Below are 288358 nucleotides of genomic sequence, written 5' to 3' on the forward strand. Positions count from 1 at the left end.
TGCAAAAGGCACTACTTAAAGCCACAGAAGAAGGGCAGGATATAGCTGATTTGAAAATAGAAATGCATCCTCTGATTCAACAGTTTAACTTTCCAGGTCAAGAAAGTAGAAGATACACTCCTTTTGATCTAGAAATCCTCAAAGACCTGAAAAAGGCTTGCACTCTTTATGGGCCTACATCAGCTTATGTTAAGATGTTATTACAAAATTTGGCTTATGAAGTCTTAACCCCTAGGGACTGGAAATCTATAGCAAGGACATGCTTAGAATCTGGACAAAACTTGTTGTGGCTTTCTGAATAAGTGAGCTCTGTAGGATACAAGCCCAACAAAATAGTTGAAGTGGAGTTAATACTCCAATCACCTGTGACCAACTAACAGATTTAGGTTCTTATGGAAACATTTCTGTACAGATTAATTACCCATAGCAGCATATGAGCAAATTGCTGCTGCTGATATCAAAGCATGGGCTTTTCTCCCAGGTAAAAATGACAAGGGTGAGGCCTTCACAAAAATTGCACAAGGGCCAAGTGAACCCTTTCCTGATTTTGTGGGACATTTGCAGACAGTTGTCATATGAACTAATGGTGAAAATGCAGCAACAGAAATTATGATAAGGCAACTTGCTAAAAAACATGCTAATGAGGTTTGTAGAAGAATTATACTAGGACTACACAAGGATGCTCCTTTAGAGGAGATCATAAGATGCTGTGTCTCAGTGGGCACAAATGCCTTTATAGCTAGGCTATGATGCAGACTTCCCAAGATCCCAACATGGGAAGACAGGGTCTCTTTTGGTAAGGGACTTCCAGAGAGACACGTCAATGCTTTCAATGTGGTAAAATAGGGCATTTGAAAGCTCAATGTTGGCATAGAGATAAAGTGAGAAAACAGGATGGGAGAACAAGATCCAATACCTCATGTCCAAAATGCAACAGAGGCTTCCATTGGGCATCAGAATGTAGACTGATTCAGGGAAACAGGAAGAGGGCCCAGCTCCAGGGCCCAAGGCAAAAAATACTTGGTGCATGATGGTAGTCGATGCTACATCCAGAGAATGCCTAGAAGTTCAGTACCCAGACATGACTAATCAGCCAGGAAGCAATCTGATGGGAGAAAGGGATTATACAATCAATCAGCCAGGAAGCAACCTGATGGGAGAAAGGGATTACAAATGGGGAGAATAGAGTTGTATGCAGCTGGGACAACTGAGATACCTTCTGGAGAGGTGAAGTCTGTTCCTCTTCAGCCTATGGATCCCTTGTCTCCAGGCACACTAGGTTTGACCATCTCACCTCTTGAGAGTACATACAAAACAGTGTCCATCCATACACTGATGTGGGAAACTGGGGAATGTGTAGATAATATCCCACTCACTAATACAGGTAGACAATATGTGACTTATCAACCAGGAGAAGTAGTAGCATCAGGTTTACTGATATAGACTCCTAATAAGTAATCTGGTGATAATTGCCCAGATTCTGACTCCAAGCAACAAAATCCAGGAATATACTAGACAGCAGCTGTGACAGCTGACCGACCTATGCTCACCATCTATATAAATGGCATACCATTAGAAGGATTGGTAGACACTGGTGCAGATCATACAGTCATTAGAGGTGCCAACTGACCTCGTCACTGGCCAAAGATTAAGGCAGACACCTAAATGTCTGGCATAGGAGGATCAATAGCATCTAAAGTTAGTGGTACCTCATTTGTGATGAACTTTTGAAGGCAAAACAGGAATTTTTACTCCTTTTATAGTTGAAAAAAATCCCCATCAATCTGTGGGGAAGAGACATTTTACAACAATTAGGATTACAAATAAATACTTCGGGTTTTTAGGCAGGGCTGCTGTTGAAGGCCTGCCAACATTTTCACCTGTTCCTATCCAATGGAAAACTGATACACCAGTGTGGATAAAACAGTGGCCCTTAGATAGAGATAAAATTCAGGCCTTATTAGATATAGTACAGGAGCAACTTGACCAAGGACACTTACAACCTTCTCTAAGTCCTTGGAATTCCCCTATATTTATTGTAATAAAGAATGGAAAATGGAGGATGTTGACTGATTTAAGAAAGGTAAATGAACAGATGGAAACTATGAGAACTCTTCAGCTTGGACTTCCATCTCCTACTCAGTTGCCTAGAGAATGGCCTCTTTGGGTTATAGACATTAAGGATTGTTTCTATTCTATCCCTCTAGATTAGGAGGATATCAAAAGATTTGCCTTTTCAGTGCCCAACGTTAACTTGGCTGAGCCTTATAAAAGATATGAATGGACAGTTTTGCCACAGGGAATGAAAAACAGCCCTACTGTGTATCAAATGTATGTTGCTGCTGCTCTTACTGGAGTAAGAAAAGCATTTCCAAAAGTAATGTTATTACATTACATGGGTGATATATTGGGATGTATGCCTGAGGAACAAATGTTAGAAGAATGTCTACAAAAGACCATGGAAACACTAAGATACTACAAATTGCACATAGCTCCAGAAAAAATTCAAAGACATGCTCCTTTTCAACATTTAGGATATGAAGTATACCCTAAGGTGCTCATAGTACAAAAACTTTCCTTAAGAATAGAGAAGCTAAACACCTTAAATGACTTTCAGAAATTGATAGGAGATATCCAATGGATGTGTCCAGTGTTAGGCTTGACTGCCTATCAATTGCAACCATTATATGACATTTTAAGGGGAAACAGTGCTTTAAACTCACCACATCAGCTTACAAAAGAAGTTCAAGAGGCTTTGAGAGAAGTTGAATTGTCTTTATCCAATGTGGTTGAAAGAATCACTCAAAAACCCTTGGAAATATCAGTTTTTGCTACACAAGAGGCACCCACAGCAGTACTTCATCAAGGAGACAGTGTGATAGAGTGGGTGAACCTTCCAGCACAACCAGAACAAAGCCTTACTCCTTACCCAGTGCTTGTGGCTAGAATTTTATTAAAGGCCATTAAGTGAGCAGTACAATTATCTGGGATAAAACCTGACAAGATATACACTTTTTATACTAATGCACAAATTAATGTGTGCTGTGAAACCATCCCAGAGTGGCAAATTTTATTAGCCATGGCTCCAAACTTTACACATGGGTCTCCATTAAAGATAACCAGACTATTACATAATTGGTGATGGATTCTTGAAGAAAAAGTTGATAAAGTTCCTCTTAAAGGACCAACTATCTTTACAGATGCATCAAAACATAATATTTGTGCTACTCTCGTGACTTAACTATAAAGAGAGTTGTCAGAACTCCTTTTCAGTCCACTCAGCAGAATGAATTGTATGCAATCATGCTAGCTCTTACTTATTATCCAGGAGATACAAATATAATATCTGATTTGGCCTATTCAGTAGATGTGATACAAAGAATTGCTAAAGCCCAAATAAAATTTGTAGTCTCTAATATATATCAGCTCTTTAAGGAACTTCAAGAGCAAGTGAGAAAGCATCCAGGTAAGATTTATATCTTGCATGTCCACTCTCATAGTGGACTTCCCCTTGATGGTAATTCAAAGGCAGATAGCCTTTTAACTGTATTGGCCAATACGCTTTTATTTCAAGAAGCCCAAGAATCTCATTTTAAATATCATTAGGCTGCTCAAGCTTTACGTTTACAATTTGGAATAACAAGAGAGGAAGCTTGGAGCATAGTAAAAGCCTGTACAGCTTGCCTTCCTTTCCACGTCCTATACTGCCTCCAGGGTTTGAGACCCAATGAAATCTGGCAAATAGATGTGACCCATTAAAAATCTTTTGGTCATCTGTCTTTTATCTACATTTCATCCTTTTCAGGATTTACTTTTGCAATACCAGCAGCAAAAGAGACAGTCCAAGTGGTCACTGAATTCCTTATACAAGCATTTGCAATTATGGGTGTGCCACAAGCAATAAAAACAGATAATGGACCTGCATATACTTCTAAACATTTTGCACACTTTTGTGCACAGTATAAGATTTTACACACCACTGACATACTCTTTAATCCTCAAAGACAGGAAATAGTAGAGAGGAGAAACAGAGACATTAAGATGCTCCTCCAAAAACAAAAGAAAGGGGAAGCCATGGGTAACCCTAGAGAACTTCTAAATTTAGCTCTTTATACTATTAACTTCTTGATTTTTGACAAAGATGCACTGGCTCCAGCAGACAGGTTTTATAACCCACTGGAAGGGTAGTGTCCAGTGTGAGCAGCTCCAATATCTTTAGATAATCACCAGGTCATGTGGAGAGATTCAGAAAGTGGTGAATGGAAGGGACCAGATAGGTTAACTGCTTGGGGGAGAGGATTTGCTTGTATCTCTACAGATGGAGAAGGAATCAGATGGGTGTCAACGAGTCGTATTTGCCTTGTCCATTGCAGAGAGACGAAGCAGACCCTTGAAACGAAGGAGAAGACCCAAGAAAGACTGGGTAGTTCCATCACTGACTGTGGCAGTTATGGCATTTGACTCATGGACATCAAAAATTGTTGGATTTCAAACCCCTCAGGAATCACTGGAATCCCTGAGACATGAAAAGATTGTTGTAGGACTTGAAAACCCTCAGGAATCGTTGGATTCTCTGAGACATGATAAGACTGTTGTAGGACTTGAAAACTCTCAGGAATCATTGGATTTCTGAGAAATGATAAGACTGTTGCAGCACTTCAAAATCTGCAAGAATCATTGGATTCCCTAACACATAAAAAGACTGTTGCAGGATTTCAAAAATTTACAGGGATCATTGGATTCCCTGACATGTGAAGCAATAATCAATAGATTGGTTTTGGAATATATCTTGGCTGCTAAAGAAGGGTATGTGTGACTGTTGTTTACATACCCTCCTAGGACTTCTGGAAATCTTTTACACAACTATGTTGATTTATATTGTTTGTTATATCACTACTTGAATGAATAATTCATGTTTGTTATGCCACATTGAGCCTGCATCGGCTATGGGGAGAGTCATCACTAATAGCCCGTGCGTTATTGCCATGTGCTTGTGTAATACATGCTGATGGGTATGTGCATACCTGTTTCTAATAAGACCCTTCAGCCCAGAAACCCGCTAGCAATAGCTGGCTTGACTCCCCACTTTCCTTTGGTGCTTTTCATCTCCCTTCCTGAGAAGTCAGGGAGGATGTGATCACTTCCTTTTTGGGGTTCTCACCTCCCTGAAAAGTCAGGGATGGTGTGACCACCTGTGTTCTAAAACAAAAGAAAGCAGGAGATGTAAAGGGCTGAAATTCTGAGTTGATGCACTGGGGTCAGGACAACAGAGCACTTAAGGCTAATTACTGATTGAACAATACTCTATTAGCATATGCTTGGAAAATGGCCCTTCCCACTATTCTGTGCTAGTTTGATCTTTTGGTGTATACAGAGAATTGTGGGAGAGATTAGCGGGTAGAGTAAAACAAGCCCGAGTCACTTTGGTGGTAGATAAGGAGAAGGAAGGTGGTGGAGATCTTGTGTCCATTCCCTTTACTTCTACCCCTAAAGACCAAGGACTTTTGCTTATTCTGATTCTGGTTGATTCTAAGGTATCTAAGATGCTAATTCAGTCTTCAAATGTTTTCTTCCCAAGCTCCATCATGATTGATAAATCCAAATATGACAGTCACTGTTCATACCAAATGTTTAGACAGAGAAAAACTCTTCCTTGTTTGCATTTGAAACCTTTTTTTTTTTTTTTTTTTTTTGACAGCTTGGGGGCATGAAAGCTCATTTCATATTTAATGATGGAAGGTGGGAAGGGGAAAAATTTAAAACACCCTACATAATTTGTAAATATTGAGGGTAACAAAAATAATATGGATTTTTCAAAACTTCTGATTTTTTTTTTAGCATTTATAAATGGGAATCAAATGAACAATTTCCCTATTTGCAAAGGAAGAAGACTGAAAAATACTTCCTGTTCAGTTCTTACAAAAAACATCTGGTACTTAAAAAATAAAACAGGCACTCTCCCTATCCTTCAACATATAAAAGTCCTAGTTCTGAAGCTTCCCCTCTCTAGTTAGGGTGTCAACATAAAGAACATGTCTATTTGATAGACACGTCCTATATATATTCCCCTCCCCCCAACAGAAGATCAGCTCCTGGAAGGCAGGGATTGTTTCACTTTGCCTCTCATTTTGTCTCTGCCAAGCAGGGTGCCAGTCTCTGGACACTTAACAAATGCTCCTTAGATATTGACTTGTCAAGAAGGACCAAAATGATATCACTATGTTAGAGTCGAGTTACAGTGAGTTCCATCGTGGCTGATCGGACCAGTAAGAACTTTGGACAGAAAGAAGTCCTGAACATTGGGACTCTCTAACTTTGTGCATTTCGAGTTTTATCGTATTTTCATATATGTCTAGTAACTGACATGTGTTCTTAAAGTTTGCAAAACTTTGAAATATATTCAGTCAGAACGGTTAACTTGGAGGTGAGGGATAGGATTTGCCCCTCTCCAGGCTGCACCCTGGCCACAAGGCCAGAGTTTCTGTATCTATGTAAGCTCCTTGAGCACAGGAACTGTTTCTTTACCCTCAGAGATTAGCACAGAGCCAGCGGTGTAGTAAATTAGTCTGTCTGCTTCCTGACCGACAGAATTGAGGTGCCTTCCAGATTCCCATCTAAAACTTTGTTTACTACACCCTTATGCCACCTGCAAGACATGGCCCTTATGGCCAACCGTATTGCCACCTGTACAGATGTGAGATGGTAAAGGATTATTCCATTTCAGTCTCTGTCCCCCTCCTCTCAGCAGAGTGTTTGGCACCTAGTAGGTGGTTTGAAATAAAAAGGACCTGCTGATGGATGGAGTCCTCCTCCTTTTCCCTTCCCCCCCCAAAGTCCCTTGATCAAGTTCCAGTTTTGCAGATTCGGTTCCTCCGTTTTGCGTTGTGGTGATTGGATTGAAGGGCTGGGAGACTTGCCCTGTTTTGGGAGCTGGAGGGAAGCTCCTTCTTTTGCCTCCTCTCCATTTCTCTGCGGTGGCGGGGGTGGAGGGAGCGCAGGGTGGGAAAAGGCTGCTACTGATTTCAAGATGTTTCATTTCAGTTCAGCCTAAAGGAGGAGGGCACAAACCCCAGCCCCCAAAAGTTGTAGCCTGCACTTCGGAAGGATCCGGCGCGTGTAAACATATCCGATGGGAGCGATGGGAGTAAGGGTGGACCAAGCGTGGGCTACGTCGTGGGGTTGCCTCCGGGAAGACCTAGGTTAGTGAATCTCATGGTGCAGGCAGCAGGGGCAAAGGGGGTGCAGGAAAATATGCATTTCGTGCAAAAGTTGTGGCCAAAGTTGGGCGGGAGGGATACGGGATGGGGGCCCCCCAAACGACGAGAGGTCATTTTTCTCTTGTCTCCCTCGGAAACCGCTCCCCACAAGCTGGCCCCTCGTCTCTGGCCCCCTCTCCAGGCTGGGGCTGACTTTCCTTGGGGCTGCTGAGTTCCCGGGCTCAGGCTGCGGGTGAGATCCCTGGGAGCTCATCCATTAGAGGAAGAGGGGGAGGAGAGAGGAGGCGGGGAGGAGGGAGGAGGCCGGAGAGAGGAGGAGCCCCCGTCCCCCTGAGGAGGAGGAGCGCCCTGCCCCCACCCCGCGCTCCGATTTAGGTGGCGTGTCCCGGCCCAGGCGTGTGCGCTCTGCTCAGCCCGGATGGGGGGACTCGGAGGCTGCGGGGCAGCTGGCGAGGGGCGCTCTTCTGCTCGTGAGCACTGAAGCGGGGCAGCGGGCCAGCGCGAGCCTTTCTTCCTGCGCGATTCCCGCGGCTCCCGGTAGGAGGTGAGCGTCCCCGGGCTGGGGCCAGTGGCGTCCTAGGGCTGAGCTGGGAGCGGGCTGCCGCCGGGCTCGGATAGGCTCGGGCTCCGCGGCGCTGCAGCTCCTGCGGCCGGCTTTGACAGATCGAGTCCGAGGTACGTCTCCCCCGGCCCCCCGGCCCCGTCCCGAGGCTGCTCGGGTCCCCGGCTCCCGCGCGCGCCCCTTCTCCTCCTCCAGCTCGCGAAGTAGCTCCGCGGGTCCCGGAGTGCCCGGCGCCTGCACGCCTCGCGATGCACGGATTAACTGCCTGCCGCCCCGTCCTGGGTCCCCCCCCGGGGCAGCTTGATTCACACTCAAGCCTGCCTGCGTCCTTCCGAGCTCGCAGTGACCGCGGGACCGCCGGGCTTCTCCTGCGTCCTGTGAGACGCGGATTCGAGCCGGGGAGCCGGGACGCGGCTGCTTGGCGGCGGCTGCAGTTGGCTTTGGGGAGGCTGCCCCGAGCTTGCGCCTTTCTCCGCGCTCGCTTTTCCAGCCTGCGGTTCTCTGACCCTCTCGGCTGATCTGCCGCCCCCGGGGAGCGTCTCACAGCTGCTGGGAGAAGCTCGCGGTGCTGGGTTCCCGCTTCACTGCCTTTGGATCCACCGTCCTTTCCGCTTGAGCTGGCCAACTTCACGGGTCTCCGAGCGGGCTCCGGGTTTCCCTGGGGGTCACCCTGGTGCTCGCTCCTCTTCCCTCTCGCTGATATTTCCCGACGCGCGTGGCTCGGGACCTTATTGCTGTCATTTTCCTCCCGGGTTCTGATTGTCTCATCATCATTTCTGTGCCCTTGATCGATCGATTAATCAGCATAAATTTGGAGACAATTAGGGTATATCTCTAGGGGAGGGATCATATGACTTCCAGGTCCACATGTTGAGGGAATCTAAACTCTCTTCTGTGCGGAGTTAATCATCCAGGAGTGGGACCGATATATTTGGTGCCCCATGATGTAAAAAGACTCATCCACCTGATGTTCCGGGTACCTGTATGTAGTTAGTGCCTCCCATAGAGGACAGCAATCCTACCTTCTTCCGAGCGTCATTTATGCAGGAGTAGAAAGCAGAAAGGATAATAACTCACATTCGGGTAGCATTCCAAGCTTTGGAAAATATTTTGCGAAGAAATGGCAAAAATCTGGACAGCACTTTTTTTTTTTTTTAACCTAGTATTTAAGGTCCCTTCCTGATGATTTTGTTGAATTGAGATTTCTGACTGCATCAATTTTGGGTGAACCTAATTCTTGGGCTAAGTATTGATTATTAATAGTACGGTCATATAGCAGAAAAAGTTTGATTTTCCTTTTAAATGAGTAACCCTTACAGCCGAATGGGGTACCTGGAACTTTCCCTTTCCGGAGCAAAAAAAAAAGTAGTCAGAATTTTAGGTGAAGTACTCCTGAGAAGACCAAAGCAATACTCTTGGGTCTCTCTACCCTGACTCACTCAGAACAATAAGGGCAAAATGATCATAAAACGAATTATCTTTGTTTTTCCTTATTAGTGTGGCTTTTAATAATTAGTGTCTTTCATTAGTTCTGTAGATATTTTTTGATCAGCATTATTTGGCTTCCTTAGGAAACAGCTTGAGGTTGGCATAGGAGTCAGGGAAATAATTCTTACCCCCTTATGGGCTATTAAAATAAAATTGATTTCATGCCTTTTGTTAGCAACATCCTTTCAGCTATGTCTCTTAGAGTTCTCAGCTTTTGGCTCTCATTCTGCATTGTTTAGCATTTCAAGGTTTCAGCATTTTTTTTTCCCCTTTTAGTTTGAGTCTTTGTCATTTGTCTGCTTTAATTTTTCCTGTTTTGATGGGATCTGAAATTAACCGGGCAGTTCTTAAAAAAAACCCCCAAACTCCCAAAACCTAAACCCCAGCAACTGCAGCTTCAATGACTATCCTCTTGTGAAACAAACTTGGGACCCCCCAAATCAGACTTATTGGTGCTAGGAACCCCAAAGCTAAACTCTAGGGGATTGTGATTGTTATGTTGAATGATATCCAGCAGGGGGAGTATAATATACTCCAAATGTATAAGGTGTAGAAACTAATTATTATAGGGTATTAAATGTTTCAAAAATTAAAAACCATGGATGGCTTTATCTCTTGGCTAATACAAAGTTGCTTTATGGACGTACACGTCACAAAGTTAAGGATACAAAGTTTATAACCTCAGATGTCACTGAAAGAGGACAATAAACGCTTCCAGGGCAGGCGTTATTGTCTGAAAAAATGCATTTTTTATTGATATCTTTTGTTTTTACAGCAACTACATTTCCTCTTACAGCCATTCCATAGAAGCAAGAATTTATTGTATCTTTTTGCATGTTGATTACACTGTTGATACTTTTAGTGATCTAAGTTATATTAAGATAATTAATAATTATTAATATGAGCCAATATTAGCTTAATAATAGCCAATATAGTGCCAGCCATTAAGTACTTTGCAAATACCTCATTTGATTCTCACAACTACGCTGGGAGATAGATGCTGTTACTATCTTCATTTTACAGATGAGGAAACTGAGATAAAGTAACATGTACATGGTTACATAACTAGTATCTGAAGTCATTTAAATTCAGATCTTTTTTGACACTAGGCTCAGCTCTTTTTCCATTGTACTACTTAACATAAAAGATGAATTTTTTTTTTTTTGATGAGGCAATTGGGTTTAAGTGACTTGCCTAGAGTCACACAGCTAGTAAATGTTAAAGTATCTGAGGTTATATTTAAATCCAGATCCTCCAGATTTCAGAGGGCTGCTCTGTTTGCCCTGCTTTTCTTTAAAAAAAAAAAAAAAAAAAAAGTTATGTACAAATAGACCCAAATCTGTTATTTTATTGTTACTGTGAATTCTTGGTGAGGAAACTATTTTGCCAGTGCAGATATCCCATATATATCTTAAGAGCCTATTGCCACGGAGTAGTTAAGTAACTGATCCAGCCTCACTTTGCCAGAATTATGGGTCAGAGATGAGACTTGAAATCTTGTGGATTCTGGTGCTTTATATCAGGCTGCTTGAAAGTGAATTTCTGTAACTGCACTCATGGCTTAAATACATCAGGGAGTTTTTGCTCTAAAGAATCTTATTACAAATCCTTTTGTGAACCAAAAGTCATCATTCATGTAAATCCTGATGTTCATGTGTTAGGTAATGTGAGATAGAAGCGTAATTCCAGGGCTTATCTTAGGTCACATTATTCTAAATGTTGGCAAATTCCATTATTATTTATGATGATCTCTAAAGAATTCACATCAGGCGTATTCCAACTGAGTTGACTGATGCTTTTGCTTTGTACAGGCTATGGGGTTGTATGTGCTTAATCTGAGTGTGTGTGTGTATACCTATAAATATAAACTAAAATAAATAAATATAAAATAAAGAAGTACATATATATACACACACATACACATCTTTGTATTTGTCCTTCTCATCCTCCTCCTCTCAGTCGCTGTCTCTCTGTATCTCTCTGTCTCTGGGTATCTCTTGAAGCCCCCCTACAGTTTTCAGGGCTGCTGTTCTCACTCCTTTCTGAGATTCTCAATTGCTTTTGAGTTTGATTCACTCACCAAGTGGCCAAGACTTGCATCATGAATTTGCATTAAAAGCAACCAAATCAGTTTCTTCTCTTTCCAAATCTGTTTCAGGCTCAGGCTTTAAAAATAGAGTTTTGCTGAGGATTCAGCTTCCATAAAGTCTTAGTAGTTTAACTAGCCAACAGGGGTCAGGATTCCTTACTTAGCTTGAAGCTCTGGTGACTTGCTGAGATTTCTTTCCCCATGCAATGGGGGAGTTGGGGAGGGGGTTTGTGGGCAGGAACCTGGCAAGGCTTTGTGCTTGAGAGAGAAATTGGGAAACCGATCCTCCCACTAGTTGGGAGCTTCCTAGAGCTTAACCTGACTTTCCTGACAAGAGGGCCTGGTTACATCTTGTAAAAAGGCAGGTGTTAATTAGCCAAATTTACAAGGTAAGTAGCTTTGACTGCCTGCATATTTGAGGGAAGAATTTAGGTCCATGAGCTGAGGCCAGAGGAAGATTTAAATATCTCTTACATGGGCTGGGAAGTGATTAGTCTTGACTTCTTTAGGACCAAAATGATTCCTAATTTCCAGGGTTCATAAATCAAAGGAAAGTTCAGAATTCTAGTTTAAACACATTAGACAGGGTCAGCTGGAAAACTCAAGAATTCCTGTTAGGTATTTATTACAGCCCTCATATTTTTGTCCAAGAATCATTGCTGATTTCTGACGCGAAAAGTACTTGAGAATATATTTTGAAATCATAGCGGGCTCTATTCCTGACCCATTATTGGGTTAGGCAATCATTAATTCCAATCTCATTAGTTAATGGAAATTTTTTAAAGATACCTTTAATGATTTTTTTCCTGAAATTCTTTGATATTTGTCCACTAGAAGGACTTTTTTTTTTTTTTTAATTTTGGAAGGAGGGAATATAACTTTCATCCAAACTGGTCAAAAGAAGGCAGAAAATACACACACATGTGTGCACATACACACAAGTTTGATATAGAAAGTCATTCAACTCAAGGTTACAGATAGGTTGTTAATTTAAAGAATTAGACTAGAGAAAAGGGAGGTGGTGAGACTACTGAAATGGAATACTGTGTGCATTTTAAATTGCTGTATTATTAATTAAGTTTGATTTTGTTACAAGAGATTCTTTCTGGAGGTGGAATGATCTAAATATTCAAACGCTAAAACAAAACACCAATAAAACCTAGCTTTTGGGAAAAATCATTGGAAAATGTTTTTGAGATTGTTAAGTACTTTTTGAAATGTGTCTAACAGATGAAACTGAAAAACTTTTTTAGGGATTACAATTTCCAAGCTGCCGAAGATATAGCCATGGACTGACCCTTTCGTTCTTTCCAGTGTGGAGGGAGATATACTTCTGTCTGCCTGGGAAAAATTGTGGGTGCTTCTATGACCTTGGGAAGGAGTAGGGCCACTTACCAAAGGGCTAGTAGTCATCAAGATGGAAAGACAGAATGGCTGTGATTCCCTAACTATATCTTGACATACAGAATTGAGAGAATTGCTCCAGGACTGGAGCCTGGCCCATCCGATGTGATGTTCCTGATGAACTCTTTTTATAGTTGAACTATGACAACATGACTCTGGAGGTCTCTAAGGAACAGACCTGAATTTATTTCCTGGTCAAAATTCCAGATTTCTTGTTTTCTTTTTGATTAAAGAGTCCCTTTTAATCACTTGGACCATTTTTTAAAGGCTTCTGCAGGTTTTATTTTCACTTAAATGCAAAGTCCCAGCTAAAGATTTAAAACCATTTTTTAAAAAGACCATGAGCTAGGCCAGTAATTTTGGTCACTGTTGAAACAGAGAGATAAGTTGGAAGGGAATTTAAGAAAGGGAATAATCATCAGTCATTTTTGAGGAAGGCCCCTGGGGTCCACTTGGGACATTTTCTGCATCTTGGAGTAATGTACAGCTCACTTGTTTAAGAAAAAAAAAATTTTTTGGCAAGAACATTTATATTTATCTCTTTTATGCTGAAAACTCCTTAAATGACCTTAAATGTTTTTAGCAGCTAATCAAAAGGTAGGGATAACAAGGCATAGTAGAGAGAGCTAATCTCAAGGCCATATAACCTGGATTCAAATGGTACCTCTGATGTGAATTTACTGGTTGCCTAATTGTGGACAACTGAAAAAAAAGAAATTCACATGATAATTTAATTATATATTTAAAAGGAATCACAGGTTGTACATAAGAGATGTACTGTTTCATGTGCTATCATCTTCCACAATTCATGCCAAAGTGCTATGTTTCTATGTGCTCTAACCTCTATATTTATTATTTATATTTACTTAGTCTCCCCCATTAGAGTATAAATTCATTTCAAATAGGGATTGTTTCATTCTTTGTACTAATCTCTAGGACTTGGTACATAGGTTCTTAATAAATACTTGTTGATTAAATATTTTCTTAATTTATTATTAATGATTTTAAACTTTCTTTTAAAATTTTGAGTTCCAGATTCTCTTCCTTCCCCTTCCCCCTCCTCCCTCTTCCTCTTCCCTTCCTCTATCCACTGAGTAATTAAACAATATGATAATAAATATGAAATCATGAAAAATCCATATTAGCCATATGGCAAAATAAAAGCAAAATATGAAGAAAGAAAGAATTATATTTCAATTTGTACTATTCAGTTCTATCTCTGGAGATGGATAGATTTTTCTTTTTCTTTTTTCATCCCGAGTCTTTTGGAATTGGCTTGGATCACTGTATTGATTGGAGTAGCTAAGTCTTTCACACTTTATCATCATTACAACCTCATTATGCACAATGACTTCCAGTTCTTCTCACTTTACTTTGCAATGGCTTGTACAGGTTTTGCCATGCTTTTCTGACTGTCTCCCTCTCCATTTCATGTAGCACAATAGTACTCCATCACAATCATATACCACAGTTTATTGAGCCCTTCCCCAACTGGTGAGCATCCTTTTGGTTTCCAGTTCTTTGCCCTCACAAAAAAGAGCAGCTATAAATAATTTTACATATATAAGTTCTTTTCTTTTTCTTTGATGTCTTAGTAGTAGTATTGCTGGATCAAAGGGTATACAGTTTTATAGTACTTTGGGCAGAGTTCCAAATTGTTTTCCAGAATGTTTGCACTCGTTTACTCCACCAGCAGCTTATTAGTGTAGCTTATCCTCTTCAGCATTGTCATTTTTTAGAGGTGTAATGGGGAACCTTACAGTTATTTTAACCCGCCTTTCTCTAATCAAGAATGACTTAGAGCATTTTTTTAAAAAAATGACTTGATTTCTTAGTTTTGTTTTCATACCTTTGATTTCTTTTGAAAACTACCTCTTCATATCTTTGACCAATTATCAATTTGGGAATTTTTTTTTATAAAATTGACTCAGTTCACTATATATTTGAGAAATGAGGCTTTTATCATTGCTGTAAAATTTTCATTGTCTATGGTATCTTTTAGCGATATGTAGTTTCCCATATTACCTCTTTTCATTAGGTCTAATTTTGCTTTTGCTTTGTCTGAAATCATGATTGCTACTTCTCTCTCTATATATTTTTTACTTCAGCTAAATACTAGATTTTGCCTCTTTCCTTTATTTTAACTCTGGCTATGTCTTTCTCTTTCAAGTGTGTCTCTGTAAGCCACATATTATTAGATTCTGGTTCCTAATCCATTTTGAACTATACTTTCATTCTATGGGTGAGCTTATCCATTCACAATTGTGATGACTGTGTATTTCCTTTCAAACTATTTTCTTCTGTTTATGTTTCTCTCTCTTTATTCTGTCTCTCCTCTAAAGTTACTTTTGCTTCTTATTGCCTCTACCTTTCTTTTTATCACCCCTCCCCCTGTATCTCTTTTCCCCTTCCCTTCCTCTTTCCTTGTTCAGTAAGGTAGACTTTCTATACTGAATTGAATGTGTTTATATGTAGCTATCTGTCTATCTATCTGTCTCTGTCTCTCTATGTTTCTGTGTATCTGTCTTTCTGTCTATTTATCTACCTGCCTGCATGGCTGCTTGTCTGTCTGTCTATGTCTGTCCATCTATCTACCTGTCTGTCTGTCCATTATCTATCTGTCTGTTCATCATCTATCTATCTGTCTGTCTGTCTGCCTGCCTGTTTGTCTACATCTGTCTGTCTATCTGTCTGAATATCTCTTTTCTCTCTCTAAGCCAACTTGGATGAATGATGTTTATGCATTGCCCACCACCTATCACACTCCCTCCCCTCTAAAAGCTCTTCCCTGTGCACAATTTCCACTGTCTCTCTTGCCCTTTCGCCTTCTTCCAGGGCATTTTTTTCTCATCCTTAGTTGCTTCCTTTTCAAGTCATCCCAACATAATTGACTCACGTCTGTCCCCTCTGTCTATGACTTCCCTAATTCTGATAAAAGTTCTTAGGGATTACACGTGTCCTATTTCCATATAGGAATGTAAACAATTTGTTGAATCCTTTAGAATTAATTACTCTTTTATGTTTACCTTTTCCTGCTTCTGTTGAGTCATTTGTTTGAATGCCAAATTTTTTATTCAGTTCTTGCCTTTTCATGCTTGGGAGTTCTTTATTTCATCGAGTATCCATTTTTTTCCTGAAGAATTATGCTCACTTTTGCTGGGTAGGTTATTCTTGGTGGTAATCCTAGCTTCTTTGCCTTCTATAATAACATATTTAAGCCCTCCATTCCTTTAATATTTCCTTCTAAATCTAGTGTGATCCTGACTCTAGCTCCGTGGTATTTGAATTGTTTATTTCTGTCTGTATCAGTGTTTTTTCCTTCACTTTGAATTTCTGGATTTTGGCTATAATATTCCTAAGAGTTTTCATTTTGGGATCTCTTTCAGAAGGTAATTGGCAAATTTTTCAATTTCTATTTTATCTCTGGATCCAAGATATCAGGTTAGTTTTCCTTTATAATGTCTTGAAATACAATGTCTAGATTCTTTATTTGACCATGACTTTCAAGTAATCCAATAATTCTTACATTATCTCTCCTTGAATTATTTCCCAGGTCAGTTGTTTTTCTGATGATGTATTTTAACATTCTCTCTTCCATTTTTCATTCTTTTGACTTTGTTTTATTGTCTCTTGAGTCTCACTGAATGATTAGCACATCTCTCCTTGCCTAATTCTAATTTTTAAGGAATTATTTTCTTCAATGAGTTTTTATATCTCATTTTCTATTTGGCCAATTTTACTTTTAAAGGATATTTTCAATGAACTTTTGTGCTTTTTTCCCCACCATAACTTGAATTTTATTTTTTAAGATTTTATTTTCTCCAGTAATTTTTGTGCCTCTTTTAACATGCTGTTAATTCTCTTTCCATAATTTTCCTGCATCACTCATTTCTTTTACCATTTTTTTCTTCTACCATTCTTCTCTTTCTTTTAAAAACTTTTCTAGGAATTCTTACTGGCCTTGGGTCTAATTAGCATTTTAATTTGAGGCTTTGCTTATTGTTGTTTACACCTTGTTGTCTTTCTTTAAATTTTTGTCTTAGACTTCCTTTCCTCTGTAGTAACTTTTTAAAGGTCAAGTTCTTTTTGTTTGTTGTTGTTTGCTCATTTTCCCAGTCTACTTCTGGACTTGGAACTTTATTAAAAGTGAACTCTGCTCACCTGAGGATAGGGAGGTACCATACCAAATTTTAGAAATTTTTGTGCAGTTATTTTCAGGTACTTCCAGGGTGGTATTATCCTCGGACAGGTGTGGTCATTGCTTTCCTGAGTTCTGGTCTTTTTTTTTTTTTTTTCATGAAAGCTTTTTATTTTCAAAATATACACATGGATAATTTTTGACATTTACCCCTACAAAACCTTGTGTTCTAATTTTTTCCCTCCCTTCTCTCCACCTTCTCCCCCAGTTGGCAAGTGATCCAGTATTTGTTAAACATGTGCAGTTCCTCTATACATATTTCCACAAATATCACTGAGCTCTGGTCTTTCCCCAGTAAAGTCCCTATTCCCCTGCAGCCACTCTGCAACTATGACCCAGAACTGATTATGTGCAGTAAAGTTGCCCATCAGCGCCAACTGTATGCAGTGTCTGGTATACCTGAAAAAAGGAACTTTGCTAAACAAAGTTTAGCAGATTTTAGTCCTTGAACTTTCTGTGGAGCTGCAATCAAGCAAGGACTATACCTTTGGAAGGCTTTGTGTATGTAACTGAAATAAAGTTGCTTGTCTTCTGAAGAAGGGAAGAGGGATAGAAGAGAAGGAGAATATTTGGAACTCAAAATTTTAAAAAGTGATTGTTAAATTTTTTTATGTGTAATTAAGAAAGATTTAATGAAATAAATGAAAATATTTTTAAAAGGTTTGGAAGGTGAAATTTTTAGCAATTTTAATGGATATGTCTCAATGGATAAAGTGGGGTTGTTTCATAATCTGATTTATTTTCTACTCTATGTTACGCTGTTACGGTTATTGAAGATGGAAAGAATATATAGGGCCATTTTGCAGATGACTAGATTCTCTTTTATGTGGTGTTTCAGTCATTAATGTCCTGATTGATGCCTTTGAAATGTTCTTGTTTTGAGAACCCTGGTTCTCAAAAATAGGTGTATAATTAACTGTATGACTTAAGGAGGGTCATGTAACCTTTCTGCGTCTCATTTTTTTCATCTGTAAATTGAGGAGATTGGATTTTTTGGTCTTTAATGCTGTCTTTTCTATTTCTAAATCTATACATTTAGACTTTCATTTTACAAGTAGCTATAGATTGTTAAGAAGATAAATTTATTTGAAGTACAATATGAGTGGCTTAGTTCTTCCAAGCTTCCTGGGAAGGTGACAACCCAGACACTTGTATAATATTCATGCAATATTGTTATTTAGTATGGGTTCTCTGCTGGGTGGATGCTTCCCAATCCTTTCCCTGCCATTTAAGAACAGACATCTCATCTTGTTAAATTTAACTCTGTATTACCGAGTTATAGCAGACACTTGTTTTCAAGTATTTGATCAAGAAGTCATTGGGAAGAGGGACTTAATTAATCCTGTGATGTACTAGAAGGCAGAGACCTGGGTACAGTGGCTGGAGGCAGATTTTGACTTAACAGGAAGTCATCAGATGGACTGATCTGCCATGTAAGGTACAAAGTACCTGACTACCTGGAGGTGGCCAAGGAGGGGAGGCTAGATTAGAAGGATCCTTTGTTATTCTATGAATCGATGAGTAAGATTAAATCCACCTTTGAGGGGAAGCACCTCTGACTCATACATTTTGTTTTGTTGCAGTCTTCACTTGTGTGTGTGGGAGAAGTTTCTGAACTCCTTAATGTATATATTTAGTATTGCTGATTTACACTTTTCAACAAAGTTCCCAGGCAAATGAGGAAGTTGTAATTAATAAGCTGAAGATGCCTCTTTCTTTGGTTTTCTTGAATTTTGAATGACATTTGCTTTGTTGTTGCTGTTCACTTGTTTCAGCCATGTCCAACTCTTCCCTATTTGGGATTTTTTTGGCAGAGAAACTGGAGAGACTTGCCATTTCCTTCTCCAGCTTATTTTACAGATGAGGAAAGTGAGGCAAATGGTTAAGTGACCTGTCCAAGGTCACACAGCCCTTAAGTATCTGGGGTCAGATTTGAACTCATGAAAATGAGTCTTAATGAGTTCAAACCTAGTGCTTTATGCCCTGTGACACCACTTAACTGCCCATGGTATTTGCTACTTGCCTTTTCCCCTGTATCCATGGTGAATCGAGAAAAAAAAAAACTACAATTATAATTTCATAAAATAGAATATCAGTCCATTTTTCCAATTAAGTCAAAATTAGGATTTCCTCCTCATTAATCATTATTATTAAATAACATTTACTTATATTATTATATATATTTACCATTATATAATACTATATATGTACGTATATAATAGTATTATATTAAATAACACCTGAGTTAAATCCCACTTCTGATGCTAAGAAGCTGAGTGACCTTGGGCAAATCAATTATCTTCTTAGAGATTCAGTTTGAGGAGGCTGGGCTAGTTGACTTCTGAGCTCCTTTCTGGTTCTGAATCTATGAGCCTGTGATAATAATAGCCAGTCTTTATATAGCACTTTAAGGCTGGAATAGTACTTTGTGTATATTATCTCACAGCTGATTTTCAAAACAGATCTGGGAGATATCGTAATTTCTACATTATAGTTGAGGAATCTGAAGCTCAGAAAAATTAAGTGACTTGTTTAGGATTGCTCGATTAGCTACTATTTACAATTTCATTTGAATTCAGTTTCTTCCTGACACAAGGCGTAGTGCTTTGTGAAATAAATGCTATAAGTAATGGGGACAAACTAGAACCATAAGATCAGGGATGAAACAAGGTTGCCCACTGTCACCATTACTATTCAATATTTTATTAGAAATGTTAGCTTTGGCAATAAGAGAAGAAAAAAACGAAAGGAATTAGAGTAGGTAATGAAGAAACCTTATTATCACTCTTTGCAGATGATATTATGATATATTTAGAGAATTCTAAAGAATCAACTGAAAAACTACTAGAAAAAACTCACAACTTTAGCAAAGTTGCAGGATACAAAATAAATCCACATAAATTATCAGCATTTTTATATATTACCAATAGAGTCCAGCAGCAAGAGATACAAAGAGTAATTTAAAATTTTAAATAACTGTAGATAATATAGAATAATTGGGAGTCTAAATCAAAGTCAGGAACTATATGAACACAATTACCAAACACTTTCTACACAAAGTCATGTCTAATCAGAAAAATATCAAGTGTTCATGAGTAGGCCGAGCTAATATAAAAATGACATAATATATAATAAAAATGACAATACTACCTAAATTGATGTACTTATTCAGTGCCATGCCAATCAAACTCCCAAGAAATGATTTTACAGAGCTAGAAAAAGTAATAACAAAATTCATCTGGAAGAACAAAAGTTCAAGAATTTCAAGGGAAGTAATTTTTAAAAATGCAAATGAAGGTGGCCTCGCTGTATGAGACCTAAAACTATATTATAAAGCAGCGGTCATCAAAACCTTTAGGTACTGGCTAAGAAATAAAGTAGTTGATCAGTGGAATAGGTTAGGTTCCTAGAACAAAATAGTCAATGACTATAATATTAATGTTTGATAAACCCAAAGACCACACCTTTTGGGATAAGAATTGCCCACTATTTGACAAAAATTGCTGGGAAAATTGGAAATTAGTATGGCAGTAACTGGGCATTGACCCACACCCAACACCTTATACCAAGATAAGGTCGAAATGGGTTTATGATTTAGGCATAAAGGGAGATATATCATATCTGGGATAAATATATATAGATATATATACACACATATACATATATGTACATATATTAATAAGCAAATTAGAAGAACAAAGGGTACTCTGCCTCTTAGATCTATGGAGAAGGAAGGAATTTGGGCCAAAGAAGAACTAGAGTATATTATGGCATGCAAAATGGATAATTTTGGTTATATTAAGTTAAAAAGTTTTTGTACAAATAAAACCAATGCATACAAGATAAGAAGAGAAGCAATAAACTGGGAAAAAAATTTTACATTCAAGGGTTCTGCTAAAGGCCTCATTTCTAAAATATATAGAGAATTGACTCAAATTTATAAGAATTCAAGCCATTTTCCAATTGATAAATGATCAAAGGAAAGGAACAGACAATTTTAGATGAAGAAAATGAAACCATTTCTAGTCATATGAAAAAGTGCTCTGAATCATTATTGATTCGAGAAATGCAAATTAAGACAATTCTGAGATACCATTACATACCTCTCAGATTGGCTAAGATGACAGGAAGAAATAATGATGAATGTTGGAGGGGATGTGGGAAAACTGGGACACATTGTCCACATTGTTGGTGGAATTCTGAATGCATCCAACCATTCTGGAGAGCAAGTTGAAACTATGCCCAAAGGGCTATCAAATTGTGTATCCCCTTTGACCCAGCAGTGTCTTTCTGGGGCTTATATCCCAACCTGTATGTGCCAAAATATTTGTGGCAGCCCTCTTTGTAGTGGCTAAAAACTGGAAACTGAGTGGATGCCCATCAATTGGAGAATGGCTGAATAAATTGTGGTATATTGTCCTATAAAAAACTATCAGGAGGAGGGTTTCAGAAAGACCTGGAGAGACTTACACGAACAGATGCTGAGGGAAATGAGCAGAACCAGGAGGTCGGTGTGCACGGCAACTATATGATGATCAATTCTGATGGACATGGCTCTTTTCAACAATAATTCAGGGCAGTTCCAATAGACTTGTGATGGAGAGAGCCATCTGCACCCAGAGGGAGAAACCAGAGGGAGGGTGAGAACTGAGTGTGGATCACAACATAGTATTTTCACTTGTTGTTGTTGTTGTTTGCTTGCATTTTTTTTCTCATCTTTTTCCTTTTTTGATCTGACTTTTTCTTGTGCAGTGTGATGATTGTGGAAATATGTATAGAAGAATTGCACATATTTAACACACTTTGTATGTATACTTGCCATCTAGGGGAGGGGTGGGGGGAAAGGGAGGAAAAAATTTTGGAACACAGTTTTGCAAGGGTGAATGTTGAAAATTATAATATCTTTTGAAAAGAAAAAGTTTTAATAAAAATACTATTTAATTATTTCCTTCCTTTTCTTCTCTCCTTGGTATCTCCTTTTTTGCCCACCCCCCAAATTTATATATTTAATTGTTTTCTTAATCTGACCTTTTCTTCCCTTTCTCCCTTCCTCCTCTAAAAGTTTATTAGCAGCCTATGTGAGCATTGTCCTCTCCCCTCTAAAGCCTTTGTCCTCATGCTGGCATGGAGATCACTCAGTGCTGACCAGGGCAGTATAGGCAGAACGTAAGCGCCTGGTGCTACTCCTGAGTGACCAGTGGCGTCTCTATCGTATCTAACAAGCATAGCTTATTTCAGAAAGTCTCATCACCAAATTTACTAAGCACCATTTATTAAGTCAACAAGAGGGTTTTACAGTGCCGGGAAGGGAGAAATCCCCACTGAATAAATAAATCAGTCCTTGTGGAAGGCAGGGGCTGCCTCAAGTTGGCAGATTTGGTTTGTAAAAAATTGGGATGAGATTGTTCCCTGACTGTGCAGGGAGCTCTCTCTACTATGGCAGATAGGCAACCTGAACTACCTTTGTCTTAGAGAAGGACTCGGGGCACTCACCGACTTACTTATGGCCGGGATGGGTCAGAAGCAGAATAGGACCACAGCTATCCCTGGTCCTGGTTCGTACCAAGCTGCCTTTCACTGAGAGATGGGGATCATCATCAAACTGGACTCAAGTTGTTATTACCTAAATCATCAAAAACAGGGCATCATATTCCATCCAAGACAAGCGGGACTGCTGGGATCAACCCTTTTAAGTTGAAGGGACAAAGCATAGTTTGGTTCCCCAGTAATGTAGAAAGAGTAATCAATCATGAAAAGAACATACCTATTGCCATCAATACAGGTGTTAGTCTTACTATTGCCTTCTCACTTAATCTTCTTTGGGGAGATTAAGCTGTGTGGTTAAGAGGCTTGGTTTAATAAAACTAGAAGAGGAATATTATTTGTATTAAGGTATTGGACTTGGCAAGTATCATAGCCATGAAGATATTGCGCTCCACGCCACCTGTTTCCAATTATGTATCACAAAACAGTGAAACAAGCCAAGGAAAATGATCATTTTGAGGTTGGAGCCTTGGAGGAGGGAGTGTTGGGAAGAAAGGGTCGTAGATACAGTTGCAGAGAAATTGACATTGGCTTTTAGATTGGTCTCAAAATCTTAAGTGTTGGCAATGTTTTTCTTATTTTAAGGCTTGGAGGGAATCTTCTGTTCTGCTGCTTGTTATTTCTCAGATAACAGACGGAAAAGTCTTTGGGTGGTTTTTGCCAGCTCCTGAGGAGTTGAGTTTCAGACAGGCAAGCATTTATGAAGCACTTACTATGTGCCAGGCTCTGTAATCTGTGTGTTCCCAGTTGTGGATCTGGAAAAGAATTGGAAGAATTTTTAAATCTTCACCCATTTTGTAACCACCTATCATCTAGCTGGAGATACAGTGAATAGAGTCAGGAAGTCCCGAGTTTAAATCTAGCCTCAGATATTTACAAGTTGTATAATCTGGAAATATTACGTAACCTCTGTCTGCCTAAGTTTTCTCATCTGTCAAATGGGGATAATAATACCACATACCTCCCTTGGTCATTATGAGGATAAAATGAGATCATATTTGTAAAGTGCTTTCTATACTTTAAAGTCCAAGTAAATGCTAGTTATCATCTTCATCCTCATCATCATGATCATTATGTCTTCATGCTTTCCCTTCACAATATCTCTTGAATCAATTCTTTCCTCTCCATTATTATTTTTACCATAGCTAACTCCTAGACTTCATTATCTCTTGCCTAGATCATTATAGCAGCAGCCTTTTAACGGATATTGTAGTTTTAATTCTTTCCCCTTTCTAGTGCCTCCTCCACAAAACTGCCAAAATAATCTTCCTAAAGTATAAATCTAATCTTATCATTCCTCCCTGTTTTGTGACCATCTGAGGTTCCCACTTGTCTGTAGGATAAAATATAAACTCTTGTTTCTAAGATAAAATACAAACTCTTGTTTCTAGGATAAATTACAAACTCCTCATTAAATATTAAAATATGAACTCCAAATAAAATAAAATACAATATGAATTCCTTATTAATTTTTTTTATTGAACAAAAACTTACCTTTCCTCATTTTTTCTCCCCAATGAAAGAAAGAAAAATCATAGCCCTTGTAACAAATCTCAACTTGACTTCCAAGCTACCTCTATACTAACTTTTTAAGCTTATTGTATATATTTTTTGTATTCATTTGGCATTCCAGCCAGATAAGCCTTTTTTCAAATTTTTTTTGTTTGCTTTTGTGAACCCATTCGGGGTTTTCTTGGCAAAATTATGGAACAAGTTTGCCATTTCCTTTTTCCGCTCATTTTCCAGAGGAGAAAACTGAGGCAAAAAGGTGAAGTGACTTACTGAAGGTCACACAGCTGGTAAGGCTTTGAGGCTACATCTGGTCTTCCTTACTCCAGACCCAGTTCTCTATCCGCTGCAACATCTAGCTTCCCAAAATTTGGCATTCCCCAACCCTGGACCATTTCCCCTTCCTCTCAGTTCTTAGAAATCCCAATATTCCTTCAGACTCTGCTCTTGTGCCATTTCCCATGTGGAAACATTTCTTGATCCTCTTAGTGATTGCTCTTTACCTCTTTCTCAAATGATCATGTGTTATGTGTTCATCTGTTCACCCGTTGTGTCCTTCCACTTAATTATAACCCTGAAAGGACAGGAAATGGTTTTCATTTTGTTTTATTATCCCTGGTACCCAGTTCAATGCTCAGCACAGCATGTGCTTGTTGGATTGGACTGGATGTTGGATAATAGTTGATGTCATCATTTTTCAATGCTATATTTTTTACCACTAAATTTTTTTTCTCTCTTTTTAATTAAGGGGCAGGGGTGGGAAGGAGGGAATAGGAAAAAGCCTAACTGGGAGTATCAGAATTACTGGGTGTGATAATTTCTATCAATGTTTATCTCAAGAAATCAGCCTTTCTCAATACCTCCGAGTTTCAGTATTTGAGATACTGATGATAATTGAGAAATTTTCTCCTCTCCCACTACTAAAAGAATACTCCCAGGGTTCCTTTCCCGTACAGACCTCTCTGTCAGTGGTTTTCAGACTTTATAGAGGGACATTCCCTGCTTAAAGATGTAGCCCCCTTTTTCTTAATACAAGCTACATAAATAGTTTTCCCCCTTTTCTTCAATCTACACAATTTCCCCCTTTTTCTTCAATCTACACAAATAGCTTTTCCCTTTTTCTTCTGTCTACATAAAGTTTTTCCCCTTTTCTTCAAATAATCTACAGTTTTCCCCCTTTTCTTCAATCTACACAAAGTTTTTCCCCTTTTCTTCAATCTACACAAATAATTTCCCTCTTTTCTTAAAACAATCTATACAAATAGTTTTCTTGGTTCACATTTTATTAAAATAAAAAGTTATCATAATTTTAATAACATCCAAATGTTAACACCCCATAAAAGAGAACAAGAATGTAATTAGTTGCTGTGCAGCATTCACCAGGATGTCAGAGGAACATGGATTGAGACGTGGACAGGACTTTTTGGGTTATTTAAGTCCAACTTCCTCAATATACAGTTAAGTAAAGTTTGGCTCAGAGAAATGAAAGGACTCAGGGACAGAATGAATGTTTTCTGTCTCCGGTCCTCCAAATTTCCACTGCCATGTTAACCTCCCAAAGGTCTAGTGGTCTCCCTAGCATCCCTGTGGATGTTGGATACGAGGGACCAGGATGGGGAGGAGGAGGTAGAAGAGGAAGTAGTAAATAAAATTTACAATTTTATATTGTCCCTAGTAGTGGGTTCCAAAGGGTCTTGACTGTCAGACATTTCATCAGGCCCCAGAAACCCCCTTAAGTGCCCATTTTTGACTGCTAGCAGACCTTTCCATGTCTGATCCATGGGGGTTTTCATGGCAACTGACCCTGCCTCTTGTAGGATGGTATTTCTAAGGGGATATTCCATCCAGTATATTACCATAAGCACATAACCTTAATCCCCCTCCATCTCTGCTAGAGGATCCCGACCTTTTCTTCTTATGGGTGGGATGAGATAGTTGTTCTCTGTTGAGAGAATTTGGGGGTAGGAAGCAGGGAAATTAAATAGCAAACAATGAATGATCAAATATTGGCTATGTCAGAGAATGGGATTCAGGTTGGACTGGAGCCATTCCTGACGGACCCCCAAGGTCCTTCCACTTTAACACAGTGTCTAGCATATATAGTAAACATTTAATAAATTCATGTTGACTTTGAGCTCTTGGGGGTGGAATCACCTTTTTGTTGTTGTTGTTGTTGTTTTTTAAAGCAGCCCCTACTTGCTGCAATTTCTGTCTTCTTGAGTTTGTCCTTTAACCTACTTAGCTACAACAATGTCAAACTAAACACAGCCATAAAAAAAAATGGGAGGAGGAGGGAAGAATGAAGGGCAGAGGGGCAGAATTTCCAAGTGGTACAAATATCTTCCCTTGGCCCTGCTCCAGTTCCCATAGACTTGGGCTGCGTCTTACTGAGCATCTGTCCTGTGACCGTGCAAAATCAGTGACATCTCGTCTGGGTGTATTTGCAGTTTTGATTGGCTCTCTTCGTTTCTCAGAAAACTGATTTATATATTTATTTTTGCTTTTTATTTTGGGTAAGGAGGACACTGAACTGAGATTTGCATTAATATTTGGGATAAGTAACTCTTCTCTTTTTCACACCTGTACTTTGACCTTTAGTTTGTTAAGGAGATGGTCCTGTTAATTGTGCTTGGATGATAGATTTAGAGTTGGGAAAGACTTTCTATTTCTAGTTCATCTTCTGCTCCATTTCATTTTTTTTTGCCCCTTTTTTCCATCAAAATGTTACCACAATAATGTTGTACTGATAGTTTACAAAGTATCTTCACACAAATCATCCATATACATCTAGAAAGAATAGAGGACAAGTATTACAACCTCCAATTTTTAGAGGGGGAAACTGAGGCTCACAGACCTGGTCCAAGATCATGTGGCTGGTTCGAGGCAGTAAGATTTTCTTTCAGTCTAGTGGTCTTTCCTTTGGATTGGCCATTCCTCATGACTGGAAAACATTCCCTCATGATCTCCTTTTATTATAATCTCTTGTTCATGTTTATAATCTCTGGTTCATGGTATTTAATAAAAGCTTGGTGTTCAATTGATTGATTTCCATACTGCCTTGAGAATGGCTCTGGTCCTTGACTTAGTTATGGGCTTTTTATTGCTTTGGTTTTTTATACCTGTGATGGAAGGGGGATACAATCTTATAGCTTAGGCAGCTTTCCCCATTATTTATTCTTTCCCAATTATAGTGTCTAACAACCAGACAGACTTCCAAAGATTAGCCCTGTAAACTGTATTACTTCTGTTCTCCAATCCTCCAAAGAGCCATCTTTCTCACTGGCAGATTTATGTTCTGAGCCGGGCACCCTCACAGTAGACAGGGAAGCTGACATTGCTTTGTTTGTAGACACACTTGAAATATGAAGCATCGAATTAGCAATATTGTGTTCAAGGTGAGACAGCCTAATGAGGAGCCCCTAGGAGGGGGTCTGAGAACTGCCCCGTGCCCACATGCTGCATCCTAGCAAGTTTGCAGCGTGTGAAGGAGAGCTTAAGAGAACCAGGAAATGGAAGGTTCTTTTGGGAAGTGAATGGAAAGATGGAGACATACACACACGTGTGTGTGTGTATGTATACATATAATATATATACACATATGCACATGTATATTTAGAAAGATAGGCTATGTGTGTGTATATACATAATATATATTATTTATATATATTATGTATATACACACACTTATATATTTAGAAAGATAGGCTGTGTGTGTACATATAATATATATAAGTAATATATATTATACATACACACATATTTACAAAGATAGGCTATATAATATATATTATATATATATATATTATATATATTTAGAAAGATAGGCTGTGTATATATAGATATATATTTATACACAAAATATATGTATTATATACACATACATGTATGTTTAGAAAGATAGGCTGTGTGTGTGTGTGTGTGTGTGTGTGTGTGTGTGTGTTATAGACCAGTCATGAGGAGGAAAGGGGGATAAACAAACAGCTTGAATGTTCCATAAGTTCCTTCAAGATGTACAAATGCTTAGAAGGCTTGTAACCTATATCCTTGGGAGGATCTTTGGACAAATATGGTTAAGAATAGCATAGGATGACAAAGCAAGTCTGGATTGTGATCACTGCCTTGATTTAAAGAATACCTTTGTCCCAAGTTTGTTGAATTCTTGACAAAGCAAAGAGAAAAGGGGTTGAAAAAAATAGTAGAAATATTTTGGCTCAGAAGGCAGGACTCATTGGAAAATGTTGGGAAAGATTGAAGGGAAAAAGAAAAGGGGATGGCAGAGGATGAGATGGACAGATGGAGTCATGGGAGCAATGAACATGAGGTTGGACAGATCTCAGGACAAAGTGGAGAGGGCCTGGTGTGCTGATCCATGGACACAAAGGAAGGAGAACTTTCAGTTAGGTTGGAGTAACTCTCTAAACCATTACTGTACATAAAGATAAGGGTAGATAGGGAATGGTTCTCACTTACTTTAGAATAAATACAGTGAGCAAAAGAGTAAGAATGAATTCCTTTCAAAATGGGATTGAAAAATGGGTATGTTTGCCTTATTGTGTATTTGGATGGATCTTGATTGAGAGTGCTGGGATGCCAGGAAGAGGTCCCGAAGAGCATCTTGATGCTCCCATGTACATACTTGTATCTGTTTCCAACCAGGACACCCCCTTTTTAATGAGATTGTTGTCATCCACCTTTCGCCTTTGCTTAATTCCCAGTATAACCCATCGAGTAACCAACATTGGAACAATTCTTTTGCCCATTTTTGTTTAACCCTTTGTAGAAGGCTTTCCTGCAGACGATGGCTAAAGCCAGTCCCCATAGGCTGTGTGTGTGTTGCAGAAATATAGATGTTAGGGTTTGTTTTAGAGGACATCCAGCTCAGCCTCCAAACTTACAAATGTGACTGAAAATAAGTTAGGCGATTTATCCGGTGTATGATGAGAGATTAGAACCTAGAAATTTCTGACTCTTAAGCCTATGTTTCCTCTGCATGAAATTATTTAAGTTTTCCCAAGCTTCTCTGTATTCTTCATATTTGACATTTCTCACTGATGACTTTTATTCTGAGAGGCAACGTGATCTTGAGCCGGGATAGTGCAGCCATGGCGATGTGATGACAGAACACGCTCTGAAATTCTAAGCTACAGAAAGGGGCCATCCTGCATTGGTGGAAGGTGTTTCCTTACCTGGGAGTTCCTTTTGCCAATTAAATCACAAGACTAATTCTAGTCTATTGTATAATAATAATACCTCCATTTCATTCCGACACTATGATTTGTTCAAGTACTGCCCAACTGGTTCCAGATCTTTGTTATCAAAAAAAAAAAAATGCTGCTGCTTTTTGGGCAAAGGGGACCTTTCTATCTGTTGTTGGCTTCCTGGAATCTGTGCCCATGCATGGTATTGTTGATCAAAGTCTTGCACAATTTAAAGATCTTTTAAATAGAAGTATAGTTCCTGTCCTACAGATTCTAAATGTGTCTTGGTAGTGTCCAGTCATTACAATCATGTCCGGTTCTTCATGATCCCATTTGGGATTTTCTTGGCAAAGATACAGAGCAGTTGGCCATTTCACAGATGAGGAAACTGAGGTAAATAGAATGAAGGGATTTGCCTAGGGTCACACAGTAAGAAACTGACATAGTAATGTGACTTGGGAATAATATTAGATTTTTTTTTTTGGACATCAATTTTTTTCCTCATTTGAAAGGCTTAGTAGTTATATTAGCAGTTTTACTCTGAGGTCTCTGATCTCTGATGCTCCATTCATCCTGGATGGGAAAAAAAAATCTTTATTTTTACAAACCTCTAACTGAAATTTCATGTTTCTTTCGATTATAAATAAAGACAATGGAATATTATTCTGTGATGGAGTCCATTGGCTTTCCTAGATTGTGAATCTTTGACTTATAAAAAAAAAAGGATAATAATCCTTGGACTAGAAGTCCCTTCAGATTCTAAGAATGTATGGTTCTGGGAGAAAAGGGTCCGTGTCTAATACCCATTTCTATGCATCTTTAGAACTCATTCTTTTGAATCTGGATCACTTCAGGCTAGAAGCTTATTGTGGGCTTGCTTTGAGTTTCTAGTGCCTACAGGTGTTATCTATTAGGAGTTTCATAATTTTCTTTTATTGGCTCTTGGATGAGGTTACTGCCAGAAATACATTTTATAGGAGCTGTAGTTTTTTCCCCCTTTAAGATGGAGAAAGACAAATTTGCTATTTTAGAGCTGCTCTTCAGGCCAAAACATATCTTCCTTCAATCCATTACAGGCATTATAAACTGTGCTAATGCATGATAAGGAGTGATTTTGAAGAAAGATTTGAACTGATCCTGGTCTTTACATTTGGTCTCTGATGACCTCAAGATGATAGATTATAGAACCAGCCACATTATAGATTTGAGGAAAGATGGCAGGTAGACTCTGAGAGGAGAAGATCCAGTTCTGATTTTTTGTCTTATCTCCCCACACTTGTTTGAGACAGCGATAATTTGGGAGTATAAAATATATGTTCGCTTGAAATATGGGGATCAATAATGATAACAGCTCACATTTCTATAGTACCTTAAGATTTTTTCAAATCCCTTTATACATTATCTCATTTGATCTCAAGACTTGATACTGGAAGATAGATTATTATCTATTATTATCTCCATCTTACTGATGTGTCTGAGGCTGGATTTGAGCCCTCCTTCCTAATTCTAAGTCTGGCACTTTACTTAGTATAGCACATCTCGTGATCGTTTCTGGTCTGGTCAGAAAGTCCAGTTTGTGTTTCCTTGGGCTCCACTTGAAAAGCTTTTTTGTTAGCTGCCACCAAGATCACCTCTTCTCATTCATTAGTGGCTGGAGCCCAAAGGCATGTAGGAATTGGACCTGGTTGAGTATTTTCATTAGTTTGGCCCAATCTCTGTCAAAACTGATTGTTGAGTTGAGGGAGAGCCCCGGCGAGGGACTCTGGCCTCCTGGTTCTGGTTCTGCTGTGCCATGGGGCACAGTTGCCCGTCTGGAAGGCCAGATCCAAGCCTTGAGGAGTTAATTTTGTTGTTGAATGCCTCTATCAGAGAGGGGCTTTTGAGAAGCTAAAAAAAGGGTGAAACCTTCTCCCTGTTAGAACCACAGCTTGGAGTCCCAGTCTGCCTTTGACATCCCAGTGATGTTTTAAGATCTGGTGTAAACTCACTGTGGTTTGCCTTTGGGCAACGGGCTTGTTTAATTTGGCTCCATTATATTTGTAATTGCCGCATTTTAATAATTGGCCAATATTCTTGTCAGCAATTTGCTGGCCTATTTTTAGTGGAATGCTTTGCCTTTCATTTCCGCAGTGTTTCGTTCAGACCTGGGCTAAGCTTCTGGACTAATGCTAGGCTGACCAATGAGTCAAACGAACACTGTGCACCCATGAGGGACAGGAATCCCCAAATGCCTTGTAATGGTCCTAAGATGTAGCTTAAGTACCTTCTACATGAAGCTTTTTTTGATCCCCTTCCTCCCCAGATACCTTGTGTCTAAATACTTTGTATATATGTTTATTAATCAATCAATTAATTAATTTTCATTAATTGATAATAACATTATTATATAATGATAATTAATATAATAATAATTTATATCTATCTCCTGTATTTATATAGTTGTCTCCCCCATTACAATATACATTCACTTCAAATAGGGATTAATTCATTCTGGAACCCCTAAATCTTAACTCTGGTTCTCTTTCTAATTAGATCATTCTAACTGTAGTCCATTTTAAAGAGCACTGAATTGTTCTAAGTTAGACTGCTCTTGGGGAGGCTAAACAAGGCTAGTCGCTGATATTCTTCATAATTCTGGTGCTGTCTCTCTAAGATAAGAAATGTTATTTTCATTTTATGTGACCATAAATCTTATAAGGTGATAAATCAAGCACTGTGATATCCTGACAGAATTCATTTCTCCAAGATATTATCAAGTAGATTTTTATACGTGTTTCTAACTGTAAGTAGAAGGCTTTTTGTTGTTGTTGTTATTATCGCATGATCTGATTGATGGGATGACGAAAATGAAGATAAAGTTTCTGTTTTAATGTTCAAACTGAGATTGGCAACAAGCCAATAATGTGTACGTGGCAATTTAAACTATATGTACAAATCCACAAGTGGAATGGTCTTATCATAAATGCCTAAGTTGGGTGGAGAAATGAATCTCTATAGTACCTAAATAAAATTAGGCCTCCATTTTAACCTTAAAATAAATTTTCCAAGTCCTTAAGATCTTAGAAAAAGAGTGTTTAAAAATATACTGACATCCCCCCAAAATTACACACATACCAATTTTTTTGGGCAAACTGTGGGCATCTTAAATTTATAAGACTGAACTCTTACCTAATACAATTTTGTATATTTGCCAAAATATCTTGTAAATGAAGAATCTCCTCCTGAATACCAAATTTTTAAACCATAAATACACATAAATTCATCATAAGGATAAAATTTACTTTGAAATATTCAACTTTGAAAAGAGCCAATCTCAGACCCCAAAGGTCTTCAGCCAGTTTTGAGGCTACTACCAGAAACAGACTTGATTTAGTGGATAGAGCACTGAATCTGGAGTCAGGAAAACCTGAGTTCAAGGTATGATCCTGGGCAAGTTACTTAAACTCTGAATATCTCACTTTTTCATATGTAAAATGGGTATGATGAGTTATGATGATAAAATGAGATAATATTTATAAAGTGCTTTGCATATCTTATCAAAAGGCAGCAGTGGACAGAACACTGGCCTTGAAGTTATAAGGATCTGAATTCAAATTCTGCCTGAGATACTTCTTCCCAGCTGTGTGATCTAGGCAACTCACTTAACCCTAATTGCCTTGCAAAAAAAAAAAATGAATAAAAAGCAAACCCCACTATATATGAGGATCAATCTCATGTAGAGAATGTATGTATGTACATCTATATATCTCTTTTCTGGGGGGGGGGTGTTATTTATTTTAATTATTTTTAATAAAGTTTTTTATTTTCAAAATGTATGCATGAATAATTTTCAACATTCACTCTTGCAAAATCTTGTGTTCCAATTTTTTCCCCTTCTTTCCCCCTGCCTTAGATGACAAGTAATCAGATATATGTTAAAGATATGCAATTTTTCTGTACATATTTCCACAAATAAAATGCTATACACACACACACACACACACACACACAAATCAGTTTATCTTTTTAATCATTCTACCTAGCTATTCACTTCCATTTGCACTGGTTATGGTTGCCATAGTCTTTATGATTGCACTCTTGTTCTTGAGCTTTGGGGATGCAATTTATACATTCCACTCCAGGACTGGTCATCAGCATCTCCAGGGTAGACTGTCCATGTAGGCCCATTGCCCTTTGGGAGCCTGTTCTGCTTTCCAAAATGAGCTCTTTGATCCACCAAGTCAATGACTGTTTCCGACTATTACAGACACTGCCATCCTGGTAACTAGGATTTAGACTTTTGTTACAGGTTCAACATTGGCTACGATAGATGGCTTTGAACAGGTTATCCATAGAGGCTCTTAAATAATTTAAAAGATTGTATGCTTTATAATATTTATTTAAATTTTAAGAGATTATCTACACTTTTAGTAGAAATAGAAAGTGTCCAAACTTTGATAAAAGTAATGAAATGGAGAAAAAGCAGAATTAAAAGGACTTTATACAACTGTTAGCTGAGGGATCTCTAGAGCCCATCCAGTGGTCTTTATGCCTGAAGTCACTGGTGCCTCTGGCCTGTAGAGAGCAACTTATTCCTCATATTTGAAGTCCTTGTGAGATGTGATTGGCCTTTAGATGTGTGGAATAGCTTGATCTCTGCAGCCTTTCTGAGGGTCAGCCTCTAGGGACAGAGGCTAAAATATCTTCAAGAGTGCTCTTTGGTCACGTGTCTGTGACTAATGTGAAATATATTTTCATTAGTTATAAAAATTAAAACTATAATTGTTGAAATTCAGTGGAATGCACATATCAGTGTCTACTTTTTTTGCCAAGTTTTTCCTTTTTTTTTTTTTCAATTTCTATTCCTTTTATTTTATTTTTCATCATAAATTATGCCTAAGAAATGATTCTTTAAAAGCGAAAAATTTTTCTTTATTTTGAAGGATATGTGTAGGTTATATAATTTATTCCCATTGACAGTGTTGTAGGGGATGCCATTGAAATATGGTACAGGCTGTTCCGGTTTGTGTGTGTGTGTGTGTGTGTGTGTGTGTATTTCCAAAAATCATCAGTCTATACAAAATTGAGCAATAAAAACCACAGAGTTTATGGGAAGAATCTGGCTAGGGGCACTATACTTGAAAACTTTGTGACATTAAAAATTAGATAAGAACCTAATTAAAATGGCAGCACAGTTTTATTTATTTTATATGGTTAAGAAAAACAAAAATACTACACTAGATAGTGGCTGGGTCTGAGGCCTCAGGAATAATTCTTGGTCTCCACTTTGGATTGCCCAAGCAAGTTGAGCAAGTGTATGTTGGTCAGGCTGACTTTGGGCAAAACAGCTTTGGGACCTTGGACCAAAGCCAGGGTGTATGGGAATAGTGAGGATCAATCCTCATCCCTTCACCAGAGAATATACAATAAATATCCCCCTGTATTTGACTCTCAAATAATGGTTATGTTCTAGAAATATTATTAAGTAAAATCATTTTTAGTGGAAGAGGGACTTGATCTATTTGAAGGAATCTGATGGTAAAAATCCTCCTGTAAAATGAAGAGTTTCTTTTGTACAGTGAATAATCAACCAACTATTTTTGCCTGTCATTTCATGTGTCATTTAAAAAAAAATTTTTTTAAAGTTTGTTGGATGGCTTTTGTTTTTGATACTCAATTATTTCCTGGTATAATCAAAAATTATATCACTCTCACTCTTTCCACTGAGTCATCTCTTGTAACAAAGAAAAATACTTAAGTAAATGTGAAGAACAGAATGACTTGCTTTGGATGGTGTAGACGATATTCTAGTCTTGTAGATCCCTGTGTCTTTGCCGTGGGGAGGCCTGTGCTTGGAACTAGCTTTGTTCATTAAAATTATTCCGAGTTTGAATGCTTTTTTAATGTTTTCATTTATATTTGTTTGAATTGTTCTTGGTTCTGATTGCTTCAACTCTGCATCAATTTATACAAGTTTTCCATTGGGCTCATTGCTATCAACAAGTACATATAATCACAAAATTTAAAAACAGTTGTTTTGTGGAGTCTATCAGATGGAGACAGGCCTACTGAGAATGGAGCCTGGAGAAGGAAAAAAAAGTCAATATATTAATAGACAAAATGTTTCTTTTTTTAACCAACTCATAAAATTAAAAAAATTGACTTGTTTGTTTTGGAAATGCTTCCATTTCACCTTAATTTGATTTTTCAAAGGAAAGGGTATTTTTCAAAGAAGGATCCAAGTTAAAATTTATGTTTATTTTCACAGGCAATTGAAGACTTGCAAAGAAGTGATTTCAAAGCCTCTTCTGATTTTCAAAGCCAACTTGTGACAGGAAGAACTAAAAGCCAAGCCTACTGGGGAAGGCTGTTTCACCAAAGGATCAAAATGGCATCTCAATGGATGGTTACCGTGTTGGGACTGATGAATTGGTGTTTGGTGACAACAGGTAGGTCAGGTTGGTCCACGCGACTCCCGTGCTTATTATTTTCTTTTGGAAATATTGTACACAAAACACTTTATTTTAGAATTCATTTCAATTCAACTAGCCTGTTTTGTGTGAGGCCCTGTGTTTGGAATGGGGCATTCAAAGACAAAAGAAAAAAAAAAAGAGAAAGATTGGATTCTCTGGGAGTTTATTTTCTCTAAGAAGACATTAAATAAGCCAGAGTTTCTGCAGCCTAGTTGGGGGAGATCAGATGCTGGGTCTGTCAGAACCAGTCAGATTGGTAGAATTGCAGGAATTACAGATGATGAGGTTCATTGATTATGATATCTTATATATATCACGTTTATATTTTTATATCACATACATATTGTTAGTATATCTTATTGAAGAGCTATTTAAAGATATTTCACTAAAAGCAAATGAGAATAAACATCTTTTTTTTTTTTTTTTTAATACCATTGTGTGACAATGAGCTGCTTATTCTTTTCTTTTTCCTTCTGTGAGCATTTTCATTTGACGACACCATGGGAGGGTGACCCAGTGGTGCACACTAGCTTCTGGAAGCTAGTTTTAAATTAAATAGTTTTAAAATAAAAAAGCTAATTTTAAATTCCCCCCTTAGATGCTTATTACTTGTGACTTAAGGGCATGGGAGATAGAGCCCCCAGCAGAAAACTGTCTGCTCAGTTTTCTCATCTGTAAAATGAGCTGGAAAAGAAACTTTCGGATTACTGCCAAGAAAACTCTAAAGGGCGTCACAAAAAGGCGGACATAACTGTAATGGCTGAATAGCAACAAGGCTCATTTAGGATCTGTAGAACAGGAATTATACTTTATTTTTTTAAAGGCCATTAAACTGTACATACCTTTGATGCAACAGTACTATTCATGGGCGTTCATCTCAAGGAAGCCAACAACAGACAGAAAGTTCTCCTGTGCCTAAAAGCACTTCTAGCAGCAGATACTGGTAATAGAACCAATAATTCCAACCCAGTATTGGACTGCAGTATAGATTTAGGAGAGAAACTAAGTTCTGCTGTGGAGTCCTATTGGTGGAAATTACGAAGAGGGAAATTTAAGCTTGAAAAATACCCTGATTATTAGAATATTCAAAAGTGGGACAACCTACCTTGAGACTGATCAGAGAGATGAATGAATGAAAAAAGTGTTATTTACTGGTTACTTCGGGTTGATTTCCACTGTTATTTACCCATTACTTTGGGTTGATTTCCATTGTTATTTATCAGTTACTTCAGGTTATTTCCACTGTTATTTACCAGTTACTTCACGTGTATTTCCTCTGTTATTTACTGGTTACTTTGGGTTTATTTCCACTGTTATTTACCCATTACTTCGAGTTAGTTCCTCTGCTATTTACCCATTACTTCAAGTTAGTTCCACTGCTATTTACCCATTACTTCTCATTGATTTCCAGTGTTATTTACTGGTTACTTCGGGTTGATTTCCTCTGTTATTTACTGGTTACTTTGGGTTTATTTCCATTTTATTTACCCATTACTTTGAGTTAGTTCCACTGTTAGTTATCAGTTACTTCACGTGGATTTCCTCTGTTATTTACCGGTTACTTTGGGTTGATTTTCACTGTTATTTACCCATTACTTTGGGTTGATTTCCTCTGTTATTTACCGGTTACTTCGGGTCGAGGCCCGTCTGTGGAAAGCCTTCCCTAGCAGCCCACAGGAGGCTGGACTTGGTGGGAACCATTAAAGGTCCTTGCCCACCAGGGGATGGCATGAGTGCCTTGGAGGTAACTGAGACTATAGTCTCCTTTATTGACACCCCCTCCCCCCCACAATCAACTTCAGCTCAGCTGGTTAAACACCACTTTTGTTTTCTTTTTGAAGATTAGACCCTAAGGAAAATAAACTGGGGCCCAGTTCACCCCTTTGGGTAGGTCTTGTGTTATTTACATTAGCCCTTCCTCCGAAGCTGGTGGCTCTTGGGCACAATGGAGAGTAGTATTCTAGGGGTCTCCTGGGGAGCTGGGGCTTGAGATCAGAGCAGAGCTGAGCCAGTTACTCAAGATCTGCTCCAGTCCCAAGAAGACCGCCCCATCTGTTCCAGCCTGTGGTCTTGCTGCCCAGGATGGCAGGCCAAACATTTCCGCTGGAGCCTGTGGTGAGGGACCAGGGGGCAGGGGGCAACACGCCTCCTCCTAGAGTGCTGACCGCTTTATTTGTATGAAGCTTTTCCTCACCTGCCCCTCATCCTTGATGGCTTGAAGAGCCATCTGGGAAGGGAGAGGAGGCGTGAAGAGGAATGGTGCGGCTGCAAGAGCCCTGAATCCCTCCAACCCCCACTGGCCGACACCCTCTCCGCTATCCCCTAATCTTTACAAGGTGCCTGAGATGGAGACTTGAAAGAAGGTCCTTGAGATTGTTGCCTTCCAGCACTGCAAAAACAGGCCTGGATCTCTGATTTGGGAGACAGGGTTCTTAATTTGGGGTCACTCAACTTGTTTTTATGCAGTGTGTGTATAGATGTGCATCTATATGTATGTATATATCATACATATGTAGATGTATTTGTATATGTATGCAATTCAGGAGTGTGTATTGGATATGCAGACACCCATGTGCATCTACACGCACTGTATAGTCCACAATGCAGATGTGTATTTGTATGTGCATACATGCACGTATGTGCACCCACATGTGTCACAATGTAGATGTGCAATCTGTACATGCATAAATGTGTATAGGTATTCATATATATACACCTGTATTGTGCATATTACACAGATGTAAATGCATTTTTCTGTATATATGCAATACATGTATATGTGTGTTTATATAAATTCTATTTCAAGTAATTTGTTTTCATAGCTATCCCCCACATTTTAGACTTTAACACCATTACTTTGAAATGGGACCCGTGGCTTTCAACAGAAAGAGAGGGTTGAGACCCCTGTTTTGGAATGAGACCTGGGGTGTGAGGGATCAGGTGATTTGACTTGAGCAACAACGACGACGGGCTCCTGTAGCAGGCTCCGAGCAAGGTCTCTCTGATATCAGTGCTGACCTTCCAGCTGCTGGGCCACACTTAAAAACAAAAATCTACCTGCCTTTTAAAAATAGATTTTCATTGATATCTTTTGTTTTTGCATATCCTGGAAAATCCCAACTAATTAATGCTGCACAGCTTGTTTCTGAAGTGGTTGCTGTGTGACACACACACACACACACACACAGTTTCCTGCTGCTTCTGAAGCCTGCCAGAGTTAATTAGGATTCAGTTTCCAATAACAGGAAAAAGACGCACACAGGAAGAGTTCGGGGAAATCAGTTGAGATCGAAAGCCTGGAAGCGCCTGCTCTTGGCTGCTGGGCCAGAGTAAGGGATGAGCACGGGACCAGCCATGTCGGTTTCCTCGTGGAGGCAAAGGTCGATGCCCGTGCCCCCGTCTCATTTTGGGGCCCAGATGTGCCCTTCTGCACACGCACGAGCAACCGTGTTGCTTTTATTTCTGCTCATGTCCCTAGGATTCCAGGGGGGAGATCTCGTGAGGGAGTGGGGAGGAGGACAGGGATTTCTTTCAGTCAGACCCATGCTTGAGCCCCAAGGTCACTTGGGCCTTAGCTTTGGCTGCTGTGCCAGTCTCCTAGGGCGCGGGGTTTTGAATGGCCACTCTTACATCTGGAATTAAAACTCATTAAGTAATATGAACCTCGAAACAATTCCCCTCCTAGAATTCTGGCCTTGGACGGCTGCTGGCCTCCTCAGGAGGGAGGTGGGATTTTGTTGGGAGGTCACTGCCCCTTCCTGCCCTAAAACCCAGATTTCTGTTTTGATTTCTGGGGCTGCCTCCTCCGGGAGCAGCTGAGTGAGTCCCAGTGTCCTCACTGGGGAAGACTAAAACATAGCTCTGGTCACTCAGGGGTGCTTTAATCTTCCCTTAGGGGGAGGTTGGTCTCTTATTTTAACTCTGACTGCTTTGATTTTTAAATCTCTCTTTTGGAAGTTGAGATGGATTCTCTCTTCCTCTCCATGGGAAACCCTAGCTAGCTCAGCCCTCCCCTCCCCCTATGAATAACCACCCCCATGAATTCTTCCCTGAATACCAGGGCCAGATGAATTTCATGAGTAGATAAGGGTGTTGGAATCAGGAATACCTATATTTAAATCCCACTTTTTTCTTTTAGTTTATTTTTCTCTATTATGCATAAAATTTTAAAAAATTATTTAAAATTTGCATCCCAAACACTTTCTCCTAGCAGTTTGATATAGATTACGTATGTGAAATCCTACAAAACGTATTTCCTTATTAGCAAACATTGCAAAAGAAAACAGACCAAAAACCAAAAAAAAAAAAATCCCAAGAAATTTTTTTGGGGGGAGCATGCTTTGATCTGCCTTCAGACAACATCCATTCTTTCTTTGGAGGTGGATAGCTTTTTCCTTATAAGTCCTTTAGAATTGTCTTGGATCATTTCCTGAGTGAGAATAGATAAGTCATTCACAGCTGATCATTGCATCAGTTTATATAATTCTTCCAGAGTTCGGGACTTGGGTAGGAGCTTTGGGTTGGTCACAGACATGGGAGGATGTTGAGATGATTGTCCTCTTGCTATAATGGCAGTGGCTTCCCAGCTATTCCTCAAGGATTTTGGGGAGAATGGGCAGAGGAGGTGGTTATTCTGAATCCAGGCAGGCTGGACTTGGAGCCCGGAAGCTGGACGTTCAGGTTTTGCCTCTGACCCTTAAAGGACATGTGACCATTTGCAGACCATTTGACCCCAATGGGAGTAATAATACTCCAAATATGACCCCCACAGAGCTGGATGGGAATAATGATTGCAGAGAATTCTTTAAAAGCATTATTTATAACAACTCTCTCTGTCTCTGTCTCTGTCTCTCTCTCCATATATATATATGACTCCATATATATATAATGACTAAATGACTATAAAAAGTCATTTTTTTAAAAAATTACATATTTAGAAACCCCAAATTGAGATTTTGGCCAAGTGTCTGGGGTAAGATTGGGTGAGTGTTTGGTGACCGAGAAGAGTGATTTGGTGGTGGCTCAGATCAGTATTTTTTATATTTGGATCACCGATTTCCTCCCGTTATACCGACTTTTAAGATTTGTTATATTAAATTTAATTCAGTCCTGCCATGTGCAAAGAAAGACCTATGGTAGGTACTGGTGATACACGGACAAAATAAAGGAGATAAACAGTTTATATTTCAGTAGGGGATATGACTTATTCATAGATAAGTATGTTGTACATGGTAAATGGAAGCCAGAGAGAGCATTCACACCTGTAGTTTTGGACAGACAGGCAGCACCTGAGCTGCTTCCACTGAAAGATCACGTTTCCAGGAGGGAGTGATTCCAGCCATGGTGGTGATGGTGATGGTGATGGTGGTGGGAGGCACTGCCTCTGCAAAGGCATGGAAGTGAGAGATGGAGTGGATGTGACAACCAAAGTCGGGAGGTAGGAAGGGCTTGAACCAGGCCAGGTTGTGAACATAGAGCTTCTTCACTGCACCCCACTAACACGAATCCTGTTCTGTCATTTTCGGTCCATCAGCACAGCCTCACCTGTTCACCCGTTCCACCTCCCGGGCCCATGGTTATTCCCCCCCCCCCCAAAGCTTGTCAGCTCCACCTGACACCCCCTAATCCCAGTGGAGAGAAAGCTAATTAATAGCAATAACAACAACAAAATAACAATAAATTATAATTCAAGGATCACTTTTTATGGGTAGCCTTTCCAGATTCCAGATTTCCTAGCTATCTTATATTTATTTTCATTTCTCCTCTTTATGGGGCAGTTAGGTGCATAAAGTACCAGCCTCTAGTCAAGTGGTCTTGATTTCAAATCTGGCCCCAGAGACAGACACTTGACTCTGTGTGCCTCAGTTTCCCTATATGTAAAAGTATCTGGAGAAGGAAACAGCAAATTACTCCAGTATCTTTGCCAAGAAAAGTCCCAGTGGGGTCACAGAGAGTCAGACACTACTAAACAACAACAATAATCCTCTTTATATTCTTATATATGTATATATACATTATATATGTGCATATAATTATATGTGTGTATGTACTAAGGGTATATAGACGTGTAAATGTTCTGTGTGAAAGTGTATGTATACATAAATACGTGTATTAACGCACAGATGCAATGGTGTAAGTGTACACATTTACACACATATAACACGTGTGTGTAATAATAAGCCGTCAGACATTTGTTCACATGTACACACGCCCACAGTGTCTGCAGCAAGCATGGGACAGGACGCACACACATGGAACACGTTCACACATGCACATACATCATAGGACACACATGTAATTACAGTGTGGTGTGTGCCCACAGACGTGCGCGATGCATTTGTGCCCCATGTGCACACACAGATACAAGAGTAGATAAGTAATACACATACACACACACACACACGTGCTCACAACATACACATGGACAGCACACGTGAGTATACATGTACGTGTCTATGTAAGATCCATATTAACTTTATTTCGGAGCCTGCTTCAGGCTTCATGTTTGTAGGGAATGTTTTCTCTGCTGGCATTTGTCTGGGGACTCAGGGGCTGATCACGTGGCGGGGCCCCGGGGTCCCGGAATCCTAAGGAGCCTCAAGGGCAGGGCTCTGGGCAGCCGGCCCGCGGGGCCCAAGTGTTCTGGGCCCCAGTCCAGCCCCAGGAGACCGGTCAGCAGTGACATGGAGGAGAGGCTGCCGGGTATTTTCTCTCTCCTCCCCAAGTGCTCTCAAGCTACTGCATTTTCCTTTTTGTCAAAACATTCCTGTAAGTGTACTGGGGAGAGAGTTCTCCAGATGGGAAATGACCACTTAGCAAGGCCATGTTCACACTCACCTTCCCCCACTCTGCTGCCTTTTCTGAGAGTCCTTTTAAAAACTGGGCAAATTATTGGAATTTTATGCAGGGATGCTTAGGTGAATTCCTTTCTGAAGAGGAAGAGCAGTATTTCTTAGGAGCAGGCTGCAAGGTAAGCCTGGGGGGCTAAATCTCTCTCTTTCTCTTTCTCTCCTTATCCTCCTCCTTCTGCTCTTCTTCCTCTTCCTCCTCCTCCTCCCCTCTTTCTCCTCCCCCCTTCTTTTCCTCCCCTTATCTTCTTCCTTCCCTCCTCCTCCTCACCTCCTTCTTTTTCCCTCTTTCTCTCTTCCTTTTCTTTCTCCTCCTCCTTCTCCTCCTCCTCTTCCTCTTCCTCCTCCCTTTCCCCCTCCTCCTCATCTTGTCTCCTTCTTTCTTTTTCTCCTTTCTTCTCCTTTCCTTCTTTGCTTATCCTTCTAAAACTTGGAAATCATAACTAAAAAAAGAATCTCAAAAGTAAGTCCACAAACATTTCTTAACTCCTTTGGTGCTACTTATTGAGAAAATCCATAATGTGATGATTTCCTTCCAAGGAAGGAGTAGACATTGTGAAGTATTTCAGTGTTGCTTGTTCAGGTGTTTATAAGCTGTGAAACTTTCCCATGTTCAGTCTTGTCTGTGAAGAGAAATATAATCTGTCCCACATCCAATATGCATATGTTAGATGGAGGAATGGTAAGTTATCCACATTGAAGGATGCACAGATATGAGTTATGGGTCAGCTGTAGCTTTTGAAGCTTTTTGGAAGATTCTTTTTTCAATTATTTTAATTTATTATTTGAAGATTCTTTTTTCAATTATTTTAACTTATGATTTGAAGACTCTTTTTCAATTATTTTAATTTATAATTTGAAGATTCTTTTTTCAATTATTTTAATTTACTTGAAGATTCTTTTTTAATCATTTAAATTTATTATTTGAAGATTCCTTGTTGATTGCTTTAATTTATTATCTGAAGATTCTTTTTTGATTGTTTTAATTTATTATTGAAGTTTTGAAAAATTTTTTTTTGAATTTTTAAAATTTATTTCATTGTAGATTTCTCACTTATATATAAAAAAATCCCCTATGATATGCCAGTTATTGGGGATACAGAGACGGGCAAAAGACAGTCCCTGCTCTCAGAGAGTTCATTAGTCTAGTGAAGAACCAACTCTGTATGTATCCAGTACGCAGGTTGGATAGATGAAGCTAGCATAGGACAAAGAATGGACCATATAACACCATACAGTGCAGTTCAACGCCATGTAACCCAGTATAATGTAATACAGTACCATGTGCTAAGTGCTGGGGATACGTACAAGAAAATCACCTTCTTACAGTCTGTCCATTATTTAGTGCCTGGTCACTAAGTAAATAGTTATAAGGAAGCCCTCCCGCATCCACCTCCTTGCAGCTCTCCCGTTTGTTCTCCAGCGGCCTCCCAGACCCACAAAAATAGGAGACAGGACAGAGAAATCTGGAATATCACCTTATTTCCTCTCCTGCTTGCCCGCCCCTGGCTCTGACCAGCTCTGGACGGATGGAGCATCGGCTTTGGAAAATCACCGGGCCCTGCACTAGTGTTTTTGCTGGGGATGTTATTGCATGGCCGTGGCCCTGGTCTGTGATAATCTTTTCCATTGGAATATGTTGGCTGTTGCCAACATTGTTGTTTGATTGCTAAAAAGGTTGGGTTACACATGGTGTGTGGGGAAGCCAGGGACCAGGCCTTTGCTGGGTCTTCCCAAAATGTATTTTTGAGTTAAAATCAGAGGGTTAAGGAAATTAGAAAAAAAAATCTTTATTAGAAGAATTAATCAGTTTTTGAATAATGGCCATCTTTAGATGAAAACCGTATGCTCCAAAGTTTCCATTTTCTTTTTCATGGTACTTAGTCATCAGCCTTATTTCTGAGCAAAATAAAATACTGTATTTTCAAGCTAAAAGTGCCTGTCTCTTAAAAAAAAAAAACAAAACCTTATCTAATAAGTAGAGATCTTTTGTCACTAAGAAACTCTCAGAATATAGGATTTTGAAGGCAGTGAAAAATTAAGGGAAAAAAGGCTTTTTTTTTCCCCTGATGAAATGTGTCCTCTGAATTAGCAATGAGAAAATACACTTGGGAGTGACAAGATTTGGGGATTAAAGAGTGAGGATTTTATAACTCTTTTAGCTGATTTTTCCTAAAATAAAGGGACCCACTCAATTTAGCGGAGGCCTTATAGTTCATTGCCAAGACTCTGAGAATACTTTCCCCAATGTCACATAGGAAGTAAAGGGCAGAATCAGAATTTGAATCCCAAACTTTGGACTTCAGGTTCAGCATTCGTTATTCTAAGGATCCTAATTTTTCTGGCGCACTGTACCATGACTCAACAGAAAAAAAGACTTTATTTTGTAGTCAGGAAGAGCTTCTTTTTAAAAATTTCACAGGAAATCCCCAAATTGGTGTCATCCTAATTTCATCCTTTCTTCAGTAGCCTCCCCTATTCCACTTAGAAGTGATTCCTTCCCCCTTTTAAGGTCTTAAGATTAGAGAATCATTGTCCAGTGCTCCCATTGTACAGATGAGGAAATTGAGGCTAATTGACTTCCCCAAATCATACAAGTAACAGGGGCAAGACATGTGATAAGCTCTCATAGAGTGTTATTAATGTTTTATTTTTCCCAGTTACATGTAAACCAATTTTTACATTTGTTTTTTTAAAACTTTGAGTTCCAGATTCTCTCCCTTTTTCTCCCTCCAGACCTCCCCGCACTAAGAAAACCCATGTGAAGTTATGCAAAACATTTCCATAAAGAAAACAGTAGTTCTCCCCCCCCCAAAAAAAACAAAAACATTCAAGAAAAATAAAATAAAATAAAAAATGCTTCAATCTGCATTCAGACACAATCAGTTCTTTCTCTGGGAGTGGACAGCATTTTTCATCCTAAGTAGTTGTGGATCCTTGTAGTGCTGAGAATAGCAAAGTTGTAGAATGTGATTTTTTAAGGGAGCCTAGTGAAGGGGCCAGAGCATTCGGCCTAGAGTCAGAGGACCTAATTCCATATTCTTCCTTAGACCTTTCCTAGCTGCGTGATTCTAGGGGAATCATTTATTTTCAAAGCCTCTAAAGTGGGAATAATAATAGCACCCACTTCTAGGTGGCTTCTGAGAATAGCTGTAAAGTGTTTTGCAAACCTTAAAGCATGAATAATATTTTTGCTCTCCCACAAGCAGATTCTAATTTGTATCTTAGTAATTTGGGAAAATGCCTTGCTGCACTTTGCGAATAACTGGCACCTTGAAGGAGGAACTCACTGGAATCTTTCATATGTTGTTCCTGAAATCTCTGCCTTTCCTTCATCCTGGTGAGGTACTGCTGGTACCATAGAACACAGAGCACTGGACCCAGAATCAGGAAGACTCATTGTCCTGAGTTCGAATGTGGCTTCAGATACTTATCAGCTGAGTGAACCAGGGCAAGTCACTTCACTCAGTGTGCCTCAGTTTCCTCATCTGTAAAATGAGCTGAAGAAGGAAATGACAAATTACTCCAATATCTTTGCTAAGAAAACCCACAAGTCATTGTGATTTAAACAACTCACCAAAATTAAGGGGTGAACCAATCCCATTTCTATAGCTCTATGAAACTGTCTAAAATCTTTACTTCCTGACAACCTTTTGAGGTAGTTGGTCCATTTACAGATCTGAAAACAGATTTGGAACGGCTGGATGACTTTGCCCGTATTCACACAGGTATTAAGTGTCTGAGCTGGACTCTGAGCTAGAGTTCCAGACTCCAAGGCAGGCTCCCTTTCCACCCCACTGCACTGGATAGTCCTGGATAGATTTCCTAGTCCATGACCAGGATCTGGAAGTTCTGTCCCTGATCATGTTTTAGGACTGCAAACATATATTTCATATTAGTTAACTAGTGTCTTCCTGTGCAGGATAAACACAGTTGTGTCCATCTGATGGCTTTCTGAGGTTCCAGGTAGAGCCGTGTTTGGGAAGCACACATAGAGCAATTTTTAAAAACCACACATAAAGCACTTTTTAGGAACCACACATAGAAATTTTTAGGGACTGCATATAGAACAATTTTTAGGAGTCAAATTCCGGCTCTTGGTGACTGTCCTCAGGATGTTTCCACTCTACCAAGGGAACGTATGGTAAATATAGATAAAGTCGTCATGTTTGATTTTCTTTTCTGCCAAATTAGATTTTTAGATGTGTTTGTCAATGCCAAAGGACAGGTAGATCCATAGAAGAACAGATTAAAGCAAAAGCTAAACAAAACAAAATAATTTGCTCCCTAATATTGTGGAGAATAAAACTTTCCTAAAAATTTGAACCGTCTGGACATGGAATGGGCTGTTTAGAATCATGCTAGTTTTCTTCTTCCTTGGAAATCTTCAAGCAGATGGTAGTCTTGTTGGCTATTCCACAGGGAGGATCCTTTTCAGGTAGGGTTAGCCTGATGACTGCTAACATTACTTCTAACTCTCCAAATTTCTTTCTTTCTTTCTTTTTTTTTTTTTGAAAAATAACAGCTAACATTTATATGGCATCCTAAGTTTGGCAAAGCACTTTATGTATGCTTTATCTCATTTGATCTTCAAAACAATCTTGGGAGGTAGGGGTCACTATTATCCCCATTTTATAGAGGAACAAACTGTGGTCAACAGAAGATAGTCCTCTCTCTCTCTACTGGATTACCTCTTAAATTGCCTTTGAATTCTTGGTGTTAAGACCCTTCTTTTAGAGCTGCATGTGATGAAAAAAATAGGAAATCACATATCAAACTTGCTCTTTTCCAGTCTAAATTAATCTGATTCAGCAAGCATTTATTAAATGCCTACTGTGTACCATATATGATGCCAGACCTTAAGGATACACAGATAAGGCACCATCTCTGAATTTAAGAAGCTTGTTTTGCACTGAGGGTGATTGAATACAACATATAAATACTTTCCCATTTTTACTAGGCTGGTAGTTGGGCCTCTAATGGAAAAATGGGTTAAAATCATAATTCTGTGTCTCCAAACATTTCCTGGGAGGGAGCCCAGCCACTTCCCCTTTGGAAATCTGCTTTAAAATTAGTCGTCTTTGAAACAGCTGCCTCTCAATTCTCCCAGTACCCACAATTTAATCCATGTGCTGGAGAGGAAACATGCCTTTATTGTTTATTGTCTGTGGGAGTGGGTGACACAAGATGCACTTAGCTCTCCTGTTATAAGACACCTGCCACACTTTATGAGGTTAAAGCAGAAAATGAAACTTGGCCCGGCACCTGCACATACACTTAACGTTGGGCCGACACCTCCTTGGAATGGCAATTTTATTTGTCTATTCTGAAATAAAGGAAAATAGTTTCTTTTCTTCTCTTGTTTTCCTGATTCAGCAGATGGAGAATTTAGATCATTTCTGAGGAACAACCTGGAAGAAATTTGGTTCAGTTCCATTAAATATGTATTCTGTGCAGGGCAGTGGGCTGGGTGCTGAGAATACAAAGTTAAAAACAGAACAGTACCTGCCCTCAAGGAGCTTACACTCTATTGGGAAATTATAGGAAAGGCACATAGGAGAAAACACAATTTATTGACAAGCTCATACAAAGTTATTTTGAAAGTGGGAGCATCTAATCAGAAGCTAGCTAGGAATTCTGGGAGGTCAGACTGAAATGAGCAGGCAGTCAGACAGAGGAGGTGGAAGGCTATGTATGGGGAGGGGGCTGCGGGCCAGCTGGACTTGAATAATGTGTCAAAGGGGAGTGTAAAATAAGACTGGAAAGGCAACTGGAAGAAGAAGCATTTATTAAGTGCTTACTGTATGCAGCTAAGCCCTGGGAATAGAAAGGAGGGCAAAAGAGAGTTCCTGCCCTCAAGAGCTTACACTCTTAACTGGAAACTCAACATGTAAACATGCTACAGATAGGGTTAAAGAGGAGACAGTCACCAGAGAGAAGGCACTTTTCTAAGATGCTGTCATTTTTTGGTGAGATTTTCTTGGCAGGATCCTGGAATGGCTCCCAAGGGTATTAAGAAGTGGGACTCCTCCCCTCCCCCTTTACTTCTGGTTTATTTAGATCTCACTCATGGCACGGCATCAGAGGGCCAGGATGGTATTAATGCATTAACTTCTGCTTCTGGTCGGCTTGTTTCTGAGATGAAAATAGGAGAGGGTAGAAGAAGGCACAAAGATTTTTAGTTCTTGCCTCTTTCTAAGGTTTTCCCCCTTTCTTAGGTGCTGTACTCTCTCCCCCCTCCCCTATTTGTTTGTATTTCTACCCGTGCATGTAAACTGTTGGATTTTGGGGAGTGAGTGTGAGACAGTGAAAAGACATTAACAAATGCCCAAAGACAGATTTTGGGAGGGGGAAATGGTGAATTATGCAGGATTCATTGGTTGGGGCCAGAGAGAAGCTGGGGGATGGGATTTATTTTAAGATTTTTTTTTTTTTTCTACATGCGAGAAATACTGAAAACTTGGGTTTCCACAGTGTGGCAAGCTTCGAAGTAGTTTGGGATAGCAGGTACCACTGACCAAGAGGTTAAGGAAGGTTAAGATTGCATAGAACCATTAATGAAGTGATCAATAGAAGCCTTGAGCAAATAAGGAATTGGGGAGCTAGGAAGGCACAGGGGGATCCAGCCAATCAGAAAGAGTCTCCTGGTTTTGAGAAAAATCACAAATTTAAAATAATGGCCTGATCAGGCCCAAACTAGTTGGAGTCAATGACCTTATTTGACCAAATCACTAGCAAGTCTGCTTAACAGGTTAATTGAATATTCAGTAACACTCATAGGACTTTTCCACCGTTTTGGAATGTGGGATGTATGATGAGGGAAGGAGGACATGTTTATACATATTTAGGGGGGAACATATAATGAGCGTATCAGAAAGATTGTTACCCAGAAGGAAACGGACCAATTCGGTCGCCAAGCTAACAAATATAAACTTCTCTCACTTCTGGACTTGGGGCTCCCTCTTCCCAAAGAGCCGTTTTTGCCAGAAACTTAAGACGATTCCTTAAGATCCTTCTTTAATAATTTTTCTTCCATATTTGATTTTCAGTGTCAAGAGTGTTTCTAACACTACATATTTTAAACTGATTTTGTGTGTGTATCTGTCTAGTCATCATAATGAAACTTTTTTTTTAAGTACCAAATTCCCTAAGATTTTCCCCATAACAGCTCCCTGTTGGAGGAGAGAGGGAGAAAAATTTGGAACATAAAAGTTTTGCAAAGGTGAATGTTGAATGTATTTGGAATGTATTGCATATATTTGGAAAATACAAAGTATTTTTACTGTCCCAGGTAACTCTTTCTGACTCTAAGTTGAGAGTTTTTTGAACCTCAAGAAGTGAAATCACGGGGTAGAGTGGACTAAAAACAGCCTCAGAAAACTTGCCCACCTTCCACTCTTGCAGAATTGCCCCGGGACACACCAGTCTGACATTAGTTTCAGTCCCAGGTTTGTCCCGGTGGGGAAGGCCTCTCTGAGCCTTCCTGGTCAAGCCTTGCACCAGAGAAGGACCTCGGGAACCAAATTCTGTCCTGTCATTTAATTAGCTCAAGTTCCTGGCAAGAGTTCAGTAATGATACTGGGGGAGTCGAAAGCACTAATTAATGGTTTCAAATCATCTGCAGCATGCAGGTCGAAAATACAATGTTTATTGGGCAAAGTTGGCAGAAAAAGCATTCAGAGATTAGGTTGCACATTAACTGGCTCAGTTGCTTTTTGGATCTGGGCCAGTAAAGGAGATATTTTTCTTTTAGGGTATAGGCCATATTGTTCTGTTACTTTCCGGTAAGCTTTTTTGGATTTCCTTGATTGATCAAATTCACAAGACCTTTTCCCACTAAAGAGCCAAGGCAACTCAAATGCCCTCCTTGGGGAGCTCTTGTTGGCATTTTGTTTGGTCTCAACCTTGGGCCGGTACTTGGGTAACTGTTAGCTACAACTCTAATCTATTGGGAAACCATTCACTTTCTTTCTTTCCTTCCTTCCTTCCTTCTTTCTTTCCTTCTTTTTTTCCTTCTTTCTTCCTTCTTTCCTCTTTCTGTCTCTTTCTCTTTCTCTCTCTCTCTCTCTCTCTCTCTCTCTCTCTCTCTTTCTCTCTTTATTTTTTGAAACCATTCACTTTCCAAGTGTTTAAAGACTTGAAGTAATACAAAACATGGAAGTTTGGGGTCTTTGGTTTCCCTCCCTCATCCCTTAAAAAAACCAAACCATGAACCTGCTTCCAATTTTCTTGTAGCTCTCCATGTCAGCAAAGGGTGCACTTCCTAAGAGCCTCGTACATCTCAGCCTGGAAGGAATCCAACTCTTGAAATCTGGTGAAATTCCTCTTGATTTTAACTTTGATGAATCACTTGGGGCTGGAAGTTTTGCTAACAGAGACCTGCTGGCTTTGGGGTCCGGCAACGAAACGGGGCCGGGGAAGGGCTTGCCAGTTGGGCAGCATATTTCAGACTTCTAAGAGCCAATTAAATGTGTTATGTAAGATAGTTTTTTCCTCACTAGCATATGGCTTTTTGCAAACATTCCTCTTGGAATCTTCCTGGTCCAGGCCCGTCGCCTGCTGCCGTTTTTGCCCCTCTCTCCTTGTCCATCTGTGCTGAGTGGGCTGGTGAGTAAGGCCCCACTTACGAAACCCAGACCAAATCTCACTTTATTGACGTGATTCAGGAGAAAAGAATTCGAATGGAACGTCAGAATACTCCAAGGAGCTATTTGACAGCATCGTCCAATCTTTCCGAGCTCAAGGAAGGAAGGGCCAGCAGAATCTGCTGTTGTTTTGTTTGTTCCTACGTGAGGAATTTTTTGAAGAAGGCTTCTACTAAAAAAAAATCTCACTGGGTATGTGCCAGGAGGAGGAATGTATTTATCCCTGGCTGCAGCCTCCCTCTAGGTCTGCTCTTTGGGAGGCCAAGGACGGCCTGCTGCTCTGTGGCTATCCCTTTTTCAAAGGCCCAGAGTGAGGATACTTCGCTTGAACTGCTTTTGCAGTTCATTATGCTTAGGTGGCCCCATGGAGGCCTAGAAGCATAGATCTCTCTCTCTCTCTCTCTTTTTATTTATTTATTTATTTTTGACTGAGGCAATTGGGGTTAAGGGACTTGCCGAGGGCCACACAGCCAAGAAGTGTCAACTGTCTGAGACCAGATTTGTACTCAGTCCTCCTGATGTCTGTCTCTGTCTCTGTCTCTGTCTCTGTCTCGCTCTCTTTTTTTTTATTATAGCTTTTTATTTACAAGTTATATGCATGGGTAATTTTACAGCATTGACAATTGCCAAACCTTTTGTTCCAACTTTTCCCCTCCTTCCCCACTTCCCCTCTCCCAGATGGCAGGTTGACCAATACATGTTAAATATGTTAAAGTATAAGCTAAATACAATATAAGTATATCTGTCCAAACAGTTATTTTGCTGCACAAGAAGAATTGGACTTTGAAATAGTGTACAATTAGCCTGTGAAGGAAATCAAAAGTGCAGGCAGATAAAAATAGAGGGAGTGAGAATTCTACTCATTTCTCAGAGTCTTTCGCTGGGTGTAACTGGTTCGTTTCATTACTGCTCCATTGGAACTGATTTCGTTCATCTCATTGTTGAAGAGGGCCACGTCCATCAGAATTGATCATCATATAGTACTGGTCCTGCTCCTTTCATTCAGCATCAATTCGTGTAAGTCTCTCCAGGCCTTTCTGAAATCATCCTGCTGGTCATTTCTTACAGAACAATAATATTCCATAATATTCGTATACCATAATTTATTCAGCCATTCTCCAACTGGTTTCCAGTTTCTGGACACTACAAAGAGGGCTGCCACAAACATTCTTGCACATACAGGTCCCTTTCCCTTCTTTAAGCTGATCTCTCTTTTTAAAAAAATGTTTCTCATACTTTTTTCCAAACGCATGGAAAGATAGTCTTCAACATTCACCTTTGCAAAACTTTGTGTTCTAAATTTTTCTCCTTCTCTCCTCTTCTCCCTCCTTAAGATAACAGGCAATTAATAGGTTAAATGGGTTAACCACGGATAATACAGATATCTCTTTAATAAATGGCCAGTCACTTGTAGAATTCATCCCTTCCATTTTACTGCTTTTGGGGAACAGGAATATTCTTTAGCAGGGGCAGAATAGCTATTTGTCCATCATCCAACTTAAAAAATCAGGGTTAAGTCTAAGGGATGGAGAGGAGTTGTTCTGCTATGGTAGAATGCATAAGTGGTAGTATTGGTGTGTTTTTTGGCAGAGGGAAAGTTTTGCACCAGTTTTTGAGGCAGACTTTGCCTGTGTTCTGTTCTGCCCTTTTGCACTATCTTTTCTTTCTTTTTATACAGAGCTGTAGGAAGGGGATGCATTACTATATCCCTGATTGTATGCCACTTGTTTTAATTAAAGTCATCACCCATGCATTAAGTGCCAACTGTGTACAAAGCACTTGGCTGGATGGTATAGATACCAATTGGCTTCAATGAGTTTGCACAACTGGCTTTATATAACTTGGCAGAACATGGACCCTCTCTAATAAAACCTTCAGGCATTAGAATTACCCTCCCACTGTAAGGTGACGCATTATTTATCATATGAAAACAGTGATTTTGGGGTCTTAGTTTGTGTTTAAAAGAACAGAAAGGTGGAATTGGTAGCAAAATGGGTATTGGGAGGGGTTGAGCCATTATTAAGTTGTTGGCTGTGTGACCCTGGCAGAAATTGATGCACTGGAGTTAGCTGTGTAGATACCACAACAGTGTGGGAACGGAATGGTGTAGTGATGAATCAGAAAACCCAGAGGTTCTGAGTTCAAATACTGACTTTTCCACAAGGATGTGGCTCATCCTTAGACCATCTCTATGGGGGGGGGGAGACCCCAACTCTATGAGGAAATTGAAATCTAGAAAGGTTCAACATAAAATGTGAAATGTAAAATATTTAGATTCAGTGACCTTTGGGGTCTTGTGGTTCTGGGTCTTAGGTAGAGTGAAAAGCAAGAAACAGAATTTCAGGTGCTTCGGGGAGAAATATTTTCCTATTCCCCTGTGAAATGGTGGTAGTAGAAGTGGGAAGCCCAATGAATTGAGACCCCTTTAGCCCAGCTGTCTTAAATATTCTGTCATACTTGTACTGTTCTTGGACTAGGAAACCAGAAGGTACTGCCTGCTAAGTAAAGAAGAATTGGCTTCTTAGAAAGAATTTGTGATTTTAAGATTAAAGGGAACGTTTCTTCCGGCTAATTCATAGAATGCTTTGTTCGGGCATGTATTTCACAAGGCCTTGCTTTTGTTCCTTTCATCAGATTCTCTGGATTTTTTTTTATCCGTTAGAAACTTGGCATTATAGACATTATTGGATTTAAGTTCTTTACCCTCATTTGTAAGACTTCCAATCACTCTAGACTGTTAGAAAAAATATTTATATACAAGTATAGGCCCTCAGACATAATTGTACGTCCTGATCCAAAGATAGTTGGATTCATAATGTAGGATATTCAATATAATATATTCAATATAAAATGTTAAAATTGAATATGACAATGAAAGGACAGTAGGTATATGAGGCCTTTCTTAACTCTCCTTTCCTTATTACTTGTGTCCCCCTCCCAAATCACATTATATATATCCACATCTATCTATCTGTATATATACACTTATATATACCTATATTTCACATTATATATATGTAAATATAATATATATTGCATTCTTTTATATATAATACAATTATATTAATAGGACAGCTGTGTGGCTCAGTGGATAGAGTATTAGACTTGGAGTCAAGAAGATCAGAGTTCAAATAGCCTCACATATTTACTAGCAGTGTGAGTCCAGGTAAGTCACTTATCCGTTTGCCTCAGTTTCCTTATCTGGAAAATGATCTGGAGAAGGAAAAGACAAACTGTTCCAGAATCTTTTCCAGCAAAACCCCAAATGGAGTCATGAAGAATTAGACATTACTGAGCAACCACAATTTTTTTTTTTAGTTGAGGAAAGACTTTTGGTCTTTTTTTTTTTTTTTTAATAGCTTTTTACTTACAAGACATATGCATGGGTAATTTTTCAGCATTGACCCTTGCAAAACCTTCTGTTCCAACTTTTCCCCTCCTTCTCCCACCCCCTTCCCTATATGGCAGGCAGTCCAATACATGTTAAATATGTTGAAGTATATGTTAAATGTAGTATATGTATACATATTTATGCAGTTTTCTTGCTGCACAATAAAAATCGGATTTAGAAAGAAAGTAAAAATAATCTGGGAAGAAAAACAAAAAGCAAGCAAATAATAACAGAAGGAGTGTAAATGCTGTGTTGTGGTCACACTCATTTCCCAGTGTTCTTTCACTGGGTATAGCTGGTTCTCTTCATTACTGAACAATTAGATTTGGATCATCTCATTGTTGAAAAGAGCCATGTCCATCAGGATTCATCATCATATAGTATTGTTGAGCAAGAACAATTTGACATTACAAATCTCTGCTTCTTGAAAAACTAAAGAATAAATAAATTAATTCAGCTTCACCAGAAACTGAAGGTTTCTTCTGAGGTATCCCTCACACATGCCTGAAATATACCTGGTTAAAAAAGAAGGAATATCACAAATGGTATATATATATACATATATATTATAATATAATTTATTCATTGGAAAGCTGATTTCCATAATATTTTGGAAATGGTAACCAAATCATAATAGGAAGGAGTCAGAATCAGTATCAAGATGATCAGTGTTCAAGACTTGCCTTTAACACTTTGAAACTAACAGTGGTCTTGGGCAAGTCACTTAACCTAAGAGATGAAGCATCAGAAATGTTATTGGTAGATCTTCCTTGGTAAGAGGAAGCACAATTTCTCTTGTTCCATTAACTCCCCATTCTTAGCCAAAAGTGAAGGCACATACCTTGTTTATTTGTTAGTCCTTCCTTTTTCAAATGACATGTGGTAAGGAAGTATCTCAAATTTCAGAAATAACATTTTTTTCTCCTTTTTTTCATTAAGCAAAAAGGCACTGAATGACTTTAGATTTTTTTTTAAATGAAAAAAATAAAAGGAAAAGAATAGTCAGTAGAATGCTATGGACTAAAATCCAAATAGTTTTAGACAGATTTTCACATTTCTTTAAAACAGATTTTTGTCATAGCATATGGTCAGTCCTGTCTGTCTCTTTCACCAACTGATATTTTCAGAGATGTCATTGCTTAATGTAAATAAATATATCTCTGCTTCTATAGATAATAGATACTAAGGTAAGAAGCATAAGTCGGGGTATTGGTATGTTTTTTGGTAGGGGGAAAGTTTTGCACCAGTTTTTGAGGCAGATTTTTTTCTGTTTTCTGTTCTGCCTCTTTGCACAATTTTTTCTTTCTTTCTTTTTTTTAATTATAGCTTTTTATTTTCAAAATAGATGCAAAAATAGTTTTTAACATGCATCCTTGCAAAATCTCATGTTCCAGATTTTTCTCCCTTCCTTTCCCTCCTTTCCTAGATAACAGGTTGTCCAATTTAGGTTAAACATGTCTTTGCATTGTTTTTCAAAGCACTGGGAGGCTTCACGAAGAACACGAGGAAAACCAGGGAAGATCTCAAAATTGATGTATAATGTATCAAGCAGAAATGGAAGAGCAACTTAGATAATGGTTATGGAAAGTCTTAAGAACTCCAGTCAATTTGGGGATCAATGAGTCTCAAAATGAAACAAACTACCCACTTATTGGCAAAGGGATGGTGGACTAGAAGTCTAGGATGAGATGTGTGTTTATCTTTGAGAGTATCTGTGGCTGAAAAATTCATCACCCAATGGCCAGCCTGGTGCTGATGCCCGTGACCTTGAGTGCACTTGGCTTGGCTCTTGGGTGGCAGAAGTCATTGGGCCTCTACTAGAAGCCTTGCCAGCTTGGCAAAACCTGCCAGGCTTTGTATTCCCTTGGCACAGCCTTCAAAAACCCAGGTGCTCTTATAATCTATAACTTTGTTTCTTTTTTATTTTATGTCCAAAAGAGCTTTATTTATGAAGCTCCAAAAATGTTCGCTTGTTAGTATTCCCTAAGAGAAAGCCAGTATTTTCAAGTCTTGAAAAATAAAAGCTTTCTTTTTTTCCTTACTAAACCCAAACAATTTCATCTGCTAATTTTTCAGGACTGTATTTCATAGAGCTTTGATTGAATCCAGTAATCATTTTTCAACTGGACTTGTAATGCTTGTGGATAGACGGCTGGTGTTCTGTTTAGATTGGACCCTCTGGGTCACCCTGAGTCCAGGGTCTAGTTTTTCAGCCCAGGCTGGGTTCAGACCTCAATGGTCAGTTCATTCAAGAGTGATAAAGCCCAGAAATCTGACTGACTTGAATCAGGCTTCAAGGAACGGCTGGAGGATCACTTGTCAGGGATATTGTGAGAGGATTACTGTCCGGGTTCAGGCTGAATTAATAGCCTCTGAAGTCTTTTCCAACTCTGAGATTCTGGGATTTGGTGATCCATTAAGTTGATTTGGGGCAGTTAGGTAGCATGGTTGACTTGACTCTGTCGACCTACTTTGTGCCACATGGTGGGCTTAGCACAGGAAATACAAAGTATGAAACCATTCCTGCCCTCAAAGAACTTGCGTTCTAATGAAAGAGGCGGCAGGTATGCATGAAAGTGTACCAGCAGTATACTTATATAAAATAAATACAAGGTGGTAGATAGCTTTAGGGGATTTAGTACCCGCCATGTTCTAGGCATTAGACTAAAGTATCATCAAGAACCTTACAATATATTTGGGGGTCATTGTCTAATAATTCACACATAATCATCAAGAACCTTACAATATATTTGGGGGTCAATGTAGAATATTTCACACATAATCGTCAAGAACCTTACAATATGTTTGGGAGCATAATGTGTAATAACTCACATATGGTTGTCAAGAACCTTGCAATATATTTGGAGGGCAATATATAATAATTCACACATAGTCGTCAAGAATCTTACAATGTATCATAATTCACATATAATCATCAAGAACCTTACACTAATATTTGAGGGGCAATGTATCATATTTCACACATAATCAGCAAGAACCTTACAATATATTTGGGGGGACAATGTATCATAATTCACACATAATCAGCAAGAACCTTACACTATATTTGAGGGGCAATGTATCATAATTCACACATAATCAGCAAGAACCTTACAATATATTTGGGGGGACAATGTATCATAATTCACACATAATCGTGAAGGGCCTTATAGTATATTTTGGGGCAATGTATAATAATTCACACATAATTAGTTGCAAACCAGGTACCTTAGTAAACATAGAGTAATTTTGGAAAAGGAGACAGAAATTGGGAGGCTCAGTAAGACCTGGCTTTTGCAGCATTTGAGCTGAGCCTTGAATGGAGGAAGGCATTCAAATGGGTCAGATCCTTCTATTTGCCAAGTTACTTTGTATCCTTGGAGCTAAGAAACCCTGAGAATTTCCTACATTCCAACATTTTTCTTTTCCCCATCTTGAGTTCTTGATGTCTTTTGCCCTTCTGTTTATGGTTACCCTTCTTAATTAACCAGTTAATGCTTTACATTCACGATGAATTTACCAATGCAAACTTGTTCATATCTACTTGTTTTATTTTTTTTACAACAAGCCTCTTACAATGAATTTTCCCCATTTTACAGATGAGAAAGATGAGTCTCAAGGAGTACTCTTTTTCTGACTTTCTAATCTGGTATTTTTTCCAGCATACTGTGATCCCTCCTCTTTTAGGTGAATACTTCTACAATGGAAGTTTAGAATTAATCGTAGTTAGTTAACTAATTAGACCAGGTGATTTCCAAGGTCTCTTCCAGCTCTATACCTATGATCCCATCTAAAGCACTTTTATATTTCACACTTGCCTTTTCTGTATCTGAATTCTTTCCCGGAAGGGGGGAGTTGTTGATATATTTGAAAAATGCACCTAGTTCTGGGATTTAGTTACATTATGACTGTATTTCCAGTTTGGTACAAGAAGGAAAAAATGACCTTTAAATGGATGTCATGGCCCATTTTTTCATCAGTGATGGGTACAGCTTCTACACACAAGAGAAGAGAGGAAAATACCAGAATTTTTAGTCCGGTTCATGTGAAGGCTTGAAATGCTATCAAAATTGAAAGCCACATTTACCATAGCTTGACATCTTTAAATGGCTTTCGGTAATGAAACTCTTCTCTTTCCTTCTCCCTTCCTCCTTAAACCCATGTGTTAGGTAACCTAGAAACAGGAAGGAAAGATTTCTGATCGTGATATCAAAGACTGAGGCATAGACATGTGAACAGAATGAGGCTGTATAATCTGCACAGCTGGATGGGAACTCCAGCTGCAAGCATGGGTAATGTATTAGGAGCTTAGCTCTTTTCTGAGTGTTAAAAAAAATCTGCTTGCCAGTAACATGAATTGTAAAAAGCCATCAAAATATATTACAAAGCAGGAGAAAAATGTAGTGAAAATTCCATCTTATAATGCCAAAAAAGTTTCTTTTTGCCCGAAGTTGTTTTTGATTTCTGCTAGGTAATTTGCAAAGACGATCTGAGGTTGGGGTGAATGCATATAAAATCAAAACTGAATTATCTGAGAAAACTCTGGTGAATAGATAATTGATGGAAATTGGAGGCCCCTTTTCAGTGTTAGTTTTAATTTAATGCACCACCAACTGCTAAGCTCACGCTAAGTGATAGCACATTTAAGTCAGACATTATTGACATATTCCCTGGAAGGTATTTTGATTAAGTTCCTCCCCCCCCCCCCCAGGAAAATACTTTTCCTGAACTTGAACCCCAAACAAACACTGTTTGCTGGTTCATGTGGAAAGGTATTGGGCTGGGAGCCAGGAGAGCTGGAAGTACATGCATCTGGGCACCTACCTACCAGCTGTGTGGCTCCAGGACAGTTATTTGTTCTCGCTGGGTCTCCTGTCCTTGCTTGTAAGATAGGAAGCAAATCAGTTCTATTGATGTCATTGTGAAACTGAAATATAGCCAAGTCCGCAGGGCACTGAATATCCCAGACCAAATTATCTGGGATGTCACCGAATTGCAGAATTGAAAACCATATGGTCCAAACTTTGGTTTCAGAATAATTTCCTCTAACATATACCTTACAAGTAATCATTCCTATCCCCTCAAGGCAGAGGATCCCGTTTTGGGATGGGGGAACCCGTTGTGAGATAGTATTATCCAACATCTAGTCTAAAGGGGCTGTTTTTTCAGTTTCTGTCCACTGTTCTCAGTTCATCTCTCTGGGGCAAATTGGACAAATGTAATCTCTTAAAAAAAAATCAGTCCATCACCAAGAAGTTATTAATTACTCATTAAGTGCCAGGCTCTGTGCCAGAGGTACAAGGAAAAGCAAAATCATGTAAATGGGACATCATCTCAGAGGAAAGGCACATTAACATGAAGGAAAGGGGGGATTAGGAATCACTCTGAGGTGACTCTTGAATTCAGGGAACCTTAAGGATGGAGTGTATTTCAGACTGGGGGCCAGTCCGTGAAGATGTACAAGTAGGGCTTGAAATGACCTTGACGCTGGGGACAGAAGGAATGGGGGTTTGGCTTTAGGAAAGTGATTTTTGCCTCTCAAGTGGACCTTCATATGAGATGATAATTATCTTGTCTTCCCTTTTCCTTCACCCCAGATCTTTTCAGCTCCTTTGGCCAGTGGCCTTCACTGTGGAGGTTGCTCTCCTAGACGCTCTCCAGCTGCTTAGCAGCTTTTTCCTAGCATTATTGCCACGAGAGACTATGCAGCATCAATATGTTTGGAGCTTCCAAGATTTAGAGTCAAGTAGAACAATCTCTAGCCTTGTGGCCTCCTAATATTCTATTTTTTTAATATTACTAATTTTTTTTTTACCATCCATTGCTTTATGTATCATGTTAGGAGAGAAAAATCAGAGCAAAAAGGGAAAAACCATGGGAGAGAAAAAAAAAAAAAAACAGAGAAAAAAAGTGTTGATTCACATATTCAGTCTCCTTAGTTCTTTTTCTGGCTGCGATGGCATTTTCTGTCCAAAGTCTAGAGTGGGATTGCTTCGGATCACTGAACCACGAGAAGAACCAAACTTTTCATAGTTGATCATTGCCCACTCTTGCTGTTATTGTGTACAATGTATTCCTGGTTCTGCTTGTTTTGCTAAGTATCAGTTCATGTAAATCGTTCCAGGCCTTTCTATAATCAGCTTGTTCATCATTTTTTATAGAATGATAATATTCTATTACCTTCATGTACCACAACTTGTTCAGCTATTCCCCAACTGAGGGATGTCCGCTCAGTTTCCAATTCTTTGCTACCACAAAAAGCTGCTACAAACATTTTTGCACATGGGGGTCCTTTTCCTTCCTTTATGATTTCCTTGGGATCCTTTCAATATTCTAGACTAAAGGTGCCAAACACAGTGTTTTGCAATACTCCCTGCCCCGATGCTCTTGAACAAGACTAAAGTGTGATGATATGAGAGATTAGTCCCTAACCAATCAGTAATTCTATTAATCGATCTATATGTATTATTTTTCACTTAATAGAATTTTATTTTTTCCAATTACTGTGATGATAGTTTTTACCATTTTAATAAGAATTTTGAGTTTTTTTTCTTCCTCCTTTCCTTCTCTCTGCCTTCCCCCAAGACAGCAAGCAATATGATATAGACTTTATGTGTACACTCATGTTAAACATATTTTTCTTATTATTATGAATTAATAAGTAGACCAAGCATGTCCCCTTGACTCTAATACTTTGAAGTACTGGTATTGTTTGATGTGATTATACTGTGATGTCCCCTCATTAATGAGTCAGTTAAGATTGGGGGGCAGTTAGGTGGCTCAGTAAAGTGGGGAAGATGGGGATGTAGAATCAGGAAGATCCGAGTCAGATACAACCTCAGCTATTTGACCCTGACCAGGCAAGTCACTTAATACCTATTTACCTCAGTTACCTCTTCTGTAGAGGTAATAATAGCATCTACCTCCCAGGGTTGTTATGAGGCTCCAGTGAGATAATAATTGCAAAGCATTTAGCACAATGCTTGGCATATATTGTGAATGCCATATAAATGTTGGCCACTATCATCATCATCATATTTATTATGGCAGAGAGTTTTGTGTTACTTATCTGATGGGATATGTGGGCATATACCTGGGGAAGTGATTCTGGGAGTAAATGAACAGAGACACCATAAAAATATATAATTATCTAGACTGCAATACACTACATTTTAGTATTTTAAGTAGTATTTACAAAGGGCTTTCCTCTGAACAATCCTAATGAGATGATGCTTTAGATATGATTAACCCCATTTTACAGATAAAGAAACTGAATCTCAGAAGGGTTAAGGGATTTCTCCAGAATCCCACGCTAGATAAGTAGGACACAAACTTGAATCCCTTTGAACCTCTGGACTCTTTCCCAACTCCATTATTGCCTTGGATTGACCTCAAGGTCACAGGGACTCTGCTTACAGAAATCACCTACAAAATCATTTTTTAAATGTTATGTGTATATAGTGAATCAGCTCATACTTCATCCCATTATTGATGACCATCTGGGTGGAAAAATTGATATGATTGACAAAAGTTGGGTCTTGGGAGAAGGCTGCTATTGAAAAAATAGCATTTTGAGGGTCAGGGAGGAAAGTAAGTAATACATTTTGATGGTTGGTATTGATAAGTCTCTTCTAAGTTGAATGTAAGCTGCATGAAGGCAGGGACTGTCTCTCTGGTCCCCTGCTTCTAGCCCAGTGATTGCTCCATGGGAGTTTAATAGACTTTTAATCCATGGGTATTGACTGGTTGATCAGATTCCTCAGGCAAAGACTTAAATTTCTCTTTTGTTTTGCTTGCATCGACATAAAGTTTTGTGTGTGTATCCATGTGTTCTGAAGTTAGAGGTCTAGTTTAATGATTTCCAGGTATCCCATTACTTAGGTTATACAAAGACTTTTCCTTTCTTTACTTTTTTTTTTTAACTTCTTGATAAATCTTAATAGGAGAGATGATTGAGTTGGAGAAGTGATTGATTGTGAAAGATTTCAATGTTTAACATACAGAGGAAGCACTTTACTCTGTGCAAACAGGAGGTCACCTGAAGCTTTTCAATTCTGCATCTTGGGTTGTTTGTTTTAAGAGATCACCAAGATAAACTTTGAAATTCAATTTCTTTGCAAGGCACTTTTGTTTTTCTAAACATATAAAACTTGCCTACCTTTCTCCACACCTGGAGCAACATAAAGCATTCACAGAAGATAAAGATGGTAGCACTTATGCTGGAAACTATCAATCTTCATTTTCTTTCCAGCTCTGTTTTCCTTGCCAGTCCTGAACTGGCACTGGGTCCACCCAATATGGAAGACTCTTATATTGTATAAATTCTTGAAGCAAAGCCAGAGCATTTATTGAGCACCTATTATATGCAAGGCACTTTGTCAAGCACTGGAGATATGAAGAAAATCACAGCAAACAAAAGAAACAGCAGAGAGCCCAACTACATTGGAAGCACCATACTCTGCTCATGGTGGGAGACCATCCCATAAATCAAGTTTGTTTTGGATTAAAGCCAGAACTGTAACTAGGGTGGGGTAGTAGGTGTTTGGGCTTCCAAATGCAGAAGACTGGCAACATTTGTACCTTTTCAATGCATGTTGTTGTTCATCCTTCTTTCTAGACGGGGACCCCCTGAGGACCCAAGCGACTTCTTGACTTGTGAGTGGTTTAAATGTGGCAGGACTGCACAGAGTTGTCAGTCTCCCTCTTTTCTAAAGCCATCAAAGTCCAGGGGCAGGACAGAAATCAAGGAAATGAGCTGATGACCCAGGTGTTTGAACCCTAGTGCCCACAGAAAAACATAGAGTCATTCCTGCTCCCTCAGAGGCAGGACGTCAGAAATGGCAGAAGAATGTGTTGATTCCAAATACCAGAAAGGAGATTTCCAAGATGAGAGTTTTGGAATTAGCACATTTCCTTATCTCTTTTCTTATGTGTTATGAGCTATGTGATTTCTGAGCCTTAAAAGAGTCATTGCTAAATAGGTTGAGGGTAGAAGGGGACAGAAAATAGAGAATTTGGAATCGCACAGAAACCAATGTATACTGGGCACTTTATTTTGAATTTGGGTTGCAGCTGCAGTTTAATTTGAGGGAGGGAGGGCATAGGAAATGAAAACTGAAAACTGAATATTAAAGAGTTGAAGCAATTTTCCTGGAAAAAAGCAGAACTTTTGTAACTTTTACATAATTAATAGAATTCAGTAAGCAAAAAAAAAAAAAAAGTTAGATACCACTGAACAGTGATAATAGGAATCTGTCCTTGCTACTTCTAATTCTATTGAGGAATGTTTCATTTGTCTGTTAATAAAGACGCCTTAAGAAATTCAGAGAATTATAGTTTCTTGGGTACCACTGAACAATAACAAGAATCTGTCCTTGCCACTTCTAACTCTATTGGGGAATGGTTCATTTGTCTATTAATAAAGAAGCTTTAAGAAATTCAGAGAATTATAGTTTTAGAGCCAGAAAGAACTTTGGAAGTCAATTAGTCCAAGTCTTTTCTTTTATAGATCTGAAACTTGCACCCAGAGAGCTGAAATAATTTTCCCTTGGTCATATAGAAGTGAGATTTAAAACCAAGTTTTCAAATTGCCTTTTAGAACCAGGTAGAACTTTTGAAGTCAGTAAATCCAAGTGCCTTCTTTTATAGATCTGGTAACCTGCACCGAGAGAGCTGAAATGATTTCCCCTTGCTCATATGGAAATAAGATTTGAAACTGGTTTTTCACATTCTAAAACCAATGCCTTTTAGAACCAGAAGGATCTTTTTAAGTCAATCAGTCCAAGTGCCTTCTTTTATAGATCTGGAAACCTGCGCCCAGAGAACTGAAATAATTTTCCCTTGGTCATATAGAAGTGAGATTTGAAACTGAGTTTTCAAATTCTAAACCAGGACCTTTTGACTTTGGCATCCCATTTCTCCCAATAAGTTTCCCATCAATCTCCCATCTTTACCACCCATCCTCCTGTCTGCAGAGTATTAAGGAAATGAGCCAACAGCTAGCTGCTCTGTTCTTGGAGGTCATGACCAAGCTCGCCTCTCCTTCACCGATAGTCGGTCATGGAATTTGATCTTTGTGTGAGGAGGCAGACATAAAGTAGCCAAACTCCGGTCTTCCTCAACTTGGGCAAGGGCAGCAGTCTGGAGATTAGCGGCTGGTGCTGGAGGACATCACCTTAGCAGCTGCTTCCTGGACCCATCACTGTGGCAACGGGCCCCTGTTTATGATAATGAAAGGAGACATAAAGCCCCTGAGTGTCATCACCATGGACAGAGCTTCCCCTGGAAATGGACCGCTTGCCAGATTGCCAGGGATAAACCAAAACAAAGGCGAACCAAACAGATGTAGGGAGGGAAACGTCATGCCGTCTGTAAGTTCAGCACATCCTGAGTGCCCGAGAACATCCTCCTTCAGCACATGCAGTCACGCCAGGGCAGATTCCCATTCATCCCCATGGAGCCAGAGATACAGGGAAGAGTAAATACAATGAAACATTCTTGGAAACTCTTCTGGACAGAGTCTTTAATCTCCTTGGCATGATGGCCCATCTAGGAATTATAGAGTGGCGTTTCATAGTGCCCAGTGTGGGGCACTCCCATGAGGGTCATTGGGAGGAAAACATTCTTGTCAGCCTTACTGAGATCTGGAAATAGGAGGTGACATTTAGCCCATGTTTAGTGGTATAGATCATCATTATTGATCCTGGAATCACATTCTGATAGTACATAATAACGTCTTCTATTGACAAAATGATCCGAATAAAGAGCAGTTTTTCTTTAACGGCTCAGCTGTAACCACAAGCATCCTGTGAGTCCTCATTTCTCTGCTATTAGTCAATATGCTGGGCCCTATATTTGATGTTTCCTTCCCCTCTTGGCTGAGGTACCAGGTTTTATATGAATTTGCTGTTTGGCACACTATTTTCTGTGGTAAAATGAAACGGGAAATATTGGAGGGGGAGAGTTGTTATGTTTGGGAGCTCAGCATAAATATGAATAGACTATAGGGGAGTGAGTTTGATATTCACCCCAGTTAACGAGGGTTAGTGGCCATAAAAAGAAACGGTGTCCCTTTCCTAATGGTCATCGGCCTGGAAGAATGACCTCACCATTTTGTTTTGGTGATGGGGGTGGGGTGGTTAAAACAGTGTCTTAATTGCGGCTTGTGCTTGTTGATTGTGGTCAGGCTTTGCAGAATGTATTTCTGGGTGAATCTGAAAGTATTTGCAAATTGAAACAGATGAGATCATTCAACCAAAAGGCTTCACTGGACAGAGTATTCCGGACCGACCTTGTGGTTAGATATTGGCTGTTGAATGTTGGTGAACAAGGGACTGATGAAGTTAAGAACAAGTTAGGAGAAATACTTGTCTGAACTGGCCACAACCAATCTGTATCTTGTTGGAGATCATAGAGATTAAGGAGGTTTATTCATTGAGTAAACATGGAATGAGTAACAAGCTCAGGTCGGGAGAACTCCACTCCCCAGATGGCTCAACACTGTTATACTGTCATCATAACAGAGAATAGGATGAAAATTTCACTTAGGAAAGTGCTTGGAATCAATCAGTAAAAAATTATCAAGTACTTATTATGTGCCAGGCACTGTACTAAGCAGTGGGAATACAAAAGGGAGGAAAGAGACCGTCCCCTGCCCTCAAGGAGCTTATAATTTAATAAAGGAGAAAACAAACCTGTCAGTTAAAACATTTATTAATAGACTACTATGTAATAGTAAGCATGAAGAGTGAAAAAAGAGACAAAAGAGAAGTCTCCTCCCCTCAAGGAGCTTACATTCTAATGAGGGAGAAAACAAACTTGTCAGTTAAAACACTTATTAATCCACTACTATGTAGTACTAAGCACTGAGGATTGAAAAAAGAGACAAGAGACAGTCCCCTGCTCTCAAGGAGCTTACAGTCTAATGAAGGAGAAAACAAACCAGTCAGTTAATAAACATTTATCAAGTACCTACTATGTACCAGGCAGTGTACTGAGCATCTTGAATAACACAGTAATTAATAATTATAATAAATATATAAAATATAAAGTATAATAAAAAATAATAAGCAGTAATAAAAAAACAGTAATTATAATCCTCTAAAAATACTCATTTGATAGAAAAAGCAAAGGAGGCACCCCAGAGACCTCATGGACATTATGGTGAAACCTTTGGAACCTTTCTCAGCACCATCTTTGTTAAGTGCATAAAACAAAATAGACCAATCATTTTGAAGTATAGTTGTCAAAATATAAAAACAATAAGAAAGCCATGGACCCTTAGTTAAGAACCCTATTTTATTTTTTGAGACTCATTTCTTTATCTTATTCAAGCTGGAAGCTACTTAGGAACCCAATCCCACTGCTGAATTAGCATGGGAGATTCAATCCACTTTATTTTCTGAGCTGGGCTAGTTTGTCTCTTATTGGGCAGTTCAGTCCTTTTCCCTCTTCCTGCTCTGGAAGGTGCTCACCATATTGGTATTTCATTTAGTTTAGATACCAATTGGAGTTGCAGCTCAGAACTCCTGAGCACAAGAGATCCACCAGCCTCACTCATCCAGTAGCAGGAATTGGGCTCCTATGCTTGGCCAGTTTAAACTTTTTAAAAGATAATTTTTATTGCTTTGTTTTTACATATACATACATACATACATATATCTATATCTATATCTCTATATATCCCTTTGTCTTTCTTCCTCATAGCCAAGACTAAAAAAGAAATAAATCAGTATCATGCTATATATAGCATTTCTATAGGAAATAAAGTCTTTTCTAACAGGTTATGTCATTTGACAAATAAGATATCAAAATGTCAATATATCATATTTAAAAAGCCTAACTATAGATGCAGTGTTCAATGCCCATAAACATCTCTGCAAAGAAAGGGAAAGAGATTAAATGTTCCTAAAATATAGGAATTATTCTATGAGGAAATCATTTTCCATCTGCTCTCCCTCCAGAAAATAAAGAAGTTGGGTTTGTAACCTTGCCCTCTCAACTTGGAGTATAATCAGTGTGTTTGTTGGAAGGCTTGAGACAGAAGCAATAGCAATGAGAGACCTTGTGTTCTGACAACCATGTCCTGCCTTTGTCAACTGTGGATTTACTGTCCCATCAAGGGCAATAAATCACCTCCCGGAAGAGGAGTTTATGTTTGGCTGCCAAAGGGTCCCTAGGTACTTACCTCCACCAAGGGAACAAACTTCTGGGTATAGCCTTAAGGGGGGGTGAATTGTCCTGGTTTCCTCTGAACTTTTGATTTCCTTGTAGGTCAAAGGGTTATTTTTAACCAATGAAGTCCACCAGGGCTCATCAAGGCCAGGGTCTTTGGGTAGATAGTTCATAGGTGAAACTCCTTGAGAATATTGAGCTTGTAAAGAATTCCCGAATCCAGAGTAAACCTTTGCCGGGTTAGTGAAGTGTGATCCGTGAGACTTTGTATTCCAGAGGTGTTCTTGGATGTGGAGAGAAGAGAGAGCAAGCAAAGTTAGGAAAGAAAAAAATTCTTTTAGTTCCTGGCTTCCATATTGAAGTGAATGGGGGATGGAAGAAGAAACTAGCCTCAAAATCAGCCTCTGATTATTGATAGGTATGGGGTGCTTATCCTTTCTGAGACTCATAAAAGGGGATGATAATAATTATTTTAAAGTTAAAATGTATTTAAAATTAATTTAAAATTAAAAATAATATTTTTCACAGGGCCATATCAATTCTTTGAATTTATATAATCAAAATCAGTCTCTAGTTATTGCTAGATATGGGGTGTTTATCCTTCCTGAGCCTCATCTATAAAAGGGGATGATAATTTTTAAATTAAAATTTATTTAAAATTAAAAATATCATTTTCACAGGGTTATTATATAAGTTTTTAGCAAATGTTAAAGAGCCTGCATATATACAGCTTGTTTTTGCAGTGGAAAAGCAAATTATCTGGCCTAGCAGTTTGGGAAAAAGAAATTTCTTTTCTTCTGCATTCAGAAGTAAGCAGAACAGATTCTCACAAAATGAGTAAATTAAAATCCAACCAACCTTAAAACTCATTTCAGAAAGATGAGCAAGTCTGAACAAAGCTTGGGGAGGTTAAAGGCTTGCTCCCTCTGCTGCATTCTTGCACAGCCGGAGGTGTCATTTGGCAGGAGTGGAAGCCAACTTTTCCCAGCTCTCACCTTCAGCTTTCCAGCCACCATGATACAGATGCAACAAGCCAAGAATGGAAAGATTTTCCTTTATTAACTTCCTTCTCTCTCGTGTACTTTTCCCTGGATCACAAAGGACATCCCATTTGTGTCCTTGCTTGGAAGTACATCCAAAAAGACTGCTTCTCCTTGCATCGTCCAGCCTTCCTGCATCTTTCCCAAAGGTGTATGATATATGGGCCCAGTAACGGTGTTAATAGTCCTCACAGTCCGGGGGGAGTGTAAGCATTTCATCATGCTCATGTGCCTGGAGTATAAAATGCTAGCAATTGAAAACGCCAGGCCCGCGATTGGCCAAGTGGGGCTGCTACATTCCTGCATCAGACCAGGGGGACAAGCAAATGATTTTGGTTTTCAGCTCAGTGTTTTTTGGGGCTATCATAAGTGTTCACTTAGATATGCTTATTCAGTACTCCTTCTCGTCTCTTCTCTGCCTCCCCACTACATGCATAAGTTTTAAATTCAAAAAAGGAAAATAATTTGAAGTCTTTTTTAAGAGTTAAAAGTAAAAAAAATTAGACATGGTACTCAAGATAGTGGTGATGCTTCCAATAAAACCTGGAATTATGTTTAATATAGGGAGTAATTTGCTCTGGACTGTTTTCTCTGCCTCCCTACTACATGCACAAATTTTAAATAAAAAAAAAAAAAAAGAAAATAATTTGATTTGAAGTCTTTTTTAAGAGTTAAAAGTAAAAAATTGGACATGGTACCCAAGATAATGGTGATGCTTCCAATAAAACCTGGACTTATGTTTAATATAGGGAGTAATTTGCTCTGATCTGTTTTCTTGGTTGTTAGAAGGACTCATTTCTATTTCCCCCTTACCTAAATGTGCGTACATAGTTATGCCTCTTTGGTCCTAAGAGAGGTTTCTTTTGATCTTTGTACCTCTTGAGCTGTTGCCATTGGCTCAAAGATTTAGAGAGAAGTGGACACTCTTAAATGACTTGCTTCAGATCTAATGCAGGTTTTTTAAAAATCAGGGATTCATAGAACACCAGGGTAGTAATAGGAATGGATGGATTGATTTTTGTTGTGCTTATAATGCTCATGAAGTTGTATGGAGAAAGAAATTACATCATTATTTCATTGGTAGTAATATTTATTTTATTTTTTGCATTTAAATAGTTTATTCTGCAAAGGGTCTATTGGCCAAAAGGGATCTAGGACACAAAAAAATACGGGTATAGCGCTTACCCTTCTAAGGCTATTTTCTATACTGCATACAGCTAGCTATTAAAGTGTTGGTTGTTCAATCAGTTAACAATTGTGTCTGACTCTCTGTGAGGGTTTGGGGGTTTTCTTAGCAAAGGTAGTGGAGTGATTTGCCATTTCCTTCTCCAATTCATTTTACAGATGAGGAAACTGAGGTAAACAGGGTAAAGTGATTTATATAGGATCACACAACTAATAAAGTGTCTGAGGCTGCATTTGAACTCAGTTCTTCTTGACTCCTGCCCCTTTTACTGTTGGAACTAGAGTCAAAAACACCCGGATTCAATGTGTCCTTAAATACTGAGTGATCCTCTCTTAAACCTCAATTTCTTCCCCGAAACAAACACGGTGATCATGACATCTACAACACTTAATTCACTGTAAGGATACCATATGATCCTTATATGCATATAAATATTATGCATGTAAATATTGCATATAATGCACACAAAAGTGCTTTTGTAAACCTTCAGGTGCATTCACCTCACTTATTAATATTTTGTGTGCTGAGCACATACCCTGATTGAGAAGGGAGGATGTTCCACACTTAGCACGTGCTTTCCTAATGCTTTGTCCCAAGTCAAGGCCGACCTTTGTTTGGGACTTCTTCCAAGAACATTGGCTTTCTGATTGGAAATAATCAGGGTTTGTCTTTGACCTTCCAAACATTTATGCCCTCGCTGGACTGGACGTTGGCCGTCCGTGGGCAGTTTAAAAATGGCGTCCGCGAGGGCCTGCTCACAATGGCTGGGATAAGGACATCCCTATAGTAACTTGTTCACCGTTTTTATTTTTCCTCTTCAGCCAATCTAGAGGGGAATTTTAAAAGGCAATGCTTGGAAAAAAAACATTTTCTTTTGTAATCCATATTTGTGTCAGCCAAAGTCCTGATGCTCTATCGCTCTGACCTTATTTTGAAGTGGGGCACGGGGACTGGGCGAGGAATCTTATTTATGATGTTGTACAAGAGTCTTAAATCCCATCATGGAAATTTTCAGATGCAGGCCTGAGGAATGCACGGAGCTCTCTGGGATGATTTGTCAGCTGCCTGGGGATATGTATTCATTAACATACCACTTCATGCTAGTGGCCCTGCCCTTCATGCTTGCCTGCCGTTCATTTGTCCTGGAGGTTGCTGGCCTTGGTTAATGAAGTCAGAGGCTGGGCTGGGAGAGTTAAAAATTCATTAAAAAATAAATAGACCGGTTATGAAAGAAGTCGACGAATGAATGATCAGAGGAAGGAGCCTCTTGGAGGAGAAAGGAAGGAACCAGTTTCTAGAACTGTGAGTGATTTCAGTCTTTGTGGAGAGAGTACTAAGGACCAGGGTGGATGCAAATCCCAGACATTTATCACCTTTGAGACAAAGTCACCTCAGTTTCTTTATCTGTAAAATGGGGAGAATACCTTCATGTAGTGCCTCTCTCATAGAGATGTTAGGATAAAAACAAAATAAGGCTGAGGCAAGTCAAAAAGCTATTATTAAACACCACATATTTAACTTATATTGGATGACTTGTTATCTAGGGGAGAAGGTGAGGGAAGGAAGGGAAAGATTTGGAACACAAGGTTTTGCAAGGGTAAATGTTGAAAATTATCCATGTGTATTTTGAAAATAAAAAGCTTTAATAAAAAAAGAAGAAATGTATTAAAATTATTAAGCACCTACTGTATACTAGTTATTATGGATTGATATCTTTTTAAGAACTAAAAATAATTTGAAAGCCCTGGGAAGACAAAGAAAGGCAAAAAAAAGATTAGTCTCTGTCCTCAAAGGGCTTACAGACTAATGGGAGAGATAATTTGTAAACAACTATGTACAACATGGTTGATAAATTGGGGATTATCTAAGAGGAAGGCTCTTCTGGCATTAAGGAGCAGCAGGAAGGAAAGATTTGTGGACAGTGGGATTTTAGGAAGTAGGTTTGTAAGGTATTTTGTGGACCGTTGTGAATCATCTAGCTTTATTATTGTCAGACAAAGTCTTGAGAATGGATGCCAAAGCCTGGTAGATGGGAGACCTGACACATAACTTATAAATACTATAAATATTCAGCACAGCCAACATGTGGCTTTGCCTCATCAACTAATCAATGAATTCAAATTGATTAAAGACTTGTTATTACTATTTGTCAGGTGCCAAGGACACAAGAATGAAAGCATTTCCCTACTCATAGGGAGCACTCATCATTTAAATATGTAATAATAACCATTGTTTATTAAATGTAAAGAGAATATATATAAAGTAGTTATTATCCCATTTGGGCCTTATAACAGTCCTATGAATTATTAAGCACCACATATTTAACATATATTGGATTACTTGCCATCTAGGGGAGGAGGTGGGGAGAAGGGAGGGAAAAAATTTGGAACAAAAGGTTTTGCAAGGGTGAATATTGAAAATTATCCATGTATATCCATGTCTCTTTTTTGCAGGTGAGGAAACTGAGGTTGAGGGAATAAGTAAAGTGAAATGTGGGCCCTAACTAGTCTCTTTTGACTTCAGCCTAGGTGGCACAGTGACTGGAGGATTGGACATCAGAGTCAGGAAAAGCTGAATTCAAATCCTATCTCAGACACTAGCTTTGTGACCCTGGATAAATCATTAAGTTCTTTCAACCTCATTTTCCTCATCTGTAAGATGGAATGATCGGAGTTGGGGATAAAATGAGATAATGCAAACAAATGTTGTTACCACCTTATACTACTGTTACCGCTTCTTTAAGACCGATGGTTTCCTCGGTGTAGGTGTCCTGGTCCTGTTGTTCAAACTTTGTTTTCTGGGAGGATCGATGACATCATGGGGATTTCAGTGAGGCAAAATTGCACAAAGTTATCAGTCTTGATCTCTCTTCCAGATTCAACAGGACAACCTCGTCCTGTAACTTGACGGACAGCCTTTGAAAGTTGATATAGCTGAAAAATTTGTCACCCTGCAGTTGACCTGGTGATGAGACTCTTTGAATTTGGCGGGGCTGGTCCTTGGATGACAGGAGCCCAGTTTCTTGCCAGGTCTATTCTTGAAGCTTTTCCAGCTTGGGAGGATCTGCCGTGGCTTGTGCCCTGCTTGTAAAGCCTTTGAAAACCCAGGGTCACCCCATCTCCTGAGCCATGAGGCAAAGAGCAGGACTTGGGCGTATTGAGTTTAGAAAATACTTTGAAATAATCTCAGATTCCTGTGTTGTAACACCTGGAACAAGAATAACCATTGCAGTTAGAGATGTTGAGAAAATCCTGATAATAAAATAGCTCGGCTAAATCAAACAATAATCAAAATATCTTTAAAGCAATTTCCTTGACCATATCTACTAAGACTTAGAAATCTGTAATCTGCTTTGTTGGAAGGAGTTCCAGTAATGCTGATAAAATCACAGATCCTTTAATTCTATTGTATAATATAATTAAGTGCAAGCTCTACTCCATTGAATGGAAATCATGAAAGCAGACATAAGAATGCAAAGCTCTGAATATTTCACTCATACACTGGATGACACAGTTTCATCTCGGGCAATTTAATTTATTTCTCTGTTCCTCAGTTTCCTCAGTTGTAATTTAACTGAATTGAATGAGATGATTTCTAAGCTCCCTTCCTCCTCTAATCCTATAATTTTTAGTGACTGATTATTCTTGTCTTGACTTACTGAAATTCAGTTTATTACTTTTCATTTCAACAGTATAGATCTTTTATGGATAAGATTATTTTGTACATAGTTATTTCTTATGGATAGAATCATTTCCCCATTATAATGTGAGCCCCTTAAAGCAGAGATTATGTTTTGGCTGTTTTTTTGTATCCCAGATCTGGGTACATAATAAGTGTTTAATAAATAAATGATTACTTCCTGAATGTCAGCTAAACCCTGTGTAATGGGTACAGTGTTGGGTGCTGGGGATATAAAAATGAGATTAAGACAATCACTGCTCTCATAGAGCTTATATTCTACTTGCAGGAAACAACATGCACACAAATAAGTAAGTACAACATATATACAAAATAGCATCCAAAATAAAAATTAAATGGAGGGTGGGGAGGGGGACCAATAGTGAGACAATCAGGATGGCCCGCATTGCCCTGAAAGAGATGATTTATTTTTATTGTTGTATATTTTAAAACCATGTTTGACTATTTGTGATTCCATTTAGGCTTTTCTTGGCAGAAACACTGGAGTGGTTTGTCGTTTCCTTTTCCGGCTCCTTTTATAGATGAGGAAACTGAGGCAAATAGGGTTAAGGAACTTGCCCAGGATCACACAGCTAGGAAATGTCTGAGGCCAGATTTGAACTCACCTCTTTCCTGATTCCAGGCCTCGTGCTCTCACCACAGCATCACCTAAACTACCCTAATGGTTTATTAGATGTCATCATATCAAGGTGCAGTGGTTCCCAAAACCATAGCTATATTCTATATATTATATTGTTACATTACATTACATTGTTACATTTATTATTATATTTTATCATATTGTATCATATTGTCATATTGTATTATATTACATATATAATATATATTTATGTAATATAATGTATAATTACATTATATTGTATTATAATATATATTATATGGCATGTCTGCTTTCTGTCCCTTTCTCCTTTGGTTGGAATCAGTCAAAAACCAAAAGGTTCCATCCCAATCTCCGGTTCAGTTCAGTCTGTAGAGAAGATCATTATTACTCTGCCTTGACGTGGTCACTTGGCTCAGCATGGTCAGCAATTGGTGGATGGAGAAAGAAAGACAGCAGAGACCATAAAAAGCAGGGGAAACGACCAGGACTCATTTTGCTCCCTGTGGTTGAATGTTTTCCCAAAGACAAGCCTGAGGTTTAAAGTATTATCAAGATGTGGGCTTTGGCCTTGGGTGGTTGACTGATAGGAATTCAGCCTTGAGCTGAACTTTGAAAATAGGTTATTTTCTTTGCCTTTTATTTAATTCCTAAGCAACCAATCTGTTGCAGTTTGTTGACCTATTTTCTCGGCTTACACTCCCTTGTCTTGCTCTCTCCCCAGACGCTGTTTGTTCTGGCACTTGGGGCAAAAAGCTTGGGTGCGGTTGTGCCCTCTGCTTTGGGGGATCCAGTCCTACTGACTGACCCATTTCATTTGTTTCAGGGACCATAAGTCAAGACTTCTTAAACTTTTTCCATCTCTTTTTGCCCCCAAAATGTTTACGTGACCAGGGTATATGGCTGTATAAAATAAGTATACAAAGCAAACATTTGCTGGTAATCAATCATACTTTTGCCCTGCCACATTCAATCATGTGACCCCACATGGAGCCGAGAACCACAGTTTAGGAAGCTTTGCTGTAAGGGATGAGTTATCTCACTAGAGTCCCTGGATCAGTGACAATAATAAAGAGAAAATCTGTCACCTGTGGCAGGTGGGAAGAAGGAATTATCACCTGAGGGCTTAAAAAAAAAATTTTAGCCCCTGCTAGTTACTACTAGCGTGACCCCTCTGTACCCCAATTTGGATATAAAAGGAATAATAATTCTTGTACTACTTGTTAAATAAGATTTAATTATGATAACCCTACTATACTGATTACAGGATTGTTAAGGGCAAGGGCTAGGTAAAAGTGACCTGCTCTAGGAGTGGGGAAAGCTATTAGACATGGAACTCTGCTCAAACCTGGGGTGAGGGGAAACCAGGTTAAAATGTAATTAGGAAATGTTTAACAAAATAAATAAAGGTACAATGCAACATAGATAATGTTAATTTGTGGTTTTCTAAGTCAGTTTTGAGTTTGATACCAGGGAATGATCAGTCCATTCCCTCCATCTAATCATCAGACTTGGTTTTCCAAGCAATGCACACAGGGAATAGAACTTCAGCATTTACATCCTTTATAAGGGAATACAATTCATTCATTCCCTTGACTTTCAGTCAATATTTACTCCTGTACACAAGGCTGGAATTCTAAAAGATAACTCTTAGATTCTTCCTAATCCTGAATCAGCCCCCTCCCTCCTTAAAGCTATGGATGGGATTATTTTAAGGGAATTAGATTTCTCTGCTTTTTGGGATGTTACCAAAAGGTCTCAAGACTAGCAAAGTAGGGTCTATTTTTTTCCCTTTTGTTTTAATAAGCATTTCTACTAATGTTCTTGTTTGATTTTTTTTTTTTTTACTTCTCTACTTACTGAAGTACAGTGCCTTTTGGCACAGAGTTTGGAGCTGAAGAAATAGAATTTTCCTTGTTTTTCCCCTAAGGGGATTGGTTTGAGTCTGGGGAGTAGTAACTGTTTAATTGAATATTAAATAGAAAGGGGAGTCTAGCATTTTGGGGAGACCTTGATTTATACGATTTGAATCCAGACCCATGTTTACTTTCACATGCTTAGGTATTTTATTTGTCAGGTTGTTTTTTATTTTTCTTAAAGAGTTGGAGTTAAGTGACTTGTTCAGGGTCACACAGATAGAACATATAAAGGGTCTGAGGGCTCATTTGAATTTAAGGGCTGGAACTCTATCCACATCTGGCTGCTACAATACTATGTATTTGGATATAAAAATAAATTTCTGTTTTTGGATCCCTGAAATCTTTTTTTATATGTTTTCTAGTATTTCCTCACTTAATTGTCTTTAGAAGTTCTGTTTTGAACAATTCAATAATCAAAATATGTGTTGCTCTCAGGGGTTGATTCTGTAAAAAAGTATATTTAGGAAATACAAATTTAAAAGCTGAATCAGTCCCCTCCCTCCTTGTAGCTATGGATGGAATTATCTCCTGGGAGTTGGACTTGTGTGTTTTTTGGGGTGTTACTGAAAGGTCTTGAGCTGAGAAAGTAGAGCTTATTTTTTCCCCTTTTGTTTCAATATGCATTTCTACTATAAACTACCCAATATTTCCTGTTCTTGTTTGATTTTTTAAAAAAAGTGTACTTCCATTCATTGTTTCCATGTGACTTCCTATCCCTTTTACGGTAAAGAAGGTTAAAATCCACGACAATTTATGGGCTATCTCTGGGGAAAAGGAAGTACATTTCACTGTTGAAAAGCACTTAAAAAAAGAAAACCTTACTTATCTTGAATAAAGGAAATTTTAACAGCTCTGAGGCTATTTCCTCACCCAACGTGGGTTCCAAAAGAATGACTCTGCAAATGTAGAAAATTGCTTGGATTCTAGACTTTTATAAGGAGGGATATTCAGCTCAGAGACACAAGAGGATTCTCTGGGATAGAATGAAGACCATTGATTATGTTTTTAAATTTTTAATGAAATCAGTTTTCCAACTTGAAATCCATCCTTTGATGCCATGGCATCAAATTCACTTACCTGCCATCAGAACATGAGACTCCATTCCATGTACCTGACATCAGAACACGAGATGGGATCCTTTAAAATGTATTCCTGCAAGGCAAGATTAAAACCACTTATAGTATTGAGTTAATCCAGAATATTGAGTTTGAATTCTCCTCTTGCAGTCCCATTCAACGGGCATTTATTAAGCACCTGCTGTGTACTAAATATTATTTCAGTTGCTGAAAGAGAAAAATGCATGCAACCATCCTTGCCATCAAGGATAGAGGCTTTAATATTAATAACTACAGTAACAGTGACTGACATTTCTGTAACACTTTGAGGTTTGCAGAATAATTTGCAGACATTTGATCAAATGAGATAATGCATGTAAATTACCATGCTAACCATAAAGCATTCAACAAAAGTCTTAGGGCTTTAACCGCTTTAAGCTTTAATAAAACTGTAATGTAAAATTGAAAAATGAATCAAGACAGATTTTTTTATTGGCTTGGAGAGGGGGAAGGTAAATGAGGGAAGGAGAAATAAATTTGGAATTCAAAATCTTACCAAAAAGTATGTTGAAAACTATCTTTACACGTGATTGGAAAAATAAAATGCTATTGAATTCAAAAGAAAAAAAGATTTTTGGTAGATTATGTATAAAAGTTAGCTATTATCTTGGTAATTCTATAAACTTAGTGTATGATAGGTCTAAAAATTCTCATTTAATTGATGAGAAAATGGAGGCATAATATGGTTTATTAAGACTTGCCCATAGTCACATAGCTGATGGATATTGGAGCTTCAAGTTCTGTAGCTCTGTGGGCCCCACAGTAAATAATAAATGTTCACAATGACTCCATGTCATCAAGAAGAAGGTAAATTGTGTTCAGTATGTTATGTTAAAAGAAGCAGGCACACATGTAGCAGATTTGAGAAAATTGGTTATCAAAAGTAGATCATATGAGTTTTGCATTTACAGGGCGAGCTTCAGGTTGTAAGGAACATCTCATTTCCTGACCATTTGGTACAGATGTAGTGTTACTATACAAGGTGTGAGCCCACATTGGGCCCACATGAGTGAAGGTATGGAGAAAGGAACTGAAAATGTGATAGATTCTCTGGTGGTTTTAAGTCATGGTCCCGTGAGTCCAAAGATTTCCTTTGGTTCTTGTGATGTGTCCTGAATATGGATCATTTTCATATGGAGAAAATGGGCATATTTCTTTTTTTTAATTTTTAATAGCTTTTTATTTACAAGTTATATGCATGGGTAATTTTACAGCATTGACAATTGCCTACCTTTTTGTTCCAATTTTTCCCCTCCTTCCCTCTACCCCCTCTCACAGATGGCAGGATGACCAATACATGTTAAATATATTAAAGTACAAATTAAATACAAAATAAGTATACAAAAATGGGCATATTTCTTATATATTCAAAATTGCTTTTGAAACATTGGGCTAGTTGGGTTCTGTTAGAAAAGGTACGCTCCTTCTGGAAGACAGGTTTCTCCAATCTCATTTGGGAGAAAAAAGTTGGTCCAAAATGGAAATTTACTGTGAGAAAGTCCCTTCCAAAGTAACCCACATGGGGTTGTTTCTCGCTCACAAAGACCAGAAAAACAGAAATGACTTTGCTGGGAAGTAAGTGAGGGGACAGACTTTTTAAAAAGTTGGGCTTTGAAATACTGGACCGCACATCTGTTTTGAAAGGTGTCTTTGTCTTAAAGATACAGATGTTTGTTTTTCACTGCTTGACCACATTGCATACCTCTGGCCAGGGCCTGGGTTTAGCAGATGTTGGATTGAACAGGTCTCATTCAGTCCATTTTATTGGGGGGAGGGGGAACCCTATTGAGATGAAGCTGATTAAACAACATTTACAGCAATTACTTTCTTTTTACTAACTTCTCAGCAGTGCCCCATGGGGTGGGAGAGTTTTATGTAATATGATAGAGGCAGATTATTTTCTATAAATGTAGCGTGATGAAGTTAATTAACCTCTTATTTCATTTTTCATAAAACTACTGTCCTTTAGAAGATATAATTTCCTAAATAGACTTAAAGATGATGAGAAGCAATAAATAGAAGTATGTATAGAATAATTTTACATACATAGAATAATTTTACATAAATACATAATAAATATATATTTATACATATGCCAGTGTATATGTAAAATTATTCTATACATACTTCTATATACCAGTAATATATGTGTATACATATACCAATTTGTGGCCATGGGCAAATTATTTACCTATTTAACTCTAACAAAAGTTGATCAACATTGATGGAGGGACTTTCCACATTAGAAGTTCTGGATTATTTTGTGGTACATATTGAAAAACTGAATTTGTGAAGTCCCTCAAACACTTTATTACGTTATATACTTTCAAACTGGCTTCTTGGATTCATGCTCAAATTTTTGGCATACAAATCTATAGTTCAAAAATATAGTCGCAATAAAAAAGTTCCAACCTGTTCATAAGACTTCAAGCCCTGAATGCAAGGATTGTGGGAGATAATATGTCCCCTTTGGTTGGGCTAAGATGTTTCCATAAGTGGGATTGATCAAGACTAAAGGATCTAGAGGATTCATTAATCCATGAGTCTTTAGAATCAGAAGATTCATTAAAGGTTGTTTTGAAAAATAAAAAGGCTTTTGAGGATGGGATATGCTAATGGAAAAGGAGAGTGGGTTGGAAGAGATTTTTCAAATTAGCCTGGAAGTAAAAGAAAAAAAACAACCCAGATTTGTTAAGCTGTGAAAACACCCCTCAGAAAGCATCAGAACCTTAGGCTTCAATACAGGTCAGTTCAACTAACACTTAGCCAGGTCTGGTCTTTGCCAGGCCCTGGCATTGCTAGACATGGCAGATGCAGACTGAAAGAAAGCGGGCCCTGCCTTCCTAGCATTCTGTTGTGGGTAGATGGAAAAACAACATAAAAAGATAAATAAATACTGCACATGTACTTAGCAAACTGAAAGCAATGTCTTTCTTTTTTTTAAATAGTATTTTATTTTTCCAAATATATGCAAAGATAGTTTTCAACATTCACCTTTGCAAAACCTTTCACTTTTTCCTTCCCTTTCTGCCCCTCTCTTCCCTTCCCAAGACAACAAGTAATCCAATAGAGGTTAAACATGTGTAATTCTGCTAAATATATTTTCATATTCATCATGCTGCTCAAGAAAAATCAGACCAAAAGGGGAGAAAAACAGGAAAGGAAAAAAAGCAAGGAAACAAACAGCAACATCATGAAGGTGAAAATAATATGTAAAGCTATTTCCATGAGAGAGTGTAGGAAGGATATTACTTTTTACAAAGAGCAAGAAAGGCTTTGTGTTAGGAGGTGACTTTAACCCTTGAAGGAGGCTAGATATTGGAGGAGGTAGAGCATTTAAGGTGTAGAGGACATCTCTGTGAACTGGTGCTTCATGGGACAGAGTGCTTGGGAGATGTGGGTACCAATCCAGTACTTATTTTCTTTGTATGTTATAAGCAAATTATTGAATTTCTCTCCTCACCTATAAATTGAGGGTAACAGGACCTCCCTCACAGAGATATAGTGAGGATCCAACAAGATATTAAGTAAATAAAGTGCTTTATAGATTTTCAAGAACCAGGGAAATTAGCCATTGATACTAATATTAAAGTGATCCGTGGATGTTGAGAGTTACTGCTACGATGTACCCATAGGCATCTCTGAGCTGAGAGAGGATGCTCATGAATCTTGGTGCAAAGGGATTGCTTATCTGGGAGTCCCCTGAGTCTGAGCAACCCAACACTTCAGTCTTTACCTTTTACTTGGCTTCTTTCTTTGGCTTAGAATGAGGAAGAACAAAGTAAAGAAAGCATAAGTTTTGGTTCTCTTCTTCTCTCATGAGTAACACAGATTAGCAAAATCTCTTTGATGGTTTCATAAGAAAAAGAAATCTGTCCCGTTGACTGAAGAGATATTAGCATTGTACACAGTGTACCCCTTCCAGTCAAAGCAATGGAATCAACACACCTTGTCACCCATAGATTTATCACGTTAAAAAAATGTGTCACCAAACAGGGTGAGATTATAGCAGCCTGTTCTCTGCATGGTTTCTTTGGCAACAGAACCAAACTGAGATAAATCTGGATGGTTGACCTTTGTGTTTAGACATTGTAGATTTAGAACTTCAAGCAAAGGATTTTAGCATAGATTAACTAGTAAAGTTCAACTCTCCCTACTCCAGAACCAGCATTAAAGGACCTACCTTTAATAAAAGCACATAACGAAACAACTAAACCTAGACTTAATCTTTAGTATAACATTTAATAAATAACAACTTGTTTGATTTATAATGTTAATATTTAAGTTTAGTTGTATATAATTTTTATTGTGCCATGAAGGAAAACATTTGATGTGAATATATGGCTTTTATGCATCTGACCTTTTTTTTTTCCAGTTTTTCCTCTCATTTTGTCAGTTTTCAAATTTTTTTCTTTTTAAAAATATTTTTTCAATTACTTGTAAAGACAAGTCCTCAAACTTTTTAAAAATACTATTTCATTTATTTCCCAATTATATGTAAAGACAAGTTTTTGAGTTTTTTAAAAAATAGATTTTTAAATTAATTTTATTTGTTCTGTTAACTGAATTAATAGTTAATTAAATTTATTAATTTTGAAATTTCAGCAGCATCTTTAATTAGTATCACTGTGAACAATCCTTGATGAAGTTTTCCCCTTGACATCACCCCTAGCCCGATCCCGCTTGAAATTCTGTGTTCCCAATCCTCTCCCCACTCCCAACTTTGTGCCTCCAGATTCACTGTCATTGGAAAAGTGACATCTTAAATCACGCGCTTTCCCTGTTTTGATAGAGGCAGGAAGTTGGACAATATGAAGACTTGGAATGGTTTGTTAGTGTTGAGAGCATCAAAGGGAGAGGTCACGTGGAAAGGGAAACTCAGCTTTCTTAGGATCCTGAATTATGGAGTTAGAGAAGCGATCAGCTCTGGCTTTTTCTTCCCAGGCGCGGGGTCACCAGCCTCTTGGTCAGCTTATTAATGGGGTAACGTTCCCCATCCGGCCCAATCTCATGAACTTTTGTGTAAACAAAGATGTGTTTATTGAAATAACAGCCTCATCCCCAAGTTATAGTTCTAGCAGGATCTCGGCGGTCACTTGGGCCGGCCCCTCATTGCATAGATGAGGAAGCGGAGGTTTAGAGATCTAAGAGATTTGTCCAAGTTTAAATAAGGTCATAAGAGCTCCTCATCTTCTTCCCTCCATACTGCAGCTCAGCCAGAGTCTAAGATAACACCCTCTGGACTCTCATTCAGGACCTCTGGTCTTTCTCCTGGGTACCATGGAGCAGCCTTTGCCCTGTGGCCCCCTTGTCCTCTGAGTGACTCCTTCCTGGGGCCTGCCATTGAGGAAGGATCCCCTCACTCTTGGATTCCCTCCCCACTCCTCACAAGCCACCTTTGCCCAACCTCCCAAATATGTGCTGTCTTCCCCCATTAAAATGGTAGCTCCGGGAAGGCAGGGAACGTCTCTGTAATTTTTTTTTTCTTGGTATCAGTGCTTAGGCTTATGGCTGACACATAGCAAGAATTTAAGAAATGCTGATTCTATTTTTGTCTGTCTGTTTATTTACCCATCTATCAGTGCATCTATTTATCTACTTATCTGTCTGTCTGTCTATGTATCTATCCACCTATGCATCTATCTATATTTCTATCTATCTACATTTCTATTATCTGTCTGCATTTCTGTTCATCCAGCTATGCCTCTATCTGTGCATCTATCTATATATCTGCCTCTCTGCCTGTCTGTGTATCTATTCATCTATCCATCCATCCATCCATCCATCCATCTGTCTGTCTGTTCATCCGTCCGTCCATCCATCTATCCCTCTTTCTATCTATCCATCCATTTGTCCTTCTTTCTGTATATCTATCTATCTATCCAACAATTCCTATCTTTTTTTCTTATTTTAGTAGACTACCTTTACTGCCTTGGTTTTAGAAATGTAGAGACCCAATGCTCCGGAAGGTTCCTTAGAGAACATTCTCCTTTTACAGATCAGGACATCTTCAGTTGGGTAAGAAGATATTATAAGCAGAGCTGGGTACTCAAACGCAGATTCTCTGACTGCAAAAAAAAAAAAAAAAAAAAAAAAGTCATTTTTATTATAGGGTTGGAAGAAACTCTAGAAAAGACACATCATAATACAAAGAGGAACCTGAATTATTCTTTCTTATCTTTTGCAAATGCCAGCATTCACTAAGAGAAACTTAGCTGATGTTGGGATTTATAAGTTGTACTGCACAAGTCATCCTTAGTGTATTTTCACTCTAATGGCCTTATAATAAAAGTTTTTCATAAAAACTTTGCTCTTGCATTATTTTCACAAACCATTTGAGAGGAGTAATCAATCAGTGGGCATTTAACAAGTACTTTCTATGGATTTTCTTCAAATATTTTCATTTTATTACCATTATTTTATTTAATAATTATACTTTAATTCATTTTTTTAAACATCGAGTTCCTGATTCTTGACTTTCTTCCTACCTTTCATTTTATTGTTAAAAATATTGAACCCAAACTTTTTGGGGGACAGGAGAATAAAACCTCTGAAAAACATTTTTTTTACTGTCTCCAACCCCATTCTCTTCCCCAGCCTTGGGGGCCCTTGCAAGGGAGTTGCTAGTTTTCACTGATTAAAATTCTTTTTTTCTGTTCTTCTTTTTTCTTTTTCCCTCTAGAGTTAGGGCAGGCACCTTGGCCCTTTCACAAGAGGCCTGGATAATCTCCTTCCAATCAGGAAGAGCCTTCTTTTGGCAACCTGCCTGCTAAGGTCACTTTATTCCCCGATTTTGAAGCTCTTTGTTTTTTCTCCTTAGGTTTTGTGTGTGTGTGTGTGTGTGTGTGGTTGCACATGTATGCAAAACATACATTGTTTATGCAATTTTAAAAAACAGATTGTCTGGAGATTACACATCCCAAGAAGTTTAGCAACTTCTAGTGGTTTTAGAAAATGTTTTCTGAAAGTGTTTCTCCTCTTCTTTCTGAGCATTTAAAAACACAACAGAAAGGTTTATAAACACAGTCACACGTTGATTTCCACATAATAGTAATATATTTATAGACTTGACTTCTTGGAAGTGGGGGGGTGGTAGAATGGTTTGGGGTTCAGACAGTGGAAGCCAGGAGGGTGGGGAGACAAACAGGTGATGAGCAGCTTCTAAGAAGTTGCATTATTGAAACATCCCACTGCTTCTTTCCTGGAAACGGACGCCCTAAGATTTAGGAATATTCCGCTGTGCATTTATTTCCCTTAGATGGCTAGCTAGCCCCATTCTGCCCATGTTTTATATTTTTGAAAAATGTCAGTGGGGGAGGGGGAGAGGGGTTGAGGGGGGATCCTTTTATGGTTTAAGAGTGGGACGTTCCCAAGCCCCATCCCAGATGGGCCGTAGAACTGCCGAGGTGTAACTTGAGACCTTCCAAACACAAGCACATGGAGTATGTACACCCTCTGGGGACTTCTCAGCCCAACCCTTTCCAGGTGTGCATTTTTTTTTTTTTTTGGGTCTTTTTCATTTTCTTTTAGTTTTTATTTTTGCATCAAATCCTCATGTTCCTAAAATTCCAACTCATAAAAACCAATTAAGTTAGATTGTGTTATAGGATGAGAAACCATGAGGTCCCTGTCGGTGTAGATTCCATCATCCCATGGGGGCCAGAGGGATTTTCAGCTTAAAAGCAGGGGCTGAATCCCACAGTCTGTGGGAGTTTGTCCCTCTTTGCAGCTGACAGCATTGCAGAATTCCCTCTGGGGCCATAAGAGAAACTACATTAGCCAATGTTGTTGTTCGAATGAAATCCCCCACTGTTATGGGCTGGTCCCAAGCTATACGATTACACCACCCCCCCCTCCTCCCTTGCCTCATGATTACATTTATTATAGCTGAACACACGTTCCTCATTAGTATCTTGGGTAATAGGGGAAATCAGAGGGCTGAAAATTAGGCAGAATAGGTACCAGATGTTTGTATTAGCTTGTCATGCATCTGTATTCAGAACGTTTAAGGATCATATTTATCGAATCTGAAAATTACTTAATTCACTGCCTCTCATTGGACAGTGGTCCTCCCCCAGATGATTTTATTCTCTTGCAAGAAGTGGGATATTAATCTCTCCTTGTAGGAAGGATTAGGTTTAAAGAGTGGGCAGCAATGGCATCAATTTCCCCCTGCCCCCCCCCCCAAAAAAAAAAAATCTGCATTCTCTCCAGGCTCAGGGCTGGTCTGTAATCAGTCCTAAGAAATGGGTGGTGCTCCTGGCTGAGGTTGGAAGCCTGCTTTGGATCTAAAAGGCCGGAACAAAAGGCAGAGGCCTTTTTTATATTTCCTTACTTGCATTTGTGGAGAGGGTAGGCTAAAGGGAAGTCTCCTTATGGCATCATGAAACAAGAAAGACTGGGAGAGTAGGATTTATAATCAATAAACAATAAGCATCGATTAAGTTCTTACTGTTTGCTAAGCACTGTGCTATCAATATCAACTTCTGGCACCGTGAAACCAGAAAGACTGGGAGAGTAAAATTTATAATCAGTAAACAATAAGCATCCATTAATTTCTCATTGTTTGCTAAGTACTGTGCTATCAATAAAAAACCCAACCTTTATGAAGTATTTATTATGTGCCAGGACCTGTGCTAAGTGTTGGGGATACAAAAAGAGGCAAAAGACAGTTCTTGTGTTCAAGAATCTTACAATCTAATGGGGTTGACAACGTACAAATAAATATGTAAAAACAAGCTATATACAACATGAATAGAAAATAATTAAGAAAGAGAAGACACTAGAATGTAGAGAGACTGGGAAAAACTTAGTGGGAAAGATGGGATTTTAGCTGGGGAATAAATAGCATTGGGAAGTACTGAGAAAAGCAAAAATATGGTTTTTGGGGGTGAATTTCACATCTGACAACACAGGCTGGATCTAATTGGCTTTTATGAATCAGAACATTAAGAAGTGGGAGGTTTTGCACAAAAAGTCAAATCTCTAGAAGAAAATGAAAAAGATAAAAAATGACTTCATAAGATTATAGAATTAGAGAGATCATCAAGGAAAACTGAAAGGGACCTCCAGGTGTTCTAGTTCAACCCATTCATTTTACAGAAGAAGCAGCAGATTCATTGGGATGAGGAGACTCCAGAGTTGGCTAGGCTGGTACCTTAGTACATACAGCGCTGGCATCTGAGGCAGAAAGGGAAGGGTTCAGATTTTCTCTTAAAATACTTATAAGTTGTCTGACTTCCTGGAGATTCATTTAATCCTGATGTGCCTCAGTTTCTCATCTGTAAAAATGGAGATGACAATGGTATCCACCTCCCAGGGTTCTTGTGAGAATAAAAATAAAATTATATATATATAATAAGTTGCTTTGGAAAGTTTAAGGCACCATATAAACACTGTCATTATTCCCACTATCACTCAAGTCATTTATAAGGGGGTGGCAGTTGTGTAGTCTGTCCTGGCCAGGCCACATTTGAAGTTTAGGTCACATTTTAATTAGGACATTGATAGAGGCTTGTCAGAAGAGGAGATCCAAGAAAACAGGTCATTGAGTCCATCCCAAATGAAGATGGATTGATGGAACCAGGGCAGTTCAGCCTGGAGAAAAGGCTGGGACTCTTTTTGCCTTTGTTTGTCCAGCACTTTGCCCAGTGTCTGGCACATAGTAGGTCCTTAATATTAATTATTCAATCAAATATTAATTGATTGTATTTATACATAATTATCCATGTGTGTTTATCCTTGAGAGATCAGAGACTCACTCTCGTTTGCCTTTCTTTGTATCCCCAGAACTTTACACGGTGCCTGGCACATAGTAGGTCCTTAATTGATTGGCTAATTGATTGTATTTGTATATAATTGTCCATGTGTTTTTCTCCTTGAGAGAGCAGGGACTCTCATTTGCCTTTCTTTGTATCCCCAAAGCTTTACAGCATCTAGTTCATAGGTCCTTAATACATGCTTATTGACAGTACTGACCATGGTCCGGAGAGATTAGATGTATCCTGTTTGGCCCCAGAGAACAGAACCGGGAGCAATGGGTGGACTTTGGAAACAGGCCGATTTTGGCTTCTAGTCAAGAAAAACTTCCCAATAATAAGAGCTCTCCAAAAATGTAGGGCTGCTCTGGGAGTTGGCAGGTCCTCAAGCAAGGTGGTGACCAAGGTTCTCTTGGGATGGAGAGGAAGGAGAAGGTTCCTTCAACTCTGCAATTCTGATTCCTCAGAAGAACTCCATCAGGGTCTGCTGCCTACAATGAGGAAGGTGGGAAGGGAGGAGGAGGCTGGGCTCCAGAAGCCAGAGCCCCCCAAGCTTACGTGTGGGGGCCACAAAGTTGGACAGTGATCAGTCCAGGTGCTTTTGTGCCCTCTCAGGTAACGAGGTGCTCACCCCAGCAAACTTGGGACCTGAGTGTTCCTAGTTCCCGAGCTTGCTTGATTAGTGACAGGCCAAACCCTTGCTGGTAAAAATAAGGAGATTTCCTGCCATCCTGTGAACGGGTCCTGGAGTAACATTGCTGTTTATAGAATAAAGAATTGGACTTGCCTCTAGACCAGGTGTTGATCCATGAGGTCGGGGGATAGATTTCAGGGGGCTTGAGAACTTGAATGGGAAAAACTACAACTTTATTTGAATAGCATTGGCTTCCTTCTTAATTCTATGCATTTTCAAGTATGTACTTAATAACATGATCTTGAGAAAAAGGTCCATTGACTTCTCCAAGACTGAAGAAAACTTTTTTCTATGGGGAAAAAAAAATTGGACTACTGTTCTAGACCTTCTTGGTCAAATTTAGGGCCATCAATATGAGGTGGGGGCCAGAGGCAGGAGGGGGTTCAAAGAGTACCTAGGACCAGGATGTGGTTACAGGAGAAGTGGAGGTTGTTCTGAAGCAGGGGACTGTTCTAAGGCAACGCAAAAGTAGACAGGATGAGGTTGAGGGCAGGATGTGTGTGTGTGTGTGTGTGTGTGTGTGTGTGTGTGTGTGTTTGGGGGGGGTGGGAAAATGCAGTATTTTAAATACCACCTAGAGAGGTGTAGGGCAATGTGTGGTATTCAGGAAAGGGGAGAAAAACAAGTGTGTTTCCTGCCTTCGATAGCTTTCGAGGGTGGGGGGAGCCCCGTGGGTCTGGTTGTTTAGCAACCAGAAGTGCCATCTCCCTCATTTCAGGATCATTTCTCTTCTCCGAACTGAAGATTTGATACAAGTGATGGGGATGGTAAAGAGCGTGAGGGCAGAGCTTGGAGGAAAGCATGGGAACCCACGAAGAAATGGGGAAAGAATGAGCAGAGAAAGACCTTCAGCACTGGACGGCAGCTGGGGCAATAAGAAGAGCAGCAGTGTATTCTAAGTGACCTGGGAGAGATCCGAAGGAAGCCTGGAAAAATGGGAGAGGCGGTTTTTGTTATTTTGTAAAATCTGCTGAGGCCATTGTGGGTAGTGTGGATAGAGACCTGGATTCAAGTTCTACTTCTAATGGATTGGCCATGTGACTCTGGCCAAGTTGCATATTCTTAACTGTGGACTTGTTACATCTATCTATCTGTCTTTCTGTTTATCTATCTTTTCTTTTTCTTTCTTTCTTTCTTTCCTTTCTTTCTTTCTTTCTTTCTTTCTTTCTTTCTTTCTTTCTTTCTTTCTTTCTTTCTTTCTTTCTTTCTCTTTCATTCTTTCTTTTCTTTCCCTTCCTTCCTTCCTTCCTTCCTTCCTTCCTTCCTTCCTTCCTTCCTTCCTTCCTTCCTTCCTTCCTTCCTTCCTTCCTTCTCTTCTTTTCCTTCCTTTTCTTCTTTTCCTTCCTTTTTTTCTTTCGCCCTATTTCCATTTATTTGCCAGGGATGGGGGAAGAAGGAGTGAGGCATTAGTGAGGGACTAGCTAGGTCAATGTAAATTATAGATCTCTGTCTAGATTTTGTTCTGATAAGCGGCTGTCCAAGCTGTAAAACATTTTTGGCTGTGCTTTGAATGGTTTATTTAGCATGGATAGGATCATGACAAATTTATGGCATTAAGATGAAAATGCACAGCTCAGCACAGACATCCCAACAACACCATGGAGACACCAGAACTGCATGGGGGAAACTTTGCTCTCGAGTCCTCCAGTATTAGACATACAAGACCTCCCATGAGCCCTGGCAAACGAGCTGTGCGGGAAATGTTTGCCTTGTTTTAGCGAGCCGCTGGATGGAGACTAACTGCGCCATACTGGCTCTTGCTGCCATTTTCCCTTTCTCGCCACCTCGCATTGTCTCCCAGCATGACACAGGGTGCCTCTGATTGTTGGAAAAAGTCATTCGCCTCATGGCATAAACCAGATAGCTGCTATTGGGGTAGATAATTTTGGTCAGCTCTGAAACAGATTTGACAAATGCCGGGTCTGCTTATGGCCTTGGGACAGTGGGCTGGTGCTGGCCCAACACCTGTGTTGTCTTTGTTCTGTGAGGGCAACATCAACAAGATGAAACGTTTTTGGAAGATATCAAGTTTAACACATCATCTTTTTTATTATTAAAGCTTTTTATTTTCAAGACACATGCATAGATAATTTTCAACCCTCACCCTTGCAAAATCTTGTGTTCCAAAATTTTTCCATCCTCTCCCCCACCCTCTCCCTCAGATGGCAAGTAATCCAATATATGTTATTCATGTGCAATTCTTCTACATGTATTTCCACAATTATCATGCTGCACAAGAAAAATCAGATCAAAAAGGGGGAAAATGAGAAAGAAAACAAATTGCAAGCAAACAACAACAAAAAAGTGAAAATACATGTTGTGATATTAACTTTGGACCTTGCCCAAGGTCACATTGGCCATCAGTTCCAGATGAATTGTCCCTCTTCATTGGAGGGAGCTTCCATCCAGGGAACCCCCATCATGGATAAAGCCTCAGCTCTGCAAACTCCATCCTCCCAGTTAAGCAACCAAAAAACATCCACAACCACATAGACAGATATTGGGGCCTTTCTCGCCATTCAATCAGGCAAACATAGTGAAAAAAAGACTGGAGCTGGATGGAATGAGAAAGAAGTATGGGAGAATTTCTCACATCAACTACAGGAAGGATTTTTTTTTACATGGCAAAGCCATGATTCAGTCTCAGGACCTCAAAGTAGGCATTTTCTGTGTGTATCTCTTGGATATTGTGAGGAGGTAGCCAGCGTGGGTGATCCTTTGACCAAGGAATTCTGTAGATAGACTTTGAGAGTGAAAAACAAAAACAAAAACAAATAAGGCAACTAGATGGTGAAGTGGTTAGCTTCCTAGCTGTGTGACCCTGGACAAGTCACTTCTCCCTGTCTGCCAAAGTTTCCTCATCTGTAAAATGGACTGGAGAAGGAAATGGCCAACCACTTCAGGATCTTTGCTAAGAAAATCCCAAATGGGGTCATGAAGAGTTGGGGGTGACTGAAATAACTGAATAACAAAGATACTCAATAAAAACCTCATCCACATGGGCCAGAGGTCAGTTGTTAATAGGCTTTTAAAAATGCTTACAATGTCCTCAGCATCTTGTGAAGCTCTTGCTAGATATAAATAGAATCAAACAAGATGGTTTTCAAGATGTTTGAAGTCTAATGTGGGAAGACAGTATATTTGGAAACGTTGTGAATGAGGAAGGGCATCTATAGGGGTTGTGGGTAAGAAGCAAGACTTAGGGCAGAGAGCTCAGGCAAGAGGGAAAGCTGGGGTTCTTTCTCAAATGGTGGTCAGAAGAGGGAGTCCCCAGTGAGGGAGGGTCCCAGGACAATCAGTTCTGTAGGAGGTTTGTTATCTCTTCCATGTGGATTTGGGTGCCTCCTTCCATTGGTGTAAATCTTCTTAAACTTTTCCCATTCACAACCCATTTTTGCCTGAGAGATTTTTATGTGACCCTAGGTATATAGGTTTATAAAATAGGCATACAAATCAAATTACTGAAACTTACCAATACAAATTACAAACTAATTACTGCTAATAACTTAAATTACTGATAATGAATCCTGAAGAAATTTATTTTAAAAGAATTATTTGGTATACATATTATTTTGCCATTTATTAAAATTGAAAGCATACTAATGAGCTGGATAGGCTTGTTACTTTTACATAAAAAATTAAATCTTGTTGGAATAAATTGCCCAATTTTTCATGACTGCCACATTCAATTACATGACCCCACGTGAGGTTGTGATCCACAGTTTAAGAAATTTTGGTATTGATCATTGCCCATCCACACTTGTGTGATCCTTATTTTTATTCTGTTCCTCTCCTGTAGAGACAGTCCCCAACAGGCTGGAGACCTCCTTTAATGACTTTTTTATATGTTTTGTGGGAACTGATGGAACTTGAATTTAATGCAGCACTTAATCAATATTTGCCAAATTAATGAGTGTATTTGAATGTATTATGTAAATCGATGAATAAATATATTTGTTTCTAGGAGTTTTTTTTTTTCTAATATCCATTCTGGAGGGAGGAGGAGAGAAGTTCTTTTGATGTTTGGGAGGAGACCTATACAAATGTCAAATGGGGAGTGTTCTTGCCCAGAGGAATTTTATGTAGTATTATGAGCCAAAAGGGGGATAAAAAAAATCATTCAAAAGAAATGAAACATATTGGTTTCTTAGAAAAATAGTTTAGTCATTCTCTCTTTATGTTGGAAATACTAACCCCCCATTGTCATCCTCTGGCCAAGCTAAGTTGGCAGTGGCTGGAGGACCCAAAAGCAGATTCTTCATCCCAAGAGGATGCATGTTTCTGAGTTTGGAGGAGTTCTGATCTTTCTGAGCTGAATGTGTATATTTGTCCCCACCTCTCCGCAGGTCCTGTGCCTCCGACAGAATGTGTCCTCTCCCCTGTCAACTCCTCACACCCCGTCCAAGCTCTGTTGGAGAGTTTCACTGCCTTGTCCGGCTGTGCGAGCCGGGGCACAATCAGTCTTCCTCAGGAGGTACATGTCCTGAATCTCCGGAATCCTGGTGAAGGACCTGGCCTGCCCGAGAGAGAGGTAGGGTGGATGTCTTCACTGTGTGTTCATTAGCCAACAGATTTTTTTTTTTTTAAACTAGAGGGTCTCCTTCTGGTGCTGTGCCAAATCAGGGTTACTTAGATATGAATGAGAAGTTATTTAAGGGGAATTATGTTCTGACCTGGGGAAGAGGGTGCTAGAAAAATAAAGGAGTATTTCAAAAAGGGAATTCCTTAGAGGCTCATTGAACTTCAGAGAATCCTCTTTGGGGATTATTTGAAACTGTTCCGGTGTCTGAAAGATTTTTTTTTCTTTAGAAGTTCATCTTTCAGAAGAATTGGCCGTCACTTATAATCATAATAATAACAATAATAACTGACATTTATGTGACTCTTAAAAGTTGTAAAGTGTTTCCTGTATTATCTCATTTCGTCATTTTATTCTGCCAATGTTTATATGTATACATTTGTCTCCTCTGTTAGAGAGTAAGAGCCTTGAGAATGGGGGTTATTTCATTTTTCTTGAATCATACAGGGCCTACCTGGAGGTTGCAAGCACAGGGGATTAGTGCCTGGAACACCAGTGCTTAATGATTGCTGAGTGATTGACTAATTGATTGTCATTGTCAACCCAATCTCAAGTATCACCATTTTAGGAAGGTCAAGTGACTTTTGGAAAGTCACATAGCTAGTGTCAAAGGTGATATTCAAATCTAGCTCATCCTTAAGCCAAGCAAAACATTCTGTCTTTTGTGCTGCATCCTCTCTGGATAGATGAGGGGTTCCTATATTTTTGTGTGTATTGGACTCTTTGACAGTGATGTTGAAACATATAAACAACTTCTTAGAATTACATATATATATATGTATATGTATATAATTTATACAGGAAGGAAATACTAAATTTGGCTACTAAAAATAAAGATGTGATCCTTGTCCTTTTCCTTTCCCCCAATCTAAGCTCATGAACCACTTTCATTCTACCTGCATACCTGGTCTGTGGAACCCAGTTTAAGAATCCCCACTGATATGATATAGATTAGGGTGAATTAGTCAATATATTTGACAGAATGGGTTTCCTTATCCATTAGTCTCCAATAAGTATTTATTAAATGCTTGCTGTATACTGGGCACTGTATAGTAAATGCTGGAGATAAAAAGAACAAAGTGAAGCAGTCTTTGCCCTCAAGGAACTTAGCTTCAAATGAAAGAGACAACACCTGGCAGGAAGATGGTACAGTAGATTGAGCAGTGGGCTTAAAAGTAGGAAGATCTGAATTCAGATCTTTCCTCAAAAATTTACTAGATGTCATTTAACTTTTCAATATGGGGAATAATGCTAATATTAGCACTTACCATCAAGGATTGCTTTGAGAATCAAATGAGATAATTCTAATGAGCTTAACACAGTCCTTGGCACCTAGCAAGGGGTTCATAAATGTTTGCTATTAGTTTCAGAAGGGAGTGGTGGGGATTAGGAAAGCTAATTATTGAAGGAAATGTTTAAGCCAGTCTATTTCTTCTTCAATCCATCAGTCTGTCAGTGAACATTTAATAAGCACCTACTGTGTGCTAGGTACAGTGCTCCTCTGTGGTTTAAATGCTTCATCAGATGTGTCTGAAATGTTATCACTTCTTCCAGAGTAAAAGAAGCCACATTAGACTCGCTCATATTTTGTGGTTGTTCAATCGTGTCCCTTTCCTCCTGATCCCATTTAAGGTTTTCTTGGCAAAGCCACTGGAGTGGTTTTCCATTTCCTTCTCTAGCTCATTTTACAGATGAGGAAACTGAGGCAGATAGGGTAAAGTAACTTGGTCAAGGTCACATAGCTAAGTGTCTGGGACTGGATTTGAACTCTAGTCTTCCTGACTCTAGGCCTGGCACTCTATCCACTATGTGCTACCCAGGGCACAGTAGGAAATGGTTAGGAAAGATATTTCTTGCTGACCTTTCTTCTAGTCAGAGCTGGACAATTTGCCAAACCATTTATTTAGTATCACATATGCCTTCTTCCTCCTCCTTTTCTTCCTTCCTCCTCCTTCTCCTCCTCCCCTTTAGGCAGGAATGGGAAGTTGGGGAGGAGAGAGCAAAGAGGAAACAGATTTTAATCTTGAAAAGAGAGTGCAGAGTTGACTGTTTTCAAAATAGGACCATTTAGCCTCCTCCAATATGTTGTAAATTACTACTCCCGATTCTTTTGGGGGCATTCCACAGCTGCAGCTACAAATAAATATGGAAGCTCCCATTCCTTTATCCTAGAAACACATCTTTCATTCTCCACTTTCAGGGGGAGGAGAGAACGTGTAGGGGAAGGAGAGGTAAGGAAATACAGCTCTTGGGGAATACTGGAAGACACCCAGTAATGGCTTCTTTATAGATGTTTCCTTCGGAGAGATTAAGAAACAATTGTCCCTGCTCACAGAGCCAAAGTCTGGCAGAATTGGTGTTAAATGGAGCAGTGCTTGTGTTTACTCTGAAAATAGATTCAGATCAATTGCTGTAGCGAAAGAAAAACATTTCAGGAAAGGATGGGAGTGTTTGCCCAGTCTGGTGTTTATCTTACTATACTCAGAGAGATTGGCTGCTGCGTATTGCTTTATTTAGTTTAATTGAGCACCTCTTATTTAGTTTAATTAAGCACCTCTTAAGCTTTCTCTGGGCTGGATTCTAGAAATGGAAGGACAAAAATCAGAAGGTCAGTTTGTAATAATGGAGTTGTTCAGTTGTGTTCATGCTTCATGACTCTGTTTGGATGTTCCTGGCAAAGATGCTGGAGCGGTTTGCCCTTGCCTTTTTCAGCTCATTTTACAGATAAGGAAACTGAGGCAGGCAGGATTAAGTAAGTGATGGAGGCTGAACTTGAACCCCTAAAGGCTTCCTGACTCCCAGTGCTGTGAGCTCCACCTAACTGCCCTTGAGACAACAACAGCAACAAGGATTTTATCTATGGCTAAGTTAATATGGTTTATCTCTGTGGATCCTCTTTCCTACCCAGCGTGGTACTATTATTCCCATTATACAGATAAAGAGCCTCAGTAGGCTGAGAGGTTAATGGTTTGCCCAGGGTTACACAAGAGCCTGAGTCCTAACTCCCAAGTCCAAACTCCTTCCAACTGTCCAGTTATATTTGTGTGTGTATTTGTATAGGCTCAGATGTATGATATATACTTATTTTAAAAATAAGTGGGGATAAATGAGAAAATCATCCAGAGGAAAATAGGAATATTTGAAGAGGAAACAAGTGTTTTTAGGTATTGCAATCAGGGAAGCCTGTGTCAAGAAGGTGGTCCTGAGGGGAACCTGTGAGGCAGATCAGGATCCCTTCCCTAAGGGAGGAAGGGAATCATTTAGTGTACAAGGTATCAGGGGGAGTAATAATGTGAAATAAATCTGAAAAAAGTAATTGGAGTTTTAAAAAAAAAAAAAGTATAGCAGAGAACAAACGAATGACCTACAAGGAAGTAAAGAAAAGAGGGACACTCATGAATATAATTTCTTCTGCTATTCTATATTTTTTCTTGAACTGATAATTTATTGTTATATATTTTGAATCCTCCTGGCTGGGCATGCGACAATGTTTTGTTTTGTTTTATTTTCCTTTTTTTTTTTTTTTTTTTTTGTTATTTTGGATTTTTAAAAAAATAAAATAAATGAAAATAAAAAAATAATTGGAGTCAGACAATGGAGGACTTTAAAAGCCACATTTAGGAATTTGTATTTTAATCTAGAGGCCATATGGAGCCATAGGGAATTTGTGAGCAGGAGAGTGACCTGATAACAGTAATAACTGACCTTTATATAAGGATTTGAGTTTTCAAAGCACTTTACTCACTTTCTCTCATGTGATCCTCATATCAGAACTGGGAGGAAAGCAATACAATAATTATTTCCATTAGATGAAGAAACCAAGGAAACATTAGCTCAACTGAAGTTGTTACTTGGTTGTCCCAGAACTGGAAAGTGCTTGTGGAAGAATTTGAATCCAAATCTCTCTATCCCAGTCCAGCTTATCGCTCGGTAAGCACATATTAAGCTCTCACTGTGTGCACATATTAAGCGCTCACTGTGTGCCAGGTGCTGTGCTAAGTACTGGGGATACAAAGATGATTCCTACTCTCTTAAGAGCTTACAGTTTAAGGGAAGGGACATCATCATTCATTCATTTATTCAATTAACACTTATTAAGAGCCTACTTAAAGTAGGAACCTGAGGGAGGAACTTGCCTGCCCTGCCACAGCTCCTGTGCACTAAGAAGGTGATTTTGGCCCTTGTGTAAAGGATTGATTGGAGGAGGAAACTGGAAAGGCTGGAGATGAGAGGCTAATTCGGAGGCTGCTGTTTGAAATTAGGCAAGATTAGGTGGCGTCTGTGGGAGTGTAAAGCAGGGGCCAGACCAGAGATAGGATTGCGTGTGTATGTGAGTACGAGTGTGAATGAGTATAAGTGTGAGTGTATACATAAGTGTTAGTGTGAGAGACAAAATTAGTCAAAGTAATGACTTCTATGGAGAAAGGGTTTGAAAGGACTAGGGGATGGGGATATAATGAGATTTCCTCAAGGTAGGTTTGATTAAACCTATTGTTCAAAACAAGGTCAGCAGGGAGGCTTTTGGAATATTTTGGAATATGTATGTTAAAAAATTGAGTTAGACACTAGGAATGGTTCCCATTTATGGTAATGAGCTACCGAAGGAAATTGGGAAATTTCCTTCCCTGAGGACCTATAAGAAGTGAATGGCTGTGGTCCATCACTTTTGTAATTGAGACCATTATACCAAGTGACCTTTGGAATTCCCATCAGTTCTGTGACTCAGCCATCCAGGAGAGACATAAAAGAATATTTTTTTTTACAAATACACACACACACATGCATGTGGGTGGGTGGGGGGAGGGAGACAGAGACAAGGAGAGACAGAGAGAGATAGAGAGCAGAGAGTCAGGGAAAGTTATTGAGAGACAGAGACAGAGACAGCCAAAAACAGAAAGAGAGACGGAGAGGAACACAGACACAGAGAGAAAGAGACAGACATGGAGAAAAAAGAGAGAGAAAGAAACAGAGACAGATAAAGTGACAGAGTTAGAGGGAGACAGAGAAATTGTGTGGGCAAAGATGCCATAAGGGAGTGAGAGAATGAAAAAAAAAAAAAGGTTTATTTCCAGATGGGGAGGGATACTTAAAATCCTAGTACAAGAGTCAAAAAATAGTATTAAATATCTTTTACTTCCTGTATATGTGAACATAGAAATATAATATCATTGCAGCCTTGCAAATAGTTTTCAAAATTCATCAAGTCTGCCAAAATGCTATTGAATCCATAAAATTTGTCTTGGCCCTCTCTGCTTTGACCAGTGCTACCTCCCCTTCCCCCAACGTTTCTGGACTTTTTGTTGTCTTCTTTGTGTTTTTGTGTTGTTCTTTTATGGATAATGGATCCCTTTATGGATTATGTTTCTCTGTTTATATCTTCCTCTTCCCCCCCACATATGTGTGTGCATATTATTATATATAGTAATAAGATATTATTTTGTGCCTCTATTGAATTGCTGAGCCATATAATTGATGGAAATTGCAAAGATCATTTTGTGGTTTTGTGGTGTTCTTTTATGAATAAACCATTATTGATCCATGAAGGAAATGGAATTATTTTGAAAATTGTTTGTAGATTAGCCAGTCAATTAATCAGCATTATTAAGCGCTGAATATTGAAAGTTTTTAAAAGTGACATTTCCTTTTTCCTTTCTTCTTTTCTTCTTTCTCAATTTCACTCTCCCTCTCTCTTTCTTTTCTCCTATCATATCTATCGATATTAACAATCCATCCATTTGTTTTAAAACTCAGAGAACAATGGTTGATACCAATACAATATCTGGCCTTTGCCCTAGGAATGGAGGAAAGAAGGAGGAAGATAGGCTCTGATGTCATGGCCCTCCTTATTTCCTTATATCTCTTTTATGTGTAGTTCTCTGAAAGAAAATTAGCTCTTTGGGGTCAAAGGTTGTTTGATTTTTTTTCTGTATCCAGGAGGTACTTTATGCTGATTTATTGGTGACTAGAGAAAAGTTCTCATTTAGTCATTTTTTTCTAAAATGAAAGTCAGCAGAATCATTCACAGAAAGAGTGTTGGTGTATAAAAATAGAATACATTTGTATGGGAGGCACAAAGAGCTCCCTCCTTTTTTATCTTTCCCTCTCCCAAAAGGCACCTTGGAGATCGCTCAGTCCAGCTGAAGGCCAGGGACTTTTCCAGCATCACCCATTTCCCTGTAAAGTTAAGCCTGTCCTATTATTTCAGTGTTTCCCCCCTCTGTATCCATTTTCTTCACTGGGAATAAATAACTCCACCCAACGCACCCCAAAGTTCCATGCAGATGTGAAACTGAATCATTTAATTCAAAGTTCAGAATGCTGCTGTCCCACAGGGGAACCCCTTGTATTTCGGTCCTTTATGGTAGCCTGGAGTAGCCTTTGCTTTGATTTCCCTTTTTTGTGTCTCAGTTATTTTGTTTTCTTCCCCTGAGCTGAAGCCCAACCAGTAAGCATTTTTTACATTCTTGCCATATTCTAGGCACTGTGCCAAGGACAATAATGAATCCGCTCCTGCCCTCGAGGAGCTTACAGTCTGTGGGGGGAAACAGCGTGGACACATGAGAGCAGATGAAATATATCTACAGTGAATAAAGGTGTTCCAAAAATATTAGTTCAGATAAAAAGTTTGACTGCCTTAAAGCTAATTTCAGGTTACCCTATTAGTGTTTCATACCAATAGAACAGGGGTGGAGAACCTTTTTTCTGCCAAGGGCCATTTGGATATTTATAGACATCATTCGTCGGCCATACAAAATTATCAACTTAAAAATTAGCCTGCTGCATTTGGTCAAGTATTTAATTAAATCACCCTCTACCTAATGTGATGGCTGGAACTGCAATTGCTTTGGCAGGGCTAGTCCAAATGATTTTGCTGGTTTTCTACGGCCTGCGAGCCAGATGTTCCCTGTCCCTGCAATAGAACATAAGCTCCATTAGCACAAAAATTGATTATTTTATGTTTTTATCTTTGCATCCCTCGTGCCAAGAACATTGTAGTTGCTTCTTAAGTTTGTTGAATTGAATTTATTGACCTTAACCTCACCGGGTCTCAGATGCTTTTTTTTGGTTCACAAATTTGTACACCTTGAATGGCGATGGCTCAGACAAATAAGACTTGGGGAAGATCTTGATATAAAAAGATGAAGGGCACCCACTGCATAGACTTTGGTCTTGCCACTTGGCTCCAATGGCTCTGGAGGAGAAAGTGAGATAGATGGCTTTCACTCTCAAGTCAAGAGATTACCCTTATGGTGCTATTCTTTGAGAATGAAGGATGAACAAGTCAACTTGTATAAACTATTTCTTCTCTTCCCACTTCACAGTAATCTTCATGCTAATCTCCATAATTGAAGACTGTGTTTTCAGTATCTTTAATATCAAATTTCCTGCCTCCTATCACCCCCTTGCCTTTATTAATTTATTTCTTTTAACTTTTAAAGTTATCTATCTTCTTTCTGGTTCCATTGATCAGCCGAAGTTTATGGGCATTCACTGAGTAATTTTTTTTATTATAGCTTTTTATTTACAAAACATGATACATGGGTAATTTTTCAACATTGACCCTTGCAAAATCTTCTGTTCCAAATTTTCCTCTCCTTTCCCCTCCCCCTTCCCCTAGCTGGCAGGTATTCCAATACATGTTCAAATATAAGTTAAATCCAGTGTATGCATACATATCTATACGGTTATCTTGCTGCACAAGAAAAAATAAGATCTAGAAAGAAAAAAAGTCTGAGAAAGAAAACAAAAATGCAAGCAAACAACAGAAAGAGTGAAAATACTAGGTTGTGGTCTACACTACTGAGTAAGAATTTATCTTAAGTATCTACCATACAGTGGTAGGGTGGTTAGGAGACTAGGTACTATATTCCTTAAGAATCCATTGAAGGAACTATTGTTGTTCAGTCATGTCTAGCTTTTTGTGATCCCATTTAGGATTTTCTTGGCAGGGATAATGGAGTGGCTTGCCATTTTCTTCTCCAGCTCATTATATAGCTAGGGAAACTGAAGGAGTTAACAGTAAAATGACTTGTTCAGGAACACACAGCTAGGGCTGAGGATGGATTTAAAAAATTTATTTAAAAAAATTTTTTAATAATAGTGTTTTATTTTCAAAATACATACAAAGAGAGTTTTCAACATTCACCCTTGTAAAACCTTGTGTTCCAGATTTTTCTACTTCCCTTCCTATGATTCCCTCTCCTAGACAGCAAGTAATGCAATATAGCTTAAACATGTGTAATTCTTCTAAACATATTTCCACATTTATCAAAAATGAAGAAAAAAAAAGCAAGTAAACAACAGCAACAAAAAAGGTGAAAATACTATGTTGTGATCCATATTCAGTCCCCACAAAACTTCTCTCTGGATACAGATGGCTCTCTCCATCACAAGTCTAGTGAAATTGGCCTTAATCACCTTATTATTGAAAAGAGCCACATCCACCGTAGTTGGTCGTCACACAATCTTGTTGCTGTGTACAATGTTCTCTTGGTTCTACTCATTTCACTTAGCATTGAGTTCAAGTCTTCTTGACTGCAATTTTGACCTTGTATCTCCTATCACCATCTGGGGACATTTATTAAGAGCTTTTCATGTTCAAAGCACTGGGCTGGGGGCTGTTGCTGGGAGAATTCTAAAGCTCTGTCCTCTGCCTTTCACAAATAGTGGTTCAACAGATACTTTCAACAAATGCAAATATATTTACTACATAACAGAGGTTACAAAGAAAAAAACGTCAGAGCCTGCCCTCATGGGGCTTCCATTCTGCATGGTTTATAACTCAAATTGGATGCTCTGCTTTGGTAGAAGGAGTACTTTGTTTATGAATTACTTTGCAGCAGATTGCGTTGTCCCCTTCCCACTCCCCACACGAGACGTTTGGACCCAGTGAACCTCCCTTCCCTTAGCGGTGCCTCTTGGAATTCTATAAAAGAGACCCAGAGAAAGGGAACCGCTCCCCATGGACGCCTGCAGCCACGCTGAGCTCTGCCATCCCTCACAGGCTGGGATGGTTTCCAGGGCAGCTTCCTTTTAAACAAACTCCAGGCGATGCTCTGTTTGTTTGGTAATTCTGCTTTTTCGTAAATACCCAGTGTTTGCATTTGTAGAGTTTGCTCTGACACTCGCTCCCTTTGCTGCACATCAGATTTCAGATGTAAATATTTCCAGGTTTGTTTGTTTCCTTGTGGGCCCAGGGCTGTCGTTAGAGCTGGAAGTGGGTCGGTCCAGCGGGAGAGCTTCTGGGTCCATCTCCTGCTGAAGGGATGAAGCCATGTCCAGGACTGGTTCCCTAGGCAGGAATTGCCCTCAGAGCTCCTTGGGCTGTCACTTGGGACATTGGATCACTTTGTGGGGGGAACTTTTCCCCTTGGCTTGCTTTCATGGGGAGACTTGATAAGAATAGAGGAATTAAAAGGAAGAAACAGCAGAATATGCAATGAAAACCGGGCTAAGTCAGAGGCTGTTCCTTGAATGAGTTCACTTTGAACCAGTTTTTTTCATCTATAAAATGGGTTGGTGGGATTAAGTGACTTTGGAAGACCCCTTCTAGTTCTGAACTCTATTGTTTAGGGTCATTTCATCCTCTGTCATTTAATTGAGCAAACTGAACCCCTAAGAGGCTGTGACCTGGCCAACAGCACACAATAACTGGTTATTTAGTCAATTATCTTACATTTATTAAGTGTCTTCTGTATACCAGGCACAATGCTAAGTGAGGGGGATACCCAGAAAGGCAAAAAAAAAAAAAACCCTAAACAAAACAACTTACTCTCACAGGACTCAATCCAATGAGAAAGGCAGCTTGCAAACTATACAATAAGAAATATACTGGATAAATCAGAAGAGGAAGGCAGGAAGGTTTAGGAGGACAGAGAGAAGAAGGCTTCTTGCACATGCTCTGAGATCTCTTCCAGCCCTCTTCATAGTTTTGTGGGTCCTTTTCCCTTTTTTATGAGACACAGTTTGATAGCTATATAAGCATATGAACCCCTCATTTTCTTTTCTTTTTTTGCTGAGGCAGTTGGGGTTAAGTGACTTGCCCAGAGTGACACAGCTAGGAAATATTAAGTGTCTGAGGCCCAATTTGAACTCAGGTCCTCCTGATTTCAGGGCCAGCACTCTATCCAATGCACCATCTAACTGCCCTGAACCCCTCATTTTCTTAACTGCAGGTATAACATTCTGTCCATTCTGCCACAGTCCCTCCTAAGACTTTAACTTATTATTCAGTTGTTCTCAGCCATGTTGATTGCTTGTGACCCCATTTGGGATTTTCTAGCAAAGACACTTGAATAGTTTGCCCTTTCCTTTTCTAGCTCATTTGTTAGATGAGGAAACTGAGGCAAAAAGGGTTAAATAACTTCCCTGGGATCACACAAAGGCCGGCTTTAAACACAGCTCCCCTGGTTCCAGACCTTACACTCTATCCTCTGAATCACCTATTTGCCCCAAACTTCAACTCCCCAAATCATAGTGAATAACTGAAGGTACAAGAGAGAAATCTTAAGCTTGTTCATGGACTTTTCCCTCTAGTTTTCGCAGACATCCATAGTGTGGTCAAGAAGCCACAGCCTATAAGAATTGTCAGCATAAACTGCAATGGCAAGGAAATTAGCCAATTATTTGAAGTGTCTTGAAAGTATTTTTTTGGAGGGGGGTTGAGTGTGAAGGTCAACACAGGTCAAATAGAATCGATCCAACTTAGACTTAAGGACAGCATGTTTAAGAGGAAATTTCCAATCTCCAACCACAACTGGATGACTAAATTATTGTTTGCTAAAGAGCCAGCTTTGGAGTTTTGAGAAACAGTGGAAAGGCACATTAACAAGGTCGTAATGTGGGGTGAGGCTTGGCCAGTTGCGGCCGCCCGGCCCAGGGCCCCCATGCGGTGTTAAAAGGACTCCCCGTTTAGAGAAGAACATCATCTTTCTATCAGAAAGATATGGAGATGGTTGACCTTTGCCCTTCTGCAATGAAAGGCTCCATTGCAACACAAAGCAAGACTGTTTTATGTTCTCTGCTGTCTAAGAGTTGACAGTTGAGTTGAAAAAAGCATCTTGTATCATTTCCCCATTCCCGCCCCCTCTTCCTGGCTGGAGTGCAAGATGGCCTTGGCCCCTATTGCCCTGCACCAAAATGTTTCTACCAAAAGGGCATTTTGCCTGTATGGATACAGTCCTTTCATAGTGTTGTCGTAGTAACCATCCTGATGCATTTTTTTTCATTGTATGGTTGGCTGTGTCATATATCCCTTAAGGCATCATTCACAGATGAGAATGTACGTTTTTGATTTTAGGATTTTTTTTTTTTTTGGCAACAGTATAGACAAAAAGAGTATGTGCAAATCCGTATCCCAGATGGCTGGCTTGCCGGTTCTACTCCACTGTACATATGCTACTTGGCCCATGCAGGGTCCAAAGGTCTCACTTTTCTAACTTGACGTTTTCCTGTTGTCTTGGCTTGACTGGGGTTATAGAATTATAAAGTTAGATGGGGATCTCAGAGGTCAGAGACAGGGGAATGTTTTCCTGCCAAACAGAAAAATAGGCTGGAATTTGAACTCGGTTCCCCTGATCTCATAGTAAACTCTTTCCCTTCCATAATGTTGGTCTTGATATATTTTTTCTTCTATATTTCTCATAAAAATCCCTAATTCTGATTTTTTTCCCCTATGTGATTCATAAAGAAATGTGTATTTAAAAAGTTAATATATGTGTATAATCAAAAAAACAATAAAATTTATTGCTCACAAATTTTATTTATTACTCATAAATATCCTTAATCCATTCCTTACATAGAGGGGACAACTAGATAGCTTAGTGGAGACAACTTGGTCTAGAGTAAGCAAGACCCGATTTCAAATTCAGCCTCAAACACTTAATCGTTGTGTGATTCTAAGCAATTCTTTGTCTTAATCCACTGGAGAAGGAAATGGCTAGCCATAGCAATGTCTTTGCCAAGGAAAAAACCTCATGGACAGCGTGGTCATGAAGAGTTGGACATGACTGAACAACAACAAATAGCTCCATTGGTATTTATTAGATTCCTTTTGGTCAGTTAGACAGATTAATTGACTTAATGGGGGCCACATGGTAATTATGGTGGGGAAGGAGAGGAATTCAAAATTAGGTCTTGTCTGATTCCAAGTCCAGTGTTAATTACTTCTGTTATAATTTCAATAATTTAGCACTTAGATATTACTTGTTTTTGACTTGAGAGGCAACATAGTAGAGAAGCTGGAATGGAGACTAAGAAGACCAGGATTCAAGGCCCAACTTATACATTTAACTCAGGGCAAGTCACTTAACTGGTCAATGTTCCTATACTACATCCAATACTACAATCTCTGTAGTATTGAAGTTTTTGACTTTTTTTGTATCATCGATCCTATTGGTGTTTTGGTGAAACCTTTCGTCACCTCTTCAGAATGTTTTTTAGTTTCCTAAAATAAAATATGTAGCATTACAAAGGAAACCTAATGTCCTTTATCCTTTCTAATCCTCCCCTTTAGTCATTTCCATTTATCCTAACCTCCATTTTTCCATTTGTCCAAATTATCTCTATCTTTTCATCATTGCCTTCAACCAGTTTTCTCCTACTGGCTCCTCCTGTGTGATGTTTTTGTCTCTAGTTAAATCTCATGCTCTTTAGTTTTGCCCAGTTCTGTGTCCACCTCCATCCAATTTCCCTGACTCTCTTTGAGATTGTTTGTTCCCCTGATGCTGAGTGAAATGAGCAGGACCAGGAGATCATTATATACTTCAACAACAATACTATATGATGACCAGTTCTGATGGATCAGGCCATCCTCAGCAACGAGATCAACCAAATCATTTCTAATGGAGCAGTAATGAACTGAACTAGCTATGCCCAGAAAAAGAACTCTGGGAGATGACTAAAAACCATTACATTGAATTCCCAATCCCTATATTTATGCACACCTGCATTTTTGATTTCCTTCACAAGCTAATTGTACAATATTTCAGAGTCTGATTCTTTTTGTACAGCAAAATAACGTTTTGGTCAGGTATACTTATTGTGTATCTAATTTATATTTTAATATATTTAACATCTACTGGTCATCCTGCCATCTAGGGGAGGGGGTGGGGGGTGGGGGTAAGAGGTGAAAAATTGGAACAAGAGGTTTGGCAATTGTTAATGCTGTAAAATTACCCATGTATATATCATGTAAATAAAAGGCTATTAAATTAAAAAAAAAAAGAGAGAGAGATTGTTTGTTTCTTTCTTCTTTGGGTGGCAGATGTGGGATTTGATCATCTGCCATCGTAGTTCTCCCCAGGTAAGTGAAGACAGACATACATCAGTCTCATTTGGTGCCATTGTTATTTGTCCTATATTACATTTTTTATTATTTTATTTTTTTCTGGTTACATGTATATATTAATTTTAAATACATATTTCTTTATGAATCATGTTGGAAGAGAAAAATCAGAACAAAAAGGAAAAATCATGAGGAAAAAAACAGAAAAAAGAAGTGAATGTTGCATGTGTTGATTTACATTTAATCTCTATAGCTTTTTCTCTGGATGTGGATGGCATTTTCCATTCAGCGTCTATTGGGATTGCCTTGGATCACTGAACTGCAGAAAAGAACCAGGTCTTTTATAGTTGATCATCACACAGTCTTGCTGTTAGACATTCATCAGTCTCATTTGGTGCCATTGTTATTTGTCCTGCATTATATTTTTTGTTGTTGTATTTTTCTGTATTTGTATTTTATATGTATTTATGTATACATAAAATACATATATGTTTTATACATATATATTAACTTTTTAAATACTCATTTCTTTATGAATCACTTTGGAAGACAAAAATAAGAACAAAAGGTAAAAATCATGAGGAAAAAAAACAGAAAAAAGAAGTGAATATAGCATGTGTTGATTTATATACAATCTCCATAGTTTTTTCTCTGGATGCGGATGGCATTTTCCATTCAAAGTCTATTAGGATTTGTTGTCATATGGAAGCCACCCGCCAGTGGCTGCTGGAGGTCTAACTCAGACCTGTAGAATGGTGAGAGGAGGAGGATAATGATATACCTCCAGCAGCCACTGGCAGGTGGCTCCTGTATTACAACAAGGCTTGCTTTGGATCACTGAACCGCCGAGAAGAACCAAGTCTTTTACAGCTGATCATCACACATTTCTTGCTGTTACCGTACAATGGATTCCTGGTTCTGCTTGTTTCACTCAGCATCAGTTCGTGGAAATCTTTCCAGGCTTTCTAAAATCACTTTGTTCGTCATTGTTCATCAGAAAATAACATTCTGTTACTTTCAGATACCACAGTTATTCAGCTATTCCCCAATTAATGGGCATCCATTCAGTTTCCAGTTCTTTGCCACCACAGAAAGAGCCGCTACATTGTTGCCCGTGTGGCTCTTCTTCCTCCTTTGGGATAAAGTTTGTTCTGCATTCTCAGAGCGTCCGTGACATTGGGAGGGTGATGTCTCCGGCGGAGGCCGGCTGACCTTATCCCAACTCTGATCCCGTGGCTGTGCCCTGGACTGTGAACTGCTCTCATTATGCTAGCAGTACTCTGCCCCCTCTCCAGTTAGGACCAGTCACCTCCTGCTAGCCAGCCCACTTGATTTCAAAGAGCGCCTTTTACCTGGTCCGTGCTGAATGCTGACTCTCCTGCCTTTCCCATCTCGGTTCTCGACTGAGGAGCTCTTGAAGGTATTCCTGCCTGGGGAGTAATTTGTTCTCTGTTTAATGTGGCTTTCCCCCTTGTTTACTCTGGACTCGGATCTCCCCCGCTTGTTTTCTAAGTCAGCTCCAAAGTTGCTGGTCATTGCATTTGGCAGCCTTGGTGAGCCCTTACCCACCAGAGCTCGACAGGAAGTCTGTGTCGGCCAGAGGAGTCTGTTTATTTAGAGCATGGTGTCCAGGAGAGGCGACTCGTTTATGAGCACGCAGTCTTTAAGCCGCAGGAGTAATCGGGGTCTGTCTCCGGAGGACCTGTGTCAACTTGCTTTTTCCTTTTTGTGCTGCTGCTGGACCTCGGGTGGACTCTCGGTTAATAGAAAGAGGGATGCAATTTTTTTTATTGAGCCTTTTGATTGAAATAATGAGCCATGCTTGTAATCGAACCCTTTTATATTTATAGTTAGGGACAGGTCAATCTTTTCCCCCAAAGGTTTTCTTTTTTTAATATCCTTTCAAGGATGTGCGATTTGGTTGATGTGGGTGGCACTCCACGGATGCAGATTGCAACCCCCCTTCCATTACGTTGACTTTTGAGAGCTGCTGTGACTGAAAAACAAAACAAAACATAAAACTAAAAAAAAAACAAAAACAAAAACAAACCAAAAAACCCCCAAACTACCAAAATCTTCCCACCTATAGGTAATATGGTGGTAAGGTTCTTGGAACTATGATGGTTCTTGGATAATAGACCCATAGCTCTAAAAGGACTGCATTTAAACCCTATTGGGGGGAAGGGTGGGGGAGAGTCTGTGAATATCTACTGAGGATTTTTACCTTCGGTATTTTTAGTTTTCTGGGGAAAATTGATCATAGGAAGGAAAGAAATAAGCAATATTAAGCACTTATGATGTCCCAGGCACTATGATAAGAACTGTACAAATATTGTTTCATTTGATCCTTACAACACTCTTAGAAGGTAGAGATGCTGTTATTATCACCCCCATTTTACATGTAAGAAAACTGAGGCAGACAGGTTAAGTGACTTATACAAGGTCATGCAGTTAGGACATATCTTAATCTGGATTTGAACTCAGATCTTCCTCATTCTGAGCCAAGTGCTCACGTCACTACGACAACACTATTGTCAGGCAGTTAGAGGATGTACATGGATTGATGCTTCTAGCCGTCACTAGGCAGAAACATTCAAAGAAAGCCATGTTTCTGGAAGGAGAAAGCCCAGAGTTCAAATCCAATTTCAGTCACTTATTTAGTAAATTACTTAATTTCTGTCTGCTACAATTTCCCCAACTGTAAAGTAGGGGTGATAATGGCATTTATCTTCCAGGATTATAAGGAACAAATGAGACAATATTTATTATTTAATTTAGTTTCATGCAGTAAGTACTTAATAAATGCATCCTTCCTTCCTTCCCTTCTTCCTTCCTTCCTTCCTTCCCTCCTTCTTTCCTTCCTTCCTTCCTCTTCCTTCCTTCCTTCCTTCCTTCCCTTCTTTCTTCCTTCCCTCCTTCCTTCCTTCCTTCCTTCCTTCCTTCCTTCCTTCCTTCCTTCCTTCCTTCCTTCCTTCCTTCCTTCCTTCCTTCCTTCCTTCCCTCCTTCCTCCCTCCCTCCCTCCTTCTAGCCTTCTGATAAAAAACACTAGGAGACTTTCCTTTGATAACAACCTGGATAGCAGTAAGGGAAAAGTCCTGGGAATCAGAGAGGGTCTGAGAAGTGTGCACGGATGATATGGCAGAAAACCTTTCCTTTAGTTCGATAGTCTGAGGGGCATTCTTGGTTCTTGTCCAGTTGCCAGGATGAAAATCAGGTTTGGTGATCTTCCAAACCCAGAGCGGCCAGAGTTTAATTTCCAGTGCATGGGCACAGCTGGGGCCGTTTATTTTCATCTGACCGCCCCCAGAGGACCCCTTTGGACCACCGCCCCTCCCTCATGTGTTGTCCACACACAGCCCCCGAGCATTCACGTGATGCAGGAGATTAGGAGATCGTACCTCTTGGTGATGGTGTAATTCTGTTCCTGCCAAAGTTAGTATCCCTCAGGGAGCCTTAATCCCAGCCTTTTTGTGAGTCTGCTTCATATACAAACGGCTCTTTACTTGTGTTTCCGGCCATCATAATGTGTGTAAGATCCTTTCCTTCTCCCCCATTTCGGATACATTTGGAGAGCCCTTTTTAATACCTTGTTAAGTTAAGGATCTCCCTGCAAATGACACCGTGGACCATCCCACCTTTTTTGTGGAATACATCTCTGGGGTTCCTTTTTGGTTTCGAGTGTTTGGTGTTACATTTGGATGCAGTTCAGATCCCCTCAAACAATAAAATCTTGCAGGGCTCTTGCTAACACACTTTTCCTTCATTAAATTCTCCTTCCCTTGATTTCCCAAAAGAAACCCCAAACGCTTCCAGATAGGACTCAGATTTGTTGGAGGACATGGTGAGATGTGGGCTCTTGGCTGGCCTGGAGACTTCAGAATGAGGTCTGGGCAGTTTATAAAGGCAACAGCCTCTCTTTGTCTTGCGGCCATTACTATGCCTACATCCAATATGTTTCCTGTTATTTCTTTTTAATAATTTGGACGTAAAGCATTCATAAAGATTTATCCTACATGTTGGCTCAAGAAATTTGTTCTTTTCCCACTGCCAGCAAAAATATGAATTGGATTTTACACATAATCCATCCCCTCTCCCCCAGACTCCTGTAAGATATAGAACAGGAAGTATTGAAATTCAATAGCACAGTCGTCTCCGCTTCGAGAATATGGTCAGCTCCATGCTCATTGGTTTTTCATTCTACTTTGTGGGTTTGTTATTATTGTTTTTGTTTAAGACCTCCCTTTGGTTTACAAGAAAGGCACTCTAGTGCCACAGGACTTATTGAGTGTGTGAGGCTGGATTTGAACTTGGGTCTTCCTGACTTCAGGGCCAGTTCTCTATCCACTGATTTTAAATTGGTTTTTTTTTTTTATTTAATAGCCTTTTATTTACAGGATATATACATGGGTAACTTTACAGCATTAACAATTGCCAAACCTCTTGTTCAATTTTCCACTCTTACCCCCACCCCTCCCTAGATGGCAGGATGACAAATATATTAAAATATAAATTAGATACACAATAAATACCTGACAAACTTATTTTTTTGTAGAAAAGAATCAGACTCTGAAATATTGTACAATTAGCTTGTGAAGGAAATCAAAAATGCGGTGTGCATAAATATAGGGATTGAATTCAATGTAATGGTTTTAGTCATCTCCCAGGTTCTTTTCTGGGCATAGCTAGTTCAGTTCATTACTGCTCCATTAGAAATGATTTGGTTGATCCGTTGCTGAGGATGGCCTGATCCATCAGAACTGGTCATCATATAGTATTGTTGTTAGTATATAATGATCTCCTGGTCCTGCTCATTTCACTCAGCATCAGTTCATGTAAGTCTCTCCAGGCCTTTCTGAAATTATCCTGTTGGTCATTTCTTACAGAACAGTAATATTCCATAATTTTCATATACCACAATTTTTCAACCATTCTCCAACTGATGGACATCCATTCAGTTTCCAGATTTTAGCCACTACAAAAAGGGCTGCCACAAACATTCGTGCACATACAGGTCAAATTGGGTTGGTTTTTAATCCCTCCCCTGGACACTTGGTAGTTGTGGGCTCTGTCCTTGCTCTTCTCCTCTTCTTATCTTGTTTTGTGATCCCATCACCTCTCTCAGTCATCTCTAAGCAGACGGTCTCCATGGCCAAACCTAAGCGCTTGCTTGATAGAGTGCCCCATAGACATTATAGACTCAATATCTCCAAAATCATTCTCTTTTCTCTTTGCTTTCCCTACCATCCATGGTACTCTGCCATCTTCCCATTCACAAAGCCGTGGTACCATCTTAGGATTCTTCACTCACTTAACATCCCCACTTTGCTGACAAATCTTATCATTTCTACGTTCACACCTTTCCTTTCTGTCCTATTCTCCCTACTGACCCACCCATAACCCTAATTCAGGCTCTTATTATCTCAAACTAAAATTGCCTTCTCTCTCTACTCTAGTTCATCATCCAGTCAGCTTGCCAAAGTGATTCCCCCGCCCCAAGCATAACTCTAACCATATTACCTTCTTACTCAATGAATTTCATTGGCTCCCTATGGCCTTTATCTCCCATCTCTGTGATTTTTCCACTAGCTATGCCTTCTGCTTGGAGGACCCTGCCTGATCCCCTTCTACTCAGAGGCTAAACTTAAGTTTATCTTCTGGAAGACATCCTTCCTCATCCCATCAGCAGTGATAACTTTCACTCTCAGATTATCTTCCATTTTCCTGAATGCTTTATATAATTTATTGATACTATATAGTTATTATTATTATATATTTATTATTTAGTTATTTTAGTTATTATTATAAATTATTTATATATCTCCCCCATTATTTTTGGTATTTCACTTAGAAAACACTCTTCTTAAGTGCTGTACTAAGTCCTATTATATGTGCTCTGGGGCAGCCAGGTGTCAGAGTACTGGGCCTGGAGTCAGGAAAATCTGAATTTAAACCAGGTTTCAGACACTTATTAGCTATGTGAACCTGGCTAAGTTACTTAACCCTGTTTGCCTCAGTTTACTCATCTGTAGAATGAGTTGGAGAAGGAAATAGCAAACTGTTCCATTATCTTCGTCAAGCAAATCTCAAATGAAGTCACCAAAATTGAACACAACTGAATTGACTGAACAATAAAAAATATCTACTCTATAATTTGACTGCTGTTGTTTCAGGTTTAAAGATGGAAGAGGTTGCAAAGGTTGGCTGAGATGAAACTTTTTTTGCGTGGTCTATGCTATTCATTCTTTATCTCTAGAGCTAGTTTTAAAGAGCTAGTAAATAGACTTAGATGGAAAATTTCCCTTTCATTTTCTCAGTGCTACCTGTCTTTCATGAAATTGTTGTTTATATTTGAAATCCAAAGTTAATATCCCTAAATTTTATGGTTCAAAAAATTTAAGACAGGATTCCAAAATAATAATAATGATAAAAAAAGACAGAACTCTAAAATTAAAATAATGCAAAAAAGTGATAAAAAAAAAACCCAAAAAACTTCTGGTTCAGTGCTAAGGGTAAAACCATAGTAACATTTACTAAGAGTTGGAAGAGCTTCTGGAATTATTAAACTAGAAGATATCCTGAAAAAATCTTTTTTTGTGGCCATTTGGGAGTATGTTTCTAACAACTGAAAAGCTGAGTTAAGATGCATCTGATGTCTTCTCATGTGATTTTTAAAGAGATGGATTATGTAGGATCCAACTGGCCTCAAAATTCTTTAAAAAAGGAAAATACGGCAGGATTTCATCCTCTGATCCCAAATGAGAATTTTTAGGCGCAGTAAAACTTTCACAACAGCTTCTCGATTTCATCTAAGTAAACTAGATGACAAAAGCTCTCAGTTTAACAGAGTTATATGGATGGACAATTCATTTGTCTCTTTATATTCTCCTCTAGGGCTTTGCAATAGCTGCGATTGCCTCTTGAGCTTGAGTTTCTCAAGTTCTCCCCAGTATGAACAGTTTTCAAGGGAAGGATTAGATTTTGGTCACTTGAGAACCCTCAGTTCAAGTCAGAGACTAATCCCAAGAAAAGCCACCCATAGCAGCAGCCCATGAAGACTACCTACATGTCAGTTACTACCATGTCAGTTACTACCATGTCAATTACTACCATGTCAGTTACTACCATGTCAATTACTACCATGTCAGTTACAGAGGTTTCTCAAACTTTTTCCCATTCATGACCCCTTTTCACCAGAGAAATTTTTACATGGCACCAGACACATAATTATGTAAAATAAATATACAAATCAAAAATTCACTGATAGGAAACGCAATTTCTTGCCCCCTTCCTTCAGTAACAAGACCCCATATGGGGCCGCGAACTGCAATTTGGAAGGTCCTTGGAAACCATAGTTTTCTAACTCTGTTTTGTTTCTGGATGAATACAGTATGGACTATATATGTGAAATAATAATTTCTTAAAAGACTGTACAATGGAAAAATCACAGATTTAGAGGAGACAGGGATTGTCTGAGAGACTATGTAGAGCAACTTGAGCAAATTGAAACCCAGGGAAATTTTTTTTTTTTAACTTTAGAGCTTTTATTCTTTTGAACTGTACTTTATTTCTCCCTTCAGTTGGAAGAGACCTAAAAGATCAACTAGTCCAACCTCACCTTCTGCCAGAATCTCTTCTATAAAATTTTCTAAGATTTGGAGGTCTAAAGGACCTCGGTTATTTATTGCCTGTGTGTGAGTAAGTCAGTCATACAACCTCTTTGGCTTATCTGTGGGTAGGTTGGACTAGGTGATCTCCAGAGTTCTCTATAGGTAGTTCCTAGATCAGGTATTATTGGTGCACATGCAGATGAGTGTGTATGTGCCCCTTTTAGCAGACCTTTTCTCAAAGAATGTCTTTCTATACATAAACTAAAATGCATAGGATTACAAAGGAAACCAATTCCATTGAAATACTGTTATCAAAAGATTTTTAAAAAGTTCAGGAAGTTCAATTTAAGGATTTCCTACTCTAAATCTATGCTCTCTAACATCTGAGTAAATCCCTCCATCAGTGGAGAGAAAGCTCTCCATCCCATGGTGGCCTTTTCTACTCTGATTGTTGGGAAATTTCCCCTTAAATTGAGCCAAAACGTGCCTCTCCACCACTGACAAAAGAGTAGGATGAACCAGTCATTCAGGCAGGAATTCTTAACATGGGTTCCAGAAATATTAAAAAATGTTCAGAGAGCCCTGGAGAGACTTGAACTGGTGCTAAGAGAAATGAGCAGAACCAGATCATTGCACACGGCAACAGCAAGGTTATATGATGATCAATTCCAATGGACATGGCTCTCTTCAACAGTGAGATGATGGAGGCCAGTTCCAATGGCCTTGTGATGAAGAAAGCCATCTGCAATGAGCACTGTGGGGACTGAGTGTGTATCAGAACATAGTATTTTCATTCTTTTTGTTGTTATTTGCTTTGCTTTTTTTTCTATATTTTCTCATTTTTTTCCTTTTTGATTTGATTTTTCTTGTACAACATGTTTGTGGAAATATGTATAGAAGAATTGCACATATTTAACAGATATTAAGTTACTTGCCATCCAGGGGAGAGGGTGGGAGGAAAGGAGGGAAAATTTTGGAACAAAAGATTTTGCAAGGGTGAATATTGAAAATTATCCATGCATATGTTTTGAAAATAAAAAGCTTTAATAAAATAATTTTGTATAACTTTCCATACACTCAATTTCCTCCCTGCCATGGGGTCTGCTGCACATGAAAAGTAAAGAATCTCTGGGCCAGAGTTTAATTAACTGATGTCAGGCTTTTGCTGAGATAGGCAGATATTGACTCATTTCATCTGGGCAGGGTCCTGTGGGAAGTTAAAAAGGAAATAACCCTCAGGGAGCTTATATTCCAACATCCAAAAAATATTCACAAAGAGTAATGAAAAGGACATAAAAGTGCCATAAGTACAAGTGACAGAAACAGCCAGACCTGCCTAACCAGCAGCAGCTGTACAAAGAGACCCCCAAGTACTAGGGAATCGGAGAGGCAGAGGGGGCGGCCAAGGGGAGGGGGCTACAGGGTCACTGCCAGAGGAATTGGAGCCAGATGGCACAAGCCTGGAAGGGCTTTGGGAGGAGGTGAGATTTGAGGGGCTGATGTCGGGGGAGTTTTCCTGGAAGGAAGGGGTTGGCTGGATAGGGCAAGGCCAAGAAAGTGCCATGTGCTTCAGCTGGCAGCTGCAGCACTCTTGGGTGATGGGCCCACAACTTCAGAAACCCTGGATTTCTCAGCAGCTGCCCCCCTGCCCCACATCAGGTCCTTGGCAACGAGGACGTTGCTGAGTATGGCTAGGAAAAATGGTCTGGGGGATGGGTCCTCAGAGCTTAGCCAGGCTGGCCTTTAAGGCCATAGACGGAGCCAGCAGCAAAGCCATAAGGGGCAAACCAGGGTCCTCAGCCCCAGATCCTTCACTCTTTCCTCCCAACCACTTCCAGCACTCTGTCTGAAACCTTCCCCTCCTGGCAGGGCCAGACAGGTGGTAAGAGAATGACTTGATGTCTGGATAGCACTCACATTTGCAAAGCGCTTGGCGCCCAATTATTGCAGGTATAGAACACATCTCCTCCTCCCACCATCACCACCATCACCACCACTACTACTAATTATTACCACTACTACCTCTACATTACTAGTTACTAGTTTATGGACACCACCATCACTACCACTATTACTACCTAATTACTATCGCTGCATTACCACTAATTGCTATTTATTACTATTACCACTACTACCACCACTACTATTATTACTTAATTACCATTACTACCATTACCACCACTACTACTAATTACTATTAATTATTATTACCACTACTACCACCACCATTATCACTAGTATTACTTAATTACCATTACGACCATTACCACTACTACTACTACTAATTATTACCACTACTATCTCTACATTACTAGTTACTATGAACTAGTTACTAGTTTATGAACACTACCACCACGACCACTATTACTACCCAATTACTATCGCTGCATTACCACTAATTGTTATTTATTACTATTACCACTACCACCACCACTACTATTATTACTTAATCACCATTACAACCATTAACTATCACTACTGCTAATTACTATTTATTACTATTACTATTTCTACACAACTAGTTATTACAAATACCACCACCATCACCACTATTACTATTACTACCTGATTACTATTGCTACCACCATTACCACAAATTACTATTTGCTACTATTACCACTACTCCACCATCACCACTGTTATTACTTAATTACATTACTACCATTACCATCACCACTACAAATTACTATTTATTACTATTACCACTACTACCACCATCACTATTACTTAATTACCATTACTATCACCATTACCACCATTACTACTAATTACTATTTATTACTATTACCACTACTACCACCATCACTATTATTACTTAATTACCATTTCTACTGCCACCATCATGACCTTTGGATACTTTTTCTGTATTCATCTTAAGGAAATCCCTGCCTGGTCTTAAAACTTCCAGAGGAGGGTCTTTAAAAAATTCTCCCTAATTAGCAGAAACTATTCTGCGCTTACCACAGCGCTTGGCATGTGGTAGAAAATAAATGCTTATTGACTGATAACTCTCATAATTCATATTCCCTCTATTAAATATTTTGGAGGTATTGAAGTCTATTGCTTAATACTTTGGGGAGAAAAAAGGGAAACAGATTAATAAGGAAATAGAAATAGACTTGAAGTGGGTTTCATGCCCAGTTACTTATGAACTATTCAGGGGAAGATATTTCAGGGCAAATTTCTAATAAACCTTTATGAATTTTCAAGATAATTATTTAAAGTATCTTAAAGAATCACCTTGTGATCCCCAAACCATCCCTTGGTACCCCTTTCAGAAATGTGGTATTGGCCAGAGTGTCTCCCCACTTTGAATCTAAGATGACATTTTAAATTTTCAATTGAAAAAAGTTATAAGTAAATATTTTAAATAAATATTTAAAATATTGTTGTTAAAAAATTGTTGACTTTTGGTTTTTTACAACAATCATTTCCTGATAAAGCTATGAAACAGTCATTAGATTATAAACTTCTTGAGAACAGGAATTGTCTTTTTGCCTTTTTTTGTATTCCTAATGCTTAGCACAATGTATGACATATCGTAATGACTTAATACATGTTTATTGATTGATTACTGAATGATAGACCTCCTGTGTCATCAAAACTTTCTCTTAACATAGAGAAAGCAGTCAAGCAAAACCAATCTTGCTGATGGCAGAGACTGACAATATATACAGCTATGGTGCCCTGTTAATCCATCAGAACAAGGGAAATGTATTTCATCATCTTTTCTCCTGGACCAAGATTGGTCATTACCAAGTAGAGTTTGGCTGCCTTTCAGCATTACTTTTGTTTATATTATTGTCATCCTTGTACATATTGTTGTCTTGGCTCAGTCCATTTTTCTCTATTTTAGTTTACGCAAGTCTTCCCGTGCTTCTCTCCATTACTTATTTTTGTCATTTCTTATGACATAATATTCTGTGATGGCCACATGCCCTTGTTCAGCCATTGTCTAGTTCAGGGACACCCTTTTTGTCCCCTGTGGGAACATAATTTTAAAAAAATTCATGGGGCAGCTAGGTGGCGCAGTGGATAGGGCACCAGCCCCTAAGTCCAGGAGGACCTGAGTTCAAATTTGGTCTTAGACACTTAATACTTCCTAGCTGTATGACCCTTGGGCAAGTCATTTAACCCCAATCACCTCAGCAAAAAAAATAAAATAAAATAAAAAAAAATACATATATATATATAGTAATTTTCCTAATTATGTGTAAAAATAATTTTTAACATTCATTTTTGTATGACTTAGAGTTCCAGATTTTTTCTTTCTCCCTCCCTTACCTCCCCGCTTTCCCCCAATTAAGCAATCTGATATAGATTACACATGTACAAGCATATGTAAACATGTGAAAGAAAAAGCAAACAAACAAAAAAGGTGATGATAATATGTTTTGATGCACATTCAATCTCCATAGCTCTTTCTGCTTGTGAATGGCATTTTCTATCCTAGGTCTATTGGAATTGTCTTAGATCAATGTATTGCCGAGAAGAGCTAAGTCGATCATAATTGGTCATCACATAGTTTTTCTATTATTGTATGTAACTATCTCCTGATTCTGCTCACTTTACTGCTCAGAGGCATCAGGCCTCTGAAATCATCCTGTTGGTTGTTTCTTACAGAACAATAATACTCCATAACATCCATATACCATAATTTATTCAGCCGTTCTCCAACTGATGGGCATCCACTAAGTTCCTTGCCACTACAAACAAGCTGCCACAAACACTTTTATATATGGGGATCCCTTTCCCTTTTTTATGCTCTCTGGAATACAGGCCCAGGAGAGATACTGTTGGATCAGAGGGTGGTAGCCCTTTGGACAAAGAGGACCCTACTTTGAAAGGGAATCTATAATTGATTAAATCCTAGATCTAAAACTGGAAGCAACCTAAGAGGTCATTTAGTGCAGCACTTCCCTTTTTTAGCAGATAAAGAAACTGAGGGCAAAGAAGGGGAAGCTACTTCCTTGCCCATGTTCCCCTCTGGACTAGCTGAGTCTGGAAGGATTCTCTCGAGCCCTCAGACCCCAAATTCTGCATCTCTTCCAGCGTGCCATGCTCCTAATTCAAGGGATTGCAGCATCATGTTCAGTTTCACATGTGTTCTAACAAAGTGAACTCTTGGGGATGGGGAAGGAGGTTATTCTTTGGCAAAAATTTGATTTCTTTCTTTCTTTTCCATCCTATCCCAGCATTGAAAGTGCAACTCTCAGAAAATAGGCTTGTTTTAAACAAAGGTGCCTTCTCAGTCCTCCATGAATGCACCACGTACTGTGTTTAATTAGTTTTTCTTCCCTTCTTTGTATTATCCACATGACAAATTAGACTGTCTCAGCATCAAGCTGGGGAATACTCTCCATCACTGGGCAGCCAGAAAAGCAACCCTGTGCTTTACACTTGTCTCTTGGCTTTTCGGATGTAAGATTACAACAGCATGGTTCAGAATGCTCTTAAATTTTGATGTTGGGAAAGAACTCTTTTCCCATAACTGAGAATTGGAAACACAAAACTTTTAATTGTAACCAGGATAATGGAGGACATGGCTATAATTAATGGCAAGTGTAATTAAAAACTAGCACTTGGGTGACCTGAGCTGGAGTCCAGTTTCTGTAAGAAACTAGACCTCCAGCAAGTAATTTGCCCTTTCTGGGTTTCAGTTGCTTTATCCTTCAAATGAGAAAGTTTGATAATGTCTTCCAACTCAAAAATTTCATTTGGTTGGTTGTTCAAAATTCCTCAAATGGGTGTGGTAAGAGGAAAAGTGGTAAAACATAAATTTAATTTTGGGGTTGGCTTTTTTCCTCTCCTAGAATCTGTTTTCTAGAACTTTTAACAAGTAATTCAATGGGTTGGTTCACTCTTGTTCTGCCTTTGCTTGCGCTTTTCTAATCGACTAGTGACTAATGATGAGAAGTGACAGTTTTCTAGTGTCTGAAGATCTGCAAAGTGCTTTGCATTGATTTTTCTGATTTGAGCAATAACCCTATGAGATTGGTGATGTTATGGATTTTATTAAGCTTGTGACAGGAAGAAAAATTAATCAAAAGGGCTGGCCAATTCATAAATTGCATAAAGACCCAGCCAATGTCCATTCACAGGAAATTAACTAGTAGATTTAAACAAGTTTTTACTCATTAGTTGTTTTTTTTTTTTTGTTTTGTTTTGTTTTTCTGAGGCATTTGGGGTTGACTTGCCCAGGGTCACAGAGCTGCGATTTGAACTCAGGTCCTCCTGACTTTTCAGGGCTGGTGCTTTATCCACTGTACCAACTAGTTGCCCTCTCACCAATTTTTAAATGATTTTTATTTTCAATTTGTTCTTTCTGCATTTCCTACCAAGGGATTACCTTTTCTAAGGAAAAGGAAAGTCATTAAACAAAACAAAACCAATCAATGCTTCAATCAAAGGAAGAACAAACATTTATTAAGTGCTTTCTACGTTCTGGGTATTGTGCTAAGTGCTTTACAATTATTATCTCATTTGACCCTTACAACCACCATAGGTACTGTCGGTATCCCCATTTTGCAGAGGGGGAAATTGAAGCCGATAGAGGAGAAATGGACTTGACTCAGGTCACAAAGAGGGTTTTCCTTTCTCCCAGCCTAGCACTCCATCTGGGTTACATAGCTGCCCCTATCAAGCCCCACAGTGTATATGCTACTTTCCAGTAACTCAAGGGAGGGAGGTACGTACTATGTCTTCTTTAAGTCCAGCTTGTATTGTAATTACACGGAGTTCAAGTCTTGCCTATGACATGTGCCAATCCTGGGTTTTTAACTTATTTCTACCCTAGTGTCTAGGCTATTCTCCAAGACTGTAAATTGCAAAGATGATGGTAGCCAACAGTGGTCTCCTTCTTACGAGGCTTTTATATCAAGGAAATATCAGGGTTTTCTGGAGCTACTAATCTAAAAATTATTGACCTGGAGATAGTTTGTGAATTTAAAAAAAATGGCTTTAAATCTATTTCAGCATAATCTTGTGAATCCTATAAATTTTATTTTACGAATTGAAAAACATTTTTCTTAGAAGGGGTCCCAAGGCCTCATAGTCTGCCCAAAAGTCTGCTCTAGTCCAATCCTCTGATTTTATGCATCAGCCTTCTGATTTGAAATGTGATGGTTTTGTTTGTTTGTTTTTCGGGTCCCTGGAGCTTTGCCTTCCTCTACTTTTAAAGAACACTTTATTAGATTTTCTTCCCTTCCTTCTCCTTCCTTCATGTGCTCATGTTCTTAATTACTACACGAGATTGCTAACTTAGTGACTTGAAGCTAAACTCTTTCAGTTCATCTTTATTATTCTAAAGCCTAGCCCAGACCTTACACAGAGTAGGAATTTGATAAATATTAATTGAATGTAGCATCAGAAAATATCCCACCCTCTCCCTCTCCCTCTCCCACCAGTTTCTATTGGAAAAAGGAACTCCCAGCATGGACTATCCTTCCAGATTTATTGACTAATGTGTCTTAGTGGTCAGAGTGTGTCTGTACAGATCCCACCCTCTCTCTTTCTCATCAGTTTCTATTGGAAAAAGGAACTCCCAGCATGGGCAATCCTTCCAGATTTATTGATTGATATGTCTTAGCAGTCAGAGAGTATTCAAATGACTTGCCTATAGCCAGTACATGTCAGAAGTGGAAAGTGAGCCGCCATCCCTTAGATGTGACCAGTTTTTTATCTGCTGAGCTAGGGTACTAATTGCTTATTGACTCTTGTGTTGAAAATAAACTGGCCCATAAATAAAGTGGCTGGCTTGTTGGGGAACAACTGGCGTGTCAATCCTGACATCTGTATAAAACATCAGAAAATCTCCCCATCAGCCTTCTTCTTGCTTTTGCCCAACAGAAAGGATTTTAGAGTTCATCCCGAGTCAGGGTGAGTGGGCCCACACTGTGCCAGAAAGGCCCGCTGGATGCCTTGTTGGATGGCCTCCAGACACACATGGAGGACTCGATGTTCAAACTGGATTCATCCTCCTCAGCAATGTAAACACAGCCTCTTCCAGCCCTTTTCTCCCCTCTGATTACGCAAATTGTTTTGTATTAATTACTAACACTTGTGCTGTGCTCAGACAAATATTATGACAGTTTATTCATGTGGACAATATTCCATTGAATCTTTATTTGTTGAATTGCTACCAGGTGCTTGGTGCTGTGCTGGGGTCTGCCAGGGGGTCTCTGATGAGGAGCTCTAGGTCTCACTGGGGAATGAGACGACGCAGGAAATAAATCTGAGATAGCTCAACAGATGACATCTTTCCCGGTTCTCAGGGCAGTGGGTGGTGAGGAGATAAAGCTTGGAAACTGAAAATTGAAAATGTGGTATGATCTGGTCATTTTGGGGGGAAGCTTTTTGGAAATAAGTGGATAGCTAATGCCGACTTTTAAAGGTAGCTCATTGTTAGTCTTCTCAGCTAATCTTAGTTCATAAGCATTTATTAAACACCTATTGTGTACCATGTACTTTACTATAAAATAGGAATATAAAATTATATCATACAAAAATATATATCATAGTAATTTAGAATTGAAAAGAACTTACAGGTCATTTAATCTAACTCTTTTGGGGAAACTGAGGCACAGCAAGGTTATAATGCCTCAGTATCAATCATTTTTTTTTAAAAAGATGTATGGTGTGTGTTTTGGCAGCCATTTCCAGGAAGAAAGAGTATTGAATTTAGACTTCAGAAGAATTCAGTTCAAATCTTGGCCTTTCTGTGTGGACTTGGGCAAGTCACTAAACCCCATTTGCATCCGTAAAAAACCACTAAATCCCCCCCAAAACAAAAACAAAACTAAGGATGACTCTCTATTTGATTAAATATTTACCAACCCAATAAATATTTTATTGAGGGTTTCATATGTGAAAAATAATATGTCATTGGTTGATTATGAAGTGGGTAGAGGGAAAGGGAGATGCTGGCAATTTGGAGAGAGAAATTTGAGTTGAGGGAATCAGGATGGGATGAGGGATGAGATCAGGAGGCGGTCTATGAGCGTGGGAAGGATTTCGACAATGGAGACAAGGGGGAAGTAGACATGGGAATGGGCACCAAGACTCAACAAAATAGGACTGAGGATTGATGAGGAATTCAGTTGAAATCTTGGCCTTTCTGTGTGAACTTGATCAGTTCCATCATCATCGCCATCAACAACAATAACAACAAATATTGTATAGCACTTTAAAGTTTGCAGAGGTGCTTTATCTGTATTATCTTATTTGACCCTCACTTCAGTCTTATGAAATAGATACTATTGTTTCCCCCATTTTACAGATGAGTAGTAAAAATCAGTTGGCGAGAATGACATAACTAGTAAGTTTTTTTCCACTGAAAATTAGTGCATTAAAGTGAATTATTTGCAGTTTATGGAAGGTCTTTCACGCCGGCTTAAGAGTTTGTTTTATTATTATTTTTTAATTGAAGTATGTGAGGATTTTTTTCAACACTGATCCTTTTGTTTTATTCTTAAGGTAATGGGGAGCTGCTGGGCATTTTTGGAGGGAGCACCCCCAGAATGCATTTTTAATTTCCTATGGGTAATCAAAGAGTGACAGTTTCCCATTTGAGTGCTCAGGAAGGTTTGGATCAATTTCCCATCCAGCATCCTCAGCTGAGATCAGTTTCTCATCCAGCATCCTCAGTTGAGATCAGTTTCCTATCCAGCATCATCAGTTTCCCACCCAGCATCTTCAGCTGAGATCAATTTCCCACCCAACATCCTCAGCTGAGATCAGTTTCCCACCCAGCATCCTCAGTTGAGATCAGTTTCCCATCCAGCATCCTCAGCTGAGATAAGTTTCCCATCCAGCATCCTCAGCTGAGATCAGTTTCCCACCCAGCATCCTCAGTTGAGATCAGTTTCCCATCCAGCATCCTCAGTTGAGATCAGTTTCCCATCCAGCATCCTCAGCTGAGATCAGTTTCCCATCCAGCATCCTCAGCTGAGATCAGTTTCCCATCCAGCATCCTCAGTTGAGATGACCTCACAAGACCTCAAGTCGCTTCAGGTTTTGAAATGCCCCTCCCCCCATTCCCAGCCCTCCCTGGTTGGGACCTACAGCTGCGGTAGCACAGACAGAGTAACTTGAGCGAATGACTGACGTCTCTCCCGTGCTCTGCTCTGCAGATCAGTCACAGCTATTTTGGAAAACCGGCTTGCTGGGGGTGGGGGGGAGGTTGACGTCCAGGCTTTCACGCCTGCGCAGTGAGGGCAGCCTCCCAGATCCCGGGCGTCCTGCGCTCATCTTTCATAACAAAACCCGGGGTTGGGACTCGCTGCTTGAAGTCAGCAAAACTGGAGCGGTTCTTGAGCGGCGGTGTTTACTTTGATCGGTTTTCAGCTTTTGTGCCCCAGCCGCTTTACGGAATATAAATTGCTTTAGCAGAGGAACGGGGCAGGAGCCGGGAAACTGTTTTTGTACTTTGGTTGCCATGGTGATTCCTAGCCTTCCGTGAAATAACCCTCTCTAGGGAAACGGGAACCTCTGCAGCTGTCTCAGCCTTGGGGTAGCTCGGGTTCACAAACGCTGAGGTGGCCAGCTTTGCAGTCAAGAGCAGAAACTTGGGGAAATAGTGGGTCCCTTTTGCTACAGATGGATGGTAAAGAAATCCCATCCCCCCACTTCATCCCATCCCCAGTTTAGTGGGGATCATAAGAGGGAAACTCTAATTAGGTGGTAGATTGCCAGTTATGACTTCAATGTTTGGGATTTGGAGAGGATGATTATTATAGCCTGTACAGCCAAGTTGGGATGAGTGTGGGGTTAAGGCTATGAAAATGTCAGGGGATCAGTCAAAACTTGGGTGCTAACAAAACTTGGGTGAATAAGGAGAAAAGTTTCAACCTCAAAATGAGAAACAACTTTGAGCTTAATAATATCACCTTGTAGTCTGTCCAGTTGTTTTTCACTCAAGTCTGATTCTCTGTGACCCCATTTTGGGGTTTTCTTGGCAAAGATTCTGAGTGTTTTACCATTTGCCTCTCCAGCTAATTTTATAAACTGAGGCAGCAAGGTGAAGTGCTAGTTATTGTCTGAGGCTGTATTTGAACTCGGGGAAATAAATCTTGGTGACTTCAGGATCAGCTCTTTTATTCACTGAATCACCTATTGCCCCAATATATGGAATGTAATTGGCTGTACTCACAAAAGAGCTAAGATAATAATAGCTAACAGTTATCTAGTGCTTGCTTTGTACCAGGGACTAAGGGAATCTCCCCTTTGCCCTCTACCCACTTCACAAACCACTTTGGATGGCGTATTATCTCATATTAGTTCCCTCAATAACTCTGGGAGACTGGAAATCTTATTATCCCCATTTTACAAATGAGGAAACTAAGGCAGAAGTAAAATGGCTTTGCCCAGAGTCACAAAGTTAATAAATGTCTGAGGCTAAAGTGGTGGATTATAACAATCTTTCCTTGGGTTACAGACAGGATGGCGTATGGATGTCTGGGAAGAAGAAGTCATTCTAGGGGCCCAAGTAGTCTTTGTGGGAAGCCTTGTTTCTTCCATCTTTGATGGCTGTTGACTTTGTGGAAAGTTACAAGGAGAAAGCTTTTTGAGTAGTACCCTTGCCCATCTTCGCTTCATCCCAGGGGGCTCATGGAAAGTCACAGGGTGTTCAGTAAAGAGCCCACTTAAAGGCCCTTTAGCGAGCACTGTAATCATTGAGTTTTAATAAATGGTTATCTAGCGAACCTACTATACACTTAGCATTAATTACATAGGAGCTGACGGTCTATTCCGTTCAGGATCTCGACCTCTCATTTCTCAGCCTCTGCCCCTTGGCCACATCCCTTCTCATTAATGAGCTCTTTTTCGGTGAAATTATAACCATTTTCCTACTTGCTAGTGAACTTTCCAGATAGGAAAAGAAGAGAAAACCATAACTTAAGAATAAGAATTATTAGCCCGAGATCTGCAAACTTAAAAGAATATTGATAATTGATATTTCAATTTCTGTAAAACTTTAAAATATTGATAATTATATTTACATTTCAATATAATTTAAAAATATTGATAACTATATGTCAACATTGATAATTATAATAACAAATTAATAATTCATATTTGATTTTCAATACAACTATTTCAATAAAATATTAGTGGCTATAATTCATAATATCAATATAGGATAACTATATTTCAGTTTCTTTTGGAATTTTTATTTTATTTTCTGCATTTAAATACATCATTCAGATGAGGGGCTCATGTGTTTTATCAGACTTCCAAAGGATACCCCTCTCCCCAAAAAAACCCAAACCCATAAACCTAGAATTTCTGTAGAGCCTACTACTGCTCAACATTATACTAACAGCTTTATAATATTGTCTCATTTAATTCTTACATTGGTCCTGGAAAGTAGGTGTTATTATTATTACTCCTATTTTGCAAATAAGGAAACCAAGACAAGTTCAGAGCCTACTTTTAGCATATACTATTGTGTGCCCCATCAGCAAGTTATTTAATTTCTCAGGGATTTAGGTGATTCTCTAAGTCACAGAGAAGGTAGTAGTCTACACTGGTATAGGATCTCCTCATCTTGGAGTTTCTTATATCAGGTCCCTGTCCCTATGACTTTTTTGGAGAACTGTGAAAAAGAATTCTAAGAAAAATGTAGCAACTTTCACTGCCTTTGCTGCAGATTAGAACATCTTTACATAGTTATGTAAACTAACAAAGGCATTTTAAAAATTTCATGCCTAAGAGAAATTGTAGAAAATGGGAGCAAAATGTTGCTTTTTTTTTTTTTTTTAAATAAAACAGGCCAAAAGACTCTTCTCATTGCCTTGTTAATATGCTTTCTTGCCTCTTATTTCAAATTTTGATTGGTCTTTTTGCTTTATATTTCCTACATTTTCTAAAATATTATTTCTCTCTTCCTGAGACCCATTCTTTACAGTAAAGAAAAAAAAAAAAAAACACAAAACTCAACAACATGTTTTTTAAAAAAACCCCAAAACTCTTATTATAAACATTGGTTTATATCCATGATCTTTTACTTCTATAAAGAAGCAAGGAGAGATAGCATATTTCTTTTTCAGGGCCAAATTTGATAGTTAAAATTTCACAACATTTGGTTTTTCTCTGCTTAGTACATATCTTCCAGGACCAATGTAAGGCTTAAATTAGATAATATTTGTAAAGCTAGACTCAAACCTAAATTAATCTAAAATTCTAGATTTATTGGGTTTAGTTTATTTTTTTTTTTGAGGTAGTGTATTCTTTGGAAGTCTGATGAAACATATGAACCCCTCATCTGAATACTATATTTAAATGAAGAAAATAAAATACAAATTCCAAAAGAAATTGAAATATAGTTATCAATATATTGATATTGTGAAGTATAGCCACCAATATTTTGTTGAAATATAGTTATATTGAAATTTAAATATGATAATATTGAAATATAGTTATCAATATTTTAAAGTTATATTGAAATGTAAATATTGTTATTAATATTGAAATAGAATCATCAATATTTTAAAGTTTTACTGAAATTGAAATATAATTATCAATATTCTTTTAAGTTCACAGACCTCAGGCTAAGAATTCTTATTCTAAACTATGGTTTTTTCATCTTTTCACTAACAAGTAGGAAAATAGTTATCATCTGAAAAGTACTCATTATTGAGAAGGGATGTGGCCAAGGAGCAGAGGCTGAGAAATGAGGGGTTGGGATCCTGAAGCTAGTGGAAGGTAGCTCTTTCCATTTCTTTTTCCAATCATCCTGTATATTGTTTTACTGGTCCTGATTTTTTCAGTATCAGTTTGTCTCTCTCTCCTCATAATTTTTATACTTAATTGCAGCATAGTAACTAACCTTCTATCTCATTCAGTTATCACAATATATCTGGCCAATTTCCCCAATCACGGGGGATAACTTTGTTTCACATTATTTATTATTATAAATTTTTATAGGGTTACAGATTATAAATATTTATGGTATACATGAAACTTTTTTCTTTTTCTTTTTTTTGGTAATTGACCTCTGAGTATAACACCTTTCTTCTAGTTTTCTGGATCAAAGGTAGGGATATTTCAGACATTTTGCAAATTACTCCCCTGAATGGAAGCTCCATTGTAGATAAGACTTTTTCAAAACAAATTTCTCTAAATAACTGTCACTCTATTTTATAGGTAGACAATTTTCACAACTTTCTTAGAAAACTAATACATTAAACCTTAAAGACTTTTCATTCTAATGTGTTCTCAGGCATTCATGTTCCCCAGGTTTGTAGTCCAATGGTCTACCCTACCAAAGGCCTACTAAAGGCCTTAGAGTAACTCATCATGGTACGCCAATCTTTGTACTAAATAGGGATGCCTTCCATTACTTTTTCTTGGATCTTCTTACTATCCCTTATAACAGACTTAAGAAATTAGAAAGTTGACATCATTCACAGTAGTGAGAATGTTCCTTTATGAGTTTTTCCCTAATCCAAATTAGGTTTGATTTAGTAATAAAATTAATTAATTTGGTGTTGCTGACACCATTGATTTGGATATTAATTTCCAAGAATGAATGTTTTTCCCCTATGTCTCTGGAATCTTTGTCAAGCCTGTTTGATTAATTGTCTCTAGCATTCCCTGTCTGAGAGAGATACAGTTCATTTTTAAAAAATTATTGTATTTATTTAACTAAAAATTGTTGTCTTCCAATTTTTGCCCAAGTTTTGAATCCATATAAAATAACTCTACCTGGTTCATATGAAGAATGGTAGGGATGTTACTTAGGGAAATGGTGTGGATTAATGGTAAGAACACTGACTCTGGGTTCCAATTTCATTTTTGAAAATTTGAAATTACCTTGAGTAATTCACTTAAATTGCTTGGACCTCAGTTTCCTCATCTGTAGAAATTAGAGTATGGCCTCAAGGGTCCTTTCCAGCCCTAGATCCGTCAATCTGCTTTTAAGAATCTTGGATTAATGAGAGCATTTGCATTTTTAAACAACCAAGGATTTAAGATAAATCTCCCATTTTTCTATAGAAAAGAATCATATAGCAGATTAAATGGGGATTAGATATCCATTTACCCTCCTTTGAGACGAGCCATTGACTGGACATCTGTCACCAATGTTCAATTATACAGGAATCAATCGTACATTACCAGCCTGATCATTTTGGAGGTAGTGCTTTTGAAATCAGTACTGTTTGGGGAGCTGTGATTGTCCTTGACAAATGGCAGTCTTGGGCTGCGTAACCTAATATTCAAAAGCCAGCAGCCCAAGAGGAAGCTTAATGCTTGATCTTTTATTTTTTTATTTAAAAAATTAGTTTGTGGCAACAGTTGACATGGCTGCCTTCTCTATTTACATGGCACCTATCATCAAAGTATTTAGTTTATTTTAGCAAATAATCTTCTACCACCCCTGTAGCACAGGGATGTATATAGAACACCAACCTACCCAAGCATAAATGGGGGGAAATGCCAAAATAGAGGCAACCGGATAGTGTAGAGTAGCCGACTTGGAAGCAGGAAGACCTGAGTTTGAATCCTCCCTCAGACTACGTTGTGACCCTGAAGAAGTCATTTTCTGGCTCGGCTTAAGTTTCCCAGGATATGGGGGTAATGGTAGAACCTTCCTCCCAGAGTCATTGTGAGGATCCCATCAAATGAGATAATGTATCCAAAGAGTTTTAGAAACCTTAAAGTACTGGATAAATGCTGTTATTACTGACAATAATAAAATTTTACTTATGTATTTAATATATTTATATAATAAATATAATTTATTATATTTTAAAATCAAAATTTTTTTATAGATAATAGACTTTTCCTAGACTTCTCTTCATTTATCTCTGGGATATCTTCTCTGGATATCGGCCCTTGGGATGCTTTATCTCACCCCCAGGTTCTCACCATTTTTTCCCTCCTCTTTTTTCTCTTCCTCCTCGTCTTCCTCTACGTTCACCATCTCCTCTTCTTTCTCTTTGCCTAATACATTGCTCCATATAATACATTACTCCATATAGAGTGTGAGATCTGTGAGGGGAGAAACTATCTTGTTGGTATACATTAAGCACCTAATAAATGCTCTTTTAACTTCTCTCTAACTTTCTGTCTTTCTTAAGCTTTAAGATTTGAAAAGTATTATATAGACGTTATTTAACATGATGCAAAGTTGTGATGCTTATGTAATTATTTTCAAATAATTTTTCTTTCTGAAGCAGCTCAAGGCCCCAAAACAGCATTTTAGAAACAATATTGGAGACCTTGGAAGTAAGTTAGAAAATATGACCTGAGCTTAAAGAAACTATGAATGAGAAATTGAAAATACTTACTCAGGTCAACAAGAATATATATATATATATATATATATATTTGATTTTCTTAAATATTTGAGTTTCTTAAATGTACCAAGAGCTTTTTTCAAACCATAATTTAAAAAAATTCCTTCCTTTTTCTTTTATATTTTTCCTTGTCCTTCCTCTCCTTTCTTTCCTTTCCAGTCCAGACCAATGATCTCTTTGTGGTAGGGAATCCGTAGGGAGGAGTTCTCCCCACTGAGACATATCTATAAGTGTTCTGTAACTTGTAATTTTAAAGAGCTGCCAGGAGCCCTGCAAAGTAAATTATTTTTTCCAGGGTCATACAGATAGTATGTGTCAGAGACAACACTTGAACTTGGGTCATCTTGACCTAAGACTGGCCTTCTAATCATTACCTCATAGAGCCTTGTATAAACTAAATACTTGATAAATATTTTTTTAATTGAACTGAATAAAAAGTGTTCCTGGTTGTGTGTTTGTGATGTGGAAGAGTAATTATTCCCATGTTTCAGAGCCAGCTAGGTGGCCCACTGGATAAAGTGCTAGGATTGGAGTTGGGAAGGTCTGAAGTTCAAATCCAGCTTCATAATCTTATAAGCCAAATGAGTGTCCCAGTATATATTATGAAACCTGTGTGCCTCAATTTTCCCACTTGTAAAATGGGAATAATGATAGCTTATATCTCCTAGGATTGTTCTGAAGATCAAATAAAATGATACTTTTAAAGCACAAAGCTCCAAATCAAAACTCTGTTATTATTATATTTTAGCTTAGGCTCTGTGAAAAATGACCACAAAGGACCTGTGGGAAGACTCTATTTCCTTTGGAAGGTTTTATGCTGTGCTCACTTCAGCAGCACATATACTAAAATTGGAATGATACAGAGAAGATTACTAGCCCCCACTTAAGGATGACATGCAGATTAGTGTAGGAAGAATTTATACTGCTGAATTCTGTAATTCAGATCCCAGCAACAACAACATCTAGCATTTTAAAATTTGCCCAGCATTTTACATATGTTACCTTATTTAGTCCTTACAACAGTTGTATGATAGGTATTCTTATGATCCCCATTCCTCAGATGAGGAGGTTAAGAAGACATAAATGACTTTCCCAGAGGCAGGATTAGAACTCAGGAATTCCTGACTCCTCAAGTCCCAGACACTATCTGGATGCCACAGTATGGGGAGCTTTGAGAGAATTGTGACTTTTAATCACAAATTCTGTTGCTCACCATCAGCTCAAATTAAATTTGAGTTCATTAAGTTTTAAGAAAACAGGAAAACATACATTATTTTCTATAATACAGTAGTTCGAGAGGCAGTGGGACAGTGGGTAAAAGTAGGCTTTAGAATCAGAAAAATCTTGCCTTGCCTCTGTCATCTACTAGGAATATTATTGTTATTCAGTTATTTCTGTCACATCTGATTGTGATCTCATTTGGGGTTTTCTTGGCAGAGACACTGGAGAGGTTGGCCATTTCCTTCTCCAGTTCATTTTACAGATGAGGAAACTAAGGCAAACAGGATGAAGTGATTCGCTCAGAGTCACAGAGCTAATGAGTGCCTGAGGAATATGGCCACAGGTAGATCAATTATAATTAATTTAACTTTTCTGGTCCCCAGGCAACTCTTTAAGACTCTAAGTTAAATTAAGTTGAGGTTGATCTTCAGATCTGCAGTATTGGAGGGAGTTTTCACACTGGAATTTCCCTCCTGGGATGAAATAATGGTTTGAATCCCCTTCTCCAAAATGGTTTTCTCTGTCTCTCTATTGTGTGCGCGTGCGCGCGTGCACACACACATACACACTCTCTCTCTCTCTCTCTCTCTCTCTCTCTCTCTCTCTCTCTCTCTCTCTTTCTCTTTCTCTCTCTCTCTCTCTCTTCAGGGAGCTATCATTATGGATAAATAGACCAATCTTGTTGAACTGTGAAAAAAATACTTAAAGACTAAAAACCAGTGGCAAAATGTTTCTGGGTGAATTTATAAATATTTTACAGATACCAAAACTTTCTTCCTCCCTCCTTGCTTAGGAGCAGACAAACTCAACATCCAATAAAAAGTTCAACATTTCCTTTCATTTTCAGCCAGTAGCATTGGCTTGGTTTTAGAGACTGTGACATTGGGAGTAAGTGTTTGAAACCACAATTGTGACGGTATTTCTGACAGAGGAAATGTTGCACATTTGGAATAGGACTGCAACTTGGATTTCCAAAACTCCATCTCATTGTGTCTAACTGAAGAAGGGTGCTAGGCCTCTCCCAGTAGGAGATGGTGCTCCGTAATGCTCAGAATGGTAGCTTCTTCTTTTAAGACATAGAGCCAGGGGTCCTCAAACTTTTTAAATAGGGGGCCAGTTCCCTGTCCCTCAGACTGTTGGAGGGCCGGACTAGAGTAAAAACAAAAACTTTGTTTTGTGGGCCTTTAAATAAAGAAACTTCATAGCCCTGGGTGAGGGGGATAATTGTCCTCAGCTGCTGCATCTGGCCCACGTGGGGGTGTAGTTTGAGGACCCCTGACATAGACACTGGAGTGCTTCACCTGGCAGTTATTATTAATGAGGCTGTCTGGTTTTCCCAAAAAGCCTATGCTTTCTGTACGAGGCAGCACCATTCTAGGCAATGAACATCCTCCCCCTACTCCCACTCTCCCCAATATATACAATGCTGTGTAAGGGAGGGGAAAAAAAGAGAGTGGGGAGGGGAGAGAGATTTAAGGAGGACTATCAAATTTGTGAATAGGCAGTAAGCACAGGGAACAGAGCTTGAAATCAGGAAGACCTGGATTCAAGTTCTGCCTCTGCTACATATGACTTCTTTCATGTTTTAGGCGACTCTTTAGGATAGAAGATGCAGATCTACATGGAAAAGAGTTGCTGAAAGGATTAAATGAGATAACAAAAGAATAACAGTTTGAGAACTTTACATAGAGTTTCCTTACCCATGAATTTCTTATACTAATGTACTCTCAGGTCTATTCCCTCTGCAGAACATGGGCTTTGGGGGAGTTTTCCCACTTTGAAAAACATCCAGACTCATCAAAATGACTGGTTGAGTTTCATAATAAATTCTTTAACAATAACCTCAAATATAAGAGATAGTGAAACATTGCTGAAAGGATGATAGTGGTACCAATGAATGTCTATGTGAGACAGAACAGGGTCTTCAATGCAGCCACCAGAGACAGCAAAGAGCCCAGGAGATGATGTTTGCATTTCAGAAGGAGCAGAGATGGAATGACAGGAGAATGTTGAACTTCTCCCCAGTGAAGGAGGGGGGACAAAGAAAGGGAGGTCACTGAAGACACGCGCCTTAAAGCCCCATTTACAGGATTCCTTCTGATCAGCTAATGTGTTCCAAATTCTGGTCATGCTTAGCTCTAAATAGCTTCAGCTAACCTTAATTTCTCATTTTTCTTTCTGGTTTTTAAAAGCTGAGGCCAGATAATATTCCCCTGTTTGCCTCTTTTATTCTTACTAGCTGTATGACACTGTGCAAATCATTTAACCTGCCTGCCTCAGATCCTTCAGCTCTAAGATGGGGATGATTAAGAGCATCTCTCTCCTGGGATTGTTGTGAGATTGAAATGAAAAAAAATATTTTTAGAACGATTAGCACAGTGCCTGATATGTAGTGGATGCTTAATAAATCCTCCTCTCTTCCTCCCTTCCTCCCTTCCTTCCTTCCTTCCTCCCTTCCTTCCTTCCTTCCTTCCTTCCTTCCTTCCTTCCTTCTTTCCTTCCTCCCTCCCTTCCTTCTTTCCTTCCTTCCTGTCATCAAGTTTTGGGTCAAGATCTTGCCTAGTTAACAACAGAAAGTCATTATCTCAGTCTAGTCAACATGATTCTTTGGGACCCAGTGTTATCAGTAGCCAACAAAGCACTCGACACATGCTACCTCATTCATTCTTTTCAAGAATGAGATGCCATTATTAGTCCCATTTTACAGTTGAGGAAACTCTAATGTAGAGAGGTTGTGACCCAGTATCCTACTGGGTGGAGCCAAGTGGGAAGGGACTGAGTTATTTTGTCCCTTCACCCCTTCCCATTCCTAACCTGGAGAAGGTAACTAGGTGTCAGCAATAATTAAGATATTGCCAAGTCTGACTAAAGAGGCAGGCGCCTAGCAGTCCTGTTTCATAAAAATCAAATTAAATAACCAGGAACTTCCTAGACAGGCTTCCCTGGGGAATCCATGGAGGTCAACCAAAGATGGAAGGTGCAGAATTTCCCCAATATTTGTTAATATTTAGAGTCGCTGCCCTCCAGCTGAACCCTCCTATATGTTTACTCTTCCCTAGTTAGAACTTGAATTCCTTGAGAGTAGGGGCTGCAGCCCATTTCTCTGTAGCCCATTTCATCCATTCCAATGTTGCCTTCTCTCTACTAGCCTCCCTATTTGCCTCCTCAGTCTTGGTCTCAACCTTCCCTTTATAGGATTGCAAACTGTCAGAGGTCAAAGGCACCTTAGGGATCATCTATTCTAACCCTCTCATTTTAAAGAGAAAATTGAGATTTAGCAAGGATAAAATAGATTGTGCAAGGTCATGCAATGAATGGCAAGGTTATGACTTGAAATTTTATTATCCACATTTTGCAGTTGAAGAAAATGAGAACTAGAGACATAAGGAGCTTAATGAGGGCATAGTGTTATTGTCTGAAATGGGATTTGAATCGGGTCCAGCTGATTCTACATCTGTCACTCTGTCTTCTTAAATTGGAGATCATAACCCCATATGGGATCATGTAATTAATTGTGGGGTTGCAAAATTATGATTTTTTTAATCAGTAAACATTCACTTTATGTTTAATATACTTCTATACCCAGGGTCGTGTTAAAATTTTTTGGGTGAAAAGGGGTCACAAGTGGAAAAAGTTTAGGAGCCCTGTTCTACTTTGTCATCCAATTACCTTAACTATTTAACTGTGTGTCAGACATTGTGTTTACAAAGAAAAAAGTGAAAACATATTTACTGAGTTTGTTTGTCTAGACCAAATTTCCCTGGATTTTTCTCTACTTTAGACAGATCAAACATTCAACAAATACCAGCCATTTCAGAAAGAAATGATTGCATCTTCAGGGATTAATTAATTAGAGTAAATCAAGTTTAACTTTATTTAGGACTCCCATCAATTCAGGTGTTCCCCTTGCTTGTTTTTATAAGAATCAGCTCTCAGGTTGGGGAAGGAGAGACCAGGGGAAGTCATTTTGTGAAATTTGCATGAATTTCCAGATTAGAAATGAGAACTTAATAGTTTTGGAAAAAAAGGCTTACGTGAGCACCAGCCCTGAAGTCAGGAGAACCTGAGTTCAAATCTGGCCTCAGACACTTAATATACCCTAACTGTGTGACCCTGGGCAAGTCACTTAACCCCAGGTGCCTGAGGTGGGGGGGGGAATTTACTCTGGATTAAGCTGTGTGTTTGAGATTACATTCTAATGGGGGAGACAACACATTGTGCATGAGGTGTGGGTAGCTAGAGAAGGGGGATATGATCTTAATGATAGATGGATGGATGCATAGATAGGTAGATGGATGGATGGATAATTAGATAATTAGATGGACACAGAGACATAGATGGATAGATAGATGGAGCGCTTATTAAGTGCTCACTTAGTTTTGGGCATTCCATTAAGCTCTAGGGATACAAATGCAAGTAAACAAACTGTCCCCACCTTCAAGGAGTATATATTATAATAGGAAACATTATTGACTATAGGAGAGAGTACTTTACACACATAGAGTAAGCCGTCAGTTTATGTTTCTTGAGTTGATTTAAGGGAATTAATTATTCAGATGATCAGAAGGCCATACTCTCATTTCTATTCCTCACTTTGATTTGTTCTTCATGTTTATTATCTGCCATCCCTTGTGCCAGATTTACTGCTAGGGGAATGACTGAGAGAGAGGATTGTCTAAAGGGGATAGAACATTGAGGAGCCACTACGGGGCCTTCAGAAGTCACTTCCTCTGCTCACTCCCCATTTTCTACTCAGGAGCGCGGTTTGGACCAGTTTTAGTCTAGGGGGTATTGTTGACCCAGTCTACTGAGAGGAGGCTAAGCTGTGTGTGGCCATATTTTAATTCATTACACCATGGAGAATATTTTATGTCTAGCTTAGGTTTGTGCTCATACAGGGTTTCTCCAAAAAAGGAGGGGAGTAGAAAGTTACTCAGTGAAACAAGTAAGGGGCAGGTAGGTCATTTGTTCCCATACACAAATGGGATGCTAAAGATAGGACATACCATACATTTGACAACAAATTCAAAATAAGAATCATTCAAATAATTTATAATTTGTATTATAATCCGGAAAGACTAAACTCCAACCTCATCACATCATAAAGCTATTTATTGTCAGGACAGCTATTCGTCTCAGCTCTGCACTGTCCAGAAAACCCAGGTACACTTTTGCTGGTCACATGGTCAGGCTTGGGTCCATCCATTTGTTTATTGCCATCAGTTTCAAGAATATGAGAGTAGTTGCTGGGGGTCCCTTTACTGAGATCATCTAGGTTTGAGCAGAGGAGTCTTAGAGTACTCCTGAACCTACATGAACTGGCCCTGGATAGGTCCATCTGAGGGTAGTTACTTCTCTGTCTGGAATTGATGAAAAACAAACATACAAAGGGCAACCCCCCAAAACCAGATTCGTCTCGGCAGAACATGTGCTTTGGATGCCCCACATGTCTGGTTGCATGGAGACTGGATTGTTCAGAACAAATATTCACCACCCCCCAGTCCCTCAGGAGGCAGCTTTAATAGTTCTGAGGATTCCCATCCAGAAAGGAAGAGTAAGTCTGGGGGGGTTCTCCTAAACATTCTCTGAGTCATCAATTCTTGGCTTCCAGACTCTTCAGTGTTGAGTCATCCATTTCTGGAAGCGATTTCCAACGTTTGGTCCACAGGAACCGGTTCCGGCAACTCTAAGCATGCTCCACTGGATGCCCCTGTCGGCCAAATCAGCCATTCTACACCTTGTTCCAGTCCAATTGGACAAACATTTATTAAGCTCTCATCACCTTTCACCTTGACTGCTTTAACAAGCCCTAATTGTTCTCTCTGCTTCAGATCTTGCCTTTTTAAACCATTCTCCCCAATTCCATACTCACCCCCTCCTGGACAGTCCTGTGTTTGACATTGAGAGTCTTCTGGCCTTAACCTACCTTACTAGACATGTTCCTTACTCCTTTCACAAAGGCACTAGGTTTTTCTAGGTAGGTCTTCTATCCTTGGGCATTTCCATGGGGCATCCCCTAGTCCTGGAATGATCCTTCTTACTTCTGCCTTTTAGAATCCATATTTCCTTCAAAGCTCAGAAAAATGCTTGTTGGATAAACTGAGTGACTTTCTATAAAAAGCACCTACTATGTGCCAGGGACTGCATTAAACACTGGGTCTTTTCTCTATCTCTTCAGTTGCTAGTGTCTTTTCCCTATCTAATTCACCATCACTGTACATATTTTCCCTTACCTTTGCCCCATTAAAAATAATGATCTTTTCTACATCTCTCTATGTGTACATTTTGTCTCCCTTGGGCTACCTGAGAATGAGAGCTGTTTTCTTTTTGCTTTTGTAATCTCAATTCCTGATGCAGTGGATAAAATACTAGATGTGGAGGTAGAAGGATTTATGTAATTCACTTAACCCTGTTTCCTCAGTTTCCTCATCTGTAAAATGAGCCGGAGAAGAAAGTGATAAACCATTCCAGTATCTCTGCCAAGAACCCAGAAAGAGTTAGACACAACTGAAAAACCAAACAAAAATTTTTCAGTTCTTTGTATATAGAAGGCAATTAAAATTGTTAAACACCTACTATGTGCAAAATGAGAAACACCACAGTGTTTACAGATAGAAGGCCAACTTTGGAGTCAGTTGAACCTGAGTTCAAGTCTACCCTCTAACACATACTGACTGGACCCTACCCAATTTTTTAAGTGTCTGAGCTACAGAGGAGTTCTTTATCTACATCAATGGAGTTTCTATATCCTAGGAAATTTTCATATCTAAGAATACCTTCAAATATTTTCATACCTAGAAATATCCTTAAATTCATTGTCTGGACTTTATGTGTTCGGTACTGAGGACACTGGAATAAAAATGAATTAGTTCGCTTGCCTTCAAAGAGCTTCCATTCTACAGGTGATGGGGAAAAGTGATTCAGCATATACACAGATAAAGTATAAAAAGTGTATAAGGTAATTCTGGAGAACTAAAATGGCTTTTTTTTTTTTTTTTGCTTTTTTTAGTGAGGCAATTAGAGTTAAATGACTTATCCAGAGTCACACAGCTAACAGGTGAACTCAGGTCTTCCTGACTTCTGAGCAGCTGCTCTATCCATCTAACTGCCCGTGAACTAACATGACTTAAAAAATACATTGGATGTTTTTCCTCTTTAATTTCCAAACCATAGTATGAATTTTTCTTTGCTAAATGGTTCTTGGGACTTTGCCTGTGCTGAATGTGCCAAGATGAGTCTTCTTGGCCAGACACGGCCACATATTGAATAAGGAAGTCTTTTCCAGGAAAGCAGTGATAGTTGTGACCCTTAGTAACCTTTCCTTGATCATATGTGCCATGTTTCAAAGTCTTTGAGCCATCTGGAGGATGCCTTGAATTTCTCACTCGTATATATTTTCTTTTCACTTTAACCGATTTGAACTTGTAAAAATGTTATTAACTTACTTCTCCCTCCCATTTTTATTTAAATTTGTTTTTATGTGACCTTCTTTCTATCCATTGGACTATCCATTGTATTAAAAAAAAATAAAAAAGAGAATAGGGGAATGTGGAATCAATCAGCCAGTAAGCATTTAGTAAGATAGCTGCTGTATTCCGGACTGATAGGATTAGAGTCTGGATTTGTGATTTTGTGGGTAGGATGCACTTCCTTGTGAGGAGAGGCCCTTTCCCAGTGAAGATCAGCACTTTTTCTCCAATTTAAATTCTTAGAATTTCCTTAGAGCACTGTGACCTTTGGCTTGTCCAGTTTGCCCACAGACCTGGAGCTAGGAGACGTCAGTGTGGACTCGAACACAGGCTTTCCTGCTCCCAGGGCTGGCTCTCCAATTATCAAAACCAACTGATACATTTCCAGAGTCCAATGTGCAAATAAATGAGCGGATGAAAAAAGCTGTTGCGTTTTTAATATGTATTCAGGCACTGAGGGTACATGGACAAATTCAGAGACCACCCCATTGGGTGGGAGATGACACTTGGTGGGGGGAATCGCAGAGGTGGCGAGTGGACCTTTCCTGCAGCACTGGCAGGAGTGCCTTGATGACTGTGCCCAGGAGAAGAGGTGGAAGGGAGGGGAATGGTCTGGGTGGCTAAGGGTACCCTGACCGGTCAGGGTAGCAGAAGTCAAGATGGCCTGGGTGGTTGGCTGGATGTGCTCTCTGGTCCATGGCCCGGGGCCAAGAGGTAAGATCGAAGTCCCTAGAAAATCAACATCTCTCAGCATCGTGGTGGGAGTTCCAAAGCTAAGTGGATGGATTTCCTCAGGGACCAAAGGGAAATATTTCAAAATAGTTTTCTACAGTGTGTTTTTCTGGCATTTATCACATTTTCTCAGGGTCAGTCTTTAACAGCAACTGGTCCGAGTGAAGCAGGCTGCACTGTCTCCAATAACAGCTTCTCTGATGATAATAACAATGGCTAGCATTTATAGGGTGTTATAAAGTGCTTTAAAGATAGGATTTTATTCTCACAATAATCCTGAGAGATAGTTGCTATTATTGTCCCCATTTCACAGATTGGAAACTGAGATTTGACAGATTAAGTGACTTGCTAGTATCTTCCTACCTCCAAGTTCCTCACTCAATCTGCTGTACCACCCAGATGCCTAAGTTATGATGAGCCTGCTGGAGAAGGTCATTAGAAAAATATTTTAATGTGATTATATGTGGGAACGTACCTTGCTATACAGAAAATTGATATAAAGACATTTGCCATATTAAATCTCATCAATCTGACTTTCAGGACCCTGACTCAGGTTTGAAATTAGAATTAGAGTTTTATTATTATTATTAGAATGCTATTCATATTATTATATCATTGAACAGCAAGGTGGTACAATGGATAGTGTCAGAAAGACCTCAATTTAAATCTGACCTCAGATGTATATAAGCTGTGTGATGCTGGGCAAGTCACTTAACCCCATTTGCCTCAGTTTCTTCATCTGTAAAATGAGTTGAAAGAGGGCTATGGAAAACCGTCCCCAGAGTCTCTGCCCAAAAAGCCCCTAAAGGATCCTGTAGTCACTAAGAATCGGATATGATAGAGGAAACTGAAAAATGAAAATTATTATTAGATCTAACATATAATATTATTATTAGAATAATTAATAACTCTGGTCAAGGGTTTGAGACAAATGTGCTCCCTCACTGTTTTCATTTATAATTGGGTTTCTTCCAGTAGAAGTATCTCTCTGCTCATTTACCATTGCTCTCAAAATCCCTGCCTGTCAGGATTCAGTGTCTTCTCGATCATCCCTCTAAACCATTGGCTTCCAAGATTAATTCAGCAGAACAAGTGCAGAGATAAGGGGATGTGACTGGAGTTTCAGGATAGGCTGCCACCCAAGGTGGCTCCTGAACTGAGCTGTGATGGAGGAGAGAGGGCCTTAGAAGATAAGGAGAGAGCTTTCCATTGTGAGCAAAGGCTCTGCCAAAATGGCCTGTATTTTACTTTAGCAGCTGTGGGGAGCAGAACAGGGCCACAGTCAGACTGATTAGGAACCAATTAGGAACTCATTAGGGTCTTCTATTAAGTGCCTAGGGCCTAATGTACTTTTCATAAAAGTGAAAGAATTCAAAATTTAAAAAATAACAAATTTATCCATATATATAAACATTAATATACACATATATGTGTCTATGCAATATGGGTATGTGTATATATACATATATATGTGTGTATATATTTCTATGTGTACATGCATATGTGTATATGCATTAATATACATTAGGTGAGGGTGAAAATGTACTCTGGAAGGTGGTATCTGAAGGGTGTCTGCCCCAGGTAGAGAGAGTATATCATTGTTCACTGTTGCCTAATGGCTGTTTTCTGAGGCTGGGAATGATTGTTCTTTGGCATTTATGAAAACAGGACTTAGATTTCCTGCCCAGGCTCATCTGTGTTTCTTTCCTGTTTTTCTCAAAGGCCTGGCACAATTTACTTTTTTGTTCCTCTGTCCTTTGGGCTTTATTTTTTGGGAAAACCCCTTGAAACTAACAATTGGGGAGATGCAAGACAAGGCCGATTTTTTTTTTTTTTTTTTTTGGCTTTCCTGTCTTTTCTTAGTTTTCTTTGGCAAGCTGTTACTTCTTTTTGAAGGGGCAGAAGCTTACCTGAGAGGAAGAAAAGGAAGGTTTTCTCTAGAGGTCCCGAGGGCCAGTTATCTTCCACACTGCCTCCTTCTGTTCTCAGATTTTCAGCTTAGTTACTTGACCTCAGGCTAAGGCAGTTCAGGGAAGACAGCTTTTCTTTGCCTTGGCCCAGTTCTGTATTTGTTCCTTGTCTGTGTTCTACTTGGATACGGGGCTTGGGGTCAGGCTCACTCCCTGATTTGGATGAGTCAATCAGCCTGCAGAATCTGCCCTAAAATATGGGAACAGTCCTCGGTGCTGGAAGGAATCGGGGTCCAGACGCCATCCTGAGGGAGTTTTAATAAAATACCTCACTTCTAACGTGTCTTCTTTTTTTTTTGCTCTTTTCTAGATCACTCTGCACCTGAAACCCATCTCATCAGTACACATTCATCAGAAGTCTTTTGTGTTCCTGCTCAATTCCCCTCAGCCTTTGGTCTGGAAGTTAAAGATCGAGAGGCTTGCTCCTGGCGTCCCCAGATTTTTCTTTGTAAGTGCTTCTTATTACCCTCTGAAATTAATGATTGAGTGAAGAAGTGGGATTCCTTACTACCTTGGTGGAGTGAGCACTGAGGGCCCATTCAGGTCCTACTTTCTCCACTTACAATCTGTGTATCCTCTGGCAAGTTGTTTAAAAGCTCTGGATTTCTGCTTTCTCATTATAAAGTGATGGGGGTGAATCAGATCACTTTGAAGCTCCCTTTTCTGTCCTAAATCTGCATTTCTGTGATCTAGGCTGTGTAGTGCACTAGGTAGACAGCTAGACTTGGAAGCAGGAGGATCTGAGTTTGAGTTCTAGTTCTGACATATACTGCATGGCCCTGGGCAGGTCACATAAACTTAGCATATTGATGTCAAATTCACAGCCCACCAGATGCCAGAACTAGATTAAAATATAATTGGGAAATGTTTAATAACATATATATTATATTTATATAAATATGGACAAAAATATAGCACGGCATTTGGTGGTCCATAAATTGTTTCCAATTCTGTGACTCCATTTGAGGTTTTCTTGGCAGAATTATTGATTTGCCATTTTCTTCTCTAATAATTCAAGATAGATAATGTTAAATTGTAGTTTTCTAATAATAATAATAATAAAAAAAATCTCAGTATGCAGGAGCATGGGGATCAGTTTCTATTCGATTTAGACACCATTGTTTTAGGCAGAAAAGATACTTTGGTGGAGCCAAAAAGTCCCCTACTAATGAAATCCTTCAGTTTCCTCACCTGTAAAGTGAATGAATTATACAATCTCTGAAGTTTCTTCTGCATTTACATCTTCTGTAATTGAGAGTTTATAAGCTTGTTTTATGCAGCAGTTGCACCCCCACTCCTATTTCCTCAAAAAGATATTAGTAGAAAGTCACATTTTGGGTGTATGTTCTTGTAAGGTGTCAGGAAGCTTGTACCCCTATGGAAGTTTTGGTGAAGTCTGATGGCTAATGAACCCAGCAGGCCGAGCCATCAGAAACACTTGTGTGGCCTAAGCTTTGCTTTCAGCCTGAGGCCTGTCCTCGTGGCATCAAGAGCATTATAAACATTGTAAATAGGCCCTTGATGTGTGGTCTAGGACCACAAAATAAACATGCATGAGACTATCTTATTTTGTCTATAAGCTGGGCCCTATTTCTGATAGGAGGAGTCCTCCAGCCTCTGCTATGGGCAGCTCCCCAATGAAGTAATTTCTGTGTTGTAGGAACACTGCGTCTATGGTGAGATCCAAACATTACCTACTGTTTGTAAATCATGGCCTCTTCATTGCCAGCATCTCCCAGTTTGCCGGTTGTCATGAATTAGACGCGTTGTTTAGATGGGATTTTTAGGGTATGATATCATGTCTGATGATGAACATGATGGCCACTTTACCATGATAGCTCCCAGTCTCTCTTTGTGGAGATACAAGCTCGTATCATTAGCTGTTAGAACTTCAACCGTGAGCCCTTTGCTTTCGAATTTTGGCTCCTCCTAAGTGGGAAGGAACACAAGGCATTTGGGACAAGTAAAAGCCGAAGAGCTGAGTGTTTCTACCTTTGGGACCTCCAGGAAAATTGGCAGTGAGAGGTTGAAACTAATTCATAGTATGACTACCTTCCATGCATAGATGAACAATCTCGAAGACTTAATAATTAAGAAAGAGCTTTAATTTAATTCCTTGTTCGGTTCCTTCCGTGTAAAACTGCAAAGGGGCCAGTAATTATTTAATAATTAGGATTGATATTCTTACCTACTGATATATAGTCACTCCATGTGGTTGTGATGTCCATGGTAACACACACACACACACACACACACACACACACCTTACTTTGCACAATTTAGGCAAGACTCCCCATCATCATGGCCCAGGGAAAATGTATGTTGCAAGATGATAAAGTTGGAGCCTGGATCTGTTGGGTTGACCTTTATTTCCATTAAAAGCATGTTGGCTCAAGAACGTCTGATGTCAGCTAGATTTCTGAGGAGCTCATTTTGTCCTAACTTTGTAGTTCTGTTGGAAAAATACATTTATATTCTTAATTATAAACAGCTCCTTGGTGCCCAAATTCTTGTATGCCCATGTCTAAGGGAGCCATAATAAAAGCACGGATCGTGTAATTAATAGAATTTCAGAATTGGAACGGACATCATTGGTCATCTAATTTCTGTCCAAGAAAATCTCCCCACCCTGTGAGGGAGGACTCTGCTTGGAGGGAGAGTCCACCACCTCCCACTGTCCACTTTGGGACAGTTCTCATGGCTCAAACATCATTCCTGATATTGAGCTTAAATTGGCCTTTTTAGAATTTGGGGGGGCGCGGTGGATAGAGTGCTGAGTATGGACTTGCCTCATCTCTGAGAGCTCAACTCCAGACTCAGACTCTTATTAGCTGTGTGACCCTGGGCAAGTTACTCAGCCCTGTTTGCCTCAGTTTCCACATCTGTAAAATGATCCGGACAAGGAAATGGCCAACCATTCCAGTATTCTTGCCAAGAAAACTCCAAATGGGAATACAATCAGATATAACTGAAATGACTGAACAGAAATGCAGCTTCTACCTATAACTCCTATTTCATGGCTTTGAAGCCAAACAAAACCAATTTAATCACTGTTTCACTAGGCAAAATTGTACCAGTTTTATGAACAGTGGGTAGAAGTTGCAGAGACACAGATTTAGGGTCAACACAGAAGAATTTCCCAACTACCCCAGCTATTAAGATGAAGAATCTGCCTTGAAAGGTAGTGAGGTTCTCAAGCAGGGACTGGATGACTCCTAGGGGTAATTCTTTTTTTTTTTTTTTAATTTATTTTTTACTATTTTTTTTTATGTTCAAAACATATGCATGGATAATTTTTCAACACTGATCCTTGCAAAACCTTGTGTTCCAAATTTCCCCTCCTTTCCCCCACCCCTTCTCGTATATGGTAAACATGTAAAAAATATATGTTAAATCCAATATACATATATATGTTTATACATTTATCACGCTGCACAAGAAAAATCAGATCAGAAAGGAAAAAATGAGAAAGAAAACAAAATGCAAGCAAACAACAAAAAGAGTGAAGATGCTTTGTTGTGACCCCTACTCAGTTCCCACAGTCATCCCTCTGGGTGTAGATGGCTCTCTTTATCACAGGAATTCTTTCCAAGGTGCAAGTTAGCCTGGACCTCCCCCTCCATCTTTATCATTGCCTCTTTTGTGGCTGTTCCCCTTGTCTCAGAGTTTTAGATCTAGAACTGGAATCCAGTAATTCAGAGTTCAATCCTCTCGGCTCTGAAACGGTGAAGTCACTTGAAGTGGGATCACAAAAGTAGAACAGGAAGGGCCCCAGAGCCAGTGGCTTTACCAGGTTATATAAGGGACACAATTGGATTCTGGATCCCCAGATTCAGAGTTTCTCCCCATCATGTCCTTCTTGAAGCATTTATTGAACTAAATGGTGCTGTCAGGAGAATTTAATTTCTCTGATTTAATATTTGTTTAATGAAAAAACCTCGCAGATTTTCGATAGAGCTGTAGTTCACACCTTTTATCAGAGTGTTGTTTAGTCATTTAGTAGTAACTCCAAAACTGGGGGTATTCTTGGCAAAGAACTTGAGGTATCTGGTCACTTCTTTCTCTAAGATTGTACATTTGGCCATTGGCCATTTTACAGAAGAGGAAACTGAGGCAAAGAATGAAGTGACTTATTCAGGATCACACTGCTACTAAGTGTCTGAGACCAGTTTTCAACTCAGGTTCTCCTGATATTAGGGTGTATTAGCTTAAAAAAAAACCAAAATAAGCAAGATAATTGTATAAATATGTATGCATATCCAACTAAGGCCTCGTCATCTCTCCTTCCCATATCTTCCCTTTCATCTTTCAGAAATCAGGATCAAAATTGAAATGGCAAAAAATGCTTTTTTGTAACGGTGAGACTCCAGGATTTCTGCCATGTCTAGAACCAGGGACATGCTCTTCAGAGTGCTGGTCTTCCCTTTGATGAGCACATCGTTCAATGTAACTTTGGGCACAGTTTTATTGATTCTTCCGATATTCAAATATAAGATGGAGGGGCTTAGGTCAGAAAGCCTCTGAGGTCCTCTCAGCTCCTGACCTGTGATGTATAGCCCTACTCAGTGCAGAGAGAAAGAGGACAGGGAACTTGGTTGTTTGTCTTTACCATTCCCTTCCTCACCCCCTTGAAACTCTGAGATGTCTTGCTGAGTTGCGGATGGAGGAGAGAATTTTTGTCCATCCCACCAAACAGGAATCTCCCCTGCAGCAAACTCAACGAGTGACTGGCCAGCCTCTTCCAAGAGACTTTCAAAAAGAGAAACTGCCTCCTCCTCTTTTCCTCCTCCTCCTCCCTCTCTTCCTCCATCCCCTTCTTCTTTTCCTCTTCCTTTTTCTCCTCCTTCTCTTCCTCCTCCTCCTCTTCCTCTTCCTCTCTTCCACTCTTCTTCTTCTTCATCTTCCTCCTTTCTTCCACTCTTCTTCCTCCTCCTCTTTCTCTTCTTCTCCTCCTCGTCCTCCTCCATATTCTTTTTCTTCTCCTCCTCTTCCTCCTTTTCTTTCTCCTGTCTCTCCTTGCTTCCTCTGTTTCTTCTCTTTTTCCTTTTTCTATTTCTTTGTCTGTTTGTCTCTCTCTCTCTTTTTCTCTCTCTGTCACACACACACACACACACACACACACACACACACACAATTACAGTATTTCTCTGCTGCTAAATCTTGGAAATGCTTTTTGCTTTTCCAAAATATGGGGAAGAAGGAGTATGTAGGGCAGAGAGAAGTGGAGTTTTGTTCCTTTCTGCCATGTGCTATTCATTTATCCAGTTATGCTGGTTACCTAGGAAGCAGTAGCAGCTTGAAGATTGATGGTAGGAGTTTGGGGCAGAATTTCCTGTGGTGAACTTTTTGTATATGAAACACACACACACACACACACACACACCACAAAATAAAGAGACAGGAGACAACTTAGAGCACTTTATAGAGTGGAGAGTTGAGGACTTCTTCACCTGAGGCAATCAGGGAACCAGCCCCCACCCCTTTCTTAAAGATCAAAGTGGGGTCATTCTGAAAAGACCAAGTCCAACAATCCCTTGGCCGGGAATGTGAGGACGTTTGGCTGCTGAGGTCTCAGCTCTAAGATTCCGGCTTCTGACCGGGGCTGGAAGCCGCAGGATACAGCTTGGCTCCATCCCCGTGATGTTTGGGATCACTGTCAGCTCTGAGTTAGATGGGCTCTTTCCTCATTGGCAGAGCTAGTTAGGAGGTGGGAGGAGGGTGCCCAGGAAAGCCGCTATCAGGCTCACCTTACACGTTCTACACCGAATGGTATAGCCAGCCCTTGGATGTTTTTTTAAGGTTGGCTAAGCCCTTTATAAAAGTGTGTTTGTTCCTTCCCAGAATCCTGTGAAATAAGTGCTACTTTACCCCCATTTTAAAGACCAGGAAACTTAGGTTTATAAAGGTTAAGTGACTTCTTAGCTAATAAATGTCTTAGTTTTGAACCCAGGGCTCTTGACTTCAGTGTGGAATATGCTTATCAAAGCTGTTAGAACATAGAATTATAGGATCAGAGATTTAGAGGTAGAAGAAGACTTTACAGACCACTGAACCCCAACTCCCTATTTTACAGACATGAAAATTGAGTCTCAGAGAGTTTAAGGGACTTGTCCGGAATCACGTTGCTAGTAAGTTTCTGAGATGGAACTTGCACTCAAATTGTCTTAATTCAGAATTCAATGTCCTGCACCATGCTGAGTGTAATAGAAAAATCTGGATTCTCTTGCAAGGGATATCACCCCCCTGTGAATGGTTATGTTCAAATGGTTATATTTAGCCTCTCTGCTCATAACAAACCATTCTAGCAAAGAACCAAAAAAACAAAGCAAAGCAAAACCCAATCCTTTGAGTGCAGGGCAGACCAAGGTGGCCGGTGGAAGAGATAGTCGACTAAGACTGGAACCCCAACATTTGTGAAAAGAGGGCACTTAAACCTATTAGCAAATTTATGACAGAAGTTTTTGATGTTATCTTTTTATTTAATTGACTTTTCTTTTTTATATTTATTTTTAAAACATCTCTCATTGTTTTAGCCTGTAAGGGCACACCCATGATGAATAGGTTTTCCAACTTGGGCTTCCCACTAGCATTTGGTGTTTGTAAAGGAATTCAGATGACTCTGAGCATAATTGTGTCCCTCGGACCAGCAAGAAGTTAGGATGAAGCCTTTAATGATAATTCTGATTTTGGAACACATCTCTAGATTAGTAGAGTTCAATTAATTGATCTGTGATTGGGCTGAGAACTGATCACTTAACTTTTTAAAACTGGGATTTTATCAGTGATCAATGAATGGAACTCCTGATATGGAAACCCTCTCCATGGATATAGGTGGACAACTTAGAAGTTTTAAAACTTAAAAATTTTAGAAAGTGGCTTGGTCCCTGAGAGGTTAGTGACTTATTTGGGGACACAGAGTTAGTCTATGTCAACAGTGGGATGAACATGGATCTTCCTCATTCCCAGGCTGACCTTGTCTTCTATCGCTCTACATCATGGCATCTGCAAAGATAAAAAAAAAAAAGATGAAGCCAAAGGTTAAGTAGGTAAAAGTGTCAATTGGTGAGGAGGAACAACTTCTGGCTGTCACTTTTGGATTCCTGCCTTTGTATTTCCTTTTCCAGCAATTAATCATGGAGGCCTGTGAAAGTAATTTATTTCCCTTCGGATTCCTGTTTTTTTTTTTTTTTTTCCATTAAGTAGATTGGATGAGGAAGCAGTAGATCTGAGGGTCTAGCTGTAACTCTGTCATGAACTATAGTATTAGGGGAGGTAAAAACCCCAGATGCTTCATTGTCCTTATCTGTAAAGGGATCAGATTGAACTAATTAGCCATCCGGAACCTTTTTTGTGCAATGGACTTCTTTAGCAGGCTGCTGAAGCCTATGGTCACCTTCTCAAAATCAGGTTTTTAAAAGCCTAAAATAAAATATAGAGGATTATTAAAGGAACCAAATATGTTGAAATTCAGTTAGTATAATAGTTTTAAAAAATGTTTCTGGTTAAAACAAAGTTCAGAAGTCCTGGATGAATCAGTCACTAGATAAAACTAATTTTTGTGATGCTATGATATTATAAACCATTAAGATTAATGGAAGAGGAAACTGGCAATAATTATGGTAAGGTACTAAAGACCCGGCTCAGCAAAACTCAAAGAAATATTGAGTTAATACAGTACAAATAAAAGAGTGAAACCAAATTCTGTTCTCTTGGCTTTGTATTAGAAACAAACCAAAATCTTATCCTAATGAGGTTAGACAATATGACCTCAAAAGTCCTTTCCAACTCGGAGATTCTATGAAAAAGCAAAATTAATACCAGGAATGAGCCTGGCAATTAAAAACTATTTAGGCATTTCTAAGAAAGGGAATGAGATGGGTGAAAGGGTTGAAGAGACAGGGATGCCAAAATCTGGCTTATTACTTTGGCTTTTTTTTTAAATATGGTCCAAACATTTTTGGGTCTCTGCCATGAAACCACAGGCAGTTCCATGGGCTGCACTGGAGCTTGGATTCATGACAAGACCAACTGTAAAGCAAGTGCTATTTGTTTTCCTGTGCCTTGGATTTAACGGGAAATCAGAAGGCTAAATTCGCAATCAGTTGTTAAATGGCCCCAGATGTGTACCAAGGGCTGTGCAAGGATGAGTATGAGAGGTGGTGGGGGTAAGAAAAGCCAGCACCAGCAGTGGGGTAAAGAGTGAATGTGTGCATCATCCAAGAAACAGGCCACTGAGGGTTTGGTTTCAAAAACTATACTAAGAATAACTTCCTAAGCCATTGGTGAGTTTTATCATGGCAGAGTTGGGGGAGGTCGGTTGGGTTAGGGAAAAGGAAAGGAACTCTTTCTGTCACTGTTATTTCTCAATTAGAAGCCTGGAAATGATTCTTTTTTTTTTTTTTTTTTTTTTTTTTTTTTTTTTTTTGGATTTCTTCTTCCCCTTTGGCAATCGTTTTCCCCACTGGATGCAGAAATAATTTAAAACGAATATACCTGTTTTTATTTAAAACACACAGTCAAGGGCTGCATAATGATTTATGTTCCGGTCAATGGGTTTTGTACCCCAACAACATTATCATAAAATCATAGATCTAGAGATGGCTGTCTATTCTAACTTTCCATTTTATAGATGAGGAAACTGAGACCTAATGGGGTTGAGGAATAATCCCAGGATTATATAATATCATAAAATAAACTATGTAGACTTGGAAGCCATCTTTGTAAAGCTCTTTATAAACCTTAAAGTGCTTTTCGTAACTACAGGCTATTTTAAATTATTACCCATTCCAACTCTCTTACTTTCTAGATGAATTGGAGGCAAGAGAGGTTAAGTCATGACACAGAATCAGGGAATCATAGACTTAGAATAGTGCCTCACACTTAATAAATGGTGATGGATTGATTAAGGAAGAAGAAACCTCAGAGATCAGCTAGTTCAACCCCATCACTACTGACCTTTTTATAGGTCTTGATGAGTCTTGATTCTCCCAATAACCCTGTAAGGTAAGGGCTAGTGTTATTAATACTTGCTTTTACATTGCTTTTACTTCCCAAACTATCTCTCCTTCTATTCCCAAGAGATGTCTCTTATAATGAATCTTTTATTTAAAAAAAGAAAGAATTTATCAGTCAACTTATCCATTATATTATTGTTCCGACTCATGTACCTGATCCCTGCAAAGCAGGCAGAGAAGTACGATCTTTTACCTCTTTCAATCCAGGTTTGATCATCATAATTACACAGCATTCAGCTGTATTTTTTGGTTCTTTTCATTTCATTGTTGATTTAATTTTGTTCATTTTCATTTCATTCATTTATTTTATTCTTGTTCATTCATTTCTGTTCATTTCATTTGTTTTGTTCATTTAGTATTTGTTCATGCTTATTGAACATTTCATTGTTCTGTTCATTTTCATTTTGTTCATTTCATTCTTGTTCGTTTCTGGGTCTATAGTTTTCCTGTTTTTTTCTGACTTCCCTTTGCATCAGTTCATATGAGTCCTCTAACTTTTAATCCAGCACCCTTCCTCCCATTGAAGAGTCATTGTCAACTACTGACTGAAAAAAACAAAAGATCATCCAGTGACTAGCTGGGTTGATCTTCAGGTGCTTATGTTATAAGCTTTCCCAGCTGGAAGGGATGTTCTAGACCCTGCTCTGTTGATATGCTCTTCAAGAACCTTTCATACCATTGCAAGCCATTTCTGTGAGTCATTATTTAGACGTCTCATCTGGGACGATCACTTTTATCTTCCTTCTATCCCATCTCTCCTATGTTAACTTTCCGTTACCATCACCAGAAGGACTATTGGACCCTGTTAGAACATGGAATTTATGGAGAATTATAATTATTCTTTACTTACACACACACACACAAACATCTAAGCATATGGACCCCCAGTCTTGTTTCCTACTTATATCAGGAGACAGTGCCCATAAAAAACAAGGTGTCTGGATACTCTGATTTGGGTTTTGGCAGATCAGTATTTTTACTATGTAAGTTTTCTTTGGAAAGCAAACTTAATGACTGAGCATTTTGGGACTGGTCGTTTTCTGTGTCTCCAGTGGGTTGATGACTCAATGTCCCTTGTGGGATGAGTACCATACATTGTTATTATAAAGGACACTTATCTGTTGGTTTTGGTGGCTTGTTCTTAAGAGTCTTAATGCCTCGGGACAAAATCTTTGGATGAGTCAGGTTCCATCAAAGATCATATTTGACAAGAGGGAATCACTGACTCTTTTGTATTGAAAGAATTCTACCAGAAATGAATGTATCATTTAATCAATGGAGTGAGTTTCCTTATCAGCTGCTTTTATCTTTTTGCTTGGAAAGATCTCAAATTATGGCCCACCAGTTTACAGGTCACCACCTCCTATTTGTCTAGAGCACTGAGTTTAAGTGACCAGAGTTACAAAATCAGTATATGTTGCGGAGAGATTTAAATTGAGGTCATCTAGGCTTTGAGGCTGATCCTCTATCCTCTCTGCAAAGCTGCCTTTTATGTAGTATTTACTAAATAAAGACAAAGTAAATATAAAATAATTCATTTAAGCCAATGAGATTTAAAATGTATTTTTCATGGGGTACCCTTATGAAGGATGTGGTTCTCAGCTATCTGCGTTCATTGGCATCTTTTAGGACGTTATTATGAATAAATCCAGAGTTTAAGGTATTTGTCTCAAAAGTGGCTTGTTAGCAAAGGTTCTGTTCCTTTTGGTGGGCAGCCTTTGGCAAACTGTTTTGGAAAAGGATTGCATTTCTATGCATGGTCACCATGTACATTGTGGTCTTTTGATGGGAACTGAGATCAGCATGTAAGGAGGTCCATAGGAAATGTGGGAAAGTTCATAGAGATGCTGCAGGAAGAGGAGTCTTTTTGACCCCAGACCCGGTACTCTATCCACTAAACTGCATCATCTGAGCTTCCTTGTCCACCAACCACTTCTTCACTCAACCAATTTGCCAACCAGCTTTTATGTGAGTTTTATTCATAATTTATTATAGACATAAAGATGTCCTTTCTTTATTCTCTGTTCTCAAAGAGGACCATGACATGCAAGTGAATTGGGTTGGAATGAAGGAGGGTTGGGCAAAATCACCAGTGACATGTTCTCTCCAGAGCCATCTGGGTCCTGTGGCCAGATATAGATCAGGATGACTAGAGATGCTGTGCTTTGTGCTTTATGAAAACTACCTCATTTGATTCTCATGATAACCACAACCACCTTGGGAAGTAGATCCTACTTATCCCCATTTTGCTGTTGAATAAATTGAAACAGACAGGGATTAAGTGGTGTGCCTGAATCACCCAGCTAGTAAGTGCTGAAAATGGTCTTTTTGACCCCACTCCGGAGCTCTGTGCACTATGGCATGACCTCATTGTCCCAGTTGGATACAAGAGATCATGGACCAATCTTATCCTCTCAATTTCAGTCTCCTTATCTGTGAATTTGTAATCATAGTGAATCCAATCACCGAACATTTGCAAAGTGGGAAAATGATCCCTTTAAGTTTGCTCAGTTTCATTTTCCTCATTTGTAAAATAACAGATTTGATTCAGTGGTCTCCAAGATCTCCAGCTTTGAATTTTTGATCCTAGAGAAGATAAGCCAGATTTAAGAGTGTGGTGGGATGACTTCATAAAAGATTCAATTCTTACATCCTTATATCCCTCCTTACAAAATCAATTATTCTTTATTGGTTTGCCAAACTTGGGAACTTAATTCCTTTTTCAGATGGATTGATGAGACAGAAGGCTTTTTTCTCCCTCCTCTTCCCATCCTCCCCTCTTCTCCCTCATCATCCTCCACCTCCATTTCCACCCTCTTTCGTAACATTTTTATGGGAGATTAGAGCAATGCATTCACTTGAGCTGGTCCCATTTCAGGCCCCACCAAGTTTATTTTCTGAGGGCAGCATCTCAACACTCTCCCTTGGCTTGTATAAGCATGTAGGGTGATGTAACCTTTCCAGGGAACCCCAATTCTTGAGCCTTATCATGTCTGTCATGTTGAAAACCCAATTTCGACATAGGAATAAGTTACCTAGGTTTTGTGGAAAGCAAGGAAGCTCTTGACCATTTTAGAGAAAGAAGGCCTGAGGACCTCTATGCTAAAGAGAATTTTAGTTGGAGGAAATGGTTGCAGGTATCTTAAATGCATGGACCAATGATTTTTTTTTGGGGGGGGGTGTTCTTATTTTTTCTCAATAGTACTTACAGTTTTCAGCATTGATTTCTGTAAGATTTTTGAGTTCCAAAATTTTTCTCCCTCCCCCTCTCCCCTCTCCCAGACAGCAAGCAATCTGATACAGATTAGACCTATTTCCATATTTGATAGGCCAATGAATGTTAATGAGATCATAGAACTGCAACTAGAAGGATATTTTCCTTCCTTCCTTCCTTCCTTCCTTCCTCTCTCCCTTCCTTCCTTCCTTCCTTCCTAACTTCCTTCCTTCCTTCCTTCCTTCCTGCCTTCCTTCCTTCCTTCCTTCCTGCCTTCCTGCCTGCCTTCCTTCCTTCCTGCCTTCCTTCCTTCCTTCCTTCCTGCCTGCCTTCCTTCCTTCCTTCCTTCCTTCCTTCCTTCCTTCCTTCCTAACTTCCTTCCTTCCTAACTTCCTTCCTACCTCCCTCCCTTCCTTCTTGCCCTCCCACTTTATTTTAGGAAGGAGGGCCCGGAGAGCCCAAGAGCAGCCAGCGGACTCCTCAGTGGGAAACAGAGGGTCCAGGACCGTTTCCCCGTGAGCCGCGCAGGGCGCAGTGACTAGCTCAGGGAGGTCAGGCTTTGAGCCACGCCCTTAGGTTGCAGAGCTGACTGGGAGCCTTCTCTTTCGGACCAGGCTGCCCTGCAGCCCCGGAGGGAGTGTGTTATTTCTGTAAGGAAGCCGGCCTCACGGGCATTTCTTGCTCTTGGTTCTGGGGCCTGACTCGTGGGGGCCGGTAATGGCAGCCGGGCTCCGACACCCCCGTGGGGCCGGACCAAGGCTGTGGAGGCGCCTGAGGGCCAGAGGGTCCCCCCCTTTCCCCCCACGGGGCTCAGCGCCGCCACGCGATTCCTCACTCTCTCCCTTTCTTGCTGTTTTTGGCCCGGTCCTTTCCTCGCCCCACACAAAGCACCCCTGGGCGCAGTCCGCTTGTTCCAGCCAGGACTTGGTGGGCTCAGTGAGCCGGTCACGGGCCCCTCCCCCGCTACATTTGGAGCAAGAGCCCCCCAGCTTCCTCGGGAGCCTTAGTTTCCCGGAACTGACTTGGAAAACGCAGCCCAGAAAGCTTTTTTTTTTTTTTTTTTTTAAACAGGCCTGAGGGCTCCCCTTTTGTGTGATTTCTTTCCCGTGTTTTTCCTCTTTTCGATGCACTGTTTGAACTGTAGGTTAGGGCAGAGGAGCGTGTGAGCCGGGGCTCCCGAGGGCAGGAGGAAAGGGAGAGAAGGGGCTGGGGAGAGGGGGGTTACAGAGCAGAGGGATGGTCCAAGCACATGAGATTCTCCAGCCCTCATGGGCACAGCCGGCCGGGTAAGGTAGAGCATCCTCCCGAGAAGCTCCAACCTGAGCCTCTGGCCAAAACCCAGGTGATCAATCAGCCTCCACAGGGGCCCTGGCAGGATTCCGTGTGTGTGTGTGTGTGTGTGTGTGTGTGTGTGTGTGAGAGAGAGAGAGAGAGAGAGAGAGAGAGAGAAAGTGTAAGGGGAGGGAAGGAGAGAAGGAGGGAGAAAGAGAGGGAAAGAGAGAGGAAGAGTGGGAGGGGAAAGAAGAGACAGAGAGAAGGGGGAGGGAGAGAGGAAACAAACAGATGGAGAGAAATGGAGAGACTGAGAGAGATGGAGAGAGACAGAAACAGAGATACAGAGAGGAGACAGAAACAGATATTGGAAGGAGAGATGACAATACACAGAGATTATTGGTCAAAAATAATCCTGTAATAATCCTAAAAAAATTGCACCATCCCCACTTTTGGAAGTTAATAACCATACCCATCCACCTAAACTCACTGCAGTGTTCAAGGCGTTCAGAGAGCCGGCTCTAGGTTTAACAGAATCTGTCCCAGAAGTTGAGGGTTAATTTCTGAAGGCAGGTGTGGAAACAAAAGTGCTGGTTGCCTCTTTGGTGGGTTTTTTTTTTCATTCTCTTTTGGAAGAGTTTAGCTGGATCAACTCCATGAAAAATAACAAACTTGGCTCTCCTTCCTGAACCTCAAGTTCTTGTAATAAAACTCCCTATCCTGGCAGATAGAGTAATGTTCTGCTCTTAAAAAAATATTTAGTAGTAGCATAAGCAGTGTTTTAAAGCCCCACTTTGTACATAGTTACAGTGAGTAGAGAGTAGAGGGGGCACCCCTGAAGCATCCCCAAAACTAGCTGCTGGCTTGGTGAGCCATGGGATGAAGGATCCCACTAGCTTCTCCTCAATGTAATCTCTTGCTAAGAAGGAGGAATACTTGGCTTTTTGAGTTAGAGTTATTCCCCCCTGGAAGACATTAGTCATATCACAGAATGTCAGGGTATGAAGTTTTAATTAGGGAGGAAGAAAACTATGGGTTTTGGAGAAAAGGAAGGAAAGTGAGTCTTGAAACATGTTTAGTTATTGCTGTTTTTAGGTAGGGATATTAGATGAGAAATTGTATTGAGAACCATCATGGTACACGCGTGGATGAGCAAGTTTGATCTTAGAGATGAGCTGAGGGATATATTCCTCCCTCCTTTCACTGAAGAGGGGAGAGACTATGGATGAGCAGTATTATATGTCCTGAATCAGCCATAAGAACATGAATGGCTCTTAATGCATGGCTCACTGGATAATGGGTGAGGAGAGAAGGGAAATCTATTTTTAGAAATGAAGGTGTTGTAAAAACAAAAGGCATTCATTAAACATTAAAAAGAAAGGAGTCATGTTAAGTTTAAAATATGACTAAAAGATCATTTCTTAGTGGAGGGAATGAGAGATTTTAGTCATTGGAATAAGGAAGTTGTGAAATTTCTTACCCTAAAAATCTTTAGAAACAGAATCCATTTTCATTTATAAATGAATAATAAACTCCTTCCTTTCTCCCTTATTTCTCCTCCTTGCTTCCCCCAAAATGAGGTTTTATATGTGAATAAATAACCTCTTGGAATCAAAGATAATAGGATCATAGAGTCAAGGGAACCCTGGAGATTAGACAGTATAGCCTCACTTTTCCTGATGAAAACTGTACAAAATCACATGGGTAGGAAGCGTGAGACCCAAGGAGTCAAATCTTCTGACCCCAGGTTCATGAGATTACCAATAAAGTCCCTCCCTCTTCTAAAGCCATAAATCTGTAATTCTAATTCATGTAACTATGAACCTTTTTCTTAACTGATTTAAGTTTAGGGAATCAGCTTTAAAACTGAATTCCTTATGAGTGGGCAAACTTGATCATTTTTCCATTTGCCACTTTGGAGAGAATCTAGAATCACCTCAATTTATGTGAGGACACAATATAACAAATAACAGCTTCTGTTATTGGACTGTGAGAATTATAAAAAGCAGCATCATAGAGGAAAGTCTTTGGTCTCCATCACATAAGGTTGACATAATATGTCATGGTTAGTGCTAAATAAGTGCTCGATGATTGATTGATTCAGGTCTTTAAAAAGGGAAAGAAACCATGGGCAGTACTGAGAGGAATAAGTAAGGTGATAATCCCCCATTGTCTTTTTCCTCTGGTCAGACCCTCTATGAATTATTGTATTCAGTTGTGACCGCCAGGCTTTGAATATTGACAAGTTGGAGGATGTCCCATGGAGAGAGACCAAGATGGGCCAGGGTCTGGAAACCATGTAATATGAGCAACAATTGAGGGAATAATGCTGTTTAATCTGGAAAGGAAGGATCCTAGAGGTGCATTGTGGTATATTCAAATATTTGAAGGATACTTTTATGGAAAACTTATTCTGTGTTACCAGAGAGTAGATAAAGGATTAATGGCCAAAAGTTACCAAGGGAACAAGTTCAGGTCAATAAAATCAGTGCTTAATATATGGGGATTGAATGAATGGATGGATAGATAAATCAATGAACAAATGTTTTATATTGTTCCTGGAGAAGCAGAACTGCTTCATTTTTACTTTTCTCTCTCCAGTGCTGCACTGGATTTATTTTATTAACAAATATGCTTGTTGATTGAATAAATGAATAAAGAGAAATTTTTTAATAGAACTGGCCAACATAGAACCTTATCTCTGGTTTCTCTACTACTCAGCATTTATAGCCTTCTTTTTAGTGATCTTTCCATTTAGATTGTTGCAGTCATGATCTTAAGGGAGCTAGGAATGGCAGATCTGGAGTCAGGAAAACCTTCACCCTGTGTACCTCAGTTTGCCCATCTGTAAAAATGGGGTAAAGAAAGAAATGGCCAACCCTTCCAGTATCTCTGCCAAGAAAATCCCAAATGAGATCACAAAGAGTCGACAAGACTGAAGGGATCAAACAACAGTAACAGTCATGATCTAGATTCTCCTTATTTCCCTCTCTTCAGTTCATACAAATCTAAGTTTCTCTAAATTACTCTTATTTTCCATTTCTTACTGACCAATATTACTCTGTTACATTTATCTGCCATAATTTCCCCCCAGATAGCTGATGGACACTCATCTTGTTTTTTTAGGTTCTTTGCTTCCAGAAATTGGGTTGTCATGAATATTTTGGTGTATATCGCATAAGATGCGTTCATTGATTGGTTGACCAATTGTATTTCATTGTCTCAAACAATTCCAGCCACATGTTGCTCTTCCATCATTTCAATTGTGTGTAGCCCCATTTTGGGTTTGTTTATTTGTTTGTTTTTTCCAAAAATATTGGAGTGGTTGTTTTTTTCCTTTCTAGCTTATTTTACAGATGAGGAAACTGAGGCACACAGAGTTAAGTGACTTGCCCAGGGTCACACAGCTAGTAAGTGTCTAAGATTGGATTTGATCTCAGGAAGATGAGTCTTCATGATTCCAGGTCTGGAACTCTGGGAGTCACCTAGCTATTCTGTTCCTCCCGCATAGTTGGTACTTTAAAATGCATGATAAATAGAATTGAATTAAATTAAGCAAGGGCAAGAGATGACAAGGATCTAAAGGAGAATAGAATGTAAACCAAACAAAGAAATTTTCCATTAATCTGAAGAAAAGGATGCTTTATCCTTTTGTCTCTTCCGGAGCAGGGCTTCTTCAATCTTTTCCACTTGCCCATTTTGTCCAAGAAATTTTTACATGATCCTGGGTGTATAAAATAGGTATATAAATCAGACATCTACTGATAATAAATCACAATTTTGCAACCCCCAATTCAATTACAAGACCCCAGATGAGATTGCGAACCATAGTCTCTAGAGCAAACCTGAAGGATGGCATTTACTTGGTTTCCAAATAGACACCGGGCTAAGATCTTAATCTCTTTTTTGCCTTTTAGCCCAAAGGTAACACTGAGATCCACTTGACTTATGGGTCACAGTGGAGTGAGCTGGTCTTTCAGTTCCATTCCTCAGGATTATGATGTCTCTTCCAGTGTGGCAGCTGTGCCCACGGCACAGACTGGCATTTCATCTTGTAGAGTTGGGGGGCAGACGAGGCCTCCGTGCTCAGTCCTTGATGCTGCCATGACAAGCTGCCTTTCATTTACTGCATGCTTCCTGAAACCCCTCAAAGAATCAGGCACCCAGCTTTTAAATAAGCCAGAGGCTTGTTGCTCTAGTAGTTAACGTATTTAACTCCCTGTCGACATGGTTCTGTTCTTGCCTCCAAGCGTGCCCTAATAGGATTTATAACCTATTCCACACCGAAGACACGGATTCTTTGGTGCATATATTTTAAAAACAAAAATGTTTTATGGTTTGCTCACAAATGAGAGCACATGAGATAGATCATCCAAAGGTTAAGCAGATGTTACCCTAAATATGGAACGTGATTTTGGCAGCTGAAGAAAGGATTCCTGGGCCCTTGTGTTTTTCTAGGTGACAGCTTTGTTAAAATGACTCCTTTCTGAGAGAGGAGACAAGCTGAGTCTCTGCCTTTGGCTGAGTGGCTTATTATTAAAGTTATTATATATATACTTACAATATTATTATAAAGATTATTATTAAAGTGCAATGGAGGGCAAAGTTATGGAGAAGCAGAAGGTCAGGCCCTTGTCTGAGAGCAGGTGAGCACTAGGACGTTTCTGGGGAGTGCAGTATGATCTAAGTGACTTTTGCCGATTTTCCCAGCATCAGGACTTTTTGGAAAGTCAGGGGTTAGCTCCTACGGGGCTGGGTTGATAGTGTAAAATCCATTATTAACCAGAGTTTATGTGCGGTGGTGGGCCCTCACTGACCTTCCAGACCTCTAGTGTGGAAGGAACTCCTTTTTGGGGTGGGGGAAAGGATGTGTATCCCCTTACAGAGACAAAATTAGTGGCATTTTACATGGGGAGAAAAAGTCTCCATAAAGCAGATCTCCTCCATAATCCCTCGGACATTTGGATTGAGTGGTAGAGGCTGGAGGCTGGAGGTGGTGGTCACTGTGGAAAGTCACCTGTGGCCCCTAGAAGGGTGCTTTGTGAATGGGAGAGGTTCTTGCTGTTTCCTCCTCGGCAGTGTTTCCCTCCTTCATCCCCTTCCCTTCATTCCCACAGCTCCCACCCTTTTTGGATCATCCTCACCTTTTGCTCCTGTGGGTGCAGTCATCCCCTGATTGATATGTCTAGTGTCTCCTCTTTAGGCAGTTGCCAAACTGATTCTCCTAAAATATTTCATTCCCAAGGAAGATTGGCCCCTTCCTCCATCCTCCTCTTCTTCCCTCCTTACCTCTTGGATGAAACACAACTGCCTCCTATTATACAGCAGACTACAGTAATAATAGCTCCCATTTATACAGTGTTATACCATATATGACTACATACTATATGTTATATAGCACTATATATTAATAATAGATTATACTTATATAGCCTTATCCTGTGTAATTATTTTATTATTAATAAAAATAACATTTTTGTCTTTGTCTCCCTAGCACCAACTTTTGGATAGTTCCCAATAACTTAGTAAATGATTGCTGAATAAATGAAAGAAATGAGAATAATAATAACCCAGATTTAAGCGTATAAAAGATATATTCCCAAGTACAAAATCAGTAAACTTTGGTGAGAATAGAATAGTCTAAATGTGGGACTTTTAAATTTCCTTTGTGAAGTCAGCATTCATAAATCATCCAGAAAACTTTTTTCAGCTCATTTTAATAGCCTTTTGACTTCATTATCTCTGGGAATTTGGGGGTCTTTCAAAATAAACTCTGGTCAATCATATAAAAAATCTAATGGGATGGAAATCTTGGGACTTCCAACTTTGCTCCCTGCTTGAGAAAGAACCTTCTGAAGCTGGATCCTGAGGTATTGAGAGAAAGTCCTACGTTTGTTAAAAATCCATCTCTTTCACTTGGATCATGTTAGCCAGCTAGCTGGTCCTTCCTCTGTCAAAAACATTTTTGGAATTTATTTTCCTTTGCTGCAGGGCAGTCAGATTTATGGGATTCTGTGTGTATCTGTCTGTTTCTCTCTTTTTTTCTTCCCCTTGGAAAGGTGTACAAATTACAGCTTAATTTCCAGTTTTGAAAAAGTGCTTACAACTTGACAGTAGGATGGATGTGCACGTACATGTGTGCATTCCTGCCTGTATCTGTACGTATTCTGGTGGGGATGTATGTTTCTCCAGTGCATTGAGTACGTGGGACTGGGAATTAGTTTTTGGGTTTTGTTCTGCTTAGAGCCAGGCCCGGAAAAATTGTGCACAAGGGGATTTAGGGGAGTGATTACAGGAGTTACCATTATTAATTTGGATCGTGTGAAGGGATAGACATACCCAGATTACTTTGCCCTTCCGTACTTTGGAAGAGGTGGGACATCTTTGGCAGAGGCTGCAACTCAGGTGGGTCCTTTAGTTTACATAGAGAGAAGGAGTTCAGCTGGTTAGTCAATAAGAAAGCATTTTTTAGGCACCTACTATGTGTAAGCCATTTTGCCAGATCCTGGGGATACAAAGATATACACAAACATACATGACCTCATTTGACCTACCCCCCAAAAAAACCTTCATAAATTAGATAGATAGAGATTTTTATCTATATTTTACACATGTGGAAACTGATTTGCAGAAATGTTAAATATGTACCTATTTATCTATGGATTGCTTTTCCTTTAGAATCTTTGAGACCAAAGATTGGATTTTTTTTTTCATTTTTAAACCTTTTTTCTTATTACCAGGCCTTATCATAAATACTCAACACATAATAAGTACTGAATAAATGTTTGTTGACTGACTTACTCAAGTTCGGAACTTTATAGATAGATGGTAGATCTAGAATTTGAAACCAGTTCTGATTTCTAATTCAAGTATTATTTCCCCCATGTTACCAACACACTGTTTCAGAGAGAGAATGATAGATTTGTATTATTTGAAAACTACTGTGGGGTCAGTGGATGAAGTTCTGTAAAAGGGAGTGTGACATACTGAATATTTTGTGGTTTTGCCATTAAGGGGGGCCAAGAGATATTTGAGGTAATTGTCTTTTTTACAACCTGCTAAATAAATGTTAAAACTTGTATGGCTTAAAGAGAGAATATTAACTGTAAACGTCCATCAGTTACTTGGTTCTGGCTGTTGCCACAAAAGCACAGTAATGAAGGAGAGAATGGGGTCAGCCAGGAGGCTGCGTCTCAGAGCGTACCTGCTCTTCAATAGATTCTCCAAGGAATCCTGGACTGGTTCTTGGCTATTTACAGTTGGAAACTCAATCTTGTCCGTTTGCCCGACAGCAATTAATCTCTTAAGACTGAATAAACTCCAAAGGGTCTAAGTCATAAAACAGAATTCCAGTTTGTTAATTTGAATCGGGAACCATGCTTGTGAGTGCCCCGATCCCAATTGTCTGCACAGGGCACGGCAATGGTGGTAGGACTTCTTAAAATGCTCAATTTTATGTTAGAAAGTTGTTTTGTGAGCCCAAAAGAACAGCAAAAGAGGGAACTGGATGTTCCTTGGGAACAGTTCCATCCTCTTAGTGGTGACCTACAACAGTTCTTTCTGCATTTTAGAGCAATTATTTTTGTCCAGATAATTCATACCATTCACCAGGCTCAGGGTCCCCAGTGCTGTGGACCGGGCCTGGCAGACACCGGAACACTCTCTTTTTAGTCCATTATCTTCATGGCTGCCAAATTGTGGTTATACAGGCCACATTTAAAGGTCTGGTCCCATTCCTCCTTTCCATGCATTCATTATTTCCTTTCCTCTTGCCCTCTCTCTCCTCTTCCTCCTTCTTTGCCTTCCTCTCCTCATCTTTTTTCCTCCTCCTTTTCCTCTCCTTCCCCTTTATTCTCCTCTTGTACCTCCCCTTTATTCGCCACTTCCTTCTCTTCCTTTCCCTCTCCTTTCTCTTCCTCCTCCTCCTCTCCTCCTTCATCTCCACATTCCAGCCAAAGTGCCCTTTGCTCTCTCCTCCCATACAGCTTCCCTTCTCCTGCCTGGATTGCTTCTCTTGTTCCATTCCAGACTTGGTTCAGGAACTATTCCTAGGAGTAAAAAAACTTTCTAGTCTAGTCCCTTCATTTTTAGAGATTAAGAAACTGAAGCCCAAGATCCCATGGCTAGTATGTGTCAGAGGGGAAATCGCACTTTCCATCACACCTTACAATATCAGCTCGGTATGGGGCAAGGACTGTCTCTTTAATTCTCTTTCTATCCCCAGGGATCAGCTGGCAATTATAAAATGTAAAGGATTAATAAATTCTTGTTGATTGATTGATTGAATTCTGTTTCCTTTAGGTGTCGGAAGGCTCTGTGGTCCAGTTTCCAGAAGGAAACTTCTCCCTTTCAGCAAGAACAGAAGAAAAAAGCTTTCCCCATGGAAATATCCATTTGTTGCACTGGGCCCAGAAGGAATATGGAGCAGTCACTTCTTTCACCGAACTCAAGATATCGAGCAATGTTTACATCAAAGTGGGGGAAGGTAAGCCCTTGGCCCATCAGTTAAAGATGGCGGCCAGTTTGCCTTTTCTGTCCTGTCCCTCAGGTCCCGTCTAGTCCCAAATTCTGCTTCTGCTCCTTCTTGAGTCTCTGAGCTTCCCTCCCAGCATCCTCAATTTCTAACTCTTCCCCATATGCTTCAGATATAATATTTCCTCCGTGTGTGTATTTTGTATCCAGACTCCTGTTTCCATCAGCATCTGCAGGTCCGTTAGAGTCTCAGCCGTTGCCTCAGTCTCTGATCAGTTATGTCACGTGTTCAGGGTCACCGTTAATCCAGCTCTCCCCATCGGGACTCTTCTTCCTGAATAAGACCACTCACTCTCTTCCAATACATTTCAGTCTTTTGTTTGTTTCTCAAATTTTGGTCATTGAAGGGGAAACTCTCTGTGTAGAGGAGAACTATCTTTCTTGGAATAGAGGAGAAAAAAAATACCTTTCTCCTCTGTCTGTAAGGGGAGAATACAATGGACTTGTGTTCATTCATTGTGATGGTTTCAACAGGGAGGAAGCACTTTTGCTTAATCACTGCAGGGGAGAGAGGCTAGATCACTTTCAGGGAGTCTGTGAACTTAGATGAGGAAAATAATGACATCTTTACCATCACTAAGCTCTAATTAAAATTTAGCAGCTTTCAATTATTTAAAAATATTTTTAAAATTTTTTAAAATGTTTTTCAAAAATGTTACTTGGGCTCTTTTTTTCTTTTTTCACCTTATTTCCCCTTTCCCCCCTAGAGAAGCCTTTATTTTTAACAAATAAATTGGGCTTGTCTTAAGATGTGTATTTTAGTATATTATATATTATAATATATTAGTATATTTTATATAAGATGTGTGTCTTAGTATATATAGCTACTAAACTTATTACTAAACCTGAGTTCAAATCCTGTCTTAGGCATTTACTGGTTACATGCCACTTGGCAAATTATTTACTGTCTCTATACCTCGGTTTTCTCATCTTAAAATGAGATAGTTAAAAGATCTTTTCCAGCTTAAAACAATGATATTGTGGCTTCTCTGCCCAGAGGCTGGAAGCAAACTTCATGGTCTTCCTTCTGAAGTGTTCATTGGTTGCTGCATTAATTAGAGCTCTGAATGTTTCTTGATCATCATGTATATTGTTTACTTATTTATGCTTGTTTTTATCATTTCTTGTAGCTCTCCTTCACTATTACCTGTTACAACTCTGTATAATTCAAGGCCTTATTATTGTACTTTTTGGCAGTAACAAGACAAAAATAAAGGATAATAGTTAGAGAGTAGGGGAAGAGAGGATGTGGGAACAGAACCATAACTAGGGTGGGCTGATCAGAGCTTTGACCCAGGGCCTAGAAATTTATAAGGGGTACATACTTCTCTGTCTTAGAAACAAGTGAACTTTGCAACTGGTTTGTAAGAATAATGAATTAAAATACAAAGCTACCAGATTATCCCAGGTAAATCCCTACTGGCTGGACCTTGCCCTGCTCACCTATTCCTTCACTCTTACCATAGCCTCTCCAGTAGTCATCTCCTACTGTCCCAGATCTGATGGTATCTTTTCTGATATTTGCCCTGGTACAACATTGCTAGTTAAATCTTTGGAATGGAAAGGCAATAGGAACAAAAGCCTAATTGGTATCAAAGTTTTTTGGTCGCTGTAATGCCATTAAATTTGAAATCAAAGGTGACTTCCGATTTTATGTGATAGTAACATTTCAATTAAATATTTATAACTGCAGAAAAACTTCAAGTGTTTTTATATTGCAGTGTTTGTTTCATGGACAGCTACATTATTGGAGAAAGAACTGGTGTTTTGCTTTGATAAGGGATAGAAATAACCCATGACTTAATTATGAAAGTCTATTGTTCTAATAATCCCTTTCATCATATTTTTGGTCAAGTTAGTATAGGGTATAATTAGAGCCAAGAATAGCTCCTTGGAAATAATAAAAAAGATTGTGGCAGATGCCCTGCAGCCAGGGGCCTGGGTAAGAAGTAGACCATCATAGGATCTTTGTGGCTGGGTGCCTCTAGTTGGTCCTGGATCTGTGGGGTGCCTAGATGGATGCCAGCATTATTCACCCAGCACCGGACTTCCAGTTCTTTTAGGGTTTTTTTGATTGAGGGAGGGGTTCCTTGGGCTACATAAAAATGCCACAAAGATCAAGGGACTGTAGTAAAATATAGCTCAATGTATAAATAAAGGTGTCTGCAGAGTAGAATTTAGTGAGATGTGGGATTTTAGACCGGGACTGGATCAGATGAATGGACATGGGACTTTGAGGTCACCTCAAAACAGGAAACTGATAGAGGGGGTAGGGCTGGATCCCTTGGACAGAAAATGAAAATCAGAACTGTAATCCTCTATAGAGTTTGTAGAATGTGTCCCCTCTGGAAAGCCTAAGGTTTAAAGCACACACAGATGGGATCATCTGTCTCCTTAATTTAAGAACTTAATATGTGTTCTCCATGGTCGATAAAGAAATGCTTCTTAGATATGTAGCTTTTGAATTTTCAAAGCACTTTAAATGATACTGATAATAATGATGATGATGACAATTAGCATTTATATGATTCCTCCTAGGTGTAACCTCCTAGATAAGGCTTTTCAGATATATCTCATTTAATTATCTCAGCAACTCTGGGAGACAGGTGCTATTATTATCTCCTTTTACATCTGGGGAAACTGAGGTAAACCAGGATTTGCCTAAGATCACACAGCTAGTAAATTTCTGAGGTGAGATCTGAATTTATCATTTATCACATTTTACCCATACAACAACCATCTGAAGGAGAGGTATGATTATCCCTATTTTGCAAATGAAGAAATAGGGCCCAGAGTGGTTAAATCTCCAACTCAGGGTCTCATAGCTAGTAAGTACCTGAGGCAATATTCAAACTGACAGTTTGAAATTCTGAAAAGGTAGTTGGAAATTCTCTATATCAATGAAATCACAGGTCTGCTCTATCCTTTCCTCCACCTAAATAAAAGTCAGAAAATAAGTAATTTAAAATTAAATAATTCAATGGCCAAGGGCATGGGTGAACCCAGGAAAAAGACCAAGGAAAGAGAAGTTAGCTTCTAGTTGGTTTCCTAGTGTTGTGGGCTTTCCCCTGTTTACCTTTCTGTCTTATTTTGTTCTGCCTAAGGTCATTCTAGGTATGTAGAAGCTACCTAGAACTCTTGTAGCAACATGCTGCTTGCAAAAAACAGTGGGTTAACAGAAAGTGGCAGAATCATTTGGACCTTGGTTTAATCGATAGCTGTGTGGCCCTGGGCAAATACGTCTCGGTTTTCTTTTCTGCAAAATGAGGAGATCAAACTCGGTGACTTTTAAGGTTTCTTCTAAATTTATGCTCTTGATTTTTAGCATGGCCCTAATATTTTGTCCTTTAGACCAGAGCTTCTTAAACTTTTTCCGCTCACAAGCCCAAGAAATTTTTATGTGACTTTGGTTATTATACACAGGTACACAAATCAAACATTTGCTGATAATAAATCATAATTTTGGGACCCCCACATTCAGTTATGAGATCCGTATGGGGTTGTGACCCATGGCTTAAGAATCTGCGCTTTAAACCATGGGACCAGGTGGTGGTAAATCCTAAATAAGACCCAGAGACATTGGGAGGCAGAAGTTCAGGCCCAGCGTGACCACTCAATTGTCTCTGTGACCATCAGCCACTAATTTCCCGGTGTCTGGCTTTAGTGTAAAGGGTATTGACAGGCTGCCTGTTCTAAGAATAACGGCTATCATCTGCATGCTTTATTTATATGTCAATGTACTCTATATTCGTTATCTCATGTGAACCTCAAAATAGCCTCACAGTAGCTGTGAACCTGGACTATTTTCATCACTATTTTAAAGCTGAGGAAACTGAGTCACAGAAGCGTCAGATAATTGCCTAAGGTGACACAATTGGCAAATGTTGGAGTTAAAACTCAGTTCTCAGGCTGGTTCTCCTTAGTGTATTGCTTTTTCCCCAGCTGTGTGCTATTGGACAAGTTACTTTAGTTTCTTTGTAAATTTGAGATTGGGTTGGATGGATAGTTTCCAAGGTCCCTTTCAGTGCTGTGTTCTCTGTTGGGTGAACTTTTTGAGCCTCAGTTTCCCATTCAGTAAAATGCAGGCTTCAAACTTGATCCCTGTCCTGTCTACCTGTAATATAATGCCATTTAATGGCCTGAAGCCTCTTGCCAGCCCTTCTTCTAAAGTACTTGCCAACACGTGGCTGGTTTCACCCCAACCTGCCAGGTTCTGCCCGGGTATTTCCCTTTGTGTTTTCTTTTCTATTTGGCACCAGCTGTCACTTTCAGTGCCAGGTACCAGGAGAGTCATTCAGAAAAAGGAACAAATCTATACACACAGCACCCCATCAGCCCTTCTCTTGGAGCAGCAATGGCCCCAGAACGAACTCCTCAGCACCAGCAGTGCTACAGCATCTTAGAATTATAAATAGAATGTATGGGATACAAGGAATACAGCATCTTAGAATAATATAAATAGATGGATAATACATGGACTAAAGCATCTTAGAATAATAAAAATAACTTATGGAATAACACATGGACTAAAACCTCTTAGAACTATTAGACAGAATGTATGGAATAATACATGAACTAAAGCATCTTAGAACTACGAAATGGAATGTATGAATTAATACATTCTCCATTTCTGTCTCCCATTTCTCTCTCCCTCTTTCTCCCTTCCTTCCTATCGCTCCTTCTCTCTCTGTCTCTCTCCCTCTTTGTCTTTTTCCCCCCTCTCCTTCTCTCTCTCCATCTCTCATCTCTGTCTCTTCCTCTCCCCCATCTCTTTCTCTGTCTTTTTCCCTCTCTCCTTCTCTCTGTCTCTCCATTTTTCTCTCCCTCTCTTTCTCCATCTCCCTTTCTCTCTCTCTTTCTCCCTCTCTCCATTTCTCTCTCCCCCTTCTCTCTTTCTCTCTCTTTCTCCCTTCTTCTTCCCCTCCCTCCATACACATACACAATATAGATATACACACATATGTAATATACACATACATGTATAGATATATATAATATCTAATGCACACGTGTATAACTGGTATCTACACAGATGTATGTATAGATTTGTCATATGTCTATTGCATATAATCTCTATAACATGATATACTCACACATCATGTACCTTCTCATTATTTCCCTCTAACTAAAGCTCATGTGTCATGAACGCCCGACCCCTCACTAAGTGGGTGACTTTCCTCTGAACACTCTGATCGCGCCCTCGCTCTAATCTGAACAAAGAGCAATGTCTGCCTGAGGACAGGCCCCCACTCCCACCTCAAGGGGACACTTGTGTGGTCCAGGCCTCAGCCCTAAAGTACAGGCCTCAGGAGGCAGGCCCCAGCCTGGTATCTGGGGCTGATATGGCCCAGTTTGGCTTTCCTGGAAGCCTAGAGGCCTGAGATAGGGCTCAGGACAGTGCCAGAGGAGGCATTTGGCATCTCTCTCGCTATTCACCCCTTGATTTTAGATAATTATAAATTAAGGCCATTAGTGTTGAGTGTGGGGAAGTCACTTTCTCCACAGGATGAGCCCAGAAACTCACCACTCTTACTGGGGAGCCCTAATAGGGAGTTGATACTTGACAGTCCCAATTCCTAAGCCATATACGTAGTCTTAGTAATAATTTCCAATGTCCATGTTTGAGAAGAAGTGTGATATAGGAGATAGAATTCAGGGTTTGTCATCTTATATCTGATCCTTGCTAACTGTCTCACTTTCTGCAGAGGGAAAGTTGAGGATCCATGTGAATCCTTTTAATAAATAATCCATGTTTAACATATTTTAACATGCCATCTGGGGAGGGGGTGGGGGAAAGGAGGGGGAAATTTGGAACACAAGGCTATGCAAGGATCAATGTTCAAAAATCCATGCATATGTTTTGAAAATAAGAAGCTTTTATAATAAAAAAAATAAATAAAAAGGATTAAAGATAAATAAATACATAATCAATCAATCAATCAATCCATGAAACGAAACGTATTGGGGAGGAGAACAGTTGGCCCAGGGGATGGAGCCCAGGACTTGAAATCACAGGAAAATCTGAGTGGGAATTTGATCTTGGATATTCACTGGCTGAATGCCTCTGGCCTAGTCATCAAAAAAACAAAAACAAAAACCCCTTCCTTTGCTTCAGTTTCCCCATCTCTAAAATGTAGATAATAATGAGTCAATAGAAATATTCTAAACTTAAAGTGCTCTAAAATGCCAGTTATCATTATTAATAAGGAAACTATTATTATAAAAATGTGGCTTCTATTGTTGACAAGAAACAATTATTTTGCTAAATAAATCACCATCCAAAAAATTGTGCAAGACATGCAGACAAGAAGATAGAGTGTTAGATTTGGGTTCAAGCAGAACCTGCGTTCAAATCTTGCCTCAGACACTGCCTAGCTGGGTGGCCCTGGGCCAATCATTTGATCACTGTCTGCTTCAGTTTTCTGCTTTGTAAAATTAGGGTGGTAATATCACTGATCTATAGGATTGTTGTGAAGCTAAAATGAAATCATTTTGTAAAGTGCTTTGCCAATATTAAAAGTATGCTCCCGATTAGCACAGCAGCAATAATTATATCATCATCATCATCATCATTATTAATTCAACCAAGAGGATTTTGACCAAAAAAGATGGGGCCATCTTGTGTTGAAAGAGAAGGATAATTGATAGAGAGCTTGTGTGTTCCATTGGTATCTGTGCCATGTCAAGGGAACTACAAGACATCCTCTCTTTGTTTGCAAAGCACTTCATTTATTTATTTGTTTGTTTGTTTTAGCAGGGCAAGTGAGCTTAAGTGACTTGGGTAGGGTCCCATTGCTAGTAAGTGTCTAAGGCTGAATTTGAATTCAGAAAGATTCGTCTTCCTGACTCCAGGCCCCACAAATCTCGCATTCACTGGGCCACCTAGCTGCCCATCAGATAAGGGTAATTATTTGGATAATATTCAGACCTGCTGATCCTTATCTTGGTGTTCTTAGTAGGATATGAAATCCTTGGGAATAGGGATTGTTTCATTCTTTGAGATTGTATCCCCAGGCGTGATGTCTGGGCCAGAGAAGGCACTTAATAATTACTTGTTGATTGATTGATCAATTAGGAATTTTTTGACTCCAACAGAGATTTTAAAATCAATTCAACAAATGTGGTGAACTAGGACACCATTTTCCATGTCCTAATGAGAGGTGAGATGGATAAGGGGACCAGAAATGGGGATCTTTTCCACAATAGATTTTAGACAGATTGGAAACTTGCCGCACTGGATAAAGGAGAGGAAAATCTCTCTCCTGGAGAACATAAGGAAACCTTTTCAGCTACCTCGGGCTCCTGGGAAGCTGTTAGGGTGTGGGGCTGCCCTTTTAGACTTAGACCTGCCTGCCTTTGTGTACAAACTGATCTGTAACCTCCTTCATGTTGTTTCTTACATACCTCCCATAATAATAATAATAATTCGCGCTCTAATTCCTTCATTTAAAAAGGGGGTGGGGGGATTAGAGGAAGGGGACTCAGGTAAGAGTCCTAAAGCAAATATACTGGTAGGAGGGAAGCTGCCAAAGAATCACAGTCCCCTGCAATAAAAGAAACAAAATCTCCGAATGTCATATTTTGCACATTAAAAAGTAATAACAGTCCAAGGAAAGTCACGCCAGGTCCTTTTATACCTCCTTTGCAATGGGCGATCCCGCCAGGAGGAAGGAGCTGGCAAGAAGCTGTTAGCACAAAAGCAGAGATAGCAGGAATCTGGGCAGACATGATGCAGACAGGACCCAGTCACAAAAAAATACCATTAGGCAATGAAAAAAAAAACAAAAAACCCAAGATCTATTAGACAGGGAATAAAAGTCTGTAAAGTAGCAAATGTACTGTAGTTTCTCTGGATCCCAGTGGATAGCACTTAATAGGTGCTTAACAAATGTTTCTTGACTGCCTTATTCTGGATTGCCCACGTCTCCCCCAATTTTGAAAGCTGTAAATAATTTGATAGCTGTACAGTTGGTTTTGTGGGGGGCTGGGGTGGGGGGGGCGTGTGCTTCTGGCAAAGAAGAAAAAAATTAGAAATAGGCGATCTCAGGAGATTGAATAATTTGGGAGAGGGTGGTGGGTGGTAAAAAATATGACTTATAAAACTTATAATTTTAATCTTGCAACAGACGTGTAAATTCACCTCAATTCAGCAACTATTTATTAAAAGCCCTCTATTTGCTAGGCACTGGAGAGGCAAATTCCCTAATTAAAGACTCCCTGCCCTCCAGGACCTTATGTTCTACTAGAGAGGATATAGCATAAAAATATTGACATTCGGTTACTTTCCGTCACATCCAACCCATTTGGGGTTTTCTTAGCCAAGACACTGAAATGATTGGCCATTTTCTTCCCTGGGTCATTGTATGGATGAGGAAACTGAGGCAAACAGTGACGGACCACACTGATAATGTCTGAGGCTGGATTTGTGAAGCTGAGCCTTCCTGACTCGGAGAAGCCCAGGCTTCTCCATGCACTGACCATCCAGCTCTGTTTGCCTAATTCATACCTGAAAGAGAATCCCTATAAAATAAGGGCAGCAGGGGCAGTGAGGAGGTCCAGGGGGTAGAGGACTGGACCGGGAGGAGGGCCTCTGTTCAAATCCAGCCTCAGACACTTACTAGCTGTGTGACCCTGATCGAGTCCCTTAACCCGATTGCCTCCTGAATAATATAAAATACAATATATATGGAAAATGTTCCCCAGGCTGGGCTTGGAGGCCGCAGGTGAGGTAGTGAGCATCTTTAGTAGGGGAGGCCATGTGCAGCCTCTCTCTGCCGCTGGGCCAGCTGACTCTGGAGGGAAAGTGAGCCTGGTCCAGTTCACTCGCATCCCCCCGAGGTTGTGGTCCTCTCCAAGAAGGAAGGGCAGACAGCGTTGTTAGGAAGGGTTTCCCGGCCCCTTGGTAACATCTGCCTACTGGCCCTGCTGCTGCCCTCCAGGGCCTCCCCCGGACCACCCCCAGTCCTCCCTGAGCTAACCCCTCAGCTCCTTCCACTCAGCCCCCCATGGGATGGCTCCTGCAGTGATTCAGAGCTGGATTTTTGCATGGATTGCTAGAGACCTTAGGGACTGTCTCATCCACCCCACTCGTCTTAGAGAGGAAGAAACCGGGACTGAGGGCAGGATCCTGATCCACTTGTGGTCCCAGAGCTAGTTACCTGGAATTCGCACCCACATCCCGGCGCTGGCCGGTGCTCTGCCCACTCTGTCACTCTGCAGGGTTGGGGAGACGCAAGAAATAATAGATATTCTGGAGGCTTAAAGCCACCATTCCTACATCGCTTTCAGGCTAAAGGAGGAAGGGATTAGCCCTGGCGCTGGACCATGGTGTGGGGCGTTGTGATGTTCCATGTGTCAAAAGCCCAGCTAACAACACTTTTTTGAGTTGAAGGAAAGTTGTTTCTTATTAGTCGTTATCATTTATCTCTTTCCCCAAATCTTTGGGGCCTCTGGATGAAGGGTATTATTAGTGCAAGGGAACTCATTTTTACAAATGAGGTAACTGACTCCTGAAGAGAGAAGGGATTTCCCGGATTTCCCAGGCCTTGGGTTTGAATCCCAAGGCTCTGACTGCAGCTTTTCTCCTTTTCCACCTCCACCCTCCTGCATCCAGACAGGGCTGCGCCCATCACATGTCGATGCCCATGTGCACGAGGCTCTCCCACATGCTAATTTTCTTCCAGCATGTGCCATCCCAACATGACTTTCCATCTGGGGATCCCCTGGGAGGCCTTGGCAGGACGACAGCTCAGATGTTAGCAGATGTTCGTTGGGGCTGGGAGGGGGCTGGGGTGGGGCCCTCTCCAACTCCCTGAGCTGTCACAGCCCTAGGAATGCTGCAAGGAGGGAGTCTTCTGACAGAAAAATTCTAAGGAAGGAGCCCCAAGGGCCATTTTCTTTTACGAGTTTGAAAGGAGGGCCTCCCGGACTGGTCCAGTCATGTTACAGGGGCCTTGAGTCACCGTGGAGCTGTGGACTCTGCACACTTCATTGCCTGGAAATAGAATAACTGGAGAATTAAAGAATTTGTTTAAAGTTGGGATGCTCCTTTTCTTAGTAATATTCAAGGCTTGAGTCTTCCCAGCTTGAGTGAGACCTTCAGACTGAGATTCTGGTTCCCGTTAACTTGTTCTTTCTCTCACTGTGAGAGGGGTTACAGTGCCTTTAATTAAAATCCCAGGACTCTGATTCATTGCCTTTCTGACCAAAGCTTGCTATATCTAGAAAGTCTTAGATGCCCCACTCTAAGCTGTCTCCCTTCTCCCAACAGCTATTTTCAATTTGTTTAAACATTTATTCAGTTGAAAGGAAATCGTAGCCACCAAAATCCCATGTACACATTTTCAGCCTCTTTTTAGTGAAATTTTCAAACACTGTAAGTATATATATTTTTTTTCTGCATGGAGAGTTTGTCTAGATCATTTGTGAAGAGAACATGGAAACCCTGCACCCCGACCTTTCCTGATGTTAGGGCTTGTCAGGGAAAGGTTTCATTAAGGCTTGGAGTTTTTCTTGAAGTTAGTTGTGGGGAATCATCATTTTAGAGCTGGAAAGGATCTTTTTTTAATGGATGAAGAAATCAGTTTGCCTAGCACATAGTAGACATTTTATAAATATTTACTGATTGACTAATTGCAAATTTGATCGGTGGGCAAACAAGATCTTCCTTTTGCTGTTGTGGCTCAATAGTTTTTTAATCATGTCTGATTCTTCCATTGCCCCATTTGGGATTTTCTTGGAAAAGATGCTGGAGTCATTTGACATTTCCTTCTCTAGCCCATTTTACAGATGAAGAAACTGAGGCAGACAGGATTAAGTGACTTGCCCAGGATCACCCATCTAGAAAGTGTCTGAGGCTGGATTTGAACTCTGAAAGATGCAGTTTCCGAACTCCAGGCTTGGCGCTAGGCTCTATGGCGCCACCTAGCTGTAATCACAGATTTCACTCTTTTCACTCATTACTATTGTAGAATCCCTTGCCCTGTTAGAAATATTTGCAACCCATTTTTTTTTTTCATTCCCACCAAAAACAAAACAAAACAAAACAATTTCAGTGAACCTGCCTGTCCCACTGAAGGCCTTGTCTGCAGGTTTTGGGTGCAGCAAAGTGATATTTGATGGAATTTTCTTCCCTTTTATTTCAGATCAAGTTTTTCCTCCCACTTGCAACATTGAGAAGAATTTTCTGTCCCTCAATTATCTCGCGGGATATCTTCAGCCAAAGATGGCCGAGGGATGTATAATGTCCAGCTTGCCTCACGGCCAGGAAGTACACATCATAGAATTAATCACACCCAACTCAAATCCCTACAGGTAAGCAGTTGATCGTTTCTTTTTCTTAATTTTCAAATAAGTTTATCGGCCGTCCATTTTTGCCTGCTTTGCTCCTTCTCATCACTGAAATTCCAACCTCTTGAAGGCTCAGGATTGGGTACCGATTCCTCCATGAGATCTTTCTCCACCTCCCTATTCTCAAGTTTCTCTTTCACCCTTAATCATTCAATGTTGGCTTACCAGTCTTCATGTTGTGTCCATTTAGGATAGCTTTTAAGTGGTTTTAAACCTGATATCCGTGAACCTGGGTTGTTTGTTTTTTTTTTTTTTTTTTTTTTTTTTTTTTTTTTTTTTTTATTTTGTTTTATTTTTTATTTTTATTTAATAGCCTTTTATTTACAGGATATATACATGGGTAACTTTACAGCATTAACAATTGCCAAACCTCTTGTTCCAATTTTTCACCTCTTACCCCCCCACCCCCTCCCCTAAATGGCAGGATGACCAGTAGATGTTAAATATATTAAAATATAACTTAGATACACAATAAGTATATATGACCAAACCGTTATTTTGCTGTACAAAAAGAATCAGACTCTGAATTATTGTACAATTAGCTTGTGAAGGAAATCAAAAATGCAGGTGGGCATAAATATAGGGATTGGGAATTCAATGTAATGGTTTTTAGTCATCTCCCAGAGTTCTTTTTCTGGGCATAGCTAGTTCAGTTCATTACTGCTCCATTAGAAATGATTTGGTTGATCTCGTTGCTGAGGATGGCCTGATCCATCAGAACTGGTCATCATCTAGTATTGTTGTTGAAGTATATAATGATCTCCTGGTCCTGCTCATTTCACTCAGCATCAGTTCGTGTAAGTCTCCCCAGGCCTTTCTGAAATCATCCTGTTGGTCATTTCTTACAGAACAGTAATATTCCTTAATTTTCATATACCACAATTTATTCAGCCATTCTCCAACTTATGGACATCCATTCAGTTTCCAGTTTCTAGCCACTACAAAAAGGGCTGCCACAAACATTCGTGCACATACAGGTCCCTTTCCCTTCTTTATAATCTCTTTGGGATATAATCCCAGTAGTAACACTGCTGGATCAAAGGGTATGCACAGTTTGATAACTTTTTGAGCATAGATCCAAACTACTCTCCAAAATGAACCTGGGTTGTTTTTAAAAAAATTTTTAATCAGAAATTATCATGATTACTTTGGGAGAGTTTGTTTCTGCTGTGTGTTATTTTATGCATTTAAAAACACAATATGGAGAAAGGTTTTGTAGATTTCACCAGACTCCCCAAAAGAGATTCATGACATAAAAAAATTAAGAATCTCTGCTTTGAGGAGAATATAAAATCTCTGGGGGCAGAAGCTATTTCTTTTTTGTTTTCATATCCCCAAATCATGGAGGGATTCCTTGCACATAGTAGGTGCTTAATAAATGTTTGTTAAATAATTTGAGATCACACCACACCATCATCCACAATATGCTCCTCTTCATCATCACCCTGCTTCTATATTCCCCTCTTTCAAGAAATCTTAAGAAATTTTTAGAAAGAAAAGAAATAGATCCATTTTGTTTTTCTTTTAACTTTAATGTGGACTAAAAGCTAGGAATTTAGGATTTGGAATATTTTTTATCATAAAGGGAGCTTAACTGAAATATTAAAAAGAGTGTTATCTCTATTGAGAATCCAGTCTCTCTTCCATATAATTCAAATCATGTTAGACTAACAAGCATTTAATAGTGGTCTGCTATGTGCCTGGGACTAAGACTACAGAGATAAGTATGAAACAATCCCTGTCTTCTACTAGTAGAGGAGAAAAAGTGTCCATAGATAAATAAACTGGAAGCAGCAAAATTTAATAAAAGCCAGAGGGGTGTGTGTGTATGTGTCTACTTGCACAAATTTGGAAGACTAGGGGGCAATTAAATAGTGCAGTGAACAAAGCACCAGCCCTGAAGTCAGAAGGACCTGAGTTCAAATAAAGTCTCAGATACTAACTGTGTGATCCTGGAGCACTTAACTCCAACTGCCTCCCCCCCAAAAATAAAAATTTGGATGAATACTATCAGGAAAAGCCTCTTGCAAAAGATGACCCTAAGCTGGTTTTGAAGGAAGTTAAAGACTCTGAGAGATGGAAGTGTGGAAACATCATCTCATGTAAAATATTGAATGGGAAATCAAATAGGAATGGCACAAAAAAAAACAGTAGGCAAATAAATGCCTCTGGACATTAGACTAAATTCAAATTTATCATGTGTTTCGTAAGGCTTTTTAAGATTTATACATGAATTTCACCAGGATGGAATTAATGATTTTACTCTTAAAGTTGTATTTTCACGTATGCAAAAAGTAATTATTCTTTTATTTTTTTTTTTTACTACATTCTTCGAAGTCTGGATTGTGTTCATCACTTTCCCAGCAATCACTTGGATTAAACATCTGTTTTCTTTATTTTAGTAACTGTATATGCAGAAGCTTTGGAAAGTTGGTACAAAGAGACTTTCTGTAGCATTTGCAAATGTCATAAGCAAAAACTGCACAAAAGGAACTCTTTGGGTGTCTTCTTTACTTATTTTATTGTATTAGTGAAATCCCCTTGGTTGCTTTAACCTCTTCCCCATTCTGCCTTCAGTCATCCTTGTAAACAAGATGCTTTGTTTGGGGGGGGAAATTAATAATTCCCCTTTAAACAGCAACTTTCGTGATGGGCTCCCATTTTTTTCAAATATAGTGACATTAAATAACCTCACTTGAAAAAAAAAGGAAAAAATGGCTAGTTACTGGCGGGCATGTGTTTCTATTGTTATGTAAAATCACTTGTGTGTGTAAAATATCGCTCTGTTTTGTACATGCAGCTTTGCCTGGGATCCACTCCAGTGTCTTAATCAGCTGGCCAGACACTGGAGACTCGAAGGATTGGAAGGAGGGGGATGGCTGAGGATTTCTGGCTTTGGGGTCCTGACTTGGTCTTTGTCTTATTTCCACACTCAGTGCTTTCCAGGTGGACATTGTAATTGAAATCAGACCATTTCGAAAGGAACCCAAGGTGATCAAACATCTCGTCCTGATCTTAAAGTGCAAGAAAGCTGTCAACTGGGTGATCAAATCTTACGACGTCAAGGGAAGCCTTAAAGTGATTGTAAGTTGTCAGGAGGGTGATGGCTGTCCAGCACTGTATCAGGAGTTGAAAACTGAGTATTTTGAGTTTTGTTTTGTGTTCATTTTGGGCCTGCTCGCTGAGTTAACAGTTGAGGGAAAAGGGGATGTTGTAGCCTGATTGACCAAGGAGGAGACTTGATCTCAAGAAAGGGATGGAAGTTACAAAAAGGAAATTTTCATCTTGATATCAGTAAAAACTTTCTGACAAAAAAATGCTCTCTGAAGATAGAATGAACTCCCTTGAGATATAATGGACTGGATGACCACTCACTCATGTGCTAGATTGAACATGGAATTCTTGTTCTGGGATAGGTTGAATGAGATTGAATTAGTTTGAATTCAAGAGCTTCCTGCTCTCAGATTCTGTGATGCTTCCTCTAAAGTTATTCAGTAATAAGGCATTTTCTTTCACCCAACAAAATAATAGACTCTCAAGCCACTCACCGGCCAGTTCATGATTGCTTCTGGCTCATAATTGTTCCTTAGGGTCATCATTTCAGAGCTGGAGGGGAAAAATACTGAGGCTCAGAAAGCTTAAAATACTTGCCCAGAGTGAAGTACTTGTATGTCCAATTCAGATTTACCTCACCCCAACTCCGGCCCATTGGCCCATCGTTTTATTACTTCTAAGATCAAATAGAGTCTTCTGTGTGGCAGTGAAAGCTTTTCACAGCCTGGCGGGGCCTGAAAAGGCCCCTTGTAGTCCACCACGATCCAGCTTCCCTCGCCTATTTGGACCCTATTAGCTTAGTTCACCCCCATCTTCCAACTCCTTGCCTTTATAATGGTTCTTCTTCTTGGCTAAAATGCCCTCCTTTCTCACCACTGCCTCTTCTGTTAGAACTTATCTCACTTTCAGGTGAGACCTTTGCACGTCTTACCTCTTCCACACAGCTGGTAATACCTTCCCCTTTCAGATTAATTGAAAAAAAATTTAAAAATTAAAAAACAAAAAACAGATTAACTGGCCACAACAAGTCAGGACCATTCTTCATGGCCTCCCTAGCCATCCCCTCGGGCTACCTTTTTACCCACTCTGCCTCCCATTACTTTCCATTCTGATTGTAGGCTCAGTAATCAGTCTGATGGCAACATTGCTTTAGGAAAGGACATTTCAATGGATCAACTCAGTATCCCTGGGATTCCCCAGAATAAAACCCCCTTCCCCAGCCAATATTTAAGTGATCTCCTTGTTTTACAATGTAAACTCCTTGAGAAGAGAGACTCCCACTTTCTGTTCTTTATATCCACAGTAATTATCATGGTGTCGGCATAAATACTTACTCATTCCTCTATTCATTCACTCATTCACTAATTCATCTTGGATAATTGTTCATCTCGTCACCGCTTCTTCTTGAGTTAAGAAAAACAAATTCACTTAATTGGAGGTTCCCCTAAGTTGAAGTGGTATATCAAATATCATTAAAAAATAAACTGCAGTTGACTAATTAGTGGGAAGAATAAACATCTCATTTTATGCCAGAAATATATCTTTACAAAGTTCTAGTTTTGAATTTTGGAAGTCAACTACTATTTTAGCCATTGAGGAAACTCGCCAATTGAAAGAAATCTGGAGCTGAGTTATTTTATAAAAAATCCATTAATAAAAACCCCCTCTTGTTGATTTTATAGAATCAGAATCACTATCTGCAGCAATTATTCTAGTAGCAAATATTCTTCAATGACATGTAGAGCTTTGGGAAATAATATGATGTATCAGTAAGTGTTGAGTTAGGAAGATATGTGCTAGATGTGGCTCCCCTGGACAAGTCACTTAAATTCAGTTGTAAAATGGGTGAGTTGGACTGAACAGCCACGAATGTTCTTTCCTGCTCTGAATTTATGGTTCTTTAAGAGGAACCACAGCCGGCAGAACTGCTGGTCTCATGACTTTTCCTCCCCCAGCGGTGACCGCCCGCCAGGATAGGGGAAGAAGGGCATCTGGGCATCCGGGACACATGGAAGGTCTCCCACAGAAGCAGCAGCCACCGCCACCACGAGGACCTGCTTAATCCCCGAGAGCTGGTTTTGGCTCTGGCGGTTTCCGACAGGATCCTAACAGGCCGTGATGTGGGCAGTGGGACCTGGGCGTTTGGGATTGGGCACAAAAGTGATTCTCCAAAGCCCAGGGTTTGGGCTGCCTTCCTCGGCCTTGGCCCGGCTCCTTCTGATGACCTAGGGGAGAGTTTGCCTCGCAGCATGGCACACCGAAGGAATGTTTTTAATTTAAGAATAACAAAAACAGGAAAGAGATCTTGCTTTGAAAGACAAAAACATATGGTCCTTTTTAATTCCCTGCTGGAGTTCTTGTATGAACGTTCCCTCTGCCATGACTCTCAGCTCGAGGCGTCCCCTCCCCAGTCTTGGAGCTTGAAAGCCCGCGGGCCTGGTCTGTTGGCACCGGGGAGGGGAGATCTGAATGCCCCTCGCTGCTTTCAGTCAGAAAGATGAGAAAGGAGATTGCTTGTCCCAAAGCAGGCTCTGTTTATTCCTCTCCTTGGCTCCAAACTCTTGGCCTAGTCCAATTTTGGACAATGCATGACAACATTACTAAACAATTAGGTCATGTTTCATAAGCTTTTTTTACTTGCCCAATCGGTTCCATGCTTTTGCTTTTGCTAACTCCATGCTTTGCGTGTAAATTATGATCGCACCCGGTGGGAGACACATGCTTATGCAGAGTGAAGAATGGATTGCCCAAGCCAGAGGGAGGGTGTTTGTTTTCACAAGGGCTGGGGGCGGGGGACAAGGAGAACTTGAGACCTAAAAGAACAGGGCTTAATTTTTAGGTGGGAGACAAATCTTTAAGACTTCAGGCTAGTTGCAGGTGAATGCTGCCCCACAATTCCCCACATTAATAATGATATTATAGATCTTTATCACCCCTAACTCCTCCCCACACACAAAATAAATAAAAGGACCATCCCTGATCCCTCCCATAAAAAATAAATAAATAAAAGGATAGCATCCTTGAACTCTGTGTTCTAAGAGTAAAAGTTAAATTTTTAAAATATACAACTCTTTCAAAGACACATCTACATTAGCAAAGAGTATTCTCTAAACATTATCACAATTAAATATTGTCAACTCCATCAGTCACATAGTTAGTTCTCAACTGTGTCAGTGCCTGCTGGCTCAGGGATAGGCTGAATAAGCCCCTCAGAATTGTAAATTGTGGTTCGAGTCAGGACAAATATGAAAACAGTATTAGGCTTGGAGGGGCTATGTATCTCCTTTTTCAGATCCAGGCTGTTCCCAAAATCTTAGTGCAACTTTAACCTTTGATACCTTAAAGCTACACTAAAATTTTCAATAATTTAAAGCGACACTTTATAATTGATAAATAGCTCTTTACTCATGGGGGGCACATACTTTCCATTTTCTAATATCCTTGGCTTTCCACGTTTATGACTCAGGAGATCATCTGTTAATCACACACACATGCACATATATATACACATATGTGTGTATGTGTTGTAGATTTGTGTATGTATACATATATGTGAATATAGAAATATGTATTTAAATAAATATATAAACAAATAAGTATAAATATATGTGTATATTTGCATATATGTGTGTTTGTATGTATACACACACATGACCATTATATCTTCTGAATATTTCAAGCTAAGGTCAAAGATCTATGGAAGAGTTAGAAAAATAAGCAAACTGTGGATTCAGCAATGAGAGATTGACAAGGCCCAGAGCAAGAGAGAAGCCTTCCATCTAGTTGGTCTGCCTCAGACTTCCCATTTATTAAACGTGGCCACTTTAGAAAAAAGTACAAATGAAATTTTAGCCTTCGAAGGCCCAGGGCAGATCAGCAGGAAGGACACTGACATCTCCTAGATTTAATGTGGAAAGGTGTAAACAGATCACACTATATTGGTTAAAAAAAAAAAAAAAAAGGGAGGGGGCTATTATGATGAGAGTGTTCTAGAAATGTGATATTTTTCCAGCTGTTGAACATAGAAAAGTAGGGCATGTGATACCAGTCCACATTATTTGGAGCCTTAACCTCAACTGTGTTTCCTGGAAGGAGCGCCCAAGACCAAAGGCATAACATTGGGACCCCTTTTACCTCCGTCTAGCTTTCTCCCTTCCCTTTTTCAGACAGGCCCTCCCATCCCTTAAGTGGCTGGTAGTTCCCAAAGGTTCTCAACTTATCAGTCGGATGGTCTCCATCTGATGTCCCAAAGGCTTCATCAGTAGATTACAAGGAGTCTGTGGACATGTATGGGAATAAGGTTCCATCTTTATTTTCTTGCACCTCTAATGGAAAGTAAATACTTCTTTTGACTATAGACAGCAAAGGTTGTTGGAGAAGAGGTCCTTGGGCTTTGCAGGACTACCAGGACACATTTCTAAGCGCCCTCAGCTATTAACCTCCTCTTGCAGTTGAGGACATGAGCTCAGACTGAGCCTGAGGACCCTTTGCCATCAGGCAGCCAGTTCAACCCTTTGTGAAACATTTTTGGGAACAGAAAAAATAAAGGGTCATTTAAGTTTTGGATTGCAGTCCTCGAGACCCTTGACCTACATCCTCTTGGCAGAGCTAGGCCCTGTGAACCGCGGGTTTTACAGTGGGAAAAGATTAAGTTTTCGTCATGTTAGGGGCAAACAAATGGGGAATTTAGCAGGAATGCCCCTTGCATGCAAGAGAAGGAAAACTGGGCATGAGAATTAAAGCGATTTTTTTAGGCAGCGTGAAAGTGTTCTGATCTGCACGCTGGAGGAGCTGGGCAGCTCTCCTGCAGCGGTTGTTGAAAACGGGATGAATGAGCTTTCATGCTTGCTTATTATCTAGTCATCCTCCCAGCCCACCACTTGTCCTCTTCAAGGGAAGAGCTCAAAGTTTTGCATGGGAGAACTTGGATTTTCACTCTTTATCCTTGCTGGTCTGTTTTTCTTTCTTGGGATATTTCTACATTTAGCTTTTCCACTCAAAGCTACCATTACTGAGCATAACTGTAGCTAAACAGGGAGCTCCCACCAAGGCCTTCCTTGTGTCATAAGACTGTATTTTGCAGGAGAAGCTGGAATTATTTAATACATTAAAACATGGGATGATTTAGCTTGCATTTCAGGATCCCCCTTCCAAAGCAGCCAGTACACCATAATGAAGGCTATTTTAAAAAAAGGAAATGCGTAGTGACCTTTTTTATTATTTAAAAATATATATATCTTTGCTAATAGGAGCAGGTCACGGAATACATTGTTGGAATTTCTATTGGCAGGATGAATGCTGATTTAGCCCTTGATGACCTTACTGTTAAATCCCTGGACCTCAATTTCCAGACACAGATTTATGGAAAAGTTTTGTAAAAGTTTTTTTTTTTTTTCAGTCCTGTCCCCAGTTGGGGTTTTCTTGGCGGAGAAACTGGCCTGGTTTGCCATTTCCTTCTTCAGTTTATTTTGCAGATGAAGAACTGAGGCAAATAGGGTAAAGTGACTTGTCCTAGGTCACACAGCTAATAAGTGTCTGAGGCCAGGTTTGAAGTTAGAAATCTTCCTGACTCTACTCAGTTCATTGCACTGCCAGATTTAGAGATGGAAAGGGCCTAAATATCTATTAAATTTCCTACTATCTCTTTATAGATGAGGAAAAGGTTTCAGAAGCGCAGGTATCTATATAATTAAGTAAATTTATATTATATAATTGTTATGTTTGTGTATTCAACATTTACATTTTATTATATAATTATATGTTTATATATTACATCTTTATATATATTTATATAAATATTTATTTATGTTATATTCAGCTTAAATGACTTTTCCAGGATCATCCAGCTAGTCAGTGTCTGTGGTGGGATTTGAATCTGTTATTTTCTTTCTGCCTAGTCCAATGTCCTCTCCCCATCTAAGAAATTTTTATATATAGGTACATAAAATAGATACACAAATCAAACATTTACTCATGTTAAATCATAATTTCACAACCCTTACATTAAATTACAAGATCCCAGTGTAAGAAGCTGGAGTATATATTATAATAATTTAATCATATATAATTGTTAAATATATTTAATTATAATAAATATATCAATATAAATATTTTTCAAATCTTCCATTTGATTTATAGAGGACTCTGTAAGCTGCTTCCATCCTCCCTTTTCTATTTATCCCCAAATATATGTCCTGTGATGACTTTGGCTTCCTTGTAGTTTTTTTAATAGATGTTCCATCCTTTTACCATGACCATCCTCCATACCTGGAATTCCTCTTCCTCCTCTCTACCTCCTGGCTTCCCTGACTTCCTTTGTTGTACCTTCTCTAAGAAGTCTTTCTTGAATTTCCTTAATGCGTATGCCTTCCCTCTGGTAATGATCACCAATTTGTCTACTCTGTATCTTCCTTGTACATAATTGCTTGCTTATTGTCTCCCTTGTAAGACTGTAGAGTCCTTGAGGGCAGAGACTGGCTCTTACCTTTTTTGTGTCTCTAGCTCTTGGTACAATGCCTGGAACAACATGGGGACTTAATAAATGATGGTTCATTGATTAACTCACTGACCAAAAGCAATGCTAGAACCCTTTCCTTCAGTTTTTTTTCCCCCAAAATGGAGAAAAACTAATAATAAACTGAATTTTATTCTTTTCAAAAATTGATTTTATTTACCTAAAGGAATCTTAACTAGGTTATTTCTCTGTTATCCTTAGGCTCCAAATAGCATTGGCTTTGGGAAAGAAGGCGAGAGCTCCATGGCTGCAACAAAATCCGTAAGAAATGATATTCCTTCAACTCAGGAAAATTTGGTTAAGTGGGCCTTCAATAATGGCTACAGTCCAGTGACATCCTACACGAGGGCCCCCGTGGCTAATCGGTTTCATCTTTGGCTTGAGAATAATGGTAAGCTGGGAAGATTTCTGATGCAAAGTGAAATGAGCAGGATCAGGAAAACACTGTAGACCGTTAACAGCAACACTGTTGCTTCCTGTCAACAGGAAAACACTGTAGACCGTAACAGTACAGTGAACAGCAGTGAATGACTTGCTTGTTCTGATCAGTACAGTGATCCAAGACTATTCCAAAGGATTTATGGTGAAAGATGCTATCTACCTCCAGAGAAAGAACTGAATGCTGATTGAAACCAAGTTTTCACTTTACTTTTTTTTGCAACATGGCTAATATGGAAATGTTTTGCATTATTTTGCAGGCATAATTGATATCACGTTTCTTGCTTTTACAATTAATGAGGGGAGGTTGGCAGACAGAATCTGAATCCATTTTCTAAAAAATGAACACAAAAAGATAATAATTTTGAAAGCGAAAGGAATGGTAACTATAATGACTTTTAATGTATGAAGAAAATCTGTGGTGGTGTTGCCTTCCACATATGAAACTAAACTCCCTTCTAGTTCTAAATGCTAGGAGAATATGTGGGGCTCTCTGCTTTGGGGCACAGAAAAGTGACTTTTTAACTGGGTGACTTTGGGTAAGTCAGTTTAATATCTCCATGCCTCAGTTTACTCATCTGTAAATTAGGCATGAAAAGGAAGGAAGAGTCCTGGGAATTAGGAAATTTTGGAATAGTTCTACCTATGGAACCCCACATGGATCATGTCATTTCTCCTCTGCACAGTGATTCATTGGGGTCCCCCAGACACTCTGAGTCACATATGCATGACTCAAATCCAAGCCTTGCAGCTTTAGGCAGCCGTCCAAGCCGCCTTTCTTGGGAAGTCTTTAGAGAATCCATTCCAAGGGACTTCAAAAGAAAATGAAAGACTGTTTGGGGAGCGCTCAGATCAACCGGCTCTGTCAGTTAATCAGTAAACATGTATTTGACATTATTATTTATTAATATTATTATTCGCTAAGCTCTGTGCTAAGTGCACTCCCATTTCAGGCTTAGAATCATTAACGGGGTCGGGTTTTAGAAGGGAGGGGAATGACCCCCGAGGGGCAAGGCTGCACAGCCAGGTATCCGAGAAGTCTGGGGCTTTCCTCTGCACTCCCTTCTGAGACTCTTGGCTGCGCTGGAGGCCACCCGGAGCCAGATGTGAGCCGGCCATCTTTGGTTCCTTGTGTCTGAGCCGCGGCCCTTGTTTGTTCCCTTCTCTCTTTTCCAGAGGAGATGCGCGACGAGGAGGAGCACTCGGTGCCCCCAGAGCTGCAGATCCTCCTGGGAGGCAGCCCCCTGCCAGCCCCGGAGAACCCCGCCGGAGGCTTCCCCTTCCCGTTCCCTCCCATCCTCCGGAAAGGCCGGCATGAGGAGAAGGCCGCGGAGGGGCTGCCCGGGCCCAGGAGGCCGCTGCACCCCGCGCTTGCACTGCTTCCCGGGCCCCTGGAGCCCCAGGATGCGCAGGGACACGCAGACGTCCCCTTCTCCGTCAGCTGCGATGAGCACAAGATGGTGGTGGCTGTGGAAAAGAAGGCTCTGCAGGTCAGGGCACTTTCCCACGGGGAGCAAGGGAGCAGTAACACCGGCAATGGCCGGGCTTCCGTGGGGCAGCCCCAGGTGGGAGGCTCCGAGTTCCAGTTCCGCTCCAGCCAGTTACTGTGGCCGGGCCCGAGCGCTTCCAGACCAAGTCATGAGAGTAAATGAAGTCATGTGTCAAACAGTGTGCAAAGCTAGCTCTTTATACATATATATGTGACACACAGACACGTTCACATACAGGCTCGTGCATATGCGCGCACCGCCTACATACACGTCCACAGCATGCATGTGCACAAAGCCATGTATGCATGTATATCTTATGTTACATTATATATATGCTTGGTAAATAAATTAATCTGTTATATATATGTGCTGCAAGGTAGACAAGCACGTATTTATATATATGCACACATACATACACAATAAAATACATACATACATATATATGTGTGTGTTTATGTGTATATAATATATTTTAAAGTAGACAAAGCTTGGGGCAGCTGGGTGTGCAGTGGATAGAGCACTGGCCCTGAAGTCAGGAGGTCCTGAGCTCAAATCTGGCCTCAGACACTTAGCTCTTCCTGTATGTGTGACCCTGGGAAAGTTACTTAACCCTAATTTCCTCAGGGGGGAAAAAGGTAGGCCTAAGGTAGACCAGCACAGCCCTGAAGATTTGGGTGGGGGTGGGGTCAGAGGAGAGGAGGGGTCCCGTCAGGTCCAGTCCAGCTTGGGGCAGAGGCAGAAGGGGGAGGGCTTGACCTCCCTAGAAAGAAGCCTTAGTGCAGTGATTGCTGTGTAGCACCGTTGGCTGACTGCCATCCTTCTTTTGGCGATCTAGGCTAGCGGCTACACAGGGACGGAGCTTTCCCTGTCGGATCTCACCTGCAAAGCCAAGACCAACGGAACCCATTTCATCTTGGAATCCTCCCTGAAAGCCTGTGGGACCCAGCAGCGCCCGTTGGCCCCTGACAGCATGGTGTATTATAACTCGGTATGATGGAACGATTTCTGACAAAGCCCTGCTTAGATTTCTCACTGTGAATTCCAAATTCACAGGTGACTTTCGTCAGCCATGAGTGACGTGGACAGGTTCACGCAGGTGACGTGTGTCTCATGGGTGACTTGAACCCGGTCTTGCTGACCCAGGAGCTATTAAGTTCTGGTAACAGGACTTTTACATTGCCATAGAAATAAGTAACCAGCCCAAGTGTTATAGGCTGGAGAAGCTAGATCAGAGCTTGAAAAGAAATTTAATATCCTTTACTCTTCCTTTTGCTTCCTTTTTTTGGTGGTGGGGGCACTTTTTAATTGTATCCATATCTGTGGGGAAGCTCAGTCTATATTTCTTGCAAGAAAGGTATATGTTCTATTATATCATCTAATACATAATTTTATATTATTTTTCTATTATAATTATATTTTTTAGAATTTTATATTATATTATAGTGTTGTGTTGTGTTATCTTAAGGAGATTTGGGTAAATGTGACAAGTTCCAAAGTAAAATATTCAGGTTGAACATAAATTTTTCTAGTCCTAAAGAGTTTTGCAGAATTTTTTTTTAATCACTAAGCATTATTGAGTCTGTGTTTAAATCAGATGATCAAATTACTCATTGCACTTCAGGACTTTTCTCAGGCTTGCTCCCTTCCCCACTAACTCTACAGAAAACTTCTCTCTTTAAGGTCTCAGCGATCTCTTCCTTAATTTTTTTTTTCTAGTGTATTTTTTATTTAGGTTTTTCATTTTCAAAACCTGTGCAAGGATAATTTTTTCAACATTGATCCTTGAAAAACCTTCCTTGATTTCCAAACCCAGTGGCCAAACTCTTCAGCATGCTTGACTTTGCCTCTACTATCCAACCCTACTGAAAAGTTCTTTGCTTTTGATATTTTCTCTTCTCTTAGCTTCTGGAAGGATGCTTCCTCCTGGGTGCTCTTTTTTGTCCCCTGCACTCCATCTTCATTTTCTCTCTGCCTCTAATTATATTCTCTATGTACCTGCTCTCAGGCTTCTTCTCCCTTCTTTCCACATTCCCTCCATGTTTTTTCCAGCTCCATGATCCCGTGGTCCCCATGTGGCTCCAAAATGAACTTTTTGTCTTTCTCTCTCTCACCGTATACTTCTAATTGCTTGTTGATCATATATCCTTGGATATTCCACTTTATGCTTAATATATCTTAAAATAAAAAAGTGAATAGGGAGAGGACTTCTTGTTTCATTGCTGTGAGGAACTACCAGATGAAGAAACTGATACCTTTGATCAATACAGATCAGCATCTTGTTGGCAGTTTCTAGTCATAGAGAGTTACTTTTATCATTGAGAAGTTACATTGCTTTATAAAGGGTCACATAACTGCTATGGATAAGGGAAGGGGCAAGCCAGGCTTCCCTGGCTCTGAGGCTCACTCTCTACCCATTCTGCTGTGAGTAACATCCTAGTTTATTTGTTCATTTGTTTTCCTCCAAGGACCCTGACTAACATAAAAAGGGGATCTTTATTATCCTCTCCCAATAGCACGCTAAATTAATATCTTAGTTCCTCATAAGATCTATTGTCCAGTCCTATTAGCTCTCAGAGCTATTGTAAAATTTTTGAATTAAAAAGTGTGCAAAGAGTGAAATCATATTGACGGCCAGAAAGATGCTGTTTAAAGGGAACCTTCCCCTGTGGACATGAGGAGAATGGGTTGAATTATGGGCTGCTTGTTGCCCAGCCAGCTGCCATGAACACTTTCCATTCTGAGCGTGGCCTGGCCCAGGACTCCCGCCTGTTCATCACTCTTTAAAGGAGTCTGTTCTTTATCAAAATGTGAGATTCTCTCTGCACCAGGACAGAGAAGTGCTAAGGAAGAAGGTGGCAAGGGGGAAAATACAGTTGGACAGTTTACAAGAAGACTGAGGAGGAGACAGGAAGGATGTGGTTTTGGACCATCTTACTACAATGGACCAGTCAGCCCATCTTCATCATTATCATTGTAGTAGCTAGGAACTGTGAGGCACTTTAAAGTTGGCAATTATCCCTAAAAGAGATGTGCTATTACTATCCCTGTTTGACCTTTGTGGAAGCTGGGCCCAGGGTCACACGGCCAGTATGGGTCTGAGGTGGGATTTGAACTCAGGTATTCTTGGTGACTTCAGAATCTACTACAGTACCTTTCAGAATAATGTATAAAGTTTAAAAAATTAAAGAGCCATAATTTCTGGGTAATGACCATTTTATTAATAATAAATATAATCATATATTATTTATAATGTAATTTATAAATAATAAATGTGATTTATTATTAAAAAATGTAATCATGATAACAGGTTGGATTTGACCTCAGGTATTTTTGATGACTTCAGAATCTACTATGATACCTTTTAGAATAACATGTAAAGTTTAAAAAGTTAAAGAGATATCATTTCTGGGTAATTAACTATTTTTATTAATAATGCTAGCATTTTAGCAATGAAAATAATAAAAGGAGTCAGTAACACTCTTGAATACCAAAGGCTCCTTAGGACAGTGAGCTTACAATTTATATGCCCCAGAACAGTGGGTGTTCCTGAGGGTGGCAATCAAGTCTTATTGGTCCCTAATTAATGAGAGAATGAATTCTACAATGAGAATTGGACTCTCCTATGAGAACGTCATGTCCTTCTTGGACAAGGAGTCTCTCTCTAGACCCAGGTCACTCCCAGCCTTAGGCAGTATAGACAAAGATCTACCTGAGCCTGAAACTTGCTTGAGCGGAACACAGTGGGCAGGAATTCACATTAGATAAGATGGTTGAGTGGGATAAAATTTTGGCAATGTCAATAATGTCCTTCAAAAGGCTGGGATTTGAAAAAGGAAATAAGATAGGGAAAAACCTGTATCTCTCCCATAATTGGTTATTAGTAACCATTCCTCTCAAATGTAATCATGATAACAGCCCAAACTTTCACTTTGCCATTTGCAAAAGACTTTCTCCACAACAGCACGTTAAGGTAGTTAGTGGAATTATATTATGATGTCCATTTTACAGACGAGTAAATTGAGGCTTGGACATATAAAATTGACTCACCCAGAGTCACCAGTTAAGAAGTCCCTAAGAAAGTCTCTTTCTGTATAAAGCAGAAGGTCCCAAATATTTTCCTAGGATTTAGAACTAGAAAGTTGAGCCCTCATTTTTATGGGTGAGGAAATTGAGATTCAGAAAACCTTCCCTTTAAAGAAATTTATAAAATTATGAGAGAACATATATAAGGAGAGAAGAAAGACTCCTTGTGTTTTCATATCATGGCATGTATGATGAATTAATCTTTGTATCTGTTCATTAAGTGACTATTTTTTGCTAAGTCTCTTGTTTGGTTCCTCGAGAGACTTTCCCTGTAAATAAAGTTCAAGATAGAAGCTTGGGCAAGCTTATTTCCATAGGTAAAACCTAGTCCGCTCTTTCAAGGTCTCCTTGACTTGCGCTTTTGAATTTTTATTTAAAAGACAATCATTATTCAGGCCAGATCCAAGGATCCTGTGATGGAAAGAGCCATCTACACCCAGAGAGGATTGTGGGAACTGAGTGAGGATCACAACATAGCATTCTTACTCTTTTTGTTGTTGTTCACTTACATTTTGTTTTGTTTCAGTTTTTTGGGTTTGGTTTGATTTTTCTTGTGCAGCAAGATAATTGTATAAATCTATGCATATATTGGATTTAACATATGTATCTACCATGTTTAACATATATTGGACTATTTGCCATCTAGAGGAGGGATTGAGGGAAGGGGCGAAAATTGGGACACAAGGGTTTGCAAGGGTTAATATCAAAGAATTATCCATGCATGTGTTTTGAAAAATAAAAACCTTTAATTTAAAAAAAGAAAATCATTAAAGAAACACATTGGTGTTCTACCATCAGGTAATATTCCCTTAAAGAATTTGGTTTTCAATTACATTTTATAATTCAGATAAATTACTTCCAAACTTTTGACTATTGCTACCATCAGGATTGTCTCTATGGGGAACTCACATGATGTAGAAACAATGGTAGTTGGGGCCTTTGACAATGTTTTTTAATCAGGTCTCATGCTTCCCTTTTATAGATTATAATGCAGGTATCAGCCCCCGGGGACAGCAGTGGATGGCCCACTGATTACGAAGACCTGGAGTCTGGCAATAATGGCTTTCCAGGAGATACAGATGAAGGAGACAGCTTCTTCATAAGCAGGCCTGAGATCATCATGGTATGTATTTGGCTTTGGAAGATGGCCGGTGGGGAAGGATATTCGGTGGCCTGTGAGGGGAATTGAAAAAAAAAATCATATTGTACATCAGTTGTCCAAGTCATAAAGCTGCCTGGGCATTCTTGACCCTTTGATGCAACACTGGTTTATTCTCTTCCCAGTTTAACTGCAGCCTGAGACAGACAGGTATTCCAGAAGTATCCCATCAGCCCCAGGCCCAGAACATCACCTTCAACATGGAACTGTATGATACAGACCTCTTCCTGGTGTCCAACTCGAGTATCTTAACAGTGGCCGAAAATGGGTACATTTATGTTGAGGTAAGAAAACAAAGACTGATGGTGTTGCCCTTTTCAGGGAGGTTTTGGGAGAAGCTGATCAGTCCAGTTTTGGACATGTTGAATATAAGATATCTGCTGGATGTCCAGGAGCCAGTGGGAGATGCAGAGAGGTCAAGGCTGGAGAGCCAGAATCATCAGCGTAGGGACAGTAATTGAGTCCAAGGGAACTGATGAGATCCTCGAGTGACAGTAGAAGTAGCAGAGAAGGAGGAGGAAACCCAAAAAGTGGGGATGAGGTAGTAGATTGATCCCTTAAAAAATCTATTGGAGAACATGGACCAGAGTTGTGCAGTTGAAAGATAATGTTACATTGTGGATGGAATGGTCGTTCATCATAAACACTTAGAAAGAACCTACTATGTGAAAGACACTGGGCTAAGTGCTGAGGATACATCAAGAGACAAAAATATAATTCCTTCATTCAAGCAGCTCATGCTGTAATGACGGGGTCCCCTTCACTCAGTCTTTAACCTGAAGTCGGACGACTGCTTGTTGGACATGTTGTAGTGGAGATTCGGTCAGACTAATTGCATTAGTTATAAATCAGGTAGATCTGAGTTCAAATCCCAGTTCTGCTAGTTATGGCTATGTGATTATGAGCAAATGACCCCCTGTTCCCTTATCTATAAAATTGATCTGACAGTGTCTACTTAGCTCCCTGGGCAGCTTCAAAATTCAGATGTAGTAATGTATAAGCAGTGCTTTGCTGACTTTAAAGTGATCCATAAATGCAAATAAATCATTTCATAACATGGGTAATCAGGAGTGATTTGCTAGACTATGCCATTTTCCATAGAATCTAACAAGACACATGTACACTTACCATTTGCTAAAGGAAGCATCACTTACTGGGATGTGCCCCAATCCAGCAATTTAGGGATTTCCCAATCACCCCTGCCATGAATGGAAACTTAAATTTCGTTTCTTCCCAGATGATCATTTCATTAGGCGAGTGACTATTAAACTTGATTTTAAAATTTTAATTTAATTGTTTTCAGTGATCAAAGATCTATTTATTCAGTCAACAAGCATTTATTAAGTACCTATTATGTTCCAGGCATTGTACTAAGAGCTAGAGCAATAAAGAATGGCAAAATATAGTCCTAATCTTAAAGACTTTGCATTGTAATGGAGGAGACAACGGTGTACAAACATACACAATAGATTAGAAATCATTTCAGAGGAAAAGTATTTAAATTAAATGAGAACTCAGAAAGACTTCTTGCAGAAGGTAGGACTTTAACTGAAACCATAGAGTGGAAAAGAAGGGGAAGAGAGTTTCTTCCATTGAGTTGGGGGTGGAGTAGGGAGAACAAAACCCTTGTAACAAATACTCATTGTCTCTCAAAACAAGCATCTCATTGTGAAGCTTGATTTCCCACACAAAGCTTGGCTCAGTTGGCCCAGATCATACATGTCCCTGATTCTCTGGAATTGTCCTATGTTACCCTGAAATAAACTGGAGACAGAGGGACTGAAGACAATGTCTAAATTCTTTTTCTGAAAATGAAGCAAAGTTTTCTTCTGCAAGACCCCAAGTTTTTGTTCATCTCTGGGAAAAATGGGGCTTTTTCAGAACTGAGAGAGCTGCTCTTGGAAAATCACAGATCTAACTCTCCAGCGTGATCAGGCCCAATATAGTATTATATTATTAATATTTTGCTGACAATTCATAGCTCCCAGTGTTATGTGACTGGCCGGTGTCTCACAGCATCGCCGTCAGCAGGTTGAAACGGGATGTGTCCATAAATCTCAGATGATTTAGACACACATATTTCTGGTTTAGGAACACAAACAACTTTCCCATTTGGATCAGGACTTCCACTTTGCCTCAGACTCTGGGATGGGGCCCATTGGCATCCAGCTCTGTCTGCTTCTGTGGTTCAGACGATGTGACTTTTGGATCACTTGTCCTGTTAGGAGCCTCCATTCTTTAGGTGAACCTCTCCTTTCTGCCCTGAGGAAAATGTGTCGGCTTCTGGCTAATGCTCCCCATTATTGCCTTGTTCCCCAATCTCCCTGTATCTCCTCTCTCCTCTGCATGGGTACAGTGGTTCATGACTCCCATGTGTTTTACCGGCTTCCTGCGCTCTTACCCAGGTATCATCTTTACAGATTTGTTCCTCCAAGAGTTTTGCTTTGTTTCTTTCCTAGTCATTGGACATAGTCTTTCTCGTGTGTCGCACTCAGAATCATTCCCTGCCCCCTTTTAATATTTTTCATGTTCCCTTCACTTGATCCGCTATAGTTCTCATCCTTCATTTTTTCCTGTTTGTCACATTTTTTTAACCCTTTTAAAGATCCTCTCTGATTTTATAATTTGAAATTATTCCTCAGAATTTGTAGAGATGACACTATTGATATCTTTAATATAGAAAAAGAAATAAGCAAGGACTCAAGATTTGGGAAGGTAGTTTGCAGATTTTTCTTTTAGATGTTATTTAAATATCAGAGAGGCAGAATTTTTATTTTTTCTTAAAAATAAGTTATTTCAGAAATAACTCCTGCCTCGGTACTGTCCCCTTCAACAAACTTTTACTTGTAACATCCCAGCTAAAAGAGCAGCTAAGCAGAATGAATTAATCCAGTGTTTTTACATAAGGTCTACTTTCTACATACAAAAATCCCTACCTGCCCAAATAAAGGTGAATATCCTCAGCATTGAGGAGATCCGCTTTAAAAAAAAAAAAGTGAACAAAAGTAAATCAAATCATACCTTTGTCAACTGGTGTTTTTAACTTGGAATCTGGGAAGCATTTTTTAAAAATGCATTTTGATGATTTTATTTTTTAAAAAGTTGATTTCTTTTGTAATTTTTGGCATTTAATTTTTTATTTATTTACCTATCCATCTATTTATTTGTTTGTTTATTTATTTATTTGCTGAAGCGATTGAGGTTAAATGACTTGCCCCCAGGAACACACAGCCATAAGTGTTGTGTCTGAGGGCAGATTTGAACTCAGGTCCTCCTGACTCCAGGACCGGTGCTCTATCCACTGCCCCACGTAGCTGTCCTGGCATTTTACTTTTAATACATACATTATTTAGAGAAAGAATTCCTAAGTTTTAGCAGGCTCCTGAAGTAAGACTATGACATCAGGAAGGAAAGAAGGAATATGCAAACAAATAAGCATGTATTAAGTGCCGACTATGTGCCAGGTGCTTTACAAATATCATTTCCTTTGTTCTTTACAAAACTCTGTGAGTTGGGTGCTATTAATATATTTTTATAGTTGAGGAAACTGAGGCAGACAGGTAAAATTACTTTTCCAGGTTCACAGAACTAGGAAGTTATCTGAGGCAGGATTTGAATACGTGTTCCTAACTTCAAACTCTATCCATGATACCACCTAGCTGCTGCCTCTTTATGGAGAAGAAATACCCCATTCAATTAGAATATAGTCTTGTGCCTTGAAAATAACTATTCTTATGAGAGGTAGTTTTTTAAAAATTATGTAAAATCATTTAAGAACTTTGGTGTTTCTTCCCCACACTCCCCTCTTGAGGTCTAACATTGGTATTTTGGGCATAATCATAATTGTATATTTTAAACTTTCATCAAGACATCTTAGGTTAAACATGAACATTAAACCACTTATTTGCTATGAAATCTTAATTCCACAGAATGCAGAACAGTTAGTTGAAGCTGCCTATAGCTAGGTTTCATTTTGCCTTTGTCTCTAGATTCTAAGTATTGTTTTATATATATTTGGTGAAAGAATAAATGAACAAATAGAACAAAATTCCTTCCAACAACTTAAAACTGTCCATTAGTGCAGTGGTTTGCCTTCAGAGGTCATGGCTCCCTTTCCATCATTGGAGGTTCCTGGGAAGAAATTAGACGATCACTTGTTGGAAAGAAAAATGACAATAATAGTTTACTTGTATGTGACCCTTTCATTTGACAAAGGTTATATCTTTTATCATATATGAAAACATGAGCTTCTTGAGAGAAGAGGCCATCTTGCCCTTTTCTTACTTTCTTTAGCAATCAATGCTAGAAAGACAAAGCATGTTAATGAATTAATAAATATATTTGATCAGCATTTCTTTTCTCTTATCTGTGTAAAGGCACTTTAAATGCAAACAATCATATGGAGCAGATGTTATCTTATTTCGAAATAAAAATTTTATACAACTATCTATTTTCTTTGCCTTGTGGGTAAAAATAATTCATGGTAGCAGTTTGTTCCTTCTTAACAATTCTCAAATCCCAGTCCTTTTTAAGGGTTTTTATATGTATGCAATAGTCCCTATCTTTGCAAAGAAGGTATATTTGGTCATTCTGTTCTTTGGGGACAACTCAATAATTATATTTATATAGTATTCTGATATAGATTTTTAAAAATTGAGCTTATATACATGTTCAAAGTTATTTTTAAAAAATAAGATATTATAACAGCATTTGAAAAAACAGTTGCATTCATTATTCATTGATTATGGTTTTTATATTTGTTTTCTGGAAAGGAAAAATGTACTGAGTTCAAAACACCTATTTTATAGAGTATTTTTGTTTTTGTTTTCCAGAATAGAAAAAATATTGGACTTAGGATGCTTTTTCTTTTTTTTTTTTTTTTTTGTTTTGTTTTGTTTTCCTTCTATAGAATGTAAAAATTCTGAGTTTAGGACAACTTTCTTATGTGTTTTTTTCCCTTCAGAAAAGAATAAACTTAATCTAGCAGTTAAGAATGAAATGATACCTTTCTCTTAGAAAAATTATTTCATAATTGTTCTCAGTCTTGCAAAGTTAAACCCTGAGATAAAGAGACATAACAAAGATTTTTAAATTAAAAAAAATTCATTTTCCTAGAAAGGTGACTTAGCAGAAAAAAATTTCAGTTTGTCAGACCCATTCTCCAACAAAACAAAGCAAAAACAGACCATGTCAGATTTTAATAAATTTAGATAAGCCATTCTGTCAGAATCATTTGCAGTCCTGAAATTGATTGTATGAGAGTGTTTCATATCAGAAACAGTCTGGAGTAGGACAGACTGTCCTAGAGGGGAGAATTGAATCACATCTTGACTCTTGCCAAAGTTCTGAATCTCCAGTGGCAAGCATTGGGCAATACATAAAAATTCATTTTTATCCCTAAAGTATCCAGTTTTACATTAATCCTTAATTTGGTCGAGAGTTTCACCAGAAAGAAAGTACTTGAATGCCACTCAAGGAATCATCCTAAACTATGAGACAGGGTTTTTTGAATGGAGTATCTACTAGAATCTAAGTTTAGAACTGAGTTCGAGGGTTTGAATTTTGTTTACCTTTGGCCCAACACAACCTCATGCTTCCAAAGAAGGGAAACTGCATAGGATCTGGCCTTAGACCATACCATTTTATTTTATTTTTTTAAGAAATGTAAACGAGGGAAAAATCGGAACAGAAGTGAGTGCAAGGGATAATGTTGTAAAAATTTACCTTGGCATGGGTTCTGTCAATAAAAAGTTATTAAATTAAAAAAAAAAAAAAGAAATGTAAACGAATTAAAAACCTTTTCAGATAAGATTTTCCCTTAAAATCTCCCTCCAAAACTTCAATCAAGAATGAAGGAAAATTTGTGTTGGACCTGAAAATAACTTGGGATATTTGGCCAAACCAAGACCTGCACCAGATTGAGTCACCCTTTATATAATATTACATCGCTTGAAAGGGAAGGTTGGTTCAGCCTCTCTTTTTTTGCAAGAAAGACTACTACCCTGGTAATACTGACTTTCTGCAAGTCCTAAATTCAGCTTACCTTTTCGGTGTTAAATAAGCTCTGATCTTTTTACTCTTCTCTTTGGAGAATCTTTTTTAAAAAGGGTGGTCATTTTATAGGACTAATACTATTAAAAGCCTGAGAGCTAATTTTTAACTTAGGAAAATTAATTTTTTTGTGGCTTATATCTTTTTGTTCATATTTCCAATAGAGTGGTGAAGGTATTGAAGAATCGAATGGTGAAAAATAAATTTTCTCCCTAGACCATGTGGGTTCAACATCAATAACTAACTAGTGGCTGTTATTTAGTTGTTATTTTTTATAGTATTTAGATAGAAATGACTTCAGGACAAGTAGTTATACTGCTCTTAAGCTTTCGTATTTAATACTAAACAAATTATTGCTTAGTTATATAATAGATAAAAATTTAAATATATTTATAATTGATTATGTATTAATATAATTATGTATAAACATTATTTACATCAATTATATAATATATTTATGTGTATTTATATGTTGATTACATGTGTGTTTATGTGTAATTGATATTAATAGTGATAGTATTAAATCTTATATTAATGTAATATATCTATATATAATTTCTATAATATATATTTAACATACAATGGATAATAATATATTACATAAAAATATAATATATAACATAAATACAATATAAAATTTTAAATATAATTCATTAAGAATATTGGTATATAATCTCATTTTCTGAGGATTCACTCAAAGTGTCTTCAGGGCAACTCCTATGACATCCACAATAATATACCTTGTCCTGTTCAGTCCACCAATCAGTGAATATTTGTTAAGTGCCTACTATGTGCCAAGCACTGTGCTAAGCACAGGGATACAAAAAGAGGCAAAAGACACTCCCTGCCTTCTTATTCTCCTGTGTTTTTAACTAGAAGGGACCTTAGAGGTTATAAAATCCATTTTTACAGGTGAAGAAACTGAGATACAATTAAGAGCACTTAATACATTCTTCTTTATGAAGAAATATAGGCATGTCTCTATATTTTGCCAGTTTTCTATTCTTTGTGGTTTAGATATTGTTATGAACATTTAATGTGATGACATTGTTGAAAATGTTATTCTTGTATTTTTTATGGATTATGGTAGTGCCCGAGTACTTACGGACAAAAGTTCTGCCTCTGGATATTCAGATTCCAATGTGATTTATTATCTGCTGGGTTCTAGGAATATTTGGGGCTTTGTTCATATTTGGGGTTTGTTAATTACTGGCTAATAAAGAGGAACAAGCTTCTAATGTATCAAATCCTAGCCACCAAACTGTGGCTAATCCTAACATTATGTCAATTCTTAATAATAATAATTATTATAAATAATGGCAGAGCAGAACCAGGAGATCATTGTATATGGCAACAAGATTATACTATTCTGATGGACGTAGCTCTCTTCAGCAATGAGATGATCCAGGCCAGTTCCAATGATCTTGTGAAGAGAGCCATCTACAACCAGAGAGAGGACAGAAGGGACTGAGTGTGGATCACAACATAGCATTTTCACTCTTTTTGTTGTTGTTTGTTTGCATTTTATTTTCTTTCTCATTTTTTTTCTGGTTTGATTTGATTTTTTGTGCAGCAAGATAATTGTATAAATATGTATACATATGTTGGATTTAACATATATTCTTACCATGTTTAACATATATTGGATTACTTGACATCTAGGAGAGGGGGTGGGGGAAGAAGAGGGAAAATTGGAACACAAGGTCTTGCAAGGATTAATTTGAAAAATTATCCATGCATGTGTTTTGAAAATAAAAAAGATTTAATAAAAATAATAATAAAATATCTAAAAGATGGGGGGGCGGGGAGATAAATAAATGATGACAATAGGAACCTGGATAGGGATTAGACCAGTGATTTTATTGCACCAGGGAATTCCCAAGCCAGGAGACTCCTTCTGTTAATATAGGTCAGCATTTTTGTGCAACATGTAGTCTTGAGAGAATTGCCTAGATCATTGGGAAAAAAAAGTTCAGTGACTTGCCTGAGGTCACACAATCAGCATGTGTCCTTGGGAGGACTTGAATCCAGGTCTTCTCCAGCTTTTTCTCCACTCTGCCATGCTACCTCTATTAATAATAATTACAGCTAATAATTATGTAGCCTTTAAAAGTTTGTAAAGCACTTTGCACCTTTCATTTGATTATTCCAAGAGAATAAGAGCTAATAAGTGCTCTTATTATTCCTGTGTTATAGGCAAGGAAATCAAGGCTCCAGCTTACTGAGGTCCCACAAATAGTGATTGATTGATATGCATGTTCATTTTTAATTTGGTGGAGAGATTGTCTGGGGAGGAAGTCATTACATGCACTAGAAAGGGGCACTTGTGACCATAATGGAACTGAGTTCTGGGGGATTAAGTTTAACTTGTGTTGTAATTTCCCAGGCTGATGCACAAAACTGCAGGTTTAAACTCCAGTTTAAATTAACAGCAGCTCCTTCCCTTTGAAATGCAGTATCTCTGGGCTGCCATGTCTGTCTGAAGCATGGCTGAAAGGCCGTGCCAGTCCCTGATGCTTTGGGCTCATTCTCAGTTTATCTCCTTTGTGTTGTTGTTATGTAGGTCTCTGTTACCAAGGCCGACCGAGACGTGGGATTTGCCATCCAAACGTGTTTTATCTCTCCGAATGCCAACTCTGACAGGATGTCTGATTACACTATCATCGAGAACATTTGTCCTAAAGATGAATCTGTGAGATTCTATTCGCCCCAGAAGGCCCATTTCTCTCGGTTCCACACTCATATGGACAAAAAAAGATTTAGCTTCAGACTTAAACCCATTTTTAACACTTCCCTGCTCTTCCTACAATGTGAACTCACCTTGTGCACAAAGAAGGAAGAAGATACCCACAGATTGCCAAAGGTTAGTAGTTCACTGGCTCCCTTGAACTTTTAAATTTCCTCTTTAAAAAAAAAAAAAGACAGTGACCTTCAGAATAATCACAAGTTATGGCAAATTTCAATGTTCAGCTTTAGGACAGCCAAAAATAGAGTAATAAAGTAAATATAATTTCAGTGACCTGTGAGTTTTATGAAATCTTATGGAATAAATCTTGACAATATAATTTTTTTCCCATTTGTGTTATTAAAGAGTACATTACATGTGATAAATTAGGATTATTTTCCATGGAGGGAGTGGTCTGGCTTTATCTCTGCTATTTAGATCATGTGGAGAGCCAGGGCTACAAATAGACTAAAGAACAAGTCCAATGCGAGCATTAATTTTTCCATGCCCCTCAAAGACTTGATTTGCAATTTTTTTTTTTACCTTCTCTGTGTGGATTATAAAGTTGGTTCTATTCAGGAAAGCTTTCAAGGGAAGTTAGCAGATATTTAAACTTTATATTGTGGCTCCTCGTGCTGGAATATAGTGAACTATTATAATGGTGGACCAGAAGTCTTGACCATAAGACATTACTGGTTATATGGAACTGTTGCCAAACCATAGGACTGCCAAGTTTAATTAGGGTATTTAATCACATCAGCCTTGTGTGTGCCTGTGACACACACACACTTTAAAAAAAATATTTATATAACCTTGTCATTTCCTAGTACCATCTCTCTCCTCATCATCTTTGTACAAAGATGTATTGTTAAACAAAACATACTAATCTTATGTGAAAGCACAGGCTTTGTTCTCTACTCATAGTTCATCACCTCCCTATGGAGAAAAGGAAAATACTACTTATTATCAGTTCCCTGAAATCAACATTGGTCATTGCACTGATACAGCCATAGATCTAGAGATGGCAAGAACCTCAAAGACCATTTAATCCAAACTCTTAGTGGAAGCCAAGAAATGTTAAGTGGCTTGTCTAAGGTATAGGATCATAAAGCCAACAGTTTAGAACTAGAAGGGACCTTAGAGGTCATAAAATCCATTTTTACAGGTGAAGAAACTGAGGTACAAGGGATTATTTGATTTGCCCAAACCACTCAACAAATAAGTATCTATGATGGGTTTTGAACCATTCTTCAAAACTAGTTAACACTGAGCCTGACAATATAAGTATTCTGTATTTTGCACCCATAGTCTGACCTCTTTAATAAAAGGATAAGAGCTAAATTACTAATCCTTTTGATTCAATTGACTGAAACAATTTCATATATATACATTTCTACATCCAATGTGGATAAAGCCTTCGTGTCTCATCAAGCTGCTGAACAGAAAGCACCAGGTCTCTGGTTAATCTAGAGAACCTTTCTCTCAGCCCAGCAGTGATACCAAAGCCTCCAGTCATGAAGGGAAAACACAACCTGGCCTTTGGGGTTTGCCTTTTGAAATGCAGCTGAGAATACATTTCCTGCGCCAGTAGATTGTGCAGCTTGTTGGGAGTTTGGTCTGATAAATGCTTCCATCTCCTGTTTCTCCTCAGTAAATAACACTGAGGTACTCTGATAATGAGGCAGCCCCACAGCTGTGCTGGCAGGGGCTGGGAAGGCTCACTTCTGAGAAAATCCCTGGCCCTGACCTCTCTCCTTCTCCACAGTGCATCCCTCCTGACGAAGCCTGTACCTCTCTGGACGCCAGCATGATCTGGGCCATGATGCAGAACAAAAAAACATTCACCAAACCCCTGCTGATCATCTATGGAGACGAAGCCACAGGTAAACCTTGGTGCCCTTCGAAGAGAGAACCCAGCCTTGACCTGAAGTCAAGAGAAAATAAGAATGGTTTTCTTTCCTTCCTTCCTTTCCTTCCTTTCTTCCTTTCCTTCCTTTGATTCCCTTCCTTCCCTTTCTTCCCTTCCTTCCCTTCCTTCCCTTTCCTCCCTTCCCTTCCTTCCTTCCCTTCCTTCCCTTCCTTCCCTTCCTTCCCTTCCTCCCTTCCCTCCTTCCTTCTGTTAGATGACATGTCCAGGACCACACAGCTCATAAATACCTGTGATAGGATTTGAACTCAGGTCTTCCTGACAAGCTCCAGTGCTTTATCCACTAAACCATAGCTGCCTATAAATAGGAAAAATGTGCTTTTAAAAGTTTTATTGATTCCTTTTGTTCAGTGATTTCCAGATGTGCACTATTAAACTGCACTATTAAACCCTCCCCATTAACAAAAAGTTAAGTGAAACCAATTCACAGAATCATGGGTTTTGAGCCGGGAGGGATATTAGTGGTAACCTTTTCTTGTTACGGAAGAGGAAATCAAGTCCCAGAGCCAGGAAATGACTTGTTTACAGTCAGAGGGATAGTAAATGAATAGCACAACTGTGAGAACAAGTTCTTTCCCTTGGAATCTTAGGCACTTTCCATTGGGCCATACTTCCCCAGTCAGTGACCCTCCCATCTCCTTAAAGTGATCAGATCTAGTGACTGAAATTGCTGATCAATTTTATACAAAATTTCTTTATTCCCCTATTGTTTAATGTTCCCTTTTTGCATTTAAATTGATTTAATTAATATTGGATAGAGAAACTTTTTTTTTCAGGAATAAATGTTTTGCCTAAAGCATAATTTGCATCTATATACAAAATGTGTGCTCTCTCTCTCTAATTTTTACATTCTCCCTACCCCCATTCCTATCTTACCTTCTACTTAATTTTTTTCTTTCTCTGTTTTCATCTCCTTTCTCCTTTTCCCTCCCTCTCCTTCTACTTTTCTTCCTTTCTCTCTCTCTCTCTCTCTTTACATATATGTGTGTGTGTTTGGGTACACAAATATACATTTATATATGTACACATACATATATACATATACAAGTGCGCGAATTTGTGTACACACACACATGCCCATGTGACTATTAGAAGCAGCCCATTGCAGTGAAATTAAAAAGAAGAATTATTTGGTCCTAATTTCAAAATTAACTTTATGAAAAGCCTGAGATTTACCCTTCGGTTTCTGAGGTTTTTAGGCTGGGAAGTTCATCATTTAGAACAAACAATCATGGAATGTTGTAACAAGAGTCTAGACCAGGGGACAGGGCCCCCCGCTCCTGCTCCAGTGGCGGCGAGGGCCAGGGCAGCAGATTGCTGTGTGACCTTACAAAAGTTACTCCGGTTCTTAGGCCGGCTCATCCCACCCTGGGAATGAAACTTCCAATTAAGGGACGAGGATCCCAGACCCCTTCCTCAGGCTATCGTTCCATGATTCTGCTTGTGCAAATATTCGGGATGTTGCCATTATCCATCTTCCTCCTCCATCCCTAAAGCCAGCCGGCCTAGGGAGCTGCAGTTAGGTGACTTGCCCGGATCTCCCAGCCACTGGTAGAATTTGAATCCGGGTCTTCCCAATTCTAGACTCCTTAACCCCATGTTGCCTCAATGTGGTTCTATTCATGTTAATGAAATGAGTTTTAAGATAATTTCAGCTAGTGATGCCATAGACCTCAAGTCAGTTACAAAATGTCCAGCTCTGACATTTACAAGGTAAAGAGTTTTATTAGCTAATTTCCGACCACTTGAAACAGTAGTTGTAATAATCATCACCAAAGTTCCCTCTATGAATGAACGGCTTTTAATTTCATTGTTAAAAAAGATGCTTGAGGAGGAAACTGGCTGTACCAGCACAAAACTGTATGTGCCCAGTAATTTATAAGCTTAGAGAATTGCCTGGGGCCCCAGACAGTAAATGACCAGAGTCACCCAACCAGTCTCTATGGGTCAGAGGTGGGTCGTGGAGCTCCAGCTTCCTGACTTGAAGGCTAACCCTTTATCTATTCACTGGCTTCCCTCTTAAGTGGATTAGCCAATTTATAATCCAAGTTTCCAATTAGAGCACCAAGAAAGAAGCAGCAATTATACAACCAAGTGTCCCAGAAACTGGGCAACAGCTGGTGAACCTAAGGTTTAACAAAGGCCCCTGCTTCCTCCTAATCCATCTGTTCCCATTACCTATTTTGGAGGATGTACTCCTGCTGGTAATGGGTCAGCAGCACGCTTTTTCCCAGTCCAGACAATTAGGCGTTAATAATGTAACCGTTATTACTTCCAGTAATTCATTCTGCTTTCAAGTTGGGTGGCTTGATTTTTCTTTCTAATCTCCGCTCCACAGCGACTTAAAATCATTCAGGCTTAGGGCAATTATCCTGAAATTTCAGCGTTTTTTGTTATATGAAAAATAGTCATATGGGAAGACTTTAATCCACAGTAAAACAATTTAATGAGGTTTGCTAATTAGGAGGCTACTGCTGGATGGGATGGGGGAAGAGTTCAGAGTTTGGATTGCCATACCGGTTGACTGGATTAAACTGGAGGTGAACTTTATGAGATGAGTAGAACTGTATTTAAAAGTATTGTTCTAACTAGTGCCCTAGAGGAAAATAAACATTCTTTGTGCATTTTTCAGCTTTTTTTTTTTTTTTTAAAGATCACCTTCATGTTTCAGGTTTTCTCTTTTTTGGAGTCTGTAAAATCACAGAATTATAATTGGAACAAACTTCAGAGGGCAGCTATTTTTACAAATGGGTAAACAGCAGTTTAGGGAGGATAAGGGCCTTGCCCTTGTTAGATAGAGAACAATGGAGATGGGATTTGACCCTCATCTTCTCACTCTCTAGAGACACTGCCCTTTTTGTTACTGAAAGAAAACACAAAACTCCCAAATATGAGTGTAAAGTAGAAAAGGGAAAATATACATTATTGTAAGGTTGTTTGAGTGATAAGAGCAAGGTCATTCATTTAGAAGACCAAATATTTCAAACTGAAAGGAATTTTAGGAAGCTCCTTCATTTTTGATAACTCAATTTTATTATTTTATTTTTGGTTCCAAATCTTCTCCCTTCTCCTTCTCTTCTCCTACCCATTGAGAAGACAAGAAAAACAAAATGTCTTCGCAATATGGATAGTTGTTTAAAATAAATCTCCTCAGTAGCCATATACAAAAATAGAATGAAAGAAAAAAAAAAGAGATGAAAATATATTTCTTTCTGTACTCTCAAGTCCATCGGCTCATTGTCTTGAGTTGTTAATAGCATGTTTCATTAGAGGGTTAGGTCTTAAGGAGAATACACGATGTGACCCTCTTCCCGAAATTGTTAAAAGGCCCCTACTTGAACCCTGAGAGAAAAGATTGGTTAGGGCCATCAAGAACTCAACTTTAATTGACTTAAAGGCAACTGGATTGATTACACAATCAGATTCCTACAAAGCTGTGTATAGGATTTGGTAAATCAAATTCATATCACAGCAGACTCCAATTGCCTTGTCCAATCTATACCTAAACCAGAATTACCCTATAGCAAAGGAAAGGGGATATAACCCATCATTCCTGAAAGATCTCTTAGAGGTGTCTGTTTGTACAAGCTTCTGCAGAGTTTTAACATTACCATGTTTTTCCTAAGTGCCCCTTTGTACACACATTGCTGATTAATTTAATCCTCTAATCAAAGTTTTCTAAATGGAAACCTTTAGTAAAAACCCTGGAAGAGCTTTGCTATTGAGCAGAACTCTCCGGTGCATCCATTTTAACGTATACCATCTCATCTTAATTGATGTGTTTAGAGAAAATGTGGATTTCTATGTCTCTTTATGTGGCCACATCTACAAGTTCATTAACAGCTTAGTCACCTATACACTGAGAGAGGCTCTTGATGGAATGCCTCAGAGTTAGATAAATCACTTTGTCTCTACTAACCATATGACTTTCAGTCATGGGACATTCCTTGGACCTCAGTTTTCTCAGCTATTAAATAAAAGGTTGGACTATATGACCTCTGGGAATCCTTTTAGCTCTGGATCTGTGATCCCATTAGGATCCTGAGACTGTGGACAAGCCATATAACAGCTCAGCTCTCCTGGAATTCTCTCAAACTCTGAAGTCAAAAATAAGTAACTTGCTGATCTTCAGCCATGGAGAGAAATCCCCTCATGGGAATTCCCACATGGATGAAAGCTCAGTCCCAGATCAAAACAACAATGATAACAAAATCTATGAACCCTCTAGGGGGAACTTCAGATCTGAGGAGACCCTTAAATGAAATTTCATAAACCATGACTATTAGAAAGTTCTGCTGGTATAAGCTAAAATGTCTCTTTTTGCAATAACTCTGTATTATTAGCCTTTGGCTAAAATGTTGATGATTGCTTTAGATTTTGATAAGGGGACACCCTGTGATTAATGCTTCTTTTTCTTATTCAGATTCAACTATTGCCAATCCAATCGGGAAATCACTACGTAAGTTTTCATAAATCTTCATATTTTGAAATGAAGCTCCCTTGGGCTTTTCTCAGAGCATGATGGTCGATGTAGGTTTGCCAGAAGTTGAGGTTTTGATAAGAGATTTCTGCTCTCATTCCTTTTCTCCCTTTCTCTTCTCTTGCTTCTCCCCTTTCTCTCTTTCTTCTCCCTTGCCTTGTTTCCCTCTTGGCTTTGGCATCCTTCCTTCTTACCTGAACTTAATGTTGATATATAAGGAATAGGAAGGAAGCAGGTGCTTTAATGTGGAGAGATTCATTCATTCTTCTAAAGTACTAAGAATTTGTTGGACTTAAACTTAGGGTCTGAAAGAGTTCATGCTATATCTATGGGGGAAAAAGTTATTTTCAAGTTGAAATAAATTCGGGACCCTCCTAGATCAATGAAAATAAGAGCTAACATTTATTTAGTGCTTTGTGGTTTGCAATGTATTTTACAAATATTATCCCATTTTTGTTCTCCCAGCAACCCCAGGAGATGGGGGCTATTATTATCCCCATTTTATAGATGAATAAACAGTGATAAAGTGATTTGCTCAGCATATCTGAGGCCCAATTTGAAACGAAATCTCCCCTGGCTTCAGGTCTAGTGCTCTAACTACTGAACTCCCTGCCTACCTAGGAAAGTCTTTAGATTGTGAATCATGAGACTTGGAATATTGTGCAAGGGCTGCAAAATTGGGACCTCTACTTTCTAGACCATTAAACTCACGGATGGGAGTACTTCTTCCCTTGGGTCCAGCTCAGACTCCGTCCACTCTTCTCATCTTGTATGGTCTTTGACTGTGTCTTTCCATAGCTCCTCCATAGAGAATTCTCAAAGAATGAACATATGAGCCTGTATTTTCCCAGTATATTACTTGTGTCCACAAGTACTCTGTTAAAAGAGTAAAGGAAGCATGATTAGCAGGACAAGAAGAGTTTGTGTTTTTGGGCCTTCAGATTTTGCAATTAGAAGAGAGGATTTCCATTGTCCTATCTAGGGACGACATTTTCCATAGAAACACCTTTCCCCATAGTTTCTTCATCAATCAGCCAATCAACAAGTATTAATTAAGCACCTGTTATATGCCCTATACTTTGCTCCTATTTTACAGATGAAACAGCTGAGGCTTAGAGATAATCAAGTCTCCCTAAGGCCATTTGGTCCATGAGAGAATGGAGGCAGGTCTCTCAGCTGCCAATATACTTCTCTTTCTGGTTGACCATCCAGAGTCCCTTTGCTCTAGAAAACCTGCTTCAATTACTTACATCCACAGCTCAATAGTGTCTGGCACATAGTAGACACTTAACAGAATGCTTTTTGATTGACTCTAACTAGACATTTTGTAGTAGTTTATTGAAAAGCAGAAATAACTAGGTCAGAAATTACATAGCTAGAGAGCATTTGAAAAGGCCCATGACTTGGAAATGATTGTAAGGATAGGGGAAGATCCAGACCTGTCATTTATAACATTCAGGGTCCAGGGACCCTACGAATTATATACTCTCCATCCAAGGCCTTGCCCTTATAAAACAGATTTTAACTTTTTAGTTGAAGACTTGAAAAAGGTAGTTTTCTTAGCAGAAAGGAAATATTCTGTTTTTATGGCCTGGAATTCATCTTAAATATAAAATTCATTGCCAAGAATAAGGAACAATCACTTCTGCTTATGTGTTTCACTGACTGTAAAGCTGACATCACTCCTTTGAAAAGCCCTTCCGCCCCCCTCCAGTTAGTGAGGCTGAGCTTGGAAAAGTGGCTTGGTTGCCCAATGGAATCATCAAGGTGGGGAGCTGACTCTAGGAAGGGATCCAAGAAATGAGACCATCCACAGTGGGGTTTTCATTCCTTCTCCCCCCATTTTCTTTTTTCTTTTTTAGATTACTCATTCAACTTTTAAAGGCCCATAAAATGTCCCAAAATAGTCTCTCTCTTTCCTCCCTTACTTGCTTTATTTTAAAAGTGCACATTTTCTCATTCATTGTAGAAGCATTTTGACTCAGCTGATAGAGGGCTTGGGCAGAGAATCAGGAGGATGGATTCAAATCCCATCTCAATTCTGAGATGGCCTAACTCTGTAGCCGGGAGTAAGTAGGGAGGCATCAGGACCTAGTGATTAGTACTGGGCTGGGGGTCGGGAAGGCCTGAGTTCAAATTCCACGGCAGATACTTTTTAGCTGGGTGGCCCCAAGGCTGTCTCTGGATCAATTTCTTCACTTATAAAATGAGGATAATAAAGGCTCCTCCTCTGAGGGTTATTGTGAACATCGAGTGAGATAATACAGAAAGTGCTTTCAGTCAGAATGCTTTTTTAACTTTATTATTCTTGGATTTGGGGTCTGAGTTTTCTTTTGCAACATGGCTAATATGGAAATGTTTTGTATGACTACACATGCATAACATATATCAAATTGTTTGCCTTCTCAAGGGAGGAAGGAAACTCAAAATTTATACAAATGTTAAGAAATGTTGTTAAAATGTTACTGAGAAAAAAAAATCTTAAACTAGATAAAGTGTTTGCAAAACATAAAGCATTATATAAATGCTAGCAATTATGACAGATGGCTGCTGGTGTCCCGGTGCCCTAGCAGACCTGCTTGGATCACCTTCATCTGGCACATAGTAGGCACTTAACTGGTGTCCATAAAATATTTTGTGTCAGTAAACATCGACACGACTGAAAACAGTCATTAAACTGGAGTATAGTATAGCACTGAGGTGACTGTAGGGCACCCAAAGCGTGAGCTTCATGTCAGTTGACCTTTTGTCTCTTTGCTTCCCTTCTGGCCAGACTTTTTACCCGGCCTGGACACGCTGACCGTCATGGGCATTGCCTTTGCAGCTTTCGTGATAGGAGCACTCTTGATGGGCGCCTTGTGGTACATCTACTCTCATACAGGTGAGTGTGGCCACCGGGCTTCTGCGGGGAAAGAAAGGGGCCGAATCTTGAACATTGGTCCACCTCCAATAGGCGGGCCTGGATAATCCTTGCAATGAGTTTTTGGTTTTGTTGTTTGGCTCTTTCAATCATTTAGGGTTTTCTTGGCAGAGACACTGGAGGGGTTGGCCATTTCCTTCTCTAGTTCACTTTACAGATAGGGAAACTGAGGCAGACAGGTTAAATGACTTGCTCAGGGTCACAGTGCCTGAGACTAGATTTGACTCAGGAAAACAAATCTAGCACCCAGCCGCTCTACTTTCCATTCTTAGTCGATACATAGTCTCCTTTGTTCACAATTACCTTCCAAAGACAATCATGTGTTGAATTCCGTAAGGGCCAGAAAGGTCCTAGGACTTTGAACACTACGGAGCTCAGACAAGAAGCATTCCTGCTCCTTGCAGGTGATTTAACATTTCCCCACTGGGCCAGGTTTGTCCCCGATTTCCCATTCTAAGCATTCTAAGAATTCTCCTTCTACCCCAGGCAGAATTCTCCAGGATTACCGAAGAACCAGAATTAAGTCTTGTCTTATGTCAGGGAAAGTTCAGCAGGTTCAAAGTCTACCGTGCAATTGAACTTTGGAAAGCATTTAATAAAGAGGCTGAGACTTTAGATTATTGAATTCATCCCCTTGCCCAGCATCCAGACCAAGAGGCAGCTTGCCATCCAGCATTTACGTAGCACGTTAAAGTTTGCAAGCTCCTGGCAGTAAGCAGATGGGGATGCCTCATTGAAATCTAGAGGCAGGGACTATCACCTTCTTCCACTTCCTTGGCAGTTTTTCTCCATCTAGAATATGATGTTGCTATAGGCAGCCCCTGAGGTGACTACTGATGTTAAAAGTGGGTAGTTCTGGGAAACTCAGCAAGGTTCAGAGAGAGACACCGGGAGGAAGAGTGAGGAGCACAGGTTCCCTGTGGCAGCACCCAGGAGCATCTAGACTGAAAATCAACATTTGTCTTCCCGGTTGATCACCTTTGCCTGTGGAGAAAAATGAATAGCTGGCAGGTAGTTATAAAACCAGCTTGAGGGTCTGCAAAACGTTTACAAATAGTATCTGCTATTCACCTCACAATTCTAGAGGGTAGATGCTTTAATTACATAAATTATATAAAATTATAATTTCACAAATAAGGAAACAGACATAGAGGGTTAAGTGAATTACTCAGGGTCACGTAGATAGTGTCTGATGCTGGATTTGAACTCATGGAGAAGCAGCCCAGTATTTTCTATGCACTGTGGAGCCATTTAGCTCCCATTATAAATATCTGCATCTTACAAATGAAAACTGAGGCTGGTTCTACTGAATCACCTAAGTGCCTTCTGGGTCTTTCCTAGGAAACTAATTTCTTTATCCTGTCATGACCTTCAGATACTCTCAGGACTCAAGTTTCCCTTGACTTTTGTCTAACCTGGGTTGAACACCTTTAGCTTCTTCCACTGATAATAGTGCCATCAAAGACTATGGTGGAGACTCAAGACCATTTGCCATTTTGGATTTCTTTCTCTGCACACTGCAGCTCTTCTGCACCATTTCTAAGTTGCTCCCAAAACTGAACTCGCTCCTATGGATAGTGTCTAGCCAGGGAAGGTACATTGTGACTCTTGCCTCCTTATTGCTGGAAGCCACAGTTCTCCTAAAGTAGCCCATTTTATCCCCCCCACCCCCGCCCTATACATTTGTCCTGAGTCCTATGGACTTCTGAGCTCCTTTCTAAGCCCTCCACAAAGGGTCCCTATTTCTTATGAATTCTCAGGACCAATTACTTGCAAAATTGTCCTCCCCTCTTCCCAAAATAAGGATGGATAATCCTGTTTTAGTAAATAGCAGGGACCTATTTTAAACCAGATAACACCCCCCCCCCCGAAAAACATTGGCTAAAATATCACTATCCACATTATACTAACTCATTGGGGGAGGGAAGGCAGAAAAATCATCCTTAGATGGGACAGCATACCAGCAACCTTCATCATATATCAAAATGATCCCATTTAGAGTATAGCTGCTCTCCACTGGTTTCTTTCCATTTCATAAACAGCTCAGGGCAACCAAACCAAACCAAACCATATATTTAAATTTTAAGTGTATTGTAACCAAGGCAAGAGTCTGCATAATTTCAAATTTCCACTTTGTCATAAAACAGCTCTTTGACTATGGATTACATTCTCTATTCACTGTATTTTGACCACACAGCCCTCAGTGTGAGCTCTAACACTCTCATTTTAGCCTACATAATTTATTCTTCATCATGGAGTAGGATTGGATAGAGCTGGGGAGAGTAGTTTGGGGAAAGGGGACCAGGTAGGGAAAAGAATAAGAAAAGTCTAGAATGAATAGTTTTGAGTCACATTGATTGCCTTTGCTTAGTAGATGCAAATTTCATTGAATTAATGGGCTAGCTGGAACAATGAATGGATAAATAGAGTCCTGGGTTTGGAGTCAGGAAGACCTAACCTGGGCAAATCACTTTAACTTCTTTGCCTCAGTTTCCTCTTCTGTAAAATAGGAATAATAGCCTCTACCTTCCAGTGTTGTTATGAGAATCAGTTGAGATAACATATAAGAAAGCAGTTTGAAGGTGTAAACTGCTCCATCAGTACTGTTATTATTATTATTACTGTTATTTTCCTTTCTTTTAAAAACTTTTTAAATGTAATTTTCCTATTCTAGTGATTTTTAAATCTTTTTTTAGAAATGTTATTAATGACTTTCTTTTTAATAGTCTAGTCATTTTCATATGTAACACCTCCATTTTATTGTGATATAGGTTCCTTTAGAGTCAGAACAGTTTCTTTTTGTTAGTTTTATAGTGCTGGGCACATAGTAAGTAACTCATTGATATAGAATTCATTAATTCTCCTTTCTCTTTGAGTGGGCTGTGAACCAGTCACAAGCCTATATACTGAATATCAGAAGTTAGACAACAGAACAGAACAGAAAACTTGAGAATGGTCCCTGCAGACTCCTGAAGGAGGGAATACAGCTTTTAGTGTTGGAGGAACATGACTGGATGGACAGAAAGCTGATATGATAAAGCCCACAGGGAAGAAAAAAAAATCTTCTTTTAAAGTTAAATATAGCACTAAAGTACATCCTACCCTCCCACTGCTGGGGGCTCGGGAGGGAAGTAAGGTAGTACTTCATCGTTTCCTGAGGAAAAAGATAAGGTGGAAGGCCAGGAAGGTGGAAGGAGAAAATTCACTTTGTTTCGTAAGATAGTAAACACTGGCTTACTCTTCCAGGCATTTGGGAAAGGAGTTGACTTCCTTCCTCTGATGTTCACACACGTGATCTTCCCACTGGTTCTGTTGGGGCAACCTTGGTCTTATCACTGAGGTCTGTGCTTAGTCTGGAGAGACCCATTATCTCACAGTTTTCTTCCCATTTGTACTGGACCTAGAATATTTGTAGAAACTCTCAGATCTCTAAGAGAATTTGAAGTCTCAAAAAAATTGGAGCTGGTGAAGGACTCTCACCTTGCTCTAGGGAGCCAGGAGCAGGGAGTGCTGCTCTCCACAGACCCCCTTGTTGAATTTATCACTGGGTCTTTGTGGGTGCTCAGGCTGTGGGGATGGGACCACGGCTTCCAGATCCCCCTCCCTTCTGCATCCCCCTCTGCCTTTTACTGATCCCAGAAACAGGAAATCAAGGCATTCTTTGGCTTTAGAGCAGGTGCCTGCATATTTGAGCCCTTTTGCTGCCTCCGGGGAGACTCTTTAGCTGACCCAATTAAAGGACCCAGATAGCCAGTTAAGGCAGGGATTCATAACCTTTTTTTAAAATCATGAATCCCTTTGGCAGTCCAGTGGAGTCCCATGGACCTTTTTTCAGAACAAAGTTTTTAAGTAAATAAAATAAGATTTATAGTATTATGAAGGAAACTGAGTTATATTGAAATAGATTTATTCAAATGTTTTTTAAATGCCACCGAATTCAGATTAATGATCTCTTTTTAAAATATGTAAATGTTTTTTTCATGATTGTACATGTATAACCTGTCTCAGGGAGGGGAAGAGAGAGAACTTGCAGCTCAAAACTTAAAAAAAAAAAAACACCTAAAAATTATTTTAATATATAAATTACATGTTCTATCTGATTTAAACATGTAAACATTTTTAATAAAGGAAAGAAAAAAAGAATTTCTTAGTAAAAAAAAAGAAATACACACACACACACACACACACACTCACAAACACTCAAAGTGTGAATATAAATGAGAAAGGCTCCAAAGAACAGCCAATTTTGAATCAAAGCCTACCTTTCTAATTCTGTAAAATCACCATTTCCCCCATAATTTTTAAGGATAATGAAATGCATACTTGTCACTGCAGTTTTCAAAGCCTTTTGTAGATATTAACAATCCTCTAAGGTAGATAGTGCAAAGATTATCTGCAGATATTAATAATTCCGTAAAGTGGATAGTGCAACTATTACTTGCAGATATTAATGATCCTGGAAGGTGGGTAGTGCAAGTATTACTTGCAGTTGTTAGAAATTTTGTGAGGTAAATAATGCAAATATTACAGTTAGAAGTCATGTGCGGTAGATACTGCAAGTTTTACTTGCAGTTGTTAGCAACTGTGAAAGGTAGATAGTTCAAGTATTAATTGCAATATTAGCAATCCTGTGAGATAAATAGTGCAAGTATTATTTGCAGTTGTTAGAAATCCTGTGAGGTAGATAGTGCAAGTATTACTTACAGATATTAGCAATCCTGTAAAATAGATGGTACAAATATTATTACCCTTATTCATTCATTCATTCATTCATTTATTTTTGCCAGGGAAGAAACTGAGGGTCAGAAATATTAATTAGCAGAATTTAAACCTGGGACTTCCAGTCCCCTAGTGAGACTCTCAATCCACTGCCTCCAACAGACTTTACTTTTTACCTAAAAAATGAAGACAGGGCGATATTTTTTGGTCAAGAGAGCTTTTGCCCCACAGCTAGATTATAAGCTTCTTGAGAACGGGGCCTGTGTCTATCTCATGGCCCGGCACACAAAATATGTTGTTTGTTGTTGTCATTCAATCACTACATGACTTCATGATGCCTTTTGGGGTTTTCTTGGCAAAGATACTAGATTGGTTTGCTGTTTCCTTCTCCAGCCCATTTTACAGGTGAGCAAACTGAGGCAGGCAGGATTAAGGGACTTGTCCAGGATCATACAGCTAGTGAGTGCCTGAGGTTAAGTTTGGACTAATGGGAAGATGACTCCTTCTGATCCAAGACTGACATTCTATCCCCTGTGCCATCCAGCAGCAGCATACAATAAACACTTAATAAAAACTTATTGATTGATTGATGCTCTAGGGGAAACGAATGTTGAAAAATTTTCCAACCTAAACTTTCAATTTACTCTTTTTAAGAGCAAGAAATATGAGATAGTCTTAACCAGGAGGGTCCGTGAAGTAGGAGACATTAATTTAGTAAAGAACTACTTTCGGAAGTGAGGGCAGGCTCCTAGAACAAGAAATCAAGATCTCTTTCATCCTCTTCTACCCAGTTACCTCTGGACAGATGGCTATCAATCCCACCCTTAAGTTCCTCTAGGGAAAGATTCCAGAAATTCTCTCTTGTAACCAACCAGGTTCTTTTATGTTTTACCTAAATCACTGCTGCTGCGATTTAAAACCATTTCCTCTTCTTCTGCCCTCAAGGGAGGTAGAGAAGCAGCTGGGCAGTATCCCCTTTGGAATAACCTTCCTATACTGTACTGGTGGAAGTTTTCTTTAGTCCAAAAAATCAGAAGGTTGTTCATCCCTTTAAGAAATCTCCCTCCCCAAGTCTGGGGGCCTCTTCTAGTTGTCCATAACTTCCTTACATCTTTATTTCCCCCCCCCCCCCCTTGGTTTCCTAACCAGAGCTGCTGAGGGCTGGAAGGTGAATGTCTCCTCATGGGATGAGCACTAAGCAAGGTAGGGATTAGGAGGAAGAAGGATTCAGGTGTGGAGGATGGAGCTCAGATTTCTTATTGATTCCAGCTGGGAGAAGATACAAAGATGGAGACTTGAACAGGAGAGGAATTCTAGTTCTAGGATCAGTCCAAATAAATTATGAAGGGGGCTTCTCTTATCTCCCTTCTAGCTCTCTCTTAGTAGATCTAAGCAGGCCTGCTTGCCCCCAAAATACCTCTTCTGCACCATCACTCCCCCCTTTTTCTTCTCTTTACTTCTCCCAACCCTAAATCAAAATCTGTATTCTTCTTTCAAGTTCTGCAATTAAACAACTCTTAGGACTTTGGGAAAATCACATCTCTTTGGGCCTCAGAGTCTCCATCTGCAAAATGACTAAGTGATCCCTAAGGTACCTTCTGTTACCTAATTCCATGATCAGTCAACAAACAAATCGAGGTAACAAGTACATATTGTGCCTACAGTATATCAGGCAAAAATGGGCCCTTTCCTCAGAAAGCTCATGTTTTTAATGGGGCGTGCAGGGACAGTGTGAAAACAGCTCTTTACAGTGAGAAGGGAAGCACTGAATAAGTGCCTCATGTATACGAGGCACTGAGGCGCCAAAAAGGCCTCTGTCCTTAGGCAGCTTACATTCTTTTGGGGAGAAACAACATATACATAAATAAACAAACAGACTGTTTATAAAATAAGTACTAAGTAATGGGGGAGGGATGTAGAGGGATGGGGAGATAGGAAAGTAGCACCTGAGATCTGAAGGGAGCACATCTTAGACACAAGGGACAGTTTTTGGATCTTACTGTAAATGCTGGGAGAAAAGCATCTTGATTTTTTCTTTTTCTTTCTGGAGGCAATCAGAATTAGCTAATTTACCTAGGATCACGCAGTTAGTGAGTGAATGAGGCTGGATTTGAACTCAGCTTCTTCATTCCAAGTCCGTTGCCGCTTCTGCTCACTCCTGGGGTCAGCCCTGGCGTTGTCCTTTGGACGCTTCCCCTGAAATGGCAGGCTTTGCAGGGCCATCTGATGTCCCCATGGTCTATGTTGTAAAGGGGTGCACAAAAAGAAGCCTCTGGGAGAGCCAGGAGCCTCTCCTTCAAGCCTGTCTGTTCCATGCTCCACAGGGGAAGAGTTCCACTAGAATTCTAGGTTAGAAGAGGACCCTTTTTTCTTCCATCTAACATCTGATTTTCTTGGAATCTACCTGCAAGAGATCGGATGGGGCCTTTTTCTACCCCATGTCAGCAACCAATTTGGGTGGTAGGGATTCAACCCAGTAATGAATCATATGTAACCAGAAGCAAGCAGAGATCCCTGATTTTCCCTGATTCCTTTCTGGAAATCATTGGATATGTGTTAACGTTAGAGGGAAGGGAACTTTACTCCAAGGACACTCATTTTAGCTTTTTTGAAAAGTAAACTTTACATATTAGAGATAGTCAGAAATTCCATAAGGGTTTTAATGTGAAAACAGCTCAGTGTGTCGGGACATATGAAAGAGAAACTGGTAACATTTCCAAGCAGATACTAAGAGAAAGAAGTTGTTCTTTTCCCCCCCCCCAATTTTTAAGTAGACTATTAGGTGCAACTCAATTACAGAAACTAAAATAGAGCATCTGAGACTGGTAAACACCTGCAACCTCATCCTGTGAGTGAGATTTCCCACCCCCACCCTCCTTTTCTTAAGAGTGGGCAGTGGGAGTAAATATCCTTGTATGGAGCAAAAGTTATTTGCACAAACAGGTCAAGACTTTCCAAAATTCTGGAAGTTGAAAGAACTTTTTAATGGGAACTGATTAAAATAAACTGACATAGCAACAAATTGTACTTGGCAAATAGAGATTGGAAAGCAAATATTCAGACTTCCTGGGCAGGGAGTCGAGCTGGCCCTTTTCCGAAGTGTGAATAAGCAAGCACATGTCCCTTTCACAAGGGGAAAATGTTATTTACTGTCAGTGCTGAAGCTTGGCCATCTTGCTCAGGCTAAACTCGGGCCGAGAAAACAGCTCCAAGGGGGTGGGGCTTGAATGAACTGCTATACCCTTTATCAAAATGAGTCAAAAAAGGATCCAAATGGAGTTTGGGTCTGCTTCTGTAGCTGGAATCACAGTGATGAAGTCTGGTGGAAAAAGAGAGAAACAGAGCTAGAACCCAGACAGTGTTTGTAGTTGGTACTATAAGTCGGTCAGTCAGTCAGTCAAACATTATTGAGCCCTTACTGTATACCAAGTCCTGTGCTAAGTACAGGGAATATAAAACCATTCCTGCTCTTTAGGATTTCATGTTCTAATAGGGATGGGGCTTGGGAACTACTTGCAAACAACTTTATACATACAAGATCAATTGGACATAGTCTCCCGAGAAGGCACCAGCTTTAATGGGACTGGGGAAGGTTTTATGGAAAGGGGGGATTTTAGCTGAGGCTTGAAGGACTTCAGAAGGCAGATAAGCATGGGGGGGTGGGGGGGAACAGCCAATGAAAATGGCCCCACAGCAGGAGCTTAGTGCCTAGAGAAAATGTATAAGTCGAGAAGGATTCTAACATAATAATTCATTAAAAGTTGGACTTGTGGTTTCATACTTATAATGGGTTATTTGGGGGTAGAGGAAGCAGCTAGATGAGTGGATAGAGTACCAGCCCCGAAGTCAGCAGGATTTGAGTTCAAACATGGCCTCAGACATTTAACACTTAATAGCTGTACAACTGGGCAAGTCACTTAACCCCAATTGCCTCGCCAAAAAATAAAAAAAATAAAAAATAAAAAAGTTATTTGGGGAGACCAAGAGGTTAAATGACATGCCCAGTTAGACAGTCAATATTTGTCTGAGGCAGGATTTCAACCCTACTTTGCTGATTTCTAAAGCTGGCTTCTGTCCACTGTGTGACAGTGCCCCTTGACATAATATAAAAGCAGTAGACCTTGGCCCAAGGCTGGCTCAGATGTGTGAGGAAAACTGATTTGGAAAGGATCCAGCTTCAGATTCCAGTTTGGCCATTTGGCCATCCAGATTTGGGCCAAGTCAGCTCCTATATCTGTAAGAAGTGAAAATAAAAAATCAAATTGTAAATATGGTTTCAAAGGACCTTCAAGAAGATTATATTTGGTTAATTTATTAAGGGCTTACTTTATGGAAGGTGCCCTGTATTAGGTGCTGGGGATAGAGATGGACATCATTCCCTGCCCTCAGGGGCTTTCATCTATTTAGGAAGGAAGGTCATCCAAGCCCTTTCCTCTGGGTCCTGATAAGTCCTGATGATGGAAATCGGATTCTTTCTAGAAATGGAACATTTTCCTCCCAGGACTCTCCTTCATCTCATCTCATTGATTAGTTTCTTTCAAGGAGAACAGCCTCCAATGTCAGGTCTAGCCTAGCACTTTGCCTCAATCCTCTTCCTCAATTACTTTGGTTTTAATTGGAATGGGTTTTGTAAAAGTGCTGCATCAGTGCCCACCAGCAATCCCTTACAAGCCTTAGTAGCAGAGCAGGGGTCACTCTGTGGGTAAAGGGAGTTTCCTCAATGAATTCCTCTATGCTAATGGGAATCGTAAGTGAATCCCCAAACATATTTTTAATTGATTTTTTGCTCTATATGTTATTTCCCTCACTTGTATATGAGCTTCTTGGGAGCAGGAAGTGCTTCTTTTTTCTTCTTTGTATTGCCAGTTCTTGGCACATACTAAGTAATTAATAAATGTTTAAGGGAAGGGAATAAGTATTTAAAAGCACCTACTACGCCAGGCACTGTGTTAAGCCCTTTGCAAATGTTTTCTCATTGGATCTGCACAACAACCCTGAAAGATAAGGGGGAAAAACAGCCCCCATTTTACAGATGAGGAAGACGAGGGTCGTGCCAACATCACATAGTTAATGAGTGTCTGAGAAAATTTGGACACGGGTCTTTTTTATTCTAGACTCGACTCTGACCATTGTGCCCCTTTAGCCACCAGAAATGGAATTATCCAGAAGTCAAGGACTGGTAGAAATCTTCTATCTCTATCTAGCTGCTCTGCCTGTCCCTTGTCCCTACCCAGCTCAGGAGCAGATTTCTTTCTTTTCTTCCTGTTCTTTCTTCCTTCTCTCCCTTTTTTTCTTTTTCTTCCTTTTTTTGTATTTTCTTACTCTTTTCCTTTCTAATTTTCTTTTCTTTTCTTCCTTTCCTCTTTCCCTCCTTCCTTCCCTCCCTCTTTCCCTCTTCCATACTTCCTTCTTTTTCTTCCTCCCTTCCTTTCTCCCTTCCCTCCCTCCCTTTCTCTTTTCTTTCCCTCCTCTTTAATTCCTTCCCTCCCTCCTCTTTCCTTCCTTCCTTTCCTCCCTCCTCTTTCCTTTTCTTCTTTCCTCTCTTCCTCCCTTTCTCCTTCCTTCTTCCCTTCTTTTCTTCTTCCCTTCCTTCCCTCGCTTTCCTTCCTTCCTTTTTTCCTTTCTTTCTTCCCTCTTTCCTTCCTTTTTTCCTTCCTGGTCCCTCTGCTCCCAGGTGCCCCTCATGTTAATGTAGGATGTAATCCTACATCCGAGGATCTAGTCTGGACACCTGATAGACTTGGTCCTCCCCAGCTCAGAGCTCCAAGGCTGCAGCTTCCCCAGGACTTTAGGCTGAAGGTTTCCCAGAAAGGAGAAAGTATACGGCTCTCATGCCCTCTCTTCCTTGAAGGTCCCTGTGCTAGCTCTGCTTGCCACCTGCTCTCAGCTCCCCAGAGAAGAGGCACGCTGGGTAAACAGAGTCAGAGCCAGGCTGGGTTAGTGCTGGAATCGTGGGCGGCTTTTCGGGTGGTGACACCAGAGCTGTAATTAGACCCAGCAGCAGGGAAGCCACAGGGGCCAGGTCTGCAGCTGGCTGCTGGGAGTTTCTGGCAGAAGCCTTGAGGGGCCCTGGAAAGGGGTTGGAAGGAGCTGAAGTCCTGCTATTGAGGATGCTGCAGCTTCCTCCGGGAAGAACCTTGGGCTTGGGGGGGGGGGGGGGGGGGGGGGAAGGGAGGCTTCAGCCTATCTCTGACTCGGAGAATGAGCCTCCTTCTCATTAGTCAACAGATCTGACCCGCCTGGAGCTTTCCAAAGGGGTTAACGTATTTCAGAAGGCCCTGATTTTGCAAAGAAATTGGGAGGTCTATCTCAGAATGCATCCAGCTAGGGGCCCAAAGGCCTGGGGATGCTCGGGCCGATCGGGGCCCAAAGGCCTGGGGATGCTCGGGCCAATCGGGGCCCAAAGGCCTGGGGATGCTCGGGCCAATCGGGGCCCGATCGGGGCTCAAAGGCCTGGGGATGCCAAGGCTGATCGGGGCCCAAAGGCCTGGGGATGCTCGGGCCAATCGGGGCCCGATCGGGGCGCAAAGGCCTGGGGATGCCAGGGCCGATCGGGGCCCAAAGGCCTGGAGATGCTCGGGCCGATCGGGGCCCAAAGGCCTGGGGATGCTCGGGCCGATCGGGGCCCAAAGGCCTGGGGATGCTCGGGCCGATCGGGGCCCAAAGGCCTGGGGATGCTCGGGCCGATCGGGGCCCAAAGGCTGGGATGCTTTCGGCGTCAGGGGCCCAAAGGCCTGGGGATGCTCGGGCCGATCGGGGCCCAAAGGCCTGGGGATGCTCGGGCCAATCGGGGCCCAAAGGCCTGGGGATGCTAGGGCCAATCGGGGCCCGATCGGGGCTCAAAGGCCTGGGGATGCCAAGGCTGATCGGGGCCCAAAGGCCTGGAGATGCTTCCCTCCGCGCTGCCGCCTTGTCTGTCCTACTTCGGACCGACACAAGACAATCTTCGAATCAAGCGCCGGAGGGCGCTGCTTCTCCCCGGCCTCCTCGGCCTCGCTCGTGATGGGAGGGAAGCGAAGCGACCCCTAAGGCGGAGGAGGATGACGTCATGTCTTAGTGTTCTGACGTAAGTCCTTTTTCCTTTTCGGTGACAGGAGAGACGGCGGGAAGACAACAAGTGCCCACCTCCCCCCCTGCCTCGGAGAACAGCAGCGCCGCCCACAGCATCGGCAGCACCCAGAGCACGCCCTGCTCCAGCAGCACCACCTAACCCCGCGGGGCGGGGCGGGGACCGTCTATCACCTGAGCCTCCAATGGGGGGGAAGGGGGGGTTAACTCGGTTCCCGTGGAAAGCCGGAAGGGGTCTTAGCGTTAAAAATCACCGGGCGTATCCGTCCCCATCCCCCCTCCTCCGTCATCATGGGTTTTGGGCCTTTCCCTGGTGGGTCAGGATACGCGTAAAAAACCAAAACTCCTTGTCCGGCCGCCGCGCGGCGACTTGGTTGGAGGCTCCTTCGTGTGAAACACACCTTATAACCTTGCTTGTCTGAAAAAACATCCTCCCTTCCTTGGGATTTCCAGCTCGTACCCGGTGCAAGGAGTTGGTGAAGGGATAGAAATACGGGAAGGTAGGTGACGTCGCCCAAAGGAGAACCGAGACGTTGCTAGCCGGCATTGAGGTAGCGGGCGGCTGGTCCTTGGGCCGCCCCCACACCTCTGTGGGGTTCTCGCAGCGCTCTTACCCGGCCCGAAGCCTCGTGGGTGGGCGTGGCTCCCGCCGCAGTCCCCGCCTCCCCACCCACAAGGCAGCGGGCCTTCACCTCATGCCAAAGGGCCCCGAGAGCATCTCCGGCCCCGCTCGGTGGCCCAGGCCCGCAGCCGCTGACGGCGCGTCCTCTGCCTGTGGGCTCCAGTTAGGCCGGGCCGGAGGTGGCCCGGAATTGTCAGAGGTAGCGCCCGCCCCGATAGCAGATATAATGCGGAGAGAGGCCCGGATGGGGCCGCTAACCTACCGTGAGGGGCTGTCCAGCTCGGGAAGGAATGCGGCTTCCCAGCCGGACCTTACCCGGCGTATGTTTGGGGTGACAGGCTCTACCCTGGCAAAACAGGTCAAAACTGTAGGCCCGATTTACATATTAAAATATAAAGTAAAAAAAACCAAGCCAGGACAAAACCAGAAAGGTCAAAACTGTAGGCCCGATTTACATATTAAAATATAAAGTAAAAAAAAACAAGCAAGGACAAAACCAGAAAGGTCAAAACTGTAGGCCCGATTTACATATTAAAATATAAAGTAAAAAAAAAACAAGCAAGGACAAAACCAGAAAGGTCAAAACTGTAGGCCCGATTTACATATTAAAATATAAAGTAAAAAAAAACAAGCAAGAACAAAACCAGAAAGGTCAAAACTGTAGGCCTGATTTACATATTAAAATATAAAGTAAAAAAAAAAAAAAAACAAGAACAAAACCAGAAACTTTTTAAAGATGAAAATTATGGTTGTTTCTGTTAAACTACTGGTTTGTTGCCTGAATGATATAATTGACTCTGACAAAAGTTGTGTCAAACATGGAAGAGTTTTTATCTGGCACCTTTGCTCTCAATACATCCCAAACTTAGAACAGCTTAGAGGTCACTTTTCATGGAATGGAACTATATAATGCAAATGAAATATCCTAAGCTGATACCTCTGTGTTTAATGGATGGAAAAAATCCTCCAGAGGAAATTTCTCATGCTAAATAATTCACTGATGGTGATAGCTTCACCAGCAGTTCTTTATTCAGTCACTTTGTAGAATTCCCTAAGCAGGACCAACCACATCCCACCCTCTCAGACTCACCAGCCAATCTCATTTACTTGAAGACAATGTGCCTTGTTCCTGATTCTCCACCAGAAGGGTTCCAACGTCAAATTCTAAGTAGCCACCAAAGCTCATATGGCAGCCATTTGGTCAAAGTTAAATGAGGTTCGGTAGTCTGGAAAAGTTAATTCAGTCTATTCAGGGGCTGTCAGATCAATTTAGCCCAAATCAGTCTTTTTATTGAAATGATTAGTTTGGCTATTTATTGAGATGTGGATCACTGAAAAAAAAAACAAAAAAAAAAACATAGTTTCCAGACTTAGAAAAGTGTGGACTAGCAGGGACATTTTTGCTTCTGGGGCTTCTCCCCCTCCCTTTTGATTATTAAACACAATAGGGATCAGAGTAGGGAATCTAAAAAATATGCTACCTGTGTTTGGGAATAATGCGCTTTTGCCTAACCTTCAGCTGAATGTATTGTTATAGTATAGTCTATGTATAAAAAAAAAAATCTTAAAAGATATCTTCAAGGAAGATGAGTCTTTAAATCACTTATAACTATATTTTACTACATAAAATTTGTGTATAAAGATATATTTAAATGTTTTCGGTAAATTTAAGTTACTCAGTATGAAATGTCTAATTTCAATTACTGTGAATTCTTTTGGTCAACCTTTTTTTTTTCCCTTGCTTCTTTTTTAACCCTTTCTGTCATTAAAAAAAATTAGCTGTTCTCATGGGAACTTTTAGAAAATCCATTTTTTAGATGGACAGGGAAAAAACCTTTTGTAAGATATTTAAATGTATATTTTTGAAAGAAATATGCTGCATTACCAATGATTGTTTATCAAGAATTTACTCTAATTTTAAACTAATTTTACAAATTTATATTTATAGACTGACAAACCAAAAGTTGCTATTCGTTTTTTTTTAAAAAAAGAAAGAAAATTGAAAGATGTTTTTGAAATTTTTAAACTTCTCTTTTAGATCTGTTTGAATATATCCACTTGGCCCCACCCATCTGTCTGTGGGATTATTGGGTTTTAAGAAATCTGAACTAATGGACCATTAGTGTAGCAGGTTATTGGGGTGATGAATGCTATCAAATATTACTTCTGGGATATTTTTACAAAACAAAAGTTTCAGAGACCGTATTTCCCAAGCCCCTTTCCCACCCTGCAGCTGACCACAGCCTTAGTCCAGGAATGTACACGACTCTTAAAGCACTATTTCTAATGGCTTCTTAAGTCACTGTTCTGATACAATCCAAGCACAAGTCCTCATTTGGTAATATTTACTGCAAGTTTCTCATAAAGCTCTTCTGTGTTCTCTATCAGCTGATTGTTTCTACCCACAATGTGTTATACTTTAAAAAAAACAAAACAAAACAAAAAAACTAGGAAAGCTCGCTTGGTTCAAATACTAAGATTCTGAGGTCAGTTGATTAGTCTGTTGGACTCTTGTCTGAGTAATCGATGACAGCACCTTCACCAATATGGTGCTGGGCAGGTGTTACTCTCCATTCTGCAAGAAGTCTCCTTGGGAAGCATTTACTGTGGGGAGGTGGTTGTCTGCTTGTCTCTTACCATGATTGTACTCTCTGTGCCCTGATTGTTTTCTGTGATGTGTCTTGTACCAGTCTTTTCTGTAATGAATCTACCTCAGGGTTTGAAAGACTTGTACTGCTGGGTGTGCCAAAAGAGCACTTTTTGTTGGGTGTCGCGTGTGGGTGTGGGTGGATGGGTGTGTGTGGGTGAGGGGCTGTGCTCGCCAGCCCGTGTTTAAATGTTTGTGTGTTTTTGTTGGTTTGTCCTTCATGGGGGTTGTTCATGAAATTAACAGATATTTTGAGAAAATGTTGGTCAGTTTCCACATACAATGCATCTCCATCTCGCTCTCATTTCTCTTTCCCTCTCTCTCCTCCCTTCCCTTCCCTCCCTCTCATCTTTCTTCTCTCCTTCCTTCCTTCCTTCCTTCCTTCCTTCCTTCCTTCCTTCCTTCCTTCCTTCCTTCCTTCCTTCCTTCCTTCCTTCCTTTTTTCTTTCTTTCTCCCCTCCCCTCCTTTTTCTTTTTCTTCCTTCTCTCTTCTCTCCCCCATCCTTTCCTCTTCTCTTTCTCTCTTTCTGTTTCAGTCTCTCTGTCTGTGTGTGTCTATGTCTCTCTCCCTCTCCTTCCTTGCCTTAGTTTCTTTTGAATGAGCCTGAATTCATTTCCGATTTTTATTATCTAGGGGAACAAAAAACAAAACCCCTTCAATCCCTGTGGCCAGTTTGAACACCCCCTGCCATTTTGTAATTTCTTTTCTGTGTTGAGTGTGTTGGCAGACTTGTGAACTTGCTAAGTTGTATAGTTTTGATAATCATGGTGTTATATTCTTTTTATCTCTGTGCATAATAAAGATATATATCAATTATTCAAAAACTCTAGTTTGTACTTATTAAACATTCATTCATTCATTGATGTTTCATTTTTCTGTCAGCTTTTGGGAAACATAATTTACTTGTCAAACATTTGGGTCACTTTAATATTTTTGTTGTTGTATTTTTATATTGTATCACATATATGTATGTTATATCTTTTACATGGCCAGTCCCTTTCCCTATGCTTGCACACATGCATATACATACATGCACACTGCTTATAAAACTTTCAGTGTAATGAATCAGATTCATTCGTTGAGAATTTTTTAAAGCAAATGTCTCAAAAGATCTGTATTTTTAATAATCTGAGGATTGATTTAAAGAAAACCTTCCTTAGCCTGTTGAACATTGTAGCATAAAATTCTATACTCCTCTCTTCCCTTCACCCCAGCAAATGTCAGAATATAAAAACTCAGAACATGAGCTAAGCGAACACCATTTATAGACTGTTGGTTTCTTCTCGTCATTTGTGTATGATATAAGCTTTCTGGAGAGTGAGGAAACACCGCTAAGTGCCAATTACAAGGAAAACACAGACCAGACCTCTCGTCCCCCCCTTTTTCTTCTTTTTAAAAAAAGGGAATGAAGTCTGTACCGAATCACAAATGTCACAGAAGGCCCCATGGCTTGAGTAGTTTTTATAGATGTCTTTTTGGTCCTCATTAATGCAGCCTTGGAGAGAGGACGCTGTCTGATTCCTTTTGTTTCCAAACTTCACTTTTGGAGTTGCTGATCCCACACAGGAGTTCATTTCGCTTACATGGATTTTATTTCACACATGCTCAGATGACATCACCTCCCCTTCCTCCCAAGGTCACAGCTTGAACTGATTTCTAACGGGTTTCTCCATTTACAGCCTTGGGCTTCGACAACCATCTTTAGAGAGGGCACCGCCTGCCAGGCTGGGTATGGACCCTGCCTTAGAGAAGAAGCAGAGGCTCCATTTCCAGCAAATTCGATAGACTTCCTCCTGCCCCTTTCCCTCCCTCTGTCTTTTCTTTCCTTCCTTCCCTTCTATCTTCCCTCCTTTCCTCTCTTCCTCTCTCTCAACTGACATTTATTAAACCCTTACTGTATGCGAGGCTTTGAGGCTTAAGGACAAACTATCAATCATCCTTTACCCTCAGGGTATTAACATTTAATGAGAGAGAGAAAATTAAATGCAGAAACATACAAAATACAGGATGTTTTCAGAGGCATTCATCCTATGAATGCTTTTAACTCAACCCATCCATCTCCCCTCTTAAAAGATCTTAGATTTGACTCTTAGAAACTATAAATTTGACTCCTAGAAACCATCTAATCCAACACTTCATTTTATAGGGAAGTTACAGAGTTGCCCACGATCAAACATTAGAGACGGTGAGCATTTATTAAGTACCTACTGTATGCCAGACATTCTGCTAAGCAGTTGGGAATATCAAGAAAGACAAAACACAGTCCCTGACCTCAAGGAACTTGAATTCTAATGGGGAGATGAGATGTATATAATTGTTTGCATGAGATATGAAGGCAGGATTTGAATCCGGCACTCTGCCCACACTTATAGTCCCAACTTTCCTAGTTAGCTTTCACATCCGTCCAGCCCCCTAGGAGCCTTGTCCCTGAGGATGATGGCATCTCCGCCCGGCCCCCCACAGAAAGAAACAGGAGGAAGGTATTTGTTCTGGTCTTCAAAAAAAACCCCAACTTCGCTTCAGTAAATATCCCAATTAGAAATTTGGGTGGAGCTGCTTTTTCTGGTCTGTTCCTTATTCTAGTTTATAAACTGTCTATGACACAGTTCCTTTAAGGAACAGGCTGTACTCTCAATGAGTGTTGAAATGATGCTGAATTTTAAGTGGAAAAAAAAAATCCCACATAAATTCTCTTTTGGTGGAGTGGGAGAGTCAAGGGAGAAAGGCACCTGGATGGTGACTGTTAAAAAAAAAGGAATAATAAAAACCATTTGTTGCGTGGGGATCAGAGCTTCCTATGCCTGTTTTATCAGAAATAAAAGCATCCACAGCACCAGCTCCTTGAGGCCAAAAACAGAGTCTTCAGAGAAAAATCCTCCTTTAATTTTTTTTTTTTTTAACTTTTAATTTATGGAATAAACAAGCGTTTCCATAATGTGGCAGAATAAAAAAAGATGACTGTGCATAAAACTGCAAATCCGTTATGTACAATTTGCTGTTCCCTCTAAATAATCAACAAAGGTATAATGCACGTTTTTTTTTTTTCCCCTTGATCAATCAGTGGAGTAAGACCTTTTTCCCTAAGCGGAAAGAGGAATGAAAAATAATTTAAAAGGGACTAAGCTCGAGAAAGTTCTGTTTCTGAGAGCTGGGGTTTCCGAGGCAGGGCCCTGAGAAAAGGTAACTTAATTAGTATTGCCAGTGGGGGGGAGGGGGGCATTTTGACTGGATGTATCCCCCCCCCCTTTTTTTTTTAAGCTTGTCAGCAAATGCCAGAAAGGGCTGAGGAAGCCACTAAGGCAGGTCAGGGGTGCAGGGGAAAGGGGGCGCTTCTCCCACATCCCGGAGACGGTTCAAATGCCGCCTCTGTAACTTCACTGCCTCAGTTTCCTCACCCGGAAATGGGGGGGATTGGACTAGATGAGTGGGGGTGCTTTCTCCTGCCTAGATTCTCAGGGTCCTAATCTGCAGTAATGAAGACACTGGACTAAATCAGGGGGTTTTAAGCTTTTCCGCGGGGGTAGAACCTTTCAGTTTAGAGAAAAGCTTGGGCAGAACCCGGCTGAATGAGTCTGCTCCACTCCGAGGGACCCCGTTTTCTCGGCAAACCTCGTGGCGCGGCCGGCCATTGCTCATCTTACAGACGAGGAAACTGAGGCCACGAGCTTCCGCGCTCCCCCGGTGACCCGGAAGCTTTTCGGTTAGGAATGTATAACCCCCCCCCCTCCCCCAAGTTTTCTGTCCTGCCCTTGAACAACCGCGGAAGGTTCGAGAAGGCCAGCGCGGCCTCGGGCTGCTCCCAGCTCTCCGCTGCTCGGAAGGGCTGCCCGAGGGCCCGGGGAGCGATGGACGGCCCGAGGCTCCGGCTCCGTCCGGAGAGGCGGCCGAGAGCCTGCAGGCCCGGAGGCCGCGCTCCCGGAGGCCGCGCTCCCGGAGGCCGCGCTCCCGGAGGCCGCGCTCCCGGAGGCCGCGCTCCCGGAGGCCGCGCTCCCGGAGGCCGCGCTCCCGGAGGCCGCGCTCCCGGCCGGTTCGGGCCTGGGGGAGAGCGCGCCGCTGGCCGCTGGCTTTCCCCGGACTGCCCCGAGAGCTCCCCAGAACAGTCGGAGACGTTTTTGATTAGAGTTGGGTTTTTTTTGTTTTGTTTTGTTTTTTGGCAACTTGAAGTTTTAGTGGGGTTACACGTTAAAGGAAGTGCCCTAACCCCATCTCCACTTCATCAGTCCACTGCTTTTCACTTTCTTTGTATCTCCAACTCTTGGCCCAGTACCTGACATATAATAGGGGCTTAATAAATGCCTCTTAATTTCTTAAATTGGCTTTATTTTATAATAGTCAAGATACAATCAAGGATCAATGAACCATTATTTATTATCTGCCAGGAATCTGGAGTATAAAAACAAGAGCGCAGTCGTCCCTGCCTTCAAGGAGCTTACATTCTGCACCTAAATAAACAGGTACAAAACACCCACAAATTGGAGTAGTTCATTTACGTGGGGCTTTAAGATTCTGCAAAGTGGTTTGCACATATGTCGTTCATATTCAGTAAAGAAGTTGCTATTATTATCCCCATTTTTCAGATTAGGAAATTGAGGTTAAATTATTCCTCCCCATCCCGAGTCATCAAACTATTAAGTATCACATCTTCCCGGCTCTAAAACATGCTCTCTACTAAGCTATGCCGCCTCTCCAGATAACTGGTCATCTTGGAGGGGAGGGGGAGGTACTGATAGCAGTGGGGGTCGGGGATGGGATGTAGCAAAGATCTCAGGTAGAAAGTAGTGCTTGAGCTGAATCTTAAAGAAAACCAGGGGTTTCGAGAGGCAGAAATGAGGAAGGAGTGAGCTCCCAACCAGCCAATAGGGTGGAACCATAGGATGTCTATTATGGAGGGGAGTCGTGTGTAATAAGAAAGGAAAAGTCCAAGCACCCCTGATTGTGGCAAATCTTTAAATCCTAAAAGGGAGAGGAAACTGACTGAACTGGAGCCAGGCTGTAGGTCTCTGCAGGTAAGTAACTGGGATGGACCCAGGCTGTAGGTCTATGCAGGTAAGTAACTGAGCTGGAGCCAGGCTGTAGGTCTCTGCAGGTAAGTCACTGGGCTGGAGCCAGGTTGTAGGTCTCTGCAGGTAAGTAACTGAGCTGGAGCCAGGCTGTAGGTCTATGCAGGTAAGTCACTGGGCTGGAGCCAGGTTGTAGGTCTCTGCAGGTAAGTCACTGGGTTGGCCCAGGCTGTAGGTCTATGCAGGTAAGTAACTGGGCTGGAGCCAGGCTGTAGGTCTATGCAGGTAAGTAACTGAGCTGGAGCCAGGCTGTAGGTCTCTGCAGGTAAGTAACTGGGCTGGAGCCAGGTTGTAGGTCTCTGCAGGTAAGTAACTGAGCTGGAGCCAGGCTGTAGGTCTATGCAGGTAAGTAACTGAGCTGGAGCCAGGCTGTAGGTCTATGCAGGTAAGTAACTGAGCTGGAGCCAGGCTGTAGGTCTCTGCAGGTAAGTAACTGGGCTGGAGCCAGGCTGTAGGTCTATGCAGGTAAGTAACTGAGCTGGAGCCAGGCTGTAGGTCTATGCAGGTAAGTAACTGAGCTGGAGCCAGGCTGTAGGTCTCTGCAGGTAAGTAACTGGGATGGACCCAGGCTGTAGGTCTATGCAGGTAAGTAACTGGGCTGGAGCCAGGCTGTAGGTCTCTGCAGGTAAGTAACTGAGCTGGGAGCCAGGCTGTAGGTCTCTGCAGGTAAGTAACTGGGATGGACCCAGGCTGTAGGTCTATGCAGGTAAGTAACTGGGCTGGAGCCAGGCTGTAGGTCTCTGCAGGTAAGTAACTGAGCTGGAGCCAGGCTGTAGGGCTCTGCAGGTAAGTAACTGGGCTGGAGCCAGGCTGTAGGTCTCTGCAGGTACAAGGAGATTGGATCAGAGAGGGAGAAGTCTTGAGGAATTAATAGGCTATTGCATTAGTCCAGAAAAGAAGTAATAAGGGCCTGAATTGGGTAGAGAGAAATTAATGTGGGAAAGATGTTTGTTGTGGAGGTAGAAATGATCAGAATCTGACCATTAGCTTCTGATGGAATGTGTGAACCTAGAGTGAGGGACTAGGGATAATCCTGAGACTGGGAACCTGGACAAAATACAAAAGGAAGTGGGGAATCAGGGTGGGCTTTGGGAAAAGGAGTTATTTGGGACATGAAACTGTTAGGAGAATATGGAGATCAGGTTAAGTCTTATAGGGTAGTTAATACCTAAGAATGGCCTTAAAGGAAGGGAAAGACCCCAGGAAATGTTCATGGATGGTGAGTGGGCCAGACTATGAAATTTCATGGGGGACCATCAATACATCTCTCTTTTAGATTTCCTGAGATAATATCTTTATCTCATATTAAAATGGGAGCCTGCCAAGCTTGTTCAAAGTTGGGTTTTCTTTTCCCCTTTATGTCCCCAGTACTTACGGAATACCTTGTCCATGCTAAAAGATGTTTTCATTCATGAATTAATCCATTCATTCACTCATTCCAAGCATAGGGTGATGTCATGAAGGGATCCAACTTTCAAAAAGACTTGGCAAAGTCTTCATAAAGACTTCCAAATTAAATACCATGACCTTTTCTGTCAAATCATTAATTAATGTCTTATATAGAGAGAAATCAAAAGAAGGGAGGAGAGAGCAAAGCGAAAAGGGGGGTTGAATTCTTCCCAGATTGGCTGGTTTGATGTACATGAAGAGAATTGTGAAGAAGTAAAATGGGCAAGATGGGCTAGAACCAGGGGGTCAACTGAGGAGTTTAGGATTTGTTCATTAGGGAATGGGGAGTGATTGGAAGTTTTTGCGAAGGGGATTGATGTCATCAAAGCCAGACATTACGAAGATTCCTCTGGGGTGCTATAAAGGGCGGGGAGAAGAGAGAAGATTCATTATTCATTATTCAGAATAGTATTCGTTATTGGGATCTTATCCTTCTTGTGAGGATCTCTGTATTTGGAAATTAATCTCTTCTCTCCCTTATAGCTTCTGAATTGTGCAGAAAAAAAAAAAGTTATTTTAAAATCAGGAGTCTAGCAGAGGACCTTTAGTCCTCCCTGAAGAGAACAGCCCAAAGAGCAATGGAAAAACGTAATAAAATGAGCACAAGCAGGAGGTAGCCACTTAAGAATGAAGGTTTGTACAGAAGAAGGGAGTATACCAAGTAGTGCATGGACTGAGTCAGAAAATTTGAATCTTTTTGAATCTCAGAAATTTCCTAGTTTTGTGTCCCAGGAAAAATCACTTCCACGTCCCCTCCAGCCTCAGCTTTCTTATCTATAAAATGGGGCAGGGACAGCTGGATGGCACAGTGGATAGTGCACCAGCCCTGGAGTCAACCTCAGACACTTAACACGTCCTGTCTGTGTGATCCTGAGTCACTTAACCCCAATCGTCCTGCAAAAATAAATAAATAATAAAATGGGACAATGTCCCCCAAATATCCCAGGGTTATTATGAGGCTCAAATTATATCCTCCATATAATACTTTTTTAAACTTTTAAGTGATAATAATAATTGTAAACATTCTGATAGTGCTTCAATATTTGCAAAACACTTTATAAACATTATTTTATTTGATCCTCACAACAACCCTGAGAGGAAGGTGCTGCTATTCTCCCTATCTTACAATTAAGGAAATTGAGCCGGGCATAGGTTGTGATTAATAAATGTCTGAGATTAGATTTGAACTCATTTTTTCCTGACTCTTGAGCCAGGGCTCTTATACATTAATTTTGTGACCTTCCCGTTTTACAGAGGAGGAGATTGTAGCTTTGAGAAGATGCACAATATGCTCCTAGTCACTCAGTAAGTGTCAGAGGAGAGGATTTGAACTCGGGACTCCTGAGGCTAAACTCAGAACTCTATTCTCTACAATCATATCCTTTGCTGCTCCTTTAAACATGTCTATGGTTTACTTCCCTCCTCAGGGCAGCTAAGTGGGTCAGCGAAGAGAGAGGACTGAGCCAGGAGTGAGGAAGAACTGAGTTCAAATATAGCTTCAAATTCTAGTTGCCATCAAATGCATAAAGGCAGAAATATTAAACGCATCATTCTCAGAGCATGATGCAATAAAAATTATGTGTAATAAAGGACTGTGGAAAGATAGACTAAATTTAATTGGAAACTCAATAATCTAATCCTAAAAATTGAGTGGGTCAAACAACAAATCATGGAAATAATTGATAATTTCATCAAAGGGAATGACAATGAGACAACATACTAAAACTTTTGGGATGTAGCCAAAGCAGTTCTTAGGGAAAATTTTTCTAAATGCTTATATGAACAAAATAGAGAAAAAGGAGATCGGTGAATTGGGCACACAACTCAAAAAGATGGAAAAAGAACAAATTAAAAATTCCCAATTAAATTGGAAATTCTGAAAATCAGAGGAGAGATTAATAAAATCGAAAGTGAGAAAACTAATGAACTAATAAGTAAAACTAAGTTGGTTTTATGACAAAACCAATAAAACAGATAAACCTTTGGTTAATTTGATTAAAAAACGGAAAAACCAAATTACCAATATCAAAAATGTGGATTCACTGCTAATAAAGAGGAAATTAAAGCAATAATTTGGAGCAATTTTACCCAACTGTATGCCAATAAATCTTACAATTTAAGTGAAATGAATGAATATTTATGAAAATATAAATTGCCCAGATTAACAGAAGAGGAAATAAAGCACTTAAATAACCTCATTTTAGAAAAAGAAATTGAACAAGCCATTAATGTATTCCCTAGGAAAAAATCTCCAGGGCCAGATGGATTTGCAAGTGAATTCTATTAAACATGCAAAGAACAATTAATTCCAAAGCTATAAAAACTATTTGGAAAATGGACTCTAGTTATGAGACTCCGTGTTTACCTTAATCCATTGAGAAAGCAATGGCAAACCGTTCCAGTATTTTTGCCAAAGAAACCCCATGGACATCATGGTCCACAAGGCCACAAAGGAACACAAATGAACAAGGATAATTCCTGATTCCAAGGAGCTGTCTATAAAGCTCTTCACTTCAGAAAATCAGTGACATTGATCCCATAGTATCCAGTTCAATTCATCTCAATTCAGCAACAATTATTAATTGCTATTATGTTCCATGCTTGCAACACAAAGTTAGTAATTAATGTTTAAATTCCTACTATGTTTCTGGGAATACAAAAATCATGCAAAAAGACCTTTTTGTCCAGGAAGAGCTTGCAGTCTACTTGGGGAAACGACAATCAAACACATATAAACAAAGCAAACTATATACAGGAGAAACAGGAAATAATTAAGAGAAGGAGGGCATTGAATTCAAAGGTTGGGGAAGGCTTGTTGTAGAAGATTGGATTTTAGTTGGGGCATAAAGGAAGGTCAGTCAGTAATCAGAGCAGAGGAGTAAGGACATTCCAAGCATAGGGGACAGATAGGAGTCACCCTTGCCCTTGCCCTTGCCCTAACTCCTTTTCATTCAGTTTAATTTCTTTACTAGCAAGATATATTTAAGACTAAATTAAAATCCTGAACCCACCCAGGAGTGAGCTAAAAGTCCAGGCCACTGGGGATTCACTCAAGCCAACAGTGACTCAGGAGCTAGCAAGCTCTAGAAAGGTGTTCTCTCTTCCCATCTGGGCACAAGCTCCCAGAGCTTCAAATTCTAATGCATCCCCATTCCCAACACCCTCTGGGAGGCTCTAACCACTAGTCACACCCAGTCTCTTGGGTCACATTGGGTGGTCTCCCTGCCAGGGTCTTGCTGGGATTACTCAGGATCAATATTTCAAATATTTTCTGTTTATTTCAAACCAGAGTTAAGTTCATAAGCTATTTTTTTTTAAAAAACCACTGAATACCAGAAATATGATTTTGGACAATAGCCAGTTTGACTCTGGGCCAGAATATTTCCCCAGATCCTAAGAACTTTCCCTCAGTCCCAGTTGTTTTTCCCTTTGGTTACTTACATTTCCTCCCCAAAGTGAAGTTATTCCCCCAGCCTTCCTTGCACACATGTATCTGAGAACTTTAGGGCTGCACTGATACCTAGATATCCTGCCCCCACCCGCTACGGCCTGATTATTAAGTGCAGGCCTCCCTCCTAATTCCTGCCATCGTGTTCTCTTATAGCTCAGCTTTGGGACTTGAGGAATTTGACCCCCTGGGGCTTCTGGTTCTCAGTAATTTTCTTTAAAATGGCATTGGGGGAGGGTGTTAATTGTTAATTCAGCAAAAATAGAATTGCTGACTGAAAGGGTTGGGAAAAAAGGCACAGGAAGAGGGGTTGAGGAAGAGAGGAATGAATGAAAGAAGAAAAAGGAGCAGGTGGCTTTGTGGGTAGGAAGGGGATTGGGATTTTTAAGGTTAATCTGCCCTGGACACAATCTAAATTCAGAAACTTTGGAAGGGCCTGAAGAAACAGCCCCACCAGACTGGCCCTGGTGGAAGTATCCCTGCTCTGGCCTCCTGCGCCTGGCCAGCTACCAGCCAGACTTGGGTTGGGTGACAGCTACATCTGGTCAGAATTTCTGGGGCGAGGGTCCCCGTCCTTCCCCAATCTGTGGACCCCCTTCTTCTCGAGTCTGCAGAAAACTGTTCTTCAAGGTTGGCCTAAGGCAAGCCGGACTGTGAGTCAACCGTGAGTCAGTCACCAAGAGTCCCACCCATTGAGCTCGAATCCTCCTTGTGTCCTGATGGATCCAGCTGGCAAGGGTCGGAGACGCGTCTCAGCAGATCCCTTTTTGATCTTCCCTACAGGTTTCCTAATGTTTTTTTCTTCCCAATGAGTCAGCTGCTTTCCACATAGGCTCTTGAAGGCCAGCCCCTTTCCCCCTTGTCCAGTGGAAAAAGTCACCCTACTTGGACATTCGTTTCTAAAATCTTCTTTAAACCTAGAGAATACATACAGATTGAAAGCCTGCCAGTCGGCCCACCCTCTCTTGCCTAAGACTTACAGTTGGATTCTTAATTTTTAAAAATGACGCTTTTCCAGCAGTTTTTCTTTAGCAAAAGCACCATCCTATCCATAAGTCTACATTCTCATTCCCTTCTCTCCCAAACTTTTTACTGCTATCATCTGTTCAACAAGATGGACAAATCCAAAGGCCGTGACCATGAGCTTTTGGCACCAGTAATGTTTTAAGTCTTAATTTAAAGAACCCGCTTTCTAACCATCTGTGTTTAAAAGTTTTTTGTCTTTTTTGGCATTAGTGAAATTGCCTTCTACATCCTCTGCTTTTGCAGAGAAGTGGAAGATGAGGCTTTGTCCTGCTTGATCCCTGTGTGGGTGGTCCCAGCTTGGTCAGAGGGGTGTCCATTTCCCACTCCACCCCTCCAAAAAATCTGATTCTTCCATTTTCCTCCCTTCACTACCAACAATGACAGAAGGCTCTTGGCTGCTCTGAGTTTGGTTAAGTCTGTTTCCCCTGGATCACTGGATTCACTGAGAGTCAGCAGCTAAGAATCAGGGTTAAGGGAGGGGATTCTATTTTAGTTCAAGATTCATGTACTACGTAAGTCAGCCTCTACTCCATTCTCCCTAAGTATCTGTCCAAGGGGTTCCAGGAAATCCTAGAATTGAAGACATGGGAGGGCCTTCAAGTCCAATCCACTTATTTTATAGGTGAGGAAACTGTGGGTTAAGTGAGTTGTTCAAAGCCACACAGGTTCTAAGTATCCCAGGTGGCATTTGAAATCAGCATCTTAAAGTCCAGAAATGGTTCTTTCCACTGATCCATCCTATAGCCACCGAGTAACTCTCTTTTAAATTAAAATCTTATGATCAGTTCTTATGGACGTGGCCCTCTTCAACAATGAGATGAACCAAATCAATTCCAATAGAGCAGTAATGAATTGAACCAGCTACACCCAGTGAAAGAACTCTGGGAGATGACTATGAACCACTACATAGAATTCCCAATCCCTCTATTTTTGTCCACCTGCATTTTTGATTTCCTTCACAGACCAATTGTACACTATTTCAAAGTCTGATTCTTTTTGTACAGCAAAATAACTGTTTGGACATATATACATATATGTATTTAACTTATACTCTAACATTTAACATGTATTGGTCAACCTGCCATCTGGGGGAAGGGGGTGGGGGGAAGGAGGGGAAAAGTTGGAACAAAAGATCTTGCAATTGTCAATGCAGAAAAATTACCCATTCATATATCTTGTAAATAAAAAGTTATAATAATAAAAAAGTACTTAACCAAAAAAAAATTAATTAAAATCTTAGACATGAAATTTTTGTTTAATAAGTAAAAAGCAAACATAACACATCAGCCTTACTAAATAAAAAGCAAATATAGGAATAATCATTATAACATAACATGTAATATGTAAATCCAAGTCACTGCTGTGTGGGACAATATTGACCACAAAAACAAAAGTAAAAAGGGCTTATTAAGACCTAGTGAGAAAGGGCATCTCCTGTCTGACAAGGTGTTTGCATAAACTGCAAAACCAAGATTAAATACTCTGAACACAGAAGCCTCCACCCCCACCTGGCTTTTTTTGCCTGTTGTTTGGGGGAGTCCTGGCTTATATTCTAACCACAGAAATCTGACCCAGAAACAAAAGAATACAAGTCAATAATAAATTCTTAAGTTAAATCTTCCTAGAGAACTGCTATACAAGCAGATATCCTCAAGAGAATTCAAAGCCATTATCACCTTTAAAAGAAGTACTTAAATGTTAATTAAGAGGTGGTGGGAAACAGGAGGGGACAAACACCTGCAACTTTTAGCTATAGCTCTATTTGTTATTATAAAGTCTCAAGTTACAATCAAGGTATAGTTTAAGACTATATTCCTATGAGAGTGTTTTCACTCAATTATTCCACACAATCCCTCCACTTTTATTTATTCTTTGAAGACCCCTCACACCATTCTTGATATATTTCCTCAGTCATCTAGTTCTCAGTCTCCAATCCCTCTGGACCTACCCTTCTTTTTCTCTACTGGGGTCCATCCTTGTCTAACTGGACTGCCATCTCCAGGTCGCTCAGTCTGCCTAACCTTCCCTACAGAACACACCGGTGGGATCCCATGGCCACCACTCACCTCTGGGTCAGCCCACCACAGCATCCTCCTTGGGATATTTCCTTTCCCCCATACCTCGTGATATCTCCCTTAACTCCACTATGTTTTCTCATCTCCCTTTCCCCCCCAGATAACTTTTTTAGGGTTCTATGTCCCTTTCAGGATTTAGCCTGCCAGCTAAGAGCATATACTCCAACCTCATGGGGTGCTCCCTTTCTCCTGGGTAATTCTGAGTTCCACCAAGGAACTTAGAAAAGACCTTTCCTTGCTAACTATATGCTCCCTCAATTCTATAACAAATCCATTGCCTTTGTCATCTGGTTAGTAATTATTTCAACCATGGCCTAGAGTCTAATGAGCCTATTCAGCATACAAATCGGGGCCCCAACTCCCATCTGGGACCATCTGTCACTCCAGCCATGTGTCCCCAATAATTAGAGTAGGTCACATTTCACAAAAAAAGTCCATCAGCAACAACAACAAAACAGATATATGTATCTAGCAACAACTAGACCAAATATTAATTTACCTACTTATTTAAGATATAATGACCACCTATTTTCAGATAGAAAAATGCAGGATCTTACATCTACTGAACACTTGCTTTGATTATAGAAATTTGCTCTAAGAGGAAAAAGCAGGGACATTATTATAATCAAAAACTGGTTCTTCGGGCCTCAGTCTGAGAGCACATACATGACAGGATAAAAAGCATCTTTAGCTCAGTTTAGCCATTCCACCTTACAGCCAGACTCATGAATAATCAGGCAGGTTCTTATTCCACTGGGAAACTGAGTCAAAAGGATCCCACCTTAAGTGGAGGACAAGGTTGTCCTCCCAATTCTTGCCCAGATTCTAACCTCTACCTGTAACAATTCAGGATCACATTCCTCTGAGTAGCTTGAAGCATATTTCTTTCAAATGGTAGATTACTGGCTTGCTGATCCATCAGACAATCATATCTGAATTCAAAACTCCAAATAATATCGGCTACAGTCCCAAGAATTTTATCTCAAAGAGCAAATCTCATTCATCAAAGATCCAGGTGAGTTTAGCCCTCAAGGATCACATATCCTAAATAAGTATTGACTATACCTACTTACATTGATAACAGTAGGATTCATCCTAGAAAGTTCACAGGTTATCTTCACATCTATCTTAAGATGCTCAATAACCAACCTAAGCAAAATATGTTCAGGTATTAACTATGTTCAAAGGGACAAGGAAAGGAAGGAATGAGTGAGGAAGGAGGGAAGAAAGGAGGGAAGAAAAGAAGGGAGGAAGGGAGTGAGAAAGGAAGGAAGGAAAGAAGGAAGGAAGGAAAAAAAAGAAAGAAGGAAAGAAGAAAGGAAAAGAAAAGAAGGAAGGAAGGAAGGAAGGAAGGAAGGAAGGAAGGAAGGAAGGAAGGAAGGAAAAGAGAGAGAGAGGGAGGACGGAAGGAAGGAAGGAAGGAAGGAAAAAAAACAAAACAAATTTGGTCTCTCCATCACATGGGAGGTCTCCAAATTCTTTAAGAGAGCTATCATGTGTCCTTGCATCTTGTCTTCTCCAGGATAAACATTGCTATTTCCTTGAATCAATCCTCACACGTTGTGATCTCAAGGTCATTCACCTTCCTGTTATGCTCCCCAGCCTCCTTCCTGCAGTGTGATGTGCAGAACAAGCTTTGCAGTCCTGATATGGTCTAATTAAGGTCTCAAGCTGAAATTAAGTGGATAATTTCATAAATGCATAGAATTTTTAAAAACAACTTATTTATTTTTAATTTATGGAATGCAATAAGCAAGATCAGTCACCAAGTTCCAGGATCAAGATGGGCCACCTTCATTTTCCCACAGTTTGCCATATTCGTAAAAGGAAGGAAACATTTGCAGGGATTTTAAGATAGATGGTGGCCCCTCATAATTTGGGGCCTTAATCCGAACATTTTCCCTTCATCAGCACTTTGCAATATGCCAGACCCCCAACATAGTATTGAATTACATTTAAATAAACCTGTGAATTGCACTTAAATGCAACAGGTTTTTTTGACCAAAAGAAATTGGAAGGAAAAGTCCTGAAGGCAGGGAGAAAAACCAAACCCTGTTGACGGTCATGCCTTTTTGCTTTGCAAAGCTGTATTCTCATTGAGCCAAGTAAATTGCTTTACTTAACTCGAGTTTGTGTCCCAGTTTCCTCATCTATAAAATTAAAAAATGGGACTTGATGGATGATGATTTGGAACCCTTTCTGCTCCAAATCCATGAGCCTCTAAGTATTCAATTCAGGATCCCAGTATCAAATGTATATTGTTATATAGAATATTCAAGTACTAGGTCCCGGGAGAATTCCAAACCAAAGTAAAACAGTTGATTTTCTCATTGTGTGGAATTAACTGAGTGAAGACACTCTCATGGGAATATAGCCTTAACTATACCTTAATTGTGACTTGAGACTTTATAATAACAAATAGAGCTATAGCTAAAAGTTGTAGGTGTTTGTCCCCTCCTGTTTCCCACCACCTCTTAATTAGCATTTAAGTATTTCTTTTAAAGGTGACGATGGCTTTGAATTCTCTTATCTGAGGATATCTGTATAGCAGTTCTCTAGGGAAATTTAAATTAAGAATTTATTATTATTGACTTGTATTCTTTTGTTTCTGGGATAGATTTCAGATTTAGAGGATAAGCCCTGACTTCCCCAAACAATGGGAGAAAAGGTCAGGCAGGAGTGGGGGACTTCTGCATTCAGGGTATTTAAGCTTGTGTTTTAAAGTTTTACTTTACATTCTCCTTTTACTGACAAACACCTTGGCAGATGGGATTTGCCCTTTTTTGTGAGATTGTAATAAAGCCCTTTTTGCTTTTTCTTACTCTGAGAGTCTCTGATTGTTTTTGTGGTGGTTACTGTTCCACACATTTATAGAGTTTCCATTCTGTTAACAGACATAATATATAGTCAGTAAGGTAAAAATAAGATCATTTGAAAAACAAAGATCACATGTAATTTATTGGATGAGGAACAGTCACACAGATAAGGTAGACTATGAATGAGCTTTGCTTCTCTTTTAGTATTCTGTCTTGAGAGCCATTGCTTTATGTTGCCTTCTGGGCTAGGGACTAAATGCTCCAGGGAACAAGAGAAAATTCTTTCATCTTGGGTAAACTCACAAACCTGCCTTTTGCTTAAGTTTCAGGACTAATCAAATATCTACTGTTATTTGGAAAGTTCTCAATATTTTTATCTGTTAACTCTCCTTTTTATTTTGCAAGTTTCTCTGTTAAAAACAAGAGCAGTTCCCTTTACTTAGTTTTTTGACATGAGAAACAATTATTGATTATAGAATATGAAGTCATAGAGCTGGGAAGGACCTTAGAGATCATCCGGGCCAGTTTTTCTCAAACTTTTTCGGGTCAGGATCTCTTTACCTTCTTAAAAATTATTGAGGATCCCAAAGAACTTTTTTTCTTTTGGGTTACATCTAGAAATATTTACCATATTTGAAATTCAAATGAATAAATATTTAAAATATTTATTCATTTAAAAATAACAATAATGTATTATGTGTTCATATAAACATTCTTGTGAAAAAGAAACAAAAAAAATGAGTGAGAAGTATGGCGTCTCGCTCCTTTTTTTTTTTTTTTTTTTTTTTTTGGTTTCTTTTTACAAATGCTTTTACAGAGTTTTTACAAATCTCTTCAAGGTCTAGTTAATGGAAGACAGCTGAATTCTCTTATCTACTTCTGCATTCAATCTGTTGTGATATGTTGTTTTGGATGCAGGATGTGAAGAAAATATGGCCTCACAGAAACATGCAGTGGAAAAGGGATGGAAATTTTAACAGGAAAATGTCTTAATAGCATAAAAAATTAGTTTTGTCCTTATGGACCCTTGAAAGGGCAAAAGGTAGTCACTGAATAGGACTATAGATCTAGGGTTAGAAAAGGAATGGAAATTTTAACAGGAAAATAATGTCTTAATATCATAATAAAAATAGTTCTGTTTTTTATGGACCCTCGAAAGCCTCCTGGGTCCGGTGGCCAGAGAGATCCGGATGACTGCAGCTGGCTCTGGATGCAATGGGAGACAGGGCTCAGATGGACCCCCATTCAGTGACTAAGGCTGGGGAGCAGTGTGGCTTAGCTAAGGCGGCCACAAAGAAGCTCCACCATCACCCTAGAGACCTCCTGGGACATCACCCAGGGAACAGTGCAGTCCCTAAGGCAGAGGGTTCCCCTTGTCCCCCTCACTCACCCCGGCCTTCAACCTGATCATCCCAGGCTCCTTAGAAGCTCTGAGAAAATCTGGACTCTGTTCTCAGGGCTGACCTCTGCCCTTCCTGACCCCTGGGGATTTGGGGAGCACAGCCCCTAACCCTGAGAGCGTCAATGAGATGCCCCCGCCCAGCCAGCTCCCAGGCTCCCTTATCTTGGGTGCAGGGGCTGGGATTTCCTGGCAGGAAGCACTTTCTGCCGGACACAATGAACAGAGGCTGGGGACCGTTCCCGGCCGTCTCAGGAGGGACACATCTGGAGCGTTCTTTGGAACCTGGCTCCCTTCACCAGTGGGGATATACCAGACCTTTCCTGTGTGAGTCTTGGTTCATCCCCATTCTTACTTCCTCTCCTACATCACCCTTTCTTTCCTGCTCCTCTGACTATTCATTTACCTTGGATTTTCATATTTCATTGAAATATCAACTTAGGTTGAATCTGAGAACCAGCTTAGGCTTAAATCAATTTAAGGGCAATGGAAGGGCCCAGGAAACTTCCCAAGAGTTTATTTTTCTTTGATCATCTCAAGTGACATTGATATCTTCATATTAGGAGAATCTTAGGTTAATTTTTTAAAATAAGTTTTATGGATACTTTTATTGTGATTTGACAGTTCTTCAATTATATATGCCATACCAACAAGCATAATCATTGATTTTTTATGATAGCTTTTTAGTTTTCAAAATACATGCAAAGATACTTTTCAACATTCACCCTTACAAAACATGGTGTTCCATATTTTTCTCTTTCCCTTCTCACCTCTCCCCTCCCCTAAATAGCAAATAATCCAATATAAGTTAAACATGTGCAACTGAATCACTGATTTAGGCCATTTAACCCAGACCCCTCATTTCACTGATGAGAAAACTGAGGCACAGGAAAGCTAAGGGTTTACCTAAAATAAGACAGATAATAAGGATCTGAGGCAGGACTTAATCCCACATCCTTTCATTCTTGAATTAGTGCTATTTCCAACATGTCAGGATCCTAAATCATCACTATATGATCTCAGAGGTCAGGAAAGCTAACTTTTCCATTTATTTTGCAGAGAAAGATATTGAAATTCAAAAAAGAAAAGTAAGATCCAGGGACGTGGATATCTTTTTGTCCTCACACCACGAGACACTAGCTCCTGATTCCAGGTATTATCTCTGATTGTCCCCCCTTGAATGACATTGCCCCCCCTTTTTTAGACCAAGTCCTCTCTATCCTGGTTTCCCTGTAAAAATTAACTCTAGTGCTTAATTCTCCCTGTTGTTTATTTCCAACTAACCCTGTATCTGTCTTTTGGGTATATAGTTGCCTAGTGTATTATTCTCATCATTAGAATGGGAGCTGGGTTTTTTTTTTTTTCACTTTTTTATTTCCAGTGCTTAGCCCAGTAAGTGTATATGTACCTCCCAAGGTTGTTGTGAGAATCAGATGGGAAATTGCATGTCAAAACATTTTCAAATATTAAAGTATCATATGCTGTCAATGTCTGAGATTATTATAGGATCAGATAGGCAGGAAAGGATAATGACAGGGCATCTAACTCCAAACCTGGGTTCAAATCCTTTTTCAGCTGCTTCTTTAACTGTGTGATACTGAGTATTTTGTGTCAGAGGAATTATTTCTACACAGGATTATTTCTTTTATAGATGAAAATCATCTTGTTGAGGAAAAAGTCTTGGTGCTTCCCTGTCAAATAATGTTTTTTTCATAATAAAAAACAATAAGCTCATTGGGATTGTATATTTTTTACATCTTCGATTACAAAATGATAAAGCTATGTCCACTGTTGAGTATTGCTCATGAGAGCATAGTTATTCCCTACTAATAACCCATTATAATGAGAAAAGCATACTGTATATGATTGAAAAAACTCATTCCTGAACAAATTAAATGAATAATTAGTAAAAGAACATGGGAAATGAACATCAGAAAGGACATCAATCAAGAACTCTTGATTTGAGTATGGATGACTTGGATAAAGATTTTGAATATTTATGCATTTATTGATATTTCTCAGTCATCTTTTTTTTTTTTGCTTTTAATAAGGTCCTAGATTATTTTTCCATGCTCTTGTTATCTTCTCTTCCTCCAGATACTTCATATATCTCCAGACACAGAGCTGTGAGGGCACAATTCTGTCTATGTTAGCACAGATTTCTGTATATATAGTTACTCTTTTGTTTTCTTTAGTATTATCTCTATCTCCCTTTCAAGCTCATGTGAGACGGCATTATTAGGGTCCATGTGTGGGAATTCTACTGTTCTTGGTAGTGAAAACAGTTTCCTCTAGTAATCTTTACAGATCTTTTCCATTTTTTTCTGCTGTTAATTCTTCTTTTCATTTCTATATTTAAATACTCTTATCTTAACAGGATTGCCCACTATTCTTGCCAACTTTTCTTTACCCTTTATTGATTTCTCCCTGCTTTACTGCTATAATAGGCCATCAACATTCTTTGTAAGAATTTATAAATAAACCTGTGTTCTAAATTGTTGCTACTTTTGTTTTACCTCCATCTTTCTCTGTTTGCTCACCGGTGTGCTTTCGGGCTCTTTTGTATTTCTTGTGGCAACAGATTTACAGCAGTCAAATGTTTGTATGACATTATATAATAATGTTATATAATAATATTATTATGATTGCTGTTCATTTGTCACTTCCTCCTGCTGATAATCAGTTCAAGAAGGAGTTGTTTCAATCATAAACCATATCTTTTTCTCATTATAATTCTTTTTGCTGTGTTAGTAAAAGTTACTTTATGTGCTAGAGCTAAAAAAAAACTCTTCAAGAGGCTTCCATTCTATAAAGGGCTCTAAGAAAGCTATACAGACAAAGAAGTACAGGATATTCTGTGGGAATACCGAAGACTAGCTGCTGGAATCTGTCTTTGTCTGTCTCTCTCCTATCTCTATCTGTTTCTGTGTGTGTCTCTGTCTCTGTTTCTCTATCTTTCTCTGTGTCCGTCTGTCTTCCTTTGTGTCTGTCTATGTCTCTGTCTCTGTGTCTTTGTCTGTCTCTCCCTCTGACTCTGTCTGTCTTGTCTGTCTCTCCCTCTGTCTGTCTGTCTCTCTCTGTGTCTGTCTTTCTGTGTCTCTGTTTCTGTCTGTCTCTCCCTCTGTCTCTGTCTTTCTGTGTCTCTGTTTCTGTCTGTCTCTCCCTCTGTCTCTGTCTTTCTGTGTCTCTGTTTCTGTCTGTCTCTCCCTCTGTCTGTCTCTCTCCCTCTGTCTGTCTTTCTGTGTCTCTGTCTGTCTGTCTCTCCCTCTGTCTCTGTCTTTCTGTGTCTCTGTTTCTGTCTGTCTGTCTCTCCCTCTGTCTGTCTGTCTCTCTCTGTGTCTGTCTTTCTGTGTCTCTGTTTCTGTCTGTCTCTCCCTCTGTCTCTGTCTTTCTGTGTCTCTGTTTCTGTCTGTCTCTCCCTCTGTCTCTGTCTTTCTGTGTCTCTGTTTCTGTCTGTCTCTCCCTCTGTCTGTTTATCTCCCTCTGTCTGTCTTTCTGTGTCTCTGTCTGTCCGTCTGTCTCCCTCTGTCTTTGTCTGTCTCTCCACCCTACTAGCTCCTTGAGTTTGAGTATTCTGGAGATCCAGCTTGCCCCATCTCCCAAGTTCTGGACTTCGTCTCTTTCCCTTTCCAATCCTCTTCCTTTCGTGGCAGGAATTACGAGCAGCAGCACCCAGAAGGGAAGAAGAGGAGAAACAGCAAGAACCCTGGGGGATTTGGGGGGGGGGTGCCCGGCCCTTGGCTCAGGGAGAGTTGGCTGTGTTCATCTCCCCTCTGAGCATGGGCCTGCTGCTAGCCAAGGAGGCCGAGGCCAAATTCAGTGCTTCATTGTTTATGTTCAGATTCAATCGGGACCCATTTTGCAATGAGTCAATTTTGCTCTGACTGCCCAGAGCAGCCTAAGAGGGGTATAGTCAGCTCTCACTCAGCATCCAAAAAGCTCGTTTTCATTTATTTAACTGATTTTTTTTTTTTTGCATTTAAGCAGGCCCTCCAGAGCTGATGGAAGAAACCTGGTTAGATCATATAATGACAGATGTGTCTGAGAGGGTCATTATCTCTGCAACAAAGGTAGAAAGTCATATCCCGGGGACATGAAGCCTGCTGCAGGGAGAGTCTCGTGCCATGTGTATCCCAAGGAAGAGTATTCCCAAGGAAGATGGCGAGCTGTGGGGAGCCCCTCCGAGGAAGGCAGTCACTCTGGGCCTGGGGGCCTGCACCTGGCTCTCCCACTGGCACTGGTTGATTGATTGATCACCTTCTGTGCCCCCTGCTGCGCTCAGGCCCCACCTGGAGGATGGTTTTCAGTGCCTGGGGTCATGGGTTGATAAAGATATTGGCAAAGTGGAACATGACCAAGGAAAGCAGCCAGGATGGTGAAGAAATAATTCATATCAATCAATAAGCCTTTTAGGTGGCTAGATGGCTTCATGGAGAGAGAGCACTGACTTTGGAATCAGGAAGGCTGAATTCGAAATCTGCCTCAGACATCTCTGTAACTGTGTGAACAAATCACCTCAATCTCTCAGCCTCAGTTTTCCCATCTGTAAAATAAGAATATCAATAATACCTACCTCATAGGGTTGTTATAAGGATTAATTAGAGATCTGCAAAATGTTTTGCAAAACTTAAGGAGTTATTTAAATGCTAGTTATCTTTGTCATACACAGGGAATACAAAGCAACAACAAATAATCCTGGTCCTCCAGGATCTAATGTTCTATCAGGGACAAAATGTACACAGATAAGAAGATGTAAGCAAGCAAATAGAGATAAAACTCCGTAAAACCCTTGAGGGTCTTAATGAGAGTGAGAAAAAGGAAATCCAGTTCTGGGCTCCAATTTTTCTTCATCAAAGGTACATAATTTTAATCAAACCAAGATGAGGAAATTCAGCTTTTCCTCTTGGGATGTGAAGGGTCATTCCAGAGAATCAAAAGCCAAAAGCATCATGGTAGTGACTCACATGGGCCCAGCCAAGGAGCGGCCGGAGGGGAGTGAGAATGACACAAGAGTCCGGCCTCTTCATCACCATCTGTAACTCATGTTTTCCATCCTTCAGATGGGCTTGAATGGGAACCTCCCATTTCCCAACATCACTTCTGTACATGAGACCCATCTCCGGCCTTTGCAAGGGCCCGTATTGCTAAAGAGCCAACCCCGGACTTTATGGGTCAGGGTCTGGTTCCGGTGCTCAGTATGGAAGAAACCTTCCCTCCCAACTCACTTCAGCCTCCTGGGATGTGATTCCCAATCTGCTCTAACAGTCGAATCTGGAGCAACTTGTTCACTTCTGTCAGTGAAGGGTTCTTTATTAAATCTAGTTCATCAGATACTTGCCAAATACTTTATTATAAGTACCAGGTGGAGGCAGTCTGGTTTATTGGAGAAATTAAGAGCTCCCACGTCCTTCTCCCCACGTGCCGAGCATCCACTATACAAAGGCAAAAGCCCAATAGTTCCTGTTCTCCTGAGAAGAGAATCTCCAGCTTGGGAGACTTCAGAACTGAGACACTGAAGAAGTACAACTGGGAAGAATCCTGCTGGCCCTCAAAGAAGGCTTCCTTCTCTTTCTCAAAGAGCATGGCAGCATCCCAGCCAAGGATGTCTCCTGAAACAGAGATAGTGGAGATTACCGCCAAGTAGCATCCTAGAGCATCATGTGTACCATCCGCAGGGGAGCAGGGTCTGGCTGTGGCTGTGACAGCAAAATCAGTGGGAACAGCACAGAGACATCTTTAGCCCTGGCTATGTGTTCCCTATATGTGTGCCTTTTCCCTCTCAGTGTATACCCTCTCTCTCCTAAGGCTAGACATACCTCAGTGACAGTATGCTCTTGGTTTATGGAAGAAATATTTTGCTAATCATACCATAAATGCCTTTTCTTTGAGTTAATCCTAGTCTTTAATTGATTGTTAAAAACCAAATAAAAAAAACCCATTTTTCTCATTTAATTTTTATTTTTTTCTCAACTGCATGTAAACAAAGAAAAATTTTAATTCTCTTAAAAATTTTTGATTTCCCTATTCTCTCTTCTTCCTTTCCTTCCCTCCTTCTTGAGAAGGCAAACAATTTGATATGGATCAAAGCTTTTTAAACTGTGGATTGCAACTCCATATGGAGTTTTGTAACTGAATGTAGAAGTTAGGAAATTATGATTTATTATCGGTAAATGTTTGATTTGTATGCCTAATCTGTTATACATGGGGTCATAGAAAAATTCTCAAATGAAAAGATATCATGATTGGAAAAAGTTTAAAAAGTCCTGATGTAGATTATACATGTGGTGTTATGCAAAGCATGTCCATATTAACCATGTTGCAAAAGAAAATGCAGACAACCTCCCCCAGAATAATAAAGTTTTTTTTAAAATGTATGTTTCAATGTGCATTCATCCTTTATCAGTTCTTTCTCTGGGAGTAGATAGCATTTTTCATCATAAATCCTTTGGAAATGTTTTGGATTACTTTATTGTGTAGAACAGCCAAATCATTCACAGTTGATCATTATAAAATATTGTTATTGTGTACAAAGTTCTCCTAATTCTGTTCTTTTCATTTTGTATCCATTCAAGTCTTCCCAGTTTTTTCTAAAAGCATTTTGCTTGTCATTTCTGATAGCAAAGTAGTATTAAAAGGCAAGGACAGATAGCTGGTGCAGTGGATAGAGTACTGGACCTATGGTGAGGAAAACTCATCTTCCTGGGTTCAAATGTGGTGTCGGACACTTACTAGCTGTGTGACCCTGTCCAAGTCATTTTGTTCTATTTGCCTGAGTTCCTTATCTATAAAAGGTGCTAGAGAAGGAAATGGCCAATCACTCTAGCATCTCTGCCAAGAAAAAATGGACTCATGAAGAGTCAATCATGACTCAAAAATGACTAAAGTGAATTAATAAGCAAATACATTGATGGGGACCTAGGAACAATATTTTAGGTGTGTGTATCTATAGATTACCTTGACCCTGGGCTAGTTGTTTTCCAAGGAACCCGACCTATAAATATATATTTTAGGGAAGGAAAGAACTTAAAGAGGCTCTACAGATAACAAGCAAATACAAAGTAAATTTAGATTTGGAGGGAAGAACGTGGGCAGCTACGGACATGAGAATTACAGAGTCAGAAAGGAGCACAGTGGTCATTAGTCCAGGCCAAATTCAGGAAAAAAAATATCAATGAAGTCATACAGTCCCTGTTTGAAGACCTCCAGGGATGGGAGCCCACTTCTTCCCAAGGCAGCCGTTCCATTTTGGGATGGATCTACCGAATTTGTAAGAATCCTTTCCTGCTCTCAAGCCTAAATTTGTCTCTTTGCAGTCTCAGGTCATGTGCCCTGAAACCAAATAGAAAAATGAATAGTCTTGGGAAGGAAGACACAGATATAAGAGATAGGATCTTATGTTAAATGGGCCACTCCGAATGAACATGGGATATGTGAGGGAAAGTAATATGGAATCAATGTCTAACAGGCTAAAGTTTACTGCCAAATAACAGTTTGTACTTGGTCCTGGAGGCAATAAGGGATTATTAGGCTTTCTTGAGCAAGTGGGTAACTTTAGGGAGTTTAAACAAACATGTACATCTATAAGCACATACAAAATAAATATATAAATATGAGTTTGGGGAGGAGGGGGCACTAGCAGGTGGTAGGGTTGTACCCATTCTTTAAAATCTAAAAATCCTTCCAATGTCACATTCTCCAGGAAATTTTCCTGGGTTCCCTACGTTGGGAAGGACATTCCCTTTCTCATCCCCTAGAACTCACATAGAGCGAGGCTTCTGTGTCTCTCGACTAACTCCTGTATTATTTTGTGATATGATTATCTTTTTTACACACAATATATTCTTCCCCTACCTTTGTATTTGCCCCCATGAAACTATCTGCTCCATGAAAGTAAGAATGTTTTTGGCACCCTCTATTTCCATCAGTGCTGGGGATAGAGGTTTTGTACCCAAAAGATGCTGCATAAATATTTGTTAAACATAAATTGTCTTCTATGGCCTGTCCAAGGGACTCAACCCTATGGGATATGGCAGGAAGGGATCAAGAATTAGGTGGATCTGGGCAAGTAAGAGCAAATAGAACTATGGCATAGATTAGAATATAACTAGAATGTTGGATCTAAACTCAGAATTATCACCGATTGGCTCCTGTAAAATACTTTGTGAACATTCATTGAACTAAATGACACAGTGAAGAGGGGCTTGGGACTTCAGGAACAGAACCCAAGTTCTAATCCTCCTTCAGACACCTAGCAGTTCTGTGATCTTGGGCAAATCACTCCCTGTGCCTCAGTAAAAGGAGGGAATTGGACTCTGTGATCTTTAAGATCTCTTTCAGCTCTTGAATCATGGTCCTATGACATAAATGACAGCTATAATTATTATTATTCCCATAGACAAATTAGTTGAGTTTTCTAAGTCTCAATGAGAGTATTGGACTAATTGATCCCACTGGTCTCTTCCAAATCCAAATTTATGATCCTATAGGATCTGTTAGTTCTTTTGTCTTGGGGGTGAAGAGAAGGGGCTAAATTCAGGGCCCGGGACTGTTAATTCATAGAATGCTAGCCTTGGGAAGAAATTACAAACCATTCCTTGAATTTCTTCTAGTTCTGACTATCCTACAACTCCAAAGAGAGTCTGTAAGCATTCTTGGAGACTCATTTCAAGACTGAGCAATCCTCCCCTTGGGAAGTGTATTTTTTTAAATCCAGATTAAATCCTTGAAGTTAAAAGTCTATTTTAATATGATTAGTAATGAGGAATAGAACATGAGTCCCGTGAGAAAATTTTACTGGAGAAAATAGGGATCTGTGGAAATCAGTAAAGATACCAAAGGGATAAACTAAATTAAGGAAATAGTGTATCAGTAATTACAAGGAGAGGCCTAGCTAAAGGCAGTATCTCTATCAATACGTCATTAATCAATCTGTTAAATAGCATTTATTTTGTGTCCAAGATGCTGGGTCCTGTACTGATCACCGAGATACAAATGTGAAAGGGAGTCCCTTCCTTGGTCTCCTCAAGGAGTTTACATTGTAGTAGAATGAAGGTAGCTAGAGGTAGTAATGAAACATCATGAGACCCTGGAAAAACACTGCACCTCTAAGACTTTTGAATGGTCACTATCGGATCATCAGGATATTCCATGAATGGTATGTCCAGATTTTTCAACAGCTGTGATTGATTTGAAAACACATGGAAACCTTTTTTTTGGACTAACTTGAGATGGAGGAGGATGATTTACAAGGGAAATAATTTAGGGAGGATGGCATAGCTGTCAGATAACAACCATCCTTATCCATTCCCATAGAAATATTTTATGATTCTTTCTCATTGTTTTGTGGACATTTTAATTTTCAGAAATGTAGCCAGAAGTTTCTGATAAAAGTGAGAAATGGGAAAACCATGAATAGCAGATCGAATCTTGGAAATGAAACCCAAAGGAGATCTGGTAGCCATTAATACATCTTTTTTACTTGTAGGATCCCCAAGTTTCAGAGTGATTAAGTCATGTAGGAGAATGAGGTTATTGATCATATTGCTCCCTCTATAACTATTGTTGCTGTTTGGGAATATCCATGTAGAACTGAAACTCAAGCAGTTGAAGCTGAATGAATTTACTCATTTCTTTTCCTTTTATTCCATAAAAATAAATGTTTTATTGATGCTTTTTCTTTACAACACTCTACCTTCCCATTGACTCCCTTTGCCCCCAATTAATCCTTTTCTCATAACAATAAAGCACAATTAAACAAAACAAACCAGTATATTGCCCATACAGGCCTTATTTCTCCGCACCTCTGCCAAAGGGAAGGAGGAAAGTTTTGTTAGTTCTCAGAAGTCGACTCAGAACTACATCGACATTCAGTATTGTTTTTTGTGGTATATTATGGTCATTGTATACATTGCTTTCTTGGTTTCTTCTCATATTTCTTATCTGTTTTCCAGTCTTCCCAATTTTCAGGGATTTTTCTTTCTTTCTTATGGCAGAACAATATTTTGTTGCATTGATATATGCCAACCCTCCAATTTAGCAGCTTGACGAGCATCCATCACTGTTGCTATTAACATTTTTGCACATTTGAAACTTTTCTTTCCATCATTGTCCTTCTTAGGGAACATATCCTGAAATGGTATCATTAAGTCCAAGGATACATCCAATTTAGGGACTTTTTAAAGTCAAATTGCAGATTGCTTCTCAGATTAATTAGATCAATTCACAGTTTTGATGTGCCATTCCACCCCCCCCCCCGCCCCAATCCTCCAGAATTGAAGATTTTTTTTATTATTATCTTTATTAATCTGATGTCTGCCCATTTCTCTCATACATTAAAGGACATCCTTCAATCCATTTGACTCCCTAAGATCACCCAGTTTTCTTAAATATGTAAATGAGTTTATAGGTCAAACATCCAAGGTTTGACCTTTAATGACACTACTTAAATGACCCAAATTGAACTGTGAATAATCAGGGAAATGCCTTTTTCTTTTTCTTTTTGTCAGAAAGGCCGTTTACCTCCTTCCACAAAATATGCCTTTTTCACAGTCCCAAAGGGCAGCCATAAATAAACCCCTTGAGTGATTCAGGACCCTAATTGGAAGATATAAGAGCCCAGGCTGTTGGAAATACTAGAAGCTTGCAACAATCACATTTTAAAATACTGTTATTCTAAGGATTTTCTTTGATTTTAACTGTTGTTTCACTTGGATGGGACTTTTTGTTTGTCCAAGCAAGTTAGGCCACCGCGCCTGGCAAAGAAGAAGGAGGAAAATGATTAGAAAAGGAAGTTAAAAGAAGTGTTTGCCATAACTTGCATTTTTAAAATCTTATTCTAAAATGTACCAGTTTTCGAAATCGACTTTGTCACTCTCAATTTAAAATTCATTCAGAAGTACAATTTCATGCCAAGTATTTTTATCCTTTTTTTTTTTTTTAAGGATTTATGTCTTTTGTCTTTAAATCACATTCATTTCTAAATATATCTTTCCTCCCCTTCCCAGCAAGCCAGCCCTCGCAGCAAAGAGAGAGGAAGGGGGAAGCAGTTCAGCAAACAGCTCAGCCAACACATTATGCAATACTCCACACCTATAGTCCCCCACTTCTGCAAGGACAAGGTGGTGGATTTCCTCCCACTCTTCCTGCAACTAAACTTTGTGCCAAGAATTTCTTTTTTGAAAAGAGCATTTCTTTGCTTTGAATGCTCCAGAAAGATTTCGAAGCCCACAGGTTCTCAAGCATGGAAAGACTTCCAAATATTGTCTATACAAATGATACCTACCAGAAGGGGGAAAGTCAAAGCAGTGAAAACCTGTTGCCTTCATCAATTTCCTTTGTGAGTTTGTTCCAGAGAAAGGCAAAGGCCAGTTCATGTGACATTCGGTTGAAGGAACCGGTTCCGTTTGACTGGAGGAGAGTCCAAAATTAAGTATTTTGAATGGTTATTGTATGAAAGAATGATAGACTTGTTCTTTTTGGCCCTGAGGGGCAGAATGAGGAGCACCAAATAAAGCACCAAATGAGGGCAGAGAACATGGTCGGAAATTTCTGAATTATGATGGAGAAGTAAGGGGCTGAGAGCCTTGAGTTCATATCAATCCTCAGACCTTTCTAGCTATGTTATCCTGGACAAGTCACCTAATTCTGTTTGTTTCCTCTCCTCCCCTCAAATGCTAGCTAAGAGAATGAGATTCAGTGACTTAACTTATGATCCATAGAAGCTTATAAAGTAAAATCTACCTGTAGAGACATACGGAGTATGAATATCAGTGTTTAGTCTGTCAAGAAGCTGATTTTAAACCTCATTAGAACATAAAGGAAAAAATAAGTTAATTAAAAAAAATAAAGCAGTTTGCTAGGCTGATAATTAAGCATTGTGGCTGTGATGCTAGCAGGGGGGTAGGGGAATGGAGCAGCCACCTCTTCCCCTCCTGATCCTGCTTGGAGCTTGAAAACAGTCCTTAGCTAGAAAGGAAGGAAAAGTGTGTGTGTATATGTATGTGTGTGTAAGAGACAGACAGACAGACAGAAGGAGGGAGAGAAAAAGGGAGGGAAAGAGATGGAAGAGACAGAAAGAAGGGGAGGAAAAGAGAGACAGAGAGAAGGGGAAAGAGAGAGAGAGAGAGAGAGAGAGAGAGAGAGAGAGAGAGAGAGAGAGAGAGAGAGAGAATAGTAACTATCATAGAATCAGTGTGACTGAGAAACTTTCCTTTGGGACTAAAGGAATGGAGAAAGCTTGAAGCTTCAAGGCACATCTTTTGGGAAGACCATTTTTGTTCCTCTGCCTGGAAACAAAATTAGCCTACAGCTCAACAATTGTTTCTTTAAGAGAACCAGTGAACACACAAACTGCTTGGAAAGAGATAGTAGAGAGTATTGGGGACAAAGATGACCCTGTTAATGCGGAGCCCTATAGTGCCAGTTGGTTTCCCCAACTTTTGTTTCTTTGTTTTGCTGAGGCATTTGGGGTTAAGTGACTTGCTCAGGGTCACACAGCTAGTGATTTTTTTTTTTTTATTATAGCTTTCTATTTACAAGTTATGTGCATGGGTAATTTTACAGCATTGACACTTGCCAAACCTTTTGTTCCAGTTTTTCCCCTCCTTCTTCCCACCCCATCCCCTAAATGGCAGGTTGACCAATACATGTTAAATATGTTAAAGTGTAACTTAAATACAATATATGTATACATGTCCAAACTGTTATTTTGCTGTACAAAGAGTCGGACTTTGAAATAGTGTACAATTAGCCTGTGAAGGAAATCAAAAATGCAGGCGAACAAAAACAGAGGGATTGGGAATTCTATGTAATGGCTCATAGTCATCTCCCAGAGTGCTTTTGCTGGGTGTAGCTGGTTCAATTTGTTACTACAGCTAGTGATTGTTAAGTGTCTGAGGTTGGATTTGAGCTCAGTTCCTCCTGACTCCAGGGCTGGTGCTGTATCCACTGTGCTGTCCAGCTGCCCTTGTTTGCCCAATTTTTTGAAGAAGAAGTCTTATGGAAGACCAAGAAGATGTCAGCACAGCTACTTGTAAAATATGGGGACTTCAGGGGATCCCCAAGACCTTTTTCAGGAGGTCAAAATTATCAGAACAGTAATTCTAGAATAGTTTCATTTCTAATAGGGGAAATACTCATAGAAACAATACAACCAAAAGTTCTTTGAGGGGAGTCTTCTATAATTTTTAGGAGTCTCCACAAGTCTTAGGACCAAAAAGTTTGAGAACTGCTGCATTAACATTAATAAAGGGAGGAGTTCTTCCATCATCCCCGGGTGGAAGCGATGCTCTAAGGTGGTCGATGACTCACGGCACCACAGAGTTAGGATGGGAAGGAACCTTAGAGGTCAGGATACTCAGCCTTCACTTTAGGAATGAGTGTCCTGAGACCTTGAGACCTTCCGGGACTTTCCCAGGGATACACAGCCGGTGTGGAGTGACATTCAGGCCCGGGTCCTCCTCTTGATCCTGGGTCTGGCACTGCCTTCCAAACTGACCCTGTGAGTTCTCTGCCCCACCCAAGAGCATAGCTGTGGACTGAGGCTAGAAGCCGTCCATGCTCTGGGCTGTGGGGTCAGTGGTCTGACCTAGTCTGGGTGGGGCCGTCTACAATAGTTTAAGTGGGTCATTCAGGGAAATGGATTCCACTGTTTGATTAGTTAATATGAAGTAACCAACAAGTGGAAGCCAGAAGCAGTGACCACAATGGAGAAAATAAAAATAATTTGGGGGGGAGGCAGTTTCAGACCAGTGATATAATTGGTTAGGGGGATGTCCCAATGAGGAAACCCCCTTTACCAATGCAGATAAGCAACTGTTCTTCCCCCTTTAATATGAGTGCTGTCTGGGGCAATGAGAGTTTCATTTATTTTACTCAGGGTCACACAGCTGGGATCTGTCAGAGGTAAGATTTTCTGCTTCAGAGACTTTTCTAATTACAAATCCCATTGTTTACAATAATAACACAACCTGACATCCATATAGAACTTAAAAGTTTACAAAGCACTTTACAATTCATTGGACCCTCACAGTGACCTCTTTTGGCAAAAATAACTCCAGTGATCATTGCTGTACCCATTTTGCAGATAAAGAAAGTAAATGACCTGGTCACAGTCCCATAGTTAGTGCTGGAGATAGTCTGTGAATATTTGGAAGCAGGACTTGGTACCTAAGCAGCATTGGGACAGAATGGGCAAATGTTCTAAGGGAAGGTCAAGCAAGAGGTCAAGAAACAGACCATCACTGAGTTCCCTTGAATTAAGATATTGGGAACAAAGCTGGGATTTTTATTTCTTCTTTGATCATAGAACTACAGATTTGTAGAATCTCAAAGTTCAGAGGAACCAATTGGTCCAATAAGGGGTTTTCCATCCTTTACTCGAATACTTCCACTAATGAGTAACTCACTACCTCTCTAGACAGATACTCCCACTTTGGCAGAACTCTGATTATTTTTAAGAGTCTTTACTAATGAGTAACTCACTACTTCTCTAGGCAGATACTCCCATTTTGGCAGAATTCTGATTATTAGGAAGTTTTCCTTTATATATATTTAAAATCTGCCTCTTTTAGGGCACTAACGTGGTGCAGAGGGAAAAAAGCTTGCTGGATCTAGGGCTAATAATTTATTTTTTGTCAAGTGGGAATAATAATAACACCTTCTTCCTGGGCTTCCCATAAGGATCAAATGAGATAATATTTTTACAGCATTTTTGTCAAGCACTAAAGTGCTGTGTAAACGCTGACTATTATTATTTCTTCCATCTTCCCCAGGAATCTTTCATCTCGTCTTATCGTCTGCTGGGTAGAAGGGTCTCTCAGACCCTTTCAAGTCTGGCTTGGAGACAGGCGCCCATCTGAGGCACATGTCCCGGGGGGGCACTGGAATTGCTCCCTGCTGACCACACTTGCCGGGTCTCAGAAAGGAATCACACTGGCCCTTTAAACTTTCCTGGCAACTTCTCTGTTTGCTGAGCATCTGATCTCTCTTCTCCTGGGTCTGAAGGGTTCTTGGAAAGCTGCTTTTCTGCGGCCCGTAGCTTTGTGGGACACTCATATAATAACAAGTGTAAAGGCCCGGGACAGGCATGCAGAGGCCGGACTAGGATAGCCTGCCGGGCTCTGCTTGCCAGAAGTCTCTCCCCGCTCCAATCCCACGTCCACTCAACGTCAAAGTCCTCCATTTACAATCTACATATCTTGTATGAACATGGTGCTTTGTATGAGGTCTTCCCAATGAGAACCGGAATTGTTCTCGACTTCTCCCTGTCCTCAGTGCTTAATCCAGTGCCTGTCATATAAAGAGCATTTAGGAACGGCTTATGAACTTGATTTGGCATTTTGATGAGCGTTGTTGGGTGCTCCAACGGGCAATACCTATTTCCTAAAAGGCAGCTCTGATCCCAACGCCCCTTCTCCTCTCAGTAAACTCTCGAGTTCCCTATTCCTAAGCCCTTTCCTTTTCCTTCTTACCTCTGATCTCTTTTACTTCCTCTGTGATCTAGCAACGTCCTCTTCCTCACTGCTGCCCACCCATATGACATCCCCCTTCTCAATTCCATGCCTTTTCATTATTTAGCATTTACACAGTGCTTGGAGATTTGCAAAGCATTTTACAAATATCATCTCATTTTGTCCATATAATCACCCCGGAAGGTGAGTGATTCTTCTTCTTATTATTTTATTATTCCCTTTTTATTCTTATTATTCCCATTTTACAGTTGGGAAAATTGAGGCAGAGAAAAAGTGACTTGCCTTAAGTCTTGCAGCTGGTAAGTGTCTGAGGCTGGATTTGAGTCGGGGGGCTTTCCGACTCCCAGCCCAGCAGCCCAGAAGCGGATGCTCTTATTATTCCCATTTTACAGATGGGGAAATTGAGGCAGAGAGAAAAGTGACTTGCCTTAAATCATGCTCCTGGTGTCTGAGGCTGGATTTGAGTCGGGGGCTTCCCAGCCCAGCGCTCCGTGCACTATGACACCACCTAGTGGCCAGCTTCTATTCATCATGCTAGTCCCTCCTGAGGTCTCTTTAAATCGAATCCCAGATTCTGCAAGAGTTCTTTCCGAGCCCTGAATACTGGGGCTTTTCCGCTGAGATTTCCCTTCCTTTTTTTTTTTTTTTTTTTTTGTTTGTTTGTTTGTTGTTGTTGTTGTTGTTGTTGTTGTTCACTCTTTCTGTGATCCCACTTGGGGTTTTCTTGACAAAAATAATGGAGTACTTTGCCATTTCCTTTTTCAGCTTATTTTACAGATGAAGAAACTGAGGAAAACAGTTAATGGACTTGCCCAATGCCCGAGTGGACATGGCTAGTAAGTCTGAGGTCACATTTGAACTCAGATCTTCCTGATTCCAGACTCAGCTCTATGCTCTGCCCCACCCAACTGCCCCTTCCTTCCATTTACACGTCCATATCTTGTATGTACATAGTTGTTTATATGTTTTTTCCCAATTAGAACAAGAATTGCCTTTTTTCACCTTCCTTTTTCTTTATTTTTAGTGTTTAATACAGTGTCTGTCGTGTAAAGAGTATTTAACAAATGCTTGTTGACTTGATTTGGCTTTTTGGTGAGCACTGTTGGTTGCTTGTGGGTGCTGTGATGGGCAACACTGATTTTATGAACCCTGGTAATGTAGGACACCTAGATCATGCAAACAAAGGGAAAGCAGTGGTTCTCAAACTTTTGTTTTCAGTATCTTTATCCTATTAAAAATTATAGAGGATCTCTCCAAAGTGTTTTTGTTTATCTGGGTTATATTTATAGACATTTACCATGTTGGAAATAAAAACTATTTTTGAATTTGTAGACCCTCTAAAAGGGTTTCAGAGATCCCCAGGATTCTCTAGACCATACTTTGAGAACCACTGATCTAGAGGATGGCCAAAGCCCACAGCTTCTTTCTCCCTCCAAACGATTTTGGTCTCTTATAAGGGACTCAGGAGGTGTCAGATCATCTCAGAAATGCTTCCATATTCACTACAATTCACGGTTCCCTCTAAAAGACAGATAAGCGTCCATAAAAATGAGCTGCAATGAAGCCTTTGCTGTAACATACTGTAAAAATGGTGCCAGGAGAAAGTATAATGTCCACAGCCTCATTTGCCAGGAGCTTGTAACAATCCCACCGGAAAGTTATTTTGCATGGCTACTTAAAACAGTTGGGTAGGAAACTGTCCATAAGGGTGCCCCACTGTGCATAACTTTGTTAACATAGTCATCACTTCTCAGAATGGCTGACCTCATGAATATAACAGAATATTTCTGTGCTGCAAAAAAAGGATGAATAATAAGAATCCAGAGAAACATGGAAAACATATGAACTCATGCCATCAAGTGAATAAAACCAAACAATGTGCCCTCTCCTCTCCCTATGCTCTCTTGTGACTTCACCTGCTTGATTCTCATCTCCATGTTGATATCTCACAGATTTATTATATATCCAGCCCAGGCTCTCTGCTAAGCTTCAGTCCCACTGTATCAATCAAACTCAGTGCGTCCAAAATCGAACTCATGAGCTTTCCCCCCATTCCTCATTTCCCCAAAAGTTTCCTATTTTTGTCAAAGGTGCCACCATTTTTCCATCCTCCCCTCTTTATAAACTCCATATGAGTTTTAACTTCTCATTCCCTCTCATCCTCTATATTCAATCATTTCCCCAATCAATCAAGCAACCAACAAGCATTTATTAAACTCTGGGCCAAGCACTGTGCTAGGCCCTGGGACTATGAAGGCTGGTTTTCAAGGTGCTTCCTGTGTATCTGTTGGTCAAAAGACAGACGATATTTCTTGCTTTGAGTTCCAGTTTCTACTCCTACCTGCCACTTTAGTTCATCCTACTTGCTTAGGTTTTTTTTGGGGTTTTTTTGCAATGGTCTCCTAGTTGTTCTTTCTTTTACAAGTCTCTGCCTGCTCCAGTCCATTGCTCACACAGCTGCCAAAATGATTTTCCTTAAACACAGATCTGATAACGCTCAATAAGCTCTATTGCCTCTAGGATAAATATAAACTTCCTCATTATCTTTCCAGCTGCTTCCCTTTTCAGCTTCTTGATTTTTTTGTTGTTGTTGTTGTTTTTTGGTCTTGCCAAAATGTTCTTCACACAAGACCCTCCATTTTCCAGCTCTATGTCTTTGTGGTAGCCTTCCCCCATTCTTGGAATATACTCTCTTTATCTCTTACTCAAAGAATTCTTTTTTTCCTCCTTCAAAATCCAGTTCAATCATCTTCTATAGGAAGGCTGATTTAATAATCTCCCTTCCAAACTACTTTGTAATTAAGTATCATTGATTTATTTTATATATATATATTTACTGTATATACTTATTATATATGTAGACGTTTTCTCACTACTCCCATTCTCCTAACAGGTAAGCTCCTTTGAAATGTGAATTATGTCATTTTTTCATATTTGTGTCCATAGAGCACAAGACAGTTCCTGGCATATAATAGGTGTTTAATAAATGCTTGCTGACTTAAGCAAACTTGACCCTGAACAGGAGACAATGCATTGTCATAGAGGTGGGGACTATAGGTGTGAATGTGTTAATTTTGCTGAAAAGTTTTTTTTTTCCTTCTTCATGATGAGGGGTAATTCAATAGATAAAGGGGTAATTCAAGAGATGTGAGGGGAACCGATATCTTTAGAAATGAAGATGATGTCAATGTAAAGACACTGACTCAACTCTCTCATTTTACAAATAAGGCAAATTTGTGCAGAGTGATTTGTCCATGGTCATACAGCTAATTAGTTTGTAACAGGAAATTTGAACCAGTATTTTCTGAGTCTGAGACCAGAACTTCACCCATCACCTCTCTTGTACATGAAACCAAGAATCTCTCATGTTAGCTAATTTAATAATTTACAGCTTAATTTTCCTATTAGTCACATAATATGTATATACAGGGCAACTAGGTGGCAAAGTGCTGGACATGGAGTCAAGAATACTCGTTTTCCTGAATTTAAATCTAGCCTTAGATATTTAGTAGCTGCATGACCCTTGATAAGTCACTGACCCTAAGTGAGTTTCTCATCTGTAAAATGAGCTAGAGAAGGAAATGTCAAATTACTCCAGTATCTTTGCCAAAAAGAAGAAGAAGAAGAAGTAGTAGTAGAAGAAGCAACAAATAGTGTTGAAATGGAACCAATTGAAATGACTGAACCACAATAACAAAATATTTATGTAATATATAATTTGCTTTCTTCTAGCTTTCCTTCTATTCTCTTCTGATCCCCTTTAAAAATACATCAAGGACCCTTAATTTCTCTGGTCTCATCTCTCTTACGTAGAGGTAACTGGGTGGTATAGTGGAGTCAAGAAGACCTGAATTCAAATCTAACCTTTATCACTACCTAGCTATATGACCTTGGATAAGTCACATAATTACTACCTGCCTCAGTTTCCTCATCTGTAAAATGAGAATAATAAGAATACCCACCTCTACCATTTCTATGAGGATTACATGAAATGAGATTTGTGAAGTGCTCAACATGGTGTCTGGCAAATAGTAAGCATTTAATGATGCTCCTTCTCTTCCCTTCGTCATCCGGCACTCCTCCGTGACCTTGAATTCTGTCTAACTTTTTTCCATGTCCTTCCATAAATCTCCCACAGGGCATCCACCCAACAAGCTTAGAGCCTTCATTTTGATCTCTTGACATCGTCTGGATGTTAGGGAAGCAAACAAGCAAGTCCATTAGTCTTCCCTTGCCCTTGATTTATGACTAGCTCACTTCCTTTTTTGGTCAAAGGATTCACTGAACTTACTTTATCCAGCTTTTCTTGCCCAATTCTTGATTGGTACAAGATTGCATCCTACTCACAGCCACTACCCACGTCTTCATTCTCCTTTGGGTGACCTGCTTCTCCAATTCTTCTGACTCCAAACATTGCTTTGGTGACTGGGTCAAGGATGGACTGGATTTAGGGAGAGGCTTAGGCAGAAAAACCAACTAGGAAATTATTGCAATAGTCTAGATGAAAAAAAAAATGAAGGGACCTTGAATTGGGGTGATATGTCTGTGTGATTGAAGAGAAGGGGATGCTCTATTTGACTCAATGCTCCTTACCTTCAGCCTCTTCCTTTGCTTCCTTATTTTCTCCCATTAGAATATAATTCCCTTAAAAATAAGAATTATTTTGTTTCCTTGTATTTGAATTCCTAACACTTATCACAATCTCTGACATATAGAATGCTCTTAATACATGTTTTGGCTGACTACTTATATGTCTATCTGTCTATCTATCCATCCATCTATCTCTCTACCTATCTAGTTATCTATCTGCCTGTCTATCCATCCATCCATCCATCCATCCATCCATCCATCCGTCTGTCTGTCTATCTTTCCGTCTGACTGTCCATCTGTCTATCTATCCATCCATATAACAACTAGCTAGCTATGTTCATATGTGAAAGATAGATGGAGAATAGTACCTACTTGACCATGTGGGGTGAGGGAAAGTAAGAAATCAAGGATGACACAAAAATGCCAGATGGAGAGAACGGAAGAATGACAGACTTTTCACAGTAAGAGGGAAGTTCAGAAGAGGCCAGAGCTTGAGAGTAAAGAGAATCAATTCTGCTTTGGCCATGTTGAGATGTTTTCTCTGGGACATTCACTTTGAAATATCTAAGAGGTAGCTAACTGGTGTGATGTGGTACAGGAGATCAGGAGAGATACTAAGGCTGGCTATACAGATCTGGTAGCCATCTGTAGAAATTATATGTGAAATACAACTAATCTTGGAGTGTTCCTTAAACTTTCTAGCTTTGAAGGAAGTTCTGTTTATTTTCAGGGGCAAACTTTGCCTCTGTTTTCCTTAGTTATTATGTTCTTTTGATCAACATCTATAAAAGATGGCAGTATGGGGGAAACCCCAAACATTGGCATTTAATAGGTAATATTTATAACAACCCTATTAAATTTATGACAATCCTATTAAATCCATTTTACAGATGAGAAAATTGAGTGGTGATTTGCTCAAGTAATAAGTGTCTGAGGCAGAATTAAAATCCAAGTACGTCAGGCTCAACGCCTTGAGCTCTCTCTGGACCACAGGGACTTTTATATGCTTGTAAATAAGTAAGGCAACAGTCTAATGTCTAGAGCAGGGCTTATTAATCTTTCCCCTATCATGGACTCCTTTGGCAGACTAGTGAAACCTCTGTTCCCCTTTTTAGAATAAGAGTTTTAGATTGAGTATTGTGAAAGGTTTAGTTGCGTCTGATTACCCTTTGTAATGAAAGAAAATAATATCTGTAAATCACTTATCACAGTGCTTGGCACATAGTAGGTGCTTAATTTTTTTACTTTCCCCCCTGCCCAATCCCTGTTGTGTCCTGAGTTCTGACCTCTGGCAAGTTACAGCCAATCAGATGTCAGCTCTAAATGGAAGAGGAGGAGGGGAAAAAGTCATCAGGCTGCCTAAACTGGGGTGAGCTACCCTTGGTCAGAAATGGAGCAAGTCAAAGTTCTGGTACTGATCAGGGTCTGGGAGTGGTTCTGCAAGTTGGATGAAATAGGAAGAACCAACCTCAAAAAAAAAAAAAAAGAATATTTTGAAATGCACAAAATCAGTAAGATTACAAAAGAAACCAATTATATTGAAATACAAATTTATGTTTATTATATTGAAAAAATATTTTTAAAAAAGTAAATTCAGAAACTTTAGGTTAAGAACTCCTAGTCTAGAGGATGCTGGTAACCATCACATTCCATGAAACCGACATCTAAACTCTATCTATTGAATTAAAAAATGTATTTTGTGTGGTCATTATACTGATTTAATACAAATGCTTTGGGTCTTAAACATTTTTCTTCTGTCTTTTCAAGCTCAGCATCCAATGCTTGCTACCATTCTAAGTTGGCCTGGATTCCATTTAATTTGTTGTGATGCTTTACATTTCTATGTGGCAGGAGGTCATTACTTTTAGGAAAAAATAACAGCTTTCTCTCAAGTAGTTTAGATATAGTAATTTGCTGTAATTACATTTTAGGCTATATGCCAGCTTCCTTCTCCCATTAGTGAATTCTTTCTATGGGTCTCTATTTTGGGAATGGGCTCAGGCCAGCTAGGCTCTAGTGCCCTCCCAATTGTACTTTTGACTCTCTGGGCTCTCTGGGCTTTGCCACTGGGCCCCTGAGCAGGTACTTTTCTCTTCTTCCTTCCTGCCTCAATGTTTTCAGTTCTTTTTATGTGTTGTCTTCCCTTATTAGAATGTATGTTCCTTTAATGTGGGGACTACTTTTCTTTTTGCTTGTATTTTGATCCCTACCACTTAGCACCGTATTTGGCACCCAGTAAGCACTTATTTGTTGCCTTGTTTTATCAAGTACCAGTACATGTATTTTTCCCTTTCAAAATGATTTCAATTTAAAGATAGAATCTGTATTTGGAAGCAGTCTTTATTAAAAACTCAATTAATACATGGCAATGTGTAAAGTATGGGTAATAACCAAAGTAAATTAAAAAATTTTAATAACAATGTTCTTAAAATAAAGACATTTGTTTAAGGGTATCAAATATCATCTCATGGTTTTCGTTGAAATGGCTGGTATGGGAACATGACTGAAATGTGACAATGGAAGAGCAGTTCTTTTTTTCAAAATAAAGGAATGTAATAAAAAAAAGAGAGAGAGAGAAATGACACTGTGGAACTTTCATGGAAATCCATGATGAGGACAGAAGTATAGTAGTGAGGATTTGATGAAAATAAAAGAAGTAATTAAAATCATATTGTTGGGTCAGTAAAAAACAAATAAACCACGCGCAATAAACAGACCACTTAGCCAGATAGAGGATATGGATGATGTTTTCCTTATACATGTATTATATAACAGGTGCAGAGATACGATGTAATAATGATAAGGAACTAGTTAATCAACATACTTTTTTCTTTTCTAATGACAGAGCAGCTGTTACACTTCACTTGCTTTAATAATTTCATTTACTAAATCAAAGAAGTTACCCATAGAAACTTCCATTTGGGAGCTTATTTTCTGACCAACAAAGAGGAATTATTTTTTATAGGAAAAAATGTTGAGAGATTACATTATTGATCCATTTTAGAGTTCATGATCAATGAGGAAGAAAAACCAGATGTGGTCTGACATACATTGTAAATTTTGGGACAGCAAATTTCAAATAATTTAGGAAAAAAGTTAAGTAGAATACTATGGGCTAAAGAGCTACAAGAGAAGTTCTCTCAAGAGAGTTGGTCTGCTTTTAAGAATGAAATTCTGTTGATAGAAAGTACAAACAAGTCTAAGAAATAAGCACAGAACAGGCTAAAGAAACTGATGTAGCCAAATTAATAACTTACCAATCAAGTTATAAATGAAATAGAATGAAGGGCACATGACTGAGGATAAACACAAAAGCATGGTACAAGCCTGGAATCATCAATGCCAAAGTCTCAGAACAAGGCAAGGCTGAAGATGAATGCTAAAAATAACAGAAAGAGCATTTGGAGTGTTATTAATGGGGGGCAAGACAAAGATCAAAAAAGGAATAAAATTGATTCCAAGGGAGCTGGGATAATAATAACAGATGACAACAAACAGACAGAAATACTTAACTCCTACTTTGCTCCTCATTTCTCTCCCAAAAAGAATAATCTTTTGACACGGAAAGACAGAATCAGGAAGACAATTTGTAGGGATTTGAAACCTAAGGTAAGGAAGGAGTTAGTAAGAAAATACCTGTTTTTTCTCAATGAGTTTCAGTTATTATATTTATTGCCAGTGAATTAAAAAAAACAAAACAAACAGAAAAACATAGAGAACTTGACTCCAGTCTCCAATGAAGAGATAGTTTTACTTGTCATCAAATCTTTCCCCCCCACCTTAGTTGCCTCTTTTGTCCTGTCCTTATTCATCTCCCTTTTCATTATAGCATTTTCTCTCTTATTTTCAATCTGCCAACAGTTTCTCTCATTCTTAAAATACAAAACAAAGGTAAATCTTTTATTTGACTTTAGTATCCCCTTAAACTATTGTCCTATATGTTCAATCTCCTTCTCTTCCCTAAGTTTCTAGAAAAAGCTGTCTATATTCATGACGACCACTCATTCCCCTATTCAACCATTTCTCAAACCTTGGCAATTTTTTCCCTGACGTCATCACTCAACTAAAACTATTTTCTCCAAACCTAACAAATTATGTCTAAATTTTCAGATGCCAAGACCTTCCGTGTCCTCATCCTTCTTTTAAAAATTATTTTTATTATTATTTCATTAGATATTTCCCAAATACAGGTTACATTTTTAAAAATTTTGAGTTCTAAATTTTTCTACCCTTCCCTCTCCCCCAACCCCCTACGTTGAGAAGGCAAAAAATTTATTTTCAATTATACATGTGAAAGCATATTTCCATATTAGCCATGTTGCTAAAGGAAACACAAATAAAACAAAACAATAAAAACAAAGAAAGTAAAAAAAAAAAATGCTTCAATCTGCATTCAGAATCTATCAAATCTTTCTCTGGAAGTAGATAGCATTTTCTACCATGAGTCCTTGAGAACTGCCTTGGATTGTTGTATTGCTGAGACTAGTTAAATCAATCATAGTGGATCATTGCCCAATGTTAATGTTACTGTGTGCAATTTTCTGGCTCTGTTCACTTCATTTGGCACGGGCTCATGAATCTTCCTAGGCTTTTCTGAAACTCTCCTACTTGCCATTTCTTATAACACAATAGTATTCCATCAAAATCATATACCACAATTTGCTCAGTCATTCCCCAATTGGTAGATATCCACTTGATTCCAATTCATTGCCACAAAAAGAGCTGCTAAAAATATTTTTGAACAAATATGTCCTTTTCCCTGTTCTTTGATCTCTTTGGAATATAGACTTATTCAGTCAAAGCGTATGTACAGTTTTAAGGGTGTTTGTTGGGGGAAATTTCACAAAGGAGATGGTGATTGGGTTGGACCTTTCTTGGGGGAAGAATGTTGAAGAGGGCCCGTTCTAGTTTTGGGCGATGGGAGGAGGCAGAATGAGAATGGATTATGAAGTCCTGGACGAGTATGTTGAAGGAGGATGCAATGAAAAAGGGAGCTAGAGAATGGTAGAAAGTGTTAGACTGGAAGGGAGTGAATCTAATTTCAAAGCTTCATTGCCCAAGGACTTCAAACTCTTTATCTGTAAAATGCAGGGTTTGAACTTTATAACCTCTCAGAGCCCTTTTTCTTGTTCATTCTTGAAATTGTTAATTCTATGATCCTCCAAAATGAAAAGGTTGATTTGATTCTGATAATGGACGGCATGGAATGCCAGGATCAGGAGCAAACACCAAACACACACATTGGCAGATAAGCAGATATCACCTTGCCAACCTAGGTCTGTATGATCAAAGCTGTGCTTTTTCCAGCAGCACTGTATGCCTTGAGAATTGGACTATAAGGAAAGCTGAGTGCCGCAGAACTGATGCTTCTGAATTGTGGCACTAGAGAAAACTTTTAAGAGTCCCTTGGACAGCAAGGAGATCAAATCAGTTAATTCGGGCTGATATTCACTGGAAGGTCAAATAGTGAAGCTGAAGTTTAAAAACTTTGGCCACATAATGGGAAGATGGGACTCATTGGAAAAGACCCTGATGGTGGGAAAGATGGAAGGAAAAAGGAGAAGGGGATGGCAGAGGACAAGATGGGGAGATCGTGTTACAGAAACGACCATGAACTTGGGCACAATAGGAGAGATGGTGGAGGAGATATGGTCCATGAGGTCATGACTGAACAAATGAACAGCAACACTGAAAAATGTGAGTGATGTAATGAAAGTGATTCATTTGGATGATGGCTTGGGTAGGGGGGCCAGGCTGAATTGGAGATCAGTTAAAAGTCTAGGTAGAAGACTTGAGTCTCTGTCCTAGGGTGGTTGCAATGAGAATGGAAATGGGTTAGATGTGAGACACTTGCTATTAAATCTCTTAAATTTAAAGGATTTTGAGACTCAAATGAGTGGGGGGGAAAGGCTAGCTCTTTGCAAAGCATCATCTCCATTGAGGACTGCCTCACTGGTGTTTTGAAATCAAGGGAAAAATAAGTAAATGGAGGAGTATGGGAGAAGCTTCTTAACAATTAGAATTTTCCAGAAGTAGATGGAGCTGCCTCAGGGAAAAACGGGTTCCTCTTCTTCAACTGAAGTCTGGATTGTCATTTTGTAAGACTAAAGTAGAAAAGATTCTTGTACAAGTGTAAGTTGGATCGTATAATCTTTGGGATCCATTTTTTTCAAAAAAATTATTATTTTCATTAAAGCTTTTTATTTCCAAAACATACACATGGATGGTTTTCAACATTCACCCTTGCAAAACCTTCTGTTCCAACTTTTCTCCTCCTTCCCTCCATCCCCTTGACTAGATGGCAAGTAATCCAATATATGTTAAACATGCTCTCTCTTTCTCTCTCTCTCTCTCTCTCTCTCTCTCTCTCTCTCTCTCTATATATATATATATATATATATATATATATATATATGTGTGTGTGTGTGTGTGTGTGTGTGTTAAATGCAATACATGTATACATATTAATACAATTACTATGATGCACAAGAAAAATCAGATCAAAATGGAAAAAAATGGGAAAGAAAACAAAATGCAAGCAAACAACAACAAAAAAGGTGAAAATACTATGTTGTGATTCACTCTCAATTCCTACACTCCTCTCTCTGGGTGTAGATGGCTCTCTTCCTCACAAGATCATTGGAATTGACCTCAGTCATCTCATTGCTGAAAAGAGCCATGTCAATCAGAATTGATCATCACATAATATTGTTATTGCTGTGTACAGTGATCTCCTGGTTCTGCTCATTTCACTCAGCATCAGTTCATGTAAGTCTCTACAGACCTCTCTGAAATTATTCTATTGCTCTTATAGAACAAATACTGTTCTTTTTTTTTTCAAATACTGTTCTTATAGAACAATAACACTCCATAATATTCCTATATCATAATTTATTCAGCCATTCCCCAATTGATGGGCATTCACTCAGTTTCCAGTTTCTTGCCACTACAAAGAGGGCTGCCACAAACATTCTTGCCCATATGGGATGAGTTCCATTTTTAATACCAAGATCCTGTGATTTTGTGCTCACTGTGCTACAGTGGGTAGAGTATTGGCCTTGAAGTCAGAAAAATCAGAGAATCATATTCTGCTTTGGTCACTGAGCAAGTCATCTGACTTTTTAGTGTGCCCAGATAATCCTCTCTGTGATTTAAAGATGCGTTATTGATCCCCTGCTCTGGAGAGACTTTCCATGACCGGGAATTCTCCAAATGGATGACATCACATTCTATCTATATCCATTCCCATCCCAAATTCTAAAAATAAATAAAATACAAGAAATAGTAGGTAGGATGGAAAATATTTGTTCTATTGTCTCCAAAGACTCTCCAAAAGCAGAGGTTCTTTTGGGAGGAATTCTTGTTTTCAACCCTTCCCCATCCTGGCCTCTCCGCCTCTTCTCCCAGTTTCTTGAACCTGCAGGTGCTGCTCATTATAACATCCTTGACCCCTGAGAATTCCCACCTGCTGTTTTTCAATTAAGTTTGATGTTTTAAGCCAGGCCAGTTCAAGGTTGGGAGATTTACAAGTTCATAATCTCTTTTCCCCCTCATAAACAAACCCAGCTGATAAATACCTCCCTCCTCATCTGTCCTTGTAAACTCTTCAATCACAGATGTGTTTGTAGTTGGCTCCCACAATGCACCACAGCAAAGGGACTCTTCCATGGGATTACCTAATAGCATGGCTCGCATCACTTTTCCATTGGCTTCTGTATTTCTTTATGTCTCACCATGTGCAATACAGTTCTTTGGGGATCTTCTGGAGTCCAAACTCCTTTGGTGCCAGGACCGAATGGCAGGTTCCAAGACTAGAAGAAACAAAAATAATACTGCAGAACACAGTCCTTGTGGCTTCTCCAAAATTCCTAATTAGATCTACCCTGGCGGCATGTGCGATCTGGCTTCTTCCATCACTCCACTGAAGCTACTCTCTCAAAGTTCACCAGTGAGCCCTCCACGCCAAACCCAGCGGTGGGTTTTCCTCTTGGTCTTCACCCTTCTTTATTTCTCTTTTAGTGCCTTTTACCATAAACTATCATCTCCTAAACTCTCTCTCCTTTGGTATCTGGGACACAATATTTCTGGGTTCTTCTGTTCTGAGTTCTCCTTTGTTCTTTTCTCTAGCTGTTCTTTTTTCTTTCCAGTTCCTAGTTTGGCATTGCCCAAGATTCAATTCTTTCCTTTTCTGTTCTCTCCATCTTGTGTTCTTGGGAGAAATTCCCTCCTTCTTGGCTTAAATTATTACCTTCTTTTAGATGACTTTCAATTCTTTCTTTCCAGCACTAAGCACTACCCCCTGCTTCAAAGACTCATCATCTCTTTTCCAAAATGTTTCTTGGAGTTATCCCTTTGAATATCAGTTTTAAAATTCCTTTAAATCTCATGCCAACATTTACGTCTCCTATTATAGAATTTTCTAGAATTTCTTACCTCCTTGCCTTTTCCCTTTCCTCCTTTCTCCCTCCCTTCCTTCCTTTCTCCTTCCCTTTCTTCTTTCCTTCATCCTTTCCTTCTTCCCTCTTTCCCTCCTTCCTTCTTCCTTTGCTCTCTTCCTTCCTTCCTTCCTTCCTTCCTTCCTTCCTTCCTTCCTTCCTTCCTTCCTTCCTTCCTTCCTTCCTTCCTTCCTTCCTTCCTTCCTTCCTTCCTTCCTCCTGTTCTTCTTCCTCTTATTTTTATTATTTGCCAGACAGTACATGATACAGAGACAAAAAGAAAGGATAAAAAGAAAAATAAAACAGTATTTGCCCTCAAGCTATCCTATTAGAAAGAACAACAAACAGAAATGAGGGTGCTAATGGACCATGCTTGTTCCCAGATTAGAAAAAAGGCAGCTTTCTTAGACAATCGGAAGGTTAGGATGGGGTGGGGTGGTTATGAATGTGGACTGATACGCCTGCTTCCAGGTGACATCGATATGTTTGTTGATTTCTCTGAGCTTTTTTCCCCCTTTTTAAACTTTGTTAAAAGGGGAGCTGGAAGGAGATATATTTGGAAATGAATGGGATGTACAAATAAGTGATATCAATAAAACTTTAAAACTTACCAAAAAAAAAAGGATCTAGCTCAGCTGCACACTTCAATCACAGACTCTGGGGACAGTCTTGTCCACCTCTTCTTCCTTCACACCAGCTGTTTCTGTGTTGTTAATGACTAAGGAATTGGGCCTGGTGGGATGACTGGAGGAGAGCAGGACGTCCTTTGCCCATTGTGGGAAAGCTCTACGGAAAAGAAAAGTTGTTTAGGTCCCTGACCCTCTGGTCTTTTCTTCTACCCACTTCTCAGAGGTGCCTCTCAAATGACTTTAGTTTAAAAAGCCCCTAGCATGCCCTTTTTTTTTTTCCTAACAGTTTTATGTGGGAAAGTTGAGCTACACATTGGATGTCTCCAACAGATAAACATGGCGCCAAAGCAAAAAACAGAGAAACAAATGCATGTGTTGTTTCTGCAGCCCCGAATCTGAAAGATTCCTACCAACCAGTCCTCCCTGAAGCGTGAGGATTTTTTGAACTATGACCTGACATGGTAAATGGTGAGGACTCCCCCTCTGTTTGTAAAAGTGAAGAAGACAACTTCATTTTCACTGAGGTTCAATTCCTTTTGATGGAAATGGCCAATGAGGATCCTGTCTGACTTTCTATGGAATCCTTAATATGGAATACCTGTAATCTGGGAAAATGCAAGGCCAAAAGAACTTGTTCTTCTATTGAATGACCTTAGACTTTTGCCTTTTTCAGAAGGACTGACTCATACTCTTAATGAAATATTGAAGCTTAGTTATTCCCTAAATAATATTTTTCATCATCACAAACTGTAGGTGAAAATAGAGTAACGTTAGCACATGAGTGTAATGGATTGTTTTCAGTCAGGTCAACTCTTTGTGACCCTAATTGGGGTTTTCCTGGCAGAGATACTGGAGTAGTTGGCCATTTCCTTCTCCAATTCATTTTACAGATGAGGAAACTGAGGCAGACAGAATGAAGGGACTTGCTCAGGGTCATACAGCTAATAAATGTCTGAAGCTAGATTTCAACTCAGAAACTCTATCCACTGTGGCACCACCTAGCTGCCCAGTGTAACAGAAAGCATATTGCAAATGAAGATTCAAATCTTGTCTCTGACCCCCTAGCTCTGTGGCCAAGGACAAATAACTTCTCTGACCAACCATTTCTTTATCCAAAAACCAGGGGAAAAAAATACTTTAAGGCTACATATGTCAAAGTACCTTGAAATTTTTAAATTTTAAAGTCTTATATTACTACTAATAAATTGAGAAACTAATAAAAAAAACCTTTAGAATAAATATGATAATGTTTCTTGAGTTAGATACTAATTATTAGTAGTAATTATCCCTTATAAGAGTTTCTGATGTAGAGATCCAGATGTAGGGGTCCTGAGTCAAGAGGTTTGGGTTCAAATTCAAACTTTGGCACCTACCTATATACCATTAGGAAAGTCTTTTAACAGTCTACAAGTATACCAAAATGTTTATAGCCATCCTTTTGTGGTAGAAAAGAACTGGATGACCATCATTGGATAATGACCAAGAAAATTGTGGTTTATGAATGGCATGGAATGTTATGGTGCTGTAGGAAATGACCAATACGATATCTGCATGTGAGAAGCATAAAAAGATTTACATATTGGATGCAGAGTGAAGCAAGCAGGACCAAGAAAACAATAGACATAATGACTTCAATAATGTAAGTAGGAAAAAATACTCACTAAGTTGTCAATCAAAGTGAATGTTGAGAAAATACAAAGAACAGGCATGATCCCAAAGAAGAGATGGAGCAGTTGGGTGGTACCAGGGCTGGAGTCAAAAGGAAAGCTGGTCTTCCTGTGTGAATAACTAACAGCCTCAGACACCTTCTGGCTGTGTGATCCTGGGCATGTCACTTTACTCTCTGTGCCTCAGTTTCCTCTCCAGTATCTGCCAAGAATACTCCAAATGGAGTTCAGATGTGACTGAAATGACTGAATAATAATAACAAAAAATAAGAAAAAAGGCTTTCCCTATCCCACCCCTTTGCAGAAACAGAAGGTCCATTGGTATGATACATTGTATAAATTTTATACACATGTGTATAAAATTTATACATCTGTATAAATTTTCACACTTCTTTGATACATTGATTGATTTTGTTGAGTTTTCTTCCTTTTTTATGTTTCCTCTGAAAACAGGATTTGTTATATGGGATAGATTTCTGGAGAATGCCCGTAAATGTTTAACAACTGGCTCTGTAGGAGGAAAATATTTTCACTGGTTTAGGCTGGCTTCAGTTTATCACTAGACCAGGGGATGCTGTAAAAAACTCTGGTGATAAAAAATATATATATATCAATAAAAATAATTTTGTTAAACATAGAAAAGTCAATTAATATTCAGTTTTCCTGATCAGAACCATCACCTCCTTATTTTTTGAAGCTGTGACTGTTGACACAGCTCAACATCATATTCACAGTGGCCCTATCCCTTCCTCGATCCTCTTCTTTTCCCTAATATAACTTTAAAAAAAACCCTCTTAATGTTGTCCCGAGTTTTACTTGCTGACCTCAGTTCATCCTGAGTTGGTTGGACTTGATAGTCTTGAAGGTCCCATCCAGCAATAAATCTATAATCCTTGAAGCTTGAATCCAAAACATTTTTCTGTTGTGATTTGCCAACTCTTACCTCAGGCTTTGATTCTGCTCCCCCCATACTTTCCCCTCCCAACCCCCATATTTTCCTTTTCCATTTTTTCTTCTTTTACAATTTTTATTGAAATCTTTCATTTTTACGGTACTTCTGTTTCTGAATATATACCTCCCTCTTCCCTTATCCTTTAAGCCATTCCTTGTAATAAAAAAAATAAGAGAAAAACACGGGAAATGGCTACTTAAACAATGTTCCACTCTCAGAGTAGAAGATAGAAAACCACCTCCACAAAAAAGGGAGGGAAGGAGGTGACTGACCTCAAGACTTTCTAAAGTTTTCCCAAGTGTGATACTGGACTGTCATATAGCCTTAGGCCATCAGTGATTGTGCTTTTGTTATTTTGCAGTGCAATTACTGGCTTCAGCAGACAGTGGTCTGGAAGCCCTGCAGCTAGGAGCAAACAGGATTTTCCATTGAGCTAGGAAAGGAAGATCCTTTGTTCAAGGAACACTGCCCAGCCATGGAGAAACTAAGACTTTGTCGCTTCAACTTTCCAAAGAGAAAAATATACATTCTGAATCCCTAGCAGAGAGCCAGCAATTGAATGATTTATTACATAACCAGCTGTCATTGTCTACTGATTCTGAAAGATACTCTGCTTGTCCTCAGTTGGACTCCAAACCTATAGAAAGAGACATATTTTGTTCTGGAAAGGAGTCGGAGTTTTGGAAAACACAGCATGAGACAATGCACTTTTGCAATTCTCCTCCAGCACTTGTCAGGGGAGAGAATCCTCTATAAACAAAGCAAGTTCATAAGCTGTGTTTTTGAAATCTAGCCCTGCCTCTTGGGGCCTGGGCCAGGCAGCCTCTCCATTTTTTGTCACTGACCCGATAATACTTTTAGTCAACTGATAAAGCCCAAGAGCACCTTTCATTCCAGGGGCAGCTCAATTCCACTCGTAACTCAGCACTGTGGGATGGCTACAAGCTCCCTGAGCATGTAGGGGACCGGCCTACCTCCAGTTGTTGACATCAGCGCTTGAATATTCCTTAAATTTTTGCTGGCGTGGGGATGTGTCGGCCATTTGTTGGCAATAACGATGCATCATAATCAGAAGAGAAGAAAGTTAATGGCTTATTATAGGAGAGGTCATTCCCTCCCTAAGCTGTGCTATGGGTCTGGCCTGTCTGAGGCCCTTGAGCACAGAGGAGCCTGGATGCCTGGAGTAACTTTGGAGGGAGTCAGAGAGAATAAGCCATAGCCAGGGAAGAAGGGAGTCTGGGAAGCAGACCTTGCAACCTTTCCCTCCTTTCTTACTCTGGCACTTTTCTGCCCCCATGCAGTCTGTTAGAATGAACAGGAAGGCAGATCTAGCCATGAATGTTGAGGGACAATATATACCCTGAAAGATGCACAGAAGTAGGAAGGGACTATGCTGGTACCTTTCCTTGGTATGGTAGGGGAGGGAAAAAAGGGACAAGAAGGAAATTTGTACAATCATGATGATGATGAATATTCACACCCAAGGCTTTTTGTAGAACTGATCAATCAGAGAGATCACAGATTAAGAACTGGAAGGAATCCTTACAGGGCTTCCCATCCAGATCCTTTGTTCAGATACAGGTTGGATTGACTGATTCCTGTGGTTCCTTCCAACAGGATTCCATTATGAGCTTCTGTGAATATGGGAAGAGCTCCTGGATTAGGTCAAGTATGCACAGAGGAAAGTCATGGTGTTCTTTTTTTTTTTTTTTTAAACATTTGAGGGAATGGAGGGATTGATTCCAATATATCTGAAAGAGGAAGGGATACAACATTTGGGGAAAAAATAGGGGAATTTTGTTATTACTTCCTCTTCCCCATGTGATTCAGTCAATATCAATGCAAGTTGACCCATAGACTTACTTTCCCATATTGACAGAATTTTTTCCCAGACTTCCTTAATATTAATCCTTTCCCTCTGAGATATCATCAACTAACTTATCCTGCATATTTATTTGTTTGCATGCTGTTTCCCTCATTAGACCTTCACCCTCTTCAGAGAAGAGACATCTTTTGCCTCTTTTTGTATCCCTAGGCTTTTGTACAGTGCTTGGTCCACAGTAGGTGAATCAGTACATGTTTATTTTCATTGATTTATTTTATATCTGTTTTGTACATACTTGTTTGTATGTTGTTTTCCCCATTAGACTGTAAGCTCCTTGAAAACTTGTCTTTTAACTCTTTTGTATCTCCATTGCTTAGGATAGTGCCTGGCAAATAGTAGGTGCTTAATAAATAGTGACCAATTGAATGATGAGAAAGGAAATCACTTATGTTGAAATACAGTAATTAAATGTATTTTAAAATCCATAGGCTAGCTTAAGACCCCTGCTTTAAGGTTTCCAAAATACTATCCTTAAACTAGCCCTGGGAAGGAGATAGTGCAAATATTGTCATCCACATTTTACAAATGAGAAAACTGAGGCTCACAGAAATGAAGAAGAGCATAAACTCCTTGAACAAGGACTTCTTTGCTTTGTCACTATATACTCGAGGAAGGAGTGAATCAGAGTGTGCTGGGAGCTGAAAAGACTTGCATTCAAATGCTGTGTCTGAGATATGCAGCCTGTGTGAACCAGGACAAATCAATAAACTCACTGTCTTGGGTAACTCCAAGGATAAAAGTTGTAGAAAAGGAGCAAATCTTCATTTATAGAGGAACTTTTCTTCTCAGGAATTCCTGTAAAAACCAGTAAAATCTAAAGCTTACCTCTATTTCTATCCCGAGCATCTATCACAGTGGCAAGCACAGAGTAAACACTTAATGCTTACTAGGCTCTTTTGGCAGCCAGGAGAAGCCTATGGACCCCTTCTCTGAATAATATTTTTAGATGCAAAAATAAAATATATAAGGTTGCAAAAAATCAATTATATTGAAACTAGTAACAAGACATTTCTGAAAAACCAAGGACCCCAGAGTAAGAAGCTTTACTTTAAACCAAATTCTCTAGTCATTGTTTCCGTCTTGAGCACAAGTCAGTTGCACCAAATATAAGAAAAGAAAAACAACTGTCCCGGGGTGTGCTTGGAACCAACTCAAGCTGATTCCTAAGAGCTGATCATTAAATTTTCATTGTAAACATTTACATCTCAGAAATTGATAAATATCCAAACCGGGGCTTGATTTATTGTTTTGTTGTTTTCTAGACTTAAGAAAGTGATGGAGAAAATGTTAATAATGCAGAATAAACTTGGAAGTATGTTCTACATACACTTTCACCCACCCAATGAGCCAGATGTTGAACATTGACCAGCATATCATTGCCTGTAACTCCATGTATCTCTAAGGCTGTGAAACTGGGCTCTCAGGTTTAGAACCTTGATGGTCCTAATGTAGTTCCTGAGCTCTAAAGGTCTGAAAGGCCAGAACCCTGTTGGTCAATCATTCAGTCAATAATCTAGACTTTATCAGGTATTGTCACAAGTGTTAGGGGACAGTTCCTTTCCTCAGGGAACTTGTCATCTAATGAAAGGAGACAACATGTGCACATATACATATATACAACATATATTCAAAGTAAATACAAGTTAATTGTGTTAGGAGGACACTGGAAGTTGGAGGATCAAGAAAAATTTCATTTAGAAGGGGAAATTTTTTGGGCTGGGGCTTTCAAGAGGTAGAGATGAGGAGGGGATGTACCAGTACAAATACATAGAGATGGAGTGCCATGTGTGAGGAACAGCGAGGAAGAAGTCCAGTTTGGCTTAAACTACAGTGTGATGGAAGAAGACTGATATGATAAGACTGGAAAGGAAGAATGGCTCTTGATAATTGTTAAAATTGTGTTGTTTTGTAAGTCAGGAGAACCTTTTACCAAGGGTAGAGTTGGAGAAGATGATGAGTTGGGACATCTACCATTTTAATGGTCTCCAAGTGGCTGGTTTCAGGAAGAGGACTTGTGTGTGTGTGTGTGTGTGTGTGTGTGTGTGTGTGTTAAGGAGGGAGGGAAACAAATATGGAGAAGAAGCTAAAGAAATAAGCATCCAGGTGTCTGCTACTGAGTCCATTGGGGGAAAAATAAAAATGCATGTTAAAATAAATAATAATAATAATAACAGCTTGGGAGTGTTATCCTGAGCAAGTCATTTAACCCCCTCATGTCCTAGGTAAGGTTGCAGAGCAGGTATAGACCTGAATTGGTAGAAAGATTCTTTACTGGGAATTCTCTAACCTGGTGAAATCACAGGTCTTGACCCCAATAAAAATCTAACATATGTAGAACCTTAAGCCTTTCCAAAAACTTCAGTTACTCATTTGATTACCATCATCATCATACCAATATTTTACAAATATTATCTCAATTTATCCTCACAACAACCTTACAAGTGCTATTATTATCTCCATTTTGCAGATTAGGAACTTGAGGCAGGTAAAGGGTAAATGACTTGATCAGGGTCTCACAGTCAACAAGTGTCAAAGGCTGGATTTGAACTCACACCTTCCCAACTTCAGATCTAGTGCTCTCTCCACTGTACTGCCTAGTTGTGATATGGGGTAATGCGATTTGTTCTCTAGAGCCAACTGTCTGGAAGATCTAAGTCAGACGGCTTGGGTTCAAATCCTCTACCATGTACTCTCTGTGTGACCTTGGGCTAGCCTCTTCATCCAGGCTGGATCTCCGGGTTTTCATCTGTAAAGAGAGAGGGTTGGAAAAAATGGCTTCTAAATGACCTCCCAGCCCTAGATCTAGGAGGCTGCTGATATGCCTCTCCTTTGGGCTATTCAGAGCCAACAATCCCATCAGCGACTGTGAAGTACCAATGAATCTAATAACCTGAGCCTTGTGGTCCCAACAACCTCTAAGGGACTCCTTTTTTTACGAGACCAACCAGACTTTGTCAAAGTACCACTGTGAGGGTGGGGGTGGGAAGCATCCATCAGTGCCATTAAAAGGGTGCTGAGTTTTCCCTCTTCCTGCCCACTAAGCAGGTCAAGGTTTTCAAGGCTGTTGTTCTCTGTCACCCCATTCCCTCATATCTTCTGCTTTTATTCCTCAGGCAGGACTGGGAAATGTCAGAAGCTTGTCTCCCCCTACATCCCACAGAACTGTGGATTTCTCCCCTTTCTAGGAGGAGATAAAGCAAAGGCTAATTTTTTTTCTTTCTATTTCTCAGTCTCTGTGACAGCAAAGAAGTCTGGTCACTGTAAAAAATTTCAAAGGGGTATTCTGTCCTTGCTCACTCATTTTTAAAGCCAATTTGGAAGGAAGAAGGCAAGGAAGCAGGGAGGGGGAGGAAAGGAAGAGGGAAAAATAAAAGGGTAAGAAGAAAAAAGGGAAGGAAGGATGAAAGGCAGGAGGGAAAGAAGTGAAAGAAAGGAGGAAGGGAGAAAGGAAGGAAATGAAGGAAGAAAAAGAGGATGAAAGGAGGGAGAGAAAGAGGAAAAAAAGGGAGAAAAGGAAGGAGGTAATGCAGAAAGTGAGAGGGGAAGGAAAAAAGGAATCAAGGGGAAAAGAAAAGAAAGGAAGGAAGCACAGAGGGAGAGAGGGAATGCATGCTTAAAAGCCACCTGATACAGCTTTCCTGGTGCATGTGATTTGTAAGCTCCTTAAGTTCAGGAACCCCCTGGTGGCACCTGGTTCTGTGGAGTGTATAGAGAATATATGTCAAGTTCTTTAATAACTAGCCAACTATAGAGAGTCTCATTTAAAAAAAAAAAAGACAAACTCTTTATACTTATGTCAGGCTTGACCCCATAATTCAATGCAGTTTGCAGCAAGCCATGTATTTGCTAAGAGTTTAAAGTCTGCAAGGCACTGTCCTGGATTCTGGGACCTGTGATTTAAAAAAAACAGAGCCATAGTCCCAGAGGGACTGACACCTATGAAAACCCATTATCTCCGGTTTACATCTGGTAGAGAATTCAAGAGGTCATTTAATAAGATAAAGAAATTCAAAAGTGAAGAGATTAGCCCAACATCACACAGGCAGAAAGGGACAGGGTGGGGGTTAGATCTAAAGCCAGGACATCTTCCTAAGGGGTGACATTTTTCTGCTGCCCTTCCAAGTCCTTTTGTCCAAACAACTTCAGGAGGCTAACAGGGCCCTACTGGCCACAGTCACACAGCTGGCAACTATCACATTTGGGACTTGAATTCAGTGTTGGACTAACACATTTTAGGGAGGATAGATAACAATGTCCAAAGGAAGGTGACCTAGATACCCAAAGACCTTGAGTTTGGGCCATGTGGGTACCTGCTGAAGGAACAAGAGGTGTTTGCTTTAGAGAAATGAAGATTTAACAGACACATGATAACTGCCTCCAAAACTGAATGGATGCCCATCAGTTGGAGAATGGCTGAATAAATTGTGGTATATGAATATTATGGAATATTATTGTTCTGTAAGAAATGACCAACAGGATGATTTCAGAGAGGCCTGGAGAGACTTACACGAACTGATGCTGAGTGAAATGAGCAGGGCCAAGAGATCATTATATACTTAAACAACAATACTATATGATGACCAGTTCTGATGGACCTGGCCATCCTCAGCAAGGAGATCAACCAAATCATTTCCAATGGAGCAGTAATGAACTGAACCAGCTACTCCCAGAGAAAGAACTCTGGGTGATGACTAAAAACCATTACATTGAATTCCCAATCCCTCTATTTTTGCCCACCTGCATTTTGGATTTCCTTCACAAGCTAATTGTACAATATTTCAGAGTCTGATTCTTTTTCTACAGCAAAATAACGTTTTGGTCATGTATACTTATTGCATATCTAATTTATATTTTAATATATTTAACATCTACTGGTCATCCTGCCATCTGGGGGAGGGGGTGGGGGGGTAAGAGGTGAAAAATTGGAACAAGAGGTTTGGCAGTTGTTAATGCTGTAAAGTTACCCATACATATAACCTGTAAATAAAAGGCTATTAAATAATAATAAAAAAAAGATAACTGCCTCCAAGCATACGATACCCTACCTGCAGTGCTCTTTATTCTTCACAATTTTGCCAGTAGCCACTGTTGTTGTGAGTAGTCAAAAGAAGGGAGATCAATATAGTCTATTATTTCCGCCAACTAGCTCAATTCTGAGAGGATGGTACCAATAGTACCAACTATTCTATTTAATATTATTTAATTTCACTTAAGAACCATTTATTTCATACCTAGTATGTGTGTGGGCCACAAGGATACAAAGTCATGCACACAAATAAATAAATTACAAGGGAATTTGGCAAAAAGAATACAGCTAAGTTAGGAGGAATATCAGAGAAATCAATAAGTTATCAATCAACATCTACAATCCTCACCTTTTGCCAGGTAATATTCCTAGAAAATGGTACAAAAATCAAAAATGTGAAAGTTGATTCATGGAAACCCCTCAACCCCCAAAACTTTAGTCTTTTGCTAGAGATGATGAAAAATATACTTTTCTGCATACAATTCTTTATAGCAAAACATTAATTCTGATATGTACTTTTTCTAACATGGTAACCAGGAAATAACCCATAAAATGTATTACATCAAGTGAAATTGGTAACATGCCAAACATTTTTCTTTTACTAGTGATTCCCTAGATTTCTCTGACCTTTTGTACTAACATCTCAATAAAAAAATTTTTTTTACACAATTATTTCCAGTAATTTTTATTTTTCATAACAAATAAAATTTACACTACCATAAATACTGTACGGCAAATAAAATATTTGGATGGTAGAATGAGAATCTGGAAAAAGTCTCTCAACAACAAAAAATATTGTGAATTTAGCAGAGACAAATGTAAAAATGAATATATAGACTAAGTGTGGATAGATACTAACTTGTCTGAAAAACATTAGTGGACTAAAGACACTTTGAATCAACATTGTAATATGGCAGCCAAAAAAAAAAAATCCCCAAAACTTGGTGGAATCTTAAACTGAATTAGAAATGTCTAGTATCCAGAACTGGGGAATTCATAATCTCACTGTATTCTACCCTTGTCAGATCACATCTGGAGCATGGCCCACAGTTTGGGAAGGAGAGACAACAATGTCCAGAGGAAGGTGACTAAGATGCTAAAAGATCTTGAGTTCATGTGAGTTAAAGGAATAGGAGGTGTTTGCCCTAGAGAAATGAAGATTTAACTGAGACATGATAACTGCCTCTAAGTAGTTGGATTGGAGGAGTTATCAGAGGAAAGAACTAGATGAAAAGACTTGGAGTTGTACAGACGAAAACTTCCTAATTGGGAGCTATCTCAAGGTGGTTTGAGATGTCTCGGGAGGCAGAAGTATTTCCTTTCAAGCAAAAGCAAGATCCTGAACATTTGTTTAATATTTTGTTGAGAGGATTCAGTTACTGGATTAAATGGCTTCAAGGTCCCTTCTGCTAAAAAAAGGGACAGAGGGACAGAGATTCTATGATTCTGACTTTGGCCAATACACTTCTTCTGAAGGGGGCTCGGTTTTCTCATCTTTAAAAGGATAGGGCCAGACTAAATGGACTTTAATATTCTAGGGTTTAAGGCTAAGTTATTCATTTCTAAATTCTAGGAACGTAAAACAGTAGAAGAAAAAAAACCGCTCCAGGAACCAAGGGGTTAAGACCAGATGAATGAGAGGAAGATAGGAAGGAAATGGCCCCCAAAGAATCAAGATAACAGCCTCTTAGTGGAAACATTTTCAAGGGTAGCCAAGGGTACCCTGATGACCCCTTGTTGGCCTGGGTACTGAGGACTGACTTGATAAGGTTTTTTATCATTCCAGTCTCCAGATACGCCTCCCATGCAGCTGTGCCAGCTGTGAGCCCTCCATCCAGTGGAACTGGACACTCTCTAGGACAGAGGGCCTTCACTTCCTCCTCCAGCTGGGTTTCTGTGAAAAAAAAAAATCTTGTGTAGCAATAGTTCCCTGAATTTTCATATCCCTGTGGTAAGAAGCAGGGAGAGTTATAGGCCTGTACGGTGGTCTTTGGCAATAGCTATATTTTCTTAGTCTTTTGAGGAGACAATTCAGCATCAAAACTGTATAGCTTCCCTGAAGGAATGATTAATGAAATTTATTTTTTAAAATATAGTCTTTCCAGTTCCAATAGATTTAGGATGAAATGTACCATCTGCATCTAGAGAGAGAGCTATGGAGACTGAATATGGATTGAAGCATCGTATTTTCACCTTTATTTTTTGTTCGTTTTTTTCTTTCTCATGTCTTTCCCTTTTGGTCTGATTTTTCTTGCACAACATATCAAATATGGAAATATATTTAAAAGGATTGCATATGTTTAACCTATATCAGATTGCTTACTGTCTTGGGAGGTGGGAGGTAAAGGAAGGATGGAGAAAATTTTATAAAACAAAGTCTTACAAAAATAAATGTTGAAAACTATCTTTATAATGAATGTATTTGGAAAAACAAAACACCATTGAGAAAAAAACTGAAAAAATATAGTCTTTCAAGTATTGCAATTTGTGGCTAAATAGCTGCCTTTAAAGGCAGAAACATGAAGCTAAAAAAGCCACTTAGCTTGTCAATGCTCTGAACCATTCTCTAAAACCAGAGATTTTAAATATCACCAACAATAACCAGATTGAAATGTAAGTGGAAAATATTAAGCAAAATACATAAAGTGCAATAAAATGTGGATAATATATTTTAAAATGAAATCAGTATGTGACCCTTAGGAATCCTTACATATGAATTAGCAGCTTCCTTTTCTATTTTTTTTTTTAATGTTCTTTTGAATTTTTCTTTCTTGACTCATTTTTCCCCTGAGGCAATTGAGGTTAAAAGACTTGATCGAGGTCATATAAGTAGGAAGTTCCTAGGAAGGATCTAAGGCTAGTTTTGAACTCAAGTCCTCCTGACTTCAGAGCCAGTGTTCTATCCACTGTGATACCCAGCTACACCATGGGCTCCTTCTCTATTTAAATTTAATCCAAGACTATAAATTGCAGAGATGTGGAATAGGCACTTCCTCACTTGGGAGTTCCTTATACCAGTAAAATCACAGGTCTAGTTTCTATCCCTATTTTTCAAGTAAAATTGAAAATCTTTGCCTTTATCTGTGTATTTCTTCTGGAGAAGGAACAAGACATAGATTTGAACTTGGGTCTTCCCGACTCCATCACTCAATAGTCCTATCTACTCTGCTGCCTAATTGTCCTGCTCTAGTGCCATCAGGGTCTCCTTGAATCTTCGCTTTGGTGGGGACATGATGGGGGGTGAAAGGACAAATGAAAATAAACATATGATGTGATAAACTTGTTCCAATCAACAGGATTTACTGTGGTGTCATGATAAGAACAGGGGTACAGAGCATTTTCCTGCAAACTTTGGGAGCGCTCACAAATACACAATGAGTCAGTGGTAAGAATGGAAAGAAAGAACATACACAGAGTACACCGCAGGGAAGAACAAACTTAGGAAATGCATATGGCCACGCAAATTGACTATCTGGTTGCACAGGAATCCAAGGACTTTCCACTATTCCTAAGGTCCCCATATGCTCGCTACCTAGTCTGTCATCAGTGCTGGGCAATTTGTTCCATTATTAGGCTGGTTTTGATCTATCCTTCCTTCCTTCCTTCCTTCCTTCCTTCCTTCCTTCCTTCCTTCCTTCCTCCCTTCCTTCTTCCTTTCCTCCCTTCCTTCCTCCCTCCCTTCCTTTTTCCCTTCCTTCCTCCTCTTCCTTCCTTCCTTCCTTCCTTCCTTCCTTCCTTCCTTCCTTCCTTCCTTCCTTCCTTCCTCCCTCCCTTCCTCCTTTCCTTCCTCCCTCCCTTCCTTTCATAACCCTTGTTTCACTAAGTTCTCCCACAGAGGCCATAGCTACTATTGCTGTACCTTTAAAAAACCAAGTAGAATGTTGGAGACAAGGAAGTGGTTTGAGTTGACAATCTGGAGCTATAGTAGGAGCTATAGTTCTATGACTTGGACAGCTAGGTTGAGCAGTGAATAGAGCCGTGGGCATGGAGTCAGGAAGACTTGAATTCAATCCAGCCACAGATACTTACTAGCTGTCTGATTCTGGACAAGTCACTTCTCCCTGTTTGCCTCAGTTTCCTCATCTGTAAAATGAGCTGGAGAAGGAAATGGTAAACCATTGCAGTAGCTTTGTAAAGAAAATCCCAAATAGAGTCATGAAAAATTGCTCATGACTGAAATGACTGAACAAAACGAAATAAAAAAACACGTACTTCATGAGGTATTCGTACCTATGATTCCAGGAGTGTGTGTGTGTGTGTGTGTGGGGGGGGGGGGGTTGACTTTGATCTATGAAAATCTATAAAGAATTCTGAGAGGAAATGAAAATAAAGAAGGAAAAAAGTTCTTTCTTATAGAACTCTCCTTTTATTTTATGAAGAAATATCAATAAGAGATTTCTTTGAAGAATCTGAGGAAATGTGATTTACAATGCATCTTAGAAAAATTATTTATCTGTAATGGCTGAAAAAAAGAGAAAGAAAAATGATCACTGACATTCCTTCCCTGAGACTGAATTTAACTCTTATTTTGAGGGAAAATATGAAGAAAATTCTCAGACTTCCATGGTGTCTTATGTAAATTTAATGGTGGAATTGTGTTTCCAGAAGTGGAGTCATCTGCTTTTTAAGGAGCATTTGAGTTGATTCTTGTTGTGGTATTTCTTAGTCACAATATTAAAAATAATTATTTGTTTTTGTTTTGTTATTTCATTGTTGATAAGTTGATTAGTAAAAATAATAAATTTTATATAATCATAGAAAAGTATGAATTTTTGTTATGTAGGAGATGAGTAAAAACTATGGGGCAAGAAGGTTTCTTCCATCAGTCAATAAATAATATTTGATGAACAGGGTTTGGGGGGGGGGGTAAAACCAAATGATTAATTAATGAGAAAAGTTTCTATTTTATTAATTAATAATAAAATGTAGTTCAAGATGATAAATATGGGAATAAATCAAGTGGCAGCTAGAGGGGTAACCTAATAGTATGTATTTTCTAATAGTATATTTTTTTTTTACTCATTCCAGTTATATCTGACTCTTTGTGACCCCATTTGGGGTTTTCTTGATAAAAATACTGGAGTGCTTTGCCATTTTTTTCTCCAGCAAGGTCTCATAATAGATTGATAGCATTCTTCCTCAAGGAATAAGTCATGGTGATGGGTAACATCTCTAACAGCCTATAGCAGCAGCCTGGGGAAAGAACAGCCGATAGAAGCAAAGAGTGATGGTGAATAGTAGGATTTCAACGGATGATGGTGATGAAGACAGATGGAGTATCAGTAACTATGGAAGCTTCAAGACTGGGATTAGGAGACTGCAAGAGGTGAAATGAATAAATGATGCTGAGAAGCAATAAAATACACTGGATTGCTGAGAAACTAGGACATTAGAAGCTTTCCCTTTTCTTTATGACCTTTCCTGGGAGTACTCTTCTCCTACTGTATGAAAGTCTATAGTCATGTCCTATAGAGTATGTATGTGTGTGTGTTCACACAAGCGTGAGCACAAATGCACAGTATTTTGATAATGATTCTATTTTGTGCCTTGATTAAATGCTTTGCTATGCAATTCATGGTTCCTGTCTGTTCTGTTAATAGAGAATTCACTAGATGGAAATTTGAGCCATATTTTCAAAATTATGATTACCTAAAACATCTCACGCTCAACCTGGGACAACAGGTTTCCAGCACATGCAATCTATACCTATTATGTGAAAGGCACTCTGTAATTTACTATGCTGAATTTCTAAAGAAAGAAACTCTACTAGGTCTAAAAAGAAAAACGATACAGACAAGAGAAACTTTTTAATTAAATGGGAAAATATAGTCTTGGCCCACGTTTTGTGGGCTGGGCAGATATTTTAGAGTGGCTTGGTAAAATTGTGTTTAAAACTGCCGAGAAGTGCTAAAAACATCCTCTCCAGGAAATGTGGGGGGAAAGATGGGGGGAGATGCTTCGTTTGCTTCCTAAAAACCAAACATCTCCCCAAAGAGAGAATACCGCTGTGCCTATAACTGGAGGCAACTGAATAAAACTTTAAAAAATAGTCTTTTGGACACCATTCTCTAGGGCTACAAGGTAGCCCGGCGAGTAAAGTGGACCTTAGAGAAGGCATCGGGAAGTTCCAATCTAGCCTCAGACATGAATTGTGGGCCAGTCACTTTACCTTGAAAAGAGATAATAATGGCATTTACCTCCCAGGGATGTAAGGATCAAATCAAAGAAAATTTAGAACTTACTTTGCGAAACTTAAATAAAGCATAATATAAGAGCTTGCTGTTATTATTATCAAGCAATTTAACTTGGGGAGGAAGGTACAGAGAGACCAGGTACTCTTCCAGAGTCAAAAATGTTGATTTTTCACTAAACTGACGCTACGAGTTTTGCTTAGCACTTCCCCATCTGGATTTCTAATTCACTTTCTCATAAGAAATCCTATTCAGATTTCTAGTCTCTTTTTTATGTATGTTCTAGGACAGTGGTTCTCAAACTTTTGTTTTCAGTATCTTTATCCTATTAAAAATTATTGAGGATCTCTCCAAAGCATTTTTTGTTTATCTGAATTATATTTATAGACATTTACCATATTGGAAATAAAAACTACTTTTGAATTTGTAGACCCTTTAAAAGGATTTCAGAGATCCCCAGGATTCTCCAGATCATATTTTAAGAACCACTGCGTCTAGGACAATCTGAAGATACATTTTAATATCATTCTCTTTGGTCATACAACAAAGTAGATAACTTGCTGTGTTCCATGTTCCAGAAAATTTTACAAATTTTCTAAATTTAGACGAATTTTACAAATTTGATATTTACAAAATTAGCCCTCACTAAATTTGATCCCAGAATTTTTCTGTTTTCACTATGGAAGTAGGGGAATACCAGGGTGGAATAGTACATATATGGTCAGATACAGTAGATGCATGCATTTCTTAATTTAATAAAGTTGCTTGTTTTCTTTATTCTTCCTTTTTTTTCAAGCTTTGTTACAGAGGATGGCTTGCCCAGTAGAGAAGGAGGATGCTATATTAGAAGCGAATGTGATTATATAACCTATATCAAACTGCTAACGGTTTCAGGAAAGGGGGAGGGAGGGAGAAAATTTGAAACTCAGTTTAAAAAGTGAATGTTAAAAATTGTTTTTACATGTAGTTGGGGAAAATAAAATGTTATTAAAATTTTGAAAGAAATGTTCATGGTTTAGATTCAAAAGGTAGCAATAAAAGTAGATACTGGTTTTGTTTTAAATAAAATACACTCAGAGATGAGCAGTGAACTTTTTGCTATGTGAAATCTCCTAGGGTAAATAATGTGGCTGATGATTCTGTAACGAGAGCATAAACTCAAGCTTCCCCTGTTTATCTCCCAGCTGGGGAAGGCAGCGCTGTTTGCCTAAAAAGGGATGAGAAAGGGACAAGTTAGGTTATCTTCTGGAACTGTGTTTATAGACGGCAGATTGGAGAAAGCATGGGGCCATCAACCCAGGCCCAGCTGCTGAGCTCTCACTGAGAATTCTTGTCGGGACAGAGAAGGACCTGGGCTTTCAGATTCAGGGGTCAGTAGATCTTAGAGCACTTAGATCCTGAGTCAGGAGAACCTGAGTTCAAATCCAGCCTCAGACATTTACTAGCTGGGTGATCCTGGCCAAGTCACTTAATTCCTCATAGTGTCCAAAATTAAATAAATGAATAAATAATACATCCACACCTGAAAGTTCCCAAGCTGAGGCAGCTAGATAGTAGAGGGGTTAGAGAGCTGAACTTGTAGCAAGGAAGAAGTAGGATTTTTCAATCCAGTCTCTGGGGTGTATTAAATGTGTAACCCCGAAGCCCTACATCTTACTGACTCAGTTTCCTCATTCAGGTCCTTTGATAACTAGGGTTCTTTGATAATTTATCACTAGGGATCGTGATTCCACTCTGAGGATATTTGCAGAATTGTCTGGATAATTTTGAGTAACTTCAAAGCCATCCTGCTGTTTACTGGCCTACCCTTCCCCCAGAGGACCCACTCTGTAACTTTGGAGATAATAACACTGTGTGAATGAAGAAAAATAAACATTCTGTCCAAGAGGCTGGCCAGAAATAGCCAGGGGCATCAGGGAAGCAGCGATGGAGAGTGAAACAATGGGCTGAAGCGCTGGGGCTGTCTGAACCAGTCTCGGCATCCTCAGAGCTGGATCTGCTCCACACTCCAGCCATCACTGTTAACCCCAAGATTTCCTCATGATAATCCCGAAGTTACTCCCTCTGGG

General features: G+C 39.6%; 1 protein-coding gene, 1 long non-coding RNA gene and 1 other non-coding gene across 6 annotated transcripts; 2 read left to right on the forward strand and 1 right to left on the reverse strand.

Moving 5' to 3' along the window:
- The first annotated feature begins 7147 nt into the window (after positions 1-7147).
- On the forward strand, positions 7148-222151 carry TGFBR3 (transforming growth factor beta receptor 3). 4 transcript variants are annotated; one of them, XR_004234299.1, is made up of 18 exons: positions 7572-7892; positions 35457-35637; positions 92074-92258; positions 141203-141340; positions 162694-162877; positions 174069-174237; positions 177210-177357; positions 184043-184232; positions 185456-185769; positions 186605-186757; positions 190835-190975; positions 191137-191295; positions 199626-199925; positions 201553-201670; positions 206138-206173; positions 208968-209075; positions 220928-221881; positions 221955-222151. XR_004234299.1 is itself a non-coding variant. In XM_031969337.1 (17 exons), exons 2-17 carry the CDS (start codon positions 35577-35579, stop codon positions 221041-221043), a joined length of 2520 nt encoding a protein of 839 aa, XP_031825197.1. In that variant the 5' UTR covers positions 7148-7199; positions 35457-35576; the 3' UTR covers positions 221044-222151. The 4 variants fall into 4 exon arrangements, 3 of the variants coding, with proteins under 3 accessions (XP_031825197.1, XP_031825195.1, XP_031825196.1); XM_031969337.1 differs by lacking the exon at positions 7572-7892 and adding an exon at positions 7148-7199 and having other exon boundaries at positions 220928-222151; XM_031969335.1 differs by having other exon boundaries at positions 220928-222151.
- On the forward strand, positions 130320-130424 carry LOC111720335. The gene has a single exon (XR_002770052.1). It is a non-coding gene; the product is annotated as a U6 spliceosomal RNA (small nuclear RNA).
- LOC116423777 lies at positions 216794-221553 on the reverse strand. The gene is made up of 2 exons (XR_004234300.1): positions 221303-221553; positions 216794-217152 (listed from the first exon to the last, which is right to left on the reverse strand). It is a non-coding gene; the product is annotated as an uncharacterized LOC116423777 (long non-coding RNA).
- Positions 222152-288358: the final 66207 nt, after the last annotated feature.

Source organism: Sarcophilus harrisii, chromosome 4 (assembly GCF_902635505.1).
Source record: "Sarcophilus harrisii chromosome 4, mSarHar1.11, whole genome shotgun sequence".
Classification (NCBI taxonomy): Eukaryota; Metazoa; Chordata; class Mammalia; order Dasyuromorphia; family Dasyuridae; genus Sarcophilus; species Sarcophilus harrisii.

What these genes read in the sequence shown, in the direction of transcription:
- TGFBR3 (XM_031969337.1), top strand. Translation starts at nt 35,577, where the DNA reads ATGGCATCTCAATGGATGGTTACCGTGTTGGGACTGATGAATTGGTGT. An exon ending in GCAGGCCTGAGATCATCATG is followed by an intron (nt 190,976 to 191,136) that starts GTATGTATTTGG and finishes TTCTCTTCCCAG; the next exon opens with TTTAACTGCAGCCTGAGACA. An exon ending in CTATGGAGACGAAGCCACAG is followed by an intron (nt 201,671 to 206,137) that starts GTAAACCTTGGT and finishes TTTCTTATTCAG; the next exon opens with ATTCAACTATTGCCAATCCA.